At 41.3% G+C, this 288,358-nt stretch overlaps 3 protein-coding genes across 8 annotated transcripts in view; all 3 read right to left on the reverse strand.

Moving 5' to 3' along the window:
* Nucleotides 1-405: 405 nt before the first annotated feature.
* Nucleotides 406-4,472, reverse strand: LOC134568870 (protein SPMIP1-like). The gene is made up of 2 exons (XM_063427561.1): nucleotides 3,950-4,472; nucleotides 406-827 (listed from the first exon to the last, which is right to left on the reverse strand). Exons 1-2 carry the CDS (start codon nucleotides 4,371-4,373, stop codon nucleotides 709-711), a joined length of 543 nt encoding a protein of 180 aa, XP_063283631.1. The 5' UTR covers nucleotides 4,374-4,472; the 3' UTR covers nucleotides 406-708.
* Nucleotides 4,473-21,798: 17,326 nt separating this feature from the next.
* Nucleotides 21,799-215,330, reverse strand: FLNB (filamin B). 2 transcript variants are annotated; one of them, XM_063426870.1, is made up of 46 exons: nucleotides 214,964-215,330; nucleotides 133,592-133,840; nucleotides 133,186-133,283; nucleotides 132,320-132,467; nucleotides 131,281-131,399; nucleotides 130,874-130,951; nucleotides 127,779-127,941; nucleotides 122,882-123,076; nucleotides 117,376-117,513; nucleotides 114,911-115,037; nucleotides 113,477-113,613; nucleotides 110,186-110,379; nucleotides 105,273-105,386; nucleotides 103,823-103,966; nucleotides 101,118-101,241; nucleotides 100,458-100,618; nucleotides 100,170-100,260; nucleotides 98,832-99,001; nucleotides 94,394-94,511; nucleotides 88,611-88,873; nucleotides 86,318-86,915; nucleotides 85,559-85,732; nucleotides 84,160-84,322; nucleotides 83,266-83,426; nucleotides 78,887-79,054; nucleotides 75,087-75,210; nucleotides 73,796-73,952; nucleotides 71,392-71,581; nucleotides 69,199-69,446; nucleotides 68,551-68,622; nucleotides 64,947-65,049; nucleotides 63,743-63,883; nucleotides 62,427-62,555; nucleotides 61,291-61,464; nucleotides 54,838-54,996; nucleotides 53,774-53,977; nucleotides 47,987-48,139; nucleotides 46,848-46,970; nucleotides 41,960-42,226; nucleotides 40,047-40,184; nucleotides 38,446-38,561; nucleotides 34,805-34,937; nucleotides 34,385-34,561; nucleotides 31,113-31,331; nucleotides 28,114-28,317; nucleotides 21,799-22,489 (listed from the first exon to the last, which is right to left on the reverse strand). In XM_063426870.1, exons 1-46 carry the CDS (start codon nucleotides 215,253-215,255, stop codon nucleotides 22,302-22,304), a joined length of 7,806 nt encoding a protein of 2,601 aa, XP_063282940.1. In that variant the 5' UTR covers nucleotides 215,256-215,330; the 3' UTR covers nucleotides 21,799-22,301. The 2 variants fall into 2 exon arrangements, with proteins under 2 accessions (XP_063282940.1, XP_063282941.1); XM_063426871.1 differs by lacking the exon at nucleotides 68,551-68,622.
* A 71,808-nt stretch (nucleotides 215,331-287,138) lies between these two features.
* Nucleotides 287,139-288,358, reverse strand: part of SLMAP (sarcolemma associated protein) — a 148,200-nt gene continuing 146,980 nt past the window's right edge. For 3 of the 5 annotated variants that reach the window (XM_063426872.1, XM_063426874.1, XM_063426875.1), the window contains one exon: nucleotides 287,139-287,431. In XM_063426872.1, coding sequence (XP_063282942.1) covers nucleotides 287,342-287,431 — 90 coding nt within the window. In that variant the 3' untranslated portion in view covers nucleotides 287,139-287,341. The remainder of the gene's footprint in view (nucleotides 287,432-288,358) is intronic. The other 2 variants (XM_063426873.1, XM_063426876.1) reach the window with 1 other exon arrangement.

The following is a 288,358-nucleotide window of genomic DNA, read 5'->3' on the forward strand; positions in this document are numbered from 1 at the left end:
TTACATTTAAATGTTAAAACATTTTTGAAACGTCTAACACTGAAGTGCAATACCCCGGTCGCCAGTCCAGCTTCCTTTTCTCTGTTACTCAAAAATATAGAAGCCTTTGCTTTAACAGGACTGATTCTTGATTTCCTGGATACATAATATTATTGTGTTAATAGACAGCATATGAAAAGTGCTGCCCTGCAGTAGTTGGAAATTAGCATTTCTGATTAATTGCTTTAGAATTTGAACTCTAAAGCGGCATGATCTTTTAAATACTGCCCCCCAGCTTGTATAAATAATTTGTGTCACAGTGATTCAAGCCATATTGTTACATGACTTACAGTGGAGTTACCGATAAAATAAGCTGCTTGGATGTGCATTTATTAGGTAACAAAATACAATAGACATAGCAGCAGATTAGTATTTACAAAGTCATTTAATTATAGGCTTTGTACACAGAAAAGATTTAAGACAAGGCCTTTTCGCTGCTAAACTTTGTTTACCTTAGTTCAGCATTCTGTTCTGGCATCAAGTCAGTAACAAAGATATATTTTAAAGCACAGTATAGAGTAGTGTTAATATTTGGAGGTTTGACAGTTATGGAATCTCTCCCCCACAATGCTCAGCCAGTCACCCATCCAGTTGATTCTTTTAATGGAAGGATAATTATCAAACTCTGCAGTAGAAAGAAATTACATGTCTACTTATACGAAGAAACTATCAGAGCATCCTGTCAGTGTAAGATGGTTCTTGAAGAATTCCATTTCGGCTGTAGAACGTGTCTCTCACCATCTTGGATCTCCCATGGATTGGAATCCTAAATTCCTTTACAACATCATCTGGAAAAGACATAGTGTACATTGTGAAAATTCTAAAATAATTATTTGACTATCACACTGGTCCTAGAACCAGCATGGTCTGTTTACTTAAAATGTTAAATTAATCTTATACTGGTAATTGTCAAGGATTAACAAGGGATTTGCAAATTTTAGGAGGATGGAAGAATAATTGATTTGTAGACCTGAGAGTCAGTTCTCCTCAACTCTAACTAGTGAAGAACCTCAAGTTGTGACTATTTAGATACAAGTGGTACAGGAAGGATCATGCAACATCAGAAACATACCTTTTGTTTGATCAGTGGGAAGCTGCTGAATTGCTTAGAGTATCAGCTGATTGTTCTAGGCCAATCATCGGCACCCATGTCCTGAAACTGAGATTCAGAATCCAAATGTCGCCTTGGGAACCTGCGGATCAGCTCTGCAGGCACACTTTGCGGGATAAACCGTTTGATAACAGTTTAACCCATTAAGGTAGGAGTGCGTCTGGGGGCCTCCTGGCACCATAACAATTTAATAGAGTTTAAGAGAGTTGAAGTTGTTATGGCCACCAGAGTGTCCCTTCAATTGGAAAAATTGTCAACTATAAGTCAACTATACTCCCAGTTTGGTTACTTTGCCTTGAAATGTAACATTATCTTCAAATTCACCTTGGATTCTCACTATACTTAATAACCCTGATAACTGGGTATCACCACAACCCCATTCCCATTTGGTTTAGAGAACCATATAGCCTTAGCTAGCCCCTGTAATTGATTGTAAATAATGGGGCAGTAAACAAAAACTAGGTTCACACCTCTGTAATGTTTTTGGATTTTTTTTGCCAAATTCTATTTCTGAACATAAAATACAACCTTTCCCCTAATTTGGGGGGCACATAGAGTACTTACAGTGAGGGGGGGGGTTGATCCTCTGCTAATTTTGAACGTTTGCCCACTGACAACGAGATGATCAGTCTATAATTTTAATGGTAGGTGCATTTTAACAGTGAGAGACAGAATAACAAAATAAAAATCCAGAAAAAACACGTAAAAAAAATTGATCCCCTATCAATCAGCAATATTTGTGGCTCCCAGGTGTCTTTGATACCGGTAACAAGCTGAGAATAGGAGCACTCTCTTAAAGTGAGTGCTCCTAATCTCAGCTCGTTACCTGTATAAAAGACACCTGTCCACAGAAGCAATCAATCAGATTCCAAACTCTCCACCATGGCCAAGACCAAAGAGTTGTCCAAGGATGTCAGGGAAAAGATTGTAGACCTACACAAGGCTGGAATGGGCTACAAGACCATCGCCAAGCAGCTTGATGAGAAGGTGACAACAGTTGGTGCGATTATTCGCAAATAGCAGAAACACAAAATAACAGTCAGTCTCCCTCGGTCTGGTGCTCCACGCAAGATCTCACCTCGTGGAGTTTCAATGACCATCAACAGTGAGGAAGCAGCCTAGAACTACACGGGAAGATCTTGTTAATGATCTCAAGGCAGCTGGGACCATAGTCACCAAGAAAACAATTGATACCACAGTACGCCGTGAAGGACTGAAATCCTGCAGCGCCTGCAAGGTCCTCCTGCTCAAGAAAGCACATGTACAGGGCCGTCTGAAGTTTGCCAATGAACAGAGGAGAACTGGGCGAAAGTGTTGTGGTCAGATGTGACCAAAATCAAGCTCTTTGGCATCAACTCAACTTGCCGAGTTTGGAGGAGGAGGAATGCTGCCTATGACCCCCAAAACACCATCCCCACCACCAAACATGGAGGTGGAAACATTATGCTGACAGGACAACTGCACCGCATCAAAGGGACGATGGACGCCCATGTACCGTCAAATTTGGGGAACCTCCTTCCCTCAGCCAGGGCATTGAAAATGGGTCGTGGATGGGTATTGCAGCTAGAACATGACCCAAAACACGCAGCCATGGCAACAAGGTAGTGGCTCAAGAAGGAGCACATTAAGGTTCTGGAGTGGCCTAGCCAGTCTCCAGACCTTAATCCCATAGAAAATCTGTGGAGGGAGCTGAAGGTTCGAGTTGCCAAACATCAGCCTCAAAACCTTAATGACTTGGAGAGCATCTGCAAAGAGGAGTGGGGAAAAATCCCTTCTGAGATGTGTGCAAACCTGGTGGCCAACTACAAGAAACGTCTGACCTCTGTGATTGCCAACAAGGGTTTTGTCACCAAGTAATAAGTCGAAGGGGTCAAATACTTATTTCACTCATTAACATGCAAATCAATTTATAACTTTTTTGACATGCATTTTTCGGCATTTTTTTTTTTTTGTTATTCTTTCTCTCAATGTTAAAATACACCTACCATTAAAATTATAGACTGATCAATTCTATGTCAATGGGCAAACGTTCAAAATCGGCAGGGAATCAAATACTTTCCCCCCCTCACTGTACAACACACTTGCTAATTTTAAAGGGTTATAAGGACAACATTGTTACTTGCCCCACCTGACAACCTACTTGTCATTAATCCTTGGAGTGTCAGTAGGAAAAGAAAGAACTATTACTGTAGAAAGCAAACAAATAAACTACAACTTACTGAAACAAAAACAGTCATGACATAATGTGCCACAGTCACAAGCAGGGTTATTCGCTAAACTCCAACATTTTGCTAATTAAATCTGGATGCCAAAATTGAGGGTAAAATAGTCCAAGCAGTAACTGAAATCAAATGGGAGAATTTGTACAGACTGGTTATGTTGCAATTTGGACTGGTATAATACAGAGTATAGTGAGTATTATAGGGAATTCAAAGTAAATTCTAAATTGTAGGCCTATATAGCCAAATTGGAAAAAAATATCAAGTTAAGATTTTTCAGCTCTAATATTTTGGCAAATCATTTTAAATTCTCATTGAATTCCCGACACTTTATAGAATAACCTTGTCAAAGTGTTGATGTAATAGAGGCATTTAAATAGTATTTTATTACAATTCAATTAAGGTTACGTATGTAATGAATTTGAATGAAAATGAATATTGATTAAATTAGTGAGGAATTGCAGCAGTAAAATACAAACGTTGGTTTTATATATTATTTTTTTCATGACTCCTAACTACAGAGAATGTATTAACCAAAGGATTCTAAAATTTGCCTCTAAGGGCTAACTTGACCACATACCTAGTCTCCAGCCGTAATCCCAAGATGATAATACTGGATGCGGATATTTTAACTCTGGAGCAAACTCCTTTCTCCTTTTAAGGTACATTGACCTGCCTTTGCCCTCCTTAGAGAAGCCATCATAGAGTAAATGGTGAGTCTGAGGGGTGACTGGTCTCATCTCACTCAAGTCCTGTAGGTCAGCCTGCTCATGGTCCATCTCCTGGGACATTGTTACTAAGGAATGTTTTGGAACATTGACCAGAGGAGGAAGTGGTGTCCCAGCATTTGGAATGGGCATCTCTCTTCTCTTCCTAACGATGGCAAATTCATTCGGAGGGTGCTCTTTGTCATATTTTAGTTTCCACGTCATACGTGAGATGGTTTCCTTCTCAATTAGCTCTTTCCAGCAATTTTGATTCCTAGTAGTAAGCAGATCTCTCATGTTGATCACTTAGTAAGGAAAGGTAATGGAAGAGATCCAACAGTAGTCCTGCAGGCTTATGTAATGTGAGAAGGAGCTAGCTCCTGTTTAGAGCTCAGTGTATCTGGTGATCTCCAGGGAAACTGTTACTAGAGAAGAGGGAGGGAGGAGAGAACATGCTGGACTTTGTGAATGGAAACTAAGAGGATTAAGTTGAAAGCAATACATTGAGAAACTTTTTCTTATTGATATTCTCAATTTATTGCCAACAATAGCCTTTCCAATTAAGCATGCAGTATTTGAAACACTAAAATGGGTGTAAAGTAATTATACTTTCACTTGGCAATAATTCATGCGAAATTTATTTTTTAACCCTATCTCTGCCAAGAATTGCTGTAGCCAATAAATGTGTGTGTGCCATTTGAAAATTGAAGACAATTTTCCAACAGCGTTACTCAGTACTAAAGCTTGCAATGTGTTTAGCAATTCAATTTGATTGAAAAACTGAATTTTGGAAAATGAGGCATAATAAATAAATATCAATAATGCATAGCACACAGACAAAAACGTATAATTTACCCATAGAGCAGGGCTTCCCAAACTTTTGTGAGCCGAAACTACTCGCTGCTAATGCATATTTTAAAAATGAATAAACTTGGCACATCATGGCAATCGGTTTAAGAGGCATAAAACTGACACCATAGCATTCAATTTTAGAGGCATAACATTGGCACGCCATAGTAATCAATTTTAGATTAATAAAATCGGCACAACATGGCAGTTTAAGATGCATAAAATTGGCACAGCATGGCAACTTTAGATAAAATTGGTACACCATGGCAATCAGCTTTAGAGGCATAAAATTGGCACAGCATGGCAATCAGCTTTAGATACATACCATTGACACACCATAGCAATCAATTTTAAATGCATAAACTTGGCATATCATGGCAGAATTAAAGGCCGAATTTTGGGATATCATGGCAGTTTTAGAGGCATAAACTTGGCACATCATGGCAATCAGCTTTAGATGCATACGACTGCTTACTCACAGACTCAGGCAGAATCAGGAGTGCTCTTTCATCCGGGCACCAGTGGTGGAACTAATGTAAAGTGGGCCTTGGTGCAAGTACGTTTTCTGGGACCACTTTAGTATTGTCAAAATGTAGGTCCCCATATGTCGGAAAACTCCAACAAAGCTATGCTAGCTGGGGATGCACCATTTGCCCATCCTTGCAGGGTTGTATTTGTTAGCAGTGTTTGACCGTTTCAAGCTTAACGTGTTTTTGTATAAAGTGGGCATTTGTATGTACTGTTGCCATTGGAATGCAGTGTTGGTGTTTGAATGAAGGGATGTTTGTATATAATTTTAGTGTTTTAATACAGGGGTGTATTTGTATGTAATGTTTGCGTTTGATTGCAGTGCATGTGTAGGGGATGCAGTGTGTGCAGGGCCGACCTGTCCATAGACCCCGGTGGAGCTATGGCCCCAGGCGGCACTTGAAAAGGGGCACCATTTTGCCGCCCCTGTCTGCCATTAGGAGCTCAGGCTGGCTATCTGCACACAGGGCTGGCCTTAGGCATTTAGACGCCCTGTGCGAAAAATCTTCACAGCACCCCCCCCCCCGTCATCCATGTATGCTGTAATGTTTGTGTTGTCTGTGTATGTGATAGTAGGTGTGATGACTGTGTGTGATATGTATGCTATGTGTGATATTTGTAATGGGTGTATTAACAGTGTGTGATATGCGTGTATTGGTTGTATGTGACAACCACACACACACACACACACACACACACACACACAGAGTCAGAAGGCCATACACACACACAGGAAGACATCCACACACACACAGGCAGACAGTCATACACACACACACAGACACACAAAGGCAGACAGTCAGTCATACACACAGACACAGACAGTAATACACACAGACACACACAGAGGCAGACAGTAATACACACAGACACACACAGTCATACACACACATGCAGACAGCCATACACACAGACACACACGCAGACAGCCATACACACAGACACACAGAGGCAGACAGCCATACACACAGAGGCAGACAGCCATACACACAGAGGCAGTCATACACACAGAAGCAGTCATACACACAATCACACACACAGAGGCAGACAGTAATACACACAGACACTCAGTGGCAGACAGTCATACACACAGACACACACACAGAGGCAGACAGTAATACACACACACACACACAGGCAGACAGTAATACACACACACACACACAGGCAGACAGTCTCACACACACAGACACACACAGGCAGACAGTCAGTCATACACACAGACACACACAGTCATACACACAGACACACACAGAGGCAGACAGTCATACACACAGACACACACACAGAGACAGACAGTCATACACACACACACAGGCAGACAGTCATACACAGACACACACACACACACAGGCAGACAGTCATACACAGACACACACACACACACACAGGCAGACAGTCATACACAGACACACACACACACACACAGGCAGACAGTCATACACACACACACAGGCAGACAGTCATACACAGACACACACACACAGGCAGACAGTCATACACAGACACACACACACAGGCAGACAGTCATACACACAGACACACAGAGGCAGACAGCCATACACATAGACACACACAGGCAGACAGCCATACACATAGACACACACAGGCAGACAGCCATACACACAGACACACAGAGGCAGACAGCCATACACACAGAGGCAGACAGCCATACACACAGAGGCAGACAGCCATACACACAGAGGCAGTCATACACACAATCACACACACAGAGGCAGACAGTAACACACACAGACACACACATGCAGATAGTCATACACACAGAGGCAGACAGTCATACACACAGAGGCAGACAGTCATAAACACAGAGGCAGACAGTCATACACACAGACACACACATACACACACAGAGGCAGACAGTCATACACACACACACACACACACACAGGCAGACAGTCTCACACACACAGACACACACAGGCAGACAGTCAGTCATACACACAGACACAGACAGTAATACACACAGACACACACAGAGGCAGACATTAATACACACAGACACACACAGTCACACACACAGAGGCAGACAGTCATACACACAGACACACACAGAGGCAGACAGTCATACACACACAGGCAGACAGTCATACACAGACACACACACACACACAGGCAGACAGTCATACACACAGACACACAGAGGCAGACAGCCATACACACAGAGGCAGACAGCCATACACACAGAGGCAGTCATACACACAGAAGCAGTCATACACACAGAAGCAGTCATACACACAATCACACACACAGAGGCAGACAGTAATACACACAGACACACAGTGGCAGACAGTCATACACACAGACACACACACAGAGGCAGACAGTAATACACACACACACACACACAGGCAGACAGTAATACACACACACACACACACACACACAGGCAGACAGTAATACACACACACACACACAGGCAGACAGTCTCACACACACAGACAGGCAGACAGTCTCACACACACAGACAGACAGTCAGTCATACACACAGACACACACAGTCATACACACAGACACACACAGAGGCAGACAGTCATACACACAGACACACACACAGAGACAGACAGTCATACACACACACACAGGCAGACAGTCATACACAGACACACACACACAGGCAGACAGTCATACACACAGACACACACAGGCAGACAGCCATACACACAGACACACAGAGGCAGACAGCCATACACACAGAGGCAGACAGCCATACACACAGAGGCAGTCATACACACAATCACACACACAGAGGCAGACAGTAATACACACAGACACACAGTGGCAGACAGTCATACACACACACAGACACACACATGCAGATAGTCATACACACAGACACACAGAGGCAGACAGTCATACACACAGAGGCAGACAGTCATACACACAGAGGCAGACAGTCATACACACAGAGGCAGACAGTCATAAACACAGAGGCAGACAGTCATACACACAGACACACACACAGAGGCAGACAGTAATACACACAGACACACAGTGGCAGACAGTCATATACACACACACACACACAGGCAGACAGTCAGTCATACACACAGACAGTAATACACACATACACACACAGAGGCAGACATTAATACACACAGACACACACAGAGGCAGACATTAATACACACAGACACACACAGAGGCAGACATTAATACACACAGACACACACAGTCACACACACAGAGGCAGACAGTCATACACACAGACACACACACAGAGGCAGACAGTCATACACACACACACACACACAGACACACACAGGCAGACAGTCATACACAGACACACACACACAGGCAGACAGTCATACACACAGACACACAGAGGCAGACAGTCATACACACACAGACAGTCATACACACACAGACAGTAATAAACACAGGCAGAGAGTCACACTCACCTGACAATCCCACAGTTACCTGTGGAGTTCATTGTGGAGGCAGTGCAGCTCCTGGTGACTGTTTGGTGGGGAAGCAGGGACTCCCTGCTTCCCCTGCAGCAGTTTTCCGGCGCTTTTAGCTCCGCCCCCGCCGCACGGTATGCTCCGCCCCCGCTGCAAATGTAAAAAAAATAAAATAAAATAAAACATTTTTTTTTTTTTTTTTTTTAAATCCCGGCCGGCTGTGCGGCCGCACGGCGCCCCCTGCTCCATGGCGCCCTGTGCGGCCGCACAGCCCGCACACCCCTAAGGCTGGCCCTGTCTGCACACACATATTATATATATATATATATATATATATATAGCGCATACCTATATATGCAGCCGGTGCACCCCCGTCCCTGGGGTCCAGTGGGGTTGCTCTGAGTGCATTCTAGGTGGCGAGGGGGCAGTAATTATTATTATTATTTATATAGCACCAGCAAATTCCGTAGCGCTGTACAATGGGTAAAGCTGTAATCCTTCTGCTCCCTCACGCACAGTTTACTGATGCCGGAATATGATTTTATATTCCAGCTCCCGGCATCAGTAGACAGCCTGCGAGGGGGCAGAGCAGAAGGATTACAACTCCTTCGCTGCCTAGAATTCACAGCTGCCTGCTTCACAGCAATCCCACTGGACCAGATCCACTCCAGTTCTCCAGGTAGGGAGGCTGGGTGGTCAAATTAAAATAAGTGAATATGTAAGTGTCTGTCATTGAGTGTGTGAGTGAGTCAGTACATTTGTATGTGTGTATCTGCCTGTGAGTATGTATCAAATCAGTGAGAGTGTTTGTCATTGAGTGTTTGAGTATCTGTCAGTAAATGAGTGTGTGTGTGTCAAATCAGTGAGACTGTGTGTCAGTGACGTCTGCGTGTTTGTCATTGAATGTGTGTGTGACTATCAGTGTATATGTGCCAGTGGGTGTTTGTCAATGAGTGTGCTTGTCAGCGAGTGCATGTGTATCTGACAGTATGTTCGTGTCAGTGTGTGTTGGTTAAACAGTGTGTGAGACAATCTCTGTCAGTAAGTTTATGTCAGTGTATGTGTATCAGCGAGGGCATGTTGTCTGTCAATCTGCCCCCCCACACAGTCATCCCCCCCACTGTCATAATCACACCCTGCCCCCAACACTGTTATCCCCATACCATGCCCCCAACACTGTCACCTTTCTACACACTGAACCCCACACTGTCACCTTCCTATGCACTGCCCCCCACACTGTTGCCTTCCTATGCACTTCCCCCGCATACTTTCACCTTCCTACACACTCCCCACAAAACGGTCACCTTCCTACAGAGTGCCCCGCAATACTGTCACCTTCCTATACACTGTCCCCTCTTCCAGCCCACAGGTGAGAGGCGGGGCAAGGGGGTAAAACCCAATGAAATTTAAACTGATCGAACATAACCGACACTGCATCCACTACACAGACAATGCATCCACTAGACACACTGCATCTACTACACACACACACACACATATAATGCATTGACTACACACACTGCATCCACTACATACAATACACACACTGCATCTACTACACAAACAAACATTAGATTCACTACACACACTGCATAACATAATGGATGTAGGCGTGCTTTTGGTGCTGTGCGGTGCGGGCGGGAGTGTGGGGGCAACATTCCATCCTTGGACCCAGGCAGCACAATGTTTTGGGCTGGCCCTGAGTGTGTGTGTGTGTGTAGTGCATGCAGTGTGTATATATAAATATATATATATACATATACACAATGTGTGTTTGAAGGTACGCATGCCTTTGTATGGAGTATGTGTGTGAATGTAGGTGTTTGAATGCAGGTGTGCATTTGTGTGCAGTGTATGCAATTCCACACATATTGAAACACACACAGACACACATGCAAATCCACAAACACACAAATACCCACACTGACACAGTGATGCACACACAGACACAGTTACCCACACTGACACAAATACACAGACACTCATGTACATAGGCACTCAGATACACACTGACACAAAAGGACACAGATACACATACACACAGAGACAGGATGTGAGCATGACTGTGTGTGGAAGAGGTGAGTGTGACAGTGTGTGAAGCGGAGGTGATGGGGACTGTGGGGTAGGTGAGGGTGACAGTGTGTGGCAGCTGAAGATGACAGTGTGGGGGGTGGGAGGTGAAGGTGACAGTGTGGGAGGGGAGGGTGACAGTGCATGGGAGGTGAGGGTGACAGTGTGGGGATGGGAGGTGAAGGTGACAGGTGAGGGTGACAGTGTCGGAGGCAGTGTGAGAAAGGGTTACAGGGTGGGGGGCAGGGTGAGAAATGGTTATAGTGTGGGGGCAGTATGAGAGGATTATAGTGGGTGGGCAGAGTGAAAAATGGTTACAGTGGGGGGGCAGGATGAGAAAGGGCTACAGTGGGGGGGGCAGGGTGAGAAAGGGTTACAGTAGGGGGGACATTGTGAAAAACGGTTACAGTAGGGGTTGCAGGGTGAGAAAGGATTACAGCAGGGGGGGCAGGGTGATAAAGGGCTACAGTGGGGGGCAGGAAGAGAAAGGGTTACAGAGGGGGGCAGGGAGAGAAAGGGTTACAGTGGGGGGCAGGGAGAGAAAAGGTTACAGTGGGGGGCAGGTTAAGAAGGGGTTACAGTTGGGGGCAGTGTGAGAAATGTTACAGTAGGAGAGCAGGGTGAGAAAGGGTTATAGTGGGGGGGGGGGCAGTGTGAGAAAGGGTCACAGTAGGGGTGCAGGTTGAGAAAGGGTTACAGTAGGGGGACATTGTGAGAAAGGGTTACAGTAGGGGTTGCAGGGTGAGAAAGGATTACAGCAGGGGGCAGGGTGAGAAAGGGTTACAGTGGGGGGCAGGGAGAGAAAGGGTTACAGAGGGGGGCAGGGAAAGAAAGGGTTACAGTGGGGGGGCAGGGAGAGAAAGGGTTACAGTGGGGGGCAGGGAGAGAAAGGGTTACAGTGGGGGGCAGGGTAAGAAAGGGTTACGTTTGGGGGGCAGTGTGAGAAATGTTACAGTAGGAGAGCAGGGTGAGAAAGGGTTATAGGGGGGGGCAGTGTGAGAAAGGGTCACAGTAGGGGTGCAGGGTGAGAGGGTTACAGTGGGGGCAGGGAGATAAAGGGTTACAGTGGGGGTTAAGGTAAGAAAGGGTTACAGTTGGGGGCAGTGTGAGAAATGGTTACGGTAGTTGGGCAGGGTAAGAAAGTTATGGGGCAGTTTGAGAAAGGGTTACAGTAGGGGTGCAGGGAGATAAAGGGTTACAGTGGGGGGCAGGGTAAGAAAGGGTTACAGTTGGGGGCAGTGAGAAATGGTTACAGTAGGTGGGTAGGTTGAGAAAGGGTTTTAGTGGGGGGTAGTGTTTGAGAAAGAGTTAAAGTAGGGGGGCAGGGTGAGAAAGGGTTTCAGTAGGGGGCAAGGAGAGAACAGGTTACAGTAGGGGGCAGGGAGAGAAAGGGTTACAGTAGGGGGCAGGGAGAGAAAGGGTTACAGTAGGGGGCAGGGTGAGAAAGGGTTTCAGTGGGGGGGGGGCAGGGAGAGAAATAGTTATCGTGGGGGTGCATGGAGAGAAAGAGTTACAGTGTGGGATGGGGGGGCAGGGTGTGGGGGCTGTGTCCCACCTTTGTTTTTACTTTAATAAATTCCCTGGTGGTCCAGTGTCTCTCCCTGGTGGTCTGCCGGTTGCAGAGCTAGAGAGACCATGTGAAAGAGGTCTCGCGGGCTCCCAGAGTGTTGCCATGGAGCTGCAGACCGCGGGCCCCCTCAGGCAGACGGATTTCCGAACCGAGGGCCCTACTAATTAGTCTGCCTGACTGTCTCCTACCCATAACTCCCTAGTGGCCCTGCAGGTGCAGGTCAGCGAGACACAGGAAATCAGCCGGCGACCCACACTTTGGGAAACCCTGTCATGGAGAAGGAAACTAACAAACAGGCTAACATTGCTACATTTGAGAAATTCAGCTTGGCTATTTTGCAATAAAATGTACACTTTGCTTGTTATATATCCACACTTGTCAGTACTCTGTTTAGCATGTCAGTTGGGAGACGAGTTTAAAGGAACACTCCGGTCACCATAACAACTTTACCTAAATTAAGTAGTTAGGGTGCCAGAAAGCCCACAGGCCCTTTCTTACCTTAAGGGGTTAACCGTCCTACAACAATTTAACCCCAAAGGCTCCCTCCATCGTCGGATATCCATGTACCTTTTAATGAATGGGGAGCTACTAATTGGCTTAGAGCATCAGCTAACCCATGTTTTTGGCCTACAGCTGATAAAATTGCCGTTCTGCCGAAACAGCAATGATTTTTGTAGGATCAGCCTGCTTCTAGTGGCTGTCAGTATGTAGACCTCCACCTTTTCACTCAGATAGTCTTGGATAGACCAATGCTTTGCCGCATATGCGCATCATCTCTGTGTTTTTAGCCGAGGAGGCGGGACCAACAGCAGAGAGTAGCTTAGCGTAGGACACAAGGTAACGCTTGAGGAGTTCATTTCAACCTTCACAGGGTGATTCACCTAAATGGTGACTAGGGCTCTAAAGGGTTTGGAACACACATTTGTATGCCTAAGGCAATAGTGTTCCTTTAATCACCTACTCTGGTATAACCATTGGCCTTTGTTTTGTTTTTTATGTCAAGCACTCAAAATAAAAAAAATTAAAGTACAAAATGTGAACCTTTAACTTGTATTACCATTGATATATGTCCTTCTTCCCTTTTCATTTACACTTAATATTTAGTAAATTACATCATAATCCAGTTCAGACAAAGTAAAGCCAGGGCAAGCATTACAATAGAAGGAGAAATAGAAATATTGTTTCCCTTCTTTTCCGTGTACGCTTTCATGATGCTGACTGGCAGGTGTTATCTTAACAATGATTGACATGACAGAGAGCCAAGATGTAGGCACCCAGTTGCTATAAAAAAAAGTTCCTTTAATTTTTTCACAGCTCACAAAAACTTTAAATCAATGGATTAGTAAAACATAATGGTAGAAATTCTGGGAAGTGACAGTTCACCTTTAATTAAATAGTAAATCCGGGGGAAATTCACTTAAAAATGAAGCAAAAATCTGGAGCCATGTCAAGCAGACGCATGCTGCTATAGCTGCTCCAGAGTAACCAAAACAAATCTTGATTTCAATAGCTAATGGCTATTTCTCTAATGCGGTGGCGATCCTGAAAGCAATACGATAATTAACCGGCCGAAGAGACATTTGGTCTGGAACTTCCTCATAGACTTTGTTGACGGGCGGTCAAAATTTTATCCTGGTGGCGATTTGTCTACTCTCCATGGATCCGGGTGCTATTTTGCCAACTTGGGTGCTCAGATCAGGGTAATCCGGGAACATAGTGTCAGGATCGGGACAGGGATCCAACACGCAGGGTACAAAGAGTGGAAAGGTACGTATACCGGGCCTTAGAATGGCCGGACTAACGTACCGAGAGTGATAGAGAATAGTCAGAGACAAGCCGAGGTCGAGGGAACGAGAAGACAGATAAGCGAGAGACAAGCCGGGTCAAGGGATAAGAGAGAAACAGGGTAGTACAACAAGCCGAGTCAAAACCAAATAGAGCAAACTAGAATACCAGAGCACTGAGTGACTAGACAAGCTAGAACCACGACAGGGCAATGAGCTGAAGAGAGAAGCAAGCTTAAATACCCTGGCTCCGGATGGTAAGCACGCCTCTGACAAGTGCCGATTGGATATCGGACACTTGAGTGACAGATCGCTCGTGATAGCGTCATGACGTCACGTATTGAGCGTCCTGCTAGAAAAGGGTGTGGATTCCTCGCGGCCGGTGTTTAAGTGGCTGGATGAACCGCGAGGAACGGAGGAAACAGCTCGCCTGGATGGATAAACCACCAAGTCTCTACCTCTCTTAGAGGTAGAGGCCTCAGGTACCCTGACAGTACCCCCCCTCTCAGATACGCCCACCGGGCGGAAGGAACCGGGGCGAGATGGGAAGCGGAGGTGAAATGCTCTGCGAAGGCGAGAAGCATGAACGTCCTCCTGAGGTACCCAACTCCTCTCCTCAGGACCATATCCCCTCCAGTTGACCAGATATTGCAATTTTCCCCTTGAAATTCTGGAATCAACGATGGAGCTTACCTCGTACTCCTCCCGACCCTCCACCTGAACAGGACGAGGCGAGGAGACCTTAGAGGAGAATTTGTTGCAAATAAGGGGTTTTAACAAGGAGACATGAAAAGAGTTAGGAATGCGTAAGGCAGGTGGCAGAGCAAGGCGATACGCAACCGGATTGATACGAGTGAGAACCCTGTAAGGGCCTATGTAGCGAGGAGCAAATTTCATAGATGGAACTTTTAGTCGAATATTCTTAGTACTTAACCATACCCTATCCCCAGGAACAAAAACAGGAGCAGCTCTTCTATGCTTGTCAGCGTGTTTCTTGAACAACGAGGAACTATGTAACAGAATTTGCCGAGTCTGATCCCATAATTTCTTCAGGTTGGCGACATGATCATCAACCGACGGTATCCCCTGAGAAGAGGAAACCGAAGGAAAAATCGAAGGATGAAAGCCATAGTTCATGAAGAAAGGGCTAGAGCGAGTTGAATCGCAAACAAGGTTATTGTGTGCGAACTCCGCCCAAGGAATCAGACCGACCCAATCGTCCTGGTGTTCGGAAACAAAGCAACGCAGATACTGTTCGATTTTTTGATTGGTACGTTCAGCAGCTCCGTTAGACTGAGGGTGATAGGCCGAGGAGAAGTTCAATTTGATGCCCATTTGAGAACAAAAGGATCTCCAGAAACGTGAGACAAATTGAGAGCCTCTATCAGAAACAATCTCTGAAGGAATCCCATGTAGGCGAAAAACCTCTTTTGCAAAAATCTCCGCCAATTCAGGAGAAGTCGGAAGTTTAGGTAATGGCACGAAATGGGCCATCTTAGTAAATCTATCCACCACCGTGAGAATAACAGTCTGTCTCTTGGAAGCAGGCAAATCAACGATAAAGTCTATGGATAAACAGGACCAAGGTTTCTCAGGAATGTCCAAGGGGTGTAACAGGCCACATGGAGATGCATGAGGTAATTTAGTTTTGGCACAAGTTTCACAAGCTGCGACGAACTCCTCAATATCTTTTCGAAGTGAAGGCCACCAGAAATCCTTGGATATCAAAGAATATGTCTTGCGAATACCAGGATGACCAGCTACTTTACTTTCGTGAAAACATTGTAAGAGCTCCAGTTGAAGTTCAGGAGGGACAAAGTTTCTTCCCTCAGGAGTGTTTCCGGGAGCTAGATGTTGTGACTTCAAGATCTGGTCAAGTAGCGGAGAATGAATTTTGAGACTGGTATTAGCAATAATATTGCATTTGGGTACAATGGAGGACATAAGTGGTTCAACTGAAGCAGAGGGCTCATATTGGCGAGATAGCGCATCGGCTTTAGAATTCTTTGACCCAGGTCTGTAAGTCAGAACGTAATTGAAATGGGTAAGAAACAACGACCAACGAGCCTGCCTGGAGGACAACCGCTTAGCCTCTCCGATATAAGACAAATTTTTGTGGTCAGTTAGAATGGTAACAGGATGTAATGTACCTTCCAATAAATGTCTCCACTCTTTCAAAGCCTTGATAACCGCTAGTAATTCTCTGTCACCAATGTCATATCTGCTTTCAGTACCGGTCAATTTTTTAGAGAAAAATCCACATGGATGTAGTGGTTTATCAACCCCCAACCTTTGAGATAGGACAGCACCTAAACCAGTCTCTGATGCGTCTACCTCAAGTAGAAAAGGCAGAGAAGTGTCGGGGTGAACTAAAATTGGAGCGGAAGCGAAAAGCTCCTTGAGAGTTTTGAACGCAAGGAGAGCTTCAGTAGTCCAATTCTTAGTATCAGCCCCCTGTTTGGTCATATTAGTGATAGGTGCGATAATGGAAGAATAGCCCTTAATAAAGCGCCTGTAATAATTAGAAAAACCAATAAATCTCTGTATGGCTTTAAGACCTGTGGGTAAAGGCCACTCTAGAATGGATTGGAGCTTATCCGGATCCATCTTAAATCCCTCCCCAGAGATCACATAGCCGAGAAAGGTTACCTGGGTTTGATCAAAGCTACATTTCTCCAACTTGCAGTACAAGCCATGCTGGAGAAGCTTGTGCAAAACCCTCCTGACTTGCTTGTGATGAGTCTCAATCTCACTAGAATGAATGAGTATATCATCTAGGTATACAATGACGCAATCTTGCTGAAATTCCCTAAGAACCTCATTTATCAGATCCTGGAATACAGCTGGCGCATTGCATAACCCAAAAGGCATAACAGTATATTCATAGTGACCATATCGAGTATTGAATGCCGTCATCCACTCATGTCCCTGCTGGATTCTCACCAAGTTATATGCCCCTCTGAGGTCTAACTTGGTGAAAATTGTAGAGCCCTTCAAACGATCGAAGAGTTCGGTGATCAAGGGAATCGGGTAGGCATTTTTAATGGTTATCTTATTCAAGCCTCGATAATCAATACAAGGTCTCAAAGAACCATCTTTCTTTTTAACAAAAAAAAATCCAGCCCCGGCAGGGGAGGAGGACCTCCTGATGAATCCCTTGTCTAAATTCTCGTGAATATACTCCTCTAGAACTGAGTTCTCTTTTATAGATAATGGGTATACATGACCTCTGGGAGGCATGGTACCAGGGAGTAGGTTAATTTTGCAATCAAAGGACCTGTGTGGGGGTAAGGTATCGGCTTTCTTTTTGTCAAATACTGCCTTTAAATCTAGATACTGAGGCGGAATTTGTGTCTCTGTAGGATTGTCAGAGGTATTCGATGTATTAGTTAATCCGAGAGGTAAGACCTTCCGCAAGCATTTTTCTTGACAATTCTCTCCCCACGAAACTATCTCCCCTGACTCCCAATTAATAATAGGGTTGTGTCTCCTCAACCAGGAGTACCCCAGGACTATGGGAATAGACGGAGAAGAAATGAGCATTAAGGATATATCCTCTTTATGCAGGATGCCAACAGTTAAGTTAATCGGTATGGTCTCATGGAAAATAACAGGCTCAAGTAACGGTCTACCATCGATGGCCTCGACAGCCAGTGGTGTCTCTTTTAACTGGGATGGGATAGCATGCTTGGCAACAAAACCCTGATCTATAAAGCTCTCAGCAGCTCCAGAATCGATTAGTGCCATAGTCTTTACTACTCCCTTCTCCCACCTCAAAGAAACGGGTAACAGAAGCCTGAACTCTTTGTAATTGTGAATAGAGGACAAAGTAGAAACACCCAAGGCCTGTCCTCTAGAGAAACTTAGGTGCGAGCGTTTCCCGAACGATTAGGACAATTTAGGCGTAAATGTCCTCTGACTCCACAATACATACATAAACCCTCCCTTCTTCTGTACTGTCTCTCTCTCTCTGTGAGATGAGTACTGCCTATCTGCATAGGTTCAGAAATACGTAAGTCCTCGAACTCAGAATTTTGAAAGGTAGGCGCTAGTTTAAAGGAGGGTCTACGGGTCCTATCTCGAGTGTTCTGCCTCTCTCTTATGCGTTCATCAATACGAGATATAAAAGAAATTAAATCCTCCAAATTTTCAGGGAGTTCTCTAGTAGCGACTTCGTCAAGAATTACATCTGATAACCCATTCAGAAACACCTCTATATAAGCCTGTTCGTTCCACTTAATTTCTGCCGCCAAGGACCTGAACTTTAGTGCATAGTCCACAAGTGTTTGATTGTCCTGTCTAAGGCGCAACAGTAATCTAGCTGCATTGACCTTTCTACCAGGAGGGTCAAAAGTTCTTCTAAACGCAGCTACAAAGGCATTATAATTATAGACTAGTGGATTATCATTCTCCCATAAAGGATTGGCCCATCTCAGAGCTTTCTCAATGAGTAAAGTAATAACAAATCCAATCTTCGCTCTATCTGTAGGATAAGAGCGGGGTTGTAATTCGAAATGGATGCTAATCTGGTTCAGAAAACCACGGCACTTCTCCGGTGACCCGCCATAACGTACTGGTGGGGTAATACGGGAAGAAGCACCTACAGTGGCTACCTCTAGACCTGAGACTGCAGGAGAAATAGAAGGAGTACGTGTCTCCTCAGGTGGGTTACTAGCACGAGACAAAAGTGCCTGTAGTGCTAGAGCCATCTGATCCATCCTATGCTCCATGGCGTCAAACCTGGGATCAGAAGAACCAAGCTGACTGTTTGTACCTGCAGGATCCATTGGCCCTGTCGTAATGTCAGGATCGGGACAGGGATCCAACACGCAGGGTACAAAGAGTGGAAAGGTACGTATACCGGGCCTTAGAATGGCCGGACTAACGTACCGAGAGTGATAGAGAATAGTCAGAGACAAGCCGAGGTCGAGGGAACGAGAAGACAGATAAGCGAGAGACAAGCCGGGTCAAGGGATAAGAGAGAAACAGGGTAGTACAACAAGCCGAGTCAAAACCAAATAGAGCAAACTAGAATACCAGAGCACTGAGTGACTAGACAAGCTAGAACCACGACAGGGCAATGAGCTGAAGAGAGAAGCAAGCTTAAATACCCTGGCTCCGGATGGTAAGCACGCCTCTGACAAGTGCCGATTGGATATCGGACACTTGAGTGACAGATCGCTCGTGATAGCGTCATGACGTCACGTATTGAGCGTCCTGCTAGAAAAGGGTGTGGATTCCTCGCGGCCGGTGTTTAAGTGGCTGGATGAACCGCGAGGAACGGAGGAAACAGCTCGCCTGGATGGATAAACCACCAAGTCTCTACCTCTCTTAGAGGTAGAGGCCTCAGGTACCCTGACACATAGGATATGTTGGGGTATTTTGTCCTCTGTATCCGGGAGATAATTAGTTTAAGAGAGGGCAAACTCAATTATCTCCCAGACACAGAGGCACCAGGGCAGACTTACTCTGAGTTGAATAGGGACCTCATAGTGGGGTCCATGTATAAAAGATGGTGCCTTTACAATAAAAAAACTATTTACTCCCCAAATGTCTAGTCTAGTTACTGGGGAAAGAGCTATATTCCCTAAACAGCGTTTCTTCTAGCCACAAGGAGAATTAAGCTGAGATACTCAGTCGGAGTATGTTTTTTCATTACTGATGAGCATTGTTTAACCAAAAAATTGTGCAGATACCCACGTGTTTACACTTTTACATGATGTCATGGTGACATGTCTATTGACTTCACAGTTTTTCGCATTACACAAAAAAAAAAGTCTAAATTTGTTCTCCAAAAAAGAAAACATTTGCAATAGAGATGTTAAAAGTCTACAAAAACTGTGTTGTTGTTTTTTTTATTAATTATGAATGCATAATTTTACCCCATAAAGTTAACAAATAAAAATAAAACCCACACTTCACATTGACATATTTGGCCCACACAATTAATTACACATAGGAAACATCACGATAGTCGCATTTTTATTTAACTTCGATATAGAAATTATTCCAGTTATTGATCTCTTTATTTTGAATTTACAATGTAGTGAGATTGTCACAACAAGACACAAAGCATAGCAAAATGCATTGACACCTTGGTTACTTAGCAACTGCATCCAAAATAGTGTTTAAAATGTACTATACTGGGTACTGTACTAAAAGAGATGATTTTTACATAGATGAAAACTGCTGTTAGACGACAATGAACTTACTTTACACAGACATTTTGCAAAAAACGAACAAACAAAAAAAGAAGAAACAAAACTCACTGATCATTTCACCCTTAAAAACAAATTTGGAGTGAACATATTAACATTTTGCATCCAGTGAGCAGTTCATGTAACAATCATGGACACCCAAACCAGTAAAACTGGGTTATTTTAACATGTAATTTGATAACAATTGTACTTCTTAAAATATACCTACATCTATTAACGGTTGCCATTGGGGTGTAAGTTCTAGCAGAGCACGCAATCTTGAAGTCAAGTTATGGAATGATTTCCTATACCATATATATTTCTCAGACAGTTCCAAAGTGAAAACATGATACTGGATATTAATTTCAAAATGGTTCTGTGGTGGGGAGGATGATGGGTAACTGATTAGCATTATATTTGTATATAAATGCCATAGCTTTTGTGAAACAGTAGGTTACTGACCCTCACTGAATTCCTCCCACACCTACAGACTGTGCCTTCAAATGTTAAATATCACAGCATCTCAACACAGTAAGCCACGCCGTATTGTTGCTGGTGCCAAAAAACTTTAAAAAAGTAGGAAAATCTGGGTATTTTCTGTTTTGCATTAGAAAAATGAGTGGAACGGGTCAAAACGTTATGGTTGTTTAAGAAAATATTACATGTCAAATTCTCATTAGATTTAGTTCATGTAAACACTAATGCCAGATATTCTCTTTTTAAGTGTCACATCTGTCTGCTGCTGGTTTATCTGGCATGTAAAGGGTTAATATCCTACAAATGAGTCAAACAGGACTGTTTTTCTTTTTCTAAGCATACGATTTTGCACCGTTATTGTCCGGAAACTTAACCCCTTAAGGACCAAACTTCTGGAATAAAAGGGAATCATGACATGTCACACATGTCATGTGTCCTTAAGGGGTTAAAGGCATACTGCATTAACTACTGTATGTCTGTGAGGTCACGCGTCATTTCTAAACTAACCTATAGTAGGTTTGATAATTAATTTTTAACTGCCACTTTTGTCATAGGAATTCAGAAAAATTACATCTAGATTTAAACTTTTGGGTACAAAGGTTGAGGTTATTACTCTGGTGCCAAAAAGGCTGAAAATGCTAATCCTTCTCTTAATTATAAACAAAACGGCAAACAGAGAGGAAAAATAGTAAAAAGTCAGATTCTTTAAAAGCTGTGTCTGCTGGATAGTTAGACTTAACATACACATAACAAAGGCACAGAAAATAAAAAGTACCAGGATGCCCCCTCACCCAATCACTTCATGTTTCCAGACAAAAACAATGGTTGACAGACTACACTTTTATTTTTATTAATTTCAACATTACACTATATGGAGGACTACAAAAACAGTGATTCTCAGTAGTTACTTTCTACCCAATAATGGCAAGTTTGTTTAAATCTCTTCAGAAGTTAGAACCTTATCTAATTTAGATCATCGTTACAAAATTCTTGAAATTTATTTTATGTATTTCGGTTCTCTTGATTTACACTTGTTATCCTTCTCTGCAGCTATGGGGTTAATAATATTGCCAAGTATAAATAAGCCCCATTCGCCATGAAGAGACACAACTAGGATTTGCACTTAAATTATTGAAGGACGTCTAAAAATGCACGTAAAATTTTAAATTCTCTTGTATAAAAAAGTCAGGTATAAAATTACAAGGAATATTTTCATATATTTTTTCCCCGTCAAACATCTTTCGCACAGAAGCAAACTGATCTTTTGGGTTCCTATCCTGAATTACAATTGAAAATGTATTCCTTTCAGGAAAGACCCTGATGGGAGATTACGGGACGGAGACGTGGAAAGGGCTTCCTGGAATGTGTTCTTCACCCCATTTTACAACCAAGGTATAGTCTCCTTTCTCCTTCACATGGTAGGTCACGTTGTATTGTTTGTTTCCAAGATGTTTTATGGAAACTTCTTCACATGGTATCGTGGGTCCATGGACACCCACCAAAAGCATGTTCGAACCTGGAGTAAAAATAAAATGTAATTAAAATTGTCAAAAAATACAAATTAACACAATTTAAATATTTCAAATACAGCATGGCTGGCCTGATGGTGGGTAACAAGTAGGGCACCACCGCTACCCAGCCCCAAGAACTGTGTCATTCATCACTATGTTAAGTGGAACTGCTCTGTAAACAGCCAGTAGCCATCACAACTAGCATTAGCCCACTCAGAGCTGCCCAACTGGCAGTCCATGGCTATTAAGTGGAACTGCTCTGTAAACAGCCAGTAGCCATCACAACTAGCATTAGCCCACTCAGAGCTGCCCAACTGGCAGTCCATGGCTATCAACAACAACCATAGTAGAAATTGTTGGGCTACTGTTGTATTGTAAATTAATTGTTATGGTTCCAAACATGGAAACAGGATGGGGGGTACAGAAAAGCAAAGACGGGAGTATATAAGATAATGCACTTCATTGGTGCATTAGGCACATTGATGCAGAGCACTTTAATAAATTAAACAAATATTTAATGCTCATTAAAAATAGCACAATTGAAGACTGTATGTGTTTGATGAAATGTCATACCTATAACCTATACCTATAACGAATGAAACATTTACCCCAATACCAGCACTGAAATATAGTGCGGATCTTGGAATTTTCAGCTTTCGAAAGGGTACACCAACCCAATGAAATGGGCCTACTAGAGCTGCAGAACCTGCAACTGCCAGGAAGTTTAGGTGAACCTCTCCCTGTACTTTGCAAGATCATTTTTCTGGGCCGACAGAGCCAAGGGTGGTGTATGTTGTTTTGTCATGTCAATGACAAAGCTGGATTTTAACGGTTGCTACACCTTTTAATAAAAGCTTTTATTTAGATTTAGGTATCTATCACTATGACCATTTTTTTCAAAATCAAATAAAAGCTTATAATAGTAAGCCATGCAAACGTACTAAAAATATATTTTAGCAGTCTGAAATGGCAATTATTGGGTAAATTGCTATGTGGTAAAAAAGCTAAATATTGGCATTTCATGCTGAAACTCTGAAGTCTCTGCGCAGAGTTCTAGCTCAGCAAGCTAACTTTATTATAGTCCTTAGGTTCTACAAACTCTGGCCATCCATATGTTGCTGAACTGCATCTCCCATGATACGTTGAATCAAATAGATAGACAGAGAATCCAGGGAGATGTAGTTCAGCAACATTTGGAGAACCTTGATATAATGCATACTCTCACAACATTTCAAATGGACGAAGGGGGGCACTTCAAACTTTCTTTCGCATACCTCTTTCCATGTTTCCTCCTCCCGTGACTTTGTGGCAATGGGGGGAACCTATGTTCATAGCGGTGAGCGCCACGCGCCCACTGAAACAATGCTTTTCAATGGGGATTTTCAAGACACTGGACATCCTCATGCAAAGCGTGTGGCAGTCCAACATCATTTTATGTAGTTAAATTCCATGTTAATCGAGGAATCGCCTCTAATGGCTCTCTAAAAGTGCAGTGTTTGACATTGCAGGGTTAAGGGGACAAGGGCCAGCACCCAGACCAGGGTGTATGAATGGGGGTGTGACTGTTGTGAGAAATTTTAGGGGACTTATTAACAATTTATTCAACTGAAATGTTATTTCGAACAAAAACATTGTATTTTATTAATACAGACTACTTTTAATAAACAGATTCATAGTAGTTTAAAGACAAATTAGTATCATTGCTCAGATATACCAACAACACAGAGCGACAGAAAAGACAGAAAATAGGTTCAGAGGGTTTTGGGCCAAAAATAGGCACTGCCCCGCTAAATAGGGACAGTTTGCCGGTATGATAATGGAATGTCCAATTTTACTATTTCCAAAATAGGAAAGAAAATTAAATTTAAATAAAATATGAGTAGAGACTATAGACACCAAACTTTAGAAATTGGTGTTGGGGAATTGAACCACAATGTTTTGTTAATGTTTACTTAACTTGCTATGAATAATAGAAATCTCTATGTGAGGTAGTGAATTGTAGATTATTAGAACTACAGCACCACCTATAGGTTTGAGTAGGTGTATTTCAGGCTCCTCAGTAGTATTCATTAGGTAGATATGGGGTTAGAACCTTAGATCATTTGACAGAGCTCCTTTGTATGCCTGTGATAATATTTCTGTGAGTGTCTGTAAGGTTGACAGAAACTGTTCCTGCATCCTGATTCTTTCTCTGCTGATGTCGTTCCCCCATCCTTTATAAGAATTTATTTTTTGAGCACTCTAAATTTAGATAGGAAAACATGTATTTCTAATGTTAGAGTGATCTACTAATTTAGATTCAAGGTCCCTCAGCATCTAGAAAATACTCATCTTCCTTCCCTAACAGTGCCTGTCTAGTGGTCACCTCTCCTCCCTGACTGATATAATTGGTGGGGATGATCCCAGGGAATCTAATTCTTCCCCACAAGAAAGCATAGCTAGGCTATCGTACATGCATGACAATCAGAAACTCCTCATATAGATTCAGAGTGTGAGGACACCAAACATCAGTGCTGAAAAGATTGCAGGACCACAACGGAAAGCACCTCTAGTGGCTCTCTGAGTGACAATCACTAGCGGTGATCTTAATGACAAAAGGCAGAGCTGACAATTGTCATACTGCAGGGTGACGCTGTTTGCACCCGAGCCACTACATTAAAGGGAACCAGGCACCACTTACCTGACTCTGCTCACTGCCAAGGTCTCATTACAGAGGTTACACTTCAACACCCACATCTGGTCCACCTTGTCTCTTCACCGATTTCCCCTGGGAAACTTCTGCAAGTACGGCAAACCTCCTACATGATGCTGACACTTTTTCTTTGTTGCCAGCATTCCGGCTAGTGAATGGAGTGATGGCAGTCATGCCGTTCATATACTCACTAGCCAGTGCTAGCACCTCAGGCTAGGGTGTTAAAATAGCAACCACAGCTCATGCACTGTGGTTGCTATGGGTGGAGAGCAGGAGGACTGATCCTTTATCTATCAACTAATCAGCATAGAATCTATGCAGAAGAATTGACATTTGGGAGAAAAACTTTTTTTTTTTTTATTCTTAGTTTCTGATTTTCAGTTTTACATTTAAAAAAAAAAATGAACTGTTTCACATAGGATGGAACTACATTTAAAGTTTGAAAAACAAGTGGTACAGTCATATGAGAATGTACAAACATTTAGTTAAGGAGACTGTTAAAATATTAATAGAGGAAGGTGCTTGAGCGTGTACCCTGCTCCACTCCTTCAAGGCAGGTACAACCAGGGTCGGATTAACATAGGGGCTGATGGAGCCGCAGTTAATAGCCCAAGTCCATGGAATAGCCCCTTCAAAACATTTTTTTGTTTTGTTTTTTAAATTCTTTATTTTTGGTGCAAATAGGATTAACAAACATTCCTGTGGCGCCAAGACAGCAGACACAGGTGGAATAATGCTTACAAGGTCATGGCGATATACAGTTGCACATTTTTGTTATGAAATAGGATAACATGCTAGTAACACTTATTGTAATACAAGAAACACTTATATGTAAAGTTAACGAGAATCATTGCTAAGAATATCATGTCGCTCTATACTGGAATGCATAACATCTAATAGGTGGGTCTGCGCAGTACGTAACCAAAGAGCAAGAGGTGGCTTGCATTGTGTAGGTAAAACTCTAATGGCAGGCTATGTAATGTGCATGTACGTGCGCTGTGTACTACCACTACATCGCGCTTAATAAATTAAATAGTCTCAGGATTGGCAAAGTGCATTGCGATAGTTATAATTGTTTTGGTTTTTACACACACAATACTCTTAGGTTTGCCTAGTGCGTAGTGTCCCCATGTCTCTGTGTACCTAGTGTCTGTCCCCATTTCTCCCCCATGTCTGTATTCACAAGTGCCCCCATGTCTCCCAGTGTCCCCAAGTGTCTCAGTGTCCCCGGGTCTCACTGTGTCCCCAAGTATCCTAGTGACATGGGGACACTGGGAGAAATGGGAACACAGACACTGGGAGACTAGGGGACTGGGCGACATTTGGACACAGACACTGGATGACTTGCGAGACTGGGAGACACTGGGAGCAATTCCTCTATACAGCAGAATCAAACTGAGTAGTTTGTTGGTGATTTTACAGAATTTTCTCTTATGTCACTCCTTGTGATTTACATCATGTGATGTCTTGCATAACTAATTAATTATACAAATTACTCTTCACATACTTTTGCTTAAAGGAACACTATAGGGTCAGGAACACAATCATGTATTTCTGACCCGATTATGTAAAAAACACCATTTAGCCCCCCTGGACCCTTCTTGCCTCCCTAAATATAGTAAAATCTTACTTGTATTCTGTAGTCTGCAGCTGCTGGCTCTGCCTCTGAACTGACTCTGTCAGCAGACATCATCAGAAGTGGTGGTCTGAGCAAATTACAATGCTTCCCTGTAGGAAGCTGCATCCTTTGAGTTTCCCTCCAACACCATCAGATACATGACGCTTGGGAGGTATGGTTGTTTTAGTGTTTTTGGTCGATAAGATTCTGTAATTAGGCCCATCATAATTGTCAGCTCCAGGCCCACTGGGCTCTTAATCTGGCCTGGGTAGAACTGCAGTAGCTGGCGTGTGCAGGCTCCTACGAGGGAGTGAGCCCATGTCCTATCTATATGGAAGTTTAGTAGTCGTATTGGGGCTCCTTGCATAACGTTTGCTACTGGAAAGTAGGAAAGTGATAGAAGGGAGGGCAGGAAATGGGTCATAACCACAGGATGTATGGGAAGAATTGAAGCAAGGTCTTGGGGCTCCTACGTCCCAGCTCGCCCCGGTGCGAGTGAGAAAAAAAAAACTTTTTAAATAGCTTTTTTTTTTTTTTTTTTTTATCTATACATTTGATATCAAAACGATTAGCACAAAGTCTAGGTGAAATGTAATGCAAAACTAGTTTGTGTATAAGCTGTAGTAATATTGGTGTTTAGAACTTCCTTCTAAATATAGGATGTATGTGCAGTTTAACTTATTTTTGTTGATTTATCTTTTCCTCTTTATACCCAAGGGAGTTGGGCATAATTTTAGTCTGGATAATGACTGGAAGTAACTAGGGGCTACTTACACATTGTTTCACTAAATAAAATTGCCAGGAATTGAAAGTGAATAAAAAAAAAAAAATAAAAGGTTTTGAAAAAAGTAAATTTTGTATTCCGTTTAGGACTTTCACAATTACAAAGTGGTCTAGGTTAAAGAAAAAAAAAAAAAAAAAAAAAAGAGGAGACTAAAGTTCACCAACTATGAAATTCACTTAGTATTCCCAGCAACTCTCACTTTAGTAAATAACTCCGTAAGTGTTTAGAGACTTTTATTAATATCTATGGGAAACGTTAAAACATTTGTCAACCACTAATTAGCAGTAAATAAATGTTCAAAACTGTAGCATGGAGACTGTTAGTAATTGCAAGCAACAGCAAATGCGTTCACCCATTAGCCCTTTGTGTTTTGAGATCCTAAGACCAGCCATGTTATATGCCAATAAATAACAAAAAGCATTGTGTCAGTGGTCTTGTGACGGATTGTTTGCTAGTTAGTTAAAGTAAAGAAAGATCTACAAAAAAAAAAAAAAAAAAAAGAATGATATTCAATTCAACAAGATTATTTTCTCACCTGCTTTGCTGCAGTCAACTGTGAAAGTGCTCTTTTGTCCTAAAAATGCTTTCGACAGACCTGCACCTTTGGATGTCACCTTGCTTGCGTCAGATGCAAATCGAGGAATAGCGCTGTACACAGTCTCAGTGGACGCTCGGGTTACTGATTGCACTATTATGGAGGACGTTTCAGTAGCTCCACCAATACTTACAAGTCGCTGACCTAATAGAGAAGAAGACATTAGAAAGATTCCAGAATTGTCAACTCTGTAGAATTGGGAGAAAACCCAAAAATGTTAGCTTGTTTGATTTCATTCCCACTATACCCATATAGAGACAAGCCTCTGGAACTGTAGTGACTATTTGTTCTGCCACTATCATTAGAAACATTTCTTCTGTCAAGTTTCACCCTAAATCTATTTCATCTCTGCAATTACTTACTGATGAAAATGTTGTATGTTCCTGAAGCCTGCCTTGATATGTCTGTCAATGCTACAAGAGCGTTATGCATAAAAACCATTCACGTGACAGCTTAACAGTTGTTCCTGTCGTATACATAAAAAAAAAAAAAAAAGCCCTGCAGCTCCATTATGGCCAAATGCTAGACCAAAGTCCCTTAGAGGGCCACTCTAGTGCCAGGAAAACATACTCCTTTTCCTGGCACTAGAGTGCCCTGAGGGTGCCCCCACCCTCAGGGACCCCCTCCCGCCCGGCTCTGGAAAGGGGAAAGTGTTTAAAACTTACCTTTTTCCAGCGCTGGGCGGGGAGCTCTCTGCCTCCGATCCTCCTCTTCTCCTCCCCGTCGGCTGAATGCGCACGCGCGGCAAGAGCTGCGCGCGCATTCAGCGGTCACATAGGAAAGCATTCATAATGCTTTCCTATGGACGCTTGCGTGCTCTCACTGTGATTTTCACAGTGAGAATCACGCAAGCGCCTCTAGCAGCTGTCAGTGAGACAGCCACTAGAGGAAATAGGGGAAGGCTTAACCCATTCACAAACATAGCAGTTTCTCTGAAACTGCTATGTTTATGAAAAAATGGCTTAACCCTAGAAGGACCTGGCACCCAGACCACTTCATTAAGCTGAAGTGGTCTGGGTGCCTAGAGTGGTCCTTTAATGCTGGTCACCCCTGCAATTGTCATTCCTTCACTGCAGTAATAATAGATACCAAAGTCATAAAATTACAATTCAACATAAAACCTGACCATGATTGACCTTGTGTTATAAGCCTACTATTTGGGCTATATGAAACCGCCCCCTGGGGTGTTGGCAAGAGTCTTCACTCTGCTGACGCCTATTGCAAGGATGCACATTCCCCCATAAGGCTGTGAGTCTGGTCTTTTAAACAATTTTTTTTTAATTAAAACAAAAATGTTTTTGTTTGTTTACTCCTATTTGTTCTAATGCTTTTTTTTTTTATAACAAATGATATATTTTGGTCCCTATTACTATTCTTAATACATACATATGTTTTTTATTCTGTTTTAATCTAGGTTTAGACTATGCTGACAGCTTATTGGCCCACTTGTTACACTGTTTTTTTGGCGTTAATTTTAAGTGGCTTTATGCCTATATAAACCCTCTCTTGCCAGGTGTATGTTTTCACTCCATTTTAAAAAGCCATACTGGTAAAAATGCGTTAATGAATGTTACTACTTTGTATTTTAACTATTAAAGAATTTTGGTCACTACACTTGTGTGCTGTGCCAATTACCTTTTCTTAAATTTAGTTTTAATACGGTTTTCATACTTCCTGGCATCTTATATCTCTATTCCAAAGCAATCCTAGGTGGGGATCAAACCACCAACGCTGTCATTATTAAGCAGTTAGTCTGCTCTATATTTGTGAGTATATTTTAACTATTTTTATCATATACATTTTATTCAGAGCAATATCTGTTGCCTTATCCATTTCTCCCAGGCTTCCGGTCGTCACGAACCAAACGGACACCTCCAATACATCCTATAAGCGAGGATTATACCACCACACACTATACACACTAGAGCTGGCTAAAGCTCTATAAAATGTGAGTGTACTACAGTAATTTTTTTTTATTACATAACTAGATTTGCCGTATTACACTTTTTCCGCCCGTTCTGCTTTTGTCTTTCTATATAAATCAACAAGAAAACAAAGACAGTTGCCCTACCCAAAGAAAAAAGTCCTTGCTCTACTAAAGACTAAAACATCTACTATCAAGAAACTATTATTTGTAAGGATTATCACATTGACTTATTTCTTGTTTGTTCCAAAAATCTATTTTATAGTCTATTGGCGCAGCCCTTTTTTATCTTTTTATTTCTGTATACTCTCTAAAGGGTTTAGAGGGATTCTCCTTGTATGGGTTGCTGCCCTTTTCTGTTGATTAGCGTTGAACCATTTTTGTACAGATATAAATTTTTTCATATATATATATATAAATTATGACCAATTTGTAAAACATGTTTTTAGTTTTACTACCAGTGATTAGTCTGTATTAGGAAACACTCAAGTCATATTAAAGTATTCACAGTGTTAAGGTCGACCAGACATGTAGAATTACCTCTCTGACCTTTATCATGTGTAAAATCAACATCTTCCTGTTGGTGTCCCTCCAGTATGGAGGGAGTTATATCACCTGGATGACAGATGCAAGACATTGACACTGCAGTTCTTGAATGGGCAAAATGTGTCAATACAATAAAAATCAATTGATACAGTTGAGGGTCACAGATCAATTGCAACAGCTGGTAGGTACACAGAGGCTCAGTGGATGATCTGTTCATAAGATTATCACTAACATCCAGATTGCCTGAGACTGTTAACTAGTATTGTATTCTAGAAGTGGTTTAAAAGGAGAGCAGTCAACATGGAAACCAATAATATTCCCGATGGCTGCTCTACTTGTGATTTGTGCCCCAGAATTAGATTTTTATGACCCTGAAAATTGTAGAATTGTGTAATGTTTCACAGAAAGCTCTAAAACTACTACACAATCTACAGGTCTACTTCATATTTTCCACAAGCATGATAACTACCTGTGACTTTTGCTTTGAAAGGGCTGCCGAGAATGTGATTGGGCCCGCCATACTTCACACCAATCATGTAAGTGCCAGGAGCCAAGGGGGTGTAGAGGACTTTGTAACCTTCTGGACATTCCTTACACTCCATAGTTACTTTGGAAGGTCCTTCAATTGTAACAGAGAGAGACCCTGGGCCAGCTTTACTTGTATTGATGATAAACTCTGACAGTTTGCCTGCAAGAGATTGGACTGTTTGTGAGAATGGCATAGTTGTATACAATGACATGAATGTCAGTATGAAAACAAATATACTACAACAGGCAAAGCATGTGCAACACACAGATGTGTATCACACATCAACATATAAGATGTACATATTTATTGCTTGAAGTAGAAAGGTTAGAGGGATACAGTTAACAGTACATTCTAAACTTAAATACTGCTTATTTTAAGCAATACTATAGGGTCAGGAACACTAGGGTCTTCCTCCCTACCCCCCAAATATAGTAAAATCTTACTTGAGGCTGCTGCCTCTGCCTCTGCCCCTGGGCTGCCTGCTTAGAGCTGACATCAGAAGTGGCCCTGTGAGCCAATCACAATGCTTTCCCATAAGATTGGTTGAAACTGTCAAGAAGACAGATCAGGGGCAGAGCCAGCACAAGTCAAACACAGCCCTGTCCAGTCACCACCTTCTTATTAAGATTAATTTATCTCTGTGAGGAAAGTTCAGTGTATCCATGCAGAAGGTGGAGACACTGAATTTCAGTGCTGCACACTGTGCAGATCTGCCGCAGGAAGCACCTCTAGTAGACATATGAGGAGTGACCACTGGAGGTATCCCCAGACTGTAATATAAACACTGCATTTTCTCTGAAAAGGCAGTGTTTACAGCAAAAAGTCTGAAGGGACTGATTCTACTCTACAGAACAAATACAATAAGATGTAGTTGTTCTGGTGACTATAGTGTCCCTTTGTGCATGCCAAGCTTTTAATGTGTCAGTTTGACAAGATCACTCATCTGAGGTCAGAAAAACACCACAACACTTCCTCAGCATAAGAAATTTAAATCAGTTTATACGTTTTATTTATTTAACATAAAACACACAGTTGTTTCTGATTTTCATGAAACCCAAACGGGCAGGTATATCCACTTGTCTGTGTCTGAAATCATTAAAACCCAATGCATTACACTATAGGACCAGAAAACCAAAAAGAAAGAGAAATACAATAAAAAGTATTGTTAGTCTTTAGAATGTAGCTTAAATCGCAGGTAAATAAACTAGTCAGGTACCCCCCCAACACTAAAGTGAGAGTACAAGTCAAGCCGGGATTAGGTAGAAAAGTATATGCAATAAACTAAGAATCTAGAACCAAACATCACCACTGTAACGCAAGAACGCATGGTAAAGAAGCCCATGAAAGGCCAACCATATTGCAGAGAGGTAGATATAAACAGGCAAGTCCTGTGAAGTCTTGCATCTGTTTGTCGACCAAGACCGTGTTCGTGTGTAGACACAATGATATTAATATGATAAAGGTAAAATTAGAAACTATTGGAAATGCAATTTGTCAACTCTCTCTGAAACCATTTAAACATGTTTTCATTTTCTCTTGATTCTATATAATTATTGTAACAAATGATCCGCTAAAGAGTAAAAATGTATTTGGTCATTAAAATGATTATAATATATATTTATATATTGAAACTTTACTATCCCTTTAACACAGCAGGAAATATGTCCTTGCTTTTTCTTACACTTTTTGCCACGTACCCTTAACATGCAGATAATCTGAGCTCAAGAAACTATAGTTTATGTATAATGCTTAACGTGCAACATGTATGGCCGAGTATGCGTTCGATATTTGGTTCACTTTTTCATATACTGTAATGAATAATTTGATGCAACACTATTCCCTTATTACACACCAGGCCGTCTTTATCGCCATGTCACAAGTACCCACTACTCCCCCCCCCATATGGCATTTTAAAAAGTACTGTTACAAGATATCAGGAAATGGACTATTGTTTAACCAATGTTTCCTTTCAGAATGCTTCACTTTATAAAGTGGTAATTCGTTAATACAAATTCATTTATTTTAGGAAAAAGTGACATGTTGCGACAGTGTCTTTGAGTTAAAACAAATGAGTCAGTTTTATAGCAGCTATCAGAGCATAGATAGATAAGGAGTCTTATCGGAGTCACACAGGCAGATATTGTACAGGAAGATTCTGTCTTCACACACTGTGTGTCAAACTGTCAACGTACTCTGCTTACTACTGATATCAGCACTGATGGTGTCATTGGTGGAGGGGGCGATGAAGTGAAATGGAAAGGAAATTATTCCAGAGAATCTTTCCCTGCTGGAAGGATCTCTGAATAGTTTTCCTACAATTGACCAAACCACCTAGTAGAAAATTGTATCTTTAAAAAAGTCAAAGCGTGTCTTGTTTGATAAGGTCTGTTCACATGCTTCATAAGTTAGGCTTAGATGTATCCATGTTATTTGTAGGATGGGATTACTTGAAAACAAATTTTTTGTCCATTGACAGACTTCTGGAAATTAATGGTAGTAACAGATTATGACACTTGTTCACTAAAACCAATACATTTTACTGCAGCGGTTTTAATGCATAGACACTATGCCTGCAATCCAAAAAACGTGAACATTGTTTAATACATTCTTTATATCCAAGTTAAAAAACCTGGTTATGGTTGTTTTATATTAAAGTGACATTACTGACATTAAAACAATTTTAGCTTAATGGAGCAGTCTAGGTTATAGATCACTTGCAGGCTCATTGCTCAATTCTCTGCCATTTAGGAGATACATCAATTTTGTTTCTGTTTATGTAGCCCTAGTCACACCTCCCATGTCTATACTCACACACATCCAACATGAAAAAACGGCTTCATTTTCAGTCAGATGTTAACTTGTTTTGAACTTTTTAACCCCTGCTCTGTAAATTGAACTTTAGTCACACTCAGGAGGTTCCTGCAAGATCTAGCAGGCTATTAACACTGCAGAAGATGAGAAATTCTAAATTAAATAGAATGTACAATAAAGGAAGGATAAACATTAGCTGACTCTTTACAGGAAGAGTTTAGGAAGTAAATATGAAATGGCAGATAATTTAGCAGTGAGACTGCAGAGGCATGATCTATACACCAAAATTGCTTCACTAAGCTAAAATTATTTTGTTGCCTATAGTGTACCTAATCTGGGAACCATGAAAAAAATAATCTCTAATTAGTATAGAAGCATTAAGTAATAGCGACATTTCTCACCGGTAACTCCTCGCTCCAGACCGGCACCATAAGCTGTGACAAGAGCTGGGTCACCTTCTTGCCCTGGTTCCCCAACTCGGACCTTGAAGGGGCTTCCTGGAACATGGCTGCCATTAAACTTAACATCAATGGAATGGATTCCATTTTCTCTTGGAATGAAGCGGACAGCATATTTATCTGCAAACACATGATATGTTTTGTTAATCACCACAAACACCACTGGCTACCTACCCCTGCTCTGGGATTACGTGAGAAGGTTCACGCAGGTTGTTCGATGACTTTCCAATAATTTTGTATTCAGTGTAAGAGCCCCTTGGAAAAACCAATAACAGTTTCACTGGAACAATAACCCTCACAGGGTAGCACTGTTCCTATACCTCTCAATTCATAACTAGCATTCTGTGAAATGAAAATCCTCACCTGGCTCCAACTCAGAAACATGACATTCCTCCACCGCACCAGACGGGCTGTGTACTTTAGCATCTACTTTTCCCTTTGCGCCATTAAGTCTTATAGCAAAAGATACTGGTTGATTCACCTTTAATCCAGATTCCTAAGAATAAGGACAAAAAAATTAGGAGACTATGAAAGATAACAGTAGAGAAATATTCTATTCAAGTGAAACAGTTTAGTGAATTTTATAAAGTATCAGTGAAAATAAAACAGATGTTTGACGTATCAAGACAATTTTACATGTCATGGTACACACATGTTAATCTCATTTTAAAGAGCATTCCGTCTATACATTGTGCGAAGAGAAATGCTGATAAATGTATGGATTTTACTTAAAAGCTCTATAAATATATGCCCCCCCCCCCCCCCCCCCCGTCAGTCAGATCCTCAGCATTAGACCTGTGTGCTTGTGGCAATAACAGGCGTTTTTTCATTTTTGATGGGGGAGTATGAGATGCACTGTAGCTTTTCCAAGCTATTTTATACAAACTCTCAATGAAAATAATGGATAATTAATGAGGATCGTGCCCCGAACCACTCATTGTAATTTTATCTATACATTGTGCTAGCAAATTTATGGTTTGGGAGAAAAAACTATTTAACAATAGGTCTCTCTTACACTTGTTAGTCAAATCATCTGGATAGATCCTGTGAAGCTGATTTGAGTAAAAAGGGAGAGCAGAAAAGACCACCCACATGCGGTAAATCGGCTCTCCCAAGCTTAGCAATCACAGCACATGTGCTGCGGTTGCTATAGAAACTCATTAACAGACACTGTTAGCATTGGCTAAGAAGTATTGGAACAGAGACCAAATGCCGGCATGCTGGCAATGAAGCCAGTGTGTTGTCATCACTGAGGGGTATATATTACATAGTGTTTTTTTTATTTGAGAAGTGGAGTGTCCATTTAATGAATACTTTCTAAAATACAATGAGAACTTAACAACATTGTAGGGCTACTCATCCTGCTACACCAGGACTGAGCAAATGTTACCAGCCTTTCAGCAAAAAAGTTATAGGTGGGGATTTAACTTTTGGCCACCCCTTTGCTAAAACAATGGGATAAATTACAATCCAAAATGCAAATGAATCATGACTTTAAATTGGAACTAGCGCAACAATGAACACAATACAAAAAGTACTAGACAATTTTAATTTTACTATTAGGGTAACATGCTGCATCCGCAATTTGAACACAATTGATACTAGGCAGTGTGTGTCGGTTTCTTTAATGTATCTCTAAATGCCCATTTCAGATAATGTTTGTGCAAATGTGTAATTGTTTAATTATTTAAGTAATTAATGAGACTAGAACTGTTAAAGGGTTACATGCTCCTGGAGTCTTTTTGAGCACTATAATCTCTTAGCTGCAGGAGGTGTAAACTTCTGTGTTTGCCAACGTCAAATTTTGTGCAAAGTTGGCATCAGATACTAGAATGCACAGAATGCTGGCGCCAGAGAGCCAATGGTGGCTTGGCTCCTGTGCCGCTTTCGTCCTCCCCTCAGCCTGTCCTCCCTCTCCAGCAAGAGGGAGTAACATCAGTCGAGGAGCATCTGGTTTTAGGGAGAACTTGGCCTCCGTGCTAGAACATTTTCTAGCTAGAGGTCATTTTTAGCATTTTATTTATTTTAGTTTTGAGGATGGACCATCCCAAAAAAAGGGTTACTTCATAAAACACTGGTTTTTGGTTGGAGTAGCCCTTTAATGCTGTACACATCATCAATCAGGTTTCGTGGTGTTCATTAACAATGTTTTCTAAATGTTGGGAAAGTGTTTTCAGTGGCTTCTCAGGTCACTAAAGATTCTTCAAAATACTGTGGTTAACAAAACGTGTGTTTTTAACATACAGTACAAAGCCTTTACTCACTTCAATACATGGTGAAATCTTTAACAGATCTGTGGCAGCATTTAATGTTGATACTTATCATAGCAAGATTGTAATTTACCCCAATGTTATGAAATGAAAACAACTACTACTACTACCAGTTTGTTTTTTTACAATTACCCCGGACAGACAGATAAGAACTACAAACTCAGGATTTGACAGTGTTATGATTTTCAGCTAAATGCCACAGAGGGAGAGAGGATACTAAAGAATCAAGAAGTTACACAAAATGGCATGGGATATGCACACTGTTTCATAAAGGAACGGGGGGGGGGGGGGGGGATATTTGAGTCTTTTCACCCTCTGAAGCATTTAACGTGCCATGTTGGGTAATCCTGTCAAAAGTCTTTAAATGAAACACAAGAAAACCAAGAGCATGCCACAGTGACCAATCAACGACCTTGTACAAGTTGTGCTGAAATATCTGGAACAAACTGTGTCGAGTAAGGAATATGGTGCTTCCCTATAATCTACTCACTAGCCAGCTATGATTCCTAACCATATAATGGAATTACAAGCTCAAACAACTGTACATCAACCAAATACTGTAGTTTACTTGGAGTTTTAAGTCTACTTTTCAAGAGGAAAAAAAAAAAAGGACATACCACCATTATTTAAAGCAGTGTTTCCCAACCCAGTCCTCAAGGCACACCTACCAGTCCAGGATTTAAGGATTACCCAGTTTTGTCTAAGGTGTTTTTTCTTTTTTTTCTAAAAACACCTTAGACAAAACTGGGTAATCCTTAAATCCTGGACTGGTAGGTGTGCCTTGAGGACTGGGTTGGGAAACACTGATTTAAAGGGACACTGAGATAGGAAGCACTATAGGTACATAGTCCACACTCTGCGTGGAGACGCTGAATGATCCCCATTGAAATGCATCTCTGGGAGGAGATACTGATTGGTGTGGTGTTTTACTATGGGGTGTGGCGTTGTGCTATGGGTAAGCATTGGATTGTCTGAGATAATCAAGATTGATTATCTCAGCCATGGAGGCGGGGCTAGATGAAGAGAGACAGGCGAAGCAATAGAGAAAAAAGTGAATAAAGTTTTCAATCAAAAGAGAAGGGGGCCAGGGAACCTAAACAGCCACTTCAGCACTATAATGTCAGGAATACATGTTTGGAGTCCTGACACTATAGTGTTCCTTGAAGTAATAACATCCTGTCTTTAAACTGTGCTAGCAGCTTCTTGCTAAATGTATTGCTTAGGCATGTTTTCCCTTTTTTGAGCTTCCTTCTTCTGCACTACAAACAAGCAAGTGATTTCCGGCTACGTATAGTTTTCCAGTCTATATACAGGGCTGGCAAATTTTTAAGAATTGCTATAAAACAAAGGTTTCTTGGTCACAGATAATTCAATAGCAATCTAACTTATTCTAAAAGTTGAGAGAACCCCAACAAGACATTTTGTGTATATTGCTAAAGCCAGTACGTTAGATTATATATATTTTGGTATCCTATCAGAGACCAACTCCTACTCTCTGAAACAAACATGGCTGGGCTCCATGGCAGTCTTAGCCACCTTCCACACTCCAGCTGATATGATCTGTCCCTAGCTAAAATATGGTTTATCAGGGAAAGATTTGTTAGTTTTGATCCAAGTCAGTAAGAAATAAGCTTTATTTTCTGAATTTGAGGCACGTGGAAGCGCTAACTCAGAGGACAAGGGCTCAATCAGTCCGCATGTGGCAAAATATGGTGTGGTTTCCTTATGCCTCACCTGAAGGCTAGTTACAGTGAGTCTGCGGGCGTCATCAGAATGGGCGATGATGGGGACCATGAATGGGCTCTGGGGAATATGCTCATCGTTGAACTTGATGATCACTTCGTAGTCACCTAAAACAATAAAATAAAGGAGAGAGGATCATTGAAGGCAGACAGACATTCAGTGAACATTTAAAGATAACAGACAGGAGGTGATCAGCGCTTAAGACTATATATACATACGATACGGATGATGTTCTTAGTATATGAATCTATAAGTACAAAGCAAGAAACAGATTATGGTGAAGTACAGTAGATGTTTGTGAAGGGAGTACAAATGGACAAAAGTGTAGACTCACACTTTTTGAGCTGTCCCAGCTCTATTATAAAGGCCTGGATTGAATAATCCCAGAGACAGCTCTAAAAAGTGTGAGTGTACACTTTTGCCCATTCGTACTCCCTTCACAAACAACTACTGAACTGCACCATAATCTGTTTCTTGCTTTGTACTTATAGATTCATATACTAAAAAAATCATCTGTATCGTATGTATATGTAATCTTAAGCACTGATCACCAACAAGGGGTTCTCTCCACCCTTGTGAAGTGGATAGTAACAATAACTTGCAAAGATAACATTAATATTCATTTCACAAGGGTGGAGAGAACCCCTGGTTGGTGATTTGCTGCTAATTATAGATATCGAGCACTTATACTCACCAGTTTTTCCATATTCAGTGAACATTGGTCTTTTTATTGAATTGAGTAAGTTGACATAATGAACTTGAAAAATGACATTAACTTTATAGTGAACTGGGACTATCTTCTAATAATATTAATCAATAACTTCCAGCAGTATAACATATATAACTGCAACTCAATCCAACCAGCTCAAGAGGCATGATAAAATGGACAAAAATGGATAAAGTGCAATATAAATAAATGATAATCCAGTAAAAGTTTATTTCTAACTACTCAGAAACATCATATTTACATCCCATGCAATAAAAAAAAGTACAATTGTCTAATAAATAAAAATCCTATATCAGGAGTTCCCAAAAGGTATATTTTATAACTGCAACTTCCATGATGCTTTGCCATTCTAAAAGATGGCAAAGCATCATAGGAATTGTAGTTCAACATCATTGTTATGCACTTTTTAGGAACCCCTCACCAACAAATTGAGAAACATTTAGTTTTAATAATGGAGTGCTTAGTTATGTAATTTTGTAGCTCCTTGCAGCAGAGCCAGCTGCCCCTAGGAGATCCTTAATAGTGAGAATTACCCAGGGAAATCCAATGCTTCTCATCGAGAAGCATTGTGGTCCTACAAACCGTGCATGGCAATTACAAAGCTGTGCCAACAGCAAAAGCTCAAAGCAAGTAAGGAATATTACTCTCCCGACTGTTTAACAGCCATGAGGATGCAACTCAGGGCTTTAATAAGAGTGTTAATATGTTTTGAAAACATCACTTTTATAAAGTAAGACAAAGGGGACACTCTAAATCGCTTTAGCGGCTTGGAGTGTTCATTTAGGTTCTTAACATCTAGAAATACTCTTCTCGTTATCAAGAGAACCAGTAGATGTAAATGAAAAGTTGGCTGGTGAGAACAAACCTGGTTCTTGAACAATATAGGACACGCCAGAGGAACCATCTTTACGGTCTTCAAATGAAATCTCAGCCTTGCTTGGGCCTTCCACTGCAATGGACAGACCACCAGCTCCAGCTTCCCTTGTCCAAATACTGAATTCAGCTGAGAATGTAAATACACAATTAGTATATATTATGTATACACACATGATTTTACCTGAGATTTTGAACCAATGCAAGCAAAATAGAAAGTTATATTGAACATATTAATTAAACACAAAAAAGGAAGATCTGTCCACCCTAGTATATAACGTTTACACAAGCAGATACTTTGTTTCCATTAAAGATGCAAATACAAAGAATCTATGCACACAGGAGACTGGATTAACTCAGATTCCTGCATTTCACAGACAAAGAAAGTGACCAAAGGAATGAATGTATCTAAGTTCCACTAAAGTGTGACTAAATACCTCAATAGTATTACACTACTGAGCTTAAAACTCTGAAGTATGTTCTTGTCAGTAAAACCAGATCAGTGATTGATACATGAAAAGGAAGCGCATTGAGTACTAAACTTCAAACAGTCAATAAATACCAGCTCTAGGACCAACAGATTTCTTAATTGTCTTTGTTTAAAAACAAACATCCTGTTACAATAAAGGGCCAAAACTTGTGTTGCCGCAATCATAGTTAAGCTTCAAATACAAAAATGGCAAATTCAAACCTCTAAAAAGTATGCATGATATATAGTAAATGTGACATAGTAAAGTTAAAGGGACACTTATAGTCACCAAAACAACTTTAGCTTAATGAGGCAGTTTTGGTGTATAGATCATGCCCCTGCAGTCCTACTGCTCTATTCTCTGCCATTTAGGAGTTAAATCACTTTGTTTATGAACCCTAGTCACACCTCCCTGCATGTGACTTGCACAGGCTTCCTAAACACTTCCTGTAAAGAGTCATCTACAGTTTATCCTTCCTTTATTGCAAGTTCTGTTTAATCTAGATTTTTTTTATCTCCTGCTATGTTAATAGCTTGCTAGACCCTGCAAGAGCCTCTTGTATGTGATTAAGGTTCAATTTACAGAGAAAGAGATACAATTGTTTAAGGTAAATTACATCTGATTGAAAGTGAAATCAGTTTTTTTCATGCAGGCTGTGTCAATCAGAGCCAGGGGAGGTGTGACAAGGGCTGCATCAACAAAAACAAAGTGATTTAATTTCTAAGTGACAGTGAATTGAGCAGTGAAACCTGAGAGGCATTATTTATACACTAAAACTGCGTCATTAAGCTAATGTTGTTTAGGTGACTATAGTCTTCCTTTAACCCCTTAAGGACCACACTTCTGGAATAAAAAGGGAATCATGATATGTCACACATGTCATGTATCCTTAAGGGGTTAAATAATAATAATAAAAATAATCCAGCCCCAGCTAGTCTGCCCAATTATCTAAATACTCTCATTAGGTCCCTGGCCTTATCTTATGACTAGGATAGCCATATGCCTATCCCACGCATGCTTAAACTCCCTCACTGTGTTAACCTCTACCACTTCAGCTGGAAGGCTATTCCATGCATCCACTACCCTCTCAGTAAAGTAATACTTCCTGATATCATTTTTAAACCTTTGCCCCTCTAATTTAAGACTATGTCCTATTGTCGTGGTAGTTTTTCTTTATTTAAATATATACATACACACAAGTGCAGATGCCTTGAAATTTTCAAATAGTAAAATATATTTGTTTAAATCTTAGCTTGTCTTTTTTCTTATCAAATATAAAAGTTGTATCTTATATCTGTGTTTGTGGTTATTGAGTGTAAAGGAGCTCAATATATCAATGAGGGAAGCTACTTGTGACATTTTTTGTTGAGCATTGTATTAATGCATTAAACATATATAGTGCATGGTGTGTCTCTAATGAAAATGTGAAGCTTACCTGGGACACCTGCTTCTCCTCTCTCCAAGCCTGGGCCTCCAGCCTTCACTTTTTCAGCTCCTCCTTCACCCAGCGGACCCACAGTGAACTGGAAGGGGCTGCCTGGCACATGGTCCCCTCTGTATTTTACGCTTACCGTGTGCACCCCCATCTCTTGGGGTACAAAGCGCACACAGGAAGTATTCTGGTCCAGATCTACAATTTCTGCCTCATCTGTTCTTCCAGAAGGACTGGTAACCTGTGCAGTCAGTTCACTCTTGTTGATCTCTATGGAGACAATTTCAATATTACATTTATCTACATTTTGCTAAGTAACTACTAAAATGATGGAAGCAAGAACTGCACAATGGAAGTGTAGAAGATGCAATGGTAATAATGCACAGTATTATACAATACTGTGAATATCCAGCAAGCTTTAATCAAACATGCATGTCCTGTTCTGGTGAAATGGCCACAAACTTATAGTGAACATTTAAACTACTATGGGCGAGATCTGCTAATAAAAGATGCACATATATTTTTATCCATAGATTTTGTCCACAGGACCCATTAAAAGTGCACTTAACAGAACCAAAGCCATATCTGCCAAATTACCAAGACATTCCCTCTCCACAGCCACATCGTTTCCATTCCCTTTCCCCACACCCATTGCCACATACAGTCCATTCCATTTCCAAAATACAGATACACTGTCCTATTACGTTTCTACACAACACCATTTTCCCCACACACCCCAACAATTCCCTCTTAATGCATAAAAACGCAACAATTCTGTTTCCACACACGACACAAATTCCCTTTATGCACACCATTAACAATCTACACATCCAGCACTAATTCACTGTGTGTTCCCAAATCACACAATTCCTTCTCATCCATTGTTCATTTTTTTTGTGTAACAATTAGAAAAATTGCAAATGTCTATCAGAGCTAACTAGTTTATAAAAAGGGACAGTGCTAACTCTCTAACTCCAAAAGATACTTGAAATCATTAGAAGCTGGTCCTTAAAGACACAAACCAATATAATAGTGCCTAGGGCACCAAAGGCCCATATGGTAAGTCGTGATGCCCCGCCACCACCACCGTACACACAAAAATGTGCTGGTTAAGTCCCTAAAGTAAAAACTGAGTAGTCGATTGTGTCTTGAGTTAATATTCTATATTTGCAAACAATGTACCGTACATAACTCTTCAAATTTAATGGACTGAGGCAGAAAAGGTGTTAATATCTCCACGCACTATTCAGAATATGACAACATTCTTGTTCTTTAACGTGGAGTAAGCATTTTTTTTAACTTACATCCTATAGATTCAATTCATATCTGCATACTTTTTCAGATAATTAAAATAAATAAAAAGCTTAAACATGCGTCATATGCAGAAAAATATATAAACAAAAATCAAAATAGACAGCTACAACTTTGAATATAATGCCCAATTTACAGTCTGTTGTAAGAAGCAGAGAATTTACATTTAGTCTGTACAGATGTGGAAGGAACTTTAAATAAGACATAAAATAAGTAGTTACTCAAACTGCACTTTTTTATATTCTATGTCTGAGACTTTACGGTGCGAAAGCTCGGAAGTTGTTTATCCATGACTTTTACATCAAAAATGAGTGGATTTTGCTAGCGCACAAACTTGTCAAGAGCAAGGCTGCACTGGGGGGGGGGGGGGGGGGGGGGGGGGGGCAGTGAGAATGAGGCAAGACATGGCACACTTGCTGGGCACAGTGGGTTCCATGACAAAATAGGCAATCAAGAGAAAGCCTGCACAGCGTACGGCAATGAGAAAGAACATTTGGCTGTGATATCTAAGCCATGGCACACTTGATGGGAACAGTGGTAAAAGAAATCTGTTCTCTGGCAAGTCATTAACCTTTCCAGCAGCTCTGACCTAGGTTTAACATTTATTTTGCATGATTTTTCTTTCTCCTGGGAGAAAACGTTTGTATCAAAATTTTATTTTCACTCCTATAATCTTTAATCTATGTAAAGTGCTCAGGATACATAGAAATCATAAAAAAATAAAATAAATAACCCAAACAAACTGTGCTTTGTAAATAAATACGTGATATAGCAAGGAAGAATCCACAGTCATATATTTTAGGGATACTGCACGGCATGAAAAAAACGAAATTATTCTAAAATACAATTTGACATGCAACATACTCAAACTTTTTCACAACCATCGCGTTTTGCTACAGACTTTGCATTAGGCTGATATATTGGTCAGGCATGGTATATACCAGTTCTTAATTTGACAAAAAAATAAAAAAATACACAATTTAGTGCAAATTTTAAAATAAAACTTGTAATTGAGATTCAATGCAATTTACAGGTGCAAATCCATTTTTGTAACTCGATTTAGGTCACATGGAGTACGCCATAATGAATTTAGTGAAATTTTATGACGTTTTCAGTGATGGAGGCATGCCTTGTTCATATAGTTAAGCAAAATGTAAAGGTTATAAACAAAAAAAACAAGTATATTAAGTAGTTTCCAAAGTAACCATGCATTTCAAGGAACTGCACATGTCAACCATAGGTCAACACATGCCCCGTGCTTTAACGCACCCTCCGACCTGAAAAACATACTGGCAGCCGAATGTTCATTGGGGAGCTTTGAAAAAGTACTTTGGGATCTGACTGGCGTCTGTTCATCAAAATTCTCAATAGGTAGAGGGTTAGAAAGAGCCTGACGGGAGAGAGCCATTTGGAACCAAGTGACTATGTAGGAATGATACATAGTAAGATAGAAAGAAAAACAAAACCTTTAATAAAAACACATACAAAGTACATGTTGACTAAATGTACAAATAGTACAAAGTGTAATATATACTACAGTATGCAGTTCTTAGGAACTAAATAAAAAGACAAAAAACAAAAAAAAACAAATCCACATACTCCAAACTATTTATAGAGGGGAAAAAAATGGTGAGCGGAAGATTGCTGCCATTTATTCTCTAAATAAACGTATGGTAGCCAATACAGTGATAAGAGAGAGGAGGGGGGGAGGCGAACAGTAGATAGAGTGTAAAGCAGTGTATTGCTGCTAATTAGTGTTACTTAAAGATAGAAGTATATTAGCAATAATACAGGGTTAGTGCAAGGAGAGCCAGAATGGTTGAACAGTGAATAGGTGGTATTTATTATTGTTGTATTTGTCTAATCGTGAGTACGGAGACAGCTAAGTAAATGCAAGGAAACGGCAATAGCCATACAGAATTGATACAGAGAAGTGTTAACTGTTTGTACAGTGAATTACTGCTACTTAGTAATGAAATCTAATAGCAAGTACCGCTGGTTGATACAAGATATATGCACACGGAATAGATGCAGATCGTTTAACAGTGCAGCACAGCAAAAGATGACTAGTGGATAAACCACTAGTGCCAGCAAGGGCACCCCTTGGTAGAAGGAGCCCCTGCTCTAAAGTGGCAGACCCCCCACCCCCCTCCCCAACACAGAAATGCTATTCTGGTGGTGAATCACTAGTGCCTTCGAGGGCACTCCTTAACAAAAAGCCTGCTCTGTACTAACACCCCTCTTTAAATTTACAAAGGTGCTATACAAGTAAAAGTGATTTGGCAAAGAGGGAAATGTTTCCCATCGAAGATTAAATCTCCTATGTGACTGGACTCTGTAGGACAATCGTGTCGGTTATGCCGTTCATCATAGCAGTTAGTGAGAGACTGGCACTTCTAATGTGTCTGATTTTTGTCCAGAGCCCCTTCCGCTCACCATTTTTTTTCCTCTATGAATCTACAGATCACATTAACCAACATTACTTATAGCCAACAAACCAGACAGTGATATTTAGTAGCCATACCGGTTATCTCATTTAGTGCTACTGGTTTTTCTGTACTCATTGACAGAGCACATGAATCACGGCTCTCTATGGCTCAATATGACTAATATAGTCTCCTACAATTAGCCACCATTGTTTAATTAGCAAAGACTTATCTCCTATATTGCTTTTATTCTTTCTTATTACTAATTTCTAGTTATTCATTATTTTTAAAATAACACAATAAAAGTTACATTTTATATTCTAGACATTATACACTATGTAGGTAGATATGAATTCTTTTTGTCTTCTATTTTTGCATATTGTAATTCACTATTTAGGGGTTATCCCCCATTTTTTGTTGCATTCTACCCCATTGGTGTTTCACCTTAAGGCTCGACATTTTTTCTTTTTTCTTTGTAATTCGTAAATGTTTAATGATAGTGAATGACAATTACAAAAAGCAATCCTCTTACAGTCTGGTGTGGAGTTCATATTTTGCATTTATCTAAAATTATAGTATTCATTAAAAAGGAAAAATTAACCAGAGGTCAAGTAACTAATTAAGACAAAAGGCAACCGCGGGTTCAGTTCTTACAGCAAACATGTAGCATGCCTTAGTGGCACTTCAGAGACTCTGATGAATGTCCACGAAGGCACTAAACGCGCAAGTGTCATCTGCACAATACTCCCTCCTGCTTTGTTCCTATGAATGTTTTTGTATGAGTTACATAAAGGAATGACTTGTTTACTTTTATTTAGCGGATTGAGGTGCCTCTTGGTGAAGCCCAGCTTTCCTCTACATGGATGTCAAAAAAGGACAGAGGAAAAACTTTAAAAATGTCTAGCATTTGATATAAAGCTGATCTATTGCTTTAGAATTACGTTTTGTAATTTGAGAATATGTATTTTTTAATATGAATAGAAAGAACAGTGAAAGATTAATAAACTTTAAATATAGTGCATGTATGCATTTTTTTATATTGTCGTTTAAATTATCTCTGTTCGTGTCAGATGTGTGTATATACCCTGCTGGAGGAGATATAATTAAAAGTCTGAAGATATTGAATTCAAAGCCAAAACTGTTTTACAGCTCACCTGGTATTCTTAAATTTAGTTCACAGATACCCCCTACAGTGGCCACGGAGGGAGCTTTTCTTCTACGCACAATGCTCTCCTTTACTCTTCCCTCACCGGTAACTTTGGCCGTGAATGGGCTTCCTGCAGGAAGAATGAACAGCAGATGAGTGATTATATATGTACACAAGTCACAGTCACTAACCTCATGTTCTTCTAAATACAACCTTCCTCATTAACCTTATGTTCTCTGAAGGTTATGTCTAATTTGGTTTGCAAAGCTATGCTCTCCATTCGGTACTAAAGCCTTTAGATCATCATATAAACAGAAAGCTGGTTGGAAGGTAGTGAATATCACAATACCTCTGTAGCTTAGGAAGGTGGAAACTGATCATGGCCATTGCAAAGGTGTTAAGCTGAAGATACATTCCTCCCCCTTCCACCCCCACCCCCCATACACACATACACAAAAAGCATTTTCACCTGTTTGTCTCTTACAACCCTCATTGTGTGTCCATTACTTGCCCATTTGGTAGGCTCTTACTCTCCCTTCACATCCCATTTGGGCATATTTCACTTCCCCCCCTCCCCCACAGCCCATTTGTGAAGCTTTTACCCTCCCCCACAGCCCTTCAGGATGGCTCTTTCTCTCCCCCACCCCCCCATACCCCACGGCGCATTTGGGAGGCTTTTACTCTCCCCCCCACAGCCTGTTAGGGAGGCTCTTACTCTTCCCTCCCACAGCACATTTGGAAGGCTCTTACTCTCTCCCCCTGTCAATTGGGCTCACTTACTCAGCCCATTTGGATGTCTCTTGCTTGGTAGTGCAGCCTGAGCAGCTTTTTGTCAGACCAGGTAAAGGATAAAGAAGATCTTCTATAGCAGTCAGCAAGGCAATGCTACAAAGAGTGACTAGCAGTAGGGGGAGGTCTTTGCATCCCCTCATGCTGGTCACCTCAACATTGCGCCCCTTGGGCTAGTGCGACCTAGGGTGGGTGGCTGTTGCCTTATGGTAGTGCCGCCCCTGCCACTGGTTTCATCATTGTGCATGAGTGTGGTCTTCTTTAAAGGCTATATCTGCTTCAGAATCACTTGAAAATGATCAAAGAATACCTTTCAACGATCTCCGTTCATAACGGGAAAGAGGACTGCCCTCTTACCTGGAACATGTTCATCAGCAAATTTGATGGATATAATGTAAACACCAGGCTCAGTTGGACAATAAGATACTTGGCATGTGCCATCTTCCAGGTCTTCAGTTTGGATGTCTACTTTGCTGGGTCCTTCCACTGATAGAGATAGACCCCCATAGCCTGGAAGACAGATCAAGATTTATGTTTTTTTTGTTTGTTTTTTTTAAAACAGAGGCATTTAGAGATTTATTTAAATCTATTTAAAAAAAAAAAATTATCAAAACAAATTCCCGTATGAAAGGCTCAATGGTTAGAAACAGCTGTGATAAGTGAGTGAAGGGCTAAATCCATAAAAAGAAATGTATGCATGTATGGAGTAGGACTTGTTTAAAAAGTTATATTACATGGTTACATAGCTGAAAAGAGACACGCGTCCATTAAGTTCAGTCTCTGAACTTCATTCTGCAATTTTTCTAGTACAATAACATCCTTCTTTAGAACAGGTGCCCAAAATTGCACAGCATATTCAAGGTGTGGTCTTACCAGTGATTTATAAAGAGGCAAAATTATATTTTCATCCTGAGAATTAATGCCCCTATTTATACATGACAAAACCTTACTGGCCTTAGCAACTGCTGATTGACATTGTATATTGTTGCCTAGTTTATGGTCTACATCAATTTCCAAATAGTTCTCATTTGTGGTTATCCCTAATTCACTACCATTTAGGGCAGGAGTAGGCAACCTTCGGTACTCCAGATGTTGTGGACTACATCCCCCATAATGTTCTTACACCCATAATGCTGGCAAAGCATCATAGGAGGTGTAGTCCAAAACATCTGCAGTGCCGAAGGTTGCCTTTGCCTGATTTAGGGTGTATGTTTCTTGTGTATTCTTTAACTCTAAGTGCATAACTTTGCCTTTTTCTACATTAAATTGAATCTGCCATTTGAGTGCCCAGTTTCTCAATCTATCTAAATCCCTCTGCAACAAAGCAATATCCTCCTGCTCACATTGTATTCTTTTACAGAGTTTGTCATCTGCAAACACTAAAATATGGCTTTCAATGCATATTTCAAGATCATTTATAAATATATTAAATAGAAGAGGTCGCTGAACTGAACCCTGTGCAGCTTGAAAATTTACCATTAATGACAACTCTGTACTCTATTTTTAAGCCATTGTACTACCCAGAAAAAGAATATTCATCTAGACCAATTTCTTTTAGTTTGAATACTAACCTATTGTGAGGAACCGTATCAAATGCCTTGGCAAAATCCAAGTAGATCACATCCACCGCAACACCCTGATCAATATTTCTACTTACTTCTTCGTAGAATGCCATTAGGTTAGTTTGACATGACCTATGTTTCATAAACCCATGCCGAATATTACTAATAACACTGATCCTCCCAATGAATTCCTGAATATTATCTGTTAATTACCATTCAAATACTTTCCCAGTCACAGAAGTTAAGCTTACAGGTCTAAAAAAGTGTTTGTGGACTCCCAATGTTAGTTTTGAACAGGGCATAACTTATTTGTGGCAGGAATGGAGTACACAGAGTTAAGTCAGCAGAGTTCAACAAGTCAGAGGGCCTAGTTTACAGCTCTTCCAATGTTAAACTTCCAGTACTGCTAACATACATCTATTAATTTGACTATTGTCTCAACCTAAAAAATGCCGGGGGGCGGGGCCTGACCGCAATGGAGGATAGACGTGTTTTGGACGAGCTCCTCCACACTCTCGTTAAAAAAGGCCTTTTCACAGCCCTATTGCCCTAGACAGGGGCAGCACCAAGCGAGGTCCAGGCTGCCTGACCCACTTGAGATGTGGCGAGGTGGTCGGCGGCTCACTGACAGACTGCAAGCCCCGTCGAGGCAAGAGCGGCCTACTACAGGCCGGACGGAGACGGCGACCAAAATACTAAACCAGCGCTGCAAGCGACGTCATCCCCCTATGCGGGTGCCCCGTTACCCCCCCCCCCCCCCTAGGACCGGCGGGGGTGATCCCGGTCCATTATCGACAGCCACCCCAAACCGGGCAAGTCAGCGAGCTGAAACCGCAAGCCTGCGACTGGTCGACCGAGGCCTAGCCAAAATGCCGGCGGCCACATGGCCCCTGAGCCCCGACGACGATGATATCCTCACCCGGCTGGATCAGCACTTTCAGGATTTCTGGACAAAACTCGAAAGTATACTGCACCAACAGACCCCACCACAACCACGTACTCACCCACTCAATGGCCTGCAACAGTCCGCAAAGACGGGGGCTCCCACAAGGTGGCAGACTGAGGGGCGCACCTCCCCAAAGCGCAGAAAAGCGAGACCGCAACCATGGATGCGCTTCACCTGCCGACCCCACCGGGAAACCGCAAGAAAGCATCCACGAGGACAAAGGACACCCAGGAGACAGAACATCTCAGCAGCGACGGGCCCCCACGCAAAGCCCAGGCCCTCAAGAAGGAACAGGGCGCATCAACAACCACCAACTACATGGTATCAGGCGCAGGATAAGCAGCTGGAAGCCCAGCATGAACTATCCCCACATGGCAGCCCACAGCCCAGCAGGGGAATAGGATGAGCGGCCGCCTGCCTATGCTGACACATAAGGCTGACTCCCAGGACAGACTACCCCACCATTACCAATGATACATGGCTGAGTTGCATATTCTTTTTCGTTTTATCCACAGAAGTTTGCATGCTTCTGCTAGCTCAAATGTGTGCTTTTGTACTATAGTGAGATTATGTGGTGAGAGGGGAGCACTGTAAAACTGCAGTACCTTTTAGCCACGCAGTGATTTCATGTGTATGCTCTAGCGGTCATTATTTAGTTTGCCTATATATTCATAAGCTTTAAAAATGTTCCTAGCTTGTTATATCTTTCTTAAAAACTATTAACAAACTGTTTCACGCTTTAGACACCCGTTTAATGCTTGTTTAACTGTCTTGACCTAGGCCGACTCTATGAGATATAGTGCTATTAACTGGTGCCTCTCAAATGCTTGATATATAACACTAGCCTGTATTTCCTACAGTGGCTACACAAGCCTGTTTATAACTCGCAGACGCAATCTTGTACTTTATCTAAACTTAAAACTACTCAGCGTCACTCTAACGCTTAAACAAAAATGTGCCGGCAATCTTTCTGTTCATGTAAAAAAATAAATAAAAATGTGCTGTACCATCATGCCACTCATTGCGATGCTATGAATATGCCTGCAGTTGCTGTCGTGGCCCTGCACGCTTGTCTGTAACTTCTATGCACATGCAAAAATAAAGAATAAAAAAAAAAAAAAAAAAAGCCTAAATTACAGACAGTTAAAAGCGTTCTAATTTACAAAACAAATGGACATGCATGCATTCATGTGAGTAGTCCTTGTCTTTCACACAGTTTTTATAGTGCTGTGCTTAGCCAACTTGAACAAGTTAACACCCTGCATTCAAAATGTGCTTACCGTAGATACAATTAAATGGCTGAATTGTTCCCCCTAGGTATGCAATACCAGTATAATATTATTCAATAAAACCTTTTTTTTTAGGGGGGCGGAGCTAAGCAACCAAGCAGCCCAGACGTGTCTGGCGAGAGCTCCCACGTCTGGGGACAAAAAAAAACGGGGATTTCTACCCGTAAATCATGGCTGACAACCGGCAACCCACGACGACTGCGACTAGGAGAGGCTGCTGCATCGATTGATGCCTCTCCCAAGCTCCGGCACAGCCAAACGGACACACCGAGGCTTGCGGCCTGCCAGGAACTGAGCCACGGGGACTGCAGCCTCATACACACACCTCCCCCCCCCCCGGTCCAGTGGGGGTTATCCTGGACCACACAGAACCGCGGTGGAGAACCTCTAACACCAGCATACAGCAAGGCACTAAACAAGCTCGCCTCATGGCACGTCCAAGATGGCGGCTGTAGACTCACCACACACTCGCAGCCAGCCTCAACACTACCTACATGCCCAGCCAAAGTAATCCCACAGACATCCTGCAACGCCTTGAGGAAATCTTTCTCCGGTTCTGGGAGAAGCTGGATCAGCGCATGCAGTCAGCCCAGTTCATCTCACAAACCAAGCCACACGCCGGTGAGTCGGGGCACACGCGACAGGGAGTGAGGAGGGTGTCCTCGGGCACAGCGGTCACACAGCCAAACACCCCTACTCCACGTAGCCCACCTGGGCTGAAGGCCACCAGGGCCAAAGCCCGAAAGCATCTTCCACATCGGCGGAGGTCCCAGCGCGTAAACGGCAGCAAAACACCAGACCCCCCAGCTCTCCCACAAGAGGCGTAAACTCGGACTCTGGCAGTCACCGGGTTTGTGGCACAGTGATGCAGGCCTGCTCACCAGCCTGGGGCTGGAGGATCACCTGTTCCCGCACCCGCACAGCAGTGGCCCTATACAGCCCGCCAGCGTGCGCCAGCGCCCCCCCGGAGATGAAAGTCAACAGCAAGAGGCAAACTCCTGCACTGGGTATAGGCTGAAGCCGACTACTGTACTAAGGACATGCCGTATCTACACTCAGAAGGTACATTTACTGCGGCCGCGGCATAGACTCTTAATCCAACAGCCACACGGAGATACATCTTTTGCGAGCAAGCAGAGGTTTTGGAGTGTTTATCTTCCTAAGCACACTCGGACTGGTATACAGCTAATGTTATGTCTTCATTGGACTTGATCGCTTAAACTTGGTAACCTATGTGATCAGACTGCCTAGCCTGCAACACTGGCGACACTGACACTTTTTAGATTAAGCATGCTCAAAAGCATAATAATGCCCGACCTGCATAGCTAGTACTGCAAGGTTAAACTGTTTATTTCGTTTATGCTGTTTATTTCTCCCTGACGTCAGCTGAAATTCATACGTCCTTGCTAGCTTAAGTTTCATCTGTCATTTATTTCATTTTACATAACTTAAGCAGACATTGAGTTTTCCATGCCCGCAACACTATAATAAGGCTGTATCCTTAATAACGTTGCATACCCGCAGCCGTACTTAGTAAGCTTGTGTAATTTAAGTTTATTCATGCCTGCTATGAAGCTCTGATTATCCGTACTACCTGGCGGGCACTGCAAGTGAGGAGCTATATATTACTGCTCAGATTGAAAAGTATGTTCTGCTTTACGTGTATGATCACAGTTAATCCAGCAATGTTTTTGTTTTTCTCTTTTTCTCACTCACCCTAGCTAGTGAATTGAATACAGTTATGATTTATGCTTACAGTTAATATGTGCCTATCCTTAAAACTGGCCCATTCCGTACCAAAAGCGCCAGTGTTACCACCACTCTAAACCTTACCATTAATTTAAGCCTTCTTACGTGTGGTGATGCTTCAGTCGGCAATAGCCATACATTGAGATATTATGCCAATATAACACTCTGATGAATCTTAGCTATGGCTACTTGAGTGTCACAAGTATAACTGGAACTCCGTTATAGACCAATCAACAAGGTTTAATAGCCTGCTCTCCTCTTGTTACATATGTTTTATGTTTAGTTAAGATAAATGTACGTTAAGCGACTCTTAAAAGATAAAAATGAGGCATTGAAAATAATGGGGAAATGTATTTAACGGTGCTATCGTTGTATGATATCGACCCTACACTGTGAAAATCTTTGCATTTCCCTCTCTTTATTTTGTACCCTTCATCCGTGCCTTAATAAAAGAAAGATTGACAACAAAAAAAAAAACTTTTTTTTAAATGATAGCATTTTACAATTATAACATTTCACAAAACAAACAGTAGTATGAAGTATGTTGCATGTGAAGTCAAATTAGTAGGTCAGGCACTCTTTAGAAGGTCTCACTAACCTGCCTCTCTAGTATCCACCACAAAATCAGACATCTCAAATGTGCGCCCTTCTGTTAACCCAGGACCAAAAACCTTCACCTTGCTGGCATCTCCAATTTCTGACTGATAAACCATGATTGATATTGGACTGTTTGGGACGTGGCGGCCATTTTTCTTTATGCTGACAAGATGTTCCCCAACCTCTCGTGGAATAAAGGAGATACCTGGAAAACACAGGTAAAGGTGGATGCAAACATAATTATATAGCTTCAATATATAAATAGATACAGATAAACATTCACACACACACATATATATATATATATATATATATATATATATATATCCATATACCTACACACGCATACACGTATATACACTAACATACATACAGGCAAACAATAAATAAAACTTCTGCATTATCAATGCAACCAAGAAAGGGGTCTCCATGCACCAGGAAGAGCCATTGTTTATGTTGAACTACACCTAAACAGTTTGACAATTGAAGTAACAGGGCTAAGGTGGTAAGTTGTCTTCTCACTATTACGTTTCACGTACCATTAGTAGGCAAATAAAGAGGAACTTTAGTTATATTCTGTAGGTATGGTTTACCTTTTACTCCACACTTGCAAAAATGCACTTACATATTGTACAGATTGCCTTCAAATGCACAATTAATCTTTATAACATTTACTCTATATTACAGATGTTAACATTCTGTTTCTCTTGCTTTATATATTTTATTTTCCTCAATAAAACCCAAAATCTACAACACTGACCCACGTTGTTGTTGTGGTTCTGTTCCTTAAAATACCCTTTTAAACAAACATTTGGATCAATTTAGCACCCTACTTTCATTTACCAAATTAGATTATCGGCACAAAAGATACACAAATGGATTTAAATGATTTTGTGTTCTTTTCGCATCCTCCTGCTGAACTTTACTAAAAAGTACAAAGCATGAATAAATGTTAGAAACTAATCAGATTAAAAGCAAATTGGGGATGTGAAATGAAGACATGTAATCTAATAAAGACATTTCCTTAATCCACGGCCCAAGTTATTGTATGATGTCCATGCTCACCAATATGATTGTTTGGAAGTCTTTTTAAGATGCAGGGCTCATCGTGTCCAGATGGGGCCTTGATGCTGGCTGATAGTAGGCTTAGATCGCTTTCATTGATATCCAACAGGAAGTCAGCAGTGGAACCGAGTTTTACTTGGGAACGTCTCCGGTTGTCATCTGAAACAATAACCACATCTACGTCATTCCTGATTAACCACACGTATATTTAATTATACCTTACGATGCCAGAAGGATGAGCCCCGCAGTGACAATCCTACATTTAAACTGACTCTATAGCCATTTCGGTTTAACATCTGTCACTATTTAAAGCCAATACCAAACAAACATAGTTCACAAACATTTAGATGGCGCCTTGTGAATCTTATGTACCACACCCACACATAGTTAACTTCAGAAGTGGGTGTTTAAAAAACATGTTTTGTGGCTTTTTATTTAAACACAAATAGCAAATTAAGATGTTCACAAGTGGTCTTGATGCCCCCGTTATTTGTTTTTAAACTATATTATTCATGAATTGTTACAAGTGACATATCAACATCATCAAGTTAATGAAGCTTCAGAATGTCATGGGTTTGTGGCTCAATGTTTCTATAATCTGTGGTTTGGAATTAAAATCTAGAATTAATACACATCTACTTTATCCTAACATCAACTTTAAACATGTAGTTTTTTTTTTTCTTTAACCCCTTCACTAATAAGCACATTTTGATTTAAAATATTCGCTTAACATTTATTTGAAGCAAAGGATGCATAGGTAGCATATAAACATAACAGCAATTTTGTGCATAGATGGCTTTGCAGACAAACGTAAAAATTACAATCATGTACATTCAAACAATTTTTGTTGTTTCGATTATTCGTTCATCATTTCTTAAAAATATTTGTGAAATGCTTTAGACTGTATAGAAGGTCCTTTATCTTGAGTTATGTAATACAAGGTGTAAAGTGTTTTACTCATACAGTAGGTTTGACAAAGACACTTACACAAAAATAGTCAAATACCTGGTTATAAGTATTTACCAGGACAATAAAGGCATTATTAGCATAATCCCCACATACAGTAAATACAGTTAAATCATATTTATGAAATATGGTTTAACTGTATTTACTGCAAAATGTACAACTGCTACAGAAAACGTTATCAATCTCTGGAATGCTAATTTAACACTGACAGTGAAATGGTAGAGTCCATTCACTTCTCCCCCTTCCCTGACTGTAGGAATAATATGATCCATTAAAATCAGAGGGTGAGCTTACATTTTCAACAAATTTACAGGCATTATTTCAACTAGTGGTTTCTGGCAGAGACATTTGTTCATCTACAGGCTGGTGATCATAAGTAGAGTATACATGAAGGTGAGAGGCTTTATGGAATAGATTTTATACTGCAAAATACATGAAAATAAAAACATTTACACTCGATTTAGGTATTGAAGGAGTTAAGCTGAAATAATGTCATCACATATTTCACTTTGGTTTTCAAATGATCAAACTCTGGATTCATTAAAACCACAGAGTTAATACATTGTAGATTCCAATATGTTTATCTAAAAAGAATTGCATGGCAGTTACTTAGTTGTTTTTTTTCAAATTAAAAGTACCGGTAGGTAAGATTGAAAATTAACAAACAGTTTAAATCAGATTGCCAGCTGTTTCCCAAAATTCTTTGCAGCATTCTAATCCCATTTGTTATGGACCTCAAACTAATATGCACACCTTAAAAAAATATGTAAAAACAAAAACAAAAAAAATTGACCAACTGAGTTAGCTCAGAAGTCTAGTTTAAACCACAGAATTATAGATTGGTAGAGAAAACTGGTTTACAGGACAACTGTCATAAAGCGTCAAATTTTTTTTATGATGGGTCAGGGTTACTGGTATCTGACCAAAGGCAGCTTAACCCAACTTGCAAGCTGGTCAGATAACAATAGAATCTGACCAAACATGGCAGGTCAGCCAGATAAGGTGAACTTTTTGTTTAAAAAAAGTAATTCATGAAGGGGTGTGGCCTGACCACGGTAGCGGATGGTCGCAGGGTTGCTGAGCTCCGAGCCAAACAACGGGAAAAACCCGCTTAAAACCCTTCAAATCAGGCAAAACTCGATCCGAAAAGCCCCAGCTGCTCATCCCTACGAGATGGGGCGTAAAACAAAAAAACTGAAGCCTGAAAAAACCAACCAGGGCACGAATATAATGGACTCTGAACTGCCCCATTTTGTGAGACGGCTCCTCACGGTCATGCTTACTCCAAAGCATGCCAAAGCGGTGACGCTGGACGACATGTTCCGCATCCCAAAATCAGCTAAGGCCCCAGATTCGGCCACCCGGGATGTCGTCCTGCAGTTTCAAGCCCAGAGGGACAGAACCGCAGTCCTGACAGCGGCTAGGGCCCAGCCGACCTACCAGTTCGAGGGCATGAACTTAACGTTCTATGCAGATCTTTCGGGGGCTACGCTGGCCTGGAGGAGATCCCTGCAGCAGCTCACATCACTCCTACGGGAGCAACAAGTTCAATATCGCTGGGGCCCGGCTCACACTCTGGTGATCACGAAGGGCGATAACACACACAAGCTACACTGTATGCAGGAAGCACCGGCGATCCTGAAGCTGCTTGGCTTCCCTCAGGCTACATTGCCCCAGCCACCGCCCAAAGGAAAACACCCGAACCCCCCAAGCTGGAAAAATGCAAACGCAGTCGAATTTGTGCCCAGAGGACAAGCCGGAACGTCCACCATCCCTACTACAATCTGAAGGCCTCTGTGAGTTTTTCTTTTTGGGACTTTACCCCACCGTAAGGGACATTAATTACAGTGACTATCACACAATACCCTATGCCACAGCCGACAAACCTAACTGTCCACGCCCCCCCCCCCCCTCACCATGTTCCACCATGATCCTGATCACGGAGTCTCGGGTGGAGAGTGTGAGGCCTCACACTAACCAACTATACATCCTGAGCTTGTCGGTGAGCTCGACGTATGCCTCACCTCTGATGCTTGATGATCCAACTCACCCCAGATCACGATTGGAGATACCCCGCAAATTGTTATGGCACACTTGACCCGACTTTACCCCGCTAAGGTTTATGACTCTTTAATACCGGCAATTTTAACGATGCTCCAAGCATTTTAGACCCAACAGCCTGCATTCATTTGTTAAATTGTTACATTTTTGTTTATGTTTAAGCTAACCTGTCTATATCATGTTTATTGCTCTGAAACCGGGTGCTGTGCGGAGCGCCAAGGAGTGCAATGCCCTACACACTAGCTGCAGATAAGATCAGGGCCATATATGTCATTCCTTTCTCCCCCACTGCCGCGCAACGCGCAAGCGATTGTCTGTTTACCTTCATTTTTTCCTTTATTATCTCTAACTAACAGCGGGTTATCTGCAGGTTATTCTTTGATTTAAGGCAAACCAAAACCGCCCCGTGAATAACACATGGCCAACCCAGCTTGCCTACAGCCTCAGAAACCGCACAATATGGGCAAACCGAAAAAGTTTACATTCCCACACGCTCCCTACTAGCCATCAGACACGACGCTTTCGTGGAGTCCGTAGGCACTACCCACAAGCGAAACATCACCATGCGATTAAACAGGGCTCATCGGTTCTCAGGGTAGAGCAGGTACACTGTCAACATTCGCACACTATAATGCGAAGAATTGTGTAACCTATTGTTGTTTAAGTGTGTAACCCATCGTCGGTTTGTTTTTTATGTTTTTATTTTATTATCCCGCAAGCCGCATCTTCGGATAATCATAATAGTTAACCTTGTTATAGCCTAGAGGTAAATGCAACATTACACTATATCCTTAGCTAGGGGGGCGGGGCCAAGCCAGCAAACTGAGAAGTCGCAGAAAAGCTGGGCTCCCGCTGTGTTTGCCAATTTCGGGCTAAAAACCCACAGAATCGAAGCCTAAAGCACCCGAGATCGGCTACCTACAACAGGGGTGACCCGGCAACAAACTTGGAAACCCTAATTGAGTGCCCGATGGATCAGACACCCAGAATGGACAGCCGCGGCCTGCGGGGGATGGGACCGGGGAGAGGCGGCCGCTCTCCTCGCCCAGACACTGGAGGTACGGCCCAACAGATGCCCTGCTCCCCCCCCAGGACCGGCGGGGGTTATCCCGGTCCAATGCAAAGCAACAACCTACCCACAACCGCTGAGACGCATGGCGAGCTGCGGAGTAACATGAACCGTGACAACATGGCTGCCGCCACGTGTACCTGGCCCTCACAGAATGCGGAGCTGGAGGCCAAACTGGACGAACTGTTTGACAAGTTCTGGGCGAAGCTGGCGTCCAGGGAGCAACGGGCAGGCACCCACACCCCTGTCCTGCAGCTGACACTCACCCACACAGAGCCGGCACTACCGCGAGCTCAGGCGTTGCCCAAGGTGAGCCACAGCCAACGGACACGTGGAGTCCATGGGCTGAAGCGACAACAACCGCCACCAATAGGGGCAAAACATAAAACTCGCCCGGCGAACTCTACTTACCGCCCAAAGCTCCCACTGATAAAGCTGAGAAGACAATGCATCGCAAGCAGGCATGGGAGGCGGCTGAAGCTACCTACACGGGCCGTGTCTAAACCCAAATGCCGACTAGGAGCTGAGAAAGAGGCTTTCCAGGGCACACTCCTGTGCAAATCCCGGGCTACCCGTTCAACGCACCGCACCACATGGGGAGACCATGCCATCGACAGGCCCATGCACACTTCTTCCGAGCTGGGGGTTCATCCGGAGGAAATCCTTCCACGCCACCCATACACCCAAGGGGACCCTTGGGCCCACGACCCTGTTGATGGGGTCAATGGACATGTGGCACGAGCCCCTGCTAAGGCCTCGGGCCGAAGAAACATGGCGCCTGGGCGACGGACACCCAGGAAGCCCAGAGGGAGCGCTGCAACCCGGGGAGCAGAGACACACATGCCGCAGAAACGCGCACGGAGTGAGCAGATGAGGGAAACCGAGACTGCTCTCAGGCGCCCTCATTATACTTGGACTCTAAGTGGCATAGGCTGAACGCCACACACGGACTCTCTCCAGACCCAGTGTATCCAGGGTACCAGCCAGTTATATGACCATGATTTCATGCTGTCTACCTCCCATGTTCGTTTTACTATTTGATTCTTATCTTTTCTTTAGTCTTCATTTCTATATTGCCCATGTTGGTCTCGCAATTCTGCTATCTTACGCCCTAATCCTACCGCAGCGCACACAATATCTCTTGGCCCAGCCTATAGCCCACTTGGCGTGTCTCCGCCATGCGAGAGTGTTGCATGTGATAGATTGTACGTCTCACCCTGTTATTTGTTATGTATTATTGTTTGCTATAGCACACTGTGACTGGTCAGGCGAGTAAGACTTATTTACAGTTCGTAACCCTCGTGACATGGTAGTAAGACTAAGCCTGTTTATAATGTGCACACTAAGCTCACATGTTATGATAACGTGTGAGGAGCTTAAACCTGTCTGTAACCTGCACATTAAGATTACCTTTGCAAACATGCATGCACACTTGTCCCCCTCATCTTCTCACCCAACTCTCTAAATCGTTGACATGTGGGGGAATATAAGCCTGTTTATAATATGTTTTGGTTTTTTGTTGTTTTTTTTTTTTTTTTATCTATGTGTAATCTATCGCCTGACTAGCATGACCTAGCGAGATATTAATCCGGATCCTACGATCCTTAGCTTGTAATTTCAAATTGGAGTTTAACTACGTTACTTTAAAAAAAAAAAAATTAGGCATTGAAAATCTGGAAATGTACTTTAATTTTGTGTATTGCTGTACCGACCCTATAATGTAACTCGCTTTAACGTTTCCTCCGTCTTCTCTTCTGTACCCCATACTATATGCCTTAATAAAAATCAGATTGACAAAAAAAAAAATATATCCTTAGCTAGCGATTAACAAACTTGTGAAATTCCTATTGTATTATACCATTGAAAAGGATGTATAATAATCCCTAAAAATGTGCATTATCATATTTGCCATATTTTATTGTAAGTTGGAAATGAGAACCTGAGCTGTTGTGGCTTAGTTAACAACGTTGTTAATCACGTGCACGAAAAAATAAAGAATTAAAAAAAAAAAAAAAAAAAGTAATTCATGAAGTTTAATGTAATCGATTTAAAAATAATAATAATAATAATAAATAATTGAACATCTGATGAGAGGTGTTTAAGTTCATTTAGACTTTTGAACAGTTTGATTTGCCCTAAATCAGGGGTAGACAACCTTCGGCACTCCAGATGTTGTGGAACACATCTCCCCTGGTGCTTTTGCCAGCATTATGGCTGTAAGAGCATTGTTGGAGATGTAGACCATAGCATCCGTAGGCCTGCCCTATAATGCTTTATTATGAACTTATATCAATTTAAGGGAGAAAAAGAGGGGAGGAAGGGTGAAGAAAGAGAGCTGGGGCAAGTGAGATAATTACCAGTGATTTTAGCAACGAAAGGGCTTCCTGCAATGTGCGTGTCATTGTACTTCACCAGAATATTGTAATCTCCAGGCAAGGTTGGCAGATAGGTGACAGTGCAGGTTCCATCTTTATTATCAAAGCAGCTGATCTCCGCTTTAGAGGGTCCTTCAATTGCCAAATCAAGACCACCTGTTAAAGAAGAGACAATTATTTAAACAGAAACCCTTGAGGTTCCTTGCGTGGCTTGTGTATTCAATTGAGTTTAACTCTTCCAAGAACCCATACCTGTTACAAGGAGGAGACAATTACAGCTTGACTTGCCTGCCAGATATTCTCAAAATAAACAAACAATTCCTTCTCAACTAAACGGTCAGAAAAATTATGAGCCTCATTAAAGAATAAGCACTAACACATTGGAATAAATTCACTATATCACGTTGCTAAAAAGTAGCATATTTTTAATCCAATTCGTTTATGGTTTAAATAATGTATGTAATCCACAATTAAGCAGGACTGAATCACAGACCTGGGCCAGTATAGGCATTGGAAGAAGATTCAATTCAAAGTAGATTGTTTAGAGTAAAGAAAAAGTACAGAATATGGAAGTGTAATTAAGGACATTGTGTCATCTAGAAAATATGCTCTGCTAACAGATTGCTCTTCAAAAATTTTAATTCATCATCTGGCTGTAAAAACTATCAGAATATTTTAATTTAATTTCGCTCTTTACTCTGCGGTAAAATCTGTTCCAAGAAATATTAAAATATAAACAATCACAGACTTTGTGGTTAAGAAAGATCTCTTCCAGGTGGATGTGATGGAGTAAGGTCTACCAAGTCTAAACATTTGTTAGCATCTCTAACTAAAAACCAGGCAATATATACATTTTTTTTTAGACTTTGGGGAAAGTCAATTCCCGGTATTCTGAGACATCAACAGGATTTAAAGTTCTCTATAGTTGAGGCAACTTTCTTTAAAAACAATAAATAAATAAAATGTAAAAAAAATTTATGATTTCTATAGAATAAAAATAATTTTTTTGTATTTTTTACTCATAGGAAGAGCTTGTTTTTAGACCTTCTTCCCTAAAATAAAACAGACACTCTGAACAAATATTGATATACCGGTACATGTTTTCTTAAATTAGTTACCTTCCCCTGCATCTTCTGTGACAATGGTGAATGTTGCTGGTTTATTGGCGACTCCATATATAAGACCTGGCCCAAACGCAGAAACACTTCCGGTATCCGGATAATTCACATAAAATTGAAGAGGGCTCTCTGAAAACATTCACAAAATTAAAAGTGAATTATCTCTGTGTTGCCCACATCATTTTACTTAATAATAACCAAACATTTCCAATAAAATATATAGCATAATGGTTTTAACAAAATGACTACACATTATTAATCAAAATGATAATTTATAATGGCGTGCAATGCGCTAATGCTCAAAGATAACCTATCTTCAGCACAATTATTTCTTATTAGGGATGTATAACAAGCTTCATTTAAAACGAAATGATCAAAGCCTAAGTCCACAATTACCCAGGAATTAGAATAGCAGAGATAATAGTTAAACTAAGGAATTATCCAAGGACAACATAATATTCCTAGTGTCATCACTAGGTGGCGTTTTTCTGTATTTTAATACAGCATAATGGCTTTATTGTGCTCACCATTATGTACCTTGCATAAACCACTTGATTTGTTAATGTCTCTTTGCCTTCACATCCAAGACAAAACAAAATAATCTAATTGAATGCTTTAGGGACCTTTGATGCTCATTAATATGTACAAGTTCCTTACTCGTGTAACAGTTCTAAAACAAGTTAAAAAGACTTATAAGTACAAAACAGTTAGAGAAATACAGACTATGTTCATTCAAAGGGTTAATATATGACATGCTGTAGTGTTTCATGATAAATAATTTTTCTGGTTATAGATTTCTTTTAAAGGTTCCAAAAACCATAACCACTACAGCCTGCTGGTAGAGAGCGGGTGCCAGGTCGGGTTTTATCGATTGGGTCCTCCATTGGTGTGCACTATAACCACTAAAGCTCACTGTGGTGCTAACCGAGATGGCATTTTTAACAATAAAGCTGAACCACATAGACCGGGCTCTCAAATTGGGTATCTATCAAGAACGTATGCACAGGCTGTGCACACGTGAGAAGCTTTAAATGTTGTATTAAATAGTTGCATTAAACTCCAAACGTACAAATGTTCCAGCAGTGTATTTTGAGAATTTGCTTATATGTTGTGCGTTCTGCACTGCGATTTTGTTCCCAGCAGTAGTTATTTAAAAGAATAATAAAAGAAAATAAATACAAACAGGAATTCTGGAAGAAAATCTAAAAGTGGAACTATCAGTTTGAACATTCCACTGGTTTCCAAGGTGCTTGTTCCTCTTTCAGAATATACATATCCTTCTGATCTTTCAATACTGACGAGTGGGTCATGCTTACCTGGGATATGAGATCCATCACATTTAATATGTAACTCGTGGAGGCCGGTCTCAGTGGGAATATATCGGACAGAAACAGTGCCATCTTTGTTATCAACAATATCTGCTGGGGCAGTTTTCCCGGAAGGCATGTGAACTTCTCCTATTCGTATGATCAGGCAAGCAGAAAAAAAAAAAAAAAAAGTAAATCTTTTTTTTTTACATGTTTAAAATGGGAAAAAAAAGTAGATTTCCATTCATTTGCAACTTTATATATTGCCAAAACAGTGCGGAAAACAAACTGCTTTAATAAAGTTATTTAAAAAATTTAAAAAAAAACACGTTTACAATGCCACAATAAAAGAAAAAGAAAAATCATTGACCAAGCAGCAGACACACTAAATCATCAACATGAGATGCCCCACATTTTGCAACAATGGCAGCCTCAATGCCATTACACGGAGAAGCTTCATTTATGTAGTACATTTATATGTTTCTTAAAACTTCCAGGGTTTATTCACAAAACTCCAAATTGTAGAAAAACTGAAATCTGAACAGCACAATTAATTAATAGCTAATTAATATTCCTCAAGACAGATAGAAACAATTTGGCTGTTTAAGCTTACATTGTATCATTCTGATTTTAATACACTACATTTTGGAGTTAAGTGAATAAAACTCAGAATTTAAGAAGTCATAACTAGACTTGGGAGCAGAGCTGTGAGAGGTTGTAGGGGACCACAACAGGGAAAGAACGTAGATAATTTGGGGGGAAAAAAGGACACAGGAGGAGAAAAAAGTAAAAAATAGAATAAATAGAATAAATGTTTTTTTTTTTTTTTTTTTTTTTAAAGAGAATAGTAATTCATTTAATAAAATGTAAAAAAAAAACGAGTAGGGGCCCACAGACAAAAAGTGTTCCCATCACAAATATCTCCTGCATATAGCCATCATCAGAAATCTTGGGGCACTCTTCTAAAACAATGGCCAGGCACCCATTCCTACACGCCACAGGTGCATACTACCAGACACACACATGCAAAAGCAAACTCAAAAACATACACTGGTTAAAAGGTTGTCGCTACAAAATGTATTTAAAATGAAGATACGCTATAATGCATTGCGATGACTCACTAGGCTTTGCATGCGTGAACCTACACTCGAAGGCATTTTCGAGAAATTGAGAAAACTATACTAAATAGAGATAGTTAAAGATAATTTGTCACCTGTGATTTCTCCAGTCCTTATGGCAAAAGGAATAACTAGATCAAAAGGTTTAAATCCCATGCCGTTCACCGATCCAATGGTAGGGTAATCTGTCTCAGAAACCTGAAAGAAATTATAAGTGAGAAGAACGCACAACAGGAACACACAACTCAACTGTGGCTGGCGATTGTGCAAACGGACCGTGGATTTAGCATGAACACGAAAAAAAAAAATACAAAAAAATACCTGTACTTAGCATTACCAAAGTTCATAGATGGTAATTAAGCTATGATGCCTAACACACAAGAATCATATGGGCGTCTCCAAATAAGAGGTTTTACAACGGATTAGATTTAAATATTAGCCAGAGGTTCTCTAGTCTACAGCTAGGAAATCAGTGTCTTACTCTGAAAATAATTCAGTGTTTATTTAAAACACAAAATCCATATTTGTAAAAGAACAGGTCAGTTAAATGAATAACCACTTAAATAACCAATAAAACCTGTCATTGTTGGAGAATACCTCTGCATTGAACAGGAGCGATGATTTTACTCCTACATTAAACTTTGCTCATTTACTATCAGTGCATAAAGCGCTCTTAATGGGTTATTGCATTTGCCTATTGATAATTTATGGAGCGCATCCAGTATATTAAAACTACAGATTTGGTAGCATGAATCACTGCGTAAGAGCTCCAGCTTTGAGTAGCACAGGGACTCCCAAAATATGTACACCCCCAATAGAGGGCTCAGCCAATTTACAACCTATTTTAGCTTCTTTTTATTACATCATCTCTTCTTGTTGGATTCCAGTGTTAAACGTCTTGCACGGTATTAACTGGGAGATTATTTTTTATGTGTAAGTGGATATTGATTGTATCAACACTAGTAGGTTTATTCGACTAATATGTTTATATTCAGGATACCTTGCACTGCCTAATCCCTCCTCAGTCCTTCTCTGCTATATTCCTACCCAGAGGGGTACCTAAAGTATTTAACATTTAGGGTATAGTCATCAGCTGCCCCCATCCAGAATTTTACAATTTGAAAAAGACAAGGACAAGAGTCCTGATTTGTACATTGTAATTATAATAATGCTATCATTGTTATCTATAGTGTACTGCTCTTGTATTCTGTAATTGCAGTTACATGTATTAATTAATAATCTGGCTGTTAGTATTTGATTGGCAAAATTCTAAATTGTATACCACAAATGTTTCTTGTGCCCTCCCACTCCTCCCCCATGCTTGCCACTCCTATCTGTAAATTCCTTGAAATAAGAATTTATCTCTACTCCTCCTTAGGCCCAATCCCCAAACCATCTCTGCAACAAGCCTCTTCAATAATATTTGGCTCAACCCACCCTCCCGCCAACCCAGGTTCCCCCTAAATTTACAGCATGCTCCTCCAGCTATTTAAGATTCTTACTCAATTACCTCTTCATTCCCTCTATGTTTTACCAATAGATGCAACTCTCTGTTTACTTTTTTAGCCAACACTTCCACATTTTCCCTGCTACCTCTTGTCTCAAATCCCCACGGTATCTTTTACATTGTAAGCTCACGGGCTATGTAGCTAAGCACTTTGTATAAAAGAGCTAAAATGGCTAGATCTCAGCTTACGGGCAGGGCCCGCTCTACCTTTTATATTTGTCTGTGTATATTTTACGTCCTCCACTAATTGTACAGCGCTGCGGAATCTGTTAGCGCTTTATAAATACCAGTAATACATAAATAAAATAAAATAAGTATGGTCCTTCCTGGTCTCCAAATTACCCCACTCCGGAATCACCTCCATTTATTTGTGTGTTTCTGTCCACGATTATCTCTCCCCATTGCGTGCCCCCCTACAGGATGGTCTCTCTTGCCCAAATTCTAATTTCCTTGCTGATTTACCACCCTCTACTACTCTGTTGTATGGGTCTTTCATTCCCTCTCCTACCCCCTTATGTGACACCCTTTACCCAGCTTGTAACGTGGCATAGTGTGACTGCCGCTGAGTTTATGCATACTTAAGTGTGAGGTCGATCAGAGAAGCTTCAAGGGTGTATCATGCAATGTGAGTGGTTAGGGAGGTGGATATGACGTTAAGTCATATCCCTATACCATCCATTCACACTACGTGTTCTGTGCTATAATTTTAGAACATGCAGGGAAACATCTTAACTATACTACAGACCGGGAAAAAACAGAGTTCAGTTTTGTTCCTGTTAACTTGCACACTACAGCCTATTCATTACCCAACAAAGGAGACTGAAACCAATTCCACATGAATCAAATTAAGGAACACTTCGCTCCAAAACAAGATTAGATTAATGAAGTGGTTCTGGTGCACAGATCATGCCACTGCAGCCTCGCTGTGCAATTCTATACCTTTTAGGAGATACATAACTTTGTTCATGCAGCCCTAGCCATATCTCACTACATACACACTTCTAGAAAAAGATATTTAAAAGTTTTAGTTTTTTCTGATTACACCGTGTGTTTAATTTAGAATTTATCTACTGATCTGTTAATTGCCTACTAGAGCTTGAAGTAGCCCCCTGTATGTGATTAATATTGACATAACAGAACAAGAGATAATAACTTCTAACATAAACACACCTAAGATCAGTTTTAAAAATAAACCTGATTTCTCATGGTGGCTCTGTGAGTCACAGCCAGGGGTGGTGGGAGGTGTGGCTAGTCCTGTATTAATAATAAATAATAATTTACCACATAAAGATGGAAATAATTTAAGTAGGGACATTGCAGGGTCCACTCCACCAAATCGGACGTGATCTATACCTACAGCAAAACCCGCTTTATTATTATAAATTATTATTTAGTTGTTTTGGTGCTTAGAGTATCCCTTTAATATTCTTGAAATATTAATATAAAAGAAATATGGAACTCACATAGCAGACAGACAATGGCAAATACTTGATGCAGTCTGTGAGTTTTACACTTTACAATATTGATATGGAAGCCACAGCTTTGTATTTGACATAAAGAGGCTACGCCGTGTATGAGAATGTCAACCACAATCCACTTAATTACATGTGAACTGAATGTGCAGTGCATGGTCCGTTTGCAGAATCACCTGTATGATTCAAGTAATGAAACGTTTTTGTGTCTAAATATGTAAAATCAGAGAAGGTCCAACTGAAGAAATAAGTTTCATACAGTGGAAATCTGGGGGGTAAAAAACAAATGTGATTTGCATGGTGAGCAAACAGCGCAGAGAATGAAGGAGGGGGCAGTCTGCGTTCCTCAACAGCGGACGGATATTTAGTAACAATGATTTGTTTGCAAGAAAGGCCAAAATAAAATGGACTCTCAATGGTAGCAGAAAGAAAAGAATAAAACGTGCAAAGAAGAAAACATGTCCTTTAATGAAAGATTTGGTTTTTAGTGTTTCTCCTTTAAAAAAAAAAAGAAAAGAAAAGAAGATATGTGATTTGGTTTTGATTTTTCTTCCCCTAGAATGTGCAAAATAAAAAAAAATAAAAAAATCAGAACATATTTTAAGAAATGTGCAAATCAGGTTGAGAAAGGTTCAAGCAGTCCCAAGAAGCAGTGATGTCCTATTCTGCAATGAAACAAACACGGAGGAAGTAGAACTGATCAAACAAACAGAAATATACCAAATCCTGGTATCCAGGTGGGGCTGCATTAAGACCCTGATTCTGGACCACAACTGGGACTTCATCTGTAGCCTGGCCAGTGGAAGAAGGAAATTAAGGGGACAAGAAAGACATGTTTCAAACGTGTTACATAGAAAGTCAACTCAGATACTTGGATATGTCAATGATCCTTTACACAGGACATTTGGTCAAGAAAACTGAAAAGGTCCAGGTTTCCTACGAGAGAAATTAATGCAAGCAGTGACATCACCAAATATTCTAAAGTATGGCACACAGAGAAGCTGCTAAACATTCAGTGATAAGGAAAATAATTGCATATTTATATATGAGGAACTGATCATCAAACCTGGTCTGATTTATTTTCAAGGTGGGATTTATTTCCATCTGCTGCTTGAATTGTTACATTACTCTACAGGGCAATTCAAAAAAGTCAGGAACTACCCAAATACATACAAAAAAAAAAAAAAAAAAAAACTGTGTTAATGTGGCTTTCAATATGTCATAAATAATCCCATTACAGAATGATACATATCTAATTAACCTCTTACAGGTGTTGGGTTGTTCCTGGCTTCTTATCCACTTAGTATTATCATCTCAAAAGTTCTCTTCTAGTTGACTCTGTAAAAAGTACTTTGTAGACTTTCTTACCATAACTGTGAACGGGCTGTTTGGAATGTCCACTCCACCAAATCGGACGTGTATGACATAAGGTCCAGTTTTAGCTGTAGTGTAAAAGATGTCGTAAGTCCCATCCGCATTTTCTATGACATCGGCTTCTGATTCTAGGCCATCTGGGTCCAATACAGTGCAGGTTACCTTTCCTTTACCTGCGGTGGTGGCATCCACCACAAAACCAACCTCTTCCCCAGTCTTTACTGCTGACTGAATTCCAGGGCCTACAAATAAAATTGAATATATTTGTGAAAGATTAGTGGACAAAAGCAGCTAAACCGTGACCATTGAAAAGTCTTGATATACACGGCCAATTGAATGTCTCTCTCCATTGAATTCTCCCACCAGTGAATGAAGGTCAGAAGTTGACCTCCAACCTTAACGCACCAGATCATGCCCTTAGAAAGACTCTAAATATCCCAGGAGGAGAGAATGGGATAAAGAAAGAACTTTACCTGCTCAAAAAAATTACAACAGATGGGAATGTTAAATTAGTGGAAATCAGACTCCGCAATGCATCCTATTAGAAATTCTAGGAAGGAGGGAACATCCTTGTCTATACTTAAGCCATGGATAAGCAGTCTATTCATTCATCTTTAAATACGAACAAATGGGCTGGAATGTGCAATACTTTCCTGTTCCCTACATGTAATCTATCCCACTTCATTCACATCCAAGGAGCTTGAGCGGAAACAGTCCTTCAATGCTCAAGGTCCATGAAAGGTCCTGCAGATGGCAAGTGATTGACGAATGAAAGGTTCTTACTGAATTAAATTTTTCTTCTTCTTCTTCTTACAGGTACAAAAGCATGGTTTTGAATTTCCAGTGAAATCATTTATTTCCAGATTATTATAGCTAATCATAACCATTCTTTGTATAATCCATGCAGAGTCAGACCATTGAAGTACAAAAGCAATTTATTTCCCAGAGTGCTTTTTTTTCTCCTGCATAGAATGATTAGATTTCACTTAGCAGCTAACATTGTGAACTACAGCTACGCTAGTAACCCATCTAAATGGAAGTAAAGCTACTCACGTGTATAGAACTGGAAGGTTTAAATAGGTTAAGTAGAAAAGAAAACATATGTACTTACATTTAATATCCAGTACTATATATTAAAATATTTAAACGTGCTGCTAATCTCACAAGTCTACTATGTTCCCAAGTGGTGATATAAAATTTTTACTGCATTTCCTTGGCTCTTTGAAAAAAAATGAAGCCAAATCCTTTTTAGTAAATAGAGTACGTAAGTAAACTTAATTAAGTCTTGTGTTGCCTGTAGTCAGTGGGATGGACATACCCAGATGATTTTGTCGGGGTATTGGGGGGCTGAAGGGTGATAGACGTGATTATCCATTTTGAAACAAATATAATTCAAGGATGAGATGAAAATAAATATTACAAAAATTTAATGTAAAGTATAGTTTTTGTTAATTTCTGTATTTTGTTTAAATAATTTATATTTTTTGTATACATTCACTGTAACATCGGTAGCTCAAATAAGCGACAAGGTGAATTCTAAACCTCATTCTCTCTTTTCATAAAAAAAAAATAAGTTAACATCGTAGCTTTATTTCACAATGTTAACAAGCAAATGAAAAATAAACTTAGTACATGATAAATAAATACAAATAAAACTCACTTTGTAACTGGTACATGCACACACAGGAAATGCTGCAGACTTCATTGGTACTTAGTGTTCTTACAGGCAAAAATAGTTCGATTACAAGGTGCATATTATGTGGTTTAATGTGTACTATCAAAGGGGTGCAGAATTTACTTAGAGAGAGGTGTCATACTGGGTCCCCCATAATGTCGGGTGTCCTTAAACTAGTGTCGGTAGCTGAGAAACTTAAAGAAACACTCTAAATACCATAACCACTACAGTGCACTGTAATGGTTATGGTTTCAGGAGTTGCCCATGTAAGTAGTCGACCAGTTTTAGAACGGTTTGACTTCTTACCTGCTGCAGCTCCCTGCCCACTACCAGCTACAGAAGAGACAGAAGCTCCTGCATAGGACTACTTAAAATGGGGCACTATTGGCACCATAACCACTACATAAAGCAGTAGGGGTAGGGAATATAAGTATTAATAAGCAAAGGGGAAAAAAACTGAACCCATCATCATCCGTAGAAGTATGTAAATGAGTTAAGTTTGAAATGGATACCTTCAGCTTTGCATTTGCTGGCATCACCAACTTGGGTCGCCCGAATTCTGTAAGGGGAGGATGGAATGTCATCACCTCCATACTTCACAGCCACCTGATAGCGTCCAGTTTTATCAGGAACATATGAAACAGCATAGGTGCCATCTTTGTTATCCAAAATCTGTGCTTTTTTTGGTTTGCCTTCCTGGTCCTATCATAAACAAATCAGGTGAGAAAGAGGAATATATATATCAGACAGGTTGACATATTAATAATTATGTTCTACATGTATTCTCAGTTAATGGAAGTTAACATATTTAGAAAAACAAAAAAACAAATATATAATTTTAATGATGGACATAAGCATCATCACAAAATAAATATCAAATAGGGCTGTATAGGTGAGATAGGCAATAGCAATGGGTTAGATAATACATAGAGTTAAAATGGGTTAAAAATAAAAAGAGAGAGAAGTAGGAGATTGAAAAGGAGAAAAAAATAGTGATGGTTATAAGATGGTAATTGTGGTAACAGAAAAAATATAGAATGTGGGTTTTAAAACCCAGCACTGTTGTATACAGTCTAGTTTATAAACAAGTCTAGATCTGTGTATCGGTACTTTAATTCAACCTTTTTCTAATTTAACCCAACTACAGGCAGAATTTACGGCGGGGGGGGGGGGGGGGGGGGGGGGTTAGTGCCCTAAATTATTCCATACACATGAACAGCACTTTGAAATGTTACTTTGACTTTAGAGCAGGCATGCAATGACAAAAACTGAGCAATAAATAAATAAATAAGTCGTGAACTAGCTCAAAAATATTGATCAGCGAGCCATTTTCTAAACTGGGATTATCTTAACACTTAACTTTCTGCCATACAGATCTGTTTTGACACTGCGCCCAGAGTGACTCTCTCACTCCCTCTGTACTTTTCAAAATATTTCTGGGAATATTCCACTGACAATTATACTTTCCTTGAAATCCAAAACAAATACTAGGGTTACTTATTTGTAATGATTTACACTTTGTAACTTACTTAAGGGAATATGAGAAAATCCCAAACATCCTGAAAAGGCGCACGCTTGACTGTAGCGGAAAAGTCATGTTGTGCTTCAATTCTGGTTTTTCAAGGCCAGAAATATTCAAAACATAGTGTAGGATTAACCATGACTCATTTCATGCAGACATTTTGTTTGATATAATCCTCTGGATTTTTGGATGCAACATTGTGTGCCACTGGATAGCATTCAGAAACCGCTCTCTCCCAGATCGCACATTCTGCTACAGGGGTGTTGACCCTGCACACCTACGTGATGTTTGTTTGAGGTGGTTGCCATTTGACATCCCTGTTCTACTCTCATATGCTTGGTCTTTAATCTGTAAACTTTTGTAGTATTTATATTTATCAATAAAAACTATTTAGTGCATTAAGGATTTGTAAGTACATGGCAGTCCTTGGAATGGAGTGAGTTAGGAGGACATGTCACAAAGGCTTACTTCACGCACCAAAACCACTACAGCTCCCTGAACGGATTATGATCCCAGAAGCACCCTGACCGTATCCCCGGTAATGGTACAAAGCTTGGTTGCAATGGCTTGCCCTCCTTCCTCGGTAACCACTGGGCATTAAACTAGGCCACATGCATCAGGATTCTGCAGAACAGCAGAATAGGGAAGCCAATTCCACAGACCATTATCTGGCTGACTGCTCTCAGCCAATGAATGCAACTCTGTGTATAGAAATGTGCACAGAATTGATATTAGTCATTCCAGACCTCTTGTCCTGAAATGGTCTAGGTGCCTATAGTGTCCCTTTAAGGTAGTTAATAGGTCTAGATTTTGACATACTAGATTTGAGAGAGTATGTTAAAACTGCTTGTGCTACACTTGAGATGCCTTACAGGATATTTCAACCTATACACTCTGTTGGCTCACTGACCACCCTGCCAGGCAGCCTCTCGACCTGGCATGTTTGTATGGCAGGATAACAAGTCCAATTTTTGGCCAGGCATGTTTCCAGTGATGCAATGTTCTTTTTCTGGACACATCACTTCATACTGGCAGTGAGCACTAGGCTGAGTGTCTGGTATCGTGGGGTGGCTGGGGGGGGGGGGGGGGGGGGGAACTGTTCAATACACATGGCATGATCAGTTTTGTTTCACACAATTACCGCACTGGTACAGGCTGCAAAATCAACAGGTATGCATACATACTAGTAATTGTCCAGACTTGGGAATAAAGGAATTGAACATTTTAGCAGATAATCAAAATCAAGAAATTACCAAGTTGGCGATAGGCTAAATTTCAGCTATTGTGGCCTAAAATGTGCAATTCTTTTGGTTTAGGGAATAAAGCCCAATTAGGACTGTTGACATGTATTTTTTTTACAATACATGTTGGGCAGCCATGGAGAATAAACTCACTGTAATTTGGACAGACAGTGCGCCTTGCCCCGCATCCTTGGCATCAACGGCAAAATCAACAGGAAGGCTGGCAGGAATCCCCTGGGAACTGAGTCCGGGGCCAGTAGCTTTCACTTTGCTGGCATCGTATGTAGGAAGAACTTTCACCTTGAAAGGACTGAGCAGAAAATTAAACAATCAGTTTCCAAACTGGCAATCAATAAACCACACAGCACAAATGGGAGGAAAATAAGACACTCAATCAGCCCTAACAAGACTACTGTGAAAATCAGACCATTTGCAATCACAGCATTATAAAAAGCAAACAATGCAACTTGCAGACAGTCACGCTGGGGCTTATTCACCAAACCAGGAACTGCAAACGTATGTTTTCAGCTTTACTAGCTTGGCATGGAATCTACAATTACACCAATTCTTTACAATTTCTGGTTTAATGAACAATGCAAATTTTATCAATATTTCAATGTGAACCACGAAGCAACTCATGTGAAACCAGTTCGTATCCAATTACATTAATATCCATAGAATGCATTACATAACTAGAAGAAAAAAATAATTTTAATTTACAATCAATAAAAAAAAATGAAATATAGCCAAACACTTTAAATCTCCAGCTATGACCAGGAATTACCCATAAAAGTGGGCAAATATAATCCATTCTCGGTCATTGTGAAACCCCAACATCTTGCTAGGTTTCAATAGGTTAAAGCGAATGGAAAAAAAATAAATAATAAAAAATGTGTCAGCCCTCTAAAGTATCTAGAGGGATCGCAGTTGATAACATTTCTTTCAGCCAAAATATTAAGGTTAGAGAAAAATAAATGAAGAAATTCTTAAGTTATATGTTGACTCCTAAATTGACGAACCCGGATGAATCCTGAATTCCTCATCGACTCTCTTGGTACGGACATAGGAACTCAGCAGCTTAGAGTCTGCAGAATAGATGGGTCCGCAAACCCAAAGGGAAATTGTTGCTCTGAAACACTAAATCCTCTCCGTTTAACACTTTACAGGCTTTGCACCAAGGGACTTGGCTTTATCGTGGAAAATTGGCTGCAGTACATATGCAGAGTTGCCTAGATTTTGCTAAAAAATTCTGAACTCAACCGTTGAGAAGACTACACATAAGCTCTCACCCAGAACTGAACATTTGACAATGGTAACAGTTCCACAAGTAACCTTCAAATATTCAATTTTACATTCTTAGTAGGTTTAATAACCTGTACTTGTTAGAGATAACGCTGCATACCAGGCGGGTTATAGCATTCACTTTGTACTGGTACAGTCATACCTTCGGGGGATCTCTTCATCTGCATACTGGACGGACACAGTGTATGGACCCTCCACAGTTGGTGTGTAGCTCACGGTGTGGGTTCCATCGCCATTGTCTGCTATGTCAACTGGCTCGACCAGTCCTGCACAAAAATGCAATAGCTGTAGGTCCACATTGCCAAGGTATTTTAACTAGAAATAGCAGAAAAGGACACACCTGCCTAACCACAAATGTATACATGAGCCAAGACCGTATCAGCTAATGACTGGCTGAAGGTAATATTTATATTATTGTGTATCGGTGGTTACTTTGGAAACCATTGTTAAATCTGTACTTAGGGTGTGCAATTCACAAAGAGTGCCGACTGCCAATGGCTAAAAAAAAAAAATTATAATAATAATCTAAAAAAAATACATTTCTTGTTTTTAAAAGCATGGAATCTGAATTTTTCTGTGCTCCAGGAAACAAGTTAGAATGGAACTGCGAAGGCAAGAGGCTCGAGTGTTAAAGATCTGCATGCTATTTAACCCTTTCTGTGCCATAGAAATTTCCCATACTTATGGTCAAACTAGCACTCAAAAGGGTTAATGGAATTATTTTTTAGTAGGAATAATACCAGGACAAGAGTGACTTTTTGAAAGACTGGTACAAAATAGGCACCGGTGGAAACCGGGTAAAGTATCAGAAACTGTACATTCATCAAACATGTCCAGGATATTATAAGAAAACAAAATTACATTATCAAGAATTAATACAATCAGGAAGACATTAATTGAAGAAGGAAAGACCCACAAACCATGCCTTTATAATTTATAAAAATAAAGAAGCAGACTATCGCAATCCACATTTTGCTTATTTATAATAAAATAAATAAATAAGTTTATCCACTACACAGATTTCTTAATTTACCCAAAAGAGCAGAAATGTGAAAAACTTGTAAACAAAGAACATTTTCCAACTCTGCTTTTTTGATACACATTTTGCAATTTTACAGTTCACTGTTTAGAGAATATAGCCCTACAGTGAATAGAGAATCCTGGTGCTCTTAGTGCCTGGGAATGTTTAGGAGTGATAACGTTTTATAAAGAATTTTAAATATTGCCAATAGATGATGGACATGATAACAATGACCTAATGCAGCAAAATGAAAGATTGCTTTTGTGAGGCAATTGATTCACGTTTGTTCCTTCAGTGAGTCCAGGGTATTCTATAAACACACTGCGTAGTTAAATCTTGTGTACAAAGAGCCATTTGTTTTCATTCACGTCAGAGTCTTGCAGCAAAATGCTTTACAGCCCCTTGTCAAATGAAACCATTGGACAGGATAATCTGCGTCTATGAAGGTGCGTTCCCACGGGATCCATACCAGTTAAAATACTGAATACACACGTTCAGGGTGTCCAATGTTTAGGTTTGCCAGCAATTTGCCTGCAGTTCTCAATATCCTCAGCCATCACAAGTTGTAGTACAATTCTAACTATAATCATAACTTAATGCTGCGTTTTTGGCAGCAACTCGAAACATATTGTTTGGTGTAACAAAACAAATTTAATCACATGCATGAGGTTTTGCCACATTTTTGCTGAAGATATACAAATTCTACATTCTGTCAAGCAGGGCTTAAACATGTTGCCCAGTTTGTGGAAGTCACGTGGTTCTGAGGGGTAATCAAATAATAAGCCACAGCTAGGAATCCAAAAGGAGTCACTGTGATATACAGATTTCATGCTGAATTTACAAGGAATCTACATAGAGCCTGGTAGTTCTTTTAACCTCCGTCTGACAGAATTATTAATAAGAGTCTCACAAAGAGATATAAATCTGGTAACTCTGTCTTCGTCTCTCTTTGTTACTTTACATAATATTTATTCTGCCACAGCGAAAGCTTTGATGGTATGTGGATACAAAAACATAGCAACTGCCAAAGTATCATGGTCAAGAGCTGAAAATTGTATTCACATTGCTAGAATTTGTAAATTTAATGGTCCTTAGGTGGTCCCTCTCTCACCTTTTGTATAGACCTATGTGCCAAACACAGAAGTCAATGCAGACAACTGAGTTAAGGCAGAACTGGAGTACCGCCTGTAGGAGGGTTCTCCTGCTTTCCATCGCAGTGCTATCCCCTCAACTCAAGACTGAAGTCCATACATTCAATGAGATAGGTAGTGTGGATCTCAGAGGCACTGCCACTCTGAACAGGAGGCAAGATTACAATACTTCACAAAAACTATAAAATATCTTCATGATAAATACTATAAAACAGTTTCTTTAAGAGAGGTTATATGCAAAGTTAAACTGGTCATGACAAGTTCACTGTAATACAACTATCCGAACAATAACGTTCAGTGTGGACAGTGATGCTTATACTTTAAAAATGTGAAATTTAGTTTCTCAGGATATCACCACTACTATGTTGGCCAAATAAGCATGTGTTGTTTTCTTTCATGGCTGAGGATAATGGTATTTATTAGCACAAAATCCACTGTGGACTCATTTTTTCATATGAGACCAAGTTACAACCCTCACCCCCCCCCCCCCCCCCCTCTCCATGCTACTGGTTGGCAATCCCATGAGAACACACCTCTAAATCAATTTTCAATCAACAGTTTATTTTTAATGAAATACGGTAATATTAATATGAAAAAAAATTGCAATAAACATATTAATGTCACTGGTTGGGATGATAATTGGAGCCATTAATAGATTAGAGGTGATTGATGCTATTAGCTAGACTACACAGAAGAATAGAATCAGGATTCATTTGTTTTTGTTTTTCCTGGAGCAGAAGACTGAAGTTCAAACCTGGGTCATTTGCATCCCGCTTGAAGTCACCTTTAAAGAAATCTGAAATGGCTTTCAGTGGACTGCGTCTTGTTTGCGAATCTGTCTCATTGACTAGAAATAAAAATCATTATAAAATCCAGGTCTGTGAGTTTTTTTTTTTTTTTCTTACTCTTGTGCAGTTTAACTTGATGGCCACAAAAATACTTTTTCCCAAACAGAAAGCTGGGAAAAAAAAAAAAAAAAAGATTCGAGCAACTGGAATAAAAAATAAAGACAGCCAGCCAAGTTAAAAAGACAGGACGGCTGTGCTATTTTGGTATAAGTATTGAAAATTGTTTGTCAACTTAATGTTTAGTCAACAAACCCAGTGACCACAGAACTGGGAACATCACTAAATCACATTGGTCATACCACAGATTGCAATACTATAAGGCCTTCAGCTGCTGCAGAACATACACGGATAATACATATAATCTAAACATAATTCATTCACAGATGCAAAAAAGCAACAGACTCGTCAATTTCCCAATGATTTATAGGGCAGGACTATACTGGCACTCACGGTAATTGTATGGGCAGAGTCTTGCCCATAGCAACGATGAGCAAATTCTTAACTGTTGTAGAACTGCAGATGCCATGAAAATGTTTCATTCTAAACATCGGCAAACCATCATGGAACCGTTGGGAGTTCTATAACATCTGACAATCTTCCATTTGCTTAGCCATGCTATACAATGTAAGAATGATAGGATAATCTCCTTCAAAATTCACGGACAAGTCCGAAAGGCTGAATCTCTGAACATATATCCAAGAAGATGATCCGAACAAGCTTCCTTGTCACATTAAGCTCTGACAGTCAGTCTAACACTTCTAGAGTGGTTATTCATCTGAACTTAGGAAGCAAGATTGGTACTCAAATTAAATAAGCCAATAGGATTAAAAAATATTGATAGCACATCAGGCAACACAAAAAAAAAAAAACAGTGCCTAAAAATGCAACACTAAAATGTTTTCCCATTTACTGAATAACTTACCTCTTGGTCCCGTCACCTGCACATTGAGGGGTGCAACACCTGCTTTGCTGCAATCCACAGTAAACTGTTGAGGGATTTTTGCCCGGACACTAGTTCCCAATCCAGGACCATTTATCTTAACCTTGGCTGGATCTACAACATCTTTCACTGGGACTTTGAAGGGGCTTCCTGCAATGAAAAAACACAGGGTAAAAATTGAAGTGTAATATGGATAGGCTAAAGAGAGTCATCAGGGACAGATTTACATTTTAGATACCTCTAGCAACAAAATTATGCTTCTTGCCCCATGATAACTACAACAATGACAAAGCATAATGGAAATATGTTTCTCTCTCTGGAAACATTGGGTGCTTTTGTGGCTAAATGCCATCAAGTTCCACGTTTCACTACAACAACAAAAAAATAGGTTGTATACTTAAAGATTTTCTTCAGTCACATTAAACTGCTTTAAGGCAAAGAACTACACAATATTTTTTTGGCATTGCAAAGGTGTAGGTGAATAATGAGAATGAAGGAAATAATATATTTCAGAATATTAAAGGAGAACTCCAGCCACTACAACTCCCTTGTTTTCCACAATTTCACTATTACCTGGCTACCGTCGAGCCTCAGCTAGTGCCAACTAAGCAGCATCTGGCTTCTGAAGAGCTGCAGCAGACGGATGCCAATCTAGCCGTTCAAACATTAGCTCAGGGCACCAACGACAAACTGTGCAAGAAATTCACGCAGAATTTACATTAGTCAGTCCGGAACTCTGGTTTTGGACTGACTAATGATGCTGCCGGAGGTCGGGTTACGCTAGACTACAGCCACTAGAGGCATAGTTTTGGCAAACTGCACAAAATACTGTTCCTCTGGGGGGAAAAAAATTGCAGAGTATTTTCATCAAAATTTATTCATTAAGATAAAGTGGTTTTGGTGCTTTGAGTGGCCCTTTAAGCAATGGTGAATATGGAGAAATGGATTTTATAGGACATATCGTCTTCTCCCAGTGAATGCGGTGGTGCAACACTTAAATCCATAACAAATTAACAATGTTTTAATTATGCAAAATAACACTTTTTCAAAGAAGATGAAAACAATGACCTCCAGATTTGCTTACATCAACCAGAGAGTTTAAACACTAAATCAGCTGAAAAGAAATACACTTAGTTGTTAAGTAAAAGCCTTGAGTGAAATACGATACTGTGAATGATCTTGACAAAATCTAGCCTAAATCGTTAACTGGCACAACACCAAACTTTGCGATAGTTCTATTTATTTCCAAGAACACATCCTAGTTTTATAGGATTGTAAATGTGCTAATCTAGGACCCAAACAATTGACTAGTAATTTGTTAGTTTGCTCTACATATCAATCAAGATCTATGGGGAGAGGAGGCTTATTCTCGAGACCTTAAGTGTAGGTTCTAAACTTGGGTCCTAAACCAATGGAAGACACAATGTACCCCAAACACACAGCATACACACACACACACCACATATACACTCACACACACCACAAGTACCTTACTACAGGAAACACAAGACGTCTCCTCACAAAGTTTTCATCACAAACACATGCAGTAGTCACCAACACTCAGTATAAAAATGGAGAGGAGGAATATAAAAAGACAAAAGGCTGATGTGAATAAGAGACTGGTAGTAGGTAGGTAGATATATGAAGGGAGGAAGAGCAGACACAGTTTATTTTGCCTGAGGTGTTGTAAATCCATGCACCGATCCTGACCTGTGCCCATTTTTTTTACTCTTAATTTAAACGATAGGAAAGCGATATGGTCTTCTGCTGCTGTAGTCCATCAACTTTAATGTTTGCTGTGTATTGATGTTATTCTGCTTTTTTTTTTTTTGGACCCAGATTTGTATTTATTTTCACACCGTTCTCTAAACTACACTGATTTGTGTGTTTCTGAGATAGTCAAACCCCATCTGGCATCAACAAATCATTCCATGGTCGGTCACCTAGATCATAGGGAGAATTAGGATTCCTGGTTTGAGCAAAAACGTACAGTTCAATTACATTTGTGCTTAAGATAAGCTTATTAGAACTGCATTCATTGGTATTCTTTAATATCTCCATACACTTGCTTGGAATTTACCGTCCAACAGCAACAAATGTTTAAAAATGTATTTATTTATTCTTCAGTTTAGTTTGTAAACTATTGGGACAAAGCATAATCAGTACACCGCTTAAAAACTAAAACTTAGAGCCTCCAACTTTTGGCATTCATGATACCACTGTAATATTAAAATTGCAACATGGAGCCTGTATTATTTAAAGTTGGGTAACCATAGCTTTGTGGCCCAAAGAAACATACCACAAAGAGGGACATGAATGCCATATTTCATCATATAAGCAGACAGCTCTCTTTTCCCTATGGTTTTGTATGAGAGAAGGGGTTTGGCTAAATGTGCTTTAAGGCTTTCGTATAGTAACAGGCAATAACAAAACATGTTGCCTCTTGGCTGAGAGGTGGCTTATGTTGAAATACCTCCATGTTCCATGGAATGTCAGATCTTACCCTACCACACTCTACCTTAGTTTACATTGCTAGAAGATATCACTTAAAAACAATTTGTTTAAACCATACATCAAGTTTCCGAGCATTTCCTTTCTACAGCAGTCAACTTCTACCTCACTTCACAAACTTTTACTGCTGCTAATGCTTTGTCCTAATTCCCTCTCTCACAGCTACAGTGGACATCTTACTCAAACTTAGTTTGGTTAGATAAAGCTCGAATCGCATAGGTTTCATTACAGCTGGATAGAAAGCTCTCCACCTTGTGTATACTTCTACCTCATTTCCACGAGCTGCCATGGTCTAATTTTTATTGCAGTTTTCCATAGTTTGCTTATCACAATTTTCTCTTATATTTGTGTTGTTTACCCATTATACATGAAAGAACGTTGTCTTCAATTTACTCCCGAGTGACCTACATTACAACATAGCAGATATCCCAGAGTTCCGAAAGGAAAGGACTGCAGAACTTACGTCTATAAATCTTCTTGCACAACTATATTAGCATTTCCTCTAGATGGGATGTTTGCTTGAGCAGGGATTACACTTTATTATATTGTGTTCACCAAAACGTGTTTATCACATTTTTTGTTTGATTTGTGTTGTTTATCCGTTATACAGGAAATAAAGTTTACTTCAGAGGGATCTCTATACAAGATCATGGCACAGCATGCTATAAAAATGTTCATTGTTACCAAGAACAGCAGAACGTTTCATCTAGAGATTGTTCTGACACAACCACACAGCAATGAAAAGCAATGCACGTTTTGTGCATTCGTTTCTGGATTCCTTTACTACTGTGCCCAGGGCCATTGGTCATTGGACAATGCCAACTGCATAAAACCAAGATAATATTTCTGACTTCTTATGATGAGCTTCTTAATAGATGTCCAAAGTCTCACTCAAAAGATCTCCCTCAATGTATCAACCAAGCTAATTCAACCAAGCTAATTCATAACAATACTCTCAATGGGAGGCCAGGAATAGACAGAGCAGCAGCAGGCTCTCTCAACCTATCATGGGCTCCCAGGCAAACCCTTCTAGAGCAGACTGTTACTGAAGGAAGGAAACAAGGAAGTTGAGCTATTGGGTGCTGAGGAAGGAATTTCAAAGTCAAATCTTTGGAAGACAGTGTAAAAGCCTAATAACACGTTGTGCCCCATTTCAATGTCAATGAAGTTGCTATCGTATATGGCGTTATTAGAACATATTACATAATTATACCATAATAACTTAAAGGGTCACTTCACTACCCCAAAACTTTTCTTTTTAATAGTAGGTATATATAAAAACAGGTAGTAAAAAACTGCAGGTCTTTTGTCTGAAGCCACGTCTGTACTACAGACTTCCCAATGCCGCTCAATGAGAAGACTGTGCAAGTTTGGTGCTCTGAACAATTGCTGCCTCTTGAGTTTAGTTCCACTGAACTAACCAAACCAGGATGTACAGGACCGGTAAGTGCAATTGACAGCCATGGGAGTTTAACAAGGTTAATTTATAAAACTGCCAATTTCTATTAAAATCTGCACTTTGTTAAATTTTAAAAACAAAACAAAAAACACTTCAAACATAAAGCACTTTATCAAGCTGAAGACGTTTAGAGGTCTGGAGTATCACTTTAATGCCAACACATGAGCAAAAATATATGTGACATCAATTACATAGAACAATAGACCAAGAGTTGCAGGTTAAACTACACACAATACTAGTATTATTTATCCATCTAAATATTAGACGTAATAGTAGCAAACCGGTGCTTATTATTCATATATATTTATTGAGAAATATATTTGTATCTCAACGTGATAGCAAATTGAGATTATTATAAATGTATTACTTTTAAAGATAGGATGCCCCTTACCTGGGATATGTTCTCCATTGTAAGTGATGTTCACATCATATTCTCCAGGAGCATAAGGGATGTATTCTACACTACAGCTACCATCTTTATTATCCTTGCAGGACATTTTGGATTCAGAAGGTCCTTCCACTGTAATACCAAGTCCTCCAATTCCAGCCCCCCTGAATAATAAAACAAGAAATTACAATACATGTTTGATACAAATACATGCATTGTAATACAATAGCTGGAATGTAGGAAATACAAGAGTGTCCTGTAACAAAGGGAGTTTTATTCTGGAAGTTGCCTATTCATGGTCTAAGTTTTGACCGAAGTGATGAACATAACAGATATAAATAAATTATATATACACATCTACACACACTATACATACATATATATATATATATATACACACACACATCCATCAATTGTTAAATGGTCATGAATTATTTAAAAAACAATTTGTATGCTTGCCGATTCCAACTTTCGTTGTCATTTCAGCAACAATTGAAATTAATAATTTCTTTCTCACATTAAAATGTGGTTATTGCTCAGAGAAACAGAGATCTTTTACATAGTAACTGATGTGCTAGCACAATATGGCCACATCCCTATGTAGGTTACTGGAGGCGGATATGCCTTCAAAAGATTAAAAACGTTTTTTTTCGTGTGTATCTAGGCAGATTTCTTTTAAATGTTTTCATACACATTTAAGGTAATTTCAACAGCGTTATTATAAAATAAATGATCACACACTGGTTTCCAAAATATTAACAAATCTTGTTCTAGTGTAAACCGCATTTTTAGAAAAGACAATTAATTCATTATACTGTGAATGAAAAGAAGTGTATAAACAAAACAAGCCTGAGTAAGCTATGTATTTGTGTGTTTCTCCAATTGCGTTTTTGTTACCTTGTGATCACCGAGAAGGCATTTGGTTTGTTTGTAAACGCCTCCTTTAGCCCAGTTCCATTTGCGCTGACACGTGACGGAAAGCATCCCTCGGTTACATCTACTTTAAATGGACTTTTTGGAACAGGCTCGCCATCGTATGTTACCTTCACTGCATGAACACCTGACATGAACAGAATAATTATTTGCTAAAATAGTGTAACTATGTATAAAAACATTATTTATGAATATTTGCTAAATTATTTTTAAAATTAATGTTACAAACTAAAAGTCTATTTATATTACTTTTAGGTAGGCAAATAGATGGAGGGTTATGTAACTGAAAAATTTTGAAGTAAAGTGGACCAACAAGTGGTAGAAATCTACTGGTTTCCAAGGTGACTGCTCCAACTTTTAGAACCTTGTTTGGTCTAGAGTTCTTAAATGACCACTATAGTGCCAGGAAAACATACTCGTTTTCCTGGCACTATAGTGCCCTGAGGGTGCCCCCCCCCCCTTAGGGAACCCCCCCCTCCAACCCCCCCACCAGGCTGGATGCAGAGGAAGTGGTTAAACTTACCTCTTTCTCCAGCGCCGGGCAGGGAGCGCTCCTCCTCCTCTCTGTCTGAATGCGCATGTGCGGCAAGAGCCGCGCGCGCATTCAGCCAGTCTGATTTTCACAGTGAGAAGCACGCAAGCGCCTCTAGCGGCTGTCAATGAGACAGCCACTAGAGGCTGGATTAACCCAAATATAAACATAGCAGTTTCTCTGAAATTGCTATGTTTACTGCAAAAAGGGTTAAACCTAGCTGGACCTGGTACCCAGACCACTTCATTAAGCTGAAGTGGTCTGGGTGCCTATCGTGGTCCTTTAACGCATTATCCCCTGAACTTGGTTTTGTGCATAATACAATTTTATTCTAAAACACTAACTTTTACTGCTGCAGGCACATATTTTGAGCACAGATAATCTTGGTCAAAGTGCACTTGGTAAGTGAATGTAAAAAGCAGAACTGGAAAGAACAGTTGTTTGAACAGTATCTTGATCATGATAAACAAAGAAGAAAAAATGTTTTTAATTTCAGACAGGTTTGAAAATCCATCTCATTTGTTGCATGAGACATCGACATATGCACTACAGTGGCATACAATCAAACACCTATACTAATATTAAATCTATTTGTTAATGGTGGCGCTGACACTTTGAAAGCAGATCAGACGTGAATCCTATGATGTGAACAAAACACGTTTTCTAAATCAAACTAGCAATATTTCTGGACCAATAAATCTTTAAAAGACATTAAGACAGTAGGGATAGGCACAATCGAATGGATTTTCAATTTAAATCACATAATGTTAATCCTTTAAAATGTGGGTTTACATCTGATCTCAGGAATGATTATCCCAAAAGGTACCCTACCATTTTCGTAAGGAGTGTACTCCACTTCATAGGTCCCATCCCCATTATCATTGACGACACAGTCTGTGGAGGCTCCAGATGGATTCCGGATTTTGGTTTTGATATGATCGCCACCGGTTTTTGTCAATGGTCGAGCATCAACAGTAAAGGCTGTTGTGGCCTCTCTGAAAACCTCTGCAGAGAAGGAAAATAAATTATCTTAAATGATATTATTGCAAACTCAGCAAACATGATTTTGGTGCTATATATAAACGCAAGTGGTGTTTTATTTACAAACAGAAAATAGAACAAAAATGTTGAATATTTTGTAAAATTATTTTAAAACTTTTTTCATAGTTGCCTTAGAGTTTCGGACTCTGCAAATCCTAGGCTACTTAACAGGCCTACAATGCACTCTCTAAACTGCAGTCTGTATTTGATTGATTGCGTCACAGCATTTCATGCCAGAGAGTGCGTGAATGCAGAGATATGCGGGCGGAGTTTCATTGCATGCGTGAATGCATATTCCACATGCTTTCCAATCTACCGATTGTTATCCCCACAAAATATCTAAACCTGTAATTAAAGCAGACACACCATCTAAATATAAAATTTTTAAAAATACATTTTTGTTTATTCATGCAGCAGTTACACAGGTTAAAAACATAATACCATACTCATTACCATCCTATATTTTTTGCAAATCTTTCCAGCAACATTAACAAGCTAAATGAAAATGAAAATGCATATTAAAAAAAAAAAAAAAAAAAAATTCCTTACCTCCACCTTCAACACCAGGTCCAAAAACTTTTACTTTACTGGTATCTACAGCAGGGTCAATCTTTACACGAGCAGGAAACTTTGGCACTTTTTCTCCACCATATTTCATAGACAGTGTGTACATTCCAGCGTACAGTGGTACATAGGTGACCGCGTGAGTTCCATCTTTGTTATCCTGTATGTAAACTTCGGCCTTAGAACCAGAATCAGAGACTGCTTCCACTGCTAGGTTTCCAGGTCCAGCTTGTGAACAGTCCACATGAACCAGACCCGTTTCCCCAACTTTACCACGTTCTAAACCAGGACCTGTGGCAACAACTTTGGATGGATCAAAAGGCATTTCAATATCAGCTTGGAATGGTGACCCTGGAATATGGGTCTCTTCAAAAAGGATGTTCACAAAATATTCTCCAGGTGTAGTAGGGAGGTAGGAGACTGAACATGTGCCATCACCATTATCTGAGCATTCAATTTTGGCTTCACATGGACCTTCAACAGTAAGGCCCAATCCACCAGTACCAGCTCCTTTGGTGTCAATGGTAAACTCTGCTGGCTTTCCAACAAGACCTCCTTGGAGACCCGGACCATATGCCTTGACCTACAAGTGGAGATTGGTGAATATTTTTACTTAAGCTATTACACACTTCGCAAGCACCCCTATTATTGTAGAAATATCTTCCTAAATAAATAACATCAACATTGAACGATCATTCAGAAAAACAGATTGATTGACAAATGTGTAGTTAAGACATTTGGCAATGCCACCAAGATTAGGAAACTTTAGAAACATAGAATGTGACGGCAGATGAGAACCATTCGGCTTGTCTGCCCAATGTTCTAAATACATTAGGTCCCTGGCCTTTTCTTATAGCTAGGATAGCCTTATGCCTATTCCACACATGCTTTAACTCCTTTACTATGTTAACCTCTACCACTTTAGCTGGAAGGCTATTCCATGCATCCACTACCCTCTCTGTAAAGTAATACTTCCTGAAATTATTATTAAACTTTTGCCCCTCTAATTTAAGACTATGTCCTCTTGTTGTGGTAGTTTTTCTTCTTTTAAATATAGTTTCCTCCTTTACTGTGTTGATTCCCTTCATGTATTTACATTTTTCTATCATATCCCCCCTATCGCATCTTTCCTCCAAGCTTTACATTTTAAGTTCCTCTAACCTTTTCCTGTAAGTTTTATCCTGAAATCCATGAACCAGTTTAGTAGCCCTTCTCTGAACTCTCTCTAAGGTATCAATATCCTTCTGAAGATACGGTCTACAGTACTGCGTACAATACTCCAAGTGAGGTCTTACCAGTGTTCTGTACAATGGCATGAGCACTTCCCTCTTTCTACTGCTAATACCTCTCCCTATACAACCAAGCATTCTGCTAGCATTTCCTGCTGCTCTATTACACCTTTAAGTCATCTGAAATAATTACCCCTAAATCTCTTTCCTCAGATGTTGAGGTTAGGGCTCTATCAAATATTCTATACTCTGCACTTGGGTTTTTATGTCCAAGATGCATTATCTGGCACTTATCCAAATTAAATGCCAGTTGCCGCAGCTCTGACCATTTTTCTAGTTTACTAAATAATTTGCCAATTTGGCTTATCCCTCCTGGGACATCAACCGTGTTACATATCTTAATATCATCAGCAAAAAGACATACCTTACCATCAAGACCTTCTGCAATATCACTAATAAAAATATTAAAGCAAATGGGTTCCGAGTACAGATCCCTGAGGTACCCCACTGGTAATAAGGCCTTTCTTGAATATACTCCATTGACAACAACCCTCTGTTGCCTGTCACTCAGCCACTGCCTTACCCATTCAACAATATTGGAATCCAAACTTAAAGATTGCAGTTTATTCCTTAGCCTTTTATGTGCAACTGTGTCAAAAGCCTTACTGAAATCTAGGTAAGCAATGTCCACTGCACCACCCTGATCTATTATTTTAGTTACCCAATCAAAAAAATCAATAAGATTAGTTTGGCATGATCTCCCTGAAGTAAACCCATGTTGTCTCTGATCTTGAAATCCATGTGATTTTAGATGTTCAACAATCCTATCCTTTAGCATGGTTTCCATTTATTTTCCCCACTACTGAAGAAAGGCTTACTGATCTAGGAGCCCGACTCCTCCCTACTACTTTTCTTGTAGCCTAGATTAAGCAATATGATACAACCACTAAAAAGAAAATATCTAATGTTATGGTATTTGTTGAGTGCAACTTAGAATAATGGACAATTACGAATCTTGGATATGCTTAGTAAGAAAAACATCTCTTTACCTTTGTGGGATCTGGAGGCAACATGGCTTCCACTGTAAATGGACTTCCAGGAACTGGATTCCCATCATAACTCACGTCAACATTGTAGAGACCTTCTTCTTTAGGGATATATTTCGCAGTACTGCATTCCTTGCCAGGAACTGGTTCCACAAGACATGGCACTGATCTGTTGTTTGGGTTCAATACCTTCACATCCAGCTTCCCCTGTCCACCAGCACCTTCTGTATCAACCATGAACTCCTGATCCTTCCCAACTTCCACTCCTGTAGAGAAGCCAAACCACATTTAGTTTTTTCCCCACAGCAAACCGTAAAACACCTTACATTTTATATGCATTAATCAAAAACACTAAATGAAAAGTTACATAAGGCCAATCATGTTTAGACATACCCCACTGAGCACGGAGCCCTGTTAAACACACGGGTTACAAGTTGCCTACTCCATAGATACCTCAGGCTAGACTGTACCTATTAACCATACTTAAACTGCACCTACCTGTTTGACCTGCATAGTACTACACTGTTGAAACATTCAAAGAAAGAGGCCGTTATACTAGGGAGTTCTCGCAATATTTTTGCTGTTATACACAACGTATGTTTTTCATGCATTAACTCCTTAAAGATTGACAAAAAAAAAACACTAAATGATTTTCACTAATAGGGCTCTGAACATGGCACTGCATTCAGATTATACTGATAAAACTTTTCTTAGCAAATACATTTATCCTCCTTATTGCTCTTGTGCTTTTTATAGATGACCTCTTCTAGAATGTAAATTTGCTTAATAGCTTATATTTTACATAAAAATTTAAAAGTGCTGCCAAATATTTGACACTATATAAAAAGTAAATAACTGGGACTTCCCCAACATATACCAATACGGACATAAGACAACTCTAAATGAGGAAGAGGGATTATTCTGCACCCTTTCGCAAATTTCTGGCGTTGTCTTCTGTCCCATTTTGGTAAAATCTATTTGTTGATATATGGCACAGTGTAAGTAATAAGGAGATCCACAGAAGCACACCCATAATCAGCCAAGTACGGATTCTACAACTCTATAAGATGAACTAAATAAACAATAATAGCACAGAATGGGGAGATCGTATAATATGGAATTTGCTAACAAAGATGGACTTCGCAAGACCTCAAAAGCACAATATTTGTATTGGTCATGTATTAGCAGGTCCGGCGCTTCCTATAAGGCGAACTAGGCAGCCGCCTAGGGCGCCATATAGGAGGGGACGTCCTGCGCCCCCATCGCCGGCCCTTTAAATACTGCAGCCGTCTGAGCGCTCTATAGAGAGCGCTCAGGCGTCTGCCGCACTGCCTCACCTCCCCTTCCCTGTAGCGTGGCCGAGCTCCTCTCCGGTCCGCAACCCATCCGGACTGACAGGAAGTGCAAACTCAGTGTGCACTTTCTATCAGTCCGGCCGGGTACAGGAAACAGAAACTCCTGGAGCTCGGCCACGCTACAGGAAGAGGAGGTGAGGAGAACAGGGGGGGGAGGAGGAGGGGTGGAGAAGATTACAGGGGGGGAGAAGATGAGAAGATTACAGGGAGGGGGAGGGGAGAAGATTACAGGGAGGGGAGGGGAGAAGAGGAGAAGGGGAGCAGAACACGCGGGGGGAGATGAGAACACAGGGGGAATTGAGGAGAACGTGGGGGAAGGAGAGACCACTAAAGGAGGGGGGGGGGTTGAGGAGAACGTGGGGGAAGGAGAGACCACTAAAGGAGGGGGGGGGTTGAGGAGAATGTAGGGGAGGGAGAGACCACTAAAGGAGGGAGGGGGTGGTGGAGAGACTAGGGGAGGGGGGTGAGGAGAGACTGCTAAGAGAGGGTGGGGGAGAGCAGAGACCACTAAGGGGGGGTGGAGGATAGACCACTAAGGGGGGGGGGAGACCACTAATGGAAAGGGGGCAGAGGAGAGCAGAGACCACTAAGGGAAAGTTGGGGAGAAAAGGAGACCACTAAGGGAGGTGGGGAGGAGGAGAGACCACTAAGGGGCAGGGGAGATCTCTAAGGGACGGAAGGGAGAGCTCTATAGGACAGAGGCAGGACAGGGAGCTCTTTCACACTACGCACGCACACACACACAATGCATCACTACACATACTCAGAAACACAACATGCTTATCTTACACACAGAGAAACACACAATGCATCCATTACACACACAATGCAACCCTTACACATAAAGACAGTGCATCCTTTACACACATACACAGAAACACACAATGCATCAATTGCACACACATGCAAACACACATTGCTTCTCTTACAAACACACAGAAACACAATGCATCTCTTTCACACACTCAACGCACCCCTTACAGACACACACACTGCATTCCTTACATACACAAACACACTTTGCATCCCTTATGCATACAAACACAGATTCACACAATGCATCCCTTACACACAACAAGAAACACACAATACATCCCTTATACCCAAACACACAATGCTTTCTATCCCTTACACAAAAACACACTGCTTCCCCTACACAAACTGGTATACACTACACTACATTCCATAAGCACACACATTAGATCCTCTACAATAACACATAACACATCCCCTACACACTCCCCTCCCTGTGAGCGAACTCATGGGTGAAACATGTAGGTGGACTTATGGGCAGGGGCGGACTGACCGGTCGGGCACTTCGGACATGGTCCGAGGGCCCGGCCGGGAGGGGGGCCCGGCCGCCCCTTTAAATGCTGCAGCCGCCTGAGCGCTCTCCTAAGAGCGCTCAGGCGGCTGCAGCTTCTCACCTCACCTCCCCTCCCCTGTAGCGTGGCCGAGCGGCTTTCCGGTCCGCGGTGCCCGGCCGGAGTGATAGGAAGGTGCACACTGAGTGTGCACCTTCCTGTCAGTCCGGCCGGGTACAGGAAACAGAAACTCCTGTTCCGCGCGGAACAGAAGTTTCTGTTTCCTGTACCCGGCCGGACTGACAGGAAGTGTGCACCTTCCTATCACTCCGGCCGGGCACCGCGGTTAAAAGAGAGAGGGAGGGGGGGGGGTTAAAAGAGAGAGGGAGGGGGGGTTAAAAGAGAGAGGGAAGGGGGGGTAAAAGAGAGAGGGAGGGGGGGTTAAAAGAGAGGGAGGGGGGTTAAAAGAGAGAGGGGGGGTTAAAAGAGGGAGGGAGGGAGGGGGGGTTAAAAGAGAGAGGGAGGGGGGGTTAAAAGAGGGAGGGAGGGGGGGTTAAAAGAGGGAGGGAGTGGGGGTTAAAAGAGGGAGGGAGGGGGGATTAAAAGAGAGAGGGGGGGTTAGGAGAGAGGGGGGTTAGAAGAGAGGGGGTAAAAGAGAGGGGGATAGGGGGTAAGAAGAGAGGGGGATAGGGGGTAAGAAGAGAGGGGGATAGGGGGTAAGAAGAGAGAGGGATAGGGGGTAAGAAGAGAGAGGGAGGGGGTAAGAAGAGAGAGGGAGGGGGTAAGAAGAGAGGGGGGAGTAAGAAGGGAGGGGGGAGTAAGAAGAGGGGGAGGGGGGAGGAAGAAGGGGAGGGGGGAGGAAGAAGGGGAGGGGGAGGAAGAAGGGAAGGGGGGGTAAGAAGAGAGAGGGATAGGGGGTAAGAAGAGAGAGGGATAGGGGGTAAGAAGAGAGAGGGATAGGGGGTAAGAGGAGGGAGGGGGGTATGAAGAGAGGGAGGGGGGTATGAAGAGAGGGAGGGGGGTAAGAAGGGAGGGGGGAGTAAGAAGAGGGGGAGGGGGGAGGAAGAAGGGGAGGGGGGGTAAGAAGAGGGGGAGGGGGAGTAAGAGGAGGGCAATTGCCCCCTTCCCTGTCATACACTGCCCACCCATACACACACAGCCCCCCATACTAACATTGCCACACACATACACAGCCCCCTCGTACACACATTGCCCCACGCCCCCTCACACACACTACACCCCCTCACACACACTACACCCCCTTACACACACTACACCCCCTTACACACACTGAACCTTTCACACACACTGAACCTTTCACACACACACTGCACCCCTTACACATTGCACCACTGCTCCTATACCCTACTACAGCCTCATATCCCAGTAGACCCCAGGTAAGTTGTCAAACTGTTCTTAAACGGTTTGACTACTTACTCTAGGAGGGGGGCCCGGCCCTCCTGGCACCATAACGACTACACAGAGCAGTAGTGGTTATTGTGCATGGATTATTTCTTTAAATAATCTACGAGTGCCCCAGTAGCCAGCAAGCCAGCCAGCCAGCCCCCAGGCCGGCCAGCCAGCCAGCCCACAGGCTGGCCAGTAGCCAGCCAGCCAGCCCACAGGCCACCAGTTAGGCTTAAAGCCAGCAAGCCACAGCCTGCCAGCCAGCAAGCCACAGCCAGCAAGCCCACAGCCTGCCAGCCGCAGCGAGCAAGCCCACAGCCTGCCAGCCGCAGCGAGCAAGCCCACAGCCTGCCGGCAGTAGCCAGCAAGCCCACAGCCTGCCAGCAAGCCCACAGCCTGCCAGCCGCAGCCAGTAAGCCCACAGCCTTCCAGCAAGCCCACAGACTGCCAGCCAGCAACAGTAATTAAGGTAAGAGGAGCCAACTTGGCCTAGGTATCAGCGAGCTATGTTGTGTTGCTATATTGTGAATAGGAACCAGAGTGTTGGAGAGACCCCCCTCCAGGCCCCATTAGACTCCATTGTAGTCTCTAATGGGACCTGGAGGAAATTCTTTCTAACACACTCTCTAAAGGACACTGAGATAGCCTCTGCTAGAATGCTCCCCCCCCCCTCCATGGCCCATTAGCCCTCAATTGTAGTCTCTACTGGGGCCTGGAGGCGACTGTTTCCAGCAGGGACACTGAGATGGCCTCTGTTAGAAAGACCCCCTTCCAAGCCTATTAGACTCCATTGTAGTCTCTAATAGGGCCTGGAGGGTATTATTTCTAACACACTCTCTAAAGGACACTGAGATAGCCTCTGCTAGAAAGACCCCCCTCCATGGCCCATTAGCCCTCAATTGTAGTCTCTACTGGGGCCTTGAAGGGATTATTGCACTTTTGTTCCTTGCGTCTAAAGATTGTGTAGGGTGTGGCTGGAGGCGGTGCATGGAGGCGGGACATGGGTGGCGCTTGCTGCGGAGTATGGGTGGGGCCTGTAAGGGGGCCCTTGATTTATTTTGCCCGGGGGCCCTGAGGGTTCTCAGTCCGCCCCTGCTTATGGGTGGGCCTTATGGGCATACTCACCATCAGGCCCTGGGGCCCAGACCTTGAGCTGTGTAAGGGGCCCCAAAAAATGGAGCTGCTTCCCGTTCTCCCAGAACATTGAATTTTGTGACCACAGTTACAAACAGCCTCCAGAGATCCGGTTCTACACCAGACCAGTGGAGCCAGACTACAGCCAGAACCCATCACATCCTCATCTGATTAAAAGTAGGCAATCTAGTATATTATTAGTTACACTCATTTCTAATTTATCTCACATTAAAGGGACACTATAGTCCCCAGAACCACTGCAGCTTAATGAAGTGGTTCCGGTGTCTATAGCCGGTCCCTGCAGGCTTTTTAATGTAAACACACACTGTGTGCAGCACTGGCGTTAGTTCATATGGCAGATCATATAGGTGGGGTTTTGTGATGTCACAGGGGGAGGGGGGCAGCAAAAGTCCTTGCACCGGCCCTGTGTATTAGTCACCACATTGTGAATCACTAACTGGTTAACTGATGCGTGTTGTGACATCATGTTTGAGTAATAAGCAGTTACTAGCCCATACAGACGTTCTTTTCCCCATATTTTGGATTAGATTTTGTAGAACATTCTAAGGTATCTTATTATACTTACTAGTATCCAGGCCATTTATTTTAATTTTGCTGAGATCAAGAGGAGCAGCAACACCCACTGTAAATGGACTTTTAAGAATAGGGTCTCCGCCATAATTCACCGCAACCTTCATTTTCCCCTAAAATAAATAAATTAACAATGTACTTTACATAAATAAGCAAATATATAATATATGCAAGATATACTTTATTTCTTAATGTGAAAATGTTGTAGAGGTAGGTTTTAAGGCAGGTAAGCACCTTGAAAATCCATTTAGTCTTTATTTTTTGGACTACTTTCACATTCTGTTTTATTTGAGCATTTGCTGTACATGATATTCTGTGGAGCAAGTACAGTGGATGCAGGAGAAGGCTTACACTCACCACTGAATGTGAAGTGATTTAGAACCTTGATATAGCATCATGGTGGACTGGCCTTTGAAATATCCAGCCCGGCAGAGTAAATACTTTTGCATAATGTGCAGATTCTGCATTTGCATGTCAACATTAAGTCGTCATCAATATACTAACTATTACAGCACCCTAAGATTGATGAGAAAACAATGAAGATGGTGGAATTCCCTAACAATTTGCAGAGCAGCAAGTTATTTGCCTGAAACACATCACTATTAACACTTGTTGGTACTGAGATCAAAGTAAAGCAAAAGTCAAACTGGCTGATGAGAGAGTACCTAAACGAAAACTAAAGCCTAGTTCTGCTTTGTCAGCTACCAAGTACCCACTTATCGCTTAAAGTGTATAGGAAGCCGGACTTGCCTTATTTACGACAAAAACAGACAGCGGCACTGAGAAGCAGAACGGACCTTAAAATAGGAAAATAAAAATCCCTGAGTCTGTAAAACTCATTTTGGAGTTACCTAGAGCTATTTAAATTATTAGGAATCCCATAATAGTCTAAACACGTCAGGTCACTTTGTTAGTTTGTTTTATGTTCCTCAAAATCAAACGCTAAGGAGATAAAGACTAATCTTCATCTTAAACATGTGGTTCTGTGCCCAATTACTGGAAATTATCATTAATTGTAGTAAGAAAGAATTTTAAAGCACACAACTAATGATGGAATTATATATACGGTAGTTGGTTTTGTCATTGCGCTTTTTTTTTTTTTTTTTTTTTTTAAGGATTATAATTTGAAACTTCAGCAGATAATACTTTGTTCTACATTGAAAAATAGTGGTAATTTTCCCATTTTCAGTATTTTGGACCACTTTTTAGAACACAACATTTTAATAAATCTCCTCCACTGTTTTAGCAAAAGTTGGTAAAAAGGTAAATCATCAGCTACAGTTTCCACAATGTTTTAAGACAGGTAAATAAATAATTGTAGTTCTACAACATCTTAGGTTCTACCTTCTCACCACTCTTATTCAAATGCAGCAACAAAATCTTACGGCATTATTATACCATTTTCACAATGCTGGCTTTATTCAGATCTCTGACATTAACAGTAAACGCTACAAACCGTGAGTTTTAACCTCTGGAAATGGTTTCAATTAGGGTTTAAAAGGCGGGGGAGAATAAAAGAGCAGAGTCTTGTTCTCAGAACGTCTAAATAAATGTAATGTAGCTACTATATTTATTCGTGGTGGAACACGTCAAACGCCAAAACGACAAAAGTCTGCGAATAAATTGGAAACGATTTGGACTTCTGAAAGTCTTTACTGAATTACTGGCACCGGGACACACACTGTGTTCATGTTTGGCCTACAATACTGGGTTTAAATGAACCCCTCACTGCCAAGGTACATTAATACACAAGGCTAAAAAGACACTTGAACATGCCAAATAGATTTTCCAGCCATCGGCCTCCTGTATAGTGACTGTGCTATGCATGTAAAAGCAATCCTCGATTTTATTTGAATACATTTTGAACATGGTCTAAGATACCTTCAGATTTATTCTTTGTTAGTACTGAATCGGTTTGATTTTGCTTTGGACTTTTTTTTTTACTTTATTGTATAACAGCTCAAATTTAATTTGCGTAAATTAAAAAAGAACGAGACTTGAACGTTTGGAACTACTCAAATATCTTAAAACACACTTTGCTAATATATTTATCATGACAGAGGGGGTGTTCCCACAGTCAGATATAATCTACACACAAATAATGCCTTAAGGATACAGATTTTAAGCGAATTCAAGCATTGAGATCAAATTCTGATTACAGCTATTAAAAATACACTTGCTAAATGGTTCAATGAGTGGAAAGAAAGAGGAAGTTACTAATAAAATGTGGAAATTGAGCAGGAGATGGCAAAAATGATAACCATGAAATGAGCGGCCTGTGCTGTAAATATGCCTTGTTTGTGGTTTCTATGTCATGGTTTTTAGTATAATTTAATTTTTAATTTTTATGGTTATATCCCTTTGCATGACATTTTTCAGCTACATTTTTTCACTAGCAAAATGCTTTTCTACAGAAAACATTTCTCTTTATGTTTACATCAATTTAGCAAGTGAACTATCCCAGCTGTACAAACATTTACTAATGTATCCGTATTAAGGGACACTGTACCCAGAAGGCAAATATTTTCTGTATTCTTTGTTTTGTGCACTAATGAATTTTAACATTTTAAAGGGGAACTGTCACTTTTCTGGATATTACACCACTGAATAAAATAAATAATTACCTAAAACTCATGTTAACTTTTTTCTTTTCATGTGATGCTTTGTTTTCTGTTAAATGTATATTAAAGGAACACTGAATTGAAAGTCAGGTTTGTTTGTTTTTTTAAATTGTATTTAATATTTATACCCTACAAAGAAAGCATGGATGTATTTTTATTCTCCAAGTTTTCTTTGGGGGTATATGAAACAATTGCTTGAAAAAGCTGCAGACCTGCTGTCTGCAGCCTTTGCAAGCCTTCCTCTCATTCCCCAAAACAGACTGTCTCAAATATGACGAAGACCAAACACAAAGCATTTGAGCAAACCAAACTTCTGTAGGTTTGCGGAGTGACCATTGAAAGATTTAGCAAATGGAATCTCAATCCAGTTCGGACCTGGGACAACCAAGGAAATCCGTTTCTGTTCCTCTATATCCACATATTATGTCCAATTATAAAAGGACAGATCTTATAGTAATGACTGACAAGGTCTCAAAATGCATATAGTGCTATGAAATAGAAATGTAAATAATTTTTTTTTTAGACGTCAAACATCAACGTCAACATATTATATACAGGGGATATATGTATATACATAATATATTATAAAGAATAATGAAAGATTCCAGGATATGAAGTTTCTCCTTTAAATTGTTTGTTTCATTATGGACTGAAATTATTTAAATAGAATTTTTATAATATAATGTATTATACAATTAAGATGCTGTTAAGGTTTGTTGTTCTTAAGTTCAGAATAAATTCCACAGTTATTAAAAAATGGCTGTAATGTAAACACTGCCTTTTCTCTGATACTGGAGCAACTATATTAGGCTTACGTCATAATGATCTAATTTACCAAAATAATTAAACTGTGTTAAGCTCCTTCATACCATTCAACATTTTGTAACTTCTCACTTTATATACTGTATTGTATTTCATGTGCAAATTTCTACTGAAGAGCAAGTAGTGGATTAACCAGTTAAGGGATTTAGAAAAGAGGCTGTTTCTAAATTCCAAAAGTATATTGAACAAAAAATTTCAACAACAAAAAAAGAATGTACGTTAAAGTAATGTCATAGACACTGGACACAATAAACACTATACTCCCTTGTGAATTCATTGACTTTTTTTGTTTATTTTCTTAAATGAAACATTACAATACACTAAAGTCTAAACAGGGGTGGGTGTACATCCGTATGTAGTTTGCACTGCATGCATCCTAAACGGTTAATGCAACATTGCATTGTGCTCTCTCCAAACACTGGCTTGTAGTATAAGCAATTAATGCTAAACATTCTAAGTTGCTATAAACCAACATGCTTTCTCACAGTGGGTGGCTATGGTGTGTAGTGAGGCAGTGAGGTGTGTAGGCATTGTGTGACTCTGTACAGACCATTAACAAGAAATAGGATAAACACACAATATACATCAGCAGGAGATGGAAAGAATGAGGAGATCATTCTTGTTTCCTCCATAACACGGGTTAAGTTAGGGGTCAGAGAACATTAAACCCCAATTATGTAGTAGTCATCAGTGTTGTCAAGCAAACTTACTCATTTTCCTTGAATAGGCAACAGAACAAGGATGTAAAATTTACCTGTGAGTATATTTGCTTATTATTGCAGCAGATGCCACAGGAGAAATCCAAGCTTCATTTACTGCTTATTCAACATGCCCACATACACACACTATGTGGATCTATACCTCCCTAGTATGTTTTGAAGTTACAGGCTATGGTCACAGGTCAAGAATATGAAAACCTTTACGAAAAAAAGACATAATTTAGGCTTGTATCAAAATCCCACAACAATACGGTCTACGCTTTGTGATTACCTGCTGGATTGGTGTGTATCGAACAGTGTGAGAATAATCATAGTTGTCAATAATCTCAAAGTCTTTCACAGCATCTCCGGGTTCTGGTCCAGTGAAGGAAACATCAACCGGGGCTTTGCCAGCTCCTTTGGTATAGACTGTAAAGTGAGATGGTTTCCCATTCTCGACACCTGGAAGGAAAAATAAAACATTGTTGCTGTTAGATTTTAAATGTAAATGCATCCAAGCAACACATTTAGATCTCACATGGTAGAGGACGTTTTAACTGAAAGGGACACTATAGGCACCTGAACAACTTTAGCTTAATGAAGCAGTTTTGCTGTATAGTGTGTGCCCATACAGTGCCACTGCTCAATTCTCTGCCATTTATGACTTAAATCACTTTGTTTATGCAGACCTAGGCACACTTTCCTGCATGTGACTTATACAAACTTCCTAACTAGAGTCATCTAATGTTTATCTTTTAATTTAGAATATGTTATCTCCTGGCCTGTTAATAGACCTCTAGACCCTGCAGCAGCCTCCTGTGTGTGTTTAAAGTAAAATTTACATAGCAGGAGATAGAAACTGCTAAAGCAAGTCAACATCTGATTTAAATATTTTTTTCAATCAGGCTTTGTTTTAGTTACAGCCAGGGGAGGTGCGGCTAGGGCTGCACAAAGAGAATTGGTAGAAAATTGAGCCGTGAGACTGCATTAGCATGATATATAACCAAAACTGCTTCATTGAGCTAAAGTCGTTCTTGTGCCTAGAGTGTCACTTTAAAACCAAGTTGTGTAGAGATCAAAAAAGGGAACAAAACGTAGCCTTTGATCTAACTGCAAAAATGATTAGCTTCATTTTGTCATGAGAGTGCATAATACTGAACAAAGGTGAGCCCAAGCTGAGTCGTCCCAAAACATTTCCATTGCACAATGAACAGCAGGCACGGGTCATTCGGATCATAATTCAAGCGTGTGCATAAGAACTGGTCATGGTTATTCACAAAACTATTAATTTTAAAATTTATTACGTGCAACCAGATCAGCTAGTTTTAATTCACTTTTGCCATTGGGAATTAATTCACAAAAAAAAAATGTAGTTTAGTGAATAACTGTGTGTGTTGCAGAGCAGGTAATTTACTTAAATTGTTCCTCAATTTACACATAATTTTTGCAGTTTTTATATATCTATATATATGATTTATAATTCTGTGTGTATAATAAAAACATTTCCTTGTATAATTTACTTACATCAGAAATAGTTCCCTCTGAATATTTCTTCGCACACCCCTTAAAATAAAGCACTATCACATTGTCTCCACATGGAAACATTTTATGAACTTTGAACGCATGTCACCTGATTTGTTCAGTCCAGGCCCCTCAGCCTTCACCTTGCTGGCATCATGTGATGGGTCAACCTTAACGCGAAAAGGGCTGCTTGGAATTTCCTTAATGGGAAGGAAAGTAAATATTTCAGAAAAATAGAACTATATTTAGAAAATCCATCTTCATTGCAAAGTTTAAAATATCCACATTTTTTAGATGAATCTTTGTGTGTGTGATCATATTTAGAATATGTGGGATGTCATGTCTAAACATGTTCCCCATTGAAAAATTATATGAGATTGGATGAATAGTTACTTACCTCTCCAGCAAAAAGGGCCTTAATGGTGTATCGCCCAGCCGCAGGTGGCATGTATTTCACGGTGAAAGTGTCATTGGCATTGGGAATGATATCAAAGTCAATGTCATGTTCTTCATCACTGATCACACGAGCGTCACACTTTATTCCAACGCTGACGTCACCTGATAAACAAATCCAGTAATCAATTTCCCCTCTTTATCAGGCTGAGCAGCAGCGTTCATTAGGCACCTCTACCCACAGCACCCACTGAAAATAGGGTGGTAGGAATAGGAATAAGGCATGAACAGAAAATTCAATGTCTCTCCGAAATGAAACAGAGGCCTCGGTATAAACAACTTGAATAGAATGAGAACATGCTGAATATTTGGGAACATTTTTGCTGTGAAAGCCCAACTATCCTAAGAATCATTACCATGTCACACAATTTGCAATGCTCTCCCTATAAAATCAATTAAACCTATTCAGATTCTAACCAGGTTTCTGCAATACATCAATTTGTAGTATTTTGTGGTATGGGTCAGTAAATAGTATTGCCATTTATTACCTAAAGCTTATTTTAACTTCTTAATCACACAATGTGGAAGGACTGTTTTGATCTAAATCGACCTGCCTAATCTCCAACAGAAAACACCCATTCAATTACAATGTACATTTACTCACCTTCTCCTGCCTCTGTACAGTCAACTGTAAAATGCGTTGGTTCATTTGCTTTCAAGCCAGATTTTTCCACTCCAGGACCAAAAACTTTAACAAGGTGCGGATGGCTTCCCTGGCCAATGCTGACCTGAATAGGGAAAAGTTATAAAATAAAAGTTAGTTCGACATGAAATCTGTAGATAAACATGTTCGTGTATCACATTTATGCCAAGCTAGAGGAACAGGCAATATTAAGGCCTAAAGAGACTACTTGTTGTCAAACAGTTACTAAAAGGCATGTTATCAATTAATGGTCTCAACATGACAATGCGGAACACTATAGCATTGGACTCAACGTTTCTCAAACAGAAAATTCTTAGAAGCAGAGCATGGCGAATGCTACGTGGGTGCTGTAGGTCCTCTTGATCAAATGACATCACGGATAATGAGTTCACTGGAGGCAGGGTAATTTTTCCAAGGAGACTGACCTGGTGCTGAATTAGAGGTAACATGTTTATTTTTACTTATAAGGAACACTTCAGTAAAAATAATCATATATTTTTTTAAACCAAGCATGTCAAACTGGCGGCCCAGCAAGCCGCTAGTTTGAGACATGCTTACTAAGGCAGAGTAGGCACCCGCCTACTCTGCTAAAAATGTACCCGTCCCCCCTGGCTGCAGTGAGTGAGCTCAGTCTTCCTGCTCCTTACTGCTCCCTCACGTGCGCCCTCTGTAGTAATGTCGGGTGCCGGAATATGACATCATTCCGGCACCACTAAACTGCGCGCGTGAGGGAGCAGTGAGGAGCAGGAAGACTGAGCTCCAGAGAGAAGATCTCCACTGGATAGGCCCCACACCAGCTCCCAAAGGTAGGGAGCAATAAATAAAAAGATGTTAGTGTGTGCAAGAATGTGGAAATGTGTGTGTGCCTGTCAGTCAGTCAGTGTGTCTATCAGTCAGTGAGTGTGTGTGTGTGTCTGTAAGTGTGTGTTGGTCAGTTTGGCTGGACAGTGGAGGACCTGAAGGTGCACAGATGCACGCAACGCCAAGTCACATTCAGACCTGACATCAACGTGCTCCACTTTCACAGGTTTTCAAGGAGGATACGCTTTGGCACAGGTCTCGTTGAAGCTCTAATGGTACCTCAGGGTTATTTAACTTTAGTTTTATATAATCTTTTTAAAACATTTCTAGGAGCTTCTGTTTGGCATGACCAACGGAATGACTTCCATGCTTGATATTCCTATCTTGTTCGATCAACTAAAGTAAAGAATTTAAGAAAGGCACTGTGATGGACTACGCAACTTCTTGTGACAGATCCACATGGAAGATACATTGTAATAGCAAAGTGTTAAATTCCAGAAAGTAAAAACACATCAGATCATCTGACCCAGGACTCAAATATAGTCAATCTAGAGGCAACAGCTTCCTCTTGACAAGACATGAGGAACCAACTAATCACTCCACCAGTAGCAATGGATGTAGTAATATTTCATTTCACCTTCTGGTTTTGGCTAGTTTTAGTTAAAGAGTAAACAAAAAGGAAACTGTCATCCTAATGGCACCATAGAAAGTCTGCAAACAAGGAAGCTTCCACATAGTAAAGGGTTAAATTAATGTAATGAATAATAGCAGGATTTTACTAGGTCTCTACATAAAAATATCTGATACAACTACTGGGGACAGTGGCTTCAAACAGATCTATTACATACAAAGCAATGGGAAATGAATGGGTTAATATAGGACTGATGTAACACTTTATTCCCTGTCCTGATGTGTTTTATACCCCACCTCCTATAGACTGTAAGCTCGTTTGAATGGGTATCGTGAAGCCCTACAGAATCTGTTGGCGCTATATAAATGGCGATAATGTATTAATCTGGATTGTGGTTATTTTGTTTTTTTGCAGTCACGTTGTAATTGGTGATGAATCAAGATTCTGTAACATCCTGTTCTTCCTTCACCTGCGGCTTATTTTTCTTTTAAAACGTGGATAGATGTTTCTAGATAATGATGCAGTGAATTATCTCAGTGGAGGGAAATCACCAATACAGGTTTGGCAAAACCAGAAAGACAGCACCCAGAGATGGCTTGAACTACAATCAAAAAGCCCTGGTGCCAGTGTCAGAGTACTCATTTTCTTCGAAAGCTCTGTGAGCAGTGTATTTAAAAAGTAGGTGGCACATGAATAAATAAAAAAATAAAAAGAAAACAATGCAACAAAAACAGGGGGAGTTAGCAAAATAGGAGTGAAAAAAGGCCCTTACTTCACATCCAAAGAAAAAAAAAAAAAAAAAAAAACTTTTTTCCTAGCTCTGTGCATGGCTTGCCTAATGTCAAGTGACCTTACCGTCTAATCCCTGAGTTTTAAGAAAATGAAGTAATAGTCACTGAAGTAATGAAAGCTAAACCAGTTTAGGGTTCTACGGATACATTGTAATGAAAGCCACATGAAAAACAAAATGGGCTGGCCAGTAAAGTAACCATTTAAAGATTTAACTAAAACTAGCCATAAGATTTGTTGAGGTCTTTACATATACCTACTTATTTCAGTCATGAAATGACCTAACCTGAGCACATCTCTGCTAATTGCTCTAGCAAAAAGCTACAGTAACTCAATTCATGCAGGATACGCAGAAAACTGCTTAGCAATTTCATACTCTGTCCCTTTAAAAGCACATACACCAGCAAGCCGTTTGGTATTAAAATAGATCCAAAGTGTTACATACCCTAAAAGGACTTTTTGGGACATTAACACCACCCCATGTCACAGTGACTGTGTGCTTTATAGCTTTGGTTGGATTATATGAGAAGGCATAAACTCCATCCTTTTTGGGTTTTGAAGTAATGTATACAGGATTCCCTTCTACATCCTGGAATAAAAAAAAGGATATATTCATTAAATAAACCATTACTTGAAAACATTCTATAAAAATCAAAATGAAAATTGCACACAATGTTACATATGTAATATACATACATATTATATATAACATACACACACAGTACATTTATACACACTGCACTTAATGTTTTAAAATTCACAAGAAAATCTTGAAAATAAAAGTTTACTCACCTCCACTACAATGTAGGACTCCACAAAAACTAATTTCTACACTTGGGTGACTGACAGTCAGTCGTGCAGAGGGATTTAAAAAAATGTCCTACTGCAACAGAGGCATGAGTAAAAGACATTCTTCTACATTATGCAGAGGGATTGTAAATAGAGTTGTTCCTCAACAGGAACAAATCTGCAATCTAACATGTTATAATTTGGGCATTTGAGCAAGCTGCAATCAGATGTTGCTATGCTCTATAAAAAAAATTCAGTTGCCTTTTATAGCTTTTAACTTGGTAACCATTTATTAAGTGCAGGCATTACATATGTAGAACATATATTCAAAATGTCTACACATTGGAATTTGTTGAATCTGCATTCTAAAGAGTTAATCACAATGCTCAAAATATACATTTAACCATTTGCTACATATGACCCGGCTGGGAGCAGTGCAAGGCAGTTGGCTAATATGTGACCTAATATGTCAAGCAACCTATTTTTCGTTTATTCTGTAAAGGATCAATATAGAAATTAAAAATCCATAATGATAATTCAGATGAAGTCTAAATGTATTATTTATAAAATATTTTACCAGGAAAGAAACATTGAGATTTCTCTCATTTTCAAGTATGTCCTGGGTCCACTAGCTCTACCTCCCATTGTATAGAAATGACAGTCTTAATGGTTTTGTTTTCTCAAAAAGAACATTACACTGAACGGGTTAAAATAAAAAAATATTAAAAGAAAAATCTGCAGTGCATTTTTTTTATTTTTAAATACATTTTTTTTTTTTTTTTTTTTTTTTTTAAAGTAAAGCATGGATTTAGAATGTACCATAAACAACATGTGTCCCTTTCGTAGACAGACTGCCAAGTCAAGTCATTTGGGCTTGATGGAAAGACATTTTGTCTGTTTGAAAAAAGGTTTTGCATAAGCCGAAAGTAGTCTCAGCAGGATTGATAAGCAAGACCCCCCAGTTTGCAAAGTACAGTAATGCATTGTACCTAATCAGTCTCACCAACAGTCAAGTCTCAAGAATTGGATTTTTTCTTTTTTAAATTCACACTTACACACATATACCGTGTTACACCATAAAATCACCTCGCTTAATCTGATCTTACTTGAGCATAAGCACTTAGAGGGGCATCCCCAGCTTCCTTTGGATCTACAAAAAAATCAGCTGGATTTCCAACAATACAGCCCGTCTTCTCCAATCCTGGACCGTAAGCTTTAACCTGGAATTAAATAAAATATGTAAAAAAAAAATTAATTAAAGGTTTTCACAAAAAAAATTAATGATTTTTTATATATATATATTTTTTTTTTTTTTTTAATTCTTTATTTTTGGCAGTGCAGCATTACTTATAACATTTGTCATTGACAGAAATAAAATGCATCATGAATATACATTAGTCAGCGTTGGTACGTATAAAAAGTCAAAGCATACTGCACTGTTATTTTATAAGTAAAGTAACATATAACATTCATGAACAGAGTAATTACACATCACAGTTTGCGTGGCTTAACATCCCATAATGAAAGCGCTAGGCCTCCCCTATCTGGGCAGGAGGGGGGACGTCACATCTGTTCGGGGTGCCGGTCAAGCTGAGGAAGTTGGTGGTTTGAAGTCTACGCTTCCAGTATAAATACCATTGTCAAAATTCGGGTTGGCTGTTAGTAAACATGTCGGGTTATCCAGTTTAGCCCTAAGGGTGTGTGTCATAGGCCGATTAGGGTGAATCTAGCATGGGCCTGAAGTACAAGGGCTCTTGTGGTTCGTTGAGACCACTAGTGGTACGCTAAGACCAAGACCTCTATGGCCTGCTGTGGTGAGTGGCCGCCTAGTGTTTGAACTTATCAGGGTGCTTAAGTATAGGGGTTGCATAATTGTAACTCCCCTGGGTAGAGGTATAGTAATAAATCAAAATTCAAAAAAGGAGGAAGAGTCTGCGTTAATTCAGTAAAGCAGCAGCCCTAATGCTTGGGGAATACCGTCTCCCTCTTCAATTGCTATTGTGTCGGCTATCTTTATGGTAACCCGCTACGGGTAGGATGCTATGAAGCTTTATGTAGCTTTATGAAAATATCCTATTGGTGTTCGGTCTAGCGGGCGCCTAATGGGGGAGACAAGGCTGTTTGTAAGGGACAACGTTAACCAATACTTATTGGCCAATATACCATCACCAAGATGGCTACACTAATTAGTACTAGCCGGACATTCGCGTGAAAACTTCCTTAATCTGCTGTACTCACTTTCTTAGGTATACTGGCATTTAACAGGTATACTGGTATTTACCTAGTAGCGTGTAACAGAGTGCGACCGTGGGAGTTCACATGAGCTCCTAATGTAATCAAGAAGATAAACTCCTGCAGAAGGTAGCCTTGTTGTTGTTATGCAGCAGGCTGAATAAAACATTGCATGTGCAGTAAATCGGCAATTAAAGGCATAAGATGGCAACAAGTACACTGATAGAAAATGGTACCCTGAGTGACACAACAGGTATAGTATCTCGTGTAATAAAGATCAAAATTAAATTATCGAACAATGCGCGCGCAGAATATCGGCAATGAAAGACATCAGAATTAAAAATATAAAACAAGTATGTGCAGGATATCAGCATTTAAAGACATAGGTTGGTAGTATGTACTCTATTTGGAACAACAGGTATGGTATGGTATGGTATTACGTGTGTTAAGGCCAGAATTAGATTATCGAACAATGCATGTGCAGGATATCAGCAGTGAAAGACATCAGGATTACATTACATGTGCAGGATATCAGCAGTTATGGACATAGGATGGCAATATGTACCCTGAGTGAAACAACAGGTATGGTATCACGTGTGATAAAGATCAGGATCAGGCCACAGGACCCAGCATAAATAAAAATTGTCATGTTAATCACCTGCTCGTTGGCAAGTCATGTAACCTGATCTGACACTTTCATAAAACGGTAGAAAACATTACAGACATTAAAAATTAAAATGTAAAATCAAGGAACGTATATGCAATTTAAAGGTCATTCTCATTAGAGGATACCTGATGAACTGAGCTGCGGAATCTAATATTGAACTACTACACTAGCTGGGAGGCCTTGCTCCAGGTTAGTGGGGAGCAGTCTCTAGTTATCCAGTGTGGTTCAGTCATTCTTTCAATGGTGTTATGGTACCGCCTGATGGGTAGCCGGTGCGGTCACCGCGGTCTGCCGGTAAGTTAAGGCGAGTTTTGGTCTCTGCTCAGGTGTGGTCCGTTCTGGCCGGGTGCCAGGTTGGTCTCCTCCGCCGTCAGTCCTTTTGGTTGCAGCATTATAACTGACAGTCCCAGCGCGTTAAAAACCTTGGTTGGGTCTTCCCCTGCTGACAAGGCCAGTACAGAATCGCCGTGGGGTATTACCAGTGTTCCGGACGCTCCCCATCTGTACCGGATTCCGTGATCTCTGAGAGCCCTTGTGATCGGCTGAAATCTGCGGCGTTCCGCTAACACCGCGAACGGTAAGTCATCAAAAAGTTTTATATGACTGTTGTCCACAGTCACCGTGTCCTGGTTTCTGGAGCGGGAGAGGAGGGCTGCCTTGATCGAGATGTCTCGTGTGATCACGATGGTATCTCTTGGGGCGTCTGCAGGGGCAGTAGGGGCTTTCCGGATTCGAAACGCGGATATCAGGGGCTGTGCTCCGCTCACCGCCTGCACCCCCAGTGCTCCGGCTACTTTAGTTGCAAAGTTCATCAAAGCATCCTGGTTCACCGATTCTGGAATGCCTCGAAGCCTGATGTTCCTCTTGCGGTGCCTGGCCTCCAGAGACGTGACCGTGTTAGTAAGTCTCTGGATCTGCAGGGACATGGCCTGTATTTGGGTTTGGGACTCTGCTATGAGGCCGTCTCTTTCCTTCCCTCTGGATTCCACTTCATCTACGCGGCGGGTCAGGGTAGTGATTTCAGTCTGAACCCCCGCGAGGTCCGCTTTCCATACCGCCCGTAGGTCTAATAAAAGTTGCTTGATGTCCCCCTTAGTGGACGGGGAGGCATCCGTATCAGAGTCTGCCCTTTGATGCACTCCACTCACTGTTTTCGGAGCCTCAGTATCAACTTCCTCCATGGAGTCTTCTGAGTCGCTGGAGCCTCGTGCTATAGCGGGGGCCATTTTGGTCTGGGCCTGGGGCCGCGGCCCATCAAAGGACCGTCGAATATCTGTCTGACCAAAGCCCTCTGTGTGGGACAGCTTACGGTGTTTGCGCCCCATCCTTATGTTGGAGGTAGAGGCGGCAATTTGTCGTCGATTTCACTAGTTTTCGTGGCTTTTTTGTCGTTTTGACGATCTGTGTAGCAGGAGCTCTGCACAGGCACGTCTAGTCGGTTGCTCAGCTGGCCACGCCCCTCCTATATATATATTTTTTATCCCGTTTAATCTGAACTGGAATCATCCAAGAAAATATTATGAATTCAAAAAGCTAATTAAAAGGTAATTCGTGAATTAGCCAGAAAATATCTATTGGAAATGACCAATTTAGTAACAATGAAATAAACATTTTTTTATTTTTTATTTTTTTATTTCAATCCTCGATTATTTTCCCAAAAAAAATAGTCTTAGAATTATTAAATTGCACTTTCATGTACATAGCCAAGAACTTATGTGTATTTTTACTATGAAAGAAAAATATGACTTTATAGCTTGAAAGCAAAAGTAATTTCATTTTCAGGATTTTCTTTCCACAAACCGCTTATGTAAATAGCTACTCCTGACTAACATCATATGACGTTTTCAATTTGGCAGCAACATCTGGACCTCACAGAATGGATTACTTACAAAGGAAGAAATAATATTTTAAAAAGCGCCAACATAGTCTGTGGAGTTGTAACATGGTTAACAGACCAAACTGATACATTTTATGACTAATCAAATAAACAGAAATAAGAGATAAAAGGTGAGATTGCACAAATTAAATTAGAATTTAGAGATACCGTGATCATGAACAGTTTGTCAGCTATAAAAAAAAATTAAAGACACCGTCCGTGGCACCAGGTCTTAAAAATGTTCAGGACTCAGGGACAAGAAGTTTCTATTTGGACTCATTGAATCTTCTAGTTGTAGGCCTTCGCTGAAAGATCTATCTTGAGTGCAGGTAGGAGGGGACACTGTCCCTTGTACCTATTTCAGCAACAGCTAAATAAATCCTCAGAACTCCGCCTGCGATTTCGTGTTTTTTTTGAGTTATTCAAAACGCAAATGGGCAATTCACTGCTGAAGTGATCTTACATGAGCAAAATACTCTATGGACTATTACAAGCTTTAAGGTCATCTTAGCGCTGAATTTTCTGGTGTTAACAGATGCAGGGCACTAGAGTACTAGTCAAGGACAAGGGGGGGCGGTGGTCCAAAATAGTGTGTTTTACTGAATTCAAGATGGCTGGAAAGTATGCATAGGGGAAAAAAAGCTATTGGGTTTTTTCACTAAATCAGGATTTGGTATTATCTAAAAATGACAAAATACTCCAGCTCAGCAATTCTGCCTTCAAATGTTAAATCTCCACGATACATTTGTTGTGGAGTAACCTTAAAGGGACACTATAATCAGCAGAACATCTACAGCTTCTTGTATTTGTTCTGGTGAGTAGAATCATTCCCTTCAGGCTTTTTGCTGTGAAAATGCAGTGTTTACATTACAGCCTAGGGATACCTCCATTGGCCACTCTTAAGACGGCTGCTATAGGTGCTTCCTGGGGCAGCGCTTCGGATTGGCGTGTGCTGGCCAATCCAATGCTTTCCTATGTGAAAGCATTCTAATTAGTGTTAAACAACACGTCTGATGATGTCAGCCAAGCATGCAGATCAAGGGCAGAGCCAGCAGCAGACTGGAATACAAATATGATTTTGATATATTTACTGGTATCGGGGGGGCTAGATGGTAGTTTTAACACTATAGGGTCAGGAATACAGGTTTGTGTTCCTGACCTTAAAGTGTTCCTTTAATATGAGATTTTTGTTTTTATTTTGCAGAAGATATTCCATTATGACAGGAAATTACAAGATCTCTTACCTTGTCTGGATTCAAGTTTCCTGAAGAAGGCTGAATATAAGCCATGAAAGGACTATTCTTAATGTCTTCATCATCACACATAACATGGACAGCATATTCTCCTGGCTCAGTAGGCCAATATTTCACATCACAAGACCCGTCACTTTGGTCATTGCATTCAATTTTTGCTTGGGATGGTCCTTCAATGGCAAACCCTGCAAAATGGACAGAACAATGCAGATTTTTCAAAGGCTGCCACTCGTTTCTTTTCATTCTACAAATGGTTAAGATATGGAAGCAATCCTCATTTGTTGACAAGTTACCACCAGAGGCCAACCATTACAATCTGCAACTAATTCAGTCTCTTAGGACCAACAGTTGCAAGAGTAAATTTCTCCTCCCACCACACACATTTTTCAAATAAAAAGTGTGACATGTACAGAAACCATTTTACATATAAGTTTGTTAAGGATGCAGAAGGGGCTTTCATGTTTACATTTATTTACAAGTAATCCTCATAGGCTGAGAATCTAGTAGCTACCTGCATCTTGCTGAAGAATCCCATCAGTAAAATACTTTACCTCTACAAGCACATCATTTCACATAGAAACATTCCCTGTGTTGAAAAAGTATGTTTCATAAAGGGTATAGTAATTATTTCCATAAATCTTCACTAAAATCTCCTTAAGACTTGAAAGTTGATGGTAGACTAACAAGCCAAGAAACATTAGCCAAATTCTCTGTGTTGAAACGAAGTTTAAAATTAAGGTGGACGTTCATGCTAAAGAATACAATTTGAAGGAAACAGAATCAACATGGTTTGCGTGCTAAATGTGTATTAATAGGTGGTAAAGCACAAGACTGGTAGTAGTGCCTGTGTGTAACTAGACTAGAGAGCTATGTCTCTCAGCGCTGGTTCAATTGCCGCCTACGCTCCTCCCCGCCGACATCAGTGGCTGCATGCATATTATACTATGCTTTACTATAGGGAAAATCTGATGCTGGAGGTCCTCATGCAGAGGACGTTCAGCGTCAGATAACGGACCAAATGTCTGTTTGGATTCCAGAAGCCCTTTAGTGGCTGTCTGGTAGACAGCCACTGAGGGCAGATTTAGAGCTGCAATGTAACCATTGCAGGTCTCTGGAACTGCAATGTTTAACATGTTTAACTAAGTGCAAAAGGGTCACAGCAACCAGACTACTTCAATTAGCTTAAGTAGTCTGGGTGCCTATAGTGTCCTTTTAAATAAAGTGCTGAATTTAGCCCTGGATTAAATGGACACAATGTCAATCTATTGTCCTTAAGAAAAGGACGGTATTTACTAAACCATGACCCATGGAGATTTAAACAAAATACATTTATAAAATCCAATCATTTAAATAGGTATTCTTTACCAACTATGCTTTGTGCCGTTACATTTTGCAAGTCAGATGTGTAACTGCACAGCTCAGAACATTACACTTCACATCCTCATCTACTTCAGTAACTACCTCAAGGTGTACCAAAACAATCAACCCTCTTTGGCTGTCACAGAGCTGCAAAACATTTTTCCCTTTTTATAAATCATTTGTACTCACTCCATGTGAACTAGGAATTGCAAAGCTTTTAAAGATTCAACGAGGGGGAAAAAAACAATGCATTATGCTGAACATATGGAATTATATGAAGAGTTGAATGCACCATTGTGAGTTGTTGCAAAGGGAAGCCTTTGGATAAAACATGAAACTTTAAGGAAATGTGTCAAGAACAATTCTAAAAAGTAAAGACATTTACAAAGAACGGAGTAGCTGGCTCTTTGATCTAAGACCCTGGCGGAAGGATACGATGATGTGTTTGTATCGGGCCCTTTTGGCAAGAGATAATGTATCAGACTTCATAAAAATCAATTTTACCAACTTGTTTCAACTCCGCTTGCTTTCAACTATTTGTTTCTCTGATTAAACTTTAAGACATATGATTACACCCAACTACTGTAGAATATTATATTTTTACCTACTTTTTTCCCCAGAAGATACAGACTAACAAACATTTATGGGGTAAAAGTTAAGGGGGGTTTCAATAAGAATAAATATGTTCACAAAAGCAAATAAGGTAGGCTCACATATAATGGGTGACATTCGGGGCGAGGAGCAAACAAGCAATACATGGTTTTGAACAGCAAAGGGACCACAGGCAACTGGTGGCTTTAACATCCTTGCTTACTCCCTTCATTTGTGGTGAGCACTTGTTTACGGAAGAATTCCCCGCCATACTTTGATCACTGAGATGGGCAAGTGCTTGGACTGAAGAAACCTAGCCATGCAGTAGTGTCAGCGGATAAAGTTTGGGGCAATGTAGAGAAGGATGGAAGTCACAGACACAGCAAGTCTTTAAAAGGTAAGCTTTCCGGATGACCTGTAGCAGTTATGGTGCTCGGAGTGTGCCATTTTAGTGATCTCCATTATTATTATTATTAATGGCATTTATATAGTGCAATCCTATTCCACAGCACGCACTCTACAATATTAATGAGGGAAAACTTGAAGAATGAGACAAACTATTACAAATGTTGAAAGGAATGACATTTTTTACGGTCTACTATTGTACTTTTTGCATTAAATTAATAAATAATTCAGAGGCTTGTGTCCTGCAATATATATATTATTGTAAAAGGAGAAATTACCAAATGTTTTCAAAGGCATTTCACTAAATAATAGGTCTTTCATCAACAAAAACATTTATTCCCAGATGTCTGGCACTGGCCATTTCTAGACAGAACAAGAATATGTCCCTTCATTACTAAGCTGTTTGAATTCCTCAGCACAAAGGCTTATTCAGAATGGCAGCAAAGCAACACATGAGGCACCAGCTATACGGCTCGGAGTCACTCCTACTGTTGTGATTATGTCAGAATAATAGCTCACATTTTGTGAAAACGAGAGAGAAGTGTGACAAACAGGAAAGTGGGGGTGCGCTTCTAAAAGTGGAGCAATCACTATGCAAAACAATGGAATGTTATTGTTTATTACACCACCTTTAGAATTTTGGCCAACATGTATGATTGAGTCACTCATAAATTTTTGGGGAAAAAAAAGACATTAGAACTCAAAGTGTGTAATAGAAGTACACACTAAACTGATGTATCAGCATAGTTTATTATATATTGGTGCATTTTATGAATATTTGCAATAACACAATATGGTACAGTTTAAGCAATGGGGTATTTCCCTGCCTGAATCTGAACAAATATAAAAAAAAAACCAAAAAAAAAAACATGGACGTGAACAAAGTTCAATGAACCGGAGAATTTGGAGGCTCTTTAATGCACTTACCTAGAGCACCAACCTCTGTACCAATTGATTCCACCACAAAGTCTGCTGAATGGCCAACCACACCTCCAGAAAGCCCGGGACCCCAAGCTCGCACCCTCTGAGGCCCAGCATCAGGGCCAATCTGAATCTCAAATGGGCTATAACAATAGAGAGAAAATTATCTTCAGAAATCGTATTCATCGATCCTAACACTCCAAGGAAGAAATTAGAAATAATATACAACGTTAGCTTTCATGAAGCAGTTTTGGTGTATAGTTAAAGCACTTTGTTTTTGCTGCCCTAGCAACACCTCCCCTGGCTGTGACACACACAGCGTGCAAGAGAAAAATGGCTTTATTTTCAGTTAGCTGGAACTTGCTTTAGATGTTTTTACCTCCTGCTCTGTAAGTTGAGCTGTAATCACACACTGCAGGCTCCGGCAGGATTTAGCAAGCTATTAAGAGAGCAGGAGATGATAAAACCAAAATTAAGCAGAATGTGCAATAAGGAAGTTTAAACATTAGATTAGTCGTTACAGGAAGTGTGCAAGTCACATGCAGGGAGGTGTGACTATGGCTGTATAAACTAAGGGATTAAACTCCTAAATGGCAGATAATATAGCTACTAGACTCAAGGGGCAAGATTTATACACCAAAATTGCTTCATTAAGCTAAAGTTGTTTTGGTGCCTATAGTGTGCATTTAATTGTTTAAATGTGAAAAATCATCAAATGACAGCGTATAATATTTTGTAATATGACATATATACTTATAATAAGCTGAAAGTGGGATCTCATTTATTACCATATCAAATACACAGGAACTCATGGGCAGTTCTCAACATTCCCTTGGTTTTATAATACAAACAATTCTACAAGTTGTAGTTTCCAAAATGTTCTATTTCCTGATTGTTTTAAACGCATATACTTATCTGTGCTTGTTTTTCCCATTAAGTAGACCAGTCAAGTGTAAACCTGAGATCAGTTTATTGTATTTTGTATCTTGTACAGCAAATTAATAGACCATGAAGTGGGTCATTAGAATAAAGTGAGTCTTTTTTGCCAGAAATAAACAGCACCACATGAACTTCACATAGACTCAGGTTAGGTTTATTCATTAAAGTGAGAATTGTTGAGACATCAAAGTGAATTCAATTAAAAATTTAAGCCCAAAAAGCCTATATGGAAACATTCTCCCAGTCATCTAAGCTTCTAGTTAAGCTTCTCTGGCTTTGAATTTCTGACCCAAGTTGTCATCAAGACACATGAACATTATTTGATAACTGTACCATGGCATACCCTATTCCCCTAAGTACATTGGGGAAGCAGCATTTTGTTTTCTTTCCGTTTGTCCATTCCCTGGTCCATCCATATTAAAGTACAGACATGAAGAGCAATGTGTTCTATTATACAGAACAATACTCAAAAAATACTAAGTATTTTAATGGAATACACACCTTTTCGGTATGTGGTGGCCTCCCCAGGTGATAGCAGCCACATATTTTCCAGTATGAATGGGATAGTACTCGAATGAATGGACACCGTCAACAAAGTCTAGCTCTTTCACAATCTCCTCCAAGCCTTCTGTTAAAAAAAAAAAAAAAAAACAGCAGCACTCTGTTACCACCATATAACTTTCCCTTGTAACCAAAATGAAAAAATGAAGCCTGTAGATTGACAGTCTGGAATTTTCAAGCAGTTGACATGATAACCAGTGTCTCCCACAACAGAGATGTTGACTTTTCAGTATGCAAGAGATCCAGTACTATGCCTGGAATGTTTAATATTTTAAGTCCTGCCAACATCTGGACAAATCTGTGGTTGATATCCCAGTACAGTCTTTCACCACTATCTCTAAGACTACACAAACTCTCCTTGAAAAAGACTCCTTCAGGACAAGAGCATGCCCTTCCTTCAACAAAAAAATTATTTGGCATATGCCTCTACAAGGAGATTATTCAGCATATAGTGTTTTTGATGCAGAGATTATGCCAAAAGATTCTTCTTGGCAATTTTAGGGTCTACTATCAGACTTTGTTCATTAAAAAAACAAAATACTACAAAGGGTTATGTATAAAGAGTTCTCAAAGGTCAAAGTTTAAAAGATGGAGCAAGCATCAGTAATATTTCTTAGGTTTACGTGGTGGTTATTCTACTTCTAGAACCTTATCCCATAATGTTAGCTTTCCATGGTGATTGCTCCACTTTTAGAACATTGCTCCATAAACATACCTCCCAACTGTCCCAGGTTTGTGGTTCCAAATTCCGCATCCTGCTGTGCTGTGCTTAAGAAAAGGACTACAATCAGCACATTGTGTGTGCTCTTCACTACATAGATTAATTCGACATCTGTGTTTTAAGAACAGAGTTAAGCTATATCTAGATAAGAATTACTTTGGTTTAATTTTTTTTTTTTTTAATTAACTCTCGTTAAATTGTGAATTTACGAGAAATATATCTAGTGTAAGTTTGTAAGTTAAAACACAACAGAAGCTTTCTACCTGCGTTTGTTGAAAAAGGATACAGAGCATAAATGTTTTAGCGTTCTATTGACTGTTAATGTTCGTTTGCATGAGATGAAACCGAGCCTATAAAAATATTGTCATTCTTCCAAATATTTACACATGATGTCTGAATGACAAACTGAGAATTAAAAAAAAACAAAAAACGTTCTATATATGTATCTGGCCGTGTAATAGAACAGCAATACAAAGACCGCATTATATGACATTTCCCATCTGCTGAACGTTTCCTATTCAAATAGGTACTGTGTGGGTTCCCACTATGTATAGCCTGATTGAGAACTATGATGATTTTCACAGCTGATAAGGATATCCAGCAGTGATGATAAAGCTTACTGGAGATTATTCTGCTGTCAAAACCTGACCACAGACAAGTGAAAATGTGTATCAGACTTCAGTAGCTAGGCTTCTAGTGGGGACAGTAACAATGCATGCATGGTGCAAACCATTCACTCTTTGAGTGCAACACAGCATAAATACCTAAAACTTTATGGTGTTTTCTAAATGTATGGTGTCCACAAGTGTCAATAATTTTTTTTTAAAATAAAACTGAAGAGGTGTTTAAAAAGAATAGTACACATTTGAGCTATAAACGTCATATTTTAAATTAAACAAAAAACAGAAATCTTCACAATCAAAGAATGGACTATGATCCAAAAGAATAAGTGACCAGAAACAGAAACCGAAACCAGCCATGGACTGCAGTTTTCGACCTTGTGAGTCTCATCAGCATGGCGACTGTTCAGATCTGGAAGGTGAAGTCTCCCTGAAAGCTAGTTTCTATCCACTGGTCCTTATGGATCATAAAAAAATAAAAAACATGTGCTGTGCTCATTTGCATATCTAACTTCGAACTCTAGGATAGTTGTGGAAACATGATTCATTGAGTTTCTGTGCCCTTTTCATAGTCAAACTGGGTATGCAGATGCTGTATAACCGTAATATTTCTGTTGGAACTCTGAAAAATATTGTGTTTGGTCTCACAATGAACTTTTTGGTACCTACCTATATTATATTAATAAAAAAAACAAAAAAAAAACTGTTATACATCACCTGCGTATCTCAATACTTTAAAAAGGCCACCTTGGCACAGAAACCCAAGAAAGAATGTTTGCACAACTATCCCAGAGTTCCCATCTTTACATGCAAATGAGCACAGACAGGCATTCTGTTTTAGACTTCAAACTGAGATTTCAGCAGATGCCCTCAGCAATGCATGCGTTTTTTTTTTTGTTTTTTTTATATATATATATATATATATATATATAACCAATTCCTATCTACATCTACACACACAAATTACATAAATACAGTCACATACAAGTCTGTAAATTTATATTTAACTTGACAAAGTAGCCTGACCCCCAGCTCAGCACTCCACAAATTATACCAACACTTACTTGGTCCTTTAATAGCAACTGAGAGTTCACCGCTTCCTGCACCTTTTGTGTCGACCTTAAAATCAGCATTCTCTCTTATACGCACACCTTTAGGCTGCAGGCCACGTCCACTAGCACGGCAGGCATTAGGGTTACAAGCTGTTGGATGAAAAAAAAAAAACAATATTTTTAGATTTACTACATGTAAATTCCGCCCCATGTTTTTTTACGGGCTATGACCCAATAAAAGTAGATTAGTTATGAACATAGAATATGGTGGGGATTTAAAAAAAAAAAAACAGAACATGCATACTTGAACAGGACAATGTATTTTTTCTCAACCAAAGGACACACCCTGGCAATGTGACACATACACACACATCTCCAACACACAGTTATATATCCATACAAGAAAAGGTATAAAATCAACAGACATAGTTCTAACTCAGCCAGAACACTGACAATGGCATATTTTAAATTATTTTGCAAGAATAATGGATTATTTTAAAAAAATAAATGAAAATATTTTATGGGAGAACGCCCATGATTTTCAATGCTGGTGTATTCTCATGTAGTCGGACCCGTATCCACCCTAATAATCCATGCTGTTCTAACAGCAAGTATAGGATTTGCTGCAGATCTGATGTAAAATGTTTAATATTTTTTTGCATTTTCAACGTTTATTTTGGGTAACAGGCAGGCTACATTAAAAAGGGACACTGGGCACAATAACTTCATTTTCAGTTGACATTCTCAGCTGCTCCCCAGTCTGAGGCTTTCTGAAGGTAAGACGGAACCTGGGAATATCCTCGCACCATAATTTAATTTCAATTAAGATGTTATGGTGTTCGGTTTCTATAAAAATGTGTGTTTGTACTGTGTAGATTGAATACTGTTCTATATTCAGCTCATGTATTTTATGAGATTTTAGAGTGATGCAATATATAACAATAACTTTTATTATACAAACCTTGTACTGACCCTACAAGCTAGCAGGAGTTGCTGTTAATGTCTGAAGCTTAAATCTTTAGATTTGAAGTGCATCTGTCACAGCAAATCAAAAATGTTAATTTTATAGAGCATAAAAATGTATCGTTACTTTGTGCTAGCAAATGTATGGATTTTAAGATATTCCTTTTTTTAAATAAAATCCCTCCACCTATCAATCATTAGCATTAAGGGAGAATCAAGCGAAACGCAGGAGACCTCCAAGCTCTCCCACACGCTTGCTGTGAATATTTATTTTCTCTCTATGAGATAATAGGAACACAGTGACAAATTCCAACAGTTCTCTTGCTAAAAATTTATTACTGTAATACTCCATGATTTAGCATCACTAAACTAATATGAATACTCCAGACACATAATTGGTTGATATTTGCAGTCCCCAACTGTCTGAATCCAATAAAAAAGTCCTTATTTTAGGGTCTTTTTTTCTGCATCATGGGTTTGCCCCCAAATGTGGATCACCTTGGAGCAGTCACCAGAAAGCTGTCTAAGCCCTTACCATAGTGCGAACAGGGCCGGCGCGTCCATAGGTCGGCACAGGCCATAACTCGGCCACGCTACAAAAGAGGTAGCATACCAGGGAGGGAGGGGGAGGAACACTAAGGGGGGGGGAGAGGAACACTAAGGGATGGGGGGGCACTAAGGGACAGGGACGGGAAGTGAAAAGGAAAACTAAGGGATGGGGGAGTACCACTAAAAGAGAAGAAAGGGAGGAGAGAGGAACACTAAAAGAGGGGGTAGGAGGAACGCTAAGGGGAATGGGGGCACTAAGAGACAGATAAGGTGGTAGAGGACCACTAAGGGACGGGGAGGAGAGAGGACCCCTAAGGGACGGGGAGGGGAGAGGAACACTAAGGGACGGAGAGGGGACCGCTAAGGAACATGGAGGGGACACACAGAGACATGAGTGGGGAGAAAGACACACACAGAGAGACACATTCGGGGAGAGACACACACAGATGGTCTTGGGGGTAAGAAAGACGCACAGAGGGGCTGGGAATGAAAGAGACACACATAAAGGCCTGGGGGTGGAAATACAAAGGACATCGGGGTGGAAATACAAAGGAGATTGGTGTGAAAGCAACACAGAGGGGTTGGAGAAGAGGAAAAAGACACAGAGGGGTTAGGGGGTTGTAAGATACATAAGGGAGGTGTAAGACACACAATGGGGAAAAATAGGGGATAATATACACTAAAGGGGGTAAGAAACAAAAGGCGGGTTAGAAGGTACACAGGTGAGGATGATGTTTTTTGGGGTGAAGGGGGGCACCAAAATCATCTTCGCTTGTGTACTCAGAAATCCTTGCACTGGCCCTGAGTGCGAGCAAATCTAATGATGTGCTCATGCGATGCTAAATGCACTATGAACATGCAGAAAGTGCTATAAGATTGCTCTGCGCATGATCCATTCTTTATGGGGCTGATCTGCCCCTTCTTCAGAAAGGGCTGCTATTTTCCAGGGACGTCCTCTCCCTTTACGTGTGTCACGGCACAGCCCAAGCTTTCTTTTCAAGAGACCTGGCTGGGTTTGAACTCACAGCTCCAGCATCCCAGTCAGGTTCTCTGCCGTGCTGTTTGCATTATTCTGCTTCTTGACCCTTCGCCTGGGTTAAAGGGACACTCCAGTGCCAGGAAAACAATCCGTTTTCCTGGCACTGCAGGTCTTCTCTCCCTCCCACTCCCCATCCCATCCCCTTCAGTGACTTACCTTTATCCAGCACCGATGTCCCTCTGCGCTGATTCAGGCTCCGCCCACGCTCTGTCCCCGGCGGGGGAGGCCTATTGCATATGCGCGGCCGGCGGCAGAGACCTAATGTGCATGCGCATTAGACCTCCCCATAGGAAAGCATTGAAAGATGCTTTCAATGCTTTCCTATGGGGATTTCAGCGACGCTGGAGGTCCTCACAAAGCGTCCAGCAACACTATAGCACAGAAAATATGTGCTATAAACCAGGAAGTGCCTTCTAGTGGCTGTCTAGTAGACAGCCACTAGAGGAGGAATTAACCCTGCAATGTAAATATTTCAGTTTATGAAAACTGCAATATTTATAGTTGCAGGGTTAAGGGTAGTGGGAGTTGGCACCCAGACCACCCCAATGGGTAGAAGTGGTCTGGGTGCCTGGAGGGTCCCATTAAGCAGTGCTGATCCACCTGTAGCCCTTTTCGAATTAGGGTCAGCTGCATCTAATTTGCAGGCTGTAACAGCCAGCCCTGCCTGAAACCTAGCATCTGGTCATTTTGCCTGTTTGGTGTTTCCTGACCGATGTTTGCTTTGCTACGGAATGATTTCCTGGACTCTGACCTCTGCCTGCTTTACCGACTACGTTACTCTGCTGCCAGCCCTGACTTCTGCTTCTCGTCTGACTCTGCCTTTGGATTTCCCCTTAATCTGTACTGTGCTTCTGGTTTTTGCCTCCTCCCTGTGCCATCTCCTGCAACTGGGCTCCAACTATTGTTAAACTGTTACATAAGTCCCCAGGTGACTGTTACAACGTGATGCCAGTGACGCATGTTGCGCTAGTGGCCCTTCCCACCTTTAGATAGCACATCAGTGTCCGACATGACATACCTCCCTATTTTGGGAGGCATGTATTTGTGTGACTCACCGTAAAATAAATTATATACATTTGATTAGTACATGTTCAATTTAAAACAATCTAAACTTAGATTTGCAGTAGTCTAGAAGCCAAAAAAACTTAATTCAAAAACCAAACACAACAAAGAAAAATTCAAAAACAAACATTTGATCATTGGTCTTTTAATTTAAATATAATAAATGAAACTATTTTTATCTTATTTTAAGGGCCATTCTCAGATTTCACTGAACCTGAAATATCTATACCTGGTTTGAGTTTTGATTAAATATTAAGACAATATTTAAGAGCGTATCCCAATCATCAATGAGACACATTAATCATGTTAGACAAATTACAAGACAACTCGTTCTGAATGAGAGGATTTTACAGTCTCCTGAGTGGCTAAACAGGGAATTCTAAATCTTTCAACACAGTGAGAGTTACAGCAGGAATGAAGAATATTGATTTACAGGAATTTGTTTTAAGATGGCAAGACCACCAGCAGACTTAGCATGTCCATTAAAATCTGCTGCAGACCTTCCATATTCTATTCCTTGGACATCCAGGAGCCAGACCAAACATAAACACTTCAATATGGCTTCATTAGTAGGTTTCAGTTAAAAATAGCCTTATGAGCACATCTAAGAAACCCGGATGATTACAAGTTCCCATTAAACAGCCACACACATGGAAATAGTGAATGAATTTCACAAGGGTTGTAAAGTCAGGTCAGCAAATTATAGGCTGCAGTCTACTACACATGAAAAAGGTGGAAATACCAACCTCCAATAGAAAATAAACAATGGACCGGCGAAATAGAACTAGCATTATTCGGATCACATGCTTCACTTTAAAAAGGAGAACCCAAAAATATCAGGAGTAACTGTTCTGCATGCATAATGGTGTAGTGATATTATAAAGACAATTCGGAATATTATACCAGCTCCAAATATTTTCTTAACCTGTTCTAGTCTCCAAGACGCCATTATATATTATAAATCTACAGGTTCACGTTTGACACATGTTATCACAAAGGATTTTTTGTTGTTTTCTGACGGGTGGATTAACACAGCTTTTCCGGTGGAAACACATACAGACTCACAATCACAGCGAAAGCAAGCAAGTCTTACCAACATATTTACGGATAGATCTAAGATACTAGACGTGCAGCCCAGAGTCCCACACGGGTACAGGAGATCAGAGAAAGGAGGCGCAGTCTGAAAGTGCAGCAGTAAGGAAGCAGATCAAAGCATAGATATAGAGCTAAACGAAAAGTCAGTAAAATAAAAACAAAATATTAAAAATCAAAAAACTAAAAAAAAAACAAAAAAAACTGAATGGCAAACAGTTTGGCAAGCACTAGTAGCAAACAAAAAATAAATAACTTGGGTGTGCTAGGCAGGGTCAAGAAACCACTGATAATGCAGTTTCTATAGATAACTCCCATTGTGCTCAGCCAGCACAGAGACATTAAGCCCATACCAGCTGCAATATTAGTCAAAAGTAAATATGGTTGTTCTCTAGCACAATAACACATATGTTAAAAGTCAGCCATCAGGGTTTTAGATTGACATAAGCCATGGGATACAGATAAGATCCTGCCTACGACTTTCTGGAGAAGATCATGCGTAGTGTTTGCCGGTTTTTGCTTGAAAACGGCTTCGTCAGTAAATATACAACTCGCCTGATAATAATCATGGCTCGTTAGCAGTCGAGTTTAGAGACATCCTGGTTTTGTTTTCACCATGGTAACCAAATATTGATTACTGCTACGTTTAGAACTTTGCCCCAGGATTGCTGCAGTAGCCGAGTGGAAGTTATGTAACAAATCAAACTGCTAGATTGGTTTAACCCCTTAAATGCTGAAGGGCAAACATGAGAATCAAAAGGATTAATAGTGTGTGAGTAATGTATTATATAAGGAAACCACACTGTGTCTTACCTTCACCAACTATGATGTTGTATGGACTTTTGGGGATAGGTTCTCCTCCGAAACTAATGTTGACAACGTGAGGGCCAGCCTTAACAGATTTGTAAGTACAGCGATGAACATAATTTCCTTTATCTTCAAGGGCTACTTCAACTATCTTGCCTTTGGGATCTGTCACCTCTACACCGATATCCCCAACACCAGCTCCTGTGAAGAAGAACATTTAACTTGTTTGTTTTCCGTTTACCATCCAAAACATTGACAATAACCTAAAGATTATAAAAAATAAAATAAAAGTATGGCACTTATATTTAACAACAGGTTGGAATGTGGTATCTTATGAATATGGTGCCTTTATCATCAACTAGTTTTACTAACCGTAAGCAGCTGCTTGCTAGCAAGTGGGGGTATATAGGTTTATTATTGATTATTTTAGCCAATCCAATGGATTCCCATAGGAAAGCAGTGAGAGGCTATTGCACATGCGCGGCAAAACGCAGTGCTGCACCAATTAGCATTTCCTCAGTGCCTCCATGTAAAGTGTGGAGATGCTAAATGTAGGTGTTGCACACTGTGCAGCACTGACCTATAAAGCACCTCTAGTGGCCTCCTGAGTGACTGCTACTAGAGATGTTAATAAGTTACAATGTTCACACTGCCTTTCCTCGGACATTTAAAAGCCTGCAGGGACATGCTATATACACACCACAACCCCTACATTAAGTGTACTGGTTCTGGTGACTACAGTGTTGCTTTAACCCTCAATTGCCTCCAATGGTTTGTTTTTTCAAACATTTGCCGATTGGCTGCTAACCCTTCCAGCATGCAAGTAGTTCAGATATATAAAATATGGAGCCAGATATCAGCTGTCTGGCATTGTTCAATCCAGCTGAAATCTGGACACAATACTAGTTTGTCCAGAGCCAGAAGGACAACATTTGGATATTGTTAAATATTATGAATGTAGCAGTCCGGATTTAGTGAAATCCCCACCTATATCTATTTCTGAATAAAATCAAAGCCAAAGAAAAGCATTTCTTTCTTCTTGCTAGAGATCTGTATCATTAAAACATGTCATTCTTCAGCTATGCTAGGGGGAATCTATGAGAACAAGATCAATGGAATGTTGAAGCAGTGAGCAGCAGAGGCTGGTGAACAGGGGAAGGTGAGACAGTGCTTTGCTAGTTTTATTAAAAATAAATAAAAATAAAAATCCGTGTGGGGTATGCACACATCAGAAATAAAAATGGGTTTTATTTCCTAAACACATGTATCTACACGTTAACCGTGTTGAACTGTGCATAATGTCTCAGTGAGGCAGGGGTAAGTGGTCAGGGCCAAAAGTTTAGGGATTAGATGCAAATACTTGGTGTAGTAGAGTCTAGTAACACATCACCATCAGCCACCACTGCTTGTGTGACAGTGTTTTTATTCTTACTCTGTAGTTTTTTGTTTGTTTGGAAGAACAAGCTCATTATTCAATGTCGTCAATACAGGTTACCGCATGTATTTTTTTTTTAATAAGATCTGCGATGACATTATAGGTTACGATTATTGATTGTACATAGCTTAATAAAAAAGGCAGGTGGCGGAGGTCCCGAGGAGGGTAATATGATACAGTTAATAATCAATGAGTAGAACTACGTTGCCAAACTCTAGCATTGAAGTTAGAAGTACTGATACAAATAAGTATATGATGACACGTGTGGAGTATGAAAGCCCACATAGAAAACAGAAGGTCTGCACAAAACTCACTCTAAAACTAAGTAGTAGTATATGAGTGGGGGTATTGAAAAAAGTTAGTAGAGAGTGGAATTTGTATAACAGTAGCTCAAGCGGTGAGTTGGCTAGGGTATCCAGAAATAAAAGCTTGGTAGATAGGTGGCATGTTCAGCCTTGTGGACTTTTCATGGCCTGTTCTGGGCTGCGATGAGCATGCTTATAAAGGAAGTGACCCAGTGTGGTAATATAAACTTAAGGGCACATATAAATAAAAACACAAAAAGATAAGTCCTGCGCTCACTCCTGCGCTCACTCCCATCACTCCTGGGCGGCAGCAACAACCACAGTACACATCAGCCCCAATATATATAGTAAAAAAAAATTACAAAAAAAAAATAAATTACCTGCGCTCCTTAATCCCTATGTATATTTAGACAAATGGAGGTAATTTAGTTACTCCAATGGCCACTGGAGGGAATGCCCGCCTGCCAACGTCAAGGCAGACCCCCCAAAGCAGGACCTACACTGACCCTTCACCTGGCTTCCTTGAGCTTCTGGCAAAGATATCTCTAATGAGACAGAGAGGGGTATTTTTTATATACACCCCTATATATTTATTAACCTTTAATAGGGAACAAGTGGGATGGATGGCAGCATTGTAACAAAGCTGTGTGAATACAAATACAAAAGATATAAATAAAAGTTGAACAGAATAATAACAAATCAAAGAAAGTTTACAGTCTCAACCATTCGGAGACTTGGCCGGGGTTTTCCGGTTAACAGGACGGATGAATGGTTGCACTGCGTCAATATCCCAATGTTGTTGTCAATATCCCAATGTTGTTGTTCTTGTGCAGGTCGTTGCTGTGGCACAAAGGGGTGAGGCCCAAAGCCAGGATGTGAGACTGTGCAATGTTGGTGAGCCTGCGTACAGATACATTTTAATTGTTCATTTTTGATTTGCAATGAGCGAAGGCTTCACCATATGTAAGGGATGCTTTTCTCCCAGAGGGTACTAGTAACAGGTCGGAGTGAACGTCTCTACAGTACTGTAGCCCAGAATAGATAAGAGTATAATGTAAGTGTGTGTGCTTTGAATTAACAGGTAAAGGTGCTTCTTACCGCATTTAGGACCGCAATTTTATCCAAAGAGGACACAAGTTAACGACGAGTTCATAGGAGGATGGATTAGGGTCTCTTGATAGCCTTGGGATGCAGTAGCAGTCATCCAAAACTATAGCCTTAACTCTCGTAGGGGACAACAGGCTGGTAATCAGCCAGCGTAAATAGTGGGCCAGCTCATCTGGCAACCCCTTCTTTGGAAATTCCACGGATTTTGATATTTGTGTAGCAGGTCCTCTCTTCTTGTTCTGCGAGTTTAGCTGCTATGCCTTCCAGGGCTTGTAGTATTGTAGCTTGTGAATCCTGTGTTGTGGCCTGTTTGGTCTTCACTTCAATAATGCTTTTCTCTGTCTGCCCAGGAGAGAGTGTATTTCCTCTCTAAGGATTGAGAAAGCAAATTAACAGGGACTTAATATTACGTTTGGTTGCTGGGGTATCAACTTTGTCGGAGTTATGAATGGTGGAGGCCTCCCCTTGCAGGTAGGTCATCCAGCGTGTCCAGGGATGGCTCCTCTTCGGAAGAGGATTCCCCGGCCGGTGCGGCCATCTTAGATGCACCACAGAGTGCGTCACTGAACACTAAATCACCAGTATCACTGGTACACTGCTCTGCAGTGATATTTTATTTCTTCAGTAGCTTCCCCATCAAGTCTCCGATAAAAGGCAGCTTTTGTGATCGGTTTCGCTAGTAAATCAGCTCGTAAATGTCTAATTAAATACAGAGATCGTGTTGAACAAGTCTGCTCAGGCAGCCTGTAGCTCTGCCCCATCCCTTCTTCTTCTGTAGTTAATACAGATATATATGGGCTATTTATTAACAAACCTAGATTTATTACAGGAACAAGGACCAGGAACAAAATTGTATTCTGTATTACAAGTTTATTCACTAAAATCCAAAAAGCAGCCATCTGTCATTTGATTGTCACAATCAAACAGTGTTAACCAAATGTAAACCATTAAAAATGTATTTCAAGTGAATTTGCAGTAAAATTCTGATAGCTCACTGGAGTAAGGAGGTCTATTGGAAAACAGCCAGTACTAATTCATCCCAAAACGATTCGCATTCAGATGAAAGTGAACATAGTGAATCTTAGAGGAATGTTACCAACTGAAAGAATTGAACGTTTGTGTGTCAACATGGCTTGATAAAAATCACTATACACTATGTTCTTTGGATGGATACTACTGATGGGGAAATGATACTGGGCCCCCTTTCCAGTACATTTTCATAGCATTTGCTAAAATGTAGTCCGTGCTGCAAGTAGGTCTAACATATATGCATAATATAAACACTATAGTTAACACTATTACATAGAATCGTGTTGCCAGGTAACCATTATCCTTTCTTATTTGACCTTGAGTGCTTGCAGAAATGTTGATGAGGTTTACAAAAATATGATAATGTTTTATTGCTGCTGAAATATATATGCTGTGGTCCAAGGTATCAGCTGGCAAACCATCAAACAATGTAACTCTTTGTAGAGGATGTGCTTCGATTGTTGTGATATAACGCCTTGCCATGAAGGGGTTAAAAGACTGGAGGTTGTATCAATTAGCTCCACTAGAAGGCAATAAAAGTGTCTGATCCGACAGTTCTCGGAGATAAGTACAATCCAGGTTACATAGAAAGCTACTTTATACAAGCAGAGTTTCACTGCATCAGAGACACGCAGCCTATACCAGAATGGACAGCTTGTGTTTTACTTGGCTCTGTACAGCCAAGCACCTCTCAGCTTAGAGAATCAGTGCATCCTTTGTATTCCTTGGTCTAAAAATAGCTGTGGCTATGAAGGTGGAAAATTAATTTGGGGCAAAGGAAAATGAAAAAAAAAAAAGCCACGATTTCACATAACATCAGTGGTATGTACACAACTTGCAGGTTTTCAACGTTTACTTTTGAGTTGCAACTCTTAGCACTCCGAGTCATCCTATGTTGTAGGGTTTAACCGCTAGCCTGTTTTTGAACTACAATCCTCAACCGTTCTTGAAGTTAAAATCATATCATTTTACATTTAAAACCCATTTAACAGAAGAACCTAAATATTAGGCTTCACTCACAACACACCTGCAGAGTAAATGTCGAAATAGGTGGGCTTATTGGCAATGACCCCTGTTGGCTCCACTCCTGGGCCTTTGGCACTGACTTTACTGGCATCCCCTTGTGCCTTCTCCACGTTGACTTCGAATGGGCTCTTTAAAATATGCTGACCTGCAAAAAGGACAGTCACCTGCAAAACAGGATAGAAAACAGAGCGGGTTTGTGTGGCGCCAGCACAGTCGCAGAAAGTAATTTTATAGCAACAGGTTGACAAGTGGGGTGAGAAAAACAAGACTTAAACAATGATAGCGTTGGTGTGGTCCGCAGCCTGCCCTGTCTTGTTAATCGCACCATTTCATCTGCAGAGGATTTGGCTCTAAGCAAGATCATAGTTCTCTTAAGAACCATTCTTTTCGTGTAAGCTGTAATAAAATATTAATGGAAAGGGAGAAGGCACATTCACCTTCAGAAGCACTTTTTACTTTTCCCCAAACATGATCATCTCAGATAGAAGTTAAGTAGCAGAGCTTAATTTGTTTTGTTTAGTTTTTTTTTTAACATTTCTGAGAAGAATTGTCAGTTAACAGCTTGTGTTCCAACACAATCAGTTTATAAAACAGGTTGGACTACAAAGTCAGCGCATGCACACAACCTGAACTTCGAGCATGGGACTTTGGTTTAGCACAGGCCACAGAGTAGTTATGGGTAACCACATCCGTGAGGCTGAACCAGCAACTTGGCTAGCTGAGCATTGTAGGAGAGGTAGATCTACAAATCCTTAATGCCAGAAAGGAAAATCAATGCTGCCAAAGACCTTTTCCAGAGGTTCTATACAATTATTTATATCTATTGGATGGCCTGGAGACCACCTGAACTCTATTGGCATTTCTCTAGCAAAGGCTAAGGCTGGTAGTATTTTAAGCAGCAAGTAAAATGTACTGAAGTGTTATAATTGAACAATAGTTTGATGTATCTATGGGAGCAATAACAGGGTTAATATTTTCCAGAAATGTTTAGTCACATGTGATCATCTCAATTACAGGTGATTCCTGATCGCTATAACTAAATCCTTTTTTTTTTAAGACCTGTAATTCTAGAAAACTATGTTCTGCTTGTAAGTTTAACAGCGATATAATTATAGGCATCTGTTGAATCTTGTGCATAACTCTTGAATAGTCAAGGTTTTTCGGCTTATGCCAGATTTTCTAAGGTTTACTGCCAAGAGATGAAGTATTTTGTTTTCTTTGGCATTTTGTGGATTGTATAGTACCTGTATTACAATATCAAGTGGCTAATTACATCAGCAACCCACACAGGGACAGCTATGTAGCCTTGTTTTACCTGGAGAGTTTTAATGAAACCCTTGAATATTCACAGGAACTAGACCGATCGCGTGTAAAATATTCCTTTAGACGACTTTGCAAACTACAGTTTAGATTTAGAGGTTCTTCATCAGAGCAGCAAATGGTGTGAAAGGCCTTGTCACTTACAAATGACAGTTCACAAAACTTAACACAGGGGTGCCCAAAAGGTGGTTTTATACTACAGCTTCCATGATGCTTTGTCATTCTAAAGCATTCTAAAGGCATGCAAAGCCTCATGGGAGTTTTCGTTCTACAAAATCTGGGGGTCTACCCACGATAGTGAATGGCTAGAAATTCTAACGCATACAGAATGAAAGAATATTATTTTTGAAGCACCAATATATTCCATAGCACTGATTTTAAATTGGGATTCATTTGAATGAGGCATTGCCGAATGAAGAATGAACTCTTAATTTACTAGGAAAGGTTTTAGTTCACCCACTTTAGACAGTTTGTTGCATAGCTTTTAGAAATATAAATCTAATTAAGATAATATGTGATTTTATCATATCTTCAAGGCAAGGCTGGATTTCCCGAAAGTAATTTTTTTTTTCAAAGAGCATTTTATTTTTATCTTTTAGGAAACCTGCAATATATGAGTATGTGCTGCTGTAAACCAATACATTGACCAGTCTGGCCAATTTGGGTTACTCTAAACAAGTATAATTTGTTTTGTGGAAAGTAGCAAAACCTTTAAAGGGATAGTGTAAACACCATAACAGCTGCATGCCACTGCAGTGGTTAATTAACTAAAAGGTTGTGTTCTCCAGTTTTGGATCAAAAATTTTCAAGCGGTTTGTCAAAAATCAGGGCCACAGATGCCTTTGCAGGTTGTCCCCCAGTTCACCTAAGCTACACTGCTGAATTAATTTAATCCACAAATGACTGGCATTGGTTGGCACAGTCACGGATTAAATGGATATTGCTAATGTAGTAGTGGAACGTCCTCCTAGGGGGGCGCCATGGTTGCCTCAGGAACCCCAAGCTTTGGTCAAACTGCACGTAGACTATGAGACCAAGTTCTGAAGGTGACTGACCCTTTATTATAATATTCTACCAGGTTTATCTCAATTTCCTGTTGAATACTGGCTAAGCAGATGAAGTAAAAATACTGTAAAAAAAAACTTAAAATACAAAATATAAGCTTAGTAAATGTGTCTATATTTTCAAAAGGATGTAAAATACCTTTTTAATACCTTAGGTAAGTAAGTGGTCATTGCGAGTCTCCCTCAAATCACTGAGCACAGAGGGGCCAATGTACTAATGTCTGGCCCTGTATTGAATGTGTCAAAACCATTTGGTTTCCTTATGGGCCATTAAGACTGCACAAAATCAAAACATTGTCTAGATTTTGCAAAGCAAGCTCCGAGGCTGAATTTGGTCCAGCCTGACCTAAAGCTGCCAGACAAAATCTGTTCTTTAGTAAATAAACCCCAGAACCAAACATTTAGACTTTCAGGTACTGAAAGACAAGATACAATGTCTCAAATAATGTAATTAATACAATCCAATTATAGTTTGCTAATAAAGTGAAGAAATTTTTAAGCAGAATTTGAAAGCTGTATAGCCAACAATTCCTAACTAATAATGTTTAATATCCCTATTGCAGACAAACAGGGAAAAACCAAGATACTGGACAACTGGTTATCTTAAAAAAAGCTGTGGAATACTTCCCCATGCCCTTTCCAATTCTAAGAAGCAATGTCCCTAAAACATTATTGCAATGGCGTATAATCTTGTTTGAAAATGTTCACTTACCTTATGAAGTCCTGTTACTTTTGGGGTATATTCCACAGAAAAGGTCTTATTCTTATCATTGTTGGCGGTAACTTTAGCCTACAAGGACAAAAGGTTCATATTAAAATGTTAACATAATAGCTGTGCAAATGCGGCATACACTTTAGAAATAAGCTCTGCTAAAGTCCGAGTTTGCAGTTTAAGGTTTATTTAAGAGAAGGACCAAATTCATTTACTCCTAGAAATTCTGTGTACAAACGTTTTTTTATTGCTAAAACTTTAATGATGATCAAAGATCATTAGGAGAAGGCACTTGCTGCAAGACAGATCTTCCCTTGACCCAACTCTGGCACTTACAAAGACTTACAACAAACTACAATTACAATTTTCTGATAAAATCCTACATTTCACTACATGCACACACTCACCTCTTCCCGAATTCCTTCTGGGTCTTCCACAAAGACCAGTACCTCTCCTTGACCTGCACTGATGGTCTCCACCGTAAAAGGTGCTGGTCTCTTGACCATGTTCCCAGTTGGTTCAACACCTGAAAAATGAAATAGATACAGAGAGTTAGTTATTTAGGAAGTGTTGCACCTGTATTCATTACCCTTCCTCTATGAAACAAATTATGTAATCAAAAGTTAAATTAAAAACATGTTTGATAAAGGTCTGTATCTTGAATCAAAACATTGCATTTATGGGATTCAAATAAAGGTTTTCCTATTTGAAGTGAAGGTTAGAGTTGATGTTAGGGTTTATGTGTTATGGTACTCTAGGGCTTGTTGGGGCAACACTGGGAAATAAATGTCCCACAACCACACTTGATTAGAGGAAGTTACAGTCCTACACAGAGGATATTTCAGCAGCTCCCGTAAACTCAGCTTTACATAGAATTAGGGTCCTAAAACTACACATCCATGTATTATTCACTATTCATTACATTGAAATAACATGCACATCTAGAGAAATCTATATATTTTCCCAGTGATCAAAAGAAGTGTTTCTATTCCCGAATTTATACAGCAAGTAATTTAAATGCAGTTTTTATGTAGCTACTAACCAGATTTCGAAGAGTTTAAATGGAATAAACATATTTAAGATGACAATGTTATGTTATGATATTTTTGTATTATAAGAGACAATGAAAAATGTGCTGGTTTCTTTTCAAGTTAAGGTAAATTGTACTTCTACATGTTGAGGTGCTCATTATTATAGTTCTGCAAACGGTCTTCGTTTTAGAGATCTTTGAGCCTAGATCAATTATTGGGAATTTTGACACCCTAGAGCACGTATCTCAAACTCTGTCCTACTGATGTTGCTAAAGTACAACAACCATGATATATGGCCATCTATTGTAGGCCATCAATATCTTACTATATGGGGAAAATCATGATGTAAAACAAAATGTATACAGCACAATTATCACTTAAATAAAAGGGTGCTGCAGGAGGGTGAGTGTCTTACCTCGTCCATATGCTCTTGCTTTTTTAGGATTGAGCTTGGGCTTTAAGGGAGCCCCTGGTTTTAATTTAGCTTTTGGGAACTGTGACAAGTATGTCATTACAGAGTGTTCGTCCACACCTGGATGAATGATCTCTTCTGGAGTGATTACCTAAAAAATACAAATAATTACTATTAGTAAAATAAAAAAAATAAAACATTAAAAATCTAACTCTCCTTGTATTTAATGGTATTGGCTTGTGAAACCTTTTTATTGTTATTTCTCCAATAAACATCACAATCTTAACTGTTTTTGTTTGTTTGTTTTTCAATTTGAAACCGGTCTCCAAAAACCTCTACCAGTGTGCTGTGTTAACCTACTGACACACGATCTTTCATTTCACTGTACTTTCATTAAACGAGGCAGAGAAGAAGTTGCATTTTTCCTAAAATTGATCAACAATGTTTTACGAGCAGACATTGAATTCTGAACCAGACTTGTTATTAGATTGAAGTTAACATGAAATACCAGAATCTTGATAAACCAGTTTTCCATTTCTGGCAATACCACAGGGCACAAGCTCAACACTGAATTCTATAGTTTGGGGACTATGTAACATTTTAATGTAATGTTCCACCCACGGATGTTTTAAAGTATTGAGGATATGTAGAATGTCTATGCAGTTGGAATGTTGACACTCTGTTAACCCTGCATGATCACAGCTAATTAACACCATATAAAACAGAAGCATATCCTGTATCAATGTATTGCGTAGTTACACTGCAATAAAGTTTCATTTATAGTTACTCATTTCATACAGCCACAGAGAGGCTTTAAACAATCCAAACGGAAAATCTTTCAAAAAGAATTGGAGGTAAAGAGTAATTACCTGAGGAACTCCCAACCAATCATCTGCTTGCTGCATTGCCTCCCGTGCATTATCAACAGGTTTGCTCGGATCCCAGGTTTCCCAGTCTGGACACAAACCTAAAGAGAGCACAGAATTAGGAAATGAAAACCGTTATCAAAATGTACTTCTTCCTGCATTGCCTGACTTTAAAGAAAGGACTACTAGGACTTAAACTAGATTGCCATATTTAGTTTCTAAGTAAAAAAATAAATAAAAGTATTTATTGCATCAAGTAGTCTCTGATATGCTGTACTCAGAGCTTGTAGTATTTGTTACTAGCCGACCTCAAATTTAAATGTAAAGCCATGAACAGTGGCTAAAGGTAACGTTATACAAGGCAAATAATCTGAGACATTGAGTTAGGAAGACAATAAAGAATGCCTACCTGGTGCACAGCTGTCAACCAGTGCTCCGAGGGCTTTGCCATCCTGCCAATTATGGCTGAAGTTTGTGATGGGCAAATAAGGAATCTTGTTTTGAATCCAGCCAAGCAGTCTCTGCTTTGGTGTTTGGTTTTTGCTCTCTTCGTCACCTTCGTCTTCCCAAACAGGCATAGAGATGGAATAATGCAGAATAAGGGTCCATATCATGCCGAGGATGAGCTTCAAGTTCCCATCCACAATAGCTTTACTGTCTGATTAAAAATAAATTAAAAAAATTAGATCTTATTTACAGTTTTTTACATTTATCAATTCAATTTGTAAACTTGAATCAGTATTTGTGTTTTATTTTTGCAAGTTACATAGCATATTTTCCACTGGACCGGTTTAAGATCCGTGAAGCTACAGCACCAAGCAGTTCTGGGGTCATCAGTTATATTCTGTGCGATGCCTTGGATGTGCTTACTGCATCTCTTTATTTTATTTGTGCCATCCTATTGGTTGCAAATCAGAGAAACAGCACTTTTTACATTTTGCAATGCCAGCAACTACTAGTGACGATTGCACCCTTCGGGCTTTTGACTAAAACAGATTTAATTTATTGGTCATCCAGGGTTGACAGGCACATCCATTGCTTCTCTATAGGGATTACCACAAATTCACCAAGTGTCCTCAAAGCTTCTCTTGAGAAGTATTTAATTTGACAAAAAGCATCAGTCTTGATGACTTCACTGAATTAGTTTTTTGTGTTCCTTTAATGCTCTTTCATAGGTGTTTGAGCAAAATTATTTTGTACACACTATATTAATATACACACACATATTTAGTTTTTAAACAAATTAAGAAAGACCGGTAAAAAGCACCACCTCAAATGCAGTTTGCACAGCGCAAACGTATATGAAGATGCTACAGTGCTACATTTTCTGGGGACTTTGTCTTTAGTGACCCCAGAAGCAGAACACCACAGACAAAAAGAATTCCAGTTGATCTGACGGAATAAAAATTGATTTGCCGATGAAGAATTTAATAGCACATTCTAAAATCTAAAATGGTTTCGTGCTACCCAACAAGGGAAATGTGTTTGAAGGCACTATTAAAAGAATTTAAATAAAACAAACCTCAAAGACAATAAGACACTATTCTACTAAAAATATTTTCTTCCATGAAAATGATTTTCAAAGGGAAGATAAAAAAAACAAAACACATCACTTAAATAATATTGTGCAAGTAGTCTCATCTTCAACCAGGTCTTAGAGAGGTGTTTATATTCCAAGACTGATTACCCAAATATGGATATTATTATTATTTATAAAGCGCTAACAAGTTCCGTAGCGCTGTACAATAAGTGGACTAACAGACACGTATTTGTAACCAGACGAGTTGGACACACAGGAACAGAGGGGTTGAGGGCCCTGCTCAATCAGTTTACATGCGAGAGGGAGTGGGGTAAAGTGACACAAAAGGTAAGGGTAGGGTAGAAAAGTAGGTTCCCACGATAGTGTTCATTGAGGGCTCAGTGTTTTGTTTTGATGACAGTTGCAAGAGAGGAATCAGGGTGCGGGGAGGGAAAGCTGTTCACAGTTAAATTGATATGCTTTCCTAAAGAAGTAAGTTTTCAAAGATGTTTTGAAGGAGTGGAGATTGGGTGAGAGTCTAACAGAGAGGGGAAGGGCATTCCATAGGAATGGTGCAGCCTTAGAAAAGTCTTTAAGAGGTAGGAGTACGAACAGAGGTGGGACGTAGATCTCCGGCAGAACGTAGGGGTCTAGATGAACAATAATGAAAACTTCAAGTGTTCTGAGCAGCCGACTATTCTGCTGTATATAAATAAAGTATATATTGGAGGGCACTGTACTAATTGAGCAAGGACATTTTGTTGGTTTCGATGGCGATTGCTCCACCATTAAAATGTCTCCCCATAATGTGTAAACCACAGCCATCACTAAACACTGGACAATATTCTTCTAATCCCCCCCACCATTACAGGTCATGGACATTTTAATAGGTAGTCATGATAACAGATGCATTAGCACAAAATATACATTTGCAGGTGCCCATTAATTTCAGTGTACTGGCCAGAATATTAAAGAAAATGCCATATAGATGGTGTTCCCTACCCATGTAGATGTGGAACTACAATGCTCAACGTAAATACTGTCGTCATAAATAGTCCTCCGTGAGTTAACTCCTAAACCCAAGAAATCATTTGGATTACAAAGGGATCGAGTTATTGCACGAGAGGGCACTTTGTAAACCATTGACGTCAGAGAGCAGAGCAGTAAGAGTAAGAAACACCAAATCCCTGGGATCAATTACCATTTAAATAGTGTAAGAATCAGCTTAATTGTATTAGGGTTTTATTTCTTCCCATTTGTTGTTTACAGCCATCTATTTTCCAATCAGAGTATGGATAGTGGAGCTATGAAAACAACATTCGGAAACTCTGTCATATGCATATTACCCAAGTGTCCCTATGTAGGACAGTCCCTATTTTGAGCCCAAAGCCCTCTGACCCTCCTTTTTATATTATGTCCCTCTTTTCCACGAGCACTGTATGGTTGGCATGTCTGAGTGTATAACAGGGTTTCAGAGAGGGGTATTTACAAAACTAATATTAACCCCTTAAGGACACAACTTCTGGAATAACATGGAATCATGATGGAATATTTCTGTCATGTGTCCTTAAGGGGTTAAATATAGTATGAATAGGATTATTATAATCTAACAAAAATGTATGAAAGTACAAAATTGAATTAGAACTACAGCTGAATAAATTAAATAATGAAACCAATAAACAAAATGTTTAAATGTTTAGGGAGAATGGAGTAGTTGGTCACTGTGAACCAGACACAACTGGAGAAGCTGTCTATTGTGTGTGTTTCAAGAAGCGGGGGCCATTCCAGGACATTATCGGTGACTTCATGCTCTACTCGTAACCAGTTATGTAAGCTAAACTGTAATATAGAACGAAAACAAAGATTGCTACAGAGACTGATTTTCAAACAGGTTTATTCAGGACCTAAAACAGACTACTGAAAGTTCCATGACGGTCAGGCTGCGTTATATACATACAGATTCACAAAACATTGGAGCTCTTTAAACCTTAAAGAAAAAAAGGATTTTGGACCAAAACAAATTTACGCCCTAGAAAGTCATTATGGGACATATGCAAAGTTGTAAACCACTCTCAAGATTGTTCCTATACACGAGTATAGAGTGTGTGTGTATGAATGTTAGTGCAGTAGAATGCATCTATTTATGTATGTGTTGCTACATATGTATGTATGTGTGCCAGATAGGTTGATGTGTGGCAAATTGTGTGTGTACATTAAACGTTATATCTACAACAACATTTTCCATATGATCTGGTGTCTCATTACATTACATACGTGTTGATGTATAAATTCAGTGCATAAAGCAATGTGGCCACTTTATTATAAGAACAAAACTACAGTAACCCCCAAAGCCAAGATGTAAGAAAAGGATTCTGTGTTTGTTATTCTAGAATGAACTATTCAGGAAATAAAACATCTCAGATTATCATTTCCTAATGAGAGTAAATCAAACATTCCCAGACCTTCTGAGCGCCAAGTCACGGTAAGATTGTTAGTGCCAAACCTCAGCCTCTATTTAAAATGCAGCAACAGTGGCATTATTAGATGACACTAGGAAGTAGTCAGAATATAGGAATAGATGTTGATCAGAGTGTGACTGATATGAAGCACAAGGGCTTAATGTAAATAGATGGATTTAATGCAGATTTCATCCCAGATTTACAGAACTGGCAGCAAAAACTCAAAGAAACCACTGATGGTTATATATACTTTGTACATAGGCCAAGGTAAGGCCAAGGAATATAGAGGAGATGTACGGCAAAAGGTTGTCAAGTTTCACAAAATGGGAAGAGGCTAGAAGAAAATAGCAAAAGCATTGAAAATACCCATTTCCCCCATCGTGGCAATAATTAAGGTGTTCCAGTAAACTGGAAAAGTTATGAATCAACCTGGAAGAGGACTTATGTCTATTGTTTCAATGTAATGTGAAGAGGATGGTTTGAGTGGCCAAAAAATCCCGAAGGATCACAGCTGGAGAATTGCAGAAGTTAGTTGCATCTTGGGGTCTGAAAGTCTCCAAAACTACAATCCGATGTCACCTACATCACCACAAGTTGTTTGGGAGGGTTTCATGAAAAAAAATTATCATTCAAAAACAAACACAATCATCTTTAGCTTGCCAGACACTACTAGAACTCCAAATGGGATCGGGTTCTATGGTCAGATCTAACCGAAATAGAGTATTTTTTTTTTTTGTCAATAAACACCAGAGGTGGATTTGGCGCACACACAGTGGTAGCCATGTTTAAAAGTACCTTATGCCCACGGTTAAAGGGACACTGCAGGCACCCAGACCACTTGGAGTGGTCTTGGTGCCAACTCCCATCACCTTTAACCCTGCATGTGTAATTATTGCAGTTATTATAAACTGCAATAATTACCTTGCATGGTTAAGTCCCCATCTAGTGGCTGTCTATCAGACAGCCACTAGAGGAACTTCCGTGATCTTAAAACACGAAAAGTGTTTTAAACGATGATGGACGTCCTAACGTTATGCATGAGGACCTCCAGCGTCGCCGGAATCCCCATAGGAAAGCATTGAATATTTTTTTCCTATGGAGTGCACGCATCCACTGCCGCACATGTGCATCGGGTCTCCCCCACCGACTTCAGCGCAGAGCAACATCGGTGCTGGATTCAGTTAAGTCACTGTAGGGGTTTTAACCTTCCGCAAAATGGGATAGGGGGTGGAAGTGAGGGGGCACTGCTGGGTCCTGCAGTGCCAGGAGAACGGGTTTGTTTTCCTGGCACTGGAGAGTTCTTTTAAATATGGTGGTGGCACTAACGTCTTGTGGCTGTTTTTATGCCAGAGGAACTGGAAATTTTGTTAGGATACATGGCATCATGTACTCTATCAAATATCAACAGATATTAAATGAACACCTAACTGCCTCTACCAGAAAAATTAAAATGGGTCGTAGTTGGATCTTCCAGCAGAATAATGATCCAAAATTTGCCAGTTCACGGACTTGAACCCTAAAGAAAATATGTGACGTGAATGAAAAGGAGACCAGTATCAACCTCAAAATGTTAAGGATCTGGAGAGATTCTGTATGGAGTAATAGTCTTAAATGCCTTGCCATGTATTCTCCAAACTCATTAGGCAAAACAAGAAATATAAATACTAATAGCCATTTCAATCTATTGACCCTGGTATACAGAAAATGTTTAAAATAAATAAATTAAAAAAGGAAAATCCTGGCTCCAAAATGCAGAAAATCATGTATGATGACCCTTCAAAAGACGTCAAGAAAGATAATTCATTCTAATATGAACAGTTTACACCAGGGATTGTATTTCATCTCTGTTTCTTAAAAGTGTGAACCTGTGTGATTACCCCAAATTAAGCAAAGGATTAAGAGTTATGTCTGCTGTGCGGAATTAAAAGTTAAAACAGGTAAAGGCTATTCAAGTGGGAAATCACTTTAAGACTTGACAGTTTTGCTGAGAGATTAATTATGAATTTTACTGGAAAATGTGAGATTTGCCACAGACTGCCCTAGAGTGTGTTGAAAGCTGTAAGTATTAGCTGTAATCCTATAGTTTCACACTATTTTATGTAGTGATCCTCCTCCTCGCATCAGCTAGACCTTCTTGTCAACAAACATTGAACGGTTTTTAAAAACTAGTTTCTTGCTCTACCAACAAATATTTAGACAAAAAACAAACACACCAACAACAACAAAATAGGCAAACATATGAAGGAGCTGGGTTTATTTTCCAAAATGTCAATTTCAGTCTAAAATCTTAAATTCTCCAAAACATCTGTTTTAGAGAACAAACCCATAACTGGCACCAATATAATGTCAATTTATATTTTATTTTACTGTGTATTCCTTTGTTTTGTGAATCACCTATCCATCAAGCAATGTGTTAGGTGAAGGGTGGGAGGGGGGGGGGGCGCAGGGGAGGAATGTTACTTTTCATGTTTTTCAAGTTTTCATGTTAAAATTAATTCTAGGTTTGCTAGTATTCCAAACTACAGGTACCATGCAACAACAAAACTAAATAAAAAAAATTTAAGAGCTCTATGAGGCTCTAGATGGACACAGAAGTGGGTGTAATAGTAAGTAACCATAAACATATAGCAGAAGTTCAAAGTTTGGACCATTTCCCACATACTTTAAGCGTTCTGCTCTATGTCACAAGAAATCTGTATGTTTTCCTTAATACAGGTCACTTGATAATAGTAAACTTCTAGTAAACTTCTACAACAGTGCTCTCTCAGCATGGTCCTTCGTCAGTGGCCCTGCCTGCTTGATTGACAAGCAGGCATTCACGCCAGGTTGTCCTGTCAGTTATTTAGATGGATCTGTCCATTTTCTGGATGGGTCTTCCATTGGGTGGAGCTAAACGGCCGCCCCTCTTTACCCACTCCCATCAACCTCTTGATTCTCAGGACACCAGTGTTTGTGGGGGTATGGCAGACCTATGTGGCGCTGGAAATAAGGTGAGTTTTATTTCCTTTTAGGGGGGGGGGGCAAACCACCTAAATGGTGGGTTTAACACTATAGGGTCATGCTTGTGTTCCTGACCATATACTTACTTATGCCCTCCACCCCTCCCGGGGTATGGGCCGTCAAAGGTAGATCTCCAGAGACTTTTGTCCTGGACCATTCTTTCTAGTTGACTCCAGGTGTAGCCCATTCTTGTGAAGTCTGTCTTGAGGTCGCGTAACCAGGTGTTTCTTGGATGGCCTCTCTTCCTCTTGCCTTGGGGGTTCCATCTGAGAGCCTGCCTAGTGATGTTGGTTGGCGGTTTGCACAGGGTATGCCTAATCCTGCCCCATCTTCTCTTCCAGATTTCTGCCACTGCTGAAAGTTGACAGGTCCTTTTCCATAGGTTGGTGTTACTGATGGTGTCTGGCCAGCAAATGTGGAGAATCCTTCTGAGACAGCTTTTGTTGAATGTCTGGATTCTTCTGTTAGTGGTTTTGGTTGTCCTCCAGGTTTCAGCCCTGTACAGCAGTGCTGATTCACATTGGAGTTGAACATTCGGATCTTGGTGGTCAAGGTTAGCTCTCTGGAAGCCCAGATGTTCTTGAGCTGGAAGAAGGAGACTCTTGCTTTGCCGATCCTTGCCTTCACATCTGCATCTGTTCCACCTTGCTGGTCGATGATGCTGCCCAGGTAGGTGAAGAACTGTACTTACTCCAAGGGACTTCCATTCAGGGTGATTGGGTTGATGTTGCTGAAGTTGGTCTTAAGGATCTTGGTCTTCTCCATGTGGATGATGAGACCAACCTGTGCTGATGTAGCTGCCAACACACTGATCTTCTCTTGCATCATCTGCTGCTGGCTGTAGGACTGTTGTCGGCAAAGTCCAAGTCATCCAGTTGACTCCACAAGGTCCACTGGATTCCATGTCTGCGTTAACTGGTGGATGTTTTCATGATCCAGTCGATGGCGATGAGGAAGAGGAACGGGGATAACAAGCATCCTTGTTGGACTCCAGTCTTCACCTGGAAGCTGTTGGTAAGCTGTCCTCCGTGGATCACTCTATAGGTCATTCCCTCGTATGAGCTCTTCATCAGGTTGACAACCTTAGCTGGGATGCCATAATGCTGGAGGAGCTTCCAAAGGACCTCATGATCCACACTGTTAAACACCTTCTCATAGTCAACGAAGTTAACGTACAACGATGAGTTCCACTCAAAGGATTGTTCGACTATGATGCACAGCGTTGCAATCTGGTCCATGGATGATCGATTCTGCTAGAAGCCTGCTTGTTCATCTCGTAGTTGTGGATCGACAACGTCCTTCATCCGCTCTAGGAGGATTCGGTTGAAGACAGACAGGAGTGTGATACCTCTGTAGTTGTTACAGTTGCTGAGGTCACCTTTCTTAGGAAGCTTAAATACCCTCCTTCCAGTCAATTGGTATCTCTTCTCCCAGATGTTCTCGAAGAGTGGATACAGCATCTCCACTGATTATTTCAGGTCTGCTTTCGAGGCCTCTGCTGGTATGTCATCAGGTCCAGCTGCTTTCCTGTTCTTCATCAGGGTGTGGCCTTCCCGATTTCTTCTCTAGACTGCTTGCCACAGTTGATGGGGAGATATTCGTTGGCCGGGTTGAGGTCTGGTGGATTTGGTGGTGCTGGTCTGGTCAGGAGTTCCTCAAAGTGTTCACACCATCTATTCATCTGCTGCACTAGTCCTGTGATGACCTTTCCCTCCTTGTCCTTGACTGGTCGTTCTGGCTTGCTGTACTTCCCCGACAGTTTCTTAGTCGTGTCATACAACCGTTTCGTGTTGCCGTTGTAGGCTGCCTGTTCTGCTTCAGCTGCTAGTCCATCTATGTAGTCTTTCTTGTTCTTCCTAATGCTCTTCTTTACTGTTCTGTGGGCTTATGTTTATTCCACTTAGGTCTTGGCTTTTCTGCCCTAGTCCTGTTGTTTACTGCCAACCTTCTTCTGTTTTCTCTCTTCCATCTTGCCCAAGGTCTCAGCTGTGATCCACTCTTTGTGGTGATGTTTCCTGACTCTATAGTGTTCCTTGAAAATTAATTTAAACTAAATCTAAAATTTAATCAATCTAAAATTGGCCAAAACAGCCAAATTGCAAAAGTTCTCCCAAGTCCGTTTTGTTTTAAGCTCTGCTACATTTGCTTAAAATTTTAAATTCAAATTGAATTTAGAACATTTTAGTGAATAACCCATATAGTTATCAATGCGGAGCGGTTACAAACAGTTATAGTCCCTCTTAAACAGCCACATAAAGGCTTTGTATGCATGAAGGCAGGAGAGAGCTGGGTCCCTGTGTAGTTATCTTAGTTCCTTGCAGAAGCATTAATCCCACAGGTCCCGCTAACTTGTGTGTGGTGTCAGGATTACTGTTTGATCCAGCACGTAGAACTGTAAAGCACAGATGACAAATAAGTAACATCCAACTAGCTTTTATTGTTTCTTTAAAAAGGTGAGTGTTCTAGAGTTAAAATTGGCTTATTCAACTTACAGGTTATAGTTTATCAAGGAAAATTACATTAATAGCTTTTGAGAATATATCATTGCCATATGCCATGATGCCAAACAAATGCACACATGAAAAAAAAAAACGCATATAAATAAATGGGGGCATGGGGGGGGAGGTTGAATTTGACATATCTCTACATGAATTCATAACACTATATTAGGCACAAGACAATTGGCTAACCATAACTTTAAACCATCACCATGGAAACCAAAACAATGTTCCTACAGATTGCTTCACTTCTAGAACTTTGACTTACAATAGCCTTTTAAAAAAATGTATTGACTTTTTTTTTTAGATCAAACCTATGTAAACAAACTTCACAGTGTAGTAATGAGAGACCTGCCTTGTAAATCCAACTGCAAAATTGATCAGAAGCTCAATAAAACACCAAGCACCAGCCACCCCCTCACCCTAGTCTTGCTTACTTCAGTTTCTGAAAAAGCATTAAATGGAACAGAAAAAATGATATTATACATAAGAATCATTAGCCAAAAATTAACAATTCTTCCCAGATCTACTGCTATAATACACATGTACAAGTCAACGCAGAGAAAGAATAGTTGCTTATCTCTATGAAACACCAGCTTATTCACTTCCCGACATAATTCTAAAGGAAGCCCAAAATTGTCTTTTTAAATGTTAAACTATACAAAGCTTCACCCTGTGCATGTACACTCTTACATCTCATATCTATAAAATATTTTCAAAGAATGCTTTTAGGAATACTACAACATTAAATATATACGTTACCTATAAATGAATAAATATGTGCTCCGTAAAAGGTTTAGATTATTGCCCCGCATATAAATAGAAAAAGTGGATCAAGTACAAAGACGAGAGAAAACATTATAAATCAAAAGCTTACTTTTAAACCAATGAGGGACAGAACCCAATTCACACATGGTAAATTTATTAAAGTGGCTAGGTCAGTGTCTGGGGTTTTTACATAATTTGCAAAGATACCCGACAGTGACTGCTCTGCTGGGAATCTGGTGGACATGGGGTCCAGGGGAAGTAGAGTTCTACCTACCTGAATCTGTTCCTCTCGGCCACCACCAGGGACTTCCTGCCGGTCCTCTTCACCCCTGAAACTCAATCTGCCAGGATCTCACGTCTGTACTGTATTCCCATAAGAGTAAACACAAAGGTCTATGGAGGATCCCCTGACACCGTGGGATCCTCTATAGACAGGAAATGATTCCCTACAGCCATTACTAGTGATGGCTGGGAGAAATGCCAAAACCTGACAAAAGGTAGCTCCACCTTTTATCAAGTCTAACTTGTGACAGTGAAAGTCCAACATTACTCTTATTTGAGAAATGTGACAGAGCCACATCGAGCTTGACCTCAATAATCTAATGCTTCTCATTGCAGCCATAAGGCACTGGCACAGTAATGGCGATGAACTGGCAGACACGTCTGGAGTCATCATGCTATGTGTGAGGAAGCTATCTTGAAGACCTTCGAAAATTGAAGTTATCTGAAGGAGGAAGTGGTTATTAAGCCTTTCGGTCTGACAAACACTAGAGGCATGTTTTCTGCAAAATGTAAACATTGCCATTTGTTACACACAGCAATATTTCATATTGTCAGAAAAGAGTCAACTAAATACATCCCATTAAAAACTTTATATTTTCAATGAATGCTATGCACGATAGTTATATTTAAAAAACACTTGGAAGGTGTTTGAGATAGAAAAAGAAGACATAATTTGCATGGGCACGAAGCAGAAGACCAGATTATAATACCAGGCGGCTGAATTTTAGACAGCCAGGAGGTATGGTAATAGTTCTCATGATTAACAACCTGTTCTGGGAGTTTGCAATTATGTGGAATTGAAAACTGATATTTCATGAAAGCCATACTGCAAGTCTACTAGCTAGAGCGCAACCTCCTATAGCTCTCAAAATACCCACATTATTCACTGAATTAAACCACACAAGCAAATAAATGCAATGCCACGCATATGAGCACCATCAATTAATATTAAAATGTATTATATACACAATATAAATCTGTCAGTAATACAGAGCCTCTCCCTGCACACCTAAGATGTTATCACACTTGATCATACAGCCTAACCCAGGATATTCCAAGATCCAACTAATAATTTAGTCATATGTGCACGGAACTAAATAGCTTTGATAATTTAACCCCTTAAGGACCAAACTTCTGGAATAAAAGGGAATCATGACGTGTCACACACGTCATGTGTCCTTAAGGGGTTAAAGAGGTACTCTTAACACCATAACCACTACAGTCCATGGCAGTAGCTATGATGCTAGCAGGCTTCTGGCTCCATGCCCCAAGTTCTGGCTCATCCAAATACACAGCATTTATAATCTGAGCGCATCTGTGGATTTAAAGGGTAACTCCAACTAAAAACCAGTCTTTTCATAAAACACTGGATTTCGTTAGGGTAATCCCCCCCGTTGCATTACAGAGTCTACCCTCAGCCTGTTCATCCTCGAGTGACATCACTACCCCTCATCCTGACTCCTTTCCTTCCAACTGAGATAAGCTAGAAAACAAAAAAAAAAATTTTGTCCAAAAAGAGAATCTATTCATCCAAATCAAAATCCTGTGAGGATACTGACAAATTGTAGGAGCAGCACCATTAGAGTGTTGCGTTAATGGCACTCAAGATTACAACATTAGCTTGCAGGCAACTTTTTTAATGAATCAATAAGAAAAAGAGTGAACATAAAATATGCAGGATAGTGAGGGGGTGGAGGGCACTGGTAGATGTCTGCGAGTCAACTTGTGCAGTAAATTGTTCTAATATCCATTCTGCTTATGGCTCATGTCCTCGGGGAGAAGATGTGTTTAAGTTGTGAGCAGACCAGAAGACCTTGTTAATTTGCTAATTTAGTAAAATTCGCATCAGGAAGCATTGAGTGACCAGATCAGTTCTCAATGATCTAATCCAGCTCCAGACCTGACTAATGAATATGTGCAACAAAAATGTTTCAGTAACATGTCTCATTAGTGCAAAGATTAAAGTTCCAGATTCGATTAATGGCACACATTGCCGTTCAGGACAGAATTAATGGATAACGTAACACCGGGACTATTCCAATATCTGCTTCAAATCTACATAATGGAGTTTGTAATTGATGTTGAAAGTCTGACTCCTCAAAGCACGTCATGAAATTCCTCAGACTATAGGATACACATTGCTTAAATCAGAGGTTTGCTGTAGAAGCAGAATGGAAGTAATTGAGAAAAAAGCTGCAGGCCTGGCAAAAGTAAGCACAAGGGGGACAATCAGAATACAGCAAGAGAACACAAGCACGTTTAGATTGTGTGGTGTCTAGAGCAGTTCTTAATTCTTGGGTCAGGAACCAAAACTGGATTTGAATTAGTTAGTGGAATTATCATATCTTTAATGTCTCCAGAAACACAACTATTTTCTGCCACCCTTGTATGCTCTCTCTCCTACTCTGCGATTGGCTGCCGTGGTGTGCACAGAGTTTTCCTGGCACCTTCTACAGGTCAGACCAAAGACAGAATGCACACAATCTTTACAGTCATATATATAATCAACATACATTTCTGTGTATTTACATCCACAATCACACAAATTATATAGATATCTGCAAGGGGCATATTTAAACTGTTGGCCTGATACAAGATCTTGGACGAGAAAGGGGAACCTGAATTTTTATCTTTGTTGAATTTGAGAAGTAAAGTGGGTTATAACTGCTGTTTTGTTTTTTATTTTTCTTATGGTTGCTGTTCCTCCTTGCAACCTATTTGTACTATAACCTATGCAAGAAACATAGGCTGACATTGCACATGGAGTGTCCCTTTAAACCAGAATGAGGGACTTATTAGTTTTAAGTATAACTATAAGATGCTGTCAGAAGAACTTGCAATCTTGAACTGGAAATGATTATGTAATATAATTGGGAGAGTGTGCAACCCAGGATATTTGAATTTTATTATTACGATAATTTATTATAGTGGTCTGGGTGCAGTGTCCCTGTCCCCCTTTGTCCAGCAATGTAAAACATTGCAGTGTTTGAGAAACTCCAATGCAGTAGTAAGACAGCCTCTAGTGGCAGTCTACCAGCCACTAGAGGCACTTCCTGGTGGCTAAGCGGCTTTTTGTCGTCTGATGCGGGATGTTCTCGAGCTCTGCATGAGGACATTCAAGGTAAATAAAATCCCCATAGGAAATGGGGAAGGGCTAATACACTAGTGGAACTCGCCGCACATCCACATTAGGTTTCCTGCATGGGATGACATCGGGTGGCGTCAGAGCGCTTTTGGCATTGAAACCAGGTAAGGAAATAAAGTGTTATTTAACTTTAAATGCCGGAGAGGGGGGGAGGGCACTATATTGTTAGGAATACATGTTTGTATTCCTAAGACTATAGAATCCCTTTAAGGATTCTGGGCAAAAACTTGTAACTAATGTGAGCCGTTCAGATGAAATTCACAAAAAATAAAGAAACACACACGATATAAAATACTCACCTGTAAAAACATAACTAGAAAACAAAATACGTTATTGCATGTTCCATTAACAAGTCATTGCAAAAAGTGGTTCTTGGAGAACTTGCCAGGTTTTCTTTACGCCAGTCTATCACGAAGGATTAACACTCTTCATTTTATATACTCCGCGACAAATCACTGTGTCCCTCTCTGACTCAACCGGTTAGAGGCAAACTCTGCTAATCCCCATTTGGGAGGCATGATTGTCACCACTAATATATTAGCCACCTGGTCAGTAAAAATGAGTTGAGAAACTGATTTTTGGCTGGAATCATTCATTTAAGAACTACATCCATTAGAGAAGATTATTGTGGAACAAATGTGAAACTGCAGACTTTACAGTCACCAGATTAGAACTCTGCCCCTTCCAGTTACATTTTTCCAACACTACCAGCAACGAGTACAAAGGATCACACAATAGCCGCAGCTGAAATTGTCCACAAAAGATCATTCTACTGAGATTCAGGTTTGAAAATATCCAAAATACCCAGTGGTGCAAAAGATCTGCAAATCAAAAAGTGTCAGCGGGGGCCTTGGGATACTCTTCCTTCGAGTCAAAGTTGAACATCTGCTCACTGAAGATATAGGGGTAAAAATTATACATGTTCCCTTGAAAACTGCAGGTGCTCCCACACGTTTTGTTTTAAACATCTGGCACAGGCCTAAATAAGGCTACTTTTCCATAGCTCTGTTCCTCTTGCATGGTCACGCAACTGGCAGCAATGGTGGAAATGTTGCGAGATGACAGTATGGCATATCTTCCCTACAGACTGTCCTCCGCAGGTTATTTTAGCCACTTATTTGTAACTGGACAATGAGGTGTGATTGACAAAGCCAAGGGGGGGGGGGGGGGACGGCTGACTTAGGAAACATCTGCTCTAGGTCTCCATCCACTCTCCCACATATTAATCCCACCTCTTCACAGCAACTGGTCAATAGTTATGAAGCCATTAACTGCACATCCTAGGACATTCCTTCCGAGTTTTATCAACTGTGTTCACTGTTTTGGCACACACACACACACACACACTACATACAGACTACATACAGTCTGCACAGACACACTACATTACATATCGCCTGCACATACCCCACACACTAAGTATGCACCACACAACCAGCATACAGATGACAACCAGTTGACACGTGCAACCAGACACTATGGAGAGACCTTAAACACAGGATTTCTGCAGATTGAACCAAATGATGAAACAGAAGCAATAAACACTTGTAACTATTGCGGAGTTGAATAATTTTTCCAGTTTATCAATTTTTGCCTCAGTTTTTCAATTTGTATTTAATTTGAGAAAATTAGGAATTAAGTGAATAAACCTGTTAACATACATGTCTAAACAGGATCCCAAACATTCTAATTTGATTGTTTTTGTCAGAACAGGTAGATTGTCATGTTGGACAAGTCTTGGGTTACCATTTTAGTTCCTTAGACGAGAAGATTTAAAAAACAAACAAAAAAAAAAAACTTTTTACACCCCTGAACTAGAAAAAGGGCTAAAAAATGAAAATGTTTTTTTAAAGCAAGAACAAGATGCGTAATTCCCTGTATAAAAGTGTGGTTTTATCAGATTATGTACGGTTTGTAATCTGACTGACAATATGGAGTCAAAGGTGTTTTTTTTTTATTTTTTTTTTTTTTTACCCCATTTTCTGGTAAATATAATAAATTGCTTTAGTTCTGATTTTTCCATTTCTTTCAAACAAACAGATATGGGAACGGTTGAACTTGATAGACTCGTGCCTTGTCAGCTGTGCATTTATTTTCTCATGTAGGACAATAAAGATAAGCTATGTTGTATCACAAAAAAGATAGACCTACAAAAGTACATAAAATAATAAAAACGGCCAGTTGTTAATTTTTGGTTTGTTTTATTGTTTGTGCAAAAACCCAAAGGGACATCTATTTTTCCCCACTTATGACAAATTAAAGATAATAAACAGATACAAAAATCTAAGATTTTCTCATCTTTACAATTTACTTTAAGAAACTAGCAGTGATTAGTAAATTGATTTGTATAGGTTTAACCAAGATCCATCAAACATGTCTCAAAACGTAACCTTCGGACAGCTGGATGCAAGTAGATTAGTGCAGTCTCATTAAGCCCTTAAAGGATATACAGTTAATTTCTTAGAAAAATATTCTCTAAAATGCGCAACACTTTAAATAATAGATTTTATTCTATACTGCAGTGTCAATCATAACTGCAAAGTAACCTACACTGTCTGTGTCCACAACCTCCCCCCCGGCCACTTTTTCATTCAGCCTGCGGTATGGGTTCACCAAATGTTCACTCTAACAAAGCATGGAAAAAGCTTTTTGGGGGGGAGGAAGGGATTTAAAGGTGTCCTAGGAGAGTAATGTGGCAGCTTTGGAAAATCTTGGTCCATGGCAACATTTCTCAGAGGTCACACTGTGCGTGAATGCAGTTATTGTGCAGTCAGCTCTGCCAATTTCTCAACAACAACAAAAAAGCACTCCAGGGAGAGGTCTACACAGAATGTTGAATGTTAAGGAATGGAAGGGGATAGGGTTATGATAGCGGGAAGGTATGATAGACCCAAAAATAACCATACATTTGAAAAACCTTTAAAAACAGTCTTTATTTCACACAAAGTACAGATTTGAACAGCAATCTAAATAGAGTTTCTTGCAGTTTGCATAACAAATACGGACCGGCCCTATTTTAGGTGTAAATTCCATGGGTCCTGAATGAAAGCTTTACAGAACTAAAGAACATACTATATATACTTTAAGGAACACTCATGGTTCCCTAACCACTACAGAGTGTAATGAGATAGCCCAGCACTGCAGGTTTTAGCGCAGAAGAGGTAACGGAAACTCCTAAAGAAGTAGAAGTAGTGGAGCAATAACTGGCAGACTCCAGGTCAGAAGTCAAACCATTATAAACCTCCCTCCCTGCCAAAAAAACAAATAAACAAAACAGCAAACCGTCTGACTATTTAGAATGGTGGTGGTTCCCCAGTCATCATAACCACTACAGTGCACTGTGAATGCTCCTCTAAGCTGTAGTTAAAGAGACAATATAAATCACCAAAACAACTTTAGCTTAGTGAAGCAGGAGTTAAATTACTTTGTTTATGCAGCCCTAGCCACACCTCCCTGCTGCTGATTCACACAGCCTTCTTAAACAGGTCCTGTAAAGAGAGATCTAAATGTTTACATTTCCTTTATTGCACAGTCTGTTTAATTTATAATGTCTTAGTCCTGCACTGTTAATCGCTTGCTAGACCGTGCAGTAGCCTCCTGTGTGTGATTAAAATTCAATTTACAAAGCAGGAGATGAAAACATCTAAAGTAAGTTAACATCTGAATGAAAACAAAACCACTTTTTTTTTAGAATTGCATTTGCTGCTATCAGTATGTCACTTAGTCTGTTAACATGCTAAAGAATAGGCAAACTAAAGAGGAAATATCCCTGGTTGACCATTTCAAATAGTGGCTGTTAAGCAAATTTAACAATAGTCAGCATGCCAACAAATTCCACAATGGTTCAGTGACTGTTGCAGCAGTTTCAAACCTACAAACCCCATGACGCTTCGTTGCTAGCTACATTTCAGTCACTCTGTTTTGGCAACAGAGAAAAGTTTCATGATTCATAGTTATTTTTCAGTCTTACATAAGCATTTCATATTTTGTTTTCTTTTAAAACCATAAAATAAATTTCTATACACATATAAATTCACAAACATGCGTGCATGTACGTACATACACTAGGTAAAGCAGCGAACGTGTTCATCATATTGCTAGTTTAGAAGAAAGATGCTTCCAAGAATGTCGAGCAGATACGCCAATAGCCAGATTGTAAACTCAGGGGATCAAGGACTTCACAAAGAACACACAGTACAGGGAATACAGATTTGCTTGTGACTTTGCAAAGAATTTGATCAGCTGCAGTATAAATCAAATGTCAATAAATCACTAACTCCATTCAAGTAGATGTTCTATTTTATAAATTAAATGGCACTTACAAATTTCACGCTTAAACTGGAAAAATATGGACATTGTGCAAACCAAGTAACATATGAGTCTCTTATGATGAGGGGAGAATTTTTAATAAGACAAGTTTGTGTTAAGTCTGCTTTCTGTTTGTATAGAATCCCTTGTGTTCACTGACAAATTACTCTGAAACTATCCTGCTGTGCATTTAGGTTCTTGGCCACAAACTAGGGCTTAAAGACTAAAGCAGGCAATACACAAATTGATTGCAAGCTATTTTTTCTAAAATTCCTTACAAGCTGGCTACTCTTCAACTAAACGGTGATTCAAAAGGAACTTAAACTGTGTCTCCAATGAAAATGTAAGTCACAGTATTTCATTGCCGAGGCAAAAAGGTTCACAAAAAATTAAAAAAATAATAATCCCTCTTACACATTGCTAACGCGTAAACAGAGCATTATAGGTTTTACACAAGACAAATTGGCTGAAAGAATAAAAGGTTACTGTGCCCACGCTGGACTGCCACTTTGACATACAAGGCGAAGGTATAGAAATACCAATTATTTAAAAATAGACAATGTTTCTACAGACCAAGATTTATTTTTCAAAATGCTTTGGGACTACAACTCTTTGTGCTTCACAGCCAGTCATAAAACCCACTTATTTTGTTCTAGACCACTCGCTGAGCATCATGGGACATCAAGTTCCACAGCAGTTGGAAAGCTCCCCGATTGAACTGCACCTAAGCATGTAACCTAAAATCACAGTCCTAAATACGCATTGAAACAAAGCAGACCCCAGGTAATCTGACAAACTCTTCACCTCTTTACTCTGGGAGAACGCCAGAACACCCCTAGCACCATTGTCACTACAGAGGAGTTGGAGTGTTCCTTTAATTCCAGTTGTATACTGAGCCATATTCATGAATAGAGTAATATTTAACGGTTTTTATTAAATGTATTTTTTTTGCATAATATGCAAAAAAAAATAACAAAAAAAATTGTTTAGCATATCCGAAAGCACTTTGTATTCTCCATAACTTGTGCACAACCATAAATTAAGATGTTAGAAAGGACCCCTTTAATATGTTCACTTTAAAACTGTTCTGTCACATCTGAGTATTTTATAACAGTCTCTCAGATGTACGACCTAGAAAAAACTAAAATTCAGCATTGGCTCCTGCAGTTAAAGCTTCTCATTGTACAGCACTGCATGCTTACACTGTACAAACAAACACTTAGGTTGATAAGGAGTTTGTTAACGTTATTCATAGGACATTACCAGCTGGGGAGATACTGCACCTGTAGCCTCTACAGTAAACACTACAAATAAAAAAAAGTTATTTTATTTTTTTAAATAAAACCTGTATCTAGATTATGTAGCTTAGAGCATGAGACCTTTTTACAGAATTAAAGAAACACTATAGTCTTAGGAATATAAAAGCGTATTCCTAACCCTACAGCGCCCCTTGGAGCGCATTAGTCCTTCCCTGTAGTAAAGAATTGAATCGATGCTTTCTCATGGAGGATTTGAAGACACTAGACATCTTCGTGCAAAGCAGAAGGACATCCAGCGTTGTTACCCAGAGTTAAATTCCGTGAAACAGCAGGAAGCGCCTCTAGTGGCTGTCCGGTACAGAGCTAATAAAGGTAGTCATAACTCTGCTATATAAACATTGCAGTTTCTCAGAAACTACAATGTTTGACATTACAGGGTTAAGGGGTCAGGGACAGCGCACAGAGACCACTTCAAGGAGATTAAATGGTCTGGGTGCCTATAGTATCCCTTTAACTTCTTGAACTAAAACATTTAGCTATGAGCTATTCCTAATGAGCTTTTAAAGAAAAATCAAAGCTGTTCTTTGGAAATCTCCAGACAATATATATTTTAATAACACTAACATTTTATTAATTATAGGTTTTTTATTCCCACATAGACTTCTTTCCGTTAGACTCCAGTTTGAACATTGTGTTCCTGGGAAAATGTAAAACAAAATTTGGATCTTTAACCCTCCAGTTTCCAAGTTAAGTAACAAAGATCCTAACAGCGCTTTTGTGGGAGGTTGAACAAATAATAAAAATACGCTGGGAAAACATACGTCCGACACGGTCCGAGTGGAAATGACTGCGCACCAAGGTGGCAAATGTCAACGTGTTTCATTCTTTTCAATAGTGATGTTGACGATTACCCAGCTTGTTCAGTAGTAGTCTATATTCATTAGATGTGTTCAAATATCTCATATAGGCTTTATATTCTTGATAAAACTGCCTTGACACTCTAAATCACACCCCACCCTAAATATTTTTATATAGATAGATAGATAGATAGATAGATAGATAAACAAATGCTTTCCCATCACCAGATTCAAACAGTAGCAGTTAGTTGCACAATGATGTAAGCAGGAATTTCTTTGACATATAGGAAGGGATATCTGGCTATTGCAAGCTTGGCCAGTGGCTAATACATTGATGTCAGGCAAAAGTAAATAGGCTAGTGAAGAAATAGAATATAAAGGTTTGGCCAAGAGTTTCAGAACAGGAGTAGGTTTTGAGTCTGGTCGGCGCAATGAAACCAAGTTCACTGCAGTGATGTCTGAACGGCGATATGAAAATGGTTCAAGCTTGGAGTTTGGAGTCAATATGCCAGGCTGGTTTGGGATCCGTTAGTCTGTTCTACTGACTAATGTCCATGGAACAATTGTGACACGCACAGTGTCTTTCTGGGTACACTTTAAATTGCAAACCTCTCACGAAGGGGACACCATATGCTGGATGTGACCCCATTTTGAAGCATAGGGACAAACCGTTAAAATAAATAAATAAAAAGCTTTTTAAAAAACCAGAACAATTTTATATTTAATTACCACTTAAGTCCTATGTGGAATGTTGTAGAAATAAAATATACATTATCACATTTATACCTTAAATTACATGGAATGACACTGTGCAATAAAACCTCATGATCACATATGAAAGATTGTTTTAAAAAATATGATCACAAAGCCTGATCAATGACAGACCAGGCACAAACACTACATCTTGTGAAATGATATGTCTGGATATGCAATAAAATATTTATCACCTTTATGGTATGTAAACTTTTGCAAAAGTAGAACTATTTAGTGACCCGTAAAATGCCTGTAACATATGTAGCAAAATGTAACAAAGAGCCTATCCAAATAATATATTTAAAACAAAAAGAAACACAACAAAAGCGAACACTTATCTGGCAAATGCTCCAACACTAGCGTAATCTGAATTCTTACAGGCGTATACCTAAGGGAACCTACATTAAATATGCGTGAAAGGACTTGTCAGGAACTCACTTGTATTTATGTACAATTTGTTTTATGGACAATCTGGATCATTTCTAGTATGTGGTATATACAGTAAAGTAGGCCCTGGAGAAAAGAACACGAGCAATAATTCATGGACCTTAAATAAATATCTCATAGAAAACACATTAAAAGGTATTTCATTTGCGTGACAAAGTTACTCATCTAACTACTTAACTAGTTATACAATGAGAAATCATGATATTTATAGAAGGGCATTAGCAACTAACGCGGGCAGCAATATCCTCCCTGATAAACTGCAGAGATGTTCCAGAATCAGACCATCTCTTCTTTCTAAAGTCTTTTCTCCTCCTACCAGTTCCTTATCCATTAACCTTGTCAAAAAACAAAAATGTTTTTCCCCTATAGGACATACATTATATGGACAAAGGGTATTGGGATCCACTTCTTCATTATTGGATTGAGCAGTTTCAATCAGACCCATTGCCACAGGTGTATAAAATCCAGCACCTTACCATGCAATCTGCATTTACAAATATTTGCAAAAAAGCATGGGTTGTTCTGAAGAGCTCACTGAATTCAAGCATTATATTGTGATAGGATTCCACCTTTGCGAAATGTCATCCCTGCTAGATATTCCACAGTCAACTGTACGTGGTATTATTGGGAAGTGGAAGCATGCAGGCACAGCAGCAACTCAGCCACAAAGCGGAAGACCACGTAAAGTTACAGAGTGCTAAGGCACATGTTGCATTCAAGTTGCCAAAGCTCTGTTGATTCCATACCTGAAGAGTTTCAAACTTCCACCGGTATTCATATCAGCACACAAAATGTGCGTCAAGAGCTTCATGGAATGGGTTTCCATGGCCGAGTAGCTGCATACAAGCCCTACATAGCAAAGTACAATGCTAAGCGTCGAATCGAGTGGTGTGAAGAACAACCCCACTGGACTCTGGAGCAGTGGAAACGTGTACTGTGGTGTGACAAATCACGTTTCTCTGTTTGGTAGCACCAATCCACTGGCCATCGGTAAGGGCTGGGGATAATGACAGACATATCCTCCCCATGTATAATGCTAGCGTCTACACCTGCTAACCATGGGTGGGGGCAGAGTCGTGGATTCTTTACTTTTTATTACCTTATCACCCATTATTAAGATTTACAACCAATGACCACAAGTGGGGCATTGGCAGGGACCAGTTCCCCAACAGGGAACTCACTGGCCCCATTCCCATGTGGATAGAGCCCAGATAGCAACTGGGAAGTATAAGCTCCCCAGGCACTAGTTTTAACAGTGAGGTGAGCAGAAGCTGTCTGCACATTGTTTTGCAGATATAGACCCACTGAGGTTTTTTTGGGGGGCTGACAGTTAACAGTTGCTTTCATACAGATTAACCCCCATGCTACCAAGGTTTTTATTTTCTACAACTTATAATTTCTGCGGTGTTTAGTCATATACACATATATGAAGAGTAGGAATAAAGAGAAAGAAAGCATAAGAGGCAGAGAATAAATATAGAGACAGAAGCAAACGAGAGAGCTTGGAGAGGTGGTCATGTTCATTTCTGGTAGTATGAGACACACGATTCATAGATTTTCTTAACTGTGAAGGCTATACCTATGTTTGTGAGCCATTTAATCAAATGTACAAGTTGTAGGGAAAGACGTAGTGCTCCCAAGAGCTGGCTGCTCGGGAGGAGAGCATTTTATTTTGCAGTGTTGGGCTTTGTTAGTATTAACAGCCATGAGGATTTAGAAAGTAAAACTCTTCCGATATCCTTGCAATGGCCAAGGAAACATGTCCTGAAGGTACTATTCTGGGGCGAAGGTTATCTGGTATTTAGTAATATCATAGAGGTACTTTGAACATATTTCCAGTAAGGTTTAAGGTTATTTTGCATCCTGCACATGGTAAGCAAAATTTATTAAGTTCTGAACCGGTTAGCGGTTGTACATAATAGGAGGTGCGAATGTTATTGATTATTAATGTTAATTGATGGGTTCCGTATGTGTTTGCTTTTTTGTTTGTATTTTAAGTATCCAATTTTGCAAATCCTATACTTTCCATAAAATTTAGATGTAAAAAGCACAGATTGGAAACCAGACACCAAATGCATCTAGTCGAATGGTGCAGGAATTCAATAATTTCCAGACAAAATTCTGTGTTTAGTGAATAACCCTGTTTGTATCTCCCACTCAAACTGAAGAGTTTCTCAGATGAACATATATTTTGAGATGTCCCTTTAAGTCAACAAAAAGCTGTATTATGGATAGCCAAGCTATTAAAAACTAGTGCATATCTCCCTTTTCGACCAATTGAGTAGTCATCGTACATTACCATGATGTTAAATTGAAATATGAAAGATTATTTGCCCATAGGCATTCCATTGTTAAAACTTTTGCGGGTCCAATTGTTCTGCACAAAATTATTGCAGAACAGAATGCACTGTGCAGATTTACACAATTGAAGATTAATCTGTAAAATGTTCTCGTCTCCAACATTCACTAAAACAATGTCCTATTCGTAAGATTGTTTGAGTATTTAAAGACAAATAATGAAACTATCCACACCCTAAATGAAAGTAATTGTTACTGCTCTATAATCTATAAACTAATCCATCTCAGCCTGACACTTTTATTTTCCAGAGATCTGGGAGTTGGCAAAATTATTATATTCTTAGATCTTATTTTGTTTGACAAAATTGGGTATTTATTAACACATCAGTATGATTCACAGTTACTATATGTCCCACATTAAGCACACAATGACTAACCGGTGACAAAGGGAGTTACATTTTCATGAACTTTATCACATACATTTCTAAGCTTTAGTATGTGATCAAGTTTGTGCGTGTAGGTAGGATTTCAATATAGTCATATTTGTGAAAAAATGTAAAAACACTTCAAGACATCCTTATTTAAAAATAACAGTTTACAGTGCTATATATGGACAGGGTTATATTATATTATTCACGGACACGTATGGAACATACGTACTTGTTACTTTAGGTCCACTGGGTGCTGTTCCTGACCTTAACTATTACCCCACAGTGTCAGAAGTTCTCATTGGCTCTCCTAAAATAAGCTGGGAGCAGTGACCAGGGGGCCCCAGGTAAGAAGTAAAACCATTCTAAAATGGATTACTTGCAGTGGGTGTTATGGTGCTTTTATTGTGCCTTTAAGATGGTGGGGCACAAGCTCTACCCTTGGCGTTCTACTTCACCCTCTCTCTGTATATCCCACATGCAAGCCTATTTGACTGTCATGTAAACAAAATGTGCTCCTGCGATAAAGGAACACTATAGTCGCTGAGACCACCTCTATTTTATCCCTGCAGCTGAAAACTTTACTGTTTTGCCAGAATGACAATATTTTTATTGCCACTAGAGGCACTTACGCAGGAATAGAGTAAAGTCCACTATTTCAAGAGACAATCAGATTTTTGCCACACACGTGCACTAGCCTTTCGAATGCTTTCCTATGGGAAAGCATTGGATTGGCTGAGATCATTGATCTCGATAATCTCAGCCAAAGAAGCAGAGTGGCACACTGGAGACCAGCACTGGGGCTTGGTCACTTAAATGGTGACTAGGGCACTATAGCGTTGGTAATCCAAATGTCTCAATTGGACTCAAAATACATTTTCTGTGAAAGCCATTTTTTTTTTACCAAATTGACAGTAAAATTAAAACACTTCTCAAGTGTAGGAGATGAATAAAAAAAATACCCATCAATAACTGTGTAACAGTAGCAACCAGCATTTTTACCTGCATCACACAACTTGTGCAACGTAAACACTGGCTAGAAGGTGTTTTGCAATTCAAAGTGATATATACTCAGGTCCTGTATATCTGTTCCTATGCACGATTGCAAAATATGAAAGCTAAGAATGTTCTCACAAATTTGAGTAACACCTACAGGAAACATAAAAGGCTAGTTTTTACCTCTGAGCAATAAAAACACCATGGCAATTTATTACGTTTATTCTTTGTATGTTTTTATTATATATGTAATATATGATACAAAAAAACAGACGGTTACCAAGACACCATCGGGCTTCTGCGCAAGCCAAACAATGCATATTTGTCGCTATGTAACGGTCATCACCAAAATAAAGAATTGAAAAAAATAAAAAAAAACACTAAATAACCAGTTCATAATAATGAACACATAACTAAAATACATACAGGCATTGCTGGATAATAGACCTCCCCTTATTAAATACACTTTATTAAGAGAACTTAGAAAATATAAATTAGATGTTAAAGGCGTCTATACATATTGTATAGTTTAAAAATGAAGATTGGTCCTAAAAAGATTTTTTGCGTTTATTACTCTATTTAGAGTGCTGTAATAACATTGCACTATTAGAAATTCAGATTTTTAACATTGTCATCTTGAAACTCAACATTTTAAATTTTTTGTAGCAAATGAGGCAAAAAACTGAAATCAAAAATTCTACATTTATAAAATTCAGCAGCTTTTTTATGATATTTCTTTGTTAATCAGAGATTTTCCCAATTGTCGGTCTAGCAAATGAATATTTTGCTTACGGGCTGAAAATCACCATTTAAAAACAATTCTCAGAGCTCCAAATCAACAGCACGTGTAAGACAGTGGCAGGGGTACCTATAGTTTAATTGTATTCATCCATCCTTACATCATCAAACCGTGTCCTTTCCAGCATAATCCACCTGTAGACAACTTCCATTCCAAATCAAAACAGAACTTGTGTGTACTTTATCATTTCCGGAGTCCTTGAAGCCAGCAGGAGCAGGATTTGCAGTAAAAAGGACGTAAACAAGCTTTTATTATCCAGAACAATGGGTCCAACAAACTGTCTTTTAATACCTTGAAACTGAATTCCTGTGCGGTGAGATCACCTCCTGCGAGTGGGTGAACGCAGCAGCAAAGGAACTTTTGGACCAGCCACTAACTGTCTCAGTATGAAATGGCTGGATAATATCAGAACAAAATCTTTCACAAAAATACCCCTTAATTCTACAAAATCAAATAAAATGGTTACAAATAAAAAAAAACGAATTTTATATTTTAATTTATAAAAGAAAAAAAAAAGTGCATCTATAATTTCTTAATACAGGTGTATTTGATGGTTTACATTTGACATATTATAGTCATCAGGAATGGTTTCTTGCCTAAAAAGCTTGTTGAACAAGTTACAAAATGTAAATCAAAACTTTGTCTTCTGCCTGTCCAAATATTTATAGAGCATGCACACATTTTACAAATCTCCACTTGTCACTTTTACAAACCAAAGGGTAGCCTAGCGTGGGATAGGTTCAGGTTTATCATGGTAGGGAGGCAACCCAACGTGCAGTACTTAAACCAACACCTAACCTATAAATAAAAAGGATAAGAGGTATTACTGGTCCTTAGGGTGGCTGGACTAAACACTAGGACAGACCAGAGCATGGTGAAAGTACAAGCAGAGGACAGGAGAGATACACAAGAACGTTCGACAGAGCCAGGTCAATGGATTCCAGAGAGCATCAAAGTCAAGACAAGCCAGGTCAAAACCCCCCAAAATCTAAGAAAATAAGAGAACGCACTATTGGGTATCTCAGATGCCACAACAGGGCACTGAATGGATGTACGTCCTCAGGTCTGGGGTGTTTACTTAATAGCCACACTTAATAGCAAGTGTGGCAATGGCATGTGCCATCATGACAGAATGGGCCAGGGCTAGAACGTCTAGTATCAGAAACGCAGGTAGAGGTGTTTATAGGTGAGAAGACAATGTGGAACCTACTAGGGGAGGTAGGGGCTCCATGTGAGCTCAGGTACTTCCTGATCTTTACAAACCTCATTAGAAGGGAGGGCTGTCACTACAAAATGTAAAAATCAAGTCAAAACAGGAACACAAAAGTGCAAATATCTTGTTTATTTTTTGCATTATTTAATACATTATCTTGGGATCACTTCTAGCCTGGTCTGTCCCTTTAATTATACTTCCTTCTCTAAGCAGAGTATATCAAACTTTCCCTGATAGCGAAGTTCAACACACATCCCAAAACATGGATAGTTTAAATTTAGAAAATTCACCTTAAAATACATAGGAGACGAAACACGTGGATTTGAGCCAAACTGACATCATTCCCAGATGCTGTGATCTTTAGTTAGTTGGACCCAGAGATATTGCAGATGTATATATTTTTATGAGCACTGGCTAGATATTCTGCTTCCCTTCCCTGCAAATTGGTTAAACCATTAATATATCCCCACCATGCTTCCAGCCAAACTGACTGAGAACCAATTATATGTCTCCAAGGAACAGTCTTAGAACACTTTGCATACAACTAGGATATACAGCACGAGAAATTCTTAAGGCTCCAACACACATTATTCTATGATTAACAATTATTAAAATAAAAATAAAAAAAACACAAGAAGGCTTCCCAGGCCACGGAGATTCAATGCACTTACAGCACACTCATGCTCTTAAAGTTAACTGCATTTTCAAACTGTACACATTTTATCAAAGAAGAATGAAAAGCTAAATCAGCCATTCTGGAAAATGTGCCTGTGACCCAGATTGCTCATGTAATGTCTATTGTTTAAAATGAAGGGATTTGATTTCAAACTGGTGCTGGATTTAGTAGAGTTAAAGGGACACTTATAAGGACTATAACCACTGCATCTAATTGAAGTGGTTATAGTGCCTGGAGTCCCCTGGAGCTATTTCTCCACTCTGTAACACAGCTTTAACACTGAATGACTGTCCCTGCAGAACCACAGTCGACCCCCACTGAAGTATAATTATTCTGCGGGTACATTAAGGTGTTTTAGAACATGTATTTTAGTTTGTTTTTTCTTTAGAGAATTTCTAGAAGGAAAAAAATATATATATATATTTATTCGGAGCAATAAGACAACAATAGAATCTTAGGTTAAAGATTTCAGAAAAATGTAAAATTTAAAGCCGCAATTTCTGAAATGTGGATTTAATGAGTCTGCTTTAATAATGAACATAACTTCTGTTTCCAGTTTGTTTTTATGATTTCCTATCCCAGATAATTCGAGGAAGACAGATTCTCGCACACAGCTACCAGTCAAGTTCGGATTAACTCATTTCCCTCTGCTGTTGTGACAAGGCATTAAACAGCCGTTTCCTGCACGCTACATGACCCAAACACTAAAAAGATTGTATTTTGCCATATGCATGCAGATTACAAGTATTCTCAGCCTTTTCATACATTGTGACATGAATCAGAGTTCTCCAAACTACTGACTCTCCATACGAATATAAGAGTTTTATCCACCCTTTCCAGGAATTTCCCCCAAAATGTTCATATTCTGTAAATAAGAAAGCAAAGGTAAATGATAACAAACCCCTCATCAGTGGCGTCCCAATAGGTTGGATGCAGTTAAAGGCGGTAAAGGGGGAGGTCCGAGATGCAATTGCTTCACTGGCTCTGCCCAAAGCTGATGGATATGGTCGAATTATTGGCACGTCAGCCTGGTGTGAGTTATGTGAATGATGCACTCATGCTACATTGTGTAGATCCAGGACCAATGGACACCACACCTGGGACCCTAGCAAAGTGGAGATCTTGATGAGTGCTGTAAAAATCCCATGAACAAGGCTTCTTCAACACCTTTAGGTTTTGTGGTATGGCCACTGTCAATGCCAAAGAGGCTGAACTATGTAAGGCCACAAAAGTCAAGATTGGAACAGTCTGAAAACAAAACGTCTTTGTTGCCAAAACATCCAATCTGCACACGTCCTGAATGTCATCACTAGCTTGTATAGTCTTATGCACACAGCTGGTTACCACCTGTGGGCTGCTTGGCAATTATTCACATACGGTACAAAGAATGAAAGTCCGAAACTAGTAACGGTCATTGCATCATTAGATATCAAAAGTAAAGCTTTGTACCTCAAAACATTCCATATGCTTCTTAGAGTAATGGCATAAAAAGCTTGTTTGATTTTTTTTGGTTTTTTTAAATTAAAGTGACACTCCAGGCCCCCAGACCACTTCTGCCCATTGGAGTGGTCTGGGTGCCAACTCCCACTACTCTTAACCCTGCAAGTGTAATTATTGCAGTTTTTTTATAAACTGCAATAATTACCTTGCAGGGTTAACTCCACCTCTAGTGGCTACTAGACAGCCACTAGAGGGTACTTCCTGGTTCCTAGCACAGTAAACCTGTGCTAGAGCGTCGCTGGACGTCCTCACGCTGTGTGAGGACCTCCAGCGTCGCTCATTTCCCCATAGGAAAGCATTGAAATGCATTTTCAATGCTTTCCAATGGGGAGTGCTAATGCGCTTGCGCAGCATTGCCGCGCATGCGCATTAGGTCTTCCCGGCCGGTGGGCGGGATCAGTCTCGCCCACCGGCCGACGCAGTCAGAAGGAGGAGCGGCGCGGAGGGAGAAGCAGCGACGTGGAACATCGTCGCTGCCTCAGTTAATTTACTGAAGGGGTTTTCACCCCTTCAGTAACCGGGGATTGTTTTCCTGGCACTGGAGTTTCCCTTTAACAATTTTGCTCATCAAGCTATAAAAAAAATATATATAAGAATTATTTTAGTTCTACATTATACCTTATTATGAGCTATAGATGGAGAAATGATCTACGAGACTTGTTAATACATACAGAGCAATATAGCTTAATACAACATCAGAAAGTGACTTACACCAAGGGTCGCTTCCGCTGCTTAAGTTGTACAGCCTGCAACTCCATGGTAACCGGGAAAAAACATGCAGTCACTCACACACGGGGAAAGTTTTTAATATTAAACACCGGATTACTTGTACTACCACGCATGTAGTGTATCGCATTACTTGCCCCTGTGGATCAATTTATATCGGGAAAACATTGAATGACTTGAGGGAACGTATGCCTATACGTATAGCAACCTGAATAGGGATCATCGAATACCCCAGTTGCATGGCACTTTATGGAGGCTGGCCGAACACTACTACCGTTATGTGTCATGGTGATTGTTCATGTCCAGAGAGAGTGTGATAGGGATGCACAGTTACGGAGAAGAGAGGCGTTCTGGATTTGTCCCCTAATGGACTCAATGAAAAGAACCCTCTATATTGCTTCTTGCCAAAAGAGAGAACCTCGAATGCCATACATTCGGCAGTTGGCCTATTGTACGGTTTTGCTTCTTGTTATCATATATGAATAGTTAACATTAGTTATATGATAAAATTGCATCTAGTGAGCAATTGCTACAATTAGTGTTATGCAGTTTAAGATTGATTTTCGCTACTTACTATACACCTTCTCCTCTATGTGGGAGTCCTCTTTCCTTTTTGCACGGTGGGAGTATGAAAGGAAGCAGAAGAACTTTATTTTTATTCTCACATTCACCGTTTTGGGGGGTTTGGGGCGTATTCACTACATGTTCTCAAATATGCTCCCTTCTTGACAACCTTCTTTCTCCATATCTTGTATGTACAGTGACTTTTGAAGTATTATTTCATGTCTTTCACAACCTTTAGATGTTTGTTTTAAAAAATGTATTTCAGGGGGGCGGAATCTGACCGCCAAGCAGCACGGACGTGCGGGGAAATAGCTCCCGCCGGGCGGACTGCAAAAAAGCCGATACCGGCGGCCACAGAGCTCATACACCCATCGGGGTGTGCCACCCGAGACGGGGGTGCACCATAGCACCGGAGGAGCCCTCTCCTGAGCCTGTCGGAGCCGGTGGCCCGACACACAAATTGCGGCCTGCGGGAGTGGATGCCGGGGAGAGGCGGCCGCTCTCCTCGACGCCAGAACCCCCAGAATAAATACCGGTCTCCTACCCCCCCCCCCCTTGACCGGTGGGGGTCATCCCGGTCCATATCAGAAAAGCGGACACAATTTGAAGCTGAGAAACAAGGCTAAATAGTCGACCGAGACAAGGGTGCCTGAGCATGCCTAAAATGGCCGCCCAGCAAGAGCGGGAGCACGCAGACAGCTACCCACACTCGCAGCACCTAGAAGCACTGGACCGACTTTGCTCAAAGTTCTACATGATGCTATGCGACAGAGGGGTGCTGTACCTTCAAGCGGCTAAGATGGTCTCCTCATGGATCCGTCCTGACACCCGCCGACGCCACTACGGAGCTCCACTGCGGGCCTTCGGAGGGGACAAGCAGACCATAACGCACCGGCAACAATGGCGGCAGACGAAGGTTCGGAGCACACTGGGTGCAGGCCACCACTCACACACAAGTAAGAGCGAAACAGCCAGGCAGCCACAAAGCCCCGGCAAAGCACCTAGACTTAGCACCTTAGACCAGCAAGCCGCTACTCTGCAATCGTGGAATACAGCAACCTACCAAGCCACAGCACAGCTTACTGCCGCACACGATCAAGCCAAAGAGGAACCCTGGCCCTCCCCAGTTGCAGAGACTGTCTATCCCAAATGGCCCATGTGCGGGGTCGGCTGATCCGGGACTGGTACTGGTATATCCGTCAGAGGCATCGGCGGACAACCCAATCCCAAGGGGCAAAAACTTTCACTCATATAATTTGTTATCATTTGTTTATCCAGACCTAGCAACCTAAAGCCTAGGGCACATATTTGTTACACTGAACCATACCGTTTTCATGTTTTAACACACTCAGCAGGCATGCATCTAAACGACCAGCCTGCATAAAAGTAGAATGTTACCTAGGCTTGCCTAATAATCAGCAAATCTATTTACTGTGCCTTTAAGACCCAAACGACACACTAATGTCTTCTCTTGTATTAACCGGTGGAAAACACACTAGCATAAGTAATGCTGCAATGTAAACCACCCTATTAGCACAAACCGTACTATTAATATAATTAATCTAGAACTGTTAAGCGTTGACCGTCCTACTTTATTTTATTTTACTATTGCTAATTTCATTGTTTAGCTATGCTTAAAATTGTAAAAAAAATGTGCAATTCCTCATGCCACTGTCAAACTCCAGTACATCTTTTATCACGATGATGTGGCGTATGTCGCTACCATGTAACACCCTGCACAACAAAAATAAAGAATTTAAAAAAAAAAAAAAAAAATGTATTTCACCTCTAGGGTTAACTTTGGTCTGATGACATATTTGAAATAGTGAGATGTCATCTCTGATATCACAAGTCTCGTTTTTATGGTTTCACCATTCAATGATATCGCTGAATGTGTATATAATGGTTATTTGTCACTTTGTCTTGGTAAAACTCCATGGGGACTGAAATGTTAATTAGAATAGGTGCTGAATAAAAGCAATTATTATTATTATTTTTTTACCAGACCTATGAGTGCACTTCTCTTGCTTTTTACACACAAGTACACACACAGTGACTTAATTTTTCTGAGAATAAAACTCCACATTTTCACCTTTTTTTTGTTATTTTAAAAATGGGACAAAATTGGCTCATTAATGGCGAGTGTACACATAATCCATATTATGAAACTTTTCTTTTTGTTTTTTGTTAGTGTACCCCATCATCAACAAGCAGAGGTCAAGAGCTCACATGGTTTTGCTTTTGGAATCTGAATAGAGGGGTCCCTTGAAAAATCTACTGAAATAGTTTCTATCTAAAGCTAAAATAAAAAAAAAATCTACAAGGGCACACTAAGCTCCAATACACCTACAGTGTGCTATAGTAGTTTTGGTGGAAGCAGTCTCAAGGCACTGTTCCATGGTATGGAGTCAATTCTTTTGCTTATCTTGGAATGCACTGTACATAATCACCGATCATATTCCATGCTTATTAAGAGGCTATATGAACTTTAAAACTAGATTTCACTTTGAAAGAGGATCAGAGTATCTTAGCCGAGGTTAGCAGATTAGCAATAGTTGGGTAGGAGTGCAGATTAATAGCAGACTGGCCATGTAATACATGCAGGTGTTCAGAATACGCAGACAATGCTCTACACAAGTCACTGCAAACCACAAATAGATCTCATCATTATATCTTTAGCAAAGGGAAACCAAGAATACCGCCTGCTTCCTTAGAAACACCTTTTATTCTTCTTACATGCCTGACATACACACAGCCACAACAGACACGCGGTTTCAAAGATTTCTCTTGTCATGAAACAATTGGACGCACAGCCCAGAGGAGCTCGTGTTGTATTGGCCAGAATCCCGTAACAAGGAAATGTTTGTGATATGCAGAACAAAAAAAGTATAATACACTACATAGCATCCCTTTATACAGGCTATTTACAGCAATTGCAGAGTCCTAACAGAGTTGCCAGATTCACCGCGATTACATGGACACATATTACTTAAACACGTTTATTGCCTGCACTGCACAAGAAAATCCAAGAAACAAAAAAGTCAGTTACTCAGTTACTCAACGTCTTTGTGATCTTCAGTGACTTATATTCTGAGAATGAAAACAGTCTACAACCTATCTATCCTCCCTAAAAAAACAAGTATGTACCGTCTAGGCCCCAATACTCTGCCGAAGACCTACGTCTAGCCTCTGTCCGTACTTCCACCTCTGATGCTCAGCTTCAAATCTGGCTGCACCGTTCCTGTGGAACTCACTTGTTGGCACTATATAAATAATAATAAAATGTCAGCAATTTCCAAAACAAATTTCCAGGAATATTCCAGGCTGTATACGGCCAATGGAAGTGATACAGTGTTACTTCATACACTTTCACCTTCATCTGCCTCTGAGCATCCGTGCAATTATCCATTTACAAGGGAATCTACAGCTATCAGTGCAAAAATAAGAACAAACCTGAAAATTGGCCCCCAACCTTAGGTTAATATTAGGTAATCAAGTAAATAAAGTCTCAGGTTTTAAAATGAACCTGGAGAAATCAACATTTATTGATAAAAATATGAACAAAAGGTTAACTGACTTTTTTGTACAAAATATCAGGCTCCCCGAAAATAAAGATAGGCTAAGGTATTTAGGTATAACCCTAACTTCAGATCTGAAAGATCCAATAGAAGCCAACTGTTTACCTCTACTAAAACAAACAAATAAAAACTTAAAGGTATTGGTAAGGTTTGGGCTTTTCCTGGTCAGGCAGGATCAACATCTTAAAAGCATACATCTTACCAAAATGGCTCTATTTATGGGGGTTTATCCCTTTAAATTTCCCAGAAAATTGGGTTCAACTCAAACAGATGATACCCAACACCTAAACAAAAGAAAATTTTCCCAGAGTCATCAGAGAGATGCTGGAAATGCAAAGTTAATGGAGGCAATTTAATCCATGTATGGTGGCAGTGCACACACACAAATACATATATCAAATAACGGAAATTAAATTGGCTTTAAAACCTGAAGTGGTCCTGTTAAACCTGAACTGGCCAAAAATGACAACAAAAAAAAAAACACAAATGTTAACGCTACATATTATCACGGCAGCTAAATTACTTTTAGCACGAAACTGGAAAACAGGGACAATCCCATGCACTCAAGAATTAATCACACAAGTGCAGGCAAAAATGGAAAGGGGTATCTTAGTGAACTTGGTGGACACGGGAAGTTTGACATGAAACACAGAAACACTTAATACATTTTAGGAGATATTTATGATGACAAGAGTATCAAGCCTAAACCACAGAATCATCAGCAAAAATAATACCAGGCAGGTACACGTCTGAAATATATTAAAAAAATAAATAAATTATTAGGTAAGCAAGGCGCACGGAGCATGAGAATCAAGGATGCTCTATCTGTTTTTGGGGAGACACATTCTGGGGCCAGCTTCAAAAGGTGACCAGGGCTAGAGCTCATTTTAATAATGTTGGGAGTGTACTGTTAATGTTTGCTGGTATGGTTCTTATTAAAAATAATAGGTCTGGGAACACAGGGTTTCATCCTTGGCCTTAATTCCAGAACAGAATGAGCAACATTGGAGCCTTTCTTAGGAGGGCTTTGAGAGTCAACATGTACTGTATGTATGGTCCACTGGAATATTTTTTCACCATGCCTTTTACGAACACAGATGCAATGTCCAAACAAGGAGGTTTGTATAGGTAGGCTTTAAACTACCCAGGTCACTCATTAAAAGTAAAGATGACTGCTAGTAATGGCACGTGACAGATGTCCCATATAACTCCATGATAGGAGGAAAGGAGATTTCACATAAAGCATCTTGGAATGAAGTACGACAAGATATTTTACACGTGTAAGACTCCTGCATAGTAATCCTGTTTTCTGAATGAATGTGTGTGGCTATTATTACTTTCTCTGCAAATACTACACATACGCCAAACGCACATGATTCCAAACATGTCAATCCACAGCGCCCTACGTAAAGCTAAAGGATTTACCTTTGGCTGACAGAGCCACGAGTGTTAATGGATATTTGTTCGTCAGAGGATTCTGTTGTTAGAATGATAAACAAATATGTTAGAGTACTAACGAACAAGTGCACCATAGATGAGGGAAAACTGTAACCTTCTAAACAGCGTTGGATTAAAACACCCAGGATGCTCAGTAAACTTAAGTCTGCCCGAGTATTATGGACTTATAACATTAGAAGGTTCTAATTCAACACGGCTGTATAGTAGTTTGTGAACTGCATTTTACTTTGCTGCTTAGCCAGCCTAAAAGTAATTTGCAACCATTTTGAATGCCAATGTTAGTCACCACTGACACAGAGTGAACATATCAAATCTTGGATGGAAACAAAATTCACACAGTGACCACCACGATAAGAATTCTGCAAAATCTTGCCTGTTTTGCATGATCTATAGTGTATTCTGTCGGCTACGTAAAAACATGCCTGTAATAGTAACAATAACATTAAAAAATATATTTTTTTTAAATTTAAGATCTGTTATTAGTTGTAAAAAAAGACACAATACTCCATTTACTGGCAATATTAGAAGTTACACAATTTAGGACAATTCTGACAACCCAAAAGTTTCCCCTAGTATAGAGAAGACTTTTGGAAAGGATAGCATAAGAGTATGTTTAACTGTGCGTGTGCAGCACTATAAAAGGAATTTCAAGTAATTTAAAGGGAACGGTCACTTCCCTGGATTTTTATTTATTATGGTTACTTCTCTATGTATTTAACAAATATGTATTACCATGTTTAACCTGCAGCTGGGCGCCTCCATCTTAGCTCCCTGTCAGTCATTGCTATAAACTCTGTCCTTAGCACCTGGCAGTCCTGACAGAGGAAGCTCACATGGAAGAGGAGGATTGAAACATTGTTTCTGTATCTCCTTCTCTTTTGTAATGATTGAAATAGATTATAATGTCATTTGCCAAATCGTTTACATTAGATTTAAAAGAAAACAGGGCCTCTCAGGAAAAAACAAAGAGAAAAACAACTTAACACAAATTAATTTTGTTTTCAGTGCTATATTCAATAGCGTAAACTCCAGTGAAGTGACAGTTCCCATTTTAAACCCATGAGCCCCAGGCCGTGAAGTATCCGTGGCACTAATTGTGTCATTGATGTGCCATCCTCACCACTCTACAATTCAGGCCTGACACACATGGAAGGTGAGCAATATCCCTTAAAGGGACACTATGGTCATCAGAAACACTACTGTTTAACGTAGCTATTCTGGTATCTATAGCATGTTCCTGCAGGAAAAAAAGGCAGTGTTTACATTGCTGCCTAGTAACACCTCTGGTTGCAGTCACTCAGATGGCCACTAGAAGTGCTTCCTGTGTCAGTGCTGCGCAGTGTGCAGCAGTGCTGTTTAGCATCTCCATGTTGGGCATGGAGACACTGAACGCTCCCCATAGAAATGCATTTATTCAAAGCATCTCAATGAGGAGATGCTGATTGGTGCAATGTTTTGCCACACATGCCCAATTGCCTCCTATGGGAAGGCATTTGATTGGTTGAGATCAAGATTAATGAAGTGGAGCAAGGCGGGGCAAGTCGCAAGACAGGCACGACGTGGCCGTTCACCTAAACAGCCATTTCAAGGCTATAGTGTCAGGAATACACTATAACATTCCTTTAAGTTGCTTCATACAGTCCACATCACATGTGTTAATTAGCATTTTATTTTTCACTAAATAATGGATCTGGTTAATGTTCTCAATGTTCACATTTTACCATCGTCTAGTTGATGTCACAGAATCAATGTATTTTAACAAGCAGTTGGGGTGAACAGAGATGTCTGTGTCAGGAAGATTTGCCAAGGAACAGTTAATATCTCACCTCCGGCATAAAGTTAAGTACACAAAAGTTTGCATACAGGGTATGGAATTTAAAAAAAAAACATTTAGAAAAAAAAAAAAATATATTTAAAAAATCTGAACCTGTTCACTCCCTACCCATGTGTAAAATTCCACGCCAACTTGAGAACTTTCAAAAGAGATCATACGGTTTGGTTTTCCAACATCCCTTACTGTATAATTATATGTACCACTGTATTTAAACACACACACACACACACACAAAACATGCTGTGTCTGCCCTGCTAATTTGACTATTGTGAAAAACATGAGCTTTAGGAAAATCAAGGTGTTGAAAAATCTCTCAGAAGCATGAAACATGTCTTTAATAGGTTACAGGTTTCCGAATTTCTCCTAAAAGAGGATTTGGAACTGAAACTGAATATTCTGCCAGGACCTCAGCTCTCCTTTAGACAGAAACTTCAGGGATTGCTTAAACGATTATTTCAAACAAGATGGATGGATGACCTAACTAGCCGGAGGGGAACAATGACTGGAGAAACCAGAAGTTCCCCCATCATGCAGGTTAGTTCCTGTCGCTGACTCATCAAAATATTACAGAACTCTTTACAAAAGTGCGCAAAACAACTACGGCGATGCTGTATTTACTATAATTGTATTGTTAGAGTTTGACTGATTTATGAGTGGGCTTGTCAAATAGTAGCCCTGTGGGCAACATAGGGTATTCAGGGTGCAGACCATTAAAGTTAAATTGTAGCACGCAGGGTTCCCAGTCTAATAGTTGGAGAACGGAGAAGTGGATTTATGAAAAACATTTTTAAAAAAAATTATAGACAAGTCAAATGCCTGTTTGAACCCATTATGTGTGTTTTTTTTATTATTTTTTTTTTAACCCCTTAAGGACCAAACTTCTGGAATAAAAGGGAATCATGACATGTCACACATGTCATGTGTCCTTAAGGGGTTAATGGCATCTCTGGAAGTAAAATAGTTAATCTTTATTTGCTAAGCACGAAGAAAGCAAATTAGTCCATCTGGATCTGATCAAGAAGAAAAGGCAAGAAGTAAAGACCTGGAAAAGACCTCAAAATCTGTGTATATTTCACTGCAGAGGTTCCTGCCTTGTAGCATAATCCTTTGCATGTTCATCAACTAAATGCGTGCAAATCTGTGTAAACCAGCACGCATGTCAAACATGTGGCCCTTGTCGCTCCTAAACTACTGTACTCTTGGCCGCCTTCAGATTTCAACAGAATAACATTAACTAGTGCTTATGTAACACCAGGCAACATGCTGTAGCAAATGCCAACACACATAAACAAACCACTTTGTTATAACATTTGTCTACATACTTATTGTGATTCATTGTTTGTGACCTGCACAAAAAATAATCATAATGATAATAAATATTACATTATATATGTAACCATATATGGAATTTGATGTCAGCATTCTCATGTGGTCATAATTCCCATTTGGTGCCAGCCTGGCTTTTTTCCCCAAAGGCAAATAATAGCACGGGTCAGCAAGCATATTTGGAAATCTAGTTTACATCTACATGTACACCAGAAGACTACACAGAACTAAGCTGGTGACTTAAATTCCCTGACAGGCGTGTATGGTGTATTCTCCCTATTTTCTGTTAAAATGAATACAATAATGGGTATTCTCACATTTTTCGAGAAAATGCTTTCCTATGAGCTTCTGCATCAATTGACAGAGTTTCTACTCGTTCAGTGCTGTGGTAGTGCCTCTAGTGGCTGTCAGGTAGAAAAAAAATGACAGAACCCCTGCATCCAGACCACATCATGGAGATAAAGTGGTCTTAGTGACTTAATTGGTACTTCAAAGTTGCACGGTATCAAGGGAGGTGCAGTTCGAGCATAAATATCAGTGTCTACCTTTGCCAATCTTTGACTAGAATCTAGGAGTCGGTGACAAAGCCCTTGAACGTGAAGACAACAAACCGGTAATAGTCTCTCAATGCTGAATGACCACCTAGAGGTAACCTAGTAATCATGTTTTTTTTATTTAAAAATAAATAAATATCACCACTACTGCTACCAGCAGGAAAGCATTCCTGGCATAGACGCCAATAAAGCTCAGAAAGGGATTGAAATTGTGTTGCATGACCTAGTTGAACAGTAGTAAACCTGATTAACTCAGCAAAGCAGGTATTCCAGCTTTCTGCAGCCAACTCACAAAGAAAGCAAAACCAGCTTTTACTAATCCACCAGTAACAAAGTACAGTAGTGGTAAAGCAGGTCACTTATATGTTACTGGGTCACAGGGGAGGGGGGCGGGGGGGACACTGACTTACAACAAGTATCCAATCCTCCTTCTCACTCTCAATAACCGCTTACATGTTCACCTTTTGGTTATAAACGACAATCTCTTGTGGATAGATCTGCTGGTTAGAAAACCACAAAGGGGTTTATGCACTTTGCTGTGAACTGTTGAGAAGGGGCAAAGCAAAATTTAAACGCCAAGCTAAAATACCTGAATTAGAAAATATATTCAAGATCATCTATTTAAAACGCGCTCCTCTTGTAATAACAATTTTAATAATACATGTGTAACTAAGCAGCAATGTAAACATTGATTTTTTGCTGTAAAGGCAATATTTACAGTGCTAAGTGCTAAGGTTGCAGGAAACACTACATTAAGCTGCGGTGGTTCTGGGGACTATAGTGTCCCTTTAATTAATAAACCTCACTATCAGAAAAACATGTCCACCTTTCTGTTTGTGTTGTATAGTCATAGGGTAGGCTCCCAACATAAAATGAAACACCAACATCACTGCATTCATAGAAAAGCTAAATTATTGTAAAGTAAAGTAAGCAAACCTTGCTAAATAAAAAAAAAAAAAAAAAAAAATATCATCAATGTCAGGATACAAGAGGTTTCTCAGGAATATATAAATCAGCAGCCTACCATAGAAACAGGAAGAAGAGATAGATAGGCATATTACCGGACCAGGAGTGGCCAGGATTAACTATAGACATGTTTATGGGATTAACACGCTCTCTGATTTTTGAAACAGGAAATCTCGGACATGGGCACCGCTGATTGGTTAAGAGCATCAGCTAATTATCTAAGGCCCAGGGGTAGGCAACCTTCGGCACCCCAGATGTTGTGGACTACATCCCCCATAATGCTCTTACATCCATAATGCTGGCAAAGCATCATGGGAGGTGTAGTCCAAAACATCTGGAGTGCCGAATGTTGCCTAAGCCAATCAACAGCCCACCACTCACAAAACTGCTTGAGAAAAGTAAATAATTTTATCTAGCTGTTTTTATTTCAGATGAAGTTGTTATTGTGTCCGTGGTGTTTTTTGAAAGCGACTCGAGGGGCTGTCAGTGTAGCAGTAACTCAAGGCATTTTAACCCTGCAACGTATACGTTTTCAGTTGCAAGGTCAAAATCAATAGGGACTTATTGAAGTGAAGTGGACTGTACCCAGACCACTTCATTGAGAAGTGCATCCAAAAATGTTTTGGTCAAATTCATAAATGCATTTGTCATTTTTCTAGGGCCGCTATAACCACTTAAAGAAATATGGAATCTTAAAATGAAAGGTTTTAAAATCTAATAACATACATACAAAATAAAATTTAATTATTCCCACCTCTATACAGAAAAAAAATAAAAAATAACCACAACAGTTTTGCAATCTCGATAAAAAGTTAATAATTAACCACATTCCTAAGAGCCTGTCTGAATAATTCAGCAATGCTCACCACAAAAAATTTAGAGAGGTTCATCATTTAATTCAAGTCAGCTCAACAAAACCTCAGCCCTGCTGTGAAACGGTGTTAATTAGGAACTGGTAAAGGTTTTGGCAAAGAGTTAATCTGTACTGAAAAATACCAGGGCTTAGGGCTAGATACTCATAAATAACTCCTTTGCTCAGCTAAGGTTTTGGTTTTAAGTAAAAGATAAGGTAAACTCTCTCTCTCTTTAAAACTGATCACTTTCTGGCTACTTGTCAAGTAATTAAAATAAAGCGATACACACGCCCAAATTGCTCTTTTGTAAATGTTTACACAAGCACATTGTGCGCAGGTAATGTTTAGGTACATAGGGATCCTGTGGTCAGCGGCACACTTACCGCAACCTCATACCTTTCAACATTTCAAATGGACAAAGAGGGACACTTTGAAGTGGCACTATCACTTTCCCTATGGCCTCAGTTGTCATGGATTTAATGTCTATGGTGGGGGGCGGGGATGGGTGACCAAGCAACTTTAAATTTTAGGGCTGGGAGTAGAGGTGTGGGGTTATAGAAGACAAGGACCTGGGCCCAACACAGGGAATGGCTCTGCTAAATTGAAGCACTTGGCACATGTGCAATATAAAATCATGGTGGATACCATCCAAATCGAGAACTGGTCTGTATTTAACATTGCCTATCCACAAGCAGTTGTACCCAATTTGAGTCCAGCAACCTTGTATTTACTACATTTTTTGTTCACCTATAGTTCACTGTTGACTAAAAATTGAGAGGGAAACAAATGCACACACAATTAAAATAAAATCATTTTGTTGCTTCTATATCTGGAAAGCAAAATTTTGAATTGCATAATAAAAAAAAAAAAAAAAAAGGGGAAAATCCATTCACATGTTTTAAAAGGCCATACTGATTAAGTTGGAAGAATAGAGTATGCTGCAATGCCAAGTTCAAGATTCCAGTACTCAAAGTTCAGAAAATGATAAATTTGCTGTAAGCTTGTTAAGAGGCAGTCTCCCCTTCCTATCACCCAAAGGTCCCTCCTCCCATTCCTTCCCTTTATGACACCAAAAGGCTTGATCATGAAAAAAATTGAGATTTTACATAAAAAAAAATAAAGACAATACAGCAAAGAGAAATTAAAAACAGAAGATTAAAAGCAAATTTTTACATCTGATACAGAGATTAAATCAGAAATTTGCAGACCACACATTAGTAGGCTGTAAAGCAGACTGTGCTATGTGAAACACAATGGAATGTTTTAAACAAAAGGAAGTACCATATTAACAATCCTTAGAGAGGACACAAACAATAGTGACCTTGTGTAATTTACAGTGGCTGATCACTTCTGGAGGCCTAAGACTCTGCAGTACAACTGTGCAATCACGACGGGTTTAACTAGATTGGTCAAAAAGCAAACATAAAAAAAATATATATATGTTTTATAACAGCATGTCTCATTGATGCCTGGAGAGCTGAATCCTAAATTTCAAAACTCCTAATGAAAGAAAGCAGATGTCAACTTTAGGGGATAAGCCCTTAATACAACATTAGTGGAAAGGCTCCTAATGTCACATGAAGAATATAAAACATAGAAAAATCTGGCTGAGAAATGTTAAATATGATCAGACTACAATCCAGTAAACAGTAGAAACTGTGATGTAACCATGGTTCTCAAACCATTATTATGAGGCCATAAACATTCAGGCAAGGTTAACCATAAAGTGACTACAGCCAGCATCTCTGGGTCCAAAGGTTAGACCATGCCCCAAAACCATGACTTTGCTTGGCCCCATTCATCAACATTATGTGCAGAATGCAGGGGGACCCCAATCTAGTAATCTGTCTAAGGCTCTGCGGTTTCTTAAAGGGACACTATAGCCACCAGAAAAACTACAGTTTATTGTATTTGTTCTGGTGTGTATAATTCCCTTCAGGCTTTTTGCAATAAACACTATTTTCAGAGAAAATGCAGTGTTTATATTACAGCCTAGGGATACCTCTGCATCCTCTGCACGGAGATACTGAAATTTCCTCATAGAGATGCATTGATTCAATGCATCTCTCTAAGGAGATGCTGGTTGGCCAAGGCTGTGTTTGACTTGTGCTGGCTCTGCCCTGATCTTCCTCCTTGACAAGCTCAGCCAACTCAATGCTTTCCTATAGGAAAGCATCGCAATTAGTATTGAGCAACACGTCTGATGATGTCAGCCAAGTGGCAGATCCGGGGCAGAGCCAGCAGCAGCAGACTGAAATAAAGGTAAGATTTCACTATATTTAGGAGGACAAAGGAGGCTAGATGGTGGTTTTAACACTATGTGAGCGTTTGTGTTCCTGGCCCTATAGTGTTATTTTAATACTTTTCTGTATACAGTCTAGTCCATGGGTTGCCAACCTGGTCCCTACCGCCCACCAGTGGGCGTTTTGGTATTCCAGGTGGGCGGTAGCAGAATCCTCCCTCCATCCAGAGAGATGAATGCTTTATTCATCTCTCGCGCACTCAGTGGTAAGCAGGAAGTGCAAGGTTGCAGATGCGGGTGCATGACAGCGCGAGCGTGTGTGCCTGTACGCGCATGTGCGCCCATATCGCACGGACGTATGCACGTACGAATGCGTGCGCTCGTGAATGAGTGTAACACGTGGGTAGAGGAAGGGGTGGAGTTGGAGTAGGTAGGGGGATACACGATATGAGGGAGTGGAGTACTTGGAAAATAGGAGAAAGAAGGAGCAGAGTACTTGTAGAATAGGATAAAGAAGGAGCAGAGTACTTGTAAAGAAAGAGCAGAGTAATTGTAGAATAGGAGAAATTAGGAGCAGAGTACTTGTAAAAAAGGAGAAAGGAGCAGAGTACTTATAAAAAAAAGGAGAAAGAAGGAGAAGAGTATTTGTAGAATAGGAGAAAGAAGGAGCAGAGTACTTGTAAAAAAAGGAGAAAGAAGGAGCAGAGTATTTGTAGAATAGGAGAAAGAAGGAGCAGAGTACTTGTAAAAAAGGAGAAAGAAGGAAAATAAAAAATATAAAAAGGAAAAGGAGAGAATTGTTGTTGGCTAATAATAATAAGTGGGCTACACAGCTCAGCCTTTCTACTGGGCATTGCTATAAGGAAGGTAAAAAAAAAAAATAGAAAAAAAGGTGGGGAGGGGAATTGAGGAGGGAGAGGAGGGGAGCTGATGCACAGATGAGAAATCATATTATGAGCAAACAGAGAAATCGTCTGAATATCGCCGAAATTAGAGACCTTTGTTTGTTCCTTATGAAAATCAAACCAGATATGAAATATTTAGTCTCGCAGCATTAACCTCAAGGATCTCATTAATCACTAGTAAAGGTAATTTCAATTTACTTTATTGTTTTCTCATTAAACTTTCTAAAGGTAAAAACATTCTAAACATGCATAAAGTAGAAATAAAAAGATAAATGTACGTGCATTTTTTTTTTAAAACACCCTCATTCTAAAAAATATTCCGCACTTGCGCGAAAACTGGTGGGCGGTAAGGAAATTTTTCCATCAAGAAAGATGCATTAGAGGGCGGTAGGTAGAAAAAGGTTGACTACCCCTGGTCTAGTCTATTTATTTGATATTTGTAGCATACACACAATACTGAAAAGGGAACATTTCTTTGCCTTGTTTCCATAATAAAAGTCAGCAAAGAAGGTCAGTTCCAGCCTGGAGCAACCTTTAAATACGCATTTTGTCATTTATATTACTTGGTATAAGATGTTATTGCCTTAGGTTTCCCTACCATTTTTCTTTATATTATGACAGCCTCAAAATATATTATTGTATAACAATTTTGGAAACTTTACAGAACACCACAGAATTTGGTAATTTGGAAGCAGAGTCACATTAACACAGGGGTGGCCAAACTGTAAATCTCCAGCTCTTGCAGAACTACAACACCCATGTTGCTTTGCCAGATGTAAGGCTGACAAAACATCTTGGGAGTCGAAGTTCTGCAATGACTGGAAATCTTCTTCCTAAAAACCCTGCATTAATACATCTAAGCCCAAAAAGATTTTGGTTATTGATTTAGGGAATTCCAAAAGCCTGAAACTCTGAGTTAAACTGGGAAAGATAACTGCTATGTTCACTAATAAATAAGTAAATTAAAAACAACTCTGACAGCATGGTGGATAAAGACATAGGTTTTGTAATTGGCGTTGTAATCGTATAGAAATCTTTATAGACTTTATAAACTGTATGCACCTGTGCAACATAATTATTAGCTTCCATGCATCAGTGTGCTATTTAACAAAGCTAAAATATATAAATACTTAATTATTCTATTCTTTCCAGAAAAAAACAATGCTTTGAATACAGATCACACCCAAAAGTTACATTTTTTGCGGTTAGCATTGAAGGAAAAAAAAAAAAAAAAAAAAGGCGTAACTAACACAGGCTTTTTTATCAGTTCAGTGCTGAAAAATGATTGATCATCCTCTGCCAGTGACTAAGGGTGTGACAGCATTTATTTAAGTGCACTCCTACCACTCAAACAAAAATGGCTTAACCACAATGCATGGCAAACAGCAAGATTTCTGAGGCTAAATGATGTGATAGGAAAGGTTTATTAGGCTCACACAGTCAGCTCAGGTGAAATTTACAATAAGAACCTAAGTCACGATTTTCCCTCTTTCATTGAAAGGCCATGGACTTGCATGGTTTCTACCACTCTCTCAGAAGACGTTTAGACTAATCAACAAAGAGTTACCATCACAAAAATGCATCAGACTAAATGAAGTCCCTTTATCCATCACATGTGCTTAAGCAACATCCAATGAACTTGCAAATAGAAAACTGAAGTTTGTTTTTCAAGATTAAAAGATATGGTGTTCATCCAAGCTGAACAGCTTATCACAAACCCAAACCCTACCTTGAGGAATGTTGTAATTGCGAGGGCTTGCGGATATTACAGAACTTCTGGTGTTTCCTCCCTCAATTGTTTCTACTCCTGTGTCTGTCTCCCTACAAGGCAACGGTGCCACCATCATCTCTACCTCGCAGGCTCGCTGCCTAGGTGTTCTTTTTGACTCCGACCTCTCCTTCACCCCTCATGACTAGTCAATCGCCAAACCCTGCCGCTTCTATCTCAAAGACTTAGCTTGCATCCGCCCTTATTTAACACCAGTTGCGACTATGGTGCTGGTCCATGCCGTTCTCTCTCGCCTTGACTACTGCAATCCCCTTCTCAGTGGTCTTACGTGTACCCAGATTGCACCGCTGCAATCTATAATTAATGTGGCGGCGAGGCTCATTGTCCTATCTGCCCGCACCTCCCATGCCTCCCCCTCTGTCAGTCCCTACATTGGCTTCCAGTTAGATATCAGGCTCAATTTAAGATTCTGATGCTTGCTTAATGCTGCTCTAACCTACCTATCCTCCCTAATACACAAATATGTCCTGTCGAGGTCCCTGTGCTCTGCCGAATACCTACGCCTATCCTCTGTCCGTACTCCCACAACTGATGCTCGCCTCCAAGACTTCTCCAGGGCTGCACCTTTTCTGTGGAACTTTCTTCCCTTCTCCGTTAGACTTTCACCCAGTCTCCACTCTTTCAATAAATCTTTGAAAATACACTTCTTAATTATATCATTTAAACTCCACCCATAACTCCTCTCCTGCAACTGTTAAAAATAACCTACTAAGTTCTCATTGATTACTTTTCTAGCAACCTATTTTATTACCCCTACTTATACCCTTTTTATCACTATACCCCACTCTCTCTAGCATGTAAGCTCTTTGAGCAGGGCCCTCAACCCCTCTGTTCATGTGCGTCCATTTGTCTGGTTACAATTATGTGTCTGTTAGTCCACCCATTGTACAGCACAATGGAATTTGCTGGCGCTGTATAAGTAATAAACTAATAATATTAATCACTATACCATAAACAGCTGGTTACCTTTCCTAGGTTAGCATCAATGTAGGTGGCAAACATAGGTGTGCACAGCTCATTCCATTAGAGTGTGCACACAAGATTTTGTTTTTAAAGGGGGGGTCAGGTCAGTGATGTAGCTTAGTGATGTCCATGTAAAAGTGGGTTCACACAGAAAGAAAGCAGGCTCGTTGACAGAAGTGGTGTGCCAAACTTTCATAAGTGCACACCAGCCTGACTCAAAGCTGGGGCCACACAGAGTGCACCATACAGAGAGCACTGCTAAAGTGCAAGTGCATTTAATTATGCACTCGGTTAGTGATGGTAGGATACGGTTGCCTGCTATCTGCAGATAATGTGATTCCGGGACATCACGGAACCAACCCATAATGGTGGTTAAGGACCCAAAAATAGGAACTGTCCAGCAAAAATCAGGATGGTTGAATTATTTGGCTATGTTTCATAATTGTATAGTAGATGAATATTTATTGGTGCGACAGCTTTAGGAGGATGAGTGTAAGAGCTGGGGGTAGGAGAGTGTGGCAGGGCTGAGCAGTGTGTGCTACAGGGTTAGTATGGCAGAGTGGTGAATATGATAAGCTCGAGAGAGGAGTGATTATGGAAGGGTTAGTTTGGGGGTGACAGTGAGGACCATGGGTGTATAGGGGGAGTGACAGTATGTGGGGAGGCTGTGTTAATTAGGCTGTGTTTTATTAGAATATTTTTTTTCCCATTACATTTGCCACCCTACTACTGCTTTCCTACTGTGCAAAATGGGGCGATAATACACCCCTGGTGGCATAGTGGAGACCTTGTGGTCTTTTGGGCTACTGGTGCAAAAACTCCAAAAGCTTATCCTCAAATGTTGTGTACACGTTATTACCGTAATTGAAACATCACATGTAGACATGGTGGTGGACATGAGAGTAAAAGGAGGATGGAAGGGGGTCAGTTCCAGTGTTAATTCGCTACATATCAGGGATTCGAGAAGAATAATCCATATAGTCATTTCTTCCATAAGGAAAATTAGAGTTCAAGTATTGTTTTGTATGCATATAACTCAAATCCTTCTAAAGTAGTCTGAAAGCATCAGCCGTTATGAAGTTAAAGATTTGCGATTTGATGGGTGAAGAGTACACTGAACTCTCAACTCTTTCTAAACAAGAAAAAAAGTCCCAGGAAGTCCCAAAATCCATGAACCTAAAATAATTTATTATTGAAACATAATGGGGATTTCCTTGATGGATTGAATTCATGTTTATAGATAAACGCAATGACAGATTGACGAGAGAGATCGACAGACAGCGGAAGAGTTAAACACCTATTTTTTCCTCTTTAAAAAAAATGTAAAAAATTTTAGAGGATATGTATCTAAATAATGAGAAAATTATAGCGTTAAGAATAAAGGTTTGAAAGTTCCCATTTCTACAAATCTCTTGCTATTTAATGATTTTTTTATTGTTTATAAATTTGTGTTTTATTAGAGTTTGGATACTCAGAATACAACTTTGCCATGGTATGACAGTATTAACATGGTTATAACAATAATAATCATCTGTTAGGGCTGCAATGTTGGCTATTTAGCAGTCGATTGAGAGTAGTGACTAAGAGCATACGGTATTAAAGAACATTATATAGTAACCTAATCTATTAATCATGAACAGTAACATTTTGGAGCCAGGAGGAACAGCTTTTGCAGTGAGTGCTCCGTTTTTCGGTTTGGCTTGCTCTGTAGCTTGACGACTTTGAGAGGTCCAAAAGAAGGGGTACGGCAGCTGCATAACAGAGACTAGGAGTGTCTCTTTGACAGTGTCGGCACATATAAGCTTTGGCCCCTGGTTGCTTTTGTGCTTACACTACGACGGATTACCATCATATCTGGGTTCAACCTCGCCTGCCTCTGGTAAGTTCAACTGCTGGAAGAACCTCATTTGGTCGTCTGTGGAGGACAAGGTAAGCATCTGGTTTCCCCATGCTATTTGATTATTTTTAAGGGCATACATGGGAGCTTCCCTGAGCAGTGAACAAATTAACATAAGGAAATGAGAAATAAAAATGAATTAGCAGTAAATCCCTATAGTTAAATTTTAATTTAAGGGATTCATAAAAAAAATATATAAAAATTCTAACTTGGAAGAAGAGGCAGGGTGAGGCGCTGTAACATATTCTTCCTCACCTTGCGGTCAGCGGCCGTGCATCCTCATGACTAACACTTGCGGCATGTTAATGGACGCCGGCTGCTGCGGATCCGCAGCTAATTGTACCCCCACGTCCGCTCACGCGATTGACGACGTTGGCGTGCATGTGACAGTCAAAGAGCGATCTCAGCCAATCAGAAAGGTGAAGCAGGTATTTAAACCTAAAATTACCTTTCCTCATTGCCCTGTCGTGGTTTCCCTAGTGGTTGTCCGAGAGTGCGTTCCTGATTCAAGTTTCTTCTGTTTTTTTACTTTGGCTTTGATTTTGACTTCCCTGTATTTCTGGTATCCTTGACCTCTGGCTTTCCTTTATCGTTGTGTCCCTATCTGTGTCCCCTGACCTCGGCTAGCACCCTGACTATTCTTTGGTACGTTAGTCCGGCCATTCTAAGGCCCGGTAATATGTTATTTATTAGTCTTCTGTGTAACACAATTCTACGTGCTGGATCATATAGTAATCCTAACAGACACCCAGTGGACAGTAGGTGAAATGTCAAACCATTTAAAAACAGTTTATAAACCGTTTAACTTTTTACAGTGGGGAATGCTTGGAGTGTTCGTTTAAGGACATATTACTGTGAGTACTACTGCTGTGGGGCTCTGTTATACAGTGAGACACACCAACAATGTGTGCCTAGAGAAGAGAGATAATCTGGTAGATAAGAAGGACAGGGGAATTTGGGTCCAACATAATGACATGTATGGACAACATTGTTAAGATAGAACACTGAAGAGAAGAATATAATAATAAAAAAAAACCACAAGAAATACTACTTCTACAGATAAGAACAGAAAATAGATAAGTAGAGATATGTAGATAGATAAGATAGAAAGATAACATATCGTATTTCTTCTGGTAAATAGGCATGCCTTGTATCTCATGCACACCCAAACCGAAGCTGAAAAAATAAATAGAAATAAATGGATTTTAGCTGGTAACCATCTAAAAAAAAAAAAAAAAAAAAAAATGTACCCAACCAAAGACTTTATGAAATGTTTAGAAGGGAGAGTTATAAAAGAATGCAAAAAGTCTTCAAGTAGGAAATTTAAATCTAAAACACCACTGGCCAATTCCTTTTTTTGTGGTGTTTTCATTGTGTGTGTGTGAAATAAATACTTTAAGCATTTTCTGTCTTTTCTTATAAAAATATATATTCTTCTTACTCCACAAATACAATATCCGTTCTTACAGTGTCATTGATTTAAAATGGTCAACCGCTGATGTTATTTGCTGGACATCCAGATAGTTTGGTGGAGATGCCCACCTATTGATGTTCTGTGCCTCTATGTCTTTTTTTTTGGTATGACATTGTTATTCATGTTTGCATCACAACACAAGTTACATGGTATGTTCATCCGAGTACATTGGTTTGGTTACAATTTGCATTGGAACACACCGCGTCTGCGGTTCAGGCTTAGTTTCTCAGGTTTGTTTGTGTTCGCTAATTGGTGTCATATTTATACATTACGGAGATTGTACATAGGAAGAGCACAGTAAAAAGAACACAATAAAAAGGAATAAAAAGAACACAGTAGAAAGAAACATAGTTAAACGTAGTTAAACGTAGTTAAATGAGTTAGCATCCTGCCAGGAGGGTCAAGCCTCGTAGCTTAGAACCTTGCTCCGGGTGTAGTGTACCCAGTCGTACACCATCAAAACAATGCGCATTGGCTGGATACCTGATGAGCATGACCTCTCGGTGTTGTGGATGAGTAGACTTGGTCTGTCCCTCATCCTCTCAGTAGTGGAAAAACAGGGGGGGGGGGGTAGTCTGGGGAGGGGGGGGGGGGTACCTCATGGTGAAGGTCGGAGTGCCGTGTAGGAGGTGGCTCCCTTTGTGTCAGGTTAGTGTGGTATCGGCTTGGGGCTTTGGGTCTGCGGGGTGGCCCTAGTTTGGTCTACTTTACGACCCCCAGTCGCCAGCCATCCACAATTCCCAGATTTTTTCGTATGTTTTTATATTGCCTCTTACTCGTGCTGTGAGGTTGTCCATAACCCGTATGTGTGCCTCTATGTCTTATCGTACATACATAATACACAATGATGGGTAAACAAGAATAGGTTATCATTGAAGTGTCCCTGCTACTGACACAATATTCATGTTGGCAATACCAATAAACTTTAGGTCACCATGGGGTTCCATGGACGCTCAAATAGAAAAATGTTTTTAATACATCATATAACCCAAGTTCAACCATACAATATTTTTTATTTTTATTTAGATTATTTTTCTTTGTGCAGGGAATGCCACAACGGCATAATTAAAAGATATAAACACAGTAGTTGTACATTCATGGCATGAGAAAATCGGCACATTTTAAAATGTTATGTTATAAACAAGCTATTCTGGTAGCGATGCCTATCCAAGTAGACTGTGATATGAGAAACATTAGACTTTGCAGTTGTTTATGCACGCGTTAAGTAGTTAAATTGTGAGGTCGTAGCAGAGATTTCAACATAAGGTAATAGTATAATTAGTTATAAGTTGAGAGACATCAATGCAAGTAAATATATTAGGTGGTTAGCATTATACACAGGCTATACACATTAGGATTTACATTGGGTAGGGTGCCTGTCAGGCGAAGCAGTCTAAGCTTTAGCAGACCGTAGGCGACCTTCTGCAAGTGAAACATAAAAAATGAAGCTGTGTTTCTATGATGGGTACATATTCGTTGCTATCAGCAAGATTACATTTTATGAATATATAGGACCTCGGTGGCAAGCTCCCTGTAACTGCATCCATTCCACTTACACAAATCCTTTTATGCAGGAGACACAGAGTCCTAAAATAATATAAGGTAACATTATAAATCAAAGGAGGTTGGCAACTTTAGTGCTTTATGCCTGTCTATAGTAAGTTGGTTTAGCTATAGTGTGTGTGCTCTGCTATCCCCTTGTGTGTACCGTAGTTAGGGGTCTGTGGGGAGCTTGGTTTCACGTGTGTCCAGTATGTTTGGTCTGTCTATGGATAGTTTGCGATAGACTTATGTATGAGAGGGTCTGGTGGCTGGTGACCTGCCGTGTGGGTCGCTATCCCCTGTTACCCTGGGCGGGGAGGCTGGGGATGCTCTTGTTGGCCTGGTCTCTGTGGTGGGTTTGACTGCTGTGGTAGGTCTGCGTTTTATACTATGCGCTCTGGTGTGAGATGCTGTGTAAACTGTGTATTTTGGTCTCCCTGACGCCTATGATTGTGTGTCTACTTCCAGGATACAAAATGCAAGCATAAAAAACAAAGCATATGAAAATAGGTAACTTGTGCACATTAACTGTTGTGCCATATTGTAGTCTGCGTCCGTAAACCTTTTGCCGTTTGTAGAGGTAGGTATAGTCAACATTTAGTGTTCGAGCAGTCATTACTGGCTCCTGGTTGCAGTTGAAGGAGGTTCGGGAGCGTAGTGGCCACTTGAGGAGCCACTCGCTTGGGGTGATAGGTGGTGTGCTGACTGTCCCGATTTTGGGGGTCGTGTCTGCCTCTGGTCGTTGAGGTAAGTCTCAGGTTGAGTGGGGGTGTAATAAGTTACGGGAGTCTCCTCAGTCGTTGGGAGGTTCTAACGGGGGAGCTCAAAAGAGGTGAGGCTGTTCTGGCCACTTCTGGGTGACTGGCTTGTGTGGGAAGATGGTCTTGGCCTCACTCCCTTACGCTCAGGTGGTGGTTGTGGCTTGTGCTTTGCCCCTTCCCTGTGGGACAAATGGGGTGATTTTGGCCGTCTCCCAGCGGTGTGTTAACCCAGGCTCTCTCAGCTCTCTCAGTGGTAGTCCCAATGTGGTCAATAGTGCCTTCACGCTCTGGAGGTCTGAGACGAGGTGTACTATGTTATTATGCAGTACCTGTAGTGCGCGCTGTGGTATGTTATTTGGTGTGTCCGAAGTAGAGCGGTGAATGGTTGTTGTAGCGGAACGCAGTAAGCCTGTCCTGCAAAATGCCTGTGTGACTGTAATTGTTATATTTTTACCTATGTTGAAATTGCTATTCGCCTATGTAATATGTGAATTGTATGTTATTCGGTAGTTTCCATCCGTACTATATACTTCTGGAAACTACCGAACGGAGAGACCACCCCGGAGAGAAGTGTGCCAGCAATTAAGGTTCACATTCTCTCCAAACCGCAAGTTAACAGGCTCATTAACAGTGTGTCTGGGTGGCCGCCATTCGGCATGCGTACACGTGGCGGCGGCCATCTTACGCATGAAAATCTCAGCGGTGTTTTGTCGTCGAGTGTCTGGAACTCAAATCGGACACTCAAACAACCAAACACCGCTGAGACCTCCAGAGCTCCGTAACTGCCGAACGGAGAGAGTTAACGAATCCCCATTCGGTAGTTACAAAGTACCGAATGAGGGAATCACTATCTAGGGGAATTAAAGTATGGATGGCAGTTATAAATGTCTGTTTTAACTGCCGAACGGAGACCGACCGCAGGGCCCATTCTCATGGAACCCTTTTCGGATACCAACTCGTGTGCGGTCGGTCAAACTTCACCTCCCTGTAACTGCCGAACCACTGGTCCGATCTGGGTGAATTTTGGATATTATATTCACCCAGATCAGGGCTACCTAGCGGTACCCTAATATTAAAGATATGTGATGGTTTAGGGGTACATCCAAGTTGGGGGTAAAGTACTGTACCAGTTAAGGGGATTATGACGCTCTCTGAGGGGAGGAGATGTGTGGGAGGTAACAAGCACTGCATTGGTTACTGTCATAATTACTGTAGTTCCCTCCCTTGCATGGGAGCAGGCTTTATAAGAAACCCTGGAATAAACGATAGTCAGTTCTACTCCTGAAACTGTGTGTCGTCCAGTTATTGGGAGTGCTGTGGGGATATTTCTGTACCTTTTACCTGCTGGAAACTCTGCTGTGGATTTACTAATGACTTGTTCCTGAGCCTTCCTTGGATCTAAAGTGGAGAATAGCTGCGAGAAATCAGCTCTCCGCTACATTGGTTGGCAGCGCTGGGATCTAGACTCACAGAGGAACAAGGATTAATGGAGATTGACCTTTCTACGCTAAAGAGAACCACATTGAAAGACCTTCTGGAAGCGAAAGGTGGTTCTGCCAGCAGCAAATCCAAAGCAACGCTTATCACCGAAGTAATGGCAGAGTACAGAGCAGAAGAGGTCCAGGCCACGGAACAAAGACCTGAAACAGAACAGGAGGAGTTCCAAAGGCACTTACAATTCAGACTGGCCTTTTATGGAGAAAACCCACCAACAGAGATCATCTCTAAAACGATGACAGAGGTACAGGAGTTTGTGATGAGAAACAGGAGACCACAAACACCAGAAAGAAGTGCAGCAGGAGCTGTGACACAAGAGGGTAAGCCCAAAATCCCCTATCAAGCTTTTAAAACGTATGTGGAAGCAGAGGAGGATATAGATGCCTTCCTCCAAGACTTTGAGAGACTGTGTACGCTGCATAACATACCAAGGGAAGAGTGGGTACCCATATTAGCCGGACGGCTGTCAGGAAGGGCAGCTGAAGCTTACCGCACTGTGCCTGATATTGAAATTAGGAACTATAATCGGGTAAAAGAAATTATCCTGGCCCAGTATGCAATAACAGCAGAGGCATACCGGAGGCGCTTCAGGGAATTGAAAAAGGCGGACAAAGATTCGCACGCAGAGTGGGCTTGTCGACTAGAAAGGGCAGCTCTTGGGTGGATGCAGTCCAGTAAAGCACGGTCCATGGAGGACTTGTTACAAATGCTGCTGTTGGAGCAGTTTTATGAGGGGATATCCTCAGAACTACAGGAATGGGTGAGGGATCGTAACCCCATCACCCTCACCGAGGCTGCCAAAAAGGCAGATGATTTTATGGACGCTCGCAGACAAACCAAGGCAGTGAGTACCAAACCTGCCATGCGGCCACCAGGGGTGAATTCCTTCTCTCCTAACCCTCAACCCCCACCAAGACAACTCCCTCCACCAGCACCAGCAGCAGCACAGCAGCGATACCGCACACCTGCTTCTGTGCAATGTCACCGATGCCAGAAGTGGGGACATTTTCAACGAGAGTGTCCACAGTCTAGAGACCGCAACACCTGGATCCGACCAGGGCCTCCACCACCACCACCGAGAGCAGCCGCACATCACTACCAAGATGAGATACCCCTTACCTACAGCTCTGCCGTTCCAGTCACGACTGTGGAACAGTGGGAAGTGCTGCATGAGGCCAATCCCTTACAAGCACAGGAGGATAATCGACAGCACCATAGGCAGACCGTATATCTCGAAGGGAAGCCTATGCAGGGGCTCAGAGACTCGGGAGCCACCATCACCCTGGTGCAAAGTCATTTGGTTTCGGACAAAGCCAAACTGAATAAGACTGTGGCTGTCAGGGTTGCAGGGGGAGCCGTGTATCGGCTAGACACAGCCCGGGTACACTTGCATTGGGGTGCGGGGTTTGGGAATGTGGAAGTGGGACTAATGCCGCAATTACCTGCTGAGGTGGTTCTAGGGAATGATCTGGGCAAACTCACCTCCGCCTTTGAACCACAAACTACTGAGGAAGCACACCCAGTAGTCACCAGGCAACAGGCCCGCACCCAGCACAACAACAACGCACTGCCGGAGGTCCAGGTAAGAGATTCCTCCCCTTCCCTAGACTGTATGCCGTGGGCCCCTCCTGACGAGTTTGTAGCCGAGGTGATCACTGACCCTACCTTACAAGTATATCGAGACAAGGTCACCTCTATCCAACCTGGGGCGGAGGGGGAAAGATTTGTATGGGACAGGCAGTTATTATATCGGGAAACAAGTAAAGAGGTAGCTGGGTCAGAACCCATAACCGCAAGACAGCTCGTGGTACCGCAGAGGTACCGAACCGAATTACTCCGGATAGCGCACGATATTCCGCTATCCGGACATTTGGGGGTCAGCCGTACCAGATATCGGCTGACCCAAAGTTTCTTCTGGCCAGGGATTAGCCAGGAGGTGCGCAGGTATTGTAACACCTGCGATACGTGCCAGAGGGTAGGAAAGAGGGGGGATAAGCGTAAGGCAAAGCTGCACCCCCTGCCCATAATTGAGGAACCCTTTCATAGGGTCGCAGTAGACATTGTAGGCCCCTTCCGGAAGCCTAGCCCATCAGGCAAACGGTACATTTTGACCGTAGTGGACTACGCCACTCGCTACCCCGAGGCGGTAGCCTTAACTAATATCCATGCAGAGACGGTGGCTGAGGCGCTGATGCAGATTTTCTCCCGGATGGGGTTACCCAGGGAGATCATCTCGGATCAGGGCACTCAGTTCACGGCAGAGGTCACCCAACAGCTCTGGAAGTTCTGTAAGATTAAGCCCATCATTAGTGCCCCGTACCACCCCCAGACTAATGGGCTCTGCGAACGGTTCAATGGCACCTTAAAACAGATGCTCCGAACCTTCGCAGAGACCCACCGAGACTGGGAAAAATTCCTGCCGCACTTACTGTTTGCTTACAGGGAGGTGCCGCAGGAATCTACGGGATTTTCTCCCTTTGAACTGCTATTCGGGAGGAGAGTAAGGGGACCCCTAGACTTGATTAGAGAACACTGGGAGGGAGACCGTAGCGCTGACGGCACCCCTATTGTACCATATGTGTTGGCCCTCCGAGATCGCCTGGAAGCTCTCACAAAGACGGTAAAGGAAAACCTACAGGCAGCTCAGACGCGTCAGCGCACCTGGTACGATAGAGGCGCCAGGGACCGTAGCTTTCAGGTCGGACAGAAAGTTTTAATTTTAAAACCTGTCCGACACGATAAGCTACAGGCCGCCTGGCAAGGCCCTTATAAGGTGGTAGAGCAACGGTGTGACACCACTTATATAATTGGCCACTGCGCAGGGAATGGGGGGCGACGCATGATCCATGTGAACATGCTAAAGCCTTACCAAGAGCGATCAGAGGAGGTGACAGCTATCTGCGCCCCCACCTCTGAAGAAGGCGACAGCCTACCCCTCCCCGATCTGTTAGAGGACGGACAGATGGCTGGGGATTTAGGAGCAGTTGTACTGGGGGATCGGTTAAGCCCACAGGAGCGTATCGAGGTACAACAACTACTGCAAGAAAAGCAGGAGACCTTTTCTAATGTACCTGGATACACCCCTCTGGCTACCCACCGAGTAGAAACCCCTGGCCAACTTCCCATGCGCCAGACTCCGTACCGCATCCCTGAAGCGGTACGGGAGAATATGCGCAAGGAAATTGAAGAGATGATTCAGTTAGGAGTCATTGAGCCCTCCGATAGCCCCTGGGCCTCTCCAGTAGTCCTCGTACCAAAGCGGGACGGCACGACCCGCTTTTGCGTGGACTACAGGAGATTGAATGAGAAAACCGTATCCGACGCATACCCGATGCCTAGGATAGATGAGTTGCTGGACCGGATGGCCAGGGGTCAATACCTTACCACTATTGATTTGTGTAAAGGGTATTGGCAGATTCCCTTGGCCCCGGACGCCATCCCTAAGTCCGCCTTTGTCACCCCATTCGGCTTGTACCAATTTAAGGTCATGCCGTTTGGGATGAAAAACGCGCCGGCTACCTTCCAACGGATGGTGGACCGCCTCCTAGATGGGTTCCAAGACTATACATGCGCGTATCTCGATGATATTGCCATATTTAGCGATACCTGGCAGGAACACTTGGCCCATATAGGAGCGGTTCTAGACAGGATCAGGGAGGCTGGCTTGACCTTAAAACCAGCGAAATGTAGCATTGGGATGGCCGAGGTACAGTACCTGGGCCACAGAGTGGGCTGTGGTAAACAAAAGCCGGAACCAGCCAAAGTAGAGGCAGTAGCACAGTGGCCTACCCCGAAAACTAAAACCCAGGTATTAGCCTTCCTAGGGACAGCAGGGTATTACCGGAAGTTTGTGCCCAATTATAGTTCCCTGGCCACACCCCTCACTGACCTGACCCGTAAAAACCTTCCCCGCCAAGTAACCTGGACCCCGGAGTGTGAGCAGGCATTCCAACACTTGAAAGATGCACTTGTTAATGCCCCTGTCTTGGCCGCTCCCAATCCAACTAAACGTTTTCTTGTTCACACAGACGCTTCTATGTTTGGATTGGGGGCAGTACTGAGCCAAGTCGGGGCCGATGGCGGAGAACACCCCGTGGCTTACATCAGTCGCAAACTTTTACCTCGGGAAGTAAGCTACGCCGCCATCGAGAAGGAATGCCTGGCTGTGGTGTGGGCCTTGAAGAAATTACAACCCTATTTGTATGGACAGGCTTTTTCTTTGCTCACGGATCACAACCCGTTGGTCTGGCTGAACCGGGTGGCTGGGGACAATGCCAGGCTGCTGCGCTGGAGTTTGGCGCTACAGCCCTTTGACTTTAACATTCAATACCGCCCGGGTAAGCAAAATGGGAACGCCGACGGGTTGTCACGACAAACTGATCTGGAGAAATAATCCGTGAGCACCCCGGTCATCCCCAAGCCGATCCGTGTGGGATCAGACTGTGTATGCCGGCTTGTGGGCAAGGGGGAGCAGTGTAGCGGAACGCAGTAAGCCTGTCCTGCAAAATGCCTGTGTGACTGTAATTGTTATATTTTTACCTATGTTGAAATTGCTATTCGCCTATGTAATATGTGAATTGTATGTTATTCGGTAGTTTCCATCCGTACTATATACTTCTGGAAACTACCGAACGGAGAGACCACCCCGGAGAGAAGTGTGCCAGCAATTAAGGTTCACATTCTCTCCAAACCGCAAGTTAACAGGCTCATTAACAGTGTGTCTGGGTGGCCGCCATTCGGCATGCGTACACGTGGCGGCGGCCATCTTACGCATGAAAATCTCAGCGGTGTTTTGTCGTCGAGTGTCTGGAACTCAAATCGGACACTCAAACAACCAAACACCGCTGAGACCTCCAGAGCTCCGTAACTGCCGAACGGAGAGAGTTAACGAATCCCCATTCGGTAGTTACAAAGTACCGAATGAGGGAATCACTATCTAGGGGAATTAAAGTATGGATGGCAGTTATAAATGTCTGTTTTAACTGCCGAACGGAGACCGACCGCAGGGCCCATTCTCATGGAACCCTTTTCGGATACCAACTCGTGTGCGGTCGGTCAAACTTCACCTCCCTGTAACTGCCGAACCACTGGTCCGATCTGGGTGAATTTTGGATATTATATTCACCCAGATCAGGGCTACCTAGCGGTACCCTAATATTAAAGATATGTGATGGTTTAGGGGTACATCCAAGTTGGGGGTAAAGTACTGTACCAGTTAAGGGGATTATGACGCTCTCTGAGGGGAGGAGATGTGTGGGAGGTAACAAGCACTGCATTGGTTACTGTCATAATTACTGTAGTTCCCTCCCTTGCATGGGAGCAGGCTTTATAAGAAACCCTGGAATAAACGATAGTCAGTTCTACTCCTGAAACTGTGTGTCGTCCAGTTATTGGGAGTGCTGTGGGGATATTTCTGTACCTTTTACCTGCTGGAAACTCTGCTGTGGATTTACTAATGACTTGTTCCTGAGCCTTCCTTGGATCTAAAGTGGAGAATAGCTGCGAGAAATCAGCTCTCCGCTACAGTTGTAGCGTCTTACGCCACTGTAAGGTTGCCCCCGATAGGTCGGCATAGAAAGATAAGTCCATATTTTCCAACTTGTAAGTGGCTGAACCCTTTAGGGCTGCGAGGAGTGCCATTTTGTCCACTGTATTCTTAAATCTCACCACGAGGTCTTGGGGTTCCGCTTCTGGCGCTCTCCGGGGCTTAGAGATCTGGAAGACCGTCTCTATGCCATTGTTTTTGGCTTGTTTGGTGGGTGTCAGGGTCTTCACAAGCCTCCTCACGAAGTGTGGGAGTTCTTCTGTGGGGACTGCCTCCGCAACTCTGCGCACTTTCAGTTTGGTACGACGCCTGGAGTCCTCTAACGCCGCATGGCGGTGTTCTATTTTGACTTGCTGTTGTTTGAGAGCACTTATCTCATGCCTGAGCTCCGCTAGTTCATGTGAGTGCTGTGTGGAGGTTAGTTCTGCTGCATCTATGCGGCCCACCAAGCCTGTGAGGTCCGCCCGCAGTTGTGCTACATCTGTCTGTAAGGCCTTCTGTAGGTCCCGCAACATAGCTTTCAGCAGGGATGCCGTGACCGGTTCCGAGTCACCTGGGTTCTTGATCGTTTGTGGCGGTTTTACAGTGGGTAAGTTGTTGTTGGTTTCCTCTGGGTAGAAGTCCCGAGAGGAGTCAGAGAATTCCTCGAGCTCGGCGGCCATATTGGGTCCATACGCGCCTTTTGCCTGGTGGAATAAATCGCCTATAGAGGCCCCTGTTTTGGGTCGATCTGGCTTCAGTTTTTGTTGTTTTTCTTCCCATTGTTATTGTGGGCAGCTGGGTTTTTGGTTCTGAGGTTGGTATCCCCTAAAACAGTTGGATTTCGTTGTCTGGCCACGGAGCCTCTCTAGTTTGCGACCGCTCTGTTCCACCATCAGGCTTGGCCACTGCGACCACTGATCAGATGGTGTATACTTTTAGATGAGGGCAGGTTATATTAGCTGGCCTCAACAGAGGATAGAATTTTTTATTAAAGCTAAAAAAGGGCAAAACATTAAATGTGATTCTACTGTACAAACAGAATTCTTGATGAAAAATGTAATAAGTCAGACAACATGTTTAATATAAGTACTACCAGTACAGTTATTTAGAGATGTTAAGATGTATTGTGTTCCACTAAATGATGAAAGGTTCTGAACACAGACATGAAAACATTGCAAAGCTCTCTCAAAAGATTAAGAAATGTTTTGTCATTTCGCACATGAATTAACCTTGGAATGAAATACACTCAGAGCTTGTCAGTTGAGCCAAAAACAGACTGTTGTCTGCAGATTAATTATAGAGAAAGTACAAGACTCTCTATATCTTTTGAGTGTTATGACTGCTATTAAAAACAGAATTAACCAGGCACATCTAAACACATAGCAGAATTACCCTGCATGGGAGTGTGGGCTTCACAAGTTATTGTCTAGGGTGCAGGGAAAGTTAAATGGTGAGTCATACATAGCAGGAGCAAGATCTAGAAGCAGGAAGAGACACTGTTAGATAAATCTTTGGACACCAATAGGTTCTGTTGCAGTACTATATATGATGGCCAGATGAAAAGTGAGTCATATATATTGTGACGGTAGTAAACTGTATCACCGTTCAGTATTCCCTTTTTCCCAATAGCAGAATAACAACAATAATCCACAGGAATAAATATCGCTGGTATCGCCAAGTAATCCACACATGAGCCAAAGTTTAATGCTGGAACAAGACTGATTTACTGGAAGCAACAGGCATTCAATTAGCAGACTCCTCCTCTGGGCCAGGCTAGATAATTGAGTTTCAGCAACATACTAAACTCAATTATCTGCTGGCCAGAAACAATTTTCAACATTTTTAGAAAAATATTTTCTGCATAACATAGAAATATACCCACATCCCTGGGTAGCTGAGGATACTTGGAGTCACATATCCAAATTTCACTAAAATCAGTTCGGTAGTTTCCGTGTCGCATCGTGTGGAAGTTTGAACGGCTCGCCATGTGGTGGTATCCGATTTAGAGTCCCATGAAATCCCATGAAAGTAGCAAGAGCCAGTCTCCGTTTGCACCGAATTACACGAAAACTACCATAGGTATGTTGCGGCTGGTTACATGAGAGTGCTCCCCTCGTTCGGTAGATTAAAACTCCCAAACGCCGGTTTGATACTATGATGGGAAATAGTTCAGACGGGACTTCCATAATGACCGGACGTTCGTGTGATTGCCATGCCGAAAACAGTTCCAGGCAATCCACGAGTAAGTCCCGCTGGCAGCATTCGGGAGATTTAAGATGGCCGCCATCCTTTGTTCTCGCCACGTGTTCGTATGCCGAATGGCGGCCACCTAGAAGCACTCAATTAAGTTGCGGTTTTTCATGCGATTACTCGGTGTGCCAAATTCTGATTGCTACCCAGGGTGGTCTCTGGTCGGTAGAACGAATACATTTCCCGAACACATAATTAAAACGAAACATTCAAAGGTAGTTAAAGAGCAGGGAGAGGACACAACCGAATGAACACAGGGGAATACAGGGTAATCCTTTACATATATATATTAAAAAATTTGCTGGTTGTTGGATTTAGAGCATATTACATGTTGCGTTTAAAATGTGAAAACGCCACACCCAACAGGTTCTTGAAGAAATAAAACAAACAAACAAAAAAATAAACCTAGTCACATTTAATGGCCTGCTCTTATGAATAAAAATAACAGAACGTAAGCTTAAAATAAATGAGATAGCGCGAAAGATTTACAATCCAACTGAAATTCTGGTTTATGTGTAAACTGTAACAGGAAAACTGAAACAGCAAATGTTTCTGTCAGAAAAGGTGAGGGAAAGACGGAAATTTCATGCTTTACAGAAAAATGGTGCTCATTTTAAAATTACAATTAGGATGCAAAACATTGTGATAAAAAAAAAAAAAATCAGGCAATAAAATATATGGATGCAAAAGTGCTACCAAATTTTTCATTTCTATAAAGCTCAGGAGAATATTGTGTCCAGGATTAAGCAGATACACAATTTTACAAAAACCTTTAAGGGGAGGGGGAATAAATAAATAAAATTAAACTTTAAACATTTGGGATAGGAATGTTCAAAATATTTTGAATTTAGATTAGCCTTGGTAAACTCTGCATTGTGCTGGCACTGCACACAACAACATGTCTGTCGTATATAAACACACATGTACATCATCCATCACATACAGATTTTTGGCTCGCACTCCACTGGACCCAGACATTTTAACATAGGTAAAACTTCTTCCAGCTGATCAAATCAATGGTGGCCTTCTCTCTAAGGAGTTTGTTGCAAAATAGTAGACTCTCTGCTTTTGGTTACCGTCTGATGTTTTGGGCGTCAGGACTGGTTTCAAATTATGTTTTTCCTTAAGAAACATTTAAACATACATTTTTGGCAGAGCAGAAACCGTGTAAAAGAATGAAAACATTCAGAGCTATAAAAGCATATGTGAAACACATCGTTTGTAAGAACAGAAATTTTTATAGATCTACTATCAAGCCACATTTAAAGACTTCTAGTGAAAGACCGTTTCCAAATTATAAAGGTCTGTGGTTGATCACCTCGGAGAATATGAAGATAAGTCATGTTTTAAGTTGTGTTTTGATGGATTGGATCTTAAGGCTGGAGTGGTTTTCTCTTATGACAAGAGGTCACAAGGCAGTACTTATTACACACCCACACAAATCAATCAAAAATTGACGGATACACACCCAAGATTCACTGATATATCTGACTTTCCCTTCTACTAGAAGGACAACACAGTAGTAGTAGCTTCTGGCAGTGGATATTAATAATTTCTTAGTAAACTTTACAATTGGGCATTTCTCATTAGGTCCCTCCACTATAATCCTGCCAATGAAAGAAGCTGCAAACTTCACTGTAATCCAGTGTGAAATAAAGCTCCTCTCGCTGGATTCCCCCCGTCCAATGTCACAGTCCGAACCACTAGGTGGTTCAATCAATTGCTTCTCATAAAGAAGCATTTGACTGAACCATTTCACTGGCTCAGAGTGCATCTGCGTGCTCTGAGCCAAGTAGGAGAAGAAGTGGACACGGCACTTTTTAATTTAAAAAAAAAAAATAATAATTATAAGTTTTACGGGAAGGAGGGGAACATTAAAGCTTTCCCCTTGAAAGTGCACTGCCTGCAAATGAGAAGCTAATTTTGTCTGTAGCCAGTGTGCTCTGTGCATGGACAACATGCCTAGGTTTTGCAAAGAATTGATATTAGGCAGCCTGGAACAGTCATGTGTTCAAAGGGGTGCAACTACCCCCCCACCCCTTGCCCTTCCCCGCATAAAATGCAGATTACTCTGTGTCTGCCGAGTTTCAGGCTGACAAGCTGCCTGGCTCCTACCACCAAAAAGCCGAAGTGGTCATGGTGGTTGGACTAATCCCTTTAAACAAAGCATAATTGTAAATGGTTTTATTTATTGGAATCACACTAGCTGGGAGGGGTTATCTTTATGTTTTGGTCACTCATGATCCAATCTCTTCATGATAGGGCTAATGCAGACCAAATCCCATGGACATAAATAAACATTACTAGGCAGCACTATTTAATGGGTAGCAAAACTACTGTCCCAAGCTGGCCACAAACCGAAACCTGATGTATACCTGTCCACCATAAGCCTGTAATCACATGACCTCTCACGAGTATTTGTTTATAAATAGTTTTTCTAAGTATGCCCTGGAAACAGAAATGCAAGCACAATATATTAAAGGACCACTAATAGCACCCACACCACTTCATCTCAATTAAGTGACCTAGGGGCAGTGGCCCTTTATTTCTAGTCGATCACTTTAAAACACTGCCGTTTAGTAGACATGACAAATGTTATATTTAAGGGTTAAGCAATCATATGATATTCAAGGTCCATGAGGATATCAAACGTCAAAAAATGCAGGTCATAGGGAAGCATTGGATTCAATACTTCCCCATGAGAAGCATTAGACTGGACGCATGTAAAACATTACCGAATCTTGTCCCCAGTGCTAATCTGTGATGAGCAATGGATTGAACAGTAATTATGGAAGCAACACAGAGGGTGGCCCTGAATATAACTATGGACTTGGATGCTAAAGCGTTTGTTTCCCCACCACTTTAGCTTTCAGTGGAATGGTGGTCAGTGGTGGCTGGTGAAGATGGCGGGGTGCCAGACCTCAGCCACATAATTTGGCCCCATTCCCGATCTCTGGAAATCCTGCTTCCAGATATATTGGGATTAAATTAAAAAAAAAAATGTAAATAGCTGTCAACATGCAAAAAGGAAAATCAAAACAAAAACCAAAACAACTCACCACTTTACTGTATTTTTTAACCACTTGACTGTCAGCACAATGCAAAGAAATACAAGAGGCACAGCCCTGGCACCAGTCCTTATCATGCAGGAAATTGCTTAGGTGTATTACTTAGCATGCAGGAAATGTCTTATGTCAATGAGTTGCACTATTCCTGCTCTGACACAACACGTTATGCTAAAATATGATTTTTTTTTATTTATTTTTTTACAATCAGCAACAGAGAAAAATTAGACAGCACAGTTATGTAAATGCTTTTATTAATGCAGTGTGGTCCGTCTAGGGCAGGGCTTGACAAATTAGCTTTGAATCTAGGAGCCAGCTAAAAAAAGTTAGGAGCCATATTTATTTATGTTTTTTAACTTACAAAGCTTTATATTCAAGGACAAAAATAAATTTCTTCAAGGACCACTATAGGCACCCAGACCACTTCAGCTTAATGAAGTGGTCTGAGTGCCAGGTCCATCTAGGGTTAACCCTGCCTGCTGTAAACATAGCAGTTTCAGATAGGAAAGCATTGAGAATGCTTTCCTATAGAAGGAATGAATGCGCGCGTGGCTTTTGCCGTGTATGCGCATTAAGCCGATGACGACCGAAGGAGGAGGAAAGTCCCCAGCGCCGAGGGAGGGTGGGGGCACCCTCAGGGCACTATAGTGGTCCTTTAACCCCTTAACCCCTTAAGGACACATGACATGTCTGACACGTCATGATTCCCTTTTATTCCAGAAGTTTGGTCCTTAAGGGGTTAAAGGGACACTACAGTCACCAGGACCACTGTACACTTTTCAATGTAAACACTGCCTTTTCAGAGAGAAGGCAGTGTTAAAGGACCACTATAGGCACCCAGACCACTTCAGCTTAATGAAGTGGTCTAGGTGCCAGGTCCAGCTAGGATTAACCCTTTCTTCTATAAATATAGCAGTTTCAGAGAAACTGCTATGTTTACTTTAGGGTTAAGCCAGCCTCTAGTAGCTGTCGCATTGACAGCCGCTAGAGGCGCTTCCGCGCTTCTCACTGTGCTTTCCTATGGGCTGGCTGAATGCGCGTGCAGCTCCTGCCGCGCATGCGCATTCAGCCGATGACGTCACTATGGAGGAGTACAGGAGAGTTCCCCGCAGGGCACTGGAGAAAGAGGTAAGTTTAACCAGTTCCTCTCCATCCAGCCCAGCGGGAGTGGGACTCTGAGGGTGGAGGCACCCTCAGGGCACTATAGTGCTAGGAAAACGAGTTTGCTTTCCTGGCACTATAGTGGTCCTTTAACATTGCTTCCTAATGACACCTCTAGTGACCGTCATGCAGACAGTCCTGATGCATTTTAATTCTTTACTAATACTAAAACAAGTAAAGTGAACTAAACAAGCATTACTAAGCTAGATATATACAGAAACCAAAATCAAAGACAGGACTAGCTAAGCAAAGGATACCAGAGACAAAGAAAAATGTCAAAAGCCAGATGCCACGATAATAGGGCATCATGGTAACATCTCATATATCACACACAAAACAGTATTTAGTCAAATCTTTATATCCAAAATTTGAATGTGCATTAGATTTGAGTACGAGCGGCACATTAGATACGACAGGTATGCAACGTGAATTTTCCGGGTCAATACTTCCATCTCTGTGACAGGGATGTGAGACTTTGTTTCTGTGTACAATAAAGCTGTTTCTCGCATCTTTGTTGTGATGCAAATACAAATGTCACCCCACTCAGAGAGCGGTCCTCGCTTATCGACCTATATGTTGTATAGTAGTTTCTTTATGTACAAATGCACATTCCATTCGCCAGCGAACAAATTTTCAGCTTCCAGGTTTCAATGTGCATTAAATTCAACGGTGCAGTAGATTCTAGTAAATAGGGTGACCTGGTGATATACTGCACATTTTTAGATGAGTGACGATTACAATAACTCTGTGCTAGGAATTAGGTCGAGAGAGAATAAAGCGTAACCAATACATTGACCGATTCAACAGAAATGAAACCAATAATGACAGTTACCCATGCTGGAGACTATGTGTGCTATATTTTTATTAGGAGTGCAAAAGCTACCTCACATTCAGCTAGGCGGCTAATCCACCGAATGAGCAAGACGGAGAGGAGGTATGCCTACACTGAGAACACAAAATAAAAGTAATCAGAACAAACACCTACGGAAAGCACAAAACTAAATTCCGCAATCTGAGCCAAATGGAAAAAACACTGGGAGGAAGGCAGCAGGACATCAGCCTATACCTAAGCAAGAAAAGATAAGATTGCGGCTGAACAAGAATCTGACCACCCGCTTGAAACCAGCTTGAAAGGCCCCAATGCTTCTCCAGGCCCCAATTCCCAGCTCCGAACAAACATCGGAACCAACCACCATGTAAACGCTTAAAAAAACATTTTTTTCATTTACCAGATTCCAACACGTATAGGCCTCGACACTGAGTCAGGCTCCTCCTTTGCCAACGTCAGCTGATGAAGGGAACCTAATGCGCATGCGTGGTGAGCATTAGGTCTTAACTCTATGCTCTAGTATGGGATTTTCAAACATGCTGGACGCCCTCAGGCAAAGCGTGAGCACGTCCAGCATTTTTTTTTTTACTGTGTCAAACTCAGTGAAACTACAGTCACTAGAGGACGTCTTAACACTGCAGTTTCTCTAAATCTGAAATGTTTTGCATTGCAGGGTTAAGGGAACAGGGACTCTGTGCTCAGACCACTTCAATGAAATGACGTGGTCTGGGTGCCTCTAGTGTCCCTTTAACTGACTCACAGGAGGTTCTAGCTCCTAGCTATTACCCTGAAGCACCCTAGCTTCTACTCAGTAGTAGTTCTTCATACGGATCCCCTCCCAGGTCAGATATTCTTGGCAGAGACAGAATTATACATTTAATCCACACATTGTGCTAGGAAATAGTTTCTATAAAAAGAACTTACATTCCTTGATTTGACCTGTACAATGTGATCAAGCACTTGCAAAGAATAGATTCAAATAACACACTAAACATATATGAACTGAATGTGGCCTTGTTAAAATGTAACTTTGCGTTAATACTTAGTTGCTGATTAACCTGTAATTTTGGCTTTCTTTCAAATACCATTGAGATATTTTCATGAGTATTTAATTTGACACCTTCTAAACTCCACAGGGGGTCTGTTACAGTACAAATTCTTTAAGATAAGGTTGATTGGCTTGTATGGATTTCATGTTGTCTTGCACAGTGAAAGTAACTCTCAAGACACACTAATAGAGCTTGCTAAAAAAAATCTTTGATTCGACAGTCTGTTTTTTTTCTTTTTAATCTATTAATAAAAGTGCTATTTTCAATAGAAATGACTTCTCAACTGAGCATAAGAAAGCGGAAAGTGAGATTGGCAAAAGAGCACATCCACCATGCACCCTACTTACAAGTAAGTAAGAGAAAGAAAAGTGGCACACCGCTCCCCCACAGAGACTCCTCAATGAGCCAGTTTGGGTTAGGGAAGATTGGGTAGCTTGCAATAGCTGCAGACACCAAATCTGCAGCTTTTGCTAGGTAAATTTTTCATACATCCCCAAAGAAAATATGCAAAAGAAAATATCATAGTGGCATAAGTCGAACAGAGACGCACTGTCCCGATAATGGTTACAACAAAATCAGACCATCTGAGCACTAAAATACACAAAATACACAAAAAATACTCTGAGCGTTCACAATTTCTTTTTTGCTAAACGAGCAGGCAACAGCAGCACTGCTGGCCAAAGCAGAGCCACAATAACCCTGAAACATCTAGACATTTGCTGAGGTCTGCCCTACCTTTTGAAATACATATCACCTTCCAAAGAAAGTTTAAAAAAAAACACAAGGGGGGCGGGGCCCGACAGCCAAAATGGCCAGCCGCATGTCCTAGGAGCTCCTGCAACAATTGGCAAACGTGAGCTGAAACCGAGCAACAATATTACGCTGGAGGCACTAAGTGACCGGGGACAGACCCAGAGCAACATGACAAACGGAATGATACCAGTCCGGTACCGGTGCACCACGGAAAAACCTCCGTCAGCCATGCGGCCTAAACCAGAGCAAAGCCTGAGGCCTGGGGGAGGCGGCCGATCTCCCGGCGCAGGGCGAGAGCAAAAGCAAGTGTCTACCACAGCCCTGCTACCCCCCCCCCCTCTGGACCGGCGGGGGACATCCCGGTCCTCGCTGGGGACGATTACCCCCATATCACCGCCTAACCAAGCGATTAAACCACCAGTCAAACGAGACAAACTGAGCCCGGCCAAGATGGCGGCTCAGGAGCAACCTATTACCAAGCGAACACCCATTAAGCCACCTAAGCACACAATGGAGTTTGTGACCCGGCTCTGGGCGAAGTTCAAAACCCAGAGACAAACCTACAAGCTAGTGATGAGAGAAGTAAAGGCGTGGATACGCCCAGTCACCCGGCGCCATCTGCAGGGTAACCCACCTTGTAACCCACGAGCAGCCTTCGGACGGAAGAAACACCGAAGCTCAGCATGGCGGGAAACGGCACCGGGGCCCTCACACAGCAGCGCTCACGACCCCAAGCCTCAGAGTAGGACCCGCCGATCCACCCGTCCAACCTTCCACCCAGCGGCACAAACCACTCTAAACCAGCACAGAGGAAATCCTCACGACACTGACCAGTCTCACGGACTACACTCCTGGGATGCACGGGACCAGCACTCAGCAGCAACACCGGCAGACCCGATGGCACTGGCCTCACGCAGGGGCATCGGCTGAATAAGTTCACTTGGCCTATCCAAACAGCCCCAAGCATAGCATATAAGGACACAACGCCCATACCTCATCCATACTGAACTGTGAAGCTGCCGTAATATGCTGAGACTTGGGTGAATGCTAGCTGACGTTATACCATCAGACCCAGTGGTTTCAGCATACCTTGCAATCTTACCAAGTTCCAAGTTCCTGCGGACTCCCTCTTTCTTACCTACAGAGAACTGAGTACCTGAGGTTTTTCTTACTACTAACCATATAAAGAGCGCATTTAAACTATGTTTATATCTAGTTTGTATTTACTTTTGCTCATCACTCCCACCAATAACTAGACAGGAGGTAACCCTTTGACAAGCGACATTAACCCATAATCTGTGTGCCTGTTTGTCTTCTTTCGCAAAATCCAGCCTATAACCTATGGCGCACACTAATATTGTATACCCCTGAATGGTACTTAATGTCAGTTAATCGGTTAAATAAGCTGGTTACTATTCTTGAAACGAGCGAATACTTATGCTAATGCATAACGTGTGAGAATCTTGCAATACGCGTAGCTTGCTCATAACTAAACTGGGGACCTAATCTCCTGCTACTTCATGTTATTCCATGTTTGTATATATTACTTGCTCAGTTGACGACAATATGCCATCGGTTTAATGCCATACGTACGAGCAACCGAGATAATACTCTCAGTCAGTTAGGCAAAGTTAAAACGGCTCTAATTGCTATTGTACAGGTTAGAATCATAGCTTGTAGTATGAATGAAGCACTGTGACCCACCTCAATAGACAGGATTAGCTAGCCAGCACACAAAATGTTTATAAACCTAAATGTGTTAATAACCTGTGTTTTTCTATCCTTAAAAAAAAAAAAAAAAGTTGTGCGGTTAAGTTATGCCATGACTATGTATGCCAATGAAACGCCTGTAAACGCTGTTGTGGTGCTACAGGTATCTCTGTTGTAAACTCTAATGCACAAGAAAAATAAAGAATAAAAAAACAACAAAAAAAAAAAACAACACAAAAGCGTAATAACATTAAAAAGAAAAAGAAAAACCAAGTAAAATCCACATCTTCTTTAAAAAGAAAATGGGGGAGACACACCAAACAAACCAGTAGTCCCCCCTCCCCCCATTTATGCAGATCTATAGAATACTAAAAACAATTTTACGTAAGGTCATAACATTCACCTTCCTTTATTAAAAGCTAAACAATCCCACACTGTTTTTACATGGAAACCATATGGCTACAATAATTACCTAATGTCGCATAGTAGATATATATCAGCACTATGTATGTTTAGAACACTTTGTTCAAAGCTAATAAATTCCTTTCACTTGCATGTGGAGTTGGCTGAGGTAATGATGTGACTTCACTTGCAATTATGACAAATTTCGACTGATGTACTTGTTGCTAGGGGTTTTTAATGCTCAATTCTAGATGGGGGTAGGCAACGTAACTTTTTTTTTTTTTTTTAGATAACAACATACTCAACTCCCATAATGCTTTGACACCCACTGGAAAATCTCAGGCAAACTAGTAAAGGATTTGAACTTTTCAGTTCGGTTCGTACCGACCCAAAAATAATTTTCTGGAGCTTCTAATTAGGCTTCTGAATTATCACAGCTCTTGAAAACAAGACTAGACAGGTGGACACTTTGTAATCATAAACCTGTCTGCAAAGCCACCATATCAGCCTGAAAGATAATCCATGGAGGATATTGACAATAGGTTTTTTTTGTTTTAGAACGCTAGTGCTAATGATGGTGTAAAAAAAATAATTGGGCCTAATCCAGACTTAAAATGGAAGTGGTTTTTCAGAAGCAAATGTTAAAAGGTTTCTGTCAGTGAAACACTTCATGTACCACGCCTTATAGATCATGTTTAGGATGAAAACACACTTTGGGTGAGGTAATTTCTGGCAGACTCTCCAGTCAATGATATATGTCAGGGGAAACAAAGCTTGAATCACGGCTTTCAAACCACTGAAAGGAGACTCTCAGGCTTCCAAGTTTGCTATTTTTGTTTTGCACTGTAATGTAGGTGTTACGTATGTCCTTATTACACAGCTTCCAACATTTCAAATGGACAAAGAGGGACTTTTTAGGAATTTTAGAAGACTTACTAATAATATTTGTAACTAAAATGTAATTTAGAACATGAACAAATTAATCTTATTTACACAGGCTGAATTCTAAACACATTATTGTAGTTTAAAAGACACATTACATTACAGTGAGTATTATTGCTGTGGAGCTCTGTCATACAGCGAAAATATAAGGCACCTAGAATAGTGGGATGCTGTAGAGCATGGAGTGCTAAAAATAATGTATAAAAAGGACATGGGGGGGATGGCGTGGTCGACCGGAGATCGAGTAGGTTGCATGTTTCCGAGGCTCTGCAGTCCCCGGCTCAAAAGCCCTTAATAACCAGCATACCTGCAGCTAATATGGGGAAACCGAAACGCCTGACGGCCCCCGGCCCCTCGGGGACAACATCGCCAAAACGGCAGGCAGGTCCGATGGACGAATTTCTGTCCACACCCGACGGCTTCAGACCCACGCAGCAGTCGGACAAAATGGCGCCGGACTGGCTGGTCGCCAGCAGCATTGCTGACTCTGTGGCAGGCACCACTCAAGCAGACACCATGTCCCAGATCTCTGCGGAATTGTCAGCTATTGCCTCCAACATGCTGACAAAGGCAGACAAGGTAGCACTGGTGCAGGAAATGCGCTCTGCCATCAGAGAGGAGATTTAGGAGGTGAAAAGGGACTTAACTGCCCTGGAGCAGCGGGTCACTGAGCTGGAAGCCGAGTGTATGCAGGCCTCTCAACACTGCCAAGCCGCCGACAACGCCACCTCGAGACAAGGCACTATCCTCCTGGATTTAAAGAGACAGGTCGAGGACCTGGACAACCGCAGCCGCCGCAATAATATCCGCGTGAGAGGCCTGCCGGAACAAGCAGGGGAAGATCTCAGCTCCATCTTGCCGCAAATACTAGGGGACGGCGCCCCAGCCACCTACAACATCGAGAGAGCCCACAGAGCGCTCCGACCTCCTAGGAATGACGGACTCCCCAGAGATATTATATGCTGTCTACTGTCCTTTCAACTAAAAGAAACTGTCATGAAGGCTGCCAGAACCGATACCACCAGGTCAAATCCTTCTACAACTCCACAACGGCCAAACAACAATTCCACCGAGACCCCACATACTTTGAAACAATATGCATCAATAGGCAACATATGGAGAGGGGAATCTCTGCGCTATACGCACTGCTTCTGGAAGGAGAGAACAGGCTACCACCGAAATGCATCGCCAGATGGGAGAGAGAGACGGGGGAGGTGCTCGATGCCCAAGAATGGGATAAGATTTTCCTACTCACGCATAAGAGTTCAATCTGCTCAAAATTCCAGGAGATGAGCTACAAACTACTAACCACCTGGTACAGAACCCCCAACGTACTACATCGCATGAACCCAGACAACGATGAGAAATGCTGCCGATGTGGTGAAGAGAGAGGCACTATGATCCACATATGGTGGACTTGCCCAGCCATCACCCCATTCTGGGAGATGGTACACACCAAAACACAGGAAATTTTGGACCCGGAGCTCCCACTCCAGCCCCTCCCCATGCTACTACACCACACCACCATGTCACTGAAAACCTATAAAAAATTCTCACAAGACACTTACTGACGGCAGCTAAATCACTGATACCCACCATGTGGAAAAGGCCAACCACCCCCACATTTCAACAATGGGTCGACAGAGTGGGAGAAATACACACCATGGAGACTATGACAGCAGCCCTCCAAGGCCGTTCAGAGAAATGTCATCTAACCTGGACCCCATGGATTCTGTATGTCGCGGCAGAAGGCTCAGCCTCATGAAAAATTACACTCAGATCACGTTGAGGAAACCCCCCCCCCCTTTTTACTCCCAACCCCTGCCTCGCCTCTTTCTAACTAGACTATACCCCCCCATCCTCTTGACCACATCCTGACTAGACCACCCCCCACCATGTACTAGATTAAGACATTCAACCCGAGAGTACATCTTAGAGAGGGCTACACCGGACACAGATATGTTGACACTATGTGAGCCGTAAGACGCACACCTATACTGTCTGGTGTAAATAGCAATTACTACTATGCATACCCTCCAGTACTCAACTAACTCGGAATCTGTACATGCAAAAATAAGCAATGCTTTGTGACTGTGAAGGTTTACTACTGCTTCTGTGTACTCCAAACGAATGTCCAACTTCCCTCCCTTTATCCCATTCTGTAAACCCCTCTTTAACCTGACAAATTGAAAAATTGGAAAAAGTGAATAAATAAAGATTGTCAAAAAAAAAAAAAAAAAAAAAAAAAAAAAAAGGACATGGGGATCTTCACAAAATAAAAATAAATACAAACTCTACACCCTTCTACATTCTCCATGTATGTTACTAGTCAGATATTTAAAGCTACCAGCCACTGCAACCCATAATATAACCTACTGGGATACATTTTTACTTGCCAGGGCTACATTTTTACTCTCCGATGGCTGGTAGAAATTTTGAGACAGACACAGACAGACAGACAGACACACACACACCATCATGACCAACTCCATTTAGAAACCCCCTAAAGAACGCTCTTACATTCTAAAAATGGAAAAAAAGAAGTGAATAATTGTGCTTGGGATTACAGTGGCTCATGTTATGGGAAAATATGGCAATAATGCAAACAGGAAATCAGCATTTGTGAATTATGACAGATACTCATCAAGTTTCCTGCAGGTTTTCCTCATCTCGCCAGTCAGGTAACTATGACAATGTTAGTGTTTGTTTTTTTAGCAACGCAAACTGTTCAGTATCAAGGAGATACGAAAGGGGACAGTCATATGAATGATAACAAATGCAAGCATTAGTCACACAGAATGCATTATAAAAAAATAGCAATGTCACAGACATAGCGTTTATTCCCTAAACAGTGAATTGTGTGTAATTGAGAAACAACTATAAAATGAATGCTAAAAATAGCCATGCTGCAATTATTAATTGGAGAAACTTTCCAAATCATGTGTTTTGGTCTTAAATTTGCAATCTGGTTTTCAATGCATTGCTTACAAACACACCCTCATTCTAAGCATCAGCTGATCACTCAGTCAGTGAGCCAAGCCCTGTACTGCAAGGCTTAGCTCAGAGAGTTTCTGGCTTTCTATAGGAAGTAGTGGAGGCAGGGAACAGTTCCCAGCAGACAGTATATAAGTTCTAAAATGGTTTGATTACTTACACTAAGAAGCGCCTGGGCACTCCTGGCCCCATAACGACTACAGCGAGCTTCAGTGATTATCGTGCTTGTTTTGTGCCTTTAAAACGGCACAGTCACCCCCTTATAAAAAGTTTGTATTACATTAAGACCGAATTTTACTGAAATTCCAACCCACTCAAGAGATATACAAAAACAAAGTAAAGACCTATAAAAGGATGTATACTCACAAAAGGGGAGCAAAATAGGTTTTGCTAAATCCTAAACATCATAGGCGGTATATTCCCCACAAAGGAAATAGAAGTGTGAATCTTTGAAATAAAATATATATATATATTTTTAAATTTCAGAAAAGTCCAAATTTGATAAGAAACCTGTTTAATTTAAAACAAAATAAAACCAATATAGACCATAAAACACTAACATGTTTTGCCCACAAAAATACTTTTTCAAAGTGTTACCGTATCATGGACCTGTCCAGTTTAAAAAGCTTCACAATTTAAAAGGGACTACTTTGTCTCTGTATTTCTCCTCTGCCTGACACAAGCCGGTGCCCATTTGTCAAGACCTGCAGCGGTCATCAGTGTCAGCTGCAGGGAATTGGCTGTGTATACGGAGGCTTTAGCTGTTTTTTTGCGATCCATCATAGACCTTAATTCTGTACATAAAAGTAAAGCAGTAACGTTAAAGTGTAGCAGCGCAACCAATATGGCGACGTCTGCAAAGAACAGGCTCAGGTAAGTATTCAGAGATGTCAGTCGGGGGGCTTTGCAAATTCAGCAACTCCTTAGACAGTGACAGTGCTGCTCTCCTACCGCCATACAAACTGGCACATACAGGGTTGTTCACTAAAGCATTTATTGTTGAAAAAAAATCAAAGTAAATTTTAAGCCAAAATAGTTTAACTGGAAAATTTCTCCACGTCAGACATTTTCAGCTGAGTTAAAATTTGAAATTCACACCTTAGTAAATAACCTTGACAGTTTTCCTTTTAACAAGTTTCAATCTGTGTGTCTTGAATGTTTGCTAAAGAGGTGTCTTTGGTTTTTTTTGGATTGTTTAAAGGACCACGACTTGGTGACATGACAGATTTCTAATCAATATGTACAGCTTTTCCATTTGGTTCAAGGTAACACCTTCCTCTCCTATCTCAGGCATCTGGGAGCGGCACTCAGATGGCAATGAAATAGTTACATGTTGTAACTTTGTACAGCCAAACTACAGGGACAGTGAGCTATTCATTCCCCTGCCAGAGGGCTCATTCATACACAGGATCGATTAGAATTAAGTTACCACATTAAGGGTTTTGATGGAGACGGTAAGGGGAAAATTGGAACACAGAAATTTCAGTTCACCTGTGGATCATAGAAAAAAAATAAACAAAAAAGTAAAAATCCAGCAAGCTCTGCAATTTTGTTTCCACCAAAGAGTGGAACATTTTGTAAATTTTTATTTCTTCTTGTATTCACACCAAGCTGTGTATAATATTCTAGTATATATTTTATATCATGAACATTCCAAATATATTTTGTTCCACTGCAAATACAATCACTGCTCCACTCTCAGTGCAACCTCCGATTCAAGTATCCTGAAAAGTGGTTACAAACACACTAGGGGTTTATTCTGTAAAATCAGATTTTCACAAAAAGACACCTGTAATAGCATAATTTCAGGTTAAACAGCTGCTTTTGGAAAAATGCTCCAACTTGGCTACAGTCACATCGAAATCCCACTGTCATACATTCAAAATGAATTTAAAAATTTGGGACCAAAGTAGTTAATCTGATACATAACTGAACTGGAGTTTTTATGGCATGAAATTTGGAATGCACTCTGAATTTCTGACAATTGCCCAAACTGGGCAACTAATCAGTCTGATTCAACCCAGGAACATTGGGTAACCTTGCCCCATGGGAAAGACGCCCTCCTCAATCTGCTCCATTGTGAGTGTCCCTTGATCCGAGATCCAGCAAGAACGCATCAGATATAGAATATGTAAAACAAACATTAAATAACATACAGATGTATTTATGGAATGTGGCTCCCAAACAGACAGACCTTTAATCTCCAAAAGTGTCAACTTGTGACTTGTTTCCCTCCTTCTAAATTTGTAAAAAAAAAAAAAATCTTGAAATAGTCCTAACAGGCAGGTTTTTGGTTTTTTTTTATTTTTAGAAATTGTTGCATGGTATCTGTAAATTAAGGAGTCTGAGAACTGGACGAAGCCACCTTCTAGTACACCTGTAGACATTGGCCTCAAAGGCATTGAGATCATACATTCTAAGACTTGATTGTCAGGCCCCACCAACGCGTTTGATATGTTGTAGATCAAGTTGCATGCCGTTTTCGATGTTGCAAATACCGAACCGTTTAAAATGCATTTATTCTAAATGATATCTAAACTGGCACTCTGAAAATTAACACACCAGTCTGCTACATTTCTACATATAAGTAAATCAGGAAGATTAAACATATTTGACATGGTTAGTGGGAAGGGCACTGCACTACAAATAATGAGTTTTCTTCTTTTGCACTATGCATTTAATTTGTGACTACATTTTACCTGGAGTGTTTTTTTGCACTTTGCAGATATGGATCTATCCAGGTTAATATACATTTCATTACCATTCTACACTCAAAAGTTGTTTAGGATAGATCCTCAAGTAGGGGAACCACACCCCTATTTCCTCACACTGAGTGATAATTGGCCTTAAAGTTAAAGGGACACTCCAGTTACCATTAAAACACCATCACAATAAAATTGTTATTGTGTCGGTAGGTCCCAGTTCCTAAACTGCTCTGCCTAGGAATTTCCTCTTAAGATCCCAGGCTTTAATTCAGAAGCCGAGAAGATAATCTGTCTCTCTTTTATGAACAAGGAGCTAGATGTAGGTTGAGAGCCTCATCGGGTCAAGCCTTGGACCATTAGAGGAAGTTGCTGGGCAGAGTGAATGGGTGTCATCAAAAGTTCACTCCAAAGTTTGGAATTAAACAGTTCATTGACAGTTTAAAGTAAGAGCGCACAGGGCCTCCTGGCACATAACTTTATTGGGATGGAGTTGTTATGGTGCTTGGAGTGATCCTTTAATCTTGCTCCCCATGCACTGATGTCAGAGGGTAGGTGGGGGTGGTGGGTAATAAAATAAGGTTGTCTATGTCTAGTTCAATAGTCAGAAAAGGTGTCTACGTGGGCCAACTTGACAATGTTGCATTTGGTGAGGGCCAACAAGGTTTTTCACTTAAAGGGTTACTCTACCCCTCTTTTTGTGGGGTACATTTTTTTGGAAACTATTAATTAGGACCCCACAACAAAATAAGTTTGTTTTTTTACTTAAATGCAATCCAGCACCAGTTGAGGATCCCGGCGCTGGACTCCACACTTCTTCTGATAGTGAAGTTTTAAATTGGACCGTTTCACCAGCTCAAAGCACATGCATGCAATCTGAGCCATTGAGGGGAGGTAGAGAGGGAGTGGGGAGAGAGATCAGGAAGAGGGGGTGAAAACACGGACAAGCCTGCAAGGGAGAATCTCGATGCATATGTTGCCAGCATGCCGTGCGCACTGACAACATATATATTTTACGCACAGAATTTACATTTGGCAGTCCAGAATAGAGTTGCAGATATCAGTAGTGCGCCCGTTGTAATGGTTATGATGCCAGGTCTTGCATCCTGGTAATGGGGTAAGCTGTTTTACAATGGCTTGCCTGATTCCTGGGTATCTGAGGCTCCCTGCTGCTTTGATGACATACACCGGGCTTCTGCAGAAGATCAGGGCAAATGCTGTAATCAATCATTGTCTGAAAGGTTCCGCTGATCGTCTGAGCCAATGAGTGATACTCGGTGCATTTAAGTTTGCACAGAACTAACATTAGCCAGCTCAAAACTCTAGTTCTGTGCTGGCTGATGACACCCCAATGATGCTGCCGGAGGTGGAGTTACACCCACAGCAGCAGCTGGGGTTAAACTCAATATGTGCAGCGTTTCATACCAAATTGTTGCACACATAGACTCCACACCCCACAATCACTTCAAATCACTGAAGTGGTCATGGTGCTTTGAGTAAGCCTTTCAAGGGATACATGTTGATAAAAACCCTGGTTTTACACTAGACCTGTAACGATTAGAGCAATAATTAATTATTGTTAAGGGTGAAGGGCACTTCAGGTTACACTTCCACAGAGTTATAAAACAACGCCTCGTTGGCCCAAGCCTTATCAGGAACTGGGCTAAACGGAGGAATTTAACATTTCAACACCCAAGGAGGGTGTGTTCCCACATCCGAGTCAAGGCCAAAGTCCAGCTACCAAACCTGGCACAACAAGCAGAGATTGTCTTCTACTGACCACTCAGACAGGCCCAGAGCAGAAGATCTGCCCACACATGAACAGAGTACAGATTGTTACTAGCTATTAGATCACTACAAGTAATCTCAGCCAGCATAGTGATTGGTCTTCAAACAGCTGAAGGATCACAAATTCCATGTTTCTGTTCATTCAGTAAACCTGTATGAATATGTATTTCATTTCAATTACCAAATCTATGTAGTAATCAAATACCTCCTTATCAATTGGAAAGTAATAACTAAAGGGCAAAAAAAAAATAAAAAAGTTGAGAGGATGCTAGAAAAAGACAAATAGCCTTATTCGGCAGGTTTTAGAAAGTGTCAGAAGAGATAACAAGATGTTTAGCTTACGCACGATACCATTAATTCATCAAATAATGTCAAAATATAGTTTTTAAAAAACTGAATTGAAAAAAAAAAATAAAAATACTGTAAATCTCGAACTATGCTATTATTCTTTCAGATCAGCCATTTTGGATTTAAAATTCCCCAATCAATTCCCAATTTAGTGACTAACCCTGCTAGTGTAGAAATTTCCATTTAGCAATATACTCCAAAACCTGCATTTCCAAAAAGTAATTTAAGAGTTAATGCTAGCAACCAATACTTTCCCTTGTTTCAGCCTTATCTGAAGTAACCAGAACAGGTGGAGAACAAGCAGAAAATACATATTCAGGAGACAATGTTTGGGTGAAACCGATACTGCAATAGAAATGATAGCTACTACAGAAGAAGACGCAGCCACCAAGCTGTCCTGGTTTCTTTGTTTAGCGGACATGGGTCACTGGCCTGCAGTTTGTGCAATCTAATTTGTGTTCCCACGACACGGGGACAAAGTGATTCCATGACCAAAAGAATGTGACCATTTAATTATAATTTAACGTTCTACATTGCCTACACCAAATTTGTAGAAGAGGTTTTAAAGAACATTAAAAAACAGTTAAAATATTTTTTTTTAAATTATATATCTATATATTTAAAGAAACACGCTTTTTTGAGAATTAACTGTATATTAGAGTACTAGACAGGTGAAAATGCCAAACAATTAATGCCCAAGGTTAACATTTACCCTGTTATGTAGTGGCTCCTCACATTATTGGGGGATCCCCCCCCCCCCCTAAATAATAAATGCAACAAAATTGCAAGTTTAAGAAAGCAGTTTGCACTGTTGTGCTTTATTATGTCAGGTTTTGTAGTTCCATTATCAATTTGGAGTTTAGTCAATAAACCCCCTAGAGCAGGCTTCCCCAAACTGCGGCCCTCCAGATGTTGCTGAACTACAACTCCCATGATTCTTTGAATGAAATAGACTGAGAATCATGAGAGTTGTAGTTCAGTAACATCTGGAGGGCCGGAGTTTCAGGAAGCCTGCCCTAGAGTGTAATTGCATTATTTCTCCAGGCCACACCCAGAACATAGCCTGGGTAATGCCCCTTATTCCCTCTGCCTGCACATGCCACACCCTGTCTCACCTGTACCTGGGAATACGAAAGCAAAGGACATGAAAGAACAGCAAATTTAAATACATATTTTCAAATGTTCTACTCATTTCTCAACAGTTTCAGCTATATTCTAGCAAACTGGCCCATGTAATAGTCAGAGTGTGAACAAGAGACATGGTTATATAACAGGTGTAAATGGCCAGCAGGGGAGGGAAATAGTTCTACTTTACAATAAAGCTTGAAAAAAAAAATGTCAAAATAAAAATGGCACCAATAGTGACCTCACAGTGACTGTACATAACCAGTTATGAGTTTATCCACTAAACAAGGAATTGCATATTTTAGTGTAAAATATGCAATTTAGAACACATCTATATGTCCCTATGATTATTAAATGAACCCCATGGTGCCTACCACAGCCCTCCAGGACATGGGAGAGCCACGTGATCAGTACATGTAAAAATATATACGGCTTCATTCACTAAACTCCGCACCAAATGTAAATAAAAACTGAATTACAGACATTTAGGCATAAAAAAAAAAAAAAAAAATTGTTACTAATTTTTGCAGTTCGGTTTTCAATTACCACACTTCACTGTTCAATGAATAAAGCCTTTCATAAAAGCTACACAAGTCATGTAAGTAATTGTTCTCATTTAATGAATTATCAAACAGACAGGACAGGACAGTTATAAACTGCAGGCAGAGCATCATGGGAGTTGTCGTTCAACAGATGGTATATTCCTTCTCATTGAATGCTCCTACCTCACAGCATCCATTCATTACCTGACTCCAAGGAAAGGGTTAACTTAGATATTAAACACATTTAATAACGCAATAGAACTAAACGTTGGGATGGCAGAAGTTGGGCAAAATACAGGAAAATACTTAGAATTTGTTATTTTCTTTATAATCATTTTAATGACAAAGGCTCGAGAGGACAATACCTCTGTCAATGGAAAGGTAATGGAGAGTTACCTATGGCACACTAAGGGTTACATCTGGGAACATCCAGGTGATAACGTAGAATGTGGAACTCACCTATGGAAACCAACTTGATATTCTCTCGATCTAGAAATTCCAAAGCCACCGAGACATTCTCCAGTTGCATCTGGCTGAAGGTGGGTCTCTGGTGGTACTTTCTATACATCCGCTTCTGGCTCAGGACCTCCAGCAGGGCGATGAGCCGCAGACCATCGCTCAGGTCAGTCTGCAAGTTCCCAATCCTCTTGTTCACACATTTCAGGTGTTCATTGCACCAGCGGGTGAAGGTGTTTTGCTGAATCTTCTTCCAAGGAGCATCCTCAGCCAGGTCTTTCTCAGTCACCGGCATGGTAGGCGCAGCACAGGAGACAGTGCTCTAGAGGGCTGTTGCTTGCACTAAGTGTGGCTGTCTCCTTTGCTGTACACGGCTCTTTCAGGATCATGTTTCTGCACATGTGCAGCCCCTTGCAAACCATCCACAACCCCTCCTCCTTCTCACTTTTCCTCCAGATTATCCACGCCATCTACTGGGAGTTTCTAGATACTAAAGCAGGCTTCTCTGTGGATGTCCTACCTACTGGTGTACAGGTGTCTTACTGGGAAGAAAAATACAGACAGGAGCATTCAGATTTCAAATTCAAGACCATGGTAGTGACCTTAAACTGTATGCTGACTTCCATGATTGTTCTACTTTGGTTATTTAGGCCTTTAAGGGTTACTTCAACCACCATGACCACTAATGCTATTATTATTATTTCCATTTATATACTACTAACAAATTCAGTAGCTTTATAATATTATAGGAGGGGGAGATAAAAAATGAGACAACAACAAAAACTTATAGGTGGAAAAGGGCCCTGTTGAAATGAGCTTAAATTCTAGAGGAGGTGGGAAATGAAACACAATAGGACAGGAGATAAGAAGTGGTTTTGGTGGTAGGAGTCTGTATTTGCAGAGTTTCTGCTTGGATATACAGAGATATTTGTACAAACACAGCATTATTCATAAACAAACATAAAAAGGGTTGGAGTGACCCTTAAAATTTGAAATAAACTTTGAATTCTAAACTTAGTAATTAACCCTGGCAGAAATAAGCCTTGCACTGCACCCCCATCTACTCTTGGGAGAAAAGAATGAGTATAGTAGTCATCAGTCCAATTACAAAGAACAAAATAAATATTAAAAAAAAAATATTTAAAGAGAGGTGTTTTTTTAGTTTAATTACAACTGCAAATGACATTTGTTTGGAGAAAAGGAGGACCTATTAATCTGACGTTAACACAGGGGTTGTGAAAGGATTCTCTAAGCATCAAATTGACGTCCTATTAATGAACTGGTTTTGGTGCATGGATGCTGTCCCATTTCTGACAATGTAAGACATTGCTGTTTCTGAGAAACCTCTCTCTGCTGCACATTTAAAAAATATACTAGATACCATTCCACTCAATTCATCAAATGCTTGCTGTGTTCTATTCAGTATTCATAAACTTCTATCATGTTGCTTTATTATATATAGCGCCAGATTATTCCGCAGCGCTTTACAATAAAAGGAAAATTTACCGAATGAGACAATAGCAAAATGTAACAGGAACAATAGGTAGGAGGACGCTGCTCAAACGTGCTTACAGTCTAGAGGAGGTGGGGTATAAAAACACAATAGGAAGGATATTGAGGGAAACAGCAAATAGACGTGGTGGGAAAGTAGCAAAACTGGGGGTGAGAGTGGAGTTTGGCCCTATAAGAGAGAACGAGAGGAAGGTTTGAGAGATAGAAGTTACTCTTGGAGGCCATAAGCAATCCTGAAAGATGGGTTTTAAGGGACTTCTTAAAGGATTGAAGACTGGGGGCGGAGCTTGCCAGCGCAGCCGAGCGGACGCCATCTATTTGGGCTACGATAAGGTAACTAATTTCCCGCGGCAAATAGGGCAAACCAGGGGCAATCCAACCTCAGCGACACCACTATCAGCTTGGGGAACTGACCCGCTGCCCATCGATGACCTTCTTCCAGCCGCCGAAATCAGGCAAATCTAAGCGCAGGCCCGGGGCCTACAAAGCACCAGCCTACCAGCCTCCCAGAGCAAACCCAGTGGACATGAGGCGCAAACAGCAAAAGCCCTCACACGGAGAAGTCCAGGACTCAAGGGACATAAGCACAATGCTGCAAAAGTCAGCACCATCAAAAATGGCGGCCGGGGAGAGCGGGAACACGAAGAACACCTCAGACAGGATGGAACACAAGGGGACACAGGCCACATTGGTGAGGGATGAAACGGACATCACACATCCAGGGCCGGACTGGCCCACCGGGATACCGGGAAATTTCCCGGTGGGCCGCGGCATCTGGGGGCTGAGCAGGTATGTGGCTGGTCCGGTGGCACACTTAGAGGGGGCCGACCGTGTTCCAGGCTGGAGCCGCCGGGCGGCAGCCTCGCCACTCCGGCGGCACTCCTAATGCTGAGGACTGAAGGAGGAGGGAGCATGTCTCTCTACCATGCTCCCTCGCGGTTCCCACAATCCCCAGCACAATACTGTGCTGGGGATTGTGGGAACCGCGAGGGAGCATGGTAGAGAGAAAGAGACAGAGGGGGGAGAGTGAGACACAAGGGGAGAAAGGAGAGAGACACACAAGAGGGGGGAGAAAGAGGCAGAGGGGGAGAGAGAGACTGGGAAGGAGAGGGGAGACATGGGCACAGAGGAGCAGTGAGGGGGAGAAAAACATACAGAGGGACTGGGGGGAGACAAAAAGGCACACAGAGGGGCTGTATATATCACTGGTGGATCCAGGGGGGGCAACGGGCAATTGCTCCCGCCCCCCCCCAGAGCCTCTCTCCTGCTGGCCAATGCAGGGCTGGCACTGTCCAAGCGCCATGTGCCTTCACGGACCGGAGGGGAGATCAGACAGGCACCGTGCAGGCAGCCGGCAGGGGAGGGAGGAAGAGAGGGCCCAGGAGCTCAGGCTGCAGCTCCTCCGGGTCCTTCTTGCGTGAGTACAGAGCGTTGCCGCGGTAACAGCGGCAACGCTCCGGCTCTTGCGAGAGTGAACTCTAGCCCTGGAGCTACGGGCTAGAGTTCACTCTCACCACTGCGACCACCAGGGAAAGGCACGTCTGCTTAAAATAAATCTGCACTCTTTTTTTTTAAGCCTATATGTGCTTTTTTCATGTTGGAGTAATTTTTTATTTTATATTCTCTTTTCTAACTCTGTATCTGCACACTATGCTGGCGCGACGCATTATGGGGCTGGTAAATAATTTTTTTCCAGGGCTGCTTTTAATTCCCAGTCCGGCCCTGCACACATCTTGACTCCATAACCAGCAACCTAGCCACTAAGCAGGACTTACAAACCCTCTTACTGAACATACAGAAACTACTGGCAGCGGACACAGCGGCAATTAAAAAGGACGTTCAGCAGGTCACAGACCGCGTCAGTGCCACAGAGAATGACATACTAGATGTCCGCACAGAGCTATCAACCATGAAAAACACCCTAAGCAAACTTCAGTCCGCTAACCAGGTACTTACCTCGCAAATTTCAGCGCTAGAAGACCGCCACAGGCGTAATAACGTCAAGATTTGCGGGGTCCCTGACACATTAACAGCAGAAGAACTGCCCCACTACCTGCAACGCCTAGTGGCCTCTGTGCTACCGGCCCCAGTGGCGAGAATATTTACTATTGATGGGGCGTATCGCTTACCTGGACCCACCAAGGCACAACCAGCTGCCCCCAGGGACATTATCCTCCGCTGCATATCACATCAGAACAAAGGACACTTGCTGACAGCCCTGAGGGACAAAACGCCATATACATTTGAAGGCTCCCAGCTCATGGTCTACCAGGACCTCACAGGGGCAACCCTACAATGGCACAGATCTGTATCATGTAATCATGATATGTGAACCAAGGACTGGAGCAGCTGCACCCCCACCAACCTGACTATATAACATGCTACAGAAAATCGCACTAAGGCAGTTGCCTATATTGTGCCTGCGTTTCCTTTATGTTTGCTTGTTTTCTTTTTCTTTCATGTTATCCATGAATGTTCTACAGTTCACTCACACTCTTGACCACCTAACCAACCATAAAATACATGCCCACCACGCTAAAGCAGCACAAGCGATATAGCCTGACACGGCCCTAAAAGGCGTCTAATATACCGCACCTACGGGCTGTCACAGTTCGAAGATCCCAACTGGCAAACAAATTTTATATACCCCCCCCCCCCCCGCCACCCCCATGGTTAGGGGCACCCCACTCAGAGGAGAACCCCAACACCAGAGGTGCTCAGACCTACACTACTAGCATGGAGAAGGGCTACTGCCCCCCTCATAACACAACGGGCACCACCGGCCACACTCCTTACTTCATCCCTCACTCTTACTCTACTCTCCCGGTTCAACATGCAAAACACACCCCTCATGCAATCTCTAGATCGAGTCCTGCATCACTCCCTCAACCTGTCGTTTGTAAATGTAATCTTGACTCCTGTTACCTTGTTTAACTACCATATAAAACGATGCTGATACCCTAAAAAGTGATATGATCTTGTACCATCATCTTAACTGTCTTGCTGATGTCTTAAAACATTAACATGTCTATGCAAAGCACCAACAAAATAAAGAATTTAAAAACAAAATGATTGAAGACTACAGGAGAGTCTGACAGGGGTAGGCAGGCTGTTCCAAAGGAAAGGAGCTGTCCGTGAGAAGTCTTGCAGGCATGAGTTGGCTGTACGGGTGCGAGCAGCAGACAGGAGAAGATCACCAGTAGAGTGGAGAGACCGAGAGGGGGCATACCTATGAATCAGTGAAGAAATGTAAGAGTGGGTTAGGGCTTTATAGGTTTCTCTTCTCATTCGCCCAAATTATACTTATTGAAAGGGATACTCTCTAAGCGCCAAAACCCCTTTTATTCCAAACTGTATAAATAAAACAATGCCATTTCAGAGATTCATGCACTGGATGAAAATCCTCAAAATGTGCAGTTTGTGCAGTGAGGTCACACCCAAGGCCGGACTGGGGATACAAAGCAGCCCTGGAAAAAAAATCCATGCCAGCCCCATAAGTCATTAACCAATAATATGTAAGGCTATGGTGATAGCCAAATGATTATATATATATATATATATATATATATATAAAAAATCATTTGGCTATCACCATAGCCTTACATATTATTGGTTAATATATATATATATATATATATATATATATATATATTCCAAAGAATATTGTTTTCTTTATATTTATTTTTGGGCAGAGTACCAAGATTATAATGTTAACCTTGGTTATTAAAACAATTAATTATACAGTAAGCATACTCACGTGCAGACACAGACAATCTCACTGACACACACAAGCTCATTGATACACAGCCTGATAGACAAACAATCTCACTGATATACATAAACTCATTGACATTAAAACACAAGCTCACACCGACCCTTCCACCCCCGAAACCTAGCCTCACAGAGGAAAGGCTTACAGTCATGCTGGGAGAGCTGCGCCGCAATATAGCAGCCGACATCGGAATTTTCCGAGACGAGATCAGCGGAGTGATGGCCCGACTGCAAAACGCGGAGCTAAACACTGCCGCACAAGATTCCCGCCTCACATCGGTTGAACAACAAATTGTCACCCTGCAAAAAACGCAGAAACAACACCAAATCAATATGGCGGCACTCGAGGATAAAAGGCGCGCAAACAACGTAAAAATCCGAGGCCTACCTGGAGAAGTAGAGCCTACTGAGCTGCCACACCTACTCCGCAGACTGCTCAACACGTTATTCACGCCCAAGAAGGCCAAAGAGATGCCGCTAGATAGCTGCTTCCGCATCCCTGGTCAGCACACCGGCACACCGGAGACAGGGAACGATGTAATCGTTCGATTTCAGCATGGAAGAGATCGCCTAGCATTCATGGCGGCCGTGCGCAGTAAGTCACCCTTACACTTCGAAAACCACTCACTGACATTTTACCCCGACTTGTCCAAAGCCACCATGGACTGGAGAAGATCCTTGCGACCCCTGACTACAGAACTCATAGCACACAAAATACCCTACCGTTGGGGCTCCCCCAGGGCCCTGATCATAACCAGAGACACTGGCACCCATAAAATATACGAAGCTACCGAAATACAAGATGTCCTACGACAACTAGCACTGGGAAGACAAAAGCCGGGGCCCACGGATTCTAGCAAGCAGACGACAACTACAACCTGGAATCCTGCCACAGCACGACCCTTCATACCAGCGGCCCAACGAGGAGAACCGGCATTTGCCGCGGTGCCTTGAATTTTCTGACACCGCCAAGGCCGCAAACCTTCGGCCCAGGCTCTCATCTCGAGCCCTCACAAGAAGCGTTCCATGCTTATGTTTTATGTTTAATGATCCATGTTTAATGTTTTGTTTGCTCATGTATGTTTTACACATGATTTTAAATTGACTACCGACGACCGCTGACATTGACATATGTCCTCTTGAAAACTGCAAGTACCTGCTGCAGTATCACCACATGTTCTCCCCCTCCCACCCCACCCCCTTTTTGTATTATTAGACAATACGACAAATGACCGACTTTGCAGTCTTAAGAGTCCGGGAAAGGGGGTGCAGGTCGCTCTGACCCTCTACTAATCTCATAACCTTAGTTTCACCCTATTGACCAAGTGGCGACAGATGTGCCCTACCCCATCAAAGCTTAGAATAGACACCCGAAGTCACACTTACACTTGTCTACTAAATACCTATAACTTTACAACAGTCACTCCACAGTTAAACTGTATTATGCATATATCTAATATAAAAAGTGCTGAGTTCTTGAAGTTACCACTGTTTACCTATGCCTGAAAGAAATAACTTGTTTCAGCTGTTGTGGCTTGACAAGAATGTTTGTACCAACTATGCACAAATGAAAATAAAGAATGAAAAAAAAAAAACACAAGCTCACAGATGCACACAAATAGGCTCACTGGCAGACAATGCCACTGACACACAGACAAGCTTATTGGTATACACACAAATGTAGTACAGACAAACTCTGACACGCACAAGCTTACTACAGACAAGCTCACTGACACACACACACACACACGCTCACTGACACAAACATGCTCACTACAGAAAAGCTCACTGATACACACATGCTTCCTACAGACAAGCTCACTGACACACACAAGCGCACTACAGACAAGCTCACTAACACACAAATGTTCACTACAGAAAAATTCACTGACACACACATGCTCCATATAGAAAAGTTCACTGACACAAACATGCTTACTAAAGAAAAGCTCATTGACACACACATGTTCCCTACAGAAAAGCTCACTGGCACACACATGCTCATCATAGACAAGTTCATGGACACACACATGCTCCCTACAGAAAAGCTCACTGACATACATGCTTACCACAGACAAGCTCACTGACACACACACACATGCTTCCAACAGACAAGCTCACTCACACACACGCTCACTACAGACAAGCTAACTGACACACACACACATACAAGCTCACTCACTAGCAGGCACACACACACATGCTCACTCACTACCAGGCACACACACACATGCTCACTCACTACCAGGCACAAACACACACAATCACTGTCATGGCTGAAGCTTACCTGGCACTGGTGGGTGAAGTTGCAATTTTGTGGCCTTTTCCTTCCAGCAAGGTCAGCAATGTGTGTGGGGACGGGGCCTATGTGTGGGAGAGACAAAGCTATGCCCAGGAGGCGGGACTTGCGTGTAGAGGAGGCGAAACATGCAGCTAGAATTGCTGAGCATTGTGCAGGGAGACTGACAGGTCTCCCTCCAGCCGCCAACAGCCTAATTGCGGCTGCACCACCCCCCAGCTCCTCCCTCTTTACTCCCCTCAGACTGACAGAGGCTGGCACAGACCGAGGGGAAAATCATTTAAATTACTTTAGCATTATGATTAGGGTTGTCTGCCCGGCTCACACATAACCAGGAAGTGACACAGCCAATCACGATGCTCACTTGAATTGCATTAGCACTGCAGAGTTCATAACTTAATAGGAACCTTACAGTTCCTTGGTCACCGCGTCCTCACCACTATCACTTCAGCGAGTTCCAACTCCCGCTCCTCACTGCTCCGTCCACGCTCCTCGTCCATAGATTCTGATTTTCCCTGCTTGAGGAACTGTCACGTGACGGCGTCTCAACAGAGTGACATCACAATACTCCATCCCTTTACCCCCTAGTCAGCACTAGCAGTGCCGGCTTAAGGGTTTCCATAGCAACCACAGTACATGAGTTCGACAAAAAATAATATAATAGGCGCTCTCTATATAACAGAAAGTAATAAGGCAGCAGTAAACCAGCAGGATTTCCCAATACCTGCTTATAATGTGATAAGTGGAATAACAAAAGTGGTGAACCGCGCCAGAAAAAGTGCTAAAAGTGTAAAATGGTTATAATATACATACATATAAATCTTGTTCGATGAAAAAATCCTCAAAAGAAACAGAAAACAATAGAATAATAGTGCAGAATGTTCTCATAAATAAATACAAGTGTTATAAAAGTTATGGGTGAAAGACAAACTCACACTTTATAGAGCTGCTAAGAGCTCTGCTGTATTGCGCCTGGACGGTATAATCCCCGTTTTAGGATATATAGCTGTTGATGTAGTAGAATATCCAGACTCAGCAACCATATATAGGGGGAAGAACAAATAACAAAATCCAATGGCACAATAAAAAAACACAATTGGGATATTTCAGTAAAATGAAGATGATCTTACTTACAGTATCCAGAGCAATGACTTGCTCTGGTATTAGCAGCTTGTGGTGGTATAATCCCCACCAAGGGATATATAGGTATAACAGGAATCCAGCAGTACATGAGTTCGGTTGGAGGCCTTTTCTACTCTCCCTGTCAATCAATTGAAAGACCAATGGGAGAAAATAACACACATTTTAAATAGGTATTTCTCCCAGTCTATATATTGGTTAGCAACAGCACAGCCTATATATTGGTTAGCTGTTAGCACAGTGTATATATGGAATTTTATGCTCTTTTTATAACGATAAAGTTGTTTTGGGTACTACGGGTGACCTTTAAGCAGCGCTCTCATGGGCACAACAAGGGTTTTTTGAGTTATAGCTCAATTGTCAGCTCACCAGGAAATGAACTGCAACTGCCAGACATTTATTAGGGTATTTACTAAACTGAACAAAAAAATCTAATTAAATGCTATAATTTTAGGCTATTTAATCAAAATAGGCTAAAATTTAGAAGCATAGCTGACTGGGAGAATTTGTCAAGTGCAGGTATTTTGACTTTAAATTTAAAATTCACTTTGAAGTCACCTTTCCTTTAATGAATAACCTTGTAAGTTTTGTTTATGATAATCAAATGAATAAGGCCGTTGGAGTAGGATAAACCTATAGTGTAAAACACATCACCTTTAAAAACCCAGGCAGGTGTAGGCTCAGAGATCACAGCTCTGACTTTAGATTCCTCAGTCTAAATTCCAAGGAAATTTGAAACCCAGTAAATCTCTCCTTAGGAAAGTACCAAAGTAGCCCTGCATTAAAAAAAAAAGGAGCAACTGTTTTATCTACATGAATTTTGCTTACAATATCGGGTTGACTGACAGGACTAATGGGCCAGAATACATACAATTGTTAATGTTAATACATTACTGACTTAAGCAGGGTTATTGACTAAATTGGGACTTCTCTGGATTTCATAGTGAATTTAACATTCTAGGCTAAAATCGTCAAACTGATAGGGGAAATCGAACACTAATGAGCACAGTCCACAGAGCTCCATCTTTTTGTGACTTTAATTTACCATTATGAGCTTATTCTCTACTAGTAGAGAGTCAAACTATACCTGCTTTCCAACGAAGAATATGTGGAAACACTCAGCTTAAGCTGAGCTAAAATCTGGTGGTCCCTTTTTTTTATTTTGCGTGTCAGTTTATATTAGGCATGTGCATGGGAAAAAAATTCGGTTCGGTTCGGCTCGGCTCGGCTCGGCATTCCGAAATTCGGAATTTTCGCAATTCGCCACTTCAACACTTCGGAACTTCGGCACTTCGACACTTCGGAAATTCGGCATTTCAGCACTTCGGCAACTTCGGCACTTCGAAACTTTGGAATTTCGGGACTTCGGCACTTCTATTGCAGCCGCTTAGTAGATAACTCCCTAATTCCCATGGTATTAGAGAGTTATCTACCAAAAGGCTGAAAGACCTAAATTGGTCTTTCAGACAAATTTACCAATACTAAGTAAAGATTACTTAGTATTAGTAAATTATGCCCCTACTCGCTGCACCGCGAGTAGAGGCATGTCTATAAAAATAAAAATAGCCCCCCCAGCGGGTGGGGGCCCTTAAGTAAAATGATGGGGGGCACCTATTGTCCTCCTCCCGGCCTCCACCCATGAGCGGTGTGTGGGGGCCCTAAATACTAATAAGGGGGGACTTAATGTCCTCCCCCTGGCCACCACCTCTGAGCGGCGGGTGGGGACCCTAAATTGGTATAAGGGGGGGACCTAATGTCCTCCCCCCCTGGCCCCCACCACTGAGCGGTGGTTGGGGGCCCTAAATACTAATAAGGGGGGGACCTAATGTCCTCCCCCCTGGCCCCCACCCCTGAGCGGCGGGTGGGGGCCCTAAATTGGAATAAGGGGGACGACCTAATGTCCTCCCCCCTTGCCCCCACCCCTGAGCGGCGGGTGGGGGCCCTAAATTGGAATAAGGAGGGGGGACCTAATGTCCTCCCCCCTGGCCTCCACTCCTGAGCGGTGGGTGGGGCCCTAAATACTAATAAGGGGGGGGGACCTAATGTCCTCCCCTCTGGCCCCCACCCCTGAGCGGCGGGTGGGTGCCCTAAATACTAATAAAGGGGGGGGACCTAATCTCCTCCCCCCTGGCCCCCACCCCTGAGCGGTGGGTGGGGACCCTAAATACCAATGGGGGGGACCTATTGTCCTCCCCCCCGGCCCCCACCCATGAGCGGCGGGTGGGGGCCCTGAAAAAAAATGTCCCGTCCCCCCTAGGTGACTAGGGGTGGACCTTTAACTAAGAACCTGTAAAAAGAACCTTTAAAAAAATAAATAAATAATAACTTACCATTCGATGTCTTCTTTCTTGTAAACTCTTCTTTTTTCAGCCCCAAAAAAGGCCAAACAAAAAACCATAATAACGACGCAATAAAAAAAAAAACAAAAAAAAAACGAGCGCAAAAAAATATAATCCTTCTTCACCCATGGAGGGATCCGCGCAGACTGGTTACTTAATCCACCAATCAGAGAGTTATGAGTCAAATTACACAGCGTGGGAAAATTCCAAAGAACTTTCCCACGCTGTGTAAAATGACACAGAGCACTCTGATTGGTGGATTTCAAACCAACCAATCAGAGTGCTGTGACAGATAAATGTAGAGACTTACCTGTCAGTCTCTTCATTTACCTGTCAGAGCACTCTGATTGGATGGCTTAAACCCACCAATCAGAGTGCTCTGAGCCTAATTGCAGGGCGGTGCAAGGCTTTATAAGCCTTCCCCCGCCCTGCAGAGTTCAGTCTGCGTGGAGCCCTCCATGGGTGAAGAAGGATTTTTTTTTTGCGCTCGTTTTATTTTGTTGTTTTTTTAAAGGACCACTCTAGGCACCCAGACCACTTCAGCTTAATGAAGTGGTCTGGGTGCCAGGCCCAGCTAGGGTTAACCCATTTTTTTTATAAACATAGCAGTTTCAGAGAAACTGCTATGTTTATAATTGGGTTAAGCCTTCCCCCAAATCCTCTAGTGGCTGTCTCATTGACAGCCGCTAGAGGCGCTTGCGTGATTCTCACTGTGAAAATCACAGTGAGAGCACGCAAGAGCACGCAAGCGTCCATAGGAAAGCATTGCCGCGCGTGCGCATTCAGCCGACGGGGCGGAACGGAGGAGGATCGGAGGCAGAGAGCCCATCGCTGGAAAAAGGTACGTTTTACCCCTTTTCCCCTTTCCAGAGCCGGGCGGGGGCACCCTCAGGCAGGGCCGGACTGGGGATACAAAGCAGCCCTGGAAAAAAAAAATCTATGCCAGCCCCATAAGTCATTGCGCCATATATTGTCGCAATATATATATATATATATATATATATATATATATATATTGCTTTTTCTAATATAATATATTGGTCCTTTCAGAGTAAAACATTTAATTATACAGTAAGCATACTCACATGCAGACACAGACAATCTCACTGACACACACAAGCTCATTGATACACAGCCTCATAGACAAAAATTTCACTAATATACATAAGCTCATTGACATAAAAACAAGCTCACTCACTAGCAGGCACACACACACACACATACACATACAAGCAAGCTCACTAGCAGGCGCACACACACACAGCTTAATGTAGTGGTTCTGGTGTCTATAGCCTGTCCCTGCAGGCTTTTGAATGTAAACACTGACTTTGCAGAGAAAAGGCAGTGTTTACATTGCTTCCTAGTGACACCTCTAGTGACAGACACTCAGACGGTCACTAGAGGCGCTTCCTGTGTCAATGCGGATTGGCTGAGATCATCAAGCTTGATGATCTCAGTCATAGAGGCAGAGACCAGCACAACGTTGAAAAAAAAAAAAAGGTGAGTAAAACACTATTTTTAAAAACACACACAGACACCACGACTGACACACACACACACACACCACGACTGACACACACACAATGATAGACAAAGACACACACACACACCATGACAGACACACACACCATGATACAGACACACCGTGACACAGACAGACACACAGCATGACACATACAGACACACACACACAGCGTAACACAGACAGACACACACACAGCGTAACACAGACAGACACACACAGCATGACACAGACAGACACACAGCATGACACAGACAGACACACACACACACAGCATGACACAGACAGACACACACACCGCATGACACGGACACACACACAGCATGACACAGACACACACACATCATGACACAGACAGACACACACACAGCATGACACAGACAGACACACACACAGCATGACACAGACACACACACACACACCATGACAGACACACACCATGATACAGACACATACACACAGCATGACACAGACAGATACACAGCATGACACAGACAGACACACAGCATGACACAGACATACACACAGCATGACACAGACAGACACACAGCATGATACAGACACACAGCATGACACAGACACACACACAGCATGACACAGACACACACAGCATGACACAGACAGACAGACAGACACACACACACACACAGCGTGATACAGACACACACACAGCATGGAACACACACACACACACTCCCACTGACATACATATTTTTTAGTACCTGTGGGTGGGCAGACTGGTAGCTGTGCTGGCGGCCGCAGGGAGAACTTGAAAGGCGGCCGCAGGGGAAGCTTTTCATGAGGCCGGGAGCAGGCTCTTCTGGGGGAGCAGGCTCTTCTGTCTCTGCTCCCCCTGCCTCGCGCGCTAGAAAGAGACCGGGGCCGGAATATGACGTCATATTCCGGCTCCGGTCTCATTAAGCTGCGCGCAAGGGAGGGGGAGCAGAGACAGAACAGCCTGCTCCCCCAGAAGAGCCTGCTCCCGGCCTCATGAAAAGCTTCCCCTGCGGCCGCCTTTCAAGTTCTCCCTGCGGCCGCAGGTCACCCCGGCCCCAGGTGCCGACAGCCCACCGGGAAATTTCCCGGTATCCCGGTGGGCCAGTCCGGCCCTGCCCTCAGGGCACTATAGTGCCAGGAAAACGAGTATGTTTTCCTGGCACTATAGTGGTCCTTGAATTGCGTCGGTTATTATGTTTTTTTTATTTGGCCTTTTTTGGGGCTGAAAAAATAAGATTTTAGAAGAAAGAAAACATCGAATGGTAATTTATTTTTATTTTTTATTTTTTTACAGGTTCTAAGTTAAAGGTCCCCCCTCATTATTTTTAGGGTGATGGGGGTAGGTAGGGGGATCATTTTTTCGGGGCGGGGGGGAGGAGGTGACTAGGGGTTTGGGGACCCCTAGTCACCTGGGGAGGGATGTGACTTTTTTTTAGGACCCGCCGGTCAGGGGTGGGGGACGGGGGGAGGACAATAGGTAGGGAGGGAGGACAATATTGGTATTTAGGGCCCCCACCCGCCGCTCAGGGGTGGGGGCCAGGGGGGAGGACATTAGGTCCCCCCCTTATTAGTATTTAGGGCCCCCACCCACCGCTCAGGGGTGAGGGCCAGAGGGGAGGACATTAGGTCCCCCCCCTTATTATAATTTAGGGCCCCCACCCACCGCTCAGGGGTGGGGGCCAAGGGGGAGGACATTAGGTCATCCCCCCTTATTTTACTGTAGGGCCCCCACCCACCGCTCAGGGGTGGGGGCCAGGTGGAGGATATTAGGTCCCCCCCTATTAGTATTTAGGGCCCCCACCCACCGCTCAGGGGTGGGGGCCAGGGGGGAGGACATTAGGTCCCCCCTTATTATAATTTAGGGCCCCCACCCACCGCTCAGGGGTGGGGGCGGGGGGAGGCAATAGGTTACCTTTTTTTTTAGCAGTGAGCACTGTTTAATAGGCATGCCCCTACTCGCGGTTTAGCGAGTAGGGGCATAATTTACTAATACTAGGTAATCTTTACTTAGTATTAGTAAATTTGGCTGAAAGACCAATTTAGGTCTTTCAGCCTTTTAGTAGATAGCTCCCTAATACCGTGGGAATTAGGGAGTTATCTACTTATTCATTCCTGTCATTACACTGACTGGCCAAGTAACTTGCATTTTATATGAATGTATGTTACTTGATTGTTGTAAGTGTTGCAAATGCTTACAGGTGAATCCTGGCTATGTTTGTATACTTTTTATTTAAAATTGTATACAATGTAACATTCTTCTTCTTTCACTGGGTAAGTATATTAGTACTTAGGCAATACTGTGCTTTGGAACTTCGGCACTTTGGAACTTCGGCACTTCGAAATTCGGTAATTTCGGAACTTCGGGACCTCGGCAAATCGGTAATTCGGCAGTACCCAAATGTCCGAATTGCTCGAAATTCGTCCGAATTCATATTCGGACCGAAACGAATTGCACATGTCTAGTTTATATTACTCTTCTGTGCCTCCTTTTTCTACCCCAGAGCCTAAGTTTTCAGTCTATTTCTCGCCCACCTGTTTTTTCTGATGGTTCTTCTGTTACATGGTTATGCTGGTCATCGTCCTTTACCATTACATTACAAATAATTTTCCAATATCATGCTTTTTGTACTTTCTAAAAAATGGTGTGCACATCAAATCGACATATTTCTTGAATGACGGAGGAGTGGAGGGAATGAAGGGGTAAGTGTTATGAGATTTTATGCAGATTCACTGTACAATGAAAAAAAAAATCATGCAGGGTTTTATTTACTTAACAATCAATGCTGACATTTCATTAAAAAAGATAAAAGCATACACTGATTTAATATCCAGCTAAATTTATTTTAACCTTACTGAACACCGCAAGCACCATAACCACTACAGCTGGTTATGGTGCCAGTAGTGCCTTGGCATTCTCCCACTGTAAAAAGTCAAGCCAAGAACAATCAGCTGACTCTCTCAGCCACTGAGCTAAGCTCTGCATTTCAGAAGAGCTAATGTGAGTTCTGGCTTCTCTGTCATTTAAGAGTTAAATCACTTTGTTAATGAAGTCCTAGTCACATCTCCCTGCACATAATCTACACAGCCTTCCTAAACACTTCCATGAGAGAGATCTAATGATCAGACTTCCTTTATTGCACATTCTGTTTACTTTAGAATTTCTTATATCCTCCTCTGTAAATGGCCTTCTAGACCCTGCAGGAGTTTGATGTGTATGATTGAAGTTCAATTTACAGGGGGAGATAAAAACTTCTAAAGTAATTTAATTTCTGATTGAAATTAACCTATTTTGTTTTTACGCAGACTGTGTCAGTCACAGCAAGTGGAGGTGTAGATAGGGCTGCATAAGCAGAAACAAAGTGTTTTAACTACTAGATGGCAGATAAGGGGCACTATAAGCACCCAGACCGCTTCATCTCATTGATGTGGTATGAGTGCATGGGTGTCCGCAGGGGGGTAAGGGAGGGCATTTGCCCCTCCCCCCATGGATTTTTCAGATTGTTCTGCTATTTTTTGTGTAAGATTAAAAATACAGTGCAATACCGGCACCGGCCATTAGGTGGCGCTGTGTGCAGAGAGAGACAGGGATAGGAAGCTACATCTTATCCCAGCTTCTCTCTCCTGACTGAATCCGCAGGGGAGCAGCACATGGGGGGCAGCCTATAGATCAGGGAAGTGAGGCATAGGGGGGCAGCCTATAGATCAGGGAAGTGAGGTGTTACAAATCGCTATTTGTAACTGGCCCTTTAAATGGAAAATTGCCCTGCTTCCCTGGATTGTGGAGAAGCCTATTTGCCAGCCTCCTTCCTCATGACTATGGCCCCTGGAAGATTGTGCCCCTGAAAACTTATTAACTTTTATTGGGTGTGTATGGCCCTTTAAGAACCGTCTGGGGACATATTGTGACTTTGCTGAACAATACCCCTTTAAGACTATGTCCCCAGACCTGTAAAATAACTTGTTCCTGGCTTTCTCCCACTTGGTTCAGTAAATAGGGCTTACTGAACCAAGTACCACACAGGCGGACCACCCAGAAGTTAAAGTGTGCAGGCAATTTACCTCCCAGGCTGTGAGGTTACTGCAGGTTAATTGCACGTGGCGGCGGCCATCTTTGTTCAGTCGAACGCGGTCAGCGGTGTATGCTAAAGATTCTGTGGAACTGAAATCGGCTACACATTTTACCGAACACCGCTGACCCTTACCTTCTCCTACACTTCGTTTTTCAGCTCCAGAGACTAAGTCCCGTTCGAAATTTCGTCGTCGTTTTTTCGCATGAAATTGACCGGCCGCACAGCCCAAATCTATGGAACTGTTTTGGGCAGGAAATTGTGCTTGCGGTCAGTCATAAAGGGACCTCCAGCTAACTTTTGATCCACTGGAGGGATTTGGCTGATTTTTGGAAGTATTTATGTTTGAAGTGTGCTGAGTTCAAATATGTAATTTGTATGGACATTGTATAGTTTTAAAGTTACAGTGTATGTGTGGAAACTGTATTTTTACTGTATGCTATAATTATGTTATGTGTTTATCTGAGGGGAGGAGACGTGGGGGTGGTACCATGTATGTGATTGGTTAATTTCATCCTCCCCCTGGGAGTGTCCTGTATGTACCTTTTTGTAATAAAAAGCAGGCTGGGTGTTCCAGTCCTCAGTTCTTCTTGACCCTTCCGTAGCAAGGAGCAGAAAGGGGCAGCAAGGAGCTGGAAGGGACAGCATGGAGCACAAAGGAACAGAAATGAGTAGCAAGGAGCAGGAATGGTTTGCAAGGAGCAGGAAGGGTCAGCAAGGAGAAGGAAGGGTCAGCAAGGAGCAGGAAGGGTCAGCAAGGAGCAGGAAGGGTCAGCAAGGATAAGGAAGGGTCAGCAATGGGTAGGAACAGTCAGCAAGAAGCAGTAAGGGGCATAAAGGGCCAGCAAGGAGCTGGAAAGGGCAGCAAGGAGCAGGAAGGGACAGAAGGAGCACAATGGTAAAGTAGGAGAAGGAACAGAAATTAGCAGGGAGGGTCAGCAATGAGCTGGAAGGGGCAGAAGGAGCACAAACGTAAAGAAGAAGGAGCAGAAATTATCAGGAATGGTCTGCAAGGAGCAGGAAGGGTCTGCAAAGAGCAGAAAGGGACAGAAGGAGCAGAAATAATCAGAAGGAGCAGAAAGGGTCTGCAAGCAGCAAAAAGGGATCAGAAAGAGAAAGGAGCAGAAATGGGAGCAAAATAAGCAGAAAGTAGCAGAAAGGTAAAGGAGCAGAAGGAGCCAAGGAGGAGGGAAGACAGTGTCTGAAGAAAAAGAAGACGGTGTCAAATGAAGGAGAAGAAAAGGAGATTGGAGCAGGAAGGACAAGTGAAGTGAACCCTGCACTTTATTCTGGACACCACATCTTAAGGCTTTGGTACCTGGGCCTGGCGGGGAAATTTTGGATCTTCTCATCTCCCCAGGTAAAGAAAAATATCAGTGTTAATGTGTTCACTTTTATTGAGTGTCAGGAGTGCCGCTGGGTAGGGGTGTCGCTCATTGGCTAGAGCGGTCAGCTGGCACTCTAAGCCAATCAGTAGCTTCCCGTTCATAAAAAAGTAAAACATTTTTATGAACCGGGAACTAGCCAATTGACCACTCTAGCCAATCTGGAAAAATTCCTGCGGACGTCCATGTATGGGTGCATTGTCCCTTTAACCCTGCAAGGGAAAACATTGCAGTTTTAGAGTTTACATTGCAGGGTTAAGACTCCCAGACTCTGACTCAGTTTGATGCTGGATGTCCTAACGCTTTACATGATGACGTCCAGTGTGTTAAAAAACCCAGAAGAAAGAATAAAACCATAAGAAATTGATTCAATGTTTTCCAATGAGGAAGGCCTAATGTTCACCACACATGCGGATTAGGTTCCTGAATTGATGTGACATCAGCACCGAGGGACTTTGGCGCTGGAATCAGGTAAGTTAAAAAATGGGATATTAACCCTTTATTTGTCGCCGAAGGGGTGGAGCGACTGTATAGTGTGTATATACTAAAGTGTTCATTTAAGCAGTGAGGTTGCAGAGTCGTGATCTATACGACCAAACTGCTTCATTAACGGGCTACTCCACAGATATAAACCACTTCAGCTTGCTGCAGTGCTTTATGGGTGAGGAGCATCCCATAATAATGACTGTTTATAAATAATTACTTTAACACCCCCCTGACTGCCAAACAACCTTGGTGGCTTCTTGCTGATTGCGTTAGCTCCCCTGAGTGGTTTTTAAACCGTGGTTTAATTATTCAATATACAGAACATGTATTCCCTGTGAACCTGGTTTGGCATATATGGCTTTAATAACATGCTGCAAACTACATCTATATCTTCCCATGAAGAAGTGGGTGCACACTAGCTGAACACAAGGGGCAAATGTTGAGACCAGAACTGGAAGAAGAGGGAGACTTAACAGACCATGGCACACAGTTAGAGGAGTGTTTTGGTATTGTAGTATAACAGAAAACAAGAGAAAGGGTTATTATTATTAATATATATATATATATATATATATATTTTTAATATTTATTAGTATAAAAACACATGAGTTATTTTTTTATTTTAGAAAAACGGAAGGCTTAGAAAGGGTTGACTATACTGACGGTAATGTAATATATTAACAGTACTTGTCCTAGTGGTTTAGTTGCTGTCTTGTATTTAAAATATTGTATTTGTGAATAGTGAGTGGTTGCATTCAAATAAAATACTACCTTATGACACTGGGTGGGTGCTTGTAATAAAATATGATAAAATGAGAAATGATCTGGTCACCTAGAGAAGACTGACCCATCCCAGTCAATTGTATTTGTGGCAAGTAATCTCTCCTTAAGGGGTTAAACGGTTGTACCAGTGCTGAGTATATTCTTAAATGTGGGATAAGATTGGGACTGGAGGAAACACCCTCTATAACAGGATTGGAACTCTGACTAATCCTTCTCAATATCACATGGTAACATGATATTTGCAGAGTTGGGCCCACCCAGGTTATAATCTCTCTGTGATTTGTTTCTGGTTAAATATACAAAGCTCCCTTTATTTATAACTTCTTTTTCTCTTAGTATAGTGGCTGTGGCTATATTTGGCATTATGCAGAACTGCAAAACAAATAAATTTCTGTTATGTAGTACTGATAAAATGCCATTTTCTTATCACTGTGTCAGTGTTCATAACAAATAGAACTGGCTGTGTGTAGGAATCCTATGTCTCCTATTCATCCAAGGTTAATAAAATGAGTTATTATATCAACATTCCAAAAATTAGAATACCACTGTAAACGTAATGTACCATTTCTGCTTTAATTTACACCTTATCTTATATTAACATTACCCAAATAATAAAATATCTAGGGACCTATAGCATGCAAAAGGGGTTCTGCCCTAGGTGACTGTACCATCTTCCAGCTATGAATTGTCCCAGAACATGGCCAAGTATGATTGTAGCAGAAGGTGAGTATGTTCCTCTGAACCCAACCATCATTGAAGATGAGCTGGTGTATTCTGAGTTAAGAGGGGTGGGGAGATATGACTTAACATAATAGTCTGCATCTCGACCCACTCAATTCGCACGGTACTCACTCATAGCTGCAATGATAGACCAGAAAGAGAAACCGGTTTACCTTCTGCCTCATGGGAGGCCATTTTACAAAATGGGTAAGTATGAGGTATGGGAAGAGGAGTTTGAGAAACTACTCTTTGTGTTTGGCAATTTAGATTTTTCTTTCTTCAGTAGATAAAACTACCAAACATCGACCACCCCCTGGCTCATTAACTACTAAGAAGACCGCAGATTAAGTGCTCTCTCTGTGTGGCCGCCGTTTGTATAACCAAACGCCACGTGTGGGAGAAAACGGCGGCCATCTTGTCGCACGAAAAGGGGCAGCGGGACTTGGTCGTTAAGTGTCTGGAACTAAAATAGGACACTCGACTTGCAAAACGCCGATCAATTTTGCAAATGCCTGCTTCTTTTCACTGACCAGCCATGAGAGCGCTATTCCGTAGGTTTGTTCCCACGAACTAGGGGAACAAACGCTACCTATGAGCCAGGGGAACCGTTCGTTGATTTGTTCAGTTTTTAGACTTCCTGAAAGAGACCGACCGCACAGCCTAATTGCATGGAACTCTTTCTCTGCAGGAGCATCGTGTGCAGTTGGTCAAATTAAGACTTCCATGGAACCAACCCCTGAACCGATCTGGTCCCCCAGATCAGGGCTTTCAGGGGATATGACTTTTCTGGGGCTTCCATGTGGTTTGGGGTACTTTTGAGGTTTTGTGGAAATGTGTGATTTTTTGGTTTGGAGATAATTGAGTTTAGTATAGTGCTTGACTAAATTATCTCACAGGCACAGAGGAAGGATTATAATATTTTATGTAGGAGTGTCCTGAACCTGAGAGCCAATGTAACTGCAGAATGTATTTTGTCATTCTCCCCTGGAATATGTCACCGTAAACCGCAGCACACCATGCTCACATTTGGTGGCAATGTCCTTTAATAGCTACATTTTGGGACAGGATCCACAATCTATACTACAAATCAAATTCCCCCTAGCACCAGACAATTATATCTGCCTCCTAACACCACCAGGTCTCACAAAACCTAAGACTGACCTATTCTACCATTTAGCTATGACAGCCTCTCAACTGATCCCCAAACATTGGAAATTACCAAAGGCACCCACAGTCAGGGAGTGGATCCAGAGGGTAGAGAATACAAAACAAATGGAAGAAATAGCACACGCCAAACATGGAAATTTCACCAAGATCTGGAAACCCTGGATAGAGTTTGTCACTACAAATCACACACAATAACCACTGGAAAACCGCTTACATCTAAAACTCGACTTAATAGATAACGTCCTCGACAATAATAACCCAAAGCCTGCACAACTAGACAGATAAATACCATGCACGATATGAATACGCTCGACAGGTTGGCACTTTAAATACGGCGCCAGACACTCGCTTAGGAAAACCAACTGCCAAGAGATACACGTACCTGTAAAGCTCTGTGAAATGTTATCTTCCTGACCCAAAGTCGAGTTAGACCAAACCTTCATTATTGAAGACCACGAGGGGTAACCGCTCGCTTTCACTAGTTATAATCCAAAATGACAACTCTGTTCATTTACCGCATAGTATATCAGTGTTTAATCTTCTTTTACCATTGTTTTATTTTATGTTAGCAAGGTTAATTTAATATCATCAAGAAATATGTTGGACACTGTAACATGCTATACCCATGTATCTTAAGGTATCAATGTATCTCCTGTACTTTTTCGATAGTTGCTTGTATCTGTACCATTACGTTATTCAATCAAACCATTGTATGCATAACTTTTGTCTAACAAACAAACAAAAACAATAAACTTTTTTTTTAAAATTCTTTATTTTTACTGTGCAGGTGGTTACATGTTATCACATACGCCACAACAGCGTGTCGCAAGGTTCACAAGAGTTAGGTAGTGGCATGGAAATTTGCACATTTTTATGTTTATAACAAGCTTGGTTCAACAATAGACTGTGTGCACTTTAATGTATCGATATGACGGTTATCTGGTATAGTGGGTTATGTGCACATGTTTAAGCCCTTAAGGACCAAACTTCTGGAATAAAAGGGAATCATGACGTGTCACACATGTCATGTGTCCTTAAGGGGTTAAATAAGAAGATTAACGATGATGTTCTGGCATTACATCACAATTTTGATGAATTCAAGATAATGCTTAGTATCTTAAAACATACCCAGTGGATTACAGGACGCTGGTATTGCGCCTTATAAGGTAGCCAGCCCAGGATCTAAGTGCACAGGTTTAACTAGGTGGCGTGTGTCTCTGTGGCGAGTTAGACCTCAAGTTAGGGGTGGCAGTAGTATATAAGTAGCTAGTAAGAGAGAGCCCTCCCCATATTGCTTGGAACCCTGTGACCTGGACTAGGCAATGATATTATGCTCACATACGTTCACATGTCAGGCTACTTTAGTAATTTAAGTTCGTTCACGTTAGCTTTGATTCGTACATGTTGCCACGGTTGCCGTGTTAAGGGAGTTGTATTGTCCCGTGGAGCCCAGCATCCTGGAGCTCAGTTATCTCTGGGGTCCGTGTATATCGCTAATGGGGTGTTGACAGTGTAGTGGGGCGGCTGCCCTGCAGTCTGTATGCTTGCAACGTCTCCCGTCGTGGTGCAAAGTGCAGCCTCGTGGTTCCGAGCGATGCGGGTACTAGTTTGCTGTGCCCTCGTGTCTTCTGCTTGTTTTGGGCCCGCCATGGATCTGGGGCAGAGTCTCGAAGTGCATCCCAGAAGGTAGTATTTGTGTTGCCTTCGTGTTGGTCTGCCTCTGGGTGCAGGCAGGCTTGTGCTTCTGAGCGCTTAGTGTTTCGAGCGGCGTTTTTTGAAGGCTCTCTCTGTGCTTTCGGCACGCGTAGCGCCCGCCATCTTAGTTGGGGTATTTAGTCCACGGTTCGCGATGGTGAAGCTGTCGGGTCCTGGATGGCCTGTTGTTGTCATGGCCACTGGGTCGGGACCGGGATCACCCGCGCCGGCCCAGAGGAGGGGGGAACGGGGCCAGATCCGCACCGATCCGGGCCTCCGGTCGGGTGCTGCTGGGGACGATAGCGGGGCGGTGGCCTCTCCCCCAGGAGACTGTAGCTCGGGGAGCCAGCCTCTCCCTGGGTCCAGTGACCCATTTGCTCCGAAGACCCATGTTGTCGGACTGATTTTCCACGAAAAAACATGGTTTTGGAGGGTTAAGAAATTTTAGTTTGCAGGAGCTGCTTTCGTTTGCAACCTTCCAGCTCGGCGGTCCGGCCCCGCCCTGCAATACAAATTTTACATAAAAAATTTTAAAAAAAATAAACAGGTTTGCAAATAATAAGAAAGCTAGAGATAACAGAATAGGAAGAATAATAAGACAGGTATAAAGAATAAGGTTTCAGGGTAGGAAAATAACACCTTGTAAATAAGAGTAAGCAGCAATGTCCACCTAGGGGTTATGCAGGTTTGTATAAATCAGGAAGGCAGGATAAAGCAGAGTTTTAAGCAATCCAGGTTGGTATGAAGAAGGGTTGGTATGGAGCAGGGTTGGAAGTAATCCAGGTTGGCAGGATAAAGCAGAGTTGCAGGCAATCCAGGTTGGTATGGAGCAGGGTTGGAAGTAATCAAGGCAAGTCACAGGTTGCTTCTGAGGAGCCAGGATATGAAGTATTTTCAGTATGAACATCAACTTCAATGTAAAAGCCACTTGGTTTGTCAGGTGTGGCCTTTTATAGCATCCTTGATTTCTGCTATGCAGGTGTGAGACTGAGGTGGCTAGTGGCTACGGAGGCCACTAGAGGCAAGAAACAGGTACTGGATTTAAAGGAACAGAAATAAGCGAACATAAAACTTAGTTGTCAGAATAAGATCCTGACATCAGCACGGTGTTGGGCAACAAGGGAGTTGGAGAGACAAAACACAGAGAAGACATAGTTGTGAACAATCCATTTGGATGAGTGCATGGTTCTATTTCCATGGGAACTCATACGCTCTTAGTTCAGAAAGAACTGAGCACCCATACTGTCAAGTGAGAGCACGGCTTATAGTAGATAGGAATTTAAGTCAGGTATCCGCCATGATTCCAAGTTATGATTAATTATTTATTATTTAATCATAGTAACAGGGAAATTAAAAGAAAAAAAACAACTTTAATTCATTTAGTTTTTTGATGTTTGTGCTTTATTCACATTGTATTTATAAAATATTTATAGGAGTACAGTGGACATGTTCCCAATGGAACACATATGCTGACCATCCAAAGGGCCTGGGGCTGGAGGGCAGCCTCCCTTTGCCCAAGTCCTGCCCCCCCCTCCCCCTCTGGAAACTCCATGTTTTTGATGCCTTACTGCTCTTTATGGGAATTGGCTGACCGTAGACTTTTTGGTCTGCAGACTCTGCCCGCTAACGCTCCGAACGAGTGCTTCCCTGCTAGTATTGGACACTATTTGACCCATCTAAGTTGATGCTCATCATAATGCTTTTCGTTTACTTATGCTTTTACCTTTTACTTTGATTTGACATCCACCATATCACCATATCTAAAGCAGTATTGGCATGATTTGAACCTGTTTTTAAATCAATCATTTTATGTTATTTACAAAACAATATGCATTTACTCTACATGCCATGTTCAACCATTCTTGCATTACATATTACTATTTGGCTTGCTTTGCTGTCATGGCATGGCAGACATGTTTGTTCCTCGCGGCACTCTATAAATAAAGAATGTCCAAAAAAATAAATGACTGCAGCAGAATAAAGGCATTGATGTGGAATTGTACTGTACCCCCTTTTTAATAATAATAGTAATAATGATTAAAAGGCATACTACTTAGATCCTGGATAGATAGCCTTCAGTTTACCTTTAGCTTAGAATAACAGAGAGGAAAATGGATGATAGCTGACACTCAAAATAAAGAAACAGAGAGTGATAAGAGAATGGAATTTATTCACTAAATACTGAATTGCAGTTAATTGGACATTTAATACTGAAATTAGCCCAGTTGAAAAATAACTGAAAAGCTGTCGCCTATGAAGATTGAGCACAGTTTACTTGTTTATTGGTTACTAATTTCCATGTACTGAATATACCCTGTTAGGAAACGGTAATTTGGAGGAGTATCACAGGCAATTTAAATTCATTGCATAGGGCGTAGAAAGAAAGCAAATTGCAGTCTCGGGATAATGACTTGAGAAAACTAATACTGGGTTGGAAATAAAGGAATAATTGATGATACTGTGATAAAAACATACAACATATATAAAGGGGGAAACAGCAATTAAGTATATCAACTTTACTTTTAGATTGATTTAAAATATATATTTATTGTTGAGACCACTTTTACATTTTTATCACAGTCCCCTTTTAAATAAGTAATGATATTTGTCAATGCACCTTAGATACAATGGTCTTTAACATTGATATCATAATAGGTGATTTCATGTTGTTATGTAATAAATGGTACTTGAACATTCTGTTTCCTCCCAGATATATCTGGGGTTCTGATAGCGCTTCATCCTTTATAGCTGAGTGTCATACCATCACAATGGCATAGAGATCTATGCCTCACTTGGATGTGTCTGAAGACCTGGAGCTCGACCACTCTCAATTTGTAGCGTTAGAAGTTGTGCAGCTACTTGTATATCCTTCAACAATTGGAGTTTCTTCAAAGTGGAGGAATGTCATTTAAAGATTTGAGGGAGCTGCGTTGGGAATATTGCAGTGGGGAATGATGTAGTAAAATAACAAAGTGTATATGGGAGAGATTAATCAAAGTGTCACCAACAATATTACTTCAAATGTTTAAAAAAAATTTGGTGCAATTTATTAAACCGCGTTTAACATCTTTTGCTTCTTCTGCACCCTAAACATAATTTTTTAATAGATGCTTTTTTGGTAACACTTTATCAATCTGTCACTTTGTCTGTCAAGAAAGGCAGGATCCAGCCCATATTCTGTGCAGATGTCTCGGTATACAATCCCAGAAACTTTGTTGTGCCTCTCAGTGTATGCTGTTCCTGCTAATATCTTGCAACCGGCCACTATGGGCTGGATTGTTTCAGAGGCCTCTTTGCACAGTCTGCACCTTGAGTCTTGCCTGGTGTGGTAGATCCCGCTTCTATTGATCTCGTGCTAGGATTGATGCCTCAGTGCTGTCTTTCATTCTGCCTTTTTCAACTACTGGTAGGATTTTGTCATGTAAACCACATCCATTGCCAGTGGTACACATCCATTATCTGCCTGTTGTCTCAGGCATTCCCTTAGAAGTTCATCTTTGGGAGCCATCTTCGTAATGTACTTGTGGATGCTCTGTGTTTCATCTAGGACTGTGGAATTGACACTTATCAGTCCCCGACACCCTTCCTTCTGGCTTGTGTACAGTCTCTGGGTATTTGATTTCGGGTAGAATCCTTCATTCATAGTGAGTAGTTTCCGGGGCTTGACACCCATGGTGACCAATTCTTCTCTTGGCCAGGTTATTATACTGATACCGGAGAAACTGACGGAAGCGAAGCACAGAGAGATGGACACAGGTTTCTTCAGGAAGGAAGAGATTCTTTATTGGATCACCGATCGGGACTCAGAGGGACTAACGTCACCAAAATACAGCAAGTTCTGAGCCCCGGACAATAGTGCAGGCTCCTTATATAGGCACATAACTCCTCCCATATTAAGCTCCACCCGCACATTCTCTTGACCAATCAATACAAATAAGAATTAACTTCCTGCTTGACCGCATGGCCTGTCCAGCACAATGGAGGAGGGGAATACTACATCCTGTATTCTTGCACATGCTCCGTACACTACTGATCGTATCTTGCCTCGTGCAACCAACTGATCGATACGTCAGCATATGCACGTACACATGCCACGTGGTAATCTCGGCCTACTAAATTTATTTTTACAGAGATTCCACCACATTCCCCCCTTTGATGCCTCTTGATATTTCACAATTACTTGAGGCATCACTTAACCTTAGTTTGCATACACCGCAAGTTACCTTGAACCAGACCAGACTTATCTTATGATGTGAATCTTCAACACTCATCTTCCTGCATTGGTTCTCCCTGATCTAGAGCCTTATATTTATAAACTGCCATTATCTGTGCAGCAGCCTTCCTCTCTGCTATATTTTCTATCAGGCTTTGCACAGACCTAACTACTAAGGGTATAAGACACGGCAGGAGTAGACACAACATTAAAATCAGTAGGACTCCACCTACCACTGCCTTAAGCCCTCCAAACCACTCATACCAGCTACCAAACCAACTACTTGGATTATACCCTTTCCATACCTGAGTAGGCACATGCGCTAGTTTAACCATATGGCTAGTAAGCTCAGCTATTGCTTGCCCTTCGTCATCTATTTGAAGACAGCAATTGCTCAGGTTAAACTTCCCACATACACCTCCCTCTACTGCCAAAAGGTAATCCAAGGCTAATCTATTTTGGTAGACTGCTGTCCTCATCCTGGTATTATGCTTCGCTAGAAGATTGAGCGCTTGTGATGTCTCGTTAGTAATGATCTCAACCACCGCCTGTAATCGTATAATACGGTTGAGCATATAAATAGGGGTTCTATAACCAAAGGTACCATCTTCTGCCCAAGTGGCTGGCCCATAATAATCTATAATACGCTGGGGAGGCCATTCATTATCTTCCCAGGCGCCTATCTCTATGGGTCCCCTTTTCTTCCTATGATTCACATCATACACTTTAACACCTAAAGTCTCACCTGTTTCAATAGGTAACAAGAAGAAGGATGGTTTGAGCATACCCAACACACATGCCCCTTCCCAGTCCTGTGGCAACTCCGAATAGGCTTTCTTACCACAGATCCAGTACAAATTTGCTGGGGCTCTCCAGGTAGATGTGATAGATAGGTCAAACCACACATCCTTTAAATTGGCGTATCTAGCAAACGGGTTAGATGGTTCTGAGACATTTGAAGCCGACCACCAAGTTGTATTCTTTGTATCATCATCATAAGCTTTTTGCCCTAGACAAGTTAATTCTCCTACAGAAGTATTATACATCATTCCTTTCCTTGCTATGCAAACATAACCTATGATGGAGGTCTTTAATCTCCACTCAGATTTACCTCTAACACTCATATGATAATCGGCTTGTGTAGATATTAATTGGTCAACTGCCTCAGAACCGGACATTACCTCCTTTGCTTCCCAAGGCCATTGGTCTCCCATGTTAGTACCTCCACACACATAGCAGTTGGTAACATTAAGACTACCGGCAATACTTTCGGCTAAATCAATGAACAGGTTTTTAGCATTATGGGGGATCTTATTATCTATACTCATCTCTTCATAAAAGGAATAGTATACTTGATGAGTTTGGGAGGATACCGTATCAGTCTCTATCCCTATAAACAATACTGTCCCAGGATCTAAACCCGTCCCATATATTTGAAACCCAAATAAATTACCATATTTGTCTAAGAACTTGTCGGGGTTATTTATAAGTATATGGACTGGGTTGCATTCCATAGACTTACAATATGGGCTGGTAGGCAACTTAGTCACTATCATGTCCTTGTCTACTGTCTGTCCCCAAGTTGCCCACCCCACACAAGACCAATATGGGCAAAAGTTATAATCTCTATTTGGGCATCTAGGACTCACATATTTATTTTTACTACTGGGACAAATATATTTATCGTTAGACCCATACGTCCTCTCCCATCTAAGATCCCCACATACATTCCACGGCTTTCTACCACTTGATATCGCCTTACATGCATCAAATAGCAGAACACCCGAAGAATATACGGATTCTAATACTGTATTGTTAATTAGGGTCCCCTGAGGATCTCCATTCCTGAGAGTCAACCAAATTGTACGAGGTTGATACTCCGGACTGAAGCACTTAGGTTCTCCTACTCCTAAATGGCACACACTATATTCTATATTTAGGTATCTACATCTTGATACATCTCCTTTACACTCGTATTGTGAATGCCAAATTAGGGTTTGGGAAATATGGTTACCTGTTCTTGTAGTCTTAATGCATACCTCACAGCTAGGACTGTCGGTACCTCTACCTTCCTGAATATAAAAATACACATAAATAAACATTATCAAGAACACATCTTTCGTCGTCATCCTCAGTCTTCGTCCGTGCGAAGGCACCTCAGCTTCCAGGATGTAAGGGCTGCAGGGAATGGAGTTCTGCTCGTCTTCACAGGAGTCCCTTCGAGACTTTCCCTGGCTTATACACTATACGTCGGTGGGCGGACAGGCTTTATTATGGCCTTCTCACTCACGTACCAAATCTCTGAAACAAATAAAATTTTGTAATCCACAAAGTTCCTCGTCACTCCGACTGAGTCGTGCGTTTTAACCGGATCTTGCAGGGATTCTCTGGATCTGCTGTAACTTGCCAAGAATCGACTGCTGCTGGTTTAACCCTGGAGTGATGTATCCACGGAGTCACTTCGGCTACTTTTATCGCTGTAGGGGTAGACAAAAGAACAACATAAGGACCTCTCCACTTGGGCCCTAACGGTACATTATTCCACTCTTTAATCCACACTTGGTCTCCTGGGTGGTAACTATGAACTGGGGGATAAATATTCACAGGTAATCTATCTTGTACCCATTTCTGTACCTCCTCCATAGTCTTACCCAACTCTACAACCTGCTGCCGGGTAATTCCTTCTCCCAACTGACTCAAATCCCCCCTTAAGTTACCAAGTACGGGAGGTGGTCGCCCATACATGATTTCAAAAGGAGAGAGGCCCATCCTTCTGGTAGGGGTACTGCGGATTCGCAATAGAGCTATGGGTAAGAGAACGTTCCACTTAAGTTGGGTTTCCTGACACATTTTAGCCAACTGATTCTTAATAATTCTATTCATTCTCTCTACCTTACCAGAACTCTGGGGTCTATATGCCGTATGAAGCCTCCACTTTATACCAAGCATATGAGTCAGTTGTTGTAGGCACTGATGAACAAAAGCTGGACCATTGTCCGATCCTATAGAGCAGGGTAGTCCATATCGGGGTATTATTTCTCGTAGCAGGAATCTCACAACTTCTCCTGCTTTTTCTGTATGAGTAGGACATGCTTCTACCCAGCCTGAATAGGTGCACACAATTACCAGCAGGTAACGATGTCCACCCGATTTAGGCATCACTGTATAGTCAATTTGTAAATCGGACATGGGGAGTCCCCCCATAAACTGGACTCCTGGTGGCTTTACTGGTCCTTGCCTTGCATTATTTTTAGCACACGTTACACATCTTCGTACAATGGCCTGAGTCAAGTTGGACAATCTTGGTATGTAGAAATGTTTTCTGAGAGATTCTTCTGTGCTGTCTCTCCCAGAATGTGTCCCGTTGTGATAGTTTTGGACAATTTCTACCGCTAGTGATGCTGGAATGACTATTCTTCCATCTTCTAACTGATACCATTTGTTCTCCAAATACTTTCCAGGTTCAGTCTTTAACCACTCCTCTTCTTGAGCTGTATAAACTGGAGTCCATTGAGACAGTGGAGTTGGTATAAGAGCAGCTATATGCCCCACATATTCCTGTCTTCCCGATTCAGCGGCACGCTTAGCTGCACTATCTGCCATCCGATTTCCCTTGGTTACATCACCATCTCCTCTCAGATGCGCTCGACAATGTATGATACCGACTTCTTTCGGCTCCCACACTGCTTCCAATAGTTGTAGGATTTCAGCTGCATATTTGATTTCTTTGCCTTCTGAATTCAATAGTCCTCTTTCTTTATACAAAGCTCCGTGGGCATGAGTGGTTAAAAACGCATATTTGGAGTCCGTGTAGATGTTCACTCTTAAACCTTCGGCCAATTGTAACGCTCGTGTCAGTGCTATCAATTCTGCCTTTTGTGCTGATGTTCCTTTCGCCAGTAGCCGAGCTTCTATCACCTTGTCTATTGTTGTTACTGCATATCCTGCATAGCGGATCCCTTCTTTCACATAACTACTGCCGTCGGTGTAATATTGAACATCGGGGTTCTGGATGGGAAAATCACGAAGATCTGGTCTACTTGAAAATACTTCATCCATTACTTCCAAACAATCATGTTGACTTTCAGTAGGTTGTGGCAAAAGGGTAGCTGGATTTAAGGTGTTTACAGTCTCTAAATGCACTCTAGGGTTTTCACACAACATTGCTTGATACTTGGTCATACGGCTATTACTAAACCAATGATTTCCTTTGTAATCCAACAACGTCTGTACTGCATGTGGGACTCGTACATAAAGTTCTTGACCCAAAGTGAGTTTATCGGCTTCAGCTACTAGCAGGGCGGCTGCAGCTACGGCTCTTAGACAAGGTGGAAGTCCGCTGGCCACTGCATCCAGTTGCTTAGACATGTAGGCAACAGGTCTTTGCCATGATCCCAAGTACTGTGTCAATACTCCCACAGCCATTCTTCTTTGCTCATGTACATACAGGTAGAATGGTCGTGTGTGATCAGGTAGACCTAATGCTGGGGCACTCATCAAAGCCTTCTTCACATCTTCAAATGCCATTTGCTGTTCTTGAGTCCATAAGAAGGGGTCGTGCTCTGTACCTTTGATAGCTGCATACAGAGGTTTTGCCAGTATCGCGTAGCTGGGAATCCATATCCTACAGAAGCCTGCTGCCCCCAAGAATTCTCGCACTTGTCTTCTATTCTTGGGTATCGGTATTTGGCACACAGCTTCTTTTCTCTCTGGCCCCATAATTCTTTGACCTTCAGAGATATGGAATCCCAGATATTTGACAGTTGGCAAACACAACTGAGCCTTCTTTCTAGACACCTTGTATCCTGCCTTCCAGAGAATGTGTAGTAGATCGTGCGTTGCTTGCTGACATATTTCCTTTGTAACTGCTGCTATCAACAAGTCATCTACATACTGTAACAATACACACTCTCCTGGGATGGACTCGAAATCCAGTAGATCTTGACTTAGAGCTGAACCAAATAGGGTAGGTGAATTTTTAAACCCTTGGGGCAGTCTTGTCCAGGTCATTTGGCGTTTTGAGCCCGTTACAGCGTTTTCCCATTGGAAAGCGAAGATACATTGACTTTCTGCGGCAATTCGGAGGCAAAAGAAGGCATCTTTGAGGTCTAAGACTGTAAAGTAAGTAGCCCCGCCCGGAATTAAAGCAAGCAGGTTATATGGATTGGGCACAACTGGATGTATACTAACAACCGCATCATTGACTGCTCTCAAGTCCTGCACAGGTCGATACTCATCTGTACCGGGCTTTTGAACAGGCAGCAATGGGGTGTTCCAGGGGGAAGTACAGAATTTTAGGATACCATACCATATGAACTTATCCAGATAAGATTGGATGTTCTTCTTAGCCTTCTGTGGGATGTGATATTGTATTAGGCTCACTGGATAAACCCCAAGTTTTAGTTCGATTTTAATAGGTGGAATATTGCGGGCCAGTCCTGGTGGGTTGTTCTCTGCCCAAACTCCTGGTATGTTGAATAAGGACTCATCACTCCTAGGGTTTTGGCTAGTCAATGCTGTATAAAGTCGCCACTCTTCTTCCTTTGGTACGGATAATGTCATAATACCTGAAGGTCCATTAAACTTTAAGGATGTTGTTCCATTTGGTAGGAACGTAATCTGCGCTTGTAACTTAGATAGCATATCACGTCCCAGCAATTGGACTGGACATTCAGGCATATAAAGGAATTGATGTTTTACCACGTGGCCTCCCAATGTACAGAGTCGACTTTTAAGAACCGGTTTTTCAGCACTTCTTCCAGTTGCTCCTATTACAGTAATAGTTCTTCCAGATGGAGGAGCAACTAGATTAGTCACCACTGAATGTTCAGCACCAGTGTCGATCATGAACGCACTCCTTTTTCCCCCTATTGATACATCGACCATAGGCTCCGCTCGACCAAGGGGGATGGAGCCCGGTCGGTATCAATAGTCCTCCATGACCGTGTCAGCCAATCCTACAAAGTCCCTACCTTCTCTATCGCGGGACCTTTGCGCTGCTGGAAAATACCTATCTTCCCTAACACTTCCTCTGTTCCCATTGCTCCCTCTATTACCATTACTCCCTCCGGGGCCTCCTCTACCTCTCGCTCTGCCTCTAAAGTTTCCGTAACCTGCCCTGGGTTGGTCTCTCTCGTACTGCTCTCTTTGTGGACACTTGTTCCTCCAATGCCCTTCTTCCTTGCAATACGCGCACTGATTCCTACTCAAAGGTTCCCTATTCCATCTACTATCGCCTCTATCTGGGCCCCGTCTATCTACGCCTGCGATCGCTACCGCTAACATATCAGCCTTTTTACGCATCTTGCGCTCTTCCTCTTTCTTACTTTCTGTTTCCCTGTTCATATACACCTTATTCGCTACCTCCATTAGTTGGGTGATAGACATACCTGCAAACCCTTCTAACTTCTGTAGCTTGTGCTTAATATCTCCGTAAGCTTGGCTGACAAAGGCGGAGTTCACCATTCGGGAATTATCTGCGTCTTCCGGATTAAAGGGGGTATACAAGCGGTATGCCTCCAATAATCGGTCATAAAAGACACTGGGCGCTTCATCACTTTTCTGAATCACCTCAACTGTCTTCGACATATTAATGGCTTTCTTTCCTCCGGCTTTCATGCCAGCAATTATAGCGTCTCTATAGGCTCTGAGTTGAACCATATCAGCACCATTTACATTCCAGTCGGGATCGGTGTTAGGATAATGTGTTGCGGCCCATGCTGCTGGATTGGCTTGATTCAAAGCACGGGCTCTATCCTCTAGCACTTTAATGGCCGCTTGATTAATCCTTGTCCTTTCCTCATTGTTAAACAAAGTCATTAATAACTGCTGGGAATCAGCCCATGTCGGGTTATGTGTCTGAACTATCGAGGTGAACAGATCAGTCATAGCTTGTGGTTTCTCAGTATACGAGGAATTGTGGGTCTTCCAATTCAAGAGATCGGTTGTCGTGAACGGGACATATACGAAGACTGGGTCAGCATGTGCCATTTGACCTGCGGCATCAATATAGGCTGACCCGGGATTCAGACGAAGAGGCATCTGATAATGTTTTAATTGTTGGGTACCGGTCAGTTGTCGGGTTAGTATGGCGCTACGTAGAGGGGCGTCAGTTAGAGGTTCCGGTCGGGGGGTAAGAAAGCATGAGGATGTGGGAGCTTGGTTTTGGGAAAAGTTAGTAAAGAGAACACTTCGAGCCGAGCTAGAAGAAGCTTGACCGGAAGTCTGAAGTGGCGCCAAATCAGGATATTCAGATCTAATGGGGGTTGGTTCTGGTTCCGGAAGGGGAGATTTAGTACGAGAGGGGGTGGATTCTGTACTGGAGGAGGAAGCGGAAGTGGATGGGGGCAATGGGGGAAGGGGTGCAGGACTTCCTGCATTTGCGTCACTTCCTCTTAAAGGAAAGTAAGGGGGCGGCAAAGGGATCTCGGACTCAGGGGGCGTGTCCAAAATGGGCCTAACACCAGTCCTAGTGGACAAACAAGTCCTAGCCACCATGAGGCGACATTGCTCCTCGTGGCATGTCTGAATCCATTTTGGCGAGTCATTTACGGCCTGTCTCCAACAATCAATATAAGGAAACTGTCCGTAAAGTTCAGGCCTACCCGATACAGCCACGTGTAAGCGCTGTACCAGAGTTGGATCCAAACTGCCACGTGGCGGCCATGCCGCAACCAAAGTAGGCCACTCCCTAGTACACAAAGTGACCAAACGTACAGAAGACATTTTAACCCCAAAATCACATGTTTTGAATCCCTTTTTAAAATTCTTCACCATACAACCTAAGGGATCCGGAATCGTTGACTGCGACGCACCCATACTTATCAATGGAACGTCGTTGACAACGAATACTATGCACGCGTACTATTCAACAGTCACACCCGTTTCCTCTGGCAACAGCACCACGTGGTACAGTTACCAAATGAAACGTACACAATAACACAATAAACACTCAGGGAATTCCCGTACACACACAGCTGTTACACCAGTCACTAGATAATCAATATTATGCCCTTTGGCGAAACTATACAGTCACCCACGCTATAATTCTCTATATATGAATTCTCTATAATTCTCTATAACACACCCCAGTAACATCGTCTTTTACAAATAGCGGTTACAGTACGGTTAGCATAGGTCAAAGCACAATTTAAGGTCACAATACAATTATTAGTGGTTATGGTGTTAAACATGCAATAGACGACAATGATTAGTACTTATATACAGTGTCAGTAAATATACAGGGTTATGGTACCGTGCACTATAATACAGCAACACACTATTAACACTCTCGCTAGACGGCTGAGCTCGCGCTATCTAACAAGATATACACTTTACTAAACAATCTTTAACACATTTACAATTCCCAACTAAACTATTGGCCAGTACCTTGAATGGACTACCTAAAACTATGTACACCCGTTTTGGTTAGCCACACTGCCCAAGCACCACATATAGCGAGCTAGAGGACCGAATTTACACAGACGCCTCTTAGTCGATTACTATCAAAAATCTAGTGGGTTCCAAATTTACACGCCTTCCCACTTAGCCAAGATAGGTTGAGAGCTAGCGAACCGAATTTACACAGGCGCCGCTTAGTCTCCCGGTCCCTCCGACCTAGCGAACGTAATATACACCCTAGAACGCTAGTCTAGACAAGACACCGGTGTCCGGCTAGGGCTATTTACACAGGACCCCGCCTGACTAACCAAATCAAACGGTCTGACTAAAGAGCGTTCGATTGAGCGGTGCGCCTTCGCTCCTTCCCTCCGACAGAGGGGGCAGATTCCATACACAAATAACCCCTTATGGGCCTACCGCACAATCGGTATACCCCTAGTGGGTCTGCCGTCTAAAACAGCAGTTGTCTTACCTCCTCGTTCCTGAACCTGAGTTCACACTCATCGACGGGGACACCCCAGCACTTCTTACGTAGAGGCCGATGATCTCCTGGACAACAGACCAGTGGCGCCGAGACGAAGGGAGGTCCACGCAGAAGTTCAGGGGTGCAGCCGTAGAGAACGTGGGCAAAGATAGACCGTCTCACGCCTCTGCCTCTCAGCTACCGTTGAACGATGAGCTTCCCGGCCAATGCACCAAATGATACCGGAGAAACTGACCGAAGCGAAGCACAGAGAGATGGACACAGGTTTCTTCAGGAAGGAAGAGATTCTTTATTGGATCACCGATCGGGACTCAGAGGGACTAACGTCACCAAAATACAGCAAGTTCTGAGCCCCGGACAATAGTGCAGGCTCCTTATATAGGCACATAACTCCTCCCATATTAAGCTCCACCCGCACATTCTCTTGACCAATCAATACAAATAAGAATTAACTTCCTGCTTGACCGCATGGCCTGTCCAGCACAATGGAGGAGGGGAATACTACATCCTGTATTCTTGCACATGCTCCGTACACTACTGATCGTATCTTGCCTCGTGCAACCAACTGATCGATACGTCAGCATATGCACGTACACATGCCACGTGGTAATCTCGGCCTACTAAATTTATTTTTACCGAGATTCCACCACAATACCAGCTAGGTACCTGATGATCGGAAGGGCTTATGTGTTGATGGCTTGGATCTTGTTCTTGCCATTGAGCTGGGACTTCAGGACCTGTCTGAGTATCTGGAGGTACTTGGATATTGCTATCCTCTTTGCCTCTTCCTCATGGTTGCCATGTGCTTATGGTGCCCCCTGATATGTGTATCTATTCTCTAGATCTCCTATTTAGCATTCTGGTACTTGAACTCCTTCTGTCCTGATCATCTTCCCTCTTCTTGCTATCATCCATCCACATTCAGATGTTCTTGCTCTATATCCTAGTTAGGTGGATCAGTGAGTCAATGTCCTGCTCATTCTTGTCATAAATGTAGAGCAGGTGGCTGATGGTAGCTCCACTCTTTAACTGGTATTCATGTCCACTCTTCTAGATAATCTGGATAAGGGGGTTGAGGTTTATGCAGAACAGCATTGGAGATAGTGCATCACATTGGTAAATGCCACACTTGTGTTATTGTCCTGGAATTGGCTTCTAGAGTTGTTTTCCACTTGCCCATAAAGTTCTTATTGTCTTGTTGACCTTGAATAGATTTCATTATCCATGTGTGTGGCATTGTGTCAATTGAGGCTATGCACAGATTGTCCGGTCCTTAGAATCCTGCGCAACTGCTTGGTCTATCAGTTGTTGGTGTTTTGATCCTCTGGTATTGTTTCCAATTGCTCATGTAGTGACTTATATGCCCCTCGATCTTGGAGGCTATGATGCAGGGTATTGGTCGGTAGTGTTCCCTTGGGAGCCTGATGCTGTTAGACATTCATGCAAAGTTTTTAATTTCTTTATACAGTAGGTGTGGATCATGGGTCCTGGGGCTGGTTACCTCCCACTGTAGCATGTGGTGGTCTGTTTTCAGGTCGAGTAGCTGAGCCTTGGTGTTATGTGATGCTTCTTTCTCCCAGTGTTGTTCAGTCTTTGCTACCCTGCAGCTGTGCATACACCTTGGATGATCCTTGTAACCACTTCCTCGGTAACCACAATCTAACTTTGATATTTCCACCAGCTTACTAACTTCCTTCCATGTTGTCTTTATCTTGGCTTCCATTGTGGTTGTCTCCATGGTGGGCATATAGCCCCTCTCACCAGGTCTACTGTTTTAGTAGCATTTAAGCAGGTCTAATTTCTCGTTTTGTGTCCAGGAATGGTTTGTTCCAGTAGCCCACTTGTTGTCATGTTATTGAAGTGGGTGGTATATATATATTTATTGCTAGGTGTGTTACCCAAGGAGACATCCTGGTGCAGTGGTTGATACATAACTAGTATAAAGATATATGTGTATATACTGGTTATTTATCGACTGGTTAGCACACAGTGGTAATGTATATTGTATACTGGTTATATATTGACTGGTTAGCACACACTGATAATGTATATTGTATACTGGTTATTTATCGACTGGTTAGCACACAGTGGTAATGTATATTGTATACTGGTTATATACTGACTGGTTAGCACACAGTGGCAAATTGGCAATGTATATGTATACAGATTTACTTGTTAGTCTGATCTGTATCTTGGAAATTTGTCCTTGAAGTGAAGCAGTGAGCACGGTGCTGGGTCTCCCAGCAAGCTACATAATAGGTCCAGAGAGAATGATTTTAATCAGCTTCTGAAAGACCTCTTGATCTGTGGGAATAGAATCCAAAACTAATTAGGTGTTTGGTAAAAGCTGAAAATATTTACAGGGTTTAAGCCTTACACAGTACGATGTGATAAACTGCACGCTTGAACTGTTACAATTGAGGCTAAATAGCCCAAGTTCATTTTGATTTCATGACAACTCACTATAGTGAATAAGACAGTTTTAGGGTAATTAACTACACTCTGAATGTGTCTCTGGTTCCTAATTCAAAAGTTTCAAACATTTACTAAAATGTGTGATATTTACTAAATGCTATTAAGCAGGAGATTAGCCCCAAACATGAAACATGAAAGGCCTTGTATTGCATAAAAAGTATAGGATGGTTATATAACACTGAGCTATATCCTAAACTAAACCAACTATGGCCATTCCATGGTGGAGTAAAAGATTTGCAATAAGCTCACTTATAAGTAAAAAGGGCATAACAAATGTATTTTTATTTGTGGGTGCTGATTGTTAACACCATCATTTCCATCTGTCAGTAACTGGGGCCCTTTTTGCAGCTGGACAGCACAGGACAGTATGCCTTAGTGCATGGGTGTCCAACTTCTTGTCTTCCCCAGGCCACATTGAGCGAAGAGGAATTGTCTTGGGCCACACATAAAATATATAATATAATAAAACTTCAAAAGCCATTTTTTTCAAGTTTGCTATTTCATTTGTTTAGTAGATAACTCCCTTATTTGTTATTATTATTATTGGGGATTGCCATATTTAGGATACCAAATTAACAAGCTATCTACGGAACACATACACATATATACACATATACACACACACAATCACAGATATATACACATATATAATCATAGACATGTACACACATACAATCACAAACCTATACACAAACACAATCACAGACCCACACACGCACATATACAATCACACACACATTCAATAATTAAGAGGTCCACGCAGCCTCCCTACCTCGTTCTGGGAGGGCTTGACTAGATCCTATGTCTGGTGGCCCGTGGTTGCTGCTGTAATGGGATCTCTGTGTTCTATTGGCACAGGTCCCTCGTGCACCCAGTAGTGATGCAGATGCCAGGATGATGTCATATCCTAGTTGTTGGCTCACTGCAGGGCGCGCAAGGTAGCTGTCCAGAAAGAGCACATTAAGTAATGGGCTCCCTCGCCATCCGGCAGCACAATCAGCAACTGGGCCACATTGCCCGCAGGCTGGACACGCCTCCCTTAGGGTCCCTTAAATAAAGGATTCCTTGCAGTACACTGAAAACTGTGGTGTAGAAATTTTTCCAACATGAGCTATTTTAGCTTAAAGTAACACTATAGTCACCAGAACATCTACAGCTTATTACATTTGTTTTGGTGAGTAGAATCATTCACGTCAGGCTTTTTGCTGTAAGCACTGTCTTTTCAGAGCAAATGCAGTGTTTAGATTACAGCCCAGTGATAGCTTCACTGGCCACTCCTCAGATGGCTGCTAGAGCTGCTTCCTATCTCAGTCTTGCCTAGTGTGCATCACAACATATCAGTATCTCCTCCCTCTACATGCAGACACTGAACTTTCCTCATAGAGATTCATTGATTCAATTCATCTCTATGAGGAGATACTGACTGACCAGGGCTGTGTTTGACTTGTGCTGGCTCTGCCCCGGATCTGCCTCCTTCACAGTCTCAGCCAATCCTATGGGGAAGCATTGTGATTGGCTCAGAACAACATTTCTGATGATTTCAGCAGACAGCTTGCTGGCCTGAGACAGACAGGGGCAGAGCCAGCAGTTTCAGGCTTGAATACAAGTACAATTACACTATATTTAGGGAGGCAAGAGAGTGCCAGGGGGGCTAGATGGTAATTTTAACACTATAGGGTCAGAAATATATGTTTGTGTTCCTGACCCTATAGTGCTCCTTCAAAATGTTAACTTTGGTTTTCAGTTCACTACCATTCACTCTTTAAAGACAAAAATAAACCTGTGTTTGGGTGATTTTAGTAGATGACCTAGCTACTAGGAGAAAAAAAGGTGTAAAAACAGGAAATCAGAAGAATGAGGGAGTGAACAGCGATAAAATGAGCACAGGTCGATTGCTGCCAAATCATGTTTTTGAGATTCCATACTTAAAATAAAAAGAAACAAATTGCACATTAGGACACAAAAAAGCAATTTAAAAAAGGAAGGAGAAGCCTTTCCTGTTGAATCCACAAAGAGGAAGCAGGTTTTGCCTTTTTTTTTTTTTTTTAACACACATACAATGTACCTATCTGATGTGCTGTGTAAATAGGAAGAAAGCAGTTTTGGGGCCTTATCTCATCATGCTCACATACAGGGTGACCATCTTACCACTTTGGGCCCCTACAAACTCAGTCCCTGGGAACCCAGCAAAACACGCATACTCACATATACATGTGTACATTCCAGACACACACACATACTTGGATACAAACTGCCAGACAGACATACACATACAGGGATATTCAATACTAAGCACACACAGAGACACATAAACACAAACCGACAGATGCACACAATGACACACAGTCAGCTATTCAAATATTGAAATTTAAGATGCTTAGCCACCCTCCTATTTGTCTACATTTTGCCAGCAAGGTGATTTCTCCAGGTGGGATTGGGTGCAGGCTGGGCACAAGGCTGTTTCTCCCTCCTAAGCGGCTTTCTTTAAGTCCTAAGAGGAAGTGGTCGAACATCACTTCCTCCTAGGGAGGCTGTGTATGGGAAGTGAGGGGGGGAGGTTAGATTTTGCAAAGGGTCTAAGCCATCACAGACATTCAATGTAATTCTGTCACCAACCTGTAAGAAATTGATATGCCAAACTGCAATATTGTATATAACTTTCTCTGTATGTGACTGGTTTCACAAGTTGGGGTCATTTACAGTCTTAACAGTGTGATAAGGATCAAAGCTTTCAATTGCATTTTACAACATCCAGCTAAAACAAAAGCTTACATCCCCCCAGTATTCCATGTATGTTATCAGGAGATCAGAGTAATTAACATCTAGGTGTAACCATGGAATTGTGTGTGTTTTCCCAATTCTGTCTAACCTACCCAGAAACCAAGAGATCAAACCAAGAGATCAAAGAGAAAGACTTGTGTAAAGACAGAACTCTCTGGAGAAAGAGGGCGGGATAAACCACTTTTGGGAGGGAAAAGGAATTCTGGGACTTGTAGTTTATTACTCCAAGAATCAGTCTTTAAAAGGACAACATCCAAGGAGCTCCCTTTTTTTTTGTCTCTTTGGAGAGGACAGCACAGCAAGCAGGGCCATGGTGAACTGATAGTCTGTCCCAGATTATCCAAGATGAAGGCGCAAGGGGAAGACCTCCATTGAAATGTTTAAGTATTGCCCTTTTATTATTTATCTTTTGGTTTTGGACTGACTATGGTTATAATGTGTAATGTGTATATCCTTTTAAAATCTAACAGTATCCTTAAATTAATATTAACAATACATTTTATTATACACTTGTGTTTGTGTCTTATTTGTCACACATTCCCTAAAAGAATATCCTTGTAAGAGGGTCATAATTTCTTACAAACCGTTACAGGTCCCCTTGTGGGCTCCAGAGCATGGCATGTCACCTTATAGATTACTGCCTGTCCCTCCATGATGGCGGCCTGCCAACATAGAGTTGTTCACTAACGTGTGACTTGACAATGCAAAGTGAATTATAAACCTTAGACAAGAATAGCTGAAAAAAAATATGTTTTGGCGTAAATTTTTAAATTCACTTTGAATTGTTCACAATTCACACCTTATTGAATAACCATGATAGGGTTCACCATGGTGCACTTGTTCCCCATTTTAAATGTGAAACCCTGCACCAGGTATACGGTCACATTGGAAGCTGAGGATTTTGGAACTATTCCCACATAGCCCATCCTGGCTTGTTCTTACGCCAGGCAAGAGTATTTTCATCTTATTAAAGAGTAGCTGATCTGTCATGCAATGACAATACTTAAAAATATAGTATTTCACTTCTACATTGAAGCTATCAAATTGTAACAACATGTGACAAGGCAGGAAGGGTTAAAAACACGTAGTATACATACCGCTCTATATGCAGACATTTTGAGAGTAGCAGAAAATAAAAAATGCTAAACATATATTCTGTCACCTTAATTAAATAATGAAAGTGCTGAAATGTATTGTGATCCTGCGCAGGAGGGGTAAATGTATTTTAAAAAGACATTACTATGTGGGGAGCCTCCCCACATAATTTTACTCCCTTTGCACACAGTCAGCCCCCTTACAATGTCATACTTATCTCACCCTGTCACAATCACAACCCTTACTCTACCACCCCCACAACCTTGTCACATTCACCACCCTGCCACACAGACCCTGTAAAATGCCCCCTCAACCCTGACCCTCTCCCGGTAACATTCACCAACCCCCCCTAACTCTCATCCCCCCTCACCCTGTCACACCAACCCCAAAACCTTGCCAGACTCACCATACCACAAACACAATCCTCACTCAGCTTCACCATAAACAGAACACACAAAGACACCAGCAGCCCGCCTTACACACAACACAAACAACTATCCCACACACATACTCATTCTGGCCAGGGCCAGTGCAAAGGTTTTTGCCGCCCTAGGCAAATTAAAGATTTGCCGCCTCCCCCACCCCCAGTGACATCACAATGCGACACCCATATGATCTGCCATATGAACTAACGCCAGTGCTGCACACAGTGTGTGTTTACATTAAAAAGCATGCAGGGACCGGCTATAGACACCAGAACCACTTCATTAAGCTGCAGTGGTTCTGGGGACTATAGTGTCCCTTTAATGTGAGGTTAATTAGAGATTAGTGTCACTAATAATATACTAGATTGCCTACTTACAACTAGATGAGGATGGTGATGGGCTCTGGCTGCAGTCTGGCTCCACTGGTCTGGTGTAGAACAGGATCTCTGGAGGCTGTTTGTAACTGTGGTTCTGGGAGAACAGGAAGCAGTTCCATTTTTGGGGGGCCCCCTTCACAGCTCAAGGTCTGGGCCCCAGGGCCTGACGGTGAGTATGCCCATAAGGCCCACCCATAAGTCCACCTATATGTTCGCTCACAGGGAGTGGAGTGTGTAGGGGATGTGTTATGGTAGAGGATCTAATGTGTGTGCTTATGGAATGTAGTGTATAGGGATACCAGTTTGTGTAGGTGATGCAGTGTGTTTGTGTGTAGTGGAAGCAGTGTGTTTTTGTGTAAGGGAAAGAAAGCAGTGTGTATTTGTGAATAAGGGATGTATTGTGTGTTTCTCGTTGTGTGTAAGGGATGCATTGTGTGAATCTGTGTTTGTATGCATAAGGGATGCAAAGTGTGTTTCTGTGTATGTAAGGGATGCAGTGTGTGTGTCTGTAAGGGGTGCGTTGAGTGTGTGTAAGAGATGCATTGTGTTTCTGTGTGTGTGTAAGAGAAGCAGTGTGTGTTTGCATGTGTGTGTAAGGGATGCATTGTGTGTTTCTGTGTATGCGTGCAAAGGATGCATTTTCTTTATGTGTAAGAGTTGCATTGTGTGTGTAATGGATGCATTGTGTGTTTCTCTGTATGTAAGGGAAGCATGTTGTGTTTCTGTGTGTGTAGGGATGCATTGTGTGTTTCTGAGTATGTATAGGGATGCATTGTGTGTGTGTGTGTGTAGTGTGAAAGAGCTCCCTGTCCTGCCCCCTGTCCTATAGAGCTCTCCCTTCCGTCCCTTAGAGATCTCCCCTGCCCCTTAGTGGTCTCTCCTCTCCTTTCCTGTCTCTTATTGGTCTCTACTCTCCTCCCCCCCACCTCCCTTAGTGGTCTCCTTTTCTCCCCGACTTTCCATTAGTGGTCTCTCGTCTCCCCCTTAGTGGTCTTTGCTCTCCTCCCCCGCCCCCTTTCCATTAGTGGTCTCTCCTCTCCTCCCCTTTCCATTAGTGGTCTCCCCGCCACCCTTAGTGGTCTCTTCTCACCCCCCCTTTTCCATTAGTGGTCTCTCCTCTCCCCCACCCTTCCCTAGTGGTCTCTCCTCAACCCCCTCCCCTAGTGGTCTCTCCACCACCCCCTCCCTCCTTTAGTGGTCTCTCCCTCCCCCACGTTCTCCTCAACCCCCTCCCTGTGTTCTCATCCCCCCCCCCGTGTTCTCCTCCCCTTCTCCTCTTCTTCCCCCCGTGTTCTCCTCTTCTCCCCCTACCTGTAATCTTCTCTTCTTCTCCCCCCTCACTCCCTGTAATCTTCTCCCTCCCCCTGTAATCTTCTCTTCTTCTCCCCCCTTGTAATCTCTTCTTCTCCCCCTGTAATCTTCTCTTCTTCTCCCCCTCCCTCCCTTTAATCTTCTGCCCCCTCCCTGTAATCTTCTCTTTTTCTCCCCCCCTCCCTCCCTGTAATCTTCTGCCCCCTCCGTATAATCTGTAATCTTCTCTTCTGCCCTGTAATCTTCTCTTCTTCTCCCCCCTCCCTCCCTGTAATCGTATCTTCTTCTCCCCCCTCCCTGTAATCTTCTCTTCTTCTCCCCCCTCCCTGTAATCTTCTCTTCTCCCCCCGTAATCTTCTCTTCTTCTCTCCCTCCCTCCCTGTAATCGTCTCCACTCCCCCTCCCTGTAATCTTCTCTTCTTCTCCCCCCTCTGTCCCTGTAATCTTCTCCACTCCCCCCCTCCTTGTAATCTTCTCTTCTTATCCCCCCTTCCTCCCTGTAATCTTGTCCACTTCCCCCTGTAATCTTCTCTTCTTCTCCCTCCTCCCTCCCTGTAATCTTCTCCCCTCCCCCTGTAATATTCTCTTCTTCTCCCCCTCCCTCCCTGTAATCTTCTCCCCCCTCACTGTAATCTTCTCCACTCCCCCCTGTAATCTCCTCTTCTTTCCCCCCTCCCTCCCTCTAATCTTCTCCCCCCTGTATTCTTCTCCCCTCCTCCCCTGCAATATTCTCTTCTTCTCCCCCTTCCCCCTGTAATCTTCTCCCCTCCTCCCCTGTAATATTCTCTTCTTCTCCCTCCTCCCTCCCTGTAATCTTCTCCCCTCCCCCTGTAATATTCTCTTCTTCTCCCCTCCCTCCCTGTAATCTTCTCCCCCCTCACTGTAATCTTCTCCACTCCCCCCTGTAATCTTCTCTTCTTCTCCCCCCTCCCTCCCTGTAATCTCTTCTTCCCCCCGTAATCTTCTCTTCTCCCCCATGTAATCTTCTCTTCTTCTCCCCCCTCCCTCCCTGTAATTTTCTCCACTCCCCCCCATTCTCTTCTCCACTCCCCCCCTCCCTGTAATCTTCTCTTCTTCCCCCCTGTAATCTTCTCTTCTCCCCCCTGTAATCTTCTCTTCTTCTCCCCCTCCCTCCCTGTAATCTTCTCCACTCCCCCCTCCCTGTTCTCTTCTCCACTCCCCCCCTGTAATCTTCTCCACTCCCTCCCCCCCCCCCCCCCCTGTAATCTTCTTTTCTTCTCCTCACCTTGCCTTCCCTTTCCGGTCCGCGGTACAGAAGCTTCTGTTTCCTGTACCCGGCCGGACTGATAGGAAGTGCACACTGAGTGTGCACTTCTTATCAGTCCGGCCGGGTCGCAGACCGGAGAGGAGCTCAGCCACGCTACAGGAAGGGGAGGTGAGGAGAGAGGCAGTGCTGCAGCCGCCTGAGCTCTATAGATCTAATAATTGGACTGCTTCGATTAACTTATGAGAATAGAAATCTATAGGGTGTAACAATCCAGTTTTAACATATCTTTGTGACAACATTGCCCCCTTAGAGTCAGAAGCATCAACTTCCCGTAAAAAGGGTTTGTAAGAATCTGGTAGATGAAGGATGGGTGCGGTAGTGAAATTATTTTTCAGATTCTCACATCCTTTTTGTGCCATTGAAGACCAACTCTATTTCATATCCTTTTTTGTGAGATGTGTAAGAGTTGGAATCACTTTTCTTTTTATTTACAAAAAATTAGCAAATCTCACAAACCATTTAACTTATTTCTTGTTTTGTGGTGTAAAAATGGCATTGTTTGTTGGGATCCATTTCCACCTTTCCTGGCTTGATGATGAAGCCCAAAAATTCCACTCATTTTGTTTCAAATATATATATTTTTTATTTTAGCACATAGATTGTACTTCTATTATAATTTTAACACGTTGATCATATCGAGAAAATACGAGTTTAGGTCTGGAGAGAAAACCAAGATATATTCCAAATAAATAACTATACAGTGGGACCTTGGTTTACGAATGTAATGCGTTCTCCGGGACGTTTCTTATTGCGAAAAATTTGTAAATTGAAACACGGTGTCCCATAGGAATGCACTGAAAACCAATTAATCCGTTCTGAAGGTCAGAAAAAAATTCTAAATGGGCTGACATGGAAACCAACCCACAATGCAGAACATACAATAAAAGTCATGCAAACGACGAAGCTCAGCTCCCTACCTTTCCACAGGTTGAGAAATGCACCAAAAGTCCAAAAACAACAGCAAACAATTTCCAGAATGGTTTCAAAAGTCGATGCAAAAGTTGCTCCAACGCCTCCACACTCAATGCCACGTGCTACCCACAGGCTCCAGCATGCAGGGGGCGGTGCTATAGACCGTCCCAGGTGCAATGCATCCTGGGGAAACTTTCTTTGTATGGTGAAAAAAATTGTAAACCGAGGCATTATTTTCAATGGATTTTCATTTGTAAACCGAAAAGTATGTTAACCGAGCTGTTTGTAAACCGAGGTCCCACTGTATATTGAACAAGGAGGCTATGAAATATATACAAAATGCTCCACTGCAAGCTCCACTTGAGGATCATTTATTCTGTTACGGTTTGACAGGAGGAGCCCAGATAGCAGAAATAAGTCAAAGCTAGGTGCCAAAAGGGATAAGCATAGATGTAGTAAGGTACAGCTAAAGGTCAGAGGCAGGCAGCACAGTATCATAAACTGAGATAGGCAAAAGGGGTCAAAGGTCAGAGATAGGCAAAAATGGGTCAAATACCAGGGAAACAAGATGCAATGAGATGTGTACACACTGAAAGCACAGCATAAATGAGCACAGAGGACATGGTTAAAATGTGGTTATGAAGAGGGCCATAACGCTCCCACTCTATTGGTAATTTTGTTTCTATCGTTTCTTATTTTCCTGCTCCTTTAAGAGGCTGTCCTTGCTATTATATATATATATATATATATTGTGTGAGGACTCCACCCCCACGTGGGTGATGCTTCCCGATGTTCTGAACAAACTGCGGGCCATGGCGAGGAAGGAGAAGCCACAGTGCAGCTTCTATACGTGGAGAAGACACTGACACTCCTTTCTAATCTGTGAACATGCCAAAGGATCCAGCATGTGCCGAAAAAGAACTGTGTTGGACTAGGAATGAGGTGCGGAGAAGGATCCCCAGGTGAGTGAGATGGGGGCCCTGACCGCATCAGAGGTTTTGTTCCAGCACAACCCACAGATGCTCAATCCGATTAAGATCTGGGGAACTTGGAGGCCTTGAACTCAACACCTTGAACTCTTTGTCATGTTCCTCAAACCATTCCTGAACAATTTTAGCAGTGTGTCAGGGTGAATTATCTTGCTGAAAAAGGCCACTGCCATCAGGGAACACCATTGCCATAAAGAGGTATACACAGTCTGCAACAATCTTTAGGTAGGAGGTACGCATCATGTAGCATCCACATATATGCCAGGATCTAAGCCAGAACTTTGCCCAGAGCATAACACTGCCTTCACCGGCCTGCCTGCTTACCATAATGTATCCTATTGCCAACTCTCACGCACCCGGCCATCCACCTTATCTAAAATAAAACGTGATTCATCACACCAGGCAACCTTCTTGGCCTCTTAATTAGTGTGGTTTGGAGCTGATACAGTGTTGAGCAGACTGCTCTATATTTGTGAGTGGTCATTTATTCACTTACCTTGAGTTGTCCTTATCACTTTACAATATTGCACTATATAGTGTTTTTCTCTTTTGTGTTTTATGGCATATTATATGGAGTGATTTCACAGAACATGTATATACGAGATTGCAGAAGATATATATTCTGTAAGTGTTGGCATTTATTGTGTGCACTTGTTGTCACAATTTGCACCAGATTGTTTGCACAAGTGAAATATTGCACAGATTGTTTTTATGCATCGTGTTTGATAGTGCACTTTATGTTTAGCACTTTGAACATTGTATTTAAAATTATTTTGTTGACTTGACAGTGTCAGAATACCTGAGAAAGGGAAACAATACACAATATGTGGGAAGAAAGTGTTAGCAACCAGTGCTATAAACCACCTGAGTGGGAACCCCTTATACCACTCTAAATAACAAAATACAAATACATACAATTGGTGGAACACTTTGGGCGGATCTGTAGGAGAAATATATCACATAGGGTAATATTGTAAAGGAAAGTAAAATAATTAAGAATCAAGAGTAAATACTCACAAACATGGAGCCAAATAAAATCATAAGGCTCTCATGAATAGCGCGGGAGGACTCTTTTAGGACGCGTATCGGCATTGGTACAGAAGCTACCAAAGGAAGCAGGATTGAGGGCGTCCTAAAAGAGTCCTCCCGCGCTATTCATGAGAGCCTTATGATTTTATTTGGCTCCATGTTTGTGAGTATTTACTCTTGATTCTTAATTATTTTACTTTCCTTTACAATATTACCCTATGTGATATATTTCTCCTACAGATCCGCCCAAAGTGTTCCACCAATTGTATGTATTAGTGTCAGAATACCTATTTATTTTAGTATTGTCAATTGTACATTTGAAACATTTGGTGTCTGAAATCCTGTACATTGCACATAACAATGGGCCATAGTGAGTCATATTTAGGCTCATTTATTTTCTTGATATGAGGACATTAGTAAAAATGTAATTAAAAAATGTATGTGCTTGTAAAATATCTTCACCTGTCAGGGCAGGAAAATGGACAAGCCATTGAGAGGTTCCAGTCTTAAGCATTCCTAGGTCAGGAACATATCGTAACACAAAATAGGAGTTGAACAGGTGTAGTAAGAAGACCGTAGGAGGTTTTTGAATTGAAGCTCTCACCTTTTGTATTTATCTTGGTGGTATAGTAGGTAAACATGTCTGTGTACATGATTAGGTGCCCTACACTGGTAATGTAGGCACGTAGTCTCTGTGTGCTGAGATACTACCATTTCTTAATAATGCTGTAATGTAAGACTATAGTTCCTGGTAATGTAGGCATGTAGTTCTTGTGTACATATCTATTTTAGGAAGATTTCCTGTCATACATTAGTGGGTAAGGTAGGTACAATTATTTCTTGGTATATTTCAAGGTATCTTGTTGGAATGTGTTCATCTGGCTACTAGGCACTAAGTGTTCTAGGTTACCACAGTCATCTATCTTTATATTTGAAGCCCAGCATTCCTACCACTAATGTTTGAGGGTCTCCCTATACGTTATACCTTCGTATCGTGGTGTGTTGCTTCTCTTCTTACCTACTCAATATACCTCAACATTTTAGCTTAATGCTACTTCTACTCTTTTACTTTGCCTCTTCTATGTATAGAAAATGTGATGGATCACTGATTATGGCTTGTAGAATAGAGCCTTTTCCCCTCTTACATTAGACAAGTCTCAATGCTGGGAGTGGGACCAATTTATTGGCATAACACGTCACATTTTATACCTGGGATTTTAACAGAAGGTCCCCAGGGAGCACAAAAGAATTGCAACATCCCAGGCGCCTTGGTGTCTGTACCTGAGCATGTAATTTAATTAGCAACCATACACCTTTGCACAGGGGTAACAAAATACATCACTTGAGTTCCCGTGCCAACATCCCCACACAAATGGTGACCCCAGGAAGCTTTTGCCCGAGCTCCCACTTTGTCCAAAAGTGCCCATATCAGATATCAATAGCTAATGTTAGATGGAAGCCAACATCTTATCGGGCCACAGCTGGCCTCCGATCTGGCATAGAGATCCATGGCGCTGGATGGAAAGTCTTGGTCACCCATAACAGCAGCACCATATACCATGACCTTTATCCTGGGCATGAGGGCCAGAGACTTTAAGGGCATGGAAAACGCGGAGCTGCAGAGGGTATACAACGGTGGAGCCATAATCTCATTTTCAGAACTACAAAGCAGAACTACCCTGATCCCAGCAGATTTCTTAAGATACCTCCAACTTCGTGACTTTGCAAGCTGACAAACTGTTAAAACAGCAGCACACACCCAACCGACATTTTTTGAACAAATATGTAATGCTGAAACCTACCAAAAAGGCATGATTACTCAACTCTACTCCCACCTATGCTCCAATGACAAAGACTGGGGGACCTTTACTAAGACATGTGCAATTATAATTCGTCTGAATGCAAATTCAGACGAATTTTGGAAATTCGGACATTCGGATGCTTCCGAATGTCTGAAGTGCCAAATTTCCGAAGTTCCGAAGTGCTGGATTTCAGAATGCCGAACCGAACCAAAGTGCCGAATTGCAGAAGTGCCAAAGTGCTTCGGATTTCTGAAAAGTGGCAAAACAGGAGAGGGTTGGGTTAGGGGCAGGGTTAGTGGTTGAGGTAGGATTAGGGGTTGAGGCAGGGTTAGTGGTTGGAGTAGGGGTAGGGGTATGGTTAGGGTAACCCTAACACTAGCCCTACCCTAACCCTATCTCTATCCCTACACTAACCCTATCACTAGCCGTACCCCAACCCTACCCCTAACCCTACTCCTAAACCAACCCTATGCCTAAACCTACCCTACCTTTAACCCTACCCTACCACCTACCCCTAACCTCACCCTACACTAACCCCAAGTCCTGAAGTGCAAAGGGCCGAAGTTCCGAACCGAACAGAAGTGCCGAAGTTGCGAAGTGCCAAAGTCCCGAATTTTGGAATGCCAAACCGAATATTTTTCCCATGCACATCCCTACCTTTACTACATAGACAAATGGGAATCTGAGCTAGAGGAGACCTTGGAAGGGGTAGACTGGTAGGATATCTGGGAAGCAAACTCTTGAACCTCCATTTGTGTCACAATGCAAGAACAGTCCTATAAAATTATGTTTCGATGGTACATCATGCCAGTGAAATTATATCACATAAAATAGACCCCCACGAATCTCTGTTGGAGAGACTGCGGGCTTAGAGGAACTTATTCACATATGTGGTGGAGCTGCCCGAATGTCTCTAAATTTTGGGAAGAGGTCAACAATCTCGTATCCCAAATTCTCCCTAACCACATAGATCTGGACCCATGGGCATTCTTGCTTGCTAGGCTACTTGACAACTCAACTAGGGCTGAACAACAACTCTTTAACAAAATTACACTAGCTGCAAGGAGGGCTCGGGCTCAAGACTGGCTGAAACCCACTACACCTCCCATGAACACAGTTATTCTTAAAATTAAAGAACAATATATCATGGATAAATTAGTGGCCCAAGTACAAGGGTCTCTGAAGACCTTTACCAAACTGTGGGAACCATGGGAAAACTATGTGTACCCCCCCTCCTCCGATCTAGAGGACTCATGGATATCCCAAGGGTAGGTGCTATACTTTCTTTCTTACCTCCTCCTCTATCCATTTTACTTATCCCATCAATTGGTATTCTCTTATTACTCATAAATTCCTCGAAAGCCAGGACAGAATATAACTCACTTTTACTCTTGGCATGACTAAATACACAGTAAAAGCTGGTACTTCGAATTCTTATGTAAAAATATCACTAGCAACCTCAACTATACACAGCACCCTTACCCGGGGCTACCTGAATGCTGTCTAGCTACTGAATCACTTGTACCAACGTGATCTATGCATAACCTTCTCTGATGTCTGATACATTATACTCTTTTTTTCTTGTTATGCAACCCTGTATCTTTATTGTCCATGCTAAGATGCATATCCTCCGAAATGTCTCCTGTGTCTTCTGAGACAAAGTATAGAATTTTAAAAAAAAATGTTCTGAATAGCCTTTGGCCATTTTCCAGCTGTACTCCCTAAAATAAGTTGTTTAAAATATTGAAAGGTGTTCTATTGGTGCTGTCAAGTTTCCAAGATTCAGTGCTCTTATATGCATTCCTGGTACCATTTTGTCTTTGCATTACATGTGAGGCTTCACCTGTACAGCTCTGCAAGTGAGTTATCCTTAAAAATTAATTAAATACGTAATCAGACAGGCAGTTCAGGTTTGTGAGAATGTGTGAGAAGATAAGAGATTCATAGGGTGTGGGGAGACATTACCTAATATCTCCCAAGGGCCCGAGTTGTTGTCAGTTTACCCCTTAAGTGGTTGGTTAACCTTATGTAAGCTACACAAGTCTGGCAGGATTATTTACTAAGATTGTGAATTGTAAGGAATTCAAAGGGAGTTTAACATTTTAAAGTCAAAACAGACAAACTGGAAAATTATCCAAGTCATCTATGGTTTGAGTATGGCTATTTTTACCTAAAAAAAACCAACAAAAACAAAAAAACAATTCAAATTCACTTTTAATTTCACTATTCTTCATTGCGCACATGAACTAGAATGCTGTTTTGGATCTCACGCTTCATTGGGCTTTGCATCCAGGTCCACCAAAAATCTAAGATTTGAAAAACCGTACTCAGAAGTGAATTTCAAATTTAAGCCCAAAATAGCAAAACTGGAAAATTATCTAAGTCAACTGTGCTTCCAATTCTATTACCTTGGATGGAAATTTGAAATTTACTTTCAATTCTGGACAGGTAAATACTGTAAATATAGCTCTGTCACCTTCAGGGCCTTTTCTATATTTTGTAAAGACCCATGATGGTCACACCCCCACTTGGGATGTTGCTGCTTTAGGATGCAGCAGAATTAAGTTATATTTAGAAGATGTTGCCTGCAGACACCACCATCTTATTTCATCAGTTTCTTGTGCTTCGTACGACACGAACCACAGCACTGCTGTACATATCTTAATACACAAGAGTGTAACACCGATATTTATGGAGGATCCAACGAGACCAAGGGAGTCTCCACCAATCAAGTCTTACGATGAACAGACAATGCTTAATTCCTACAGCCGTTTCTAACTCAACAATGGAAGGTCAACTTAGGCTTCGAACAACTTTATTTATGAAATACTCAGATATAGAAATGTGGTGACCGGGCCCCTTTAATACTCTACATTGTCACAATCTGGAAAGAAATACATTATACATTGTATTTATCAGTGCTTTTGAGCCACAGTTTACACAATAAAATAAGTTCTGATTGAAATAAAGTAGAATTATAATACAATGAAAAAAAATGTAACAAACAAAGGATTAGGACTTAATCAATGGAAGCTGTCTCGCAGTTAACTTTTTTAAAATCAAGCTGTGACTGGAAATAATATCTTGGGAAACTAATTTTTACACGTCTTTGCAAATGTATAAACATGTCTTCAATTCAGATTTACTGTAACTGGGCAGACACACTCTTATTAAATACTATGGGAAAAAAAACATGTTTTGCAGCTTCCAGTCTTTGAGTAACATGACATAATGAATGATGCACTGAATGGTGTAGGTCACCTGAAAACACTGAAGAATAAGCAATGCTGAGATTTTAAATATCTTAATTCAAGCAAAGAAAATTGGAGATCATGGATTAAATTAACAGATGTTTGAATTCAGCATATGGGGTTTTGTTAAATAATAATAATAATCTTTAAATGAACACTGCATTTACTGTAACTACTACAGCCCACTAAAGTGGTTATGGGGTGAGGAGTGACCTGGAACCCTTCCAGAGTAAGTAGTCAAATCATTTAAAGGACCACTATAGGCACCCAGACCACTTCAGCTCAATGAAGTGGTCTGGGTGCCAGGTCCAGCTAGGTTTAATCCTTTTTTCTATAAACATAGCAGTTTCAGAGAAACTGCTATGTTTATATTAGGGTTAATCCAGCCTCTAGTGGCTGACAGCCGCTAGAATGCTTTCCTATGAGACTGGCTGAATGCGCGCGCTGCTCTTGCCGTGCATGCGCATTCAGCCGAGGAGGAGGAGAGTCCCCCGCCCGGCGCTGGAGAAAGAGGTAAGTTTAACCCCTTCCACACCTTAGAGCCTGGCGGGAGGGGGACCCTGAGGGTGGGGGCAACCTCAGGGCACTATAGTGCCAGGAAAAAGAGTATGTTTTCCTGGCACTATAGTGGTTCTTTAAGAATGGTTTGACCTGGGCCCTGTTTCTTGAAGCTTCTGCAATGAGCTAAGTCCTGTAGATGCAGCCAATGGCCAAGTTGCATGTCATATCAATTTTAAACAGTTTGCCAGGGCACTTTTGGCATTATAACTTCAACAATAGACTGTGGTGGCTATTGTGCTCAGAAAGGGACATTATGGTCACCAAAACAACTTTAGCTTAATGAAGCAGTTTTGGTGTATAGGGGTTAAATCACTTGGTTTATACAGCTCTAGTCACACCTCCCTGCATGTGACTTACACAGTCTTCTTAAACACTTCCTGTAAAGGGTAAGAGTCTAATATTTAAACTTCCTTTATTGCACAGTCTGTTCACTTGAGAATGTCTTAACTCCTGCTCTGTTAATACCTGCTAGACCTTCCAAGAGACTTCTGTTATCACCGTGACATCGAGATGGCCAGATGTGGTTGCCCCAGAAGTGCCCAACAGGGGATGTGAACCTGGATCCTTCTGAGTCCTGGGCTTGCTGTTTGCATCTGAGCCACACTTCAGTTCTTGGTTCAGCCTGATGTTTATCCTTGCCTTGTCTCCAGCACTGGGGGCTGGACTTTTCCTGTGGCTGCTCCTATCAATAACGGTCCACCTGAAGCATAACTCTAATTAGCCCGGTAGAAAACACTGCCTCTCTCTGAGGGCAGTGTTAGTTCATTGACTCTGGTTCCTGTTATTGTGTATCTTGAGCCGGTGTTCTTCAGATGGCTCCTGACCTTGGCTTATTTTATTGTTTACTCTGACCTCTGGCTTCCCCTGACTTCGGCTTTCCACCACTACTCTTCTGCTTGTCCTTGCCTGTACTGCGACTTGGACCTATATTCCTGCAGAGACTCACAGCCCAGGTGGCTTCTTAACTTATCTCCTCGGTGTGTGTTTATTTGCAAGCATAAGCGCATAACTCTGCACGTCGGACTCCACATCAGGTAAGATCCTGACAGTAGCATTGGTCAAAACTAGCCGAGAAGTGCAGTATATGTGTAGGGAGCTAAATGAGCTTCCAAAAAGTCTAAAACGAGAGGCCATGTGGTAGACAGGCGAGGAATCGATTTAAAAAAAAAAACCAAACAAAACAAAAAAACGTGGCTCCAACAAAATGGCGCTGGCGTTATACTGAAACTGCATTTAGCTAAAAAAATAGAAATAAATTGTAAAAACAAAAAATGTGCTAGAACCACAAGGGGCACTCAATTTTTTTTTTTTATAGTTGCACCTAATTGTTTAACTTTTTTGGGTGATCAGTTAGATTGAAAATTCAGAGTGTGTGTGTGTTTTTATCTGTAGACTTGCAAGCTATATAAGTTTAATATTTATAAAAACCTTTTTTTTATCTAAAAATATATATAGATTTTTTTTCCCATTCTTGTATAATTTTTTTTTTGTGATAAACATTTTTTAATTAGGAGCGCGTCAGGAAATAATGGTAAGTTTATCTGGAAGATTATATGTGAGAGAATCGTCTTCTTTGGGGATTTTCCAATGTTTTATTTTTTTTATTATATTACTTTTGTTAGTGAAATCTAGTACGATGAGTGCTGATAAAATGGCATTTAAAAGCTTTGATATTGAATAAGTTGGGTGCAAAGTACCCTGACATTATCCCCTTCGAGAAAAGACCTATTTGGCAAATATATCCTACTGTTTTGGAGACGTGGGTAGTTTAGCCTGTGGTACAAAGTGTGGCATTTTCAAGAATCTATCCACTATGGTCAATATAAGCATCTTTCTTTCCGATGTGGGTAAACTATAAAATCAACGCTATGCTAACACAAAGTTTGTAAGGTATTTCCAAAGGCTCGAATAATCCAAAGGGTAATGTTTTATGTATGCCACAGAGCCCAGCAGTCTTACTGATATGATAACATTGAAGTATTTCTAATTGATGTTCAGGGGTACATACATTCTGCCCTCTGGTGGTTGTTCTGGAGCTTGGTGTTTAGCCAATATCAATATTCAGTCTACATGTATGACTGCTATATTTGTACCAGTTACAATACAGTGTTTAGGGACAATAGACCCAGAGGTGGAGTTAATTAAAAACGGCAATAATTAAATTTTCAGGGTTAAAGGGAAACTCCAGTGCCAGGAAAACGATCCGTTTTCCTGGCACTGGAGGGTCCCTCTCCCTCTCACCCACCAATCCCCGGTTACTGAAGGGGTGAAAACCCCTTCAGTGACTTACCTGAGGCAGCGGCGATGTCCCTCGCCGCTGTCTCCTCCTCCGCGACGCTTCTCCTTGTGATTGCGTCGGCCGGTAGGCGAGACTGATCTCGCCCACCGGCCGAGGAGACCTAATGCGCATGCGCAGAAAAGGCCGCGCATGCGCATTACGTCTCCCCATAGGAAAGCATTGAAAAATCATTTCAATGCTTTCCTATGGGGTTTTGAGCGACGCTAGAGGTCCTCACACAGCGTGAGGACGTCCAGCGACGCTCTAGCACACCAGGAAGTGACCTCTAGTGGCTGTCTAGTAGACAGCCACTAGAGGTGGAGTTAACCCTGCAATGTAATTATTGCAGTTTATGAAAAAATGCAATAATTACACTTGCAGGGTTAAGGGTAGTGGGAGTTGGCACCCAGACCACTCCAATGAGCAGAAGTGGTCTGGGTGCCTGGAGTGTCCCTTTAAGGGATCTGGGACAGTGCAGCCAGACCACGTCAAGGAGCTAAAGTAGCCTGGGTGCCTATAGTGTCCCTTTAAATACTAAAACATAGTGATTTCCTACTCAATTCTCAAAATACACAAATATTGGTGCAGGTTTTGGCAGTATCCCCACAGGAAAAGAATGTGGGAACGCATATTTCCTAGACTACAGGTGTGTCTAGATTGGGTACAACCATTTTAAATAGTTCTCTCTTTACCCTAGTACAATTGCATTTCCTTTCTTTGTGTTTAAACAATAATCCACTTGTGTAATTGAATATATACATTTTCATTTTTTGCAACTACCTTCCTTGGTCATTTATATACATATAATTGTATTCCTCTGCCGTTGGAGCCATGTAATATTCAGATAACTTAATGGAACAGTCTGGCAAATGATTCAACGTGTAATTGGTGAGCAGCAAATTGCACAGTGTATTTTTAGCTTTTCATATCGGTAATAAAGATTTCTGTACACAAACAACGAGCAATGTCTGCTACCAACTTGGGAACTGTAGCAGTGGGTTGATGAGGACAGTAATAATAATAATACGTAGGTATTAACAGCACACACAGAAATGTCAAAGGTAAGTATATATATTATAGATTTGTATAAAATATCAGTCCAGTACCTCATCTCAGCCAATGAGAGACAGTGGCGGATCCAGAGCCTGATCTCGGGAGGGGCACTTGTAGATTATTTAAAGAAATAATCCAGGCACAATAACCACTACAGCTCAGTAGTGCCAGGATCCCATCACAGAGTAAGTAGTCAAACCGTTTAAGAACAGTTTGACAACTTACCTGGGGTCTGCTGGCATATAGGGCATAGGAGCAGTGGTATGTGTTAGGGGTGAAGTGTGTGAAAGGTGCAGTGTGTGTGTGTGTGTGAGAGCGGTGAAGTGTGTGTGCGAGTGCGTGAGGGCAGCAGTGTAGGTCAGGGTTGCAGTGTGTGTGTTAGGGGGCAGTGTATGTGCGGGGCAGCGTGTGTGTGTATGGGGGCAGTGCTTGTGGGGCAGTGTGTATGGGTGTGTAGTGTGTGTATGGGGGCAGTGTTTGTGGGGCAGTGTGTGTAGTGTGTGTATGGGGGCAGTGTTTGTGGGGCAGTGTGTGTATGGGGCAGTGTTTGTGGGGCAGTGTGTGTATGGGAGGCAGTGTTTGTGGGGCAGTGTGTGTGTATGGGGGGCAGTGTTTGTATGGGGGGAAGGAGGGTAGTGAGGCTTTTTAAAAAAGATTTAATTAAAATAAATATATTGATGTCCCCCCCTCCCTTCTTACCTTTACTGGGAGGAGGGGGGGATATTTCTAGATCCCTGGTGGTCCCAGTGGTGAGGTGAACTCTAGCCCGCGTTTCAGGGCTAGAGTTCACTCTCGCGAGATTTGAAGCGTTGCCGTGTGTTGTGCCTAATCATTAAATTCATGAAGCACCAATATCCAAAAAGTAATAATCAATACCTAATAAGGTTTATAGTGATATTGGCGGGCACACAACCCAGTTCGGATAGAGTACATTGAGTTATAGGAAAGAAAAATCACACAGAGACCAAGTTGAATATAAGAATTCACACTACACTTTATTATCCACAAAGGGATCTAAGCAAAGTAAGTTTTACTCTCATTTAAGTAGTTGCATGCATTTACTTCAAACTGCTTAGTATCTAGATATATCAGCTTAAGTATACATCACCATTAGAGAAGTTTGGTTGTCTCCTTGCCACACATGACTGGGGAGAACTCAGGCAGTCATTCGGAGAGACCCTCTCTTCTGGGAACAGCAGAAACCAGTAACACGCGTCCGCATTACAGGTGGGTAGTTCTCCAAGTGAGCGCAAGATTCCCTTAGTCTTATATACCTGTCTTCAAGGACAGACAGTAGTTCCTTATCAGTGCAGCCCAGCAAAAGACCTTGATACAAGCAGCTGGATGGACCTGGCAGTTGGCCAGACTGTTCAGGACCACCAGAACTTATGCCAAGTCTTGTGCGGTTAATTATCGCTTATCTAAGTAATTGTGGCCTTCAAGCCTGCATCTAGTAATATGTGCTATGTGTGCTTATATGCTTACCGGTGCCATCTTAACTATCTATAAATATTTGAGTTGCTCAATAGTGATCAATCAATCATACTTAATTAATATGAAATATTATTATCACACCGTGGTAACCGCGGCAACGCTTCATGCTCGCGAGAGAAGGACCAGGAGGAGCTGCAGGTAAGAGCTCCTGGGTCCTCTCTCACTCCCTCCTCCCCGCCGGCTGCCTGGAGGGGCGGGGGGATTGCCCCATTGCCCCCCCTGGATCCGTCACTGATGAGAGATCAGTTTGAGCGAGGCTGCTGACATGACTCAACCCCCAGTAATTGCCCCCAGTGATTTGCTGTAGGGAAGTGTCAGATTAACAGCTCAGTTTGCACTGATTTCTCATTGACTGCGTTACATTGTGAATGTGTACCTTCCAATCAGTAAAACGTTTTTTGGAAAGGAGAAGAATTGTATCCACTGCAGAATGCAACACAACTTTGGTTTCAAAGTAAAGAGCTTTCAATGCAGAGAAAACAGCATGAATAGAAGGCCAAAACCTCAGACACACGCAGCAGCTCTGTTACAAATCAACTTTTTTTTTTTAGCCTCTCCCCCCTCCCTTACTTTTCAACCCCTAACTTTCCCCTTTTCATATTTTTTTGCTCCACAATCACCACCCTTTACCTGTAATTTTGGTAGTGTTCGTGGCACCATCTTCTAAGCACTGGCAGTTACATAAAGCCATTGTCTTTTTCTGCCAGATTATGCTACAGTTTCTTAATCCAGTTAGCCTCGGGCACCACAACATTTTTACATTTTTAGTTTTGTCCAAATACATTCAGATTGCGGAAAAAAAAATAGTTTAATCTGAAACGAATTTCTCTAACGAAATTCGGCCATTATTTTCACATCTAAATTGTATTCGGAAACTGATGCGGGGCACAGCTGCATCTCGCTGCCGTTTAGTAGATAACTCCCTAAACTACCATTGTGGGATTGCCATATTTAAAGTTAGCTGATGAAGGAGCTGTGTGTGTGTGTATCTGTTTCAGCAGGTATGTATGTGGCAATGTATATGTGCACACATCATATCAATTAAACGCCAACACTACATGCAAACACACCCTTACAATCAAACACAAACATTAGAAACACAACCCTGCATTAAAATGCTAAAATTACATACAAAAGACTCCTTCTTTCAAACATTACATAAAAGTACCCCCTAAGGACACAGCTTCAAAAGCTTGTCTTACCCTTAAGGACACAAGCCATGTTTGCATTTTTTGCGGTTTGTGTTCAAATGCAATTGGCATCTCGGTCATTAATTGCATCAACACATATTATATATCGTTTTTTAGAGGGAAAACAGGGCTTTCATTTTATGTCACATATACATAGATACATTCTCAATAGTTATAAAAAAAAATGGGGAGAAAACCAAACAAAAAATTTTTTTTTTCCCCTACACAATAATAGCGTGGGTATAATATGTCCAGCTTGGAAAAAGTAATTCAAATTAAATTAATTTATGTGTCTTGATGTATAGAGTACATAACATGTATAGGATTTCAACTTATTTTGAAAGTTCACAAAATACAAGGACTAAAATAAAACTAAAATAAAATAAAATTTTAATGTGAAACAATTTTAGAAGTTGGTGTGTTTAGTAGCCATAACAGAAAACAAATTTGCCACACAAAAGTATATATATTTATATAAAGTAGATATCACAGGCTTTTTACCTAAGGTTAGTTTTACACTTTTTACGTAGATATTTTATCGCCAATCTCTGCTAAATATTGGAGTAGAATTTGAGTTTATCTGTTTTGGCATGTACACATATAACAAGGTTTTGGTAATGTGTATTTCGTAAATCTGGTGTGGGCTATTCCATATTCTGTTCAGCTACATCTGCTGAGTATAACGGTACCCCCATTGTATGCCTTCGGCACTATTCTGTGAAGCTAAAATGCCATAAAAGAGACAAGGCTATTTCAGTTTCTATAGTTAGAATTTTCGTAGATGGATTTGATGGGTCTATGTCTCATTTTAGGGTATTATAGCAGTGTGACTGTTCAAATAACCCCACAGGAGGCTTTCATTTGATAAAGCAGACACCCCAGGGTATCTTATATGATTTATATTGTGCCTTAACTTGTCACCATTTTTTCACCAATTTATGTCAATGTTTGTGGTGAGGGGGGGAAAAATAGCATTTTTACATACATGTTGCATTTTTGCTGAGTATTTCTTACACTTGATATGTACCACTGTCATAAAAAACCCAAATTATGCTCAGTTACATCTCCTGAGTAAAACAATATGCCCAGTGTATGACCTAGACACTATTTTGTGAAGTTATAGTGCTGTAAAAGAGATGTGACAAGTTCAGGTTTTTAAGTGTGAATTTTCATGGAGGGTTTTGTTGCATCCGTGTCCCACTTTGGAGCACTTGAGCAGGCTACATATTACAACTACACCATAAAGGTATACCATTTCTTAAAGAAGACATCCCAGGGTATTTCAAAAGGCATATTTTTAACCTTAGCGTGGGAGAATTGTTCCGCTAGCATGTACCAAGTGTAGTGGTAAAGGCATATTTCGAACCTTAACGTGGGATATTTTTTTTTATTGTTTGCTCCAGCTGTAGTGGTAATGAGAGTTTATTTGACACTTTTTTTTTTTTTTTTTTTACCGTTAACCCCTAACTAGCAGTAAGTTCCCCAAAACTCCCACGCACCCCAGCTAACAAAATATATAATTTTCAAATATTTAAATTAATAAAGGAAATAAAAAAAGTTAATCCTCAGAGGTTAAAAAAAATGAGATCACAGTATAATACTGTGATCTGAATTTTTATCACTGTAGGCAGTGATCAACTGGCAGGGAAGGAGTTAATTTTTATTTGGACTGGGTAAAAAGGGGGGTGGGATTATTACATTTTTTTTTTGAAACTTAAAAAAACAAAAACAAAAAAAGTTTTAAAGCTTTTTTTATTTTTTTATTTAACCCCTAGCTACTCTAACACCAAATTCCCCAATTTCCCACTAACTTCCACTCACCCCAGCTAGCTAAATATATAATTTAAAATATTTAAATTAAATACATTTAACCCGTGAGGGTTAAAAAATAAATAAAATAATTATATATATATATATAGTAGAAATAGGAATTCCTGCCCTGCACTCCATGTCTCAGAATAAATAGCCTGGTGTGCCCAGTAGCAATGTAATATAAAATAGAAAAATACCGGCACTCTAGGTCTTCCAAAAGATGTTATTTATTTTCTGTCAATCCAAAGGGTCAACGTTTCAGCCCCCGTTCAGAGCTTTCATCAGGACACATCCCTGATGAAAGCTCCGAATGGGGGCTGGCATAAAATTAACCCCTTCCATGCCAAATGATCACTGACTACAGTGATCAATTGGCAGGGATTACATTTTACTGTCATCTGATTTTTAACCCCTGAGGGTTAGATATAGATATATAAAAATCTATCTATCAGGGGAAAGGAGGGCGGAGCCTGGCAGCTAAGATGGCCAGACGTGTTGTCCTTTAGCTCCGACACAATCCAACACAATAAAACCTAAAACTACTTACTCCCACGCTGGTTACAGCAACCCAAGCACGGAGGACTGACCGGTAAAGAGTGGGATCAAAGTGACCCCGGAATTGTGCCGACAAACAGGAAAACCGAGCCTTCCGGCTATGAGGCCTAGCATGTGCGGTGACCTGATGCCTAGGTGAGACGGCCCATCTCCCGACATGGGGCTCGCTCCACGCGGCAAATCTCCTGCCGACCCGTAACCCCCTCCCCCCTCTGAACCGGCGGGGGATATCCCAGTCTCCACTGGCGAAGCCTCACCTACAAGAGGAGCATCCCCTGACAAACCGACTGCTGCATCTAAGATGGCCGCCAAGCCTGAATGCATGACCCACTCAGGGCCGGCGCTACCTGTAAGGCGGACTAGGCAGCTGCCTAGGGCGCCCCTTGGGAAGGGGCGCCGCCAGGAGCGCCGGCCCCCCTAATGCTGCAGCCGCCCGAGCGCTCTGTAGAGAGCCTCAGGCGGCTGCAGCTTTGCCCGGGCTGGTGCGTCCATGAGGGCGCACCGCCCGGGCACAGCATGAGGAGAGGGAGGGGGCTGACAGGAGGGAAGCGCTCAGCGCTCCCTCCTGTCACTCCCTCTCTGTAGCGTGACCGAGCGCAGTATAGTCCGCCGGTACAGGGAGCATCTGTCTCCTGTACTCGGACGGACTAACAGGAAGTGAACACTGGTGTTCACTTCCTGTTAGTCCGCCGGGTACAGGAAACAAAAGCTCCCTGTACCCGCGGACCATGATACAGAGCTCGGCCACGCTACTATAGAGGTAGGGGAGGGTGGGGGGAATAAATAGAGAGGGGGGGGGGAGATAAATCAATGAAGGGGGGGGGAGAAATAAATGGAGAGGGGGGGAGGAGAAATAAATGGAGAGGGAGGGGAGGAGGAGAAATCAATGAAGGGGGGGGAGAAATAAATGGACAGGGAGGGGGAGAAATAAATGGACATGGAGGGGAGGAGGAGAAATAAATGGACATGGAGGGGAGGAGGAGAAATCAATGAAGAGGGAGGGGGGGAGAAATAAATGGACAGGGAGGGGGGAGAAATAAATGGACAGGGAGGGGGGAGAAATAAATGGACAGGGAGGGGGGAGAAATAAATGGACAGGGAGGGGGGGGATAAATGGACAGGGAGGGGGGGAAATAAATGGACAGGGAGGGGGGGAAATAAATGGACAGGGAGGGGGGGAGGACAGGGAGGGGGGAATAAATGGACAGGCAGGGTGGGGGGAATAAATGGACAGACAGGGAGGGGGGAATAAATGGACAGACAGGGAAGGGGGAATAAATGGACAGGGGGGGGAAATAAATGGACAGACAGGGAAGGGGGAATAAATGGACAGGGAGGGGGGGAATAAATGGACAGGGAGGGGGTAAATAAATGGACAGGGAGGGGGAGGGAATAAATGGACAAGAGGGGGAGGGAATAAATGGACAGGAGGGGGAGGGAATAAATGGACAGGAGGGGGAGGGATAAATGGACGGGGGGGATAAATGGACAGGGAGGGGGGAAATGGACAGGCAGGGTGGGGGAATAAATGGACAGGCAGGGTGGGGGGAATAAATTGAAAGGGGGGGGGATAAATTGACAGGGAGGGGAACTGACGGGATTAGGAGGGGGAATGAGAGTGGGGAGGGGAGAAGAGAGTGACAACGGGGGAGACGAGAGTGACAAGGGAGGGGGAGAAGAGAGGGACACGCAGGGGAGAAGAGTTACAAGGGAGGAGGGGGGAGAAGAGAGGGACAAGAGGGGGGAGAAGAGAGGGACATGGGGGGAGAAGAGAGGGACAAGGAGGGTTGAGAAGAGAGTGACGAGGGAGGGAGAGGGGGAGAAGAGAGTGACAAGGGAGGGGGAGAGATTGACATCCATCACACACACACAATGCACCCCTTGCACACAGAAAAACACACAATGCATTACACACAGACACACACACACAAGCAATTCAACCCTTACACACAATGCATCCCTTACACACACAGAAACACACAATGCATTCCTTACACACACTCAATGCACCCCTTACAGACGCACACACTGCATCCCGTACATACACAGAAACACTCATTGCAGCCCTTACACATACAAACACAGATTCACACAATGCATTCCTTACACACATCAGGACATCCCCTACTCCTGTGAACAAACTAATTGGTGGAACATGAAGGTGGACCCTGGGGCCCAGACCTTGAGCTGTGCAAAGGGCCTTAAAAAAAATGGAGCCTTCTTCCTGTTCTCCCAGAACACAAACAGCCTCCAGAGAGCCTGTTCTACATCAGACCAGTGGAGCCAGACTGTAGGTAGAGCCCATCACCATCCTCATCTGATTGTAAGTAGGCAATCTAGTATATTATTCGTGGCACTAAGCTCTAATTTACCTCACATTAAAGGGACACTTTAGTCCCCAGAACCACTGCAGCTTAATGTAGTGGTTCTGGTGTCTATAGCCTGTCCCTGCAGGCCTTTTAATGTAAACACGGTGGCACTGCAGCACTTGCGTTAGTTAACATGGGGCATTGTGATGTCATATCGGGGAGGGGATGGGGGGCGGCAAACTTTACTTTTGCCTAGGGCGGCAAAAATCCTTGCACCGGCCCTGGACCCACTCGGAAAGCTCAGCGATCCTAACCTGGAGAGCAAGCTTCGAGGCCAGATTCAACATGGTGTGTCAAGCCTTTTGGGAACGCATAGGAAAACATACTCCTGACACCGCCCTGCCTGCAGATCCAGGGATCCACGCTCCTGCCCTGGAGGGCAGACACCACTCTGGGTCAGGTACCCGCAAGAAGGGGAAGCCCACCACTCGCCTACGCAGCCTAAAGCACCCCTACAACCTGAAGCTACCTCGGGCGGGCAGCCCAGAGATCAGGAGCAGGTGGCTCCCTACACAAGCAGCGACAGCCCTTCCTGGACAGAAACCGAAGAGAGCCAAGTTTCGATGCTGCGGGCCGTACCCAGCCACCAAACCGCAATATGATTCCGGGCCCCACCAAGAAACCCCCGTCAGCACCCTGAACTGCCTCCTGCAACACACTAATGGCATCGGTTGAAGTCGGGAAGACAGGCCTCCAAGAAGTTGCTGCCAATGCCAGTACGGGACTTTGTACACATGCCTACTCTCTAATCGTGACAACCCTGTTTCAGCTGTTGCTATGTATAACCAGCTTATCATAATGCCTCATAAATCTATTCCCAGTGGCTAATAATCCTGTTAATCTTTCTGATAATTTTTCTTTTATTCCCCAGAGAGTAACCTTTACAATTACTATAAATTTACTGCCCAGCTATTCTATCCTAGTGTAAGGTCTACCTGGTATCTAGTCACGCTGGCCCGGCCTGCATATGCCCTCAGTTAAGTAACGTTGTCTTTAGTTAAAGTACTCTCTGAGCATGTTACATTAATAATATCCCCCACCATGACCAGCTTGTATGAAGCAATCTACCAACCTTTACTATATCTAAATCTTTAAAAAATATGCCACATACGTGAAAGCCTGTGATAATATTGTGACTATGTATGCTGTTGTGGCATCGTATTCGGTCTTATATATCTGTGCACAACAAAAAAAATAAACGCAAGGGAAAGGGTAAGATTTTGTAATTTATATTTTTTACAGGGAGAAGCAGAATCCCTGCAGCACACGTGCTCGCTCTGACAGCGCGATCGGGAGCTCCCGGTCTGCCTTTAATAACAAGGCAGATTTAACTTTAGTAAATGACGGAAATTTTCGTCAATAGTCGGAAAGGAGGTACACTACTGCAATCCAGTGGCAACAGCACATATAAATACACCCCTACATACTCCATACAATAACATACATTAAAATGCACAACCACTGCTCATACCATTGTGGAAGTTGTATGACAGATGGGAATCTTTTTTCAGGGCACACTTGCGCTGGGGGACGGTGGTATTTCTTGCACCTTACTACATTAGTCCCGCCACTGATGTGCACTATAAAGGATTTCTAGCTAACTTGCATATCATTTGAGCACAATGGACATACAGCCTGATTCCCTGAACAATTATGTATATGGAATTAATCATGAGAGTAATGGCAAGTTCACTGTCAGTGTCCTCTATTCCTTTGTAGATTCGCCAATTGTACAGTGCTGCAGAATATGTTGAAGCTAAATAAACTCTAAACATGTGCAAAAATTCATTTTGGATGGTTCATCCAAATCAAATGCCTTTTAATTCAGTCTCTCAAGTGTCTGGGACCAGTTCACAAATGCCTTACTGTGCTTATTTTGTAGCAGCAGGTGAGAGAAACCAAACACTGAAGCTTGCTCTCCCTGATTACACTGATCATACTCCATAATTTCTCTCAGTCAGGATCTTGCAAATTAAAGAGATCTTCAGACTTCACATGTGTAATTCGGAAAGGCCTGCCCAATGCACCTTTCCAGCATTCCTAGGGATAGGACACTGATTGATTGATAAGAATACACTGGTAAATCCCATATTATTGATTTGTCTGGGTGTGGATTATAAGACATTTGAATTGTACAAATCGTCAGAAACCAACACACACACCTTTCCTAATCAGTGATTATCTGAAAGTGCTACTTGTAAAGCAGCTGCAAAACGGCCACTTCAACTCTGACAGATGCCAATACCAAAACAATATTATTGCTACATTAACTACAGCTTGGTGTTTATTTTAGTGATAAAGCAAAACACATCCCACCTTTGTCAAGCACACAGTCTCTAGAGACCACTTAAAAAGATTCCCATTTGGAAAGCGGTTTTCCCTCCGGTTAGGCACCTTCCGATTATAACTTCTCAACGTTTATTACAGATTTGTGTTTGCTGGTAGGAAGGGTTTATCTTTACATTAATAACTGCATTTTATTTACCAATCTATAACCTGCACTATTTCACACACAATGTATTTACACATACATTTCCATATAAACAAGACAAACATTTTGAAATATAACCAGTTCCTCCACAATGATCTGTCCGCCCATGATAAAAATCAATTTGGGAAATAAGCATCAGTTCAGGAAATGTACAAGTTGTCACTCCTACTGCCCAATAACAATTAATGATGTGCGCACACTAGGTGGATAAAAATAAGGTGTGTGGAACCAATTCACACCAGCAGAGGCAGAAATCAGCAACAGGTCCTTTACTTTGTTAATTGTGGATTTTTTTTTTTGTCAAAAAAACATTTCACCTCTTGGAAGCAGAATAATCCCTATCTACCCATTTTCACCTCCTTTCTCCATTGATTGAATGTCATGATGGCCTGCTCCGCACAAAGGCACAAGTTGTATTTTCCAACCGGCTGGTCTTCGCTCCAAAGGATTGTTTTTCCCTATTAATCTTGTCACTTTTTGAAGATTTTTTTGTTTTTTAAATCATTACATCATTCTATAACATGTTGTCTACTCAATAAAAGTCTTAAACAAACCACCAGAGTAAAGTTATTTATTAAATCATGCACATCACATTTGTTAGTGCAAATAAGTTTAATCTGTGCTCCAGAAATTCTATGGAACATTTATATCTTTACAAAATAGATTTAAAACAATTATTTATTTAAAAAAATGTAATTCTGAACTTTTAGAATCTCAGAACAATATTTGCAATAACCTATATACAAGAGGTACTGCGTACCACTGGCATAGGGGGTGCTGTGGAGATGGATACAACAGATGGCAAGTGGATGAGAAGGCAAGTCACAAGAGCTACTTGGGGGCTTGATATATTCAGAACATTAAATATAATCCATCACTTTGCCCCCCTCATAAAAAAAAAAAAAACCCTAATAAAGAGAAATCCCCAAGAATGTCTCTGAATAAAGACAGCCTTCTATCTAGAAAAGCAAGTGTTCCAATACATTCCAACAATTAATTTAGCAACATTCCAAAGATCGTTATTTTGGCTGCATTGTATCATCAAAAATGCTATTACAAAAGGCGTGTGTGTGTGTGTATACATATACATATATATATATATACACACACACACCCCTTTATGATACGCACACACAGATATATAAGATACCCCCACTCCACGAGTGCCTGCAATTAGTACTTTGAGGAAAAACATGGAACTGGCTCTGTGAATGCGCAGCCACAAATGATTGTATGACCACTGTTTAAATACAGTTCATAATAGCATGACACTATAAATTAGCATGGAGATTTTCAACTTCTGACAAGTTAATGGGTTGTTTACAGTAATATATATTCATCATAGCTAGAGAGCTTAAAATGTGGCTTAGGATTACATCTGAACTCTTGCAGATCATCATTTTCCAAATACATGTTGACTGATTTGTTATGACACAATTATATAAACGTTTATAAGCTCAAAATCCTCATTTGATCCAATTCTAACCCCTAGTTTTATTTATTATTTTATCAGATATAAAAAAGGGGGGGGGGGGGACGGGGGGGAAATGGAAGGACAACTTTTCGTTCTGTAATCATCAAGTTGATAAAACTTGACCAAGTGGCGGAGCTCCAGTCAAGCTCTGAGATATGCAAGAATTTGGGTGCAATGTGCAGGTGAACTGTAATCCTCCCTGTTGGGCAGATGAAACAGTGCAGCACACGTCATCACAGAAGTAATGACTAGCAATGGCGCTGACTGCAAAGGAGATCAGTTGTGCTGCAACAGAACAGTAATAGAAAAGGTAATAAAACCAACCAGAAGGCAAGACAAATACACTTTACATTAAACAGCTGCACCGTGTAAAAGTAATCTAGGAGGAGTATAGATTTGGGCAGATGTGCATGGGGGAGAGCCTAATTTTAAGTGTCCTGGAATAAATGAGTAACTAATTCTTTGCTGACAAAGTACAAGAGATTTTAGAGGCTAACAAATATTGCAGGGATATTTTGAACCTTGCAATAAATAGTGGACTTTTAAGCCTTTAAGACATGTGACGTTCCAATAGTACAGATTACAGAACACAGCCAATGTGAAGCCAAGCATATATCGCGGGAAGCTGACTGACGTCTGGCACAATGCACGGTTTGAAGAGAAAAAATGTACCTAGCTCACGTGACCATATATTAGCAACATGTGTAGTTTATGTTTCCGTTTAGAGTGAGATCAATCAAGGTGTTTTTTTTTCTTTTTAGCTTTTCTCGTCTGATAATGACAAAGAAAAACAATCTATACAACAAAGCTTTTGCTCAAGGGCGTTCTTAAACAGGCAAAAATACAATACCTGACAGAAAATGGCAGACAAGGTGGGCAATAGGTAGGGCATACGCTGTGTGTACAGTGATCACTACGGATTAGGAAAAAGGTTGAGGGTGTGACAATGTTTATTGAAGAAAAGCCACATATAACCAATGATATGAGACTACCTGATGATTTATGCTTATTGATATGGAAAATATTTTGCGATGCAAATACAGACAAAAAAAAAAATAAGTTTTAAATTACAATCCAGTAATTTCGTAACAAAAGTACCTTTAAAACATAGCCATATCAATTAGTGTATTGTAATCTCATGTTGGTGCCTGTATGCTCAAAATTCTTAGCTTTTTCTTTTTACTCCCCACAGTATTAGAATTCAATGCCGGCTGATGCATATCTTCATTGCAGTCACCCCCAAGCCTTCCTATAGTAGTTTTGCTGTGAGTGATAAAATATAATTGAGAACAAATCTCTTGACAAATATTTCCTAAAATATGGAACTTTATGTCAAATGATGTTTAGCTAGTTTGGCATTCCATGTTTGAAGGACTGTGTGGTTTTAATAAGGACGGGGTATGTGTGCAACATCCATGATATAGATATATACATATACCCCACATATATCCACAAACAAAGGCTGCAGGCCAGTAAAACCTTTCAAAAGCATTGGACTGGCATATTATTAGGACACCGCTATAGTTTACTAAACAGTTCACACATGAATTTATTGATACATTTTCTTTCTATCACCTTGGGCCAACAATTACATTTTTATGATTGCTTCTCAAACAAATCAAGAGAAATGATATTCCTCGCGAATAAGGTCACTTCTGAGTAAATCTACACATCCGATATCAGTTACCACAGCATGAATCGCTTTCAGATTTACATTCTGAGTAGTGGTATTCGACAGACATCTTTATTCCGATTCGCTTTCAGCAGGATGCCTTGCTGCATGCACATATATTATAGAATAATTAGAGAAACCATGGCTGCTAAAACTTATGGCTGACTCTTAAAATGAAGCAGTAACCTAAACTTCAGGACTTCAAGTCAATGCATGGATCAAGAAGAATCTCCATTTCATAGCTTCATCCTGTTTGTGATATCACAATGTGGAAATAAACTCAAATGAACAATGGGGACTCGTTTGTATAGGGAATAGAAGTGTGTTTGAAATTTCTAATGATCCATAATAGCTAACTTTATGGCCCTCTAGCTGTCCTACGATTGCAGTATAACAAAGCTCGCGCCAGCGTATGGACATGTGCTATCCTGAATTCTATCTGGCTTTCTTTTGCCCGGTTTCAAATGGTAGCAAAGGCCAAACATGCTTTTAAGGCAGTGTAAATGATGTATGTGTAAACTGTGTGTGTAAGGCTAAAAAATATGCATCCATACTCTCCTTGCACATGCCTGCATTAACTGGGTACTGTGCTTGCACAATAACAGCAGCAGTTTAATGAACATTTGAGAGCTCACCCAAGTCGTTTTAAGACAGTGGAGCTTTTGACCACAGTTTTCCATTAGACTATCATTTTCTTTAAATAAATAGAATATATGTATATAAAGTGATTTTCTCTGGAGTAACCTAGCACTTCCCTAAATCCCAATTTTTATTTTTGTTTCAATCAAAGCTTACATAAAGAGACATTAAGTTCTTTCTCCTCTGACATTTTAATATACAGTGTCCATTAACATTAGGAGCAATAAATGAGAACTTTTGCCTGAATCTTTCACCTCCAACCAAAAAGGAAAAATAAAAATAAAAAAATCACTTTATAAATGCAATACAATATATTACATTGAAACTGAAAGAATAAAAGTACTGTTTGTCATTAGGGTTGACAGGATTCCATGGATACGAAGAGGATAGCAATACAATATAGTACAAATACACACAAGATTATCGGTGCTGCTGTAAGTACTTTGGATATATGAGGTGGTAAAAGACTGAACAGAACTGGACTTAAAACCCATAAACTGTGGACAATAAAATGATATGTGCTGGGAATGGAAAGAGGTTTCCATTATAAAAATGAGCTTGTGCCAGACAGCTCTGTGATAAACTCAAGCGTTAGGCATGAATCATTACCAGAAATTTATGAGGAGCATAGAAACCTCTGACCAAGCGCATGGGGATAGTTCCCCTCTCTTTTTGGCAAATATATCCAAATTTGTTGTGATGGGTTCTCCTTATGGATGTGTTACAATGGGATTCAAGCGTAAAAACAGCCAAAAACTCAAACATCATAAATTATTTGGTACCGACGGACCCCTCAGAGGCCACCAAAACACTATTCCCAATCCCACCAAAACCAGATTTAAAATGGACATGAAAAATTGCAAGCAAGGTGCTGCTTTACAGTTGAATAATGTCATCGGTTTATTCCCCTGCTGTACACATACATATATTACAGTTTAAAGCAATGGCCGCCTGCTTTTTCAGAGCCTTGGGTTCTGAAGAGGTAAAAAGGAAGATTAGGATCTGTTTTTGTGTGTGTGTGTTTGTGATTTCCAAAATGTGAGCAACGCCAGCTTCAGTGGAGGACGGAACATGGCTTTCACGGCGCTCCCCTGGTAAAGCCGGGATAGAGCATTACTGCGGTCACAGCAACCAATGCGGCCACCACAGACATCCAAGGCCACGAGCTCTGTAGGGAGACAGTAAAGAAATGAATGTTCACAGAATTGCAGCCTATCCCCCACCATCAAGACTCCTAAGGAGCAACTTCACACCAGGTCCATAGATCTTGAGTTCAAATTACCAAAGCAAAGAAAGAATGACTAGAAAACCTTGACTGCACGGTAAAATATGGTTATACCACAAGCTGTAGAATGGATCCCTCACTCGCACCCATAAGCCATATTTACAGTGAAAAGAGATTTTTTTTTTTTTTACAAAATAAAAAAATGCTTACCTTAGCTTCATTAGTAATACTTAATACTTTTGTTTACCACTAGGCATATATTTCAAAATTTCACGATATTACCTCTCAGAAGCTAAATAATGTCAATATATATGCATCTGTCATATGTATGTACATCTCCCAACAGTGCAATAGCTATTGAGCCTAGTGTGCATTCATGCCAGGCTGACCTACCTTTCTGTCGACTCCCCCTTTTCAAAATAATTTAAAGCATGTAATAAACAATATATTTCAATAAGCCTCAAGATACACAATTCCCAGACATTTATCAAAAACAGCATAGATGTAGCATGACAAACTACCAGAAAGTCTACATACAAGAGTAAAGAAAAACAAACCATTGATTTAGTGTAGAATATATCTAAACAATTTGGTTTTCCCCATTCAGGAACACAAAGACACCCATGCACAAATAAACACAATATGTGTAATCTGATCTAAACATTATGTTTCTTGTATAAGAAAGTTTTTAATAAAAAACAAACAAAAAACACAAAGCTTTGAGAAACTGGGCAGGCCTTCTACAGAATAGGAAAAGCATTCTGAAACAGATCTAAATATATGAAAATATTCTACTGGTTAAAAAAATGTGATATTTATTCCTTCATTTAAAATAATGCAAGGATAAACATACTTGCATGAAGTTTACTT

This window comes from Pelobates fuscus, chromosome 7, assembly GCF_036172605.1.
Source record: "Pelobates fuscus isolate aPelFus1 chromosome 7, aPelFus1.pri, whole genome shotgun sequence".
NCBI classification, from domain to species: Eukaryota; Metazoa; Chordata; class Amphibia; order Anura; family Pelobatidae; genus Pelobates; species Pelobates fuscus.

What these genes read in the sequence shown, in the direction of transcription:
- LOC134568870 (XM_063427561.1), bottom strand. Translation starts at nt 4,373, where the DNA reads ATGAGAGATCTGCTTACTACTAGGAATCAAAATTGCTGGAAAGAGCTA. An exon ending in GGATTACGGCTGGAGACTAG is followed by an intron (nt 828 to 3,949) that starts GTATGTGGTCAA and finishes TGTCTTTTCCAG; the next exon opens with ATGATGTTGTAAAGGAATTT.
- FLNB (XM_063426870.1), bottom strand. Translation starts at nt 215,255, where the DNA reads ATGCCGGTGACTGAGAAAGACCTGGCTGAGGATGCTCCTTGGAAGAAG. An exon ending in CACCTGGATACCAGGATTTG is followed by an intron (nt 65,050 to 68,550) that starts GTATATTTCTGT and finishes AATTTCTTTCAG; the next exon opens with GTTTCTGAGACAGATTACCC. An exon ending in TCACTGTAACTAGCCTTCAG is followed by an intron (nt 34,938 to 38,445) that starts GTGAGGCATAAG and finishes CCTTATTCTTAG; the next exon opens with GAATCTGGATTAAAGGTGAA.